The 288358-nt window shown below is 43.7% G+C and overlaps 3 protein-coding genes and 1 long non-coding RNA gene across 6 annotated transcripts; 2 read left to right on the plus strand and 2 right to left on the minus strand.

The window, feature by feature from the left end:
- The first annotated feature begins 8239 nt into the window (after positions 1–8239).
- HERPUD2 (HERPUD family member 2) lies at positions 8240–35385 on the plus strand. Of its 3 annotated transcripts, none has more exons than XM_040965154.1 (8): positions 8240–8754; positions 18521–18598; positions 21776–21889; positions 24765–24919; positions 30321–30440; positions 32455–32778; positions 33777–33867; positions 34514–35385. In XM_040965154.1, the coding sequence occupies exons 1-8, from the start codon at positions 8608–8610 to the stop codon at positions 34673–34675; spliced, it is 1191 nt and encodes a 396-aa protein (XP_040821088.1). In that variant the 5' UTR covers positions 8240–8607; the 3' UTR covers positions 34676–35385. The 3 variants fall into 3 exon arrangements, with proteins under 3 accessions (XP_040821088.1, XP_040821089.1, XP_040821086.1); XM_040965152.1 differs by having other exon boundaries at positions 8410–8754; positions 33750–33867; XM_040965155.1 differs by lacking the exon at positions 18521–18598 and having other exon boundaries at positions 8404–8754; positions 33750–33867.
- Positions 35386–37946: 2561 nt separating this feature from the next.
- On the plus strand, positions 37947–41726 carry LOC121145808. Its single transcript, XR_005882084.1, has 3 exons — positions 37947–37971; positions 40998–41079; positions 41229–41726. It is a non-coding gene; the product is annotated as an uncharacterized LOC121145808 (long non-coding RNA).
- A 49909-nt stretch (positions 41727–91635) lies between these two features.
- On the minus strand, positions 91636–155146 carry DPY19L2 (dpy-19 like 2). Its single transcript, XM_040964514.1, is given in 23 exon segments — positions 91636–93224; positions 102043–102168; positions 102849–102948; positions 105605–105779; positions 106630–106749; positions 107635–107659; positions 111355–111401; positions 111792–111863; positions 113769–113870; positions 115535–115615; positions 124181–124240; positions 127042–127128; positions 127650–127727; positions 131738–131843; positions 134415–134506; positions 136500–136557; positions 141994–142087; positions 143300–143420; positions 148395–148532; positions 149906–149993; positions 150964–150988; positions 154736–155074; positions 155077–155146. Coding segments are annotated over 23 exon segments (2355 nt in total). The 3' UTR covers positions 91636–93073.
- Positions 155147–167960: 12814 nt separating this feature from the next.
- On the minus strand, positions 167961–208259 carry TBX20 (T-box transcription factor 20). The gene is made up of 8 exons (XM_040964869.1): positions 208133–208259; positions 205041–205293; positions 204206–204370; positions 200345–200453; positions 196637–196795; positions 184851–184927; positions 169560–169672; positions 167961–168451 (listed from the first exon to the last, which is right to left on the minus strand). The coding sequence occupies exons 1-8, from the start codon at positions 208257–208259 to the stop codon at positions 168111–168113; spliced, it is 1344 nt and encodes a 447-aa protein (XP_040820803.1). The 3' UTR covers positions 167961–168110.
- Between the last annotated feature and the right edge of the window lie 80099 nt (positions 208260–288358).

Raw genomic sequence — 288358 nt, forward strand, 5'->3', positions numbered from 1 at the left:
TCTTTGGGAAGCGAGGATCGTATGGCAACAGAAGGGCAAGCAATCATGAAGCAGCTGCAGTACGGTACTTTGGTTTGGACTCGGATAACTGGAAGGAAAGGGCTGTCTATTATGAGCTGCTCTGCTTTGATAAGCCATGGTATGATAGCTGGCCTCCAATGTGAGACCAACAGTCCTTCCCTTATGGTTCCAGTGCCCATATTTACTCTCCTCCCACATTAACTCAGGGCTGATCTGTGTGACCTAAAGAGTATAACGCAGGTGGGTTATTTGCTTTCCAAGGTTAAGTCATAAAAGGCTTTGCACCTTCTGTCCTAACTTCTTGGGTCTTTCATCTGGGAGAACCTGGCTACCACGCTGCAAAGAGACTCAAAACAGTGCAGCAGGTGTTGTGGTCTTAGGCAGCTAGTTCAGGATCAAGAGCTTGGAAGTCATTCCTTCCCCACCTACATGGTCGTTTCTGCCCATCTGTAAGTCAGGTGATGCTCACCTGTCATCACCTGGAACCCGAGAGGGGCGGTATTGCGCTGTTGTGCTGTTGTGTAACCACTCCCCTTGCAAGTCCCCATAAAGAAAGGCCCATGATAGGGAGGGGCGTCCTCTCTTGATCACACGCTTCTGTCACTCTCCAACTCTTGGTTTCCCCAGTACCTGTTTGCTCTTTGGCTTTCTGTGGACTGACACTGAGGACACATAGTCCCTGAGCATGGCCCCTGTGTGTCTGTATTCCTCAGCCTCTGCTCACTGCTCAAAGATGCAAATGCTAAGACACTTTGTATTTCTAACTTGTGTACTATCAGGAGTTCCAGGAGTGGTGAGGCCTAGCAGTAATGAAATGTTGGCAGAGAAGCCAGGAAAAGGTGAATGTTTGCAGCTTTGTAAGTGTGCCAAGGTTGTTCGCTACATGTCTCTTACGATAATTTATATTGCTGGGGAAGCTGGAACATAGGTCTTCAGTTTAACGGATGGATTTCCTGATCATGGTTATTTGTTCCTCTCAGGGTTTCAATTCAGGCCGGGTTGCTACAGCAACTACATTGGCTAATTACTACCGGACACTGCCATCGCCAAGAGTGGTTAATAAAGACTCCTTGATACCCTAGGCTTGTCTGGTATGAGCCTCCTCACACCATGCAATAGAGGCGGACCCACCTCGGGAAGAAGTGCACCTTCCTGTCAGTAATCAGTTTCAGCTGGCTAGCCTTAGGACTTCGCCGCTTGGAAGGCAGGTCCTCCATCCTCCAGCCATCTTCTGATGGAAGCTTGGCTGCAAAGTCACAAGAGATTCCAACTAGCAGCACCTGCTTAGGTGTTCCCAGAGTTCTGATCCACAGTTGCAGATATGCCTGTGTCTATATGAAAAGTACTATAGGGAAACCACCACATATATGAACTAGTATGCTCCTTGATTTCATCATAGTTTATGAGGGACATATGGTGTCCAAAGGTGAGTTCCTATTCTGAGAGATGTGGAAACTGTTCCTAAGGATGGTAAGCTTGCCTTGAATTGATCAAGAGGTGAAAAGTAGGCCTATTGACAAATTGTGGGATTTGCTTCCAACAGCCATGGCTGCGTAAGAGTAGACTATGCTGTGTGTTAGGTTTGGAGGCATTCAGACTCGCTTTAGAGAAAGAGGCTTTTAGTTCAGGGTTTTAGTTAGAGAAAAGAGTTCATTGGATTGCTAGCTACTGGGAGATAGCCCAGGACCACTTCCACCATCAGGGTGGGGAGGGGTGGAGGATGGGGACATGCAGAGTGGGGGTGTGGCCACATGAGGAAAATGACTGCCTAGGGTACATGGCACTGGTGTTTATACATTTGAGACATGAAGGATAGGAGAAGATGTGGTAAGGCAGAGCATAGTGCATGTGTATGGTGTATAGTACAAGGCGCTCATGGCCAGCTGAAACATGGTCTGGTTGGTTCTTGTAGGATATTGGCAACATTCCTGATGAGATAAGGTCAAGACAATCCCTGCAGGGCATTTCCAGACTTTCCTGAATGGACATGTCCGGCCTCTGGACCTCCAGGCCTCTGGCAGGCTTCCACCATAACAGTCATCCTGGACTTTCACTTTGCCTCAGTCCTGCTCTGCCCAGCCGAATACTACAGGAGAAACCGTGGCACTCCTTTGCCTGTTGCCTTCCTTCAGATATGTGAATTGAGTGGTTCTAGCAGTACATGGAAGACTGACCTTCGTGTTTTTCCTGAAAAGCTTGCTCTCTTGAATGTGTTTGTTACTTATGATTATGTTTAAATAAGAAATATCAGTATAGTGCGAAGAGTGCATATTATATTAGAATCAGAACCACCCCCTTTTAAAAAAGATTTATTTGATTTATAAATAAAATAAAGGTACAATTACAGAAAAAAATTTCTATCTGCTGGTTCACTTCCCAAATGGCTGTAAAGGCCAGGGCTGGATCAGACTGAAGTCAGAAGCCAGGAGCTTCTTCTGGGTCTTCCAAGTGGGTGCAAATACCCAAGCACTTTGGCTAATCTCTGCTTCTTCCCAAGGTACATCAGCAGGGAGCAAGATCTAAGACTCAACTGGAGCTCATATGGATCCTGTCACTGCAGGCAACAGCTTTTCCTGCAATGCTATACCACAACTCTGTGTTTTTTAAAACAATATTTATGTATTATTTTTTGAGATAACATACCTTAGATTCACATTATAGTCAAAAGCTTAATGACCTTATTAAATCGAGTTCAACAAATAAAAAGTGATAATATCATTGTCCAGTAGAAAGACAGGACAGGGATGTGGAAAAATCAGATGTCTTTCAGAATCGCCAATGTTGGACGTGAATTTCAAGGCTGTATTTAGAAAGCAGCAAGATCTTTAGCTACAAAATTGGTAAAGACATGCAGAATGTGCAGGTGAACATGGCATGACCAAATCACATAGAGTCTTTGAGTTTAAAACTAATTACAGAACTCTGGAGCTGAATGGCTGTGTGACCTTGGACAAGACACTCCCTGCTCTGCCTGCAGTGTGCTCGCTGTCTCTCAGGCTGCGGAGAATTCACAGCTCAGCTCCCGCAGTAACCACTTGGTATGGAATGCATGTGTGATTTTTCTCCCGTTTTCTATAAGGTGATTTATAATCAAACATCTGGGACCAATTACAATATTTAAAATCTAACGTTGAAATGAGCTAATTTTTGTTGAGTTCCAGTGTAGGTTTTCTTTCTTTCTTCTTTTTTAAAAATACACTTGATTGGGACTTGATTGGATGCTTTGTGGCATAGCATCTTTTTTAAAAATGAGAAGGATAGTAAATGTAGGAATGGGAGGAATTGAAAGCCAGATGGTGAAGATCAGCTTTGAAATATGCAATTCAAGATTATCATTTGACTGACGTATTCCTCCTAAGAAAGCCAAAGCAAACAAACCAACAAACTTCAAACTGCTCTACCCAGCTTCCTGGAAGTTTCTTCAGATTTCTGTAAGAAAAGTTTAATCACAAGCACTTTGTTTTCTTCAAATTTATAAAAGAAACTGGAAACTCACAGAAAGAATATATATACATGTATATATACATACATGTTATGTATATACAGACACACATTGGTCTACATACATGTGTGTAGACATGTGTATGCATACATGATGTGTATATCACACACACATATATATTTGACTATAGAATGAATTTATTCAAAACAAATAGTAACATGCTCCTTTCTACTGAGTGACTTCACAGGTTGTGGACAACATAGAACTTGGAGAGGAAATCCTTCAACTTTGCTGTTTCCGCATGATAATGTGTCCGTTGCTTCCACATGTTAATTGTTTGCTTTAGTTCCATCTTCCCCTTAATGACCGGAAAATCAACCACCCTGGGGTCTGTAACATGTGCATTCTTCATAAACATTTCTCAGACTTTATTTTTTCTCTGCTTCACAGTGATGTCTAACTGGAATAAATGCACCGTGTTTGGTAGCTACCCTGTAACAGCAGACATGGTAGAGCTTCTGCACTCTCTGCTTGGCTTTGTTCAGATTGTGACTGAAAATGGGCTTCACAGAGGTGCTGCCTGCAGGTGCAACCTGCTGACGGCTGCTGGCTGCCATCTTGCCCCGCACCTCCTGCTCACACACACACACACACACACACACACACACACACACACACAATTTGTAGTTATCCTTCCTCCTACTTTAAAAAGATTAAAAGAATGAAACGTTATGGCTGGGTGCAATAGTGTATCAGGCTAATTCTCTGCCTACAAGTGCTGCTATGCCATATGGGTGCGGAGTCCAGTCCTGGCTGCTCCACTTAGATCCAGCTCCTTGCTATGGCCTGGGAAAGCAGCAGAGGCTGATCTGAGGCCTTGGCATCCTATACCCATGTGGGAGGATAGGAAGAAACTCCTAGCTCCCTGTTTCAGATCAGCTCAGCTCCAGCTGTTGAGGCCCTTTGGCAAGTCAACTAGCGGATGGAAGACCTCTCTTCTCTCTCTTTCCTCTCTTTGTAAAAAATTTGCTTTTCCAACAAATGAACAAACTCCTTTTGTCAAGTGTCTGAACCAAACAGCTAGCCAGCCCTGTAACTCCTGTCCCATACATTTGAGATTTAGATTTCCAGGAATCCTTTAGCATTGATGTGATCTTGTCAATTGACACTCCGAGATGTACATTATTAATGAAATGTAAATTACTAATTTTTAAAAAATAATAAATGCATTTTACTTTTGATGATGTTTATATAGTTGAGAGGGGTGCAAGCCCATGTGGACCACCAATTAGGGCAGGAAGGGTCTAGGAATATGGGAAAGTAGATGAGACAACTGCCTCCAATCTCCTTTTTTCTTCCTGTATCTGGTCTCAATGAACTGCTTATCATGTCCCCCATGAGCATCTGGGCTTGCCATCCACTTCACAGGCTTCAACAACTGAGGAGACCCAGTTCTGACACATGCACTCCACAGTTAGACCATAGATACTGTGATTTTTCAGTATAGTTGGAGTTCTGAGCCCAGTGATCCAGTTGGGGGTTCCCCAAAGAAGCCTGTATGAGCTGACCCCCAAATCTGACCTGTGTATGTGCCAGCCATTGTGGTGTCTGGCTCAGTCTATCACCTACATCAGCCTACACATACAGTGGTGGCTATAGTCACATGGTTAGTTCTGTCCCCAGCCCCATTTCATACACAAACCAATGGATGCTACGGCCCAGCCTAACCCTGACCACCACACACTTGTCCCTCCAGCACATCAGGGGGAACTGCAGGCTAGTCAGAGCGACCCCTGATAACCCCCACCAGTTCTGCCCCCAGACCCAGTTCCTGTGCATGGCAGTATTTGCAGCAGAGTGGTCCATTGCGTCCTGCGTTCCATCTGGTTCTTGTACACATCAATGGACGTTTGATCCTTGCTCAGCCCAGCCAACACCACTGTCCTGGCCACACTCATGCCAGCAGGTACCACCACCTGTCCAGCCATGTGCGCTCCAGCCTTGGTTCTCATGTTCAACAGAGGGAGCTGCAGCCTATCAGAAGGCCACATTTCACCTGATAGGCCCACTCCTAGCCCCAGATCTTGCATTTCCTAGGTGGTTCTATGGTCTAGCCTGACAGGACTTGCCCCCTTTCCCAGCACCTGGAATTTACTCCTGTCATTCTTATATCAGTGGATACAGTTGCTTAGCCTAGCCTGGTTCTCTCCCTAACTCAGCTCACATGTAAGTCAGTGAGCTTTGTGGCCTTGTCCAGCCTGGTTGGCCCCAATCCCAGCTCTCATGCTCACCAGCAGGAGCAGTGGCCCAGCAGAGTAGTCCCTGTAGCTCCCCTACTGGACTCATCCCCCCACCCCATCTCAAGTGTTGGTGGAAGCTATGGCCCAGACTAGCATGATTTGCTTCACCTCAGCATTCAACAGTGGGTGATACAGCCTGGTTCGATATGATCTGCCCCCAGTTCCATCACATGCTGGTGGATGTTGCAACCACCTTAGCCTAGCCCAACCCAGCCCCCATTCCTGGCCCTAATGTGAACTGGCTGGTATTGTAGTCCAATCTGGCCTGTTCTGTACCCTATCCTGGTTCTCATCTGCCAGTGGGTGCTATGAATTGGCCCAGCCAGGCCTGCCCCTAGACCTGACCCACACATATGCCAGTGGACACTATAATTTGTCTTGGTCTGGGCTGTTCTCAGCGTTGGCATTTGCAATCACCTACAGGGACTGCATCCTGACAGAGGAGTTCCCCATGCTCCTCTATCAGATCACCTGTGAGTGGCAGATCTCATGCACAATGCTGGGTCCTTGGCCCGGCCTGACTTGGCCCACCTCCTGTCCTGGAAGGTACCGCTGCCTTGCCTGACCAGCCCATACCCATTTCAGCTCTTACTATTGGGTGCTACAGCACAGCCTTGCCTGGTCCACCCCAAACCCAGCTCTCACATGGTTTAGTGGGTACAAACACCTAGCCCAGTCTGTCCTACACCCATTCTGGTTGTGCAAGCACCAGAGGGTACTGGAGCCTAGCCTTGTCTGGCACACCGCAGACCTCAGTCCACTCCCATGCTGATATATACTGCAGCCATGTCCATCCTAGTTTGCCTCCCCCATTCCGGCTCCTGTGGTCAACCAGTGGGAACCACAGCCCAACCAGGATATCCCCTTAGCTTCCCAAAGAGGTCTGCCCCCAGCCACAGGTCTTGCACATGCTGGTGGTTGCTCTGACCCAACGTGGTATAACCCATCACCCAATTAGGCCTTTGCCATATCAGATGCTAGTCTGGCCTGGCCTAACCCCAGTCCCAAATCCTGCTTGTGAGTGCTGCAGTCTAACCCGGCCGAGCCTACCCCATCCTGGATTTCATGTAAACCAGTAGATTGACAGCCTAGTCCATCCTGGTTCTTGCACATGCCCATACGTTATGGTTTGTCCTGGCCCTGCCTGGTCTGTCCCCCGAGAGCCATTCAGCACACATGCTGATAAGTGGCCCTGCCTGGCCTGTTCAACACCCAGCCCTGACTCACATGCTCACCAGCAGGACTGACAGCCCACCAGGGGAGTTCCCAGACCCAGAGCTCACGTGTGCCAGCAGGTGGCAAGGCCCTTATCCAGCACCGTCAGTCCCCTAGTGTTGGTCTTTGTGTGTGCTGGCGGATGTTGTGGCCTGGTCTGCCTCACATCCAATCCTGCGAGGTATACCTGTGGGTGCTACAGCCTGCACTAGCCCAGCCTGTTTGCCAACCCCAGTATCCAAGAGTGTTGGTTGAGTTCCATGGTCATGCCTAGGTCAGCCTGTCACCACCCCCAGCTCTCGAGGAAACCAGCTGGTATGGCAATTCCACAGGGATGAGCTCATGATCCTCTACACAGTCTGCTCCCAGATTCAGTTCTCTTGTGTCCCTGTGTCTAAGCTACACTGCTGAAAAATAATAACTGCGGTGTGTCTTCGTACATAACAGGTGTTCAGGGAAGCAGGTACCAATCAGGAAAGAGACAGACTCGACACACGCCGAGACGGTGCCCAGTCTTAGGTGCCCAGGCCATGTGCTCTTCAGCACGCAGCCCACAGAGAGCTCTTCTCCGCCCACGCTCCAGCACCGTGCTTGCAGTCCAGTCTACACTCCAGAACATCTGCGCTCAAGCTGGACTCAGCGTCAGAAACGCCGCTAATTCCAGCAGAGAAAGCTCCTCAAATCTTCAGGGCAGGATACGCGGACGACAGCTAAGCGAGTGCTCGGGCCTAAGCCACTTCCCGCAGGCCGCGCAGGCTTCTCCGGGCGCCGCCCACGAGCGAGGGCGGGTCGCGGCTGACGCAGTTCCGCCGGCGCCTTCCGCCTCGGAGAGGACCTAAGGCCCTCCTCACAACAACAAGCACAACCGGCGCCCCCGTCGCCGCGGCCGCGGTTCCGGGTCTCCCCGCCCTCCTGCCACCTGCCGCCGCCTCGGCAGCGCTCCGGGCCATCCCGACGCTGCCCCGGGCCGGAAGCGGTCAGGGCGGAGAGCCGGGGCCGGGACTCGGGGGTGGAGCAGCGGGAAGGGAGCAGCCGCCGGCGGAGGGAAGCCCGACTGGACAGTGCGGTCCGCGGCTGTGCCCGGGCCCCGCGGAGGGCGGCGGTGGCGGGCCCCGCGGCCTCGGCTCAGGTACCCCTCCACCGGCCCGCAGCCGGAAGCCGTGTCGTGTCTCCCGCGGCCGGCGCGGCGGTGCGGTGGCGTAGCGGCCTTGTTGCGTTTCAGCTGGAGGGGTCGCGGCGAGGGCGGGGCGCTGACCCCGGCCTGGTGCCCTCCGCCCTCCGGCACACACCCTTGTCATCGCTTTCTGTTTCTGCGCCCCGCCCCGCAGTCCGGAGCCAGGCGGAGCCCGGACGTGGCCGGGAGAGCTGCACTCACGGCCCGGCAGCCAGACCTCGCCGCCGCCGCCGCCGCCGCCGCCGCCACCACCACCACCACCACCACCACCACCACCACCACTACTACCACTGTCCATCCTTCTTACCGGCCATGGCCTTCGCATCGTCCGATGCACTTGCAACTGACTTGAACACGGAATATTAAGAACGCACTAACGTCCCCATCCCAGCCGCATCGGCGGGTCAGCACTTCGGGGCTCTCTCTCTGTCTCTGTCTCCGACTTTGGAGACACCATGGACCAAAGTGGGATGGAGATACCTGTGACCCTCATCATTAAAGCACCGAATCAGAAATACAGTGACCAGACTATTAGCTGCTTCTTGAACTGGACCGTGGAAAAACTAAAAATGCATCTGTCTAACGTGTACCCTAGCAAACCAGTAAGTGTCAAGCCGGGCGCAGCCGTTGTCCCTTCTCCCTGCTCAGCTCCTTGTGTGGAAATCCGATGGGTCTCTGGGGGGATCGGAGGTTGAGGTGGTGGGTGTCTCCCGAGTGTTGGAACCATCACTAGAGGCGGCTTGGTTAATCAGTAAAGAATGCAGAAATAGGCAGAGGAGATGAGGGGTAGCAGGCATGGAGAAGAGACAGCTTGGGGTGTAAAGTCCTCAGTCCCCCAGGAGAATATGAATACGAGGTGCTCTAAAAAAATAAAGAAGTGTTACAACTCTAATCACTTTTATTGCTTACTACATTTTTTTCTTTTTTAACTAACACTTGGGCCAGAAATGTGTTCATTGTTGAAGTATTTTCTTGGACCCCTGGCTTCCTCCCTCCTAGAAAAATTACACTTTGAAGACCACTATATTCGTTTCAAGGGGCAGAGTTTGAAGTGGCGAATCCACTTTTCTATCACCACCCGTTCTTTATGGCTTCCTGTGTGGCAGATAACCAGGACATTTCTATAACTTTGAAGGGAACCACTTCCCCCCACCGTGGTTTGGCCAATGGTTTTATTCCTCTCATAGGACCGTATGTAAATCATTGTGGTAGCGTTTTCCATTCTGAGTCACATCTGAATATTGCCAAGATAATACAATACAGACAGCAATGCAGCTCCATCTGTCCTTTCGTAGTTGAGAGGATGTGGTTGGCGATCAAGTTCTGGAAGGGTGTAGAAAAGAAGCGAAGTGGCCTGTAGAATATGTGAAACTCCAGTGTTGAAGGCCTTTGTTGTGTGGACTTGTTGGGTCAGTGAAGTTCAGTTATTCAGCGTTTTGTTTAAGGAAGAGGCTTGGGTTGTAGGCTGGCAAGTGTTTCTTGTAACGGACAAACTTAAACATGGGTCCAGTTGCCATGGAAGGCAGCTTTGCTGTCTAGACTTAACACTTGTTTTACCCATTTAACTAAGAGACTTTCGATGTTAAGGTAGAGGAATTAGCATAGATAGCTTCAGAGCTGGAGTACTGTTTAGTTAGACTTTAAAAATTCTAGAATAACTACAGTAATGATATGGTTGTTGCAAAAATGATTTAGAAAAACAACTACTTGGCATTAGTTGTGTTTGTCAGCACTTTGTGGTAGAACTATTTGAATATGGAGGAAGAGCCCTAAGGTATGTGAGTCTTGGAACAAGATGTGCTAGTTGGAGCACTTGTTTATTCAGGCCCTTTGTTGGAAAGTGAAGATTTACAAAGGGAATAACAGTTTGCTGAAAGTTTCTTGCTTTGTGAAGAATATCCTACTGTCTTATGGTTAGTTTTACACAGTTTTTGAAGTAGAGAGTAAGTTCCTCAGAATTTTAAGTCATACTTCTATAGTTTTTTTTTTTATCATAAAGGCCAAATACCATTTAAAAGCACATTCCTGGGCACAGATCTAAATGTGTGTTCAAGTGCATGCTTACGTGAGCTGTTAATGTTCTACTGTAGTCTGCAGTGTGGTGGATGAGTAGTTACCACTTTTTCAAAAGATTTCTTTTTCAAGAAGTGTTTGCGAGGGGAATGTCATCCTCACTGGCCTTATCTCGTCCCACCTCCCAGCTGACTTGGGTAGGGAGCTCTTCCTGTAGTGCTGACTGCTGCTGGAGGACTGGCAGTGGCCTGTGTGTGAGCCTGCTGCTTGAGGAATTGAGTTGCGAAACTCCTCCCCACCCTCCCAGCCTGCCTGGCTCTTGTGAGATACGCCGGAGACGCGAGACACTTTGGGGGCTGTGCCAAATAAGACGCTTAACCTGTTAGCGACCTAACTTTGTGGCAAACCTAACTTTTTTTTTTCCTCCTCTAGCAAGTTTTCTTCAGGTGATGTGTCAGATTCCTTTCTGGGTTGATGAACCTGGAGGGGTAGAGGCTGGGGTATGGATACGTGTTCATTGTCGTGGAGTTTCACTGAAAACACTCCGTGTAATGATTCAGTTTGATAAGTTTCCATGCTGACCTATTTGACCTATTTGTACAAGAGCATTGAAGTATTTTGGTTGTGGAGCAGGTCCCTTGTGTAACGGTCCACAAAATCACAGCTAGTCCTGAGCGTAGGAACTGGAGTCCTAGAAGTTACTTGGTAAGGTGGTTATTTAGGATTCAGAACATTTTGTAATTAAGCAATGTTGTAAAGGAAGTATAGTTTCTTATGAACACCCACAGTGATTATTTAACATTGTGCATTTCAAGGATAATTTGGTGTTTAACAAAACTGTTTTCTTTTTACATGTTATTTGAAAGGCAGAGTTAGAGAGAGAGAAAGAATGTATTTTTCATCTGCTGGTTCACTGTTAAAATGGCCACAGGGCTGGGGCTGGGCCATGGCCAGAATGAAACCAGGAGCCCCTCACTTGAGTGCCAGGACCTAAGTTCTTGGGCCATCCTCTGTTGCTTTCTCAGGAGATTTGCAGAGAGCTGGATCAAAAGTAAGTCAGCTGGGACTCGAACTGATACCTTGTGGGATGCTAGGACTGCAGGCGGTGGCTAAACAGCTCAGGCCCCAACAGCTCATTCCTTACGCTTCTCTCACACCTACCTGCCTGGTGGAGGTGGGTACATCAGAAACCTTCAGTACCTTATAGGAACATGAAGCTTCTCATGAGAAGCTAATAAATTCACGGCTATGGCTGACATTAGTGGGGCTGAATAAGGTTGGTCAGGAGTGGGTGGAGGGCCTTGGTTCCTTTGGGCAGTTGCTTCTACGAGAGTAAGTGCAGCTGTTAAAGAGGAGTGAATGAAGATTGAGGTTGTCGTTTTAGGGTCCCTACAAGGAGGGATCATGTGTCTGCATGCTGTTAATAGAATTCTGGCTAAACTCTGCAAGTTTAAAATCTTGAGACACTGTGAATTTTTTTTTATAGTTTATATTTTTTAAAAATAAGATTTGTTTATTTTGAAAGGTAGATTTACAGAGAGAAGGAGAGCCAGAGAGAGCTCTTCCCAAATAACTGCAGTGTCTGGACAAGGTCAGTCAGAAACCAGGGAGCCTGGAGCTTCCGCCAGGTCTCCTACCTAAGTTCAAGGGCTCAAGGACTTCAGCCATCTTCTGCTGCCCTCCCAGGTCAGAAGCAGGGAGCTGGATGGTAAGCGGAGCAGCCGAGACATGAATCAGAGTCCATATGGGATGCTGGCGCTATAGGCTGGAGGATTAGTTGCGACACCATCGTGTTGGTCCTAGTTGGGCCATCTTGGGCCATTTTCTACTGCTTTACCAGGATCATTACCAGGGAGCTGGATAGGAAGTGGAGTAGCTGGGACTTGATGCAGTACTCAGATGGGCTGCCAGCTTCCCAAGCAGTGACTCAACCTGCTGTGTACGCCACAGCTCTGGTCCCTTTCATGATTTGACTTAGTCACAGATGATCTGTATGTGGATATTTGAAATTCAATTCTTCCTTCCCCAGTACATTCACAAGTGTGCACCTTCCACAAAGTATGCTTTCTTGGGCTTCATGTATTTATTTAACTAGAATTTTCTTGAACTGATATTTGAATCTCCATGCTGAGCTTGAAGAGACCGATGAGAGTCCTTTGCTGTTGTGAAGTTCAAGTCTAGTGGCAGAATACAGGCATGAAAGTGAAATAACAGTCTTACTGATGTTGCAGAGGTGGGAGGGAGGTGTGCTGTAGAAGTGCGGAGATGGAATGGCCAGCTCCCAGGTGGGAGTTAAAGGTAATGTGAAGCTGTTTCAGGAAAAGGCTCACAGGACCACTTAAGCTTTGTTCAAGAGTTGCTAACAGTTTTAATCATATAAAAAAAGAGTCAGAATCCAATAGCTTTTTTTTTAAAACTTATTTCTTCAGTGTTAATCTTGTACTGATGACTGAATGCCTTATATTACTCAATAATAATAAGTAAAAAATAATAATTAAAAAAAACTGGAAGACATTTCCAGTTAGAAATTTAGATCATTGACATATTGATGAAAATAGTTACAAATCATTGTAAAACTCTAATGTGGGGTGGAGCTCTTTTGGAGTTAGTTAAATCTGAAATGATATTGATTGGTTGGGCACCAGTTCAAGTTGATATGATACTGTATACAGATAATTGTGACTCATCTTACATTCTTTTTTTTACTGTTCATTTTTATCTACTTGGAAGGCAGAGGGAGGGACACACAGAGACATTTTCTGGATTCACTGGTTTGCTCCTCAAATGTCTGCAACAGCCAGGCCTGAACCCAGCTGAAGCTTAGGGGATGGGAACTCTCCTGCATCTCCTATGAGGATAGCAGGGACCCAAGTGCTTGAGTCATTATCTGCTGCCTCCATTAGGGTCACATTAGCAGGAGGCTGGATCAAAAAGCAGAGTAGCCAGGGACTGTTGAGCTGACAGTCTGATAGGGCACGTGGTTGTCTGAAGCCACGGCTTAACACGCTGTACCACAACACACCTGTCCCGTGGATTTTACTTTTGTATTTTATCTGTTGTTGCTTTGTGACTGCGTTTTCATATCTTGGAAATAGACTTCACTGTGAAAAATTTTAAAATTTAGGTAATTGTTCCTAGGTGGTAAAAGATACCTGTCATGAAAGCTGGTTCTATTTGAATTTTGGGTATTGATACTAGTTGACTTGGTTATTGGAGATGTGAATGAGCTTATTGTTACTCAGAAGAATGGAGTAAAAGAGAAAACTTAAAAATAATCTCTAATTGGGTACCTTGTTATTTTCTTAGTAACTGAGAAAGACCTGACTTGCTCTGAATTTGGTTTTGAAAGCAAATCTTTCTGGGGCTTCCATACAAAGCTCCCAGTGTTCGGTCTGGGGGTGAGAATGTCTCTCGATTGTGTCCCTTACTTCTAGGTCGATTTTCCCTCTGTCTTTGCTGTTTGAATCATTGAACTAAAACATTCTGCTCCAATATTTAGGTTTTCTAGCTCTCTTCATCAGTTAGAGAAGTTGTGCCATGTTTTCCAGTCTTCACTTACTCTGAGATCTATTAGAATCAAAGGAACAAGGAAGGAGTTCTATAGATTCTGTTTTGAGACTGTAACGTTCTATAACCAAATTGCCTACAATCCAGAAGGAGGTCTTGTTTTTGTTATCTATAGAAATAGTTTATGATATATAGTTATGCCTCTCACATTTTATAATTTAGTATTATTTCCGTGATGTCATTTGTAAAACTGCCTGCCAACTGTATTGAAACTGTTGATGTAAAGTGGCTTTAGTTCATACGTAGAAGTAATTTGTTTTGTGAGACTATTGTCTTATAACATTTTAATGAGTAACTATGAAGAAGGCTTTATGTCACCTAGCACTAAAGTTTAAACATTTATGTATTTGCGAGGCAGAGAGAGACAGCTCCATTCACTGGTTCACTCCCCAGATACAGCAGCCTAGGCTAGGCCTGTCCAAAGTGGAATCTTTCTAGAACTTTTAATCTTAGGTTTTTCTTCATATAAAAATACTTATTTGATTGTCTTAATGTTTCTAATTACTAGATAGTTTAAATTTTTTTAGAAATCTATTTATTTTTATTGGAAAGTCAGATATGCAGAGAGGAGGAGCAACAGAGAGCAAGATCTTTGTCCAATGATTCACTTCCTAAGTGGCCACGACGGCTGGAGCTGTACTGATGTGAAGCCAGGGTCTCAGAACCTCTTCTGGGTCTCCCACATGGATGCAGAGTCCCAAGGCTTTGAACCATCCTCGACTGTTCTCCCAAGCAGGGAGCTGGATGGGAAGCAGGGCAGCCGGGATTAGTACCGGAGCCAACACGGGATCCTGGCATGTGCAAGATAAGGACTTTCTCCACGAGGCTACTGTGCTGGGATAGTTTAAATTTTTAAAATTATTTTAAAATGTAGTTGTTGAATTTGGTCATCTTGAAGTTGGATATTCCAGTATACTTATTATTGTTTTTTAAAATTTATTTTACTTGAAAGAGAGAGACAGCGATATCTTCCTTCCACTGATTCATTCCCCTAAAGGCCACCAAAAAAACTGGGCTGGTTCGAAGCTGGGAGCCAGGAGCTGGGTGCAGGGGGCCAGTCTGCTGCTTTCCCTGGCCATTAGCAGGGAGCTGCATCAGATGTGGAGCTGAGACATGAACTGGTGCCCGTGTGTGATGCCGTCGTCACTGGTGGAGGCATAGTCTGACATACTGGCCCTGGGGATAGTTTGTATGCCATATGTATGAGACCTGTTTAGTCTTTTTCATAAAAATTTTACCTTTTGATAATAACTAGATGAATTTCTCGAAACATGAAAGTATAGTTGACTTTGTAAATTCATTTACTAATTTTTTATGGATATTTAAAATGTATTTATGGGGTTTTTTTTTGGTAAAGATTTATTTATTTCACTGGAAAGGCAGATGTACAGAGAGGAGGAGAGACAGAGAGGAAGATCTTCCGTCCAATGGTTCACTCCCCAAGTGAGCGCAACGGCCGATGCTGCACCAATCTGAAGCCAGGAACTTCCTCCAGGTCTCCCACGTGGGTGCAGGGTCCCACGGCTTTGGGCTGTCCTCAACTGCTTTCCCAGGCCACAAGCAGGGAGCTGGATAGGAAGTGGGGCTGCCGGGATCAGAACCGGTGCCCATATGGGATCCCGACGTATCTAAGGTGAGGACCTTAACTGCTACACCATCGTGCCGGGCCCTATTTTATGTTTTTGATAACAGTTAGATCTTTTTTTTTTTAAAGATTTATTTTTGTTATTATTTTTTTTTATTGGAAAGGTGGATATACAGAGAGGGAAGACATAGAGGAAGATCTTCCGTCCAATGATTCACTCCCCAAGTGAGCGCAACGGGCTGATGCTATGCCGATCCGAAGCCAGGAGCCTCTTCCGGGTCTCCCACGTGGGTGCAGGGTCCCAAAGCCTTGGGCCGTCCTCTGCTGCTTTCCCGGGCCACAGGCAGGGAGCTGGAAGGGAAGCGGGGTTGCCGGGATTAGAACCGGCACCCATATGGGATCCCAGGTGTGCAAGGCGAGGACCTTAACCACTGCACCACCGCGCCGGGCCTGATAACAGTTAAATCTTAAAAGATCTAGCCACTTCAGATAATGGCATTATATAAACATTTTAGCAAGAAGTAAATCTTTCTCTAGATTAGTATTTATTTTCACATATGATACCAGCAGGAGCATTTTCATCACCTTGGTTTTAACCCTACCAACTGGTGAAGCAGTTGTTTGGAGTAGAGTGATTCTATCTCTGGGTTACTCACGGTACCACCAGCTTGTTCTTAATCTTGCTACATAGCTGACTCCTCTGCTGTACACGTAGTGAGCAGTCAGCAGGGGAAGCAGTGGAGGCAGTGAAAGGAGTGGACGTGATAGAAATCACTGCTTCTGGAGCAATGGCCGATTGTGGGTTGGGGGCAGGAAATGTGGAAGGTGAATCTGGGACATGTGTGCCTATTAACAGGAAGATGCTAGAGTAGAAAAATTTAAAATGACACAAGAGCCAACTTGAAGTGACTCTTACTGGTCAAGTATCCTGTGATTCAAGGCTAAAAAAAACCAAAATGATGACAGTTGAAAAACAACATTCTTTAAGCTCCTAATGATGGCTTGAAAAAACATGAAACTCATTTTTTGTTTCTGAAAGATGCTTGAACATTCACTGTGAAAATCGATAAGTGAAAGAATTGTGCATCTCTGCTGCCTTTCTGATAGACTGGGTTACCAACGAGTTGGTGAGGTCAAGTTCTTTTAGAGAAACCACAGCTGATGAATACAGGAAGAATCATATTAGAAAACAATTTTGCACTTCTGGTGAGATAATAAATTTGGATAGTTCAATGTAAGAAATCAGTAAGATTAGTGGAAACTTCATAAGAGTTGGATCTGCTGACAATTTCCCAACTTATCTGAACCCACTGATTTATTTTTTAAATTTGTTTTATTTATTTTTCTTGGAAAAGCAGATTTACAAAGAGTGCTGTCCTCCACTGTTTTTCCAGGCCACAGGCAGGAAGAGCAAGTAGAGCAGCTGGGACGTGAACCAGTCACCATATGGGATGCAGGTGCTTGGAGGTGAAGGATTAACCAGTTGAGCCAATGTGCCACTTCCCTGCTCCTCACTGATTAATCTTAAACATTACTTACAAGTGTATTAATCATTACTTCTTGGTCTTTTGGCTAAGATCAACTGTAGTGTGTCTGTTCTTTTCGGTGTCAGTCAGTGGCAAGCAGAGGTCTGCGGCCAGTCCAGCTCCAGCCAATTGTATGTTGAGATCCGCATGTTCTTAGGCTTTGAACTTGCTATTGTCACTTCAAGCACTCGGGAGAACTACAGTATTTACGTTTACCCACTTACTATAAAATTACCGAAGATAGAGAAGACGAGCCAGCTAGAGGAGAGGTGTGAAGGATGAGGTCTGGGAGGAGTGGAGTCTCGGGGCATGCCAGCCTTGAGGAACCTGCACGTGCTCCGCCAGCTGGAATCATGCAGAATGCAGTCTCTTTTTTGGGGGAGGGGAGTGGGTTATGGAAGGTTTGTTACCTAGTTGTGAGTACAAAATTGACATTGGTTTATCACCTCAATCTCAGGCCTGTTCCCTTCCCACTGAGTTCAGTCCTCTTACCAGTGGATTCCCCTGATGAATACTCCCATCTTGAGATTATCTAGGGTCTCCCAGCCACTAGTCATTTTATGAACATGTAAAAGCTACTGTCGCCCCTCCTGGAAATTCCAAGAACTTTAGGAGGAAATGGGTCAAAGACCAGATTTACAGGTGCGTTTTATGGCAGGATGCTCTACTCCATATTACATGTATTGATTGAAGTGTTGACTTTTGATCCATATTTTAAAAAGCCTCCTGAGTTGTATTTGGTTGTTTACATGTTGCAACTTGTATATGTATACTCCAAGTTTACTTCCAGGAGAAACTGGATTATGCCTAACAGTTTAATGTCTTAGAGAACTAAACCTTTTACCTAAATTTGCTAATAGTTGTGATTTCAGTTTGGCGTATTGAAATAGTTGTTGATTTAATGAATAATTTTCATATAGCTTAAGGAACATTTGCTTGATTTTCAGTTATTAAATAGGCTTTGTGAAAAGTATATACATAGGCTTCAGTTTTAAATAATGCTAGTGAGTGTGAACCCTTAGCAGACTTGTAATGACAAAGTCTGACAGAGATAGCCTGGATGCATTTTGTGTTCTGGATGCGTATAGAAATGGCACTTGATTCTGTGTGCATTCACATTGGTTTTTCTTTATTCTTTTGTTTTTGAAAAATGTGCAGATGTTCATAAGTATGGCAGGAGTAATAAATATTAGGATTATCTTCTGAAGCCGCAATTAAACGTAAATGGCTCTGGAATTAAATTAATAAACTGTTTTGTGTGTTGTTAGTAAAAAACAAAATACATCTATGTACATATTTTAAGTTAAGAATACTGACAAATATTTGCGAAATAACTGGTGACCTTGAAATCTTATCCCGCTCTTGACTGTTAATAGAAAGCCAACCACTCTTTCATTTGTATAGTTTTGCATTGCATTATGGCTAGAAGGATAAACTTTTTTTCCCCAGATTTTACTGTGGTAATATTTTGTTATAGTTACACTACATAATTCTGCCATTTGCTGAGCTCTTACATGTCTTAAGTGGATTTTGGAAAAATAAAAATTCTTAAATTGTGTTAGTTTTCTGTGTGTGCCTAAGAGGAATTTTGTATTACTCACATTTGGGCCTGTTACTCCCAACATGAAATTTGAATAATTAGAAAAGTTGAACTCTTTTCTTTGTCCCATTTCTTAGTTAACGAAGGATCAGAGATTGGTGTATTCGGGCAGACTGCTTCCCGATCATCTGCAGCTGAAAGACATTCTCAGAAAAGTAAGCTTTTCTACTGCTCTTTGATACCATCTATGATACAGATGTACTCAGAGTGTGAGACGAGATCCGATCTCAAGTTTGATCCAACAGGTTTTCGTTTTTAGGCACCTAAAGTCAGCCCCTTTTGGTAGCATAACATTAAAGATACAGAACAACATGGATTCTGATCAGTTTAGGTCACCATTTTGTATATACGCTGCTGATAGCAAAATCTGAAGCAGAATTACATATTTGTGATCAAGTATTTGTCGTTCTTTGTAGGGAAACACCGTTAGCCTATTAGTATAGGAATAGACTCTTCAGTAGTGCTGAAGGATTTTCGCTGATAACAGACTTTAAATTCCTTTACCCAGACTCTGTGATGCTTTAGCAGCAATTCCTTGGACTGGGAATTAATTTTAGGGCAGGATGTAGAATGCAGAAGGACCAGTCTAGTTGTTAGCACATTTTAATTGTTGTTGCTCAGGGCTAACATGTTTCAATATAGTTTTTTGTGTGTCTTTTAACTAATGTTCTTTGGTAAAACTTATAACTTCTAGAGTTTTTCAGCATTTGAAATGCTGCTCTTTCTGAGTTTGGCAGAATTAAATAACCCTTCTGTTTTGCCTTAGATCTTTGACTTAATTCTTAATGTTGTTCTGGGCATTCCTGATCTGACTTGAATGATCCATTCATGTGTGTTTATGTTCTCTTGCGTAAAACTAAAAGTTATCCTAATGTATTTCTTTTGCCAAGGTAGCTGACACTTTATATTTACCAGTGTGACTTCCAGCTGTCATTTCATTTATATTATGTTTCAAATAGCTAAGTGATTTATTACTCACTTCCAGTATGTTTTTTCCCCCTCTAAATTTATGGTAGATTTTTAAAGATTTATTTATTTTTATTGGAAAAGTAGGTTTATACAGGGAGTGAGACAGACATCTGCTCCCGTCCACTGCTTCACTCCCAAAGTGACTGCAATGGCCAGAGCTGAGTTAATCTGAAACCAGGAGCCAGAAGCTTCTTCTAGGTCTCCCACGTGGGTGCAGGGTCTAAGGCTTCAGGCCATCCTTGACTGTTTTCCTAGGCCATAAGCCAGGGGCTGGAAGGGAAGTAGAGCAGTTAGGACATGAACTGGCTCCCAGTTGGGATTCCAGTGCTTGCAAGGTGAAGATTAGCCATTGAACCATAGCGCCGTGCCCTAGATTTTATTTTTTAGAGCACTTTTTGGTCCTTAGCAAATTAGAGCAGGAAGATTAGGGATACTTCATATGTGAAGGAGAAAATTCATGAGAATGAAATTAAAAGTTAGGCTTATTTTACATAAAAATTTCTGAAATCCATCTATAGTTTTTCCATAATAAACATTTTTCATGAGGACTTCTCATACGTGTGGATTTCCAAACTTTATTTTGTAGCCAAACAATTTTTTTTTTTTTGATTTGGCAATGTTTCATTTACTCAGTCATGGCAAACCTGTAAGGGAGAAATATTACCTCCATTTGTACAGATTAGGAACCTGATGTTGTATTTTGCCTAATGCCCATATGCCAGAAAAATCTTTTAATTCAATTTTCCATGAACTTTTTGAAGTACGTTTGTGTGTTCCTTGCCTTGATGCATGTTCCGTTGTCAGCATAAGGCACCAGAGAGGTGTACTCTTACTGCTGCCGGAGGTTCTGCCGGATCGTTAGCTCACGTTATTGTCTCTCTTGGTGTTGTACATGTATGGATTTAGACAAATTTGTAATGACATCTCTTCACCGTTTTGGTATCCTTGAGTATAGCCCTAAAACCCCTCTGTATTCTGTTTATTGTTTTTTTTTTCTCTATTGCAGAATTTTCTGGTAACCTTTGGAATACAGATATCTTTATTGTTTTAACCTAGAATTGCACAAGTATTTATAAAAGACTTTTGTGGCTAGAAAGGGCTTTGGATCAGATGGCTTAAAATCTGCTTTAGTGGAAAACCGTTGTGTCCCTTATGTAGGAGTTTTGGGCAATATACTTACATATACTTACATTTTGAATAGATTTCTGAGTTTGTTATGTTCTTGAAGTTAATGTATCCCTTGAGTTTTTTTTTTCCAGTTAAATACTGCCATTAGTTGTACCTTGTTTAGTTATAAAATGTTTTACAGGAATATTCCCCAAAGATGAATTTATCCTGTGGGTTGTGGTTAATACAGATGTTGTAAATCAGATTTCTTAGGATGGGCGTCTTCTCCTTGGGTGTGTAGAAGCAACGGGGACAGTGTAATTCAGCTGTGCCTTCAGTGTTTGCCTCGCTCAGCAAATCTCATGGGATACTGCCTTATAAGCCGTTCGTTAGCATTCTATTAATTTTTTTTCTCTAAACTTCTAAAGTATTTGCTTCTTTCTGTTTTATAGGCTTCTGTTGTGCTCTAAAGAAGTAGCCTGGCCCCTTAAATGCCGTGGACCGCTAGGAGGGGCGTCTTCCCTTCCTTCGGCCCATCTCAGAACTCCAGACTCAGGGCAGCACTTGATAGCCTCTTGCTGCTAGTAGCTCTGTCTCTGTTTCTTCAGCATTGCATTTTTTCCCTTGTTATTTCTTCTTCTTTTTTTTTTTTAAATTCCCAACTTCATTCCTGTCTGTCCTTTATTTTCCCTTTCCTTTCTCTTACCAGCTTTTTGCCCAAGTATAAATATACTCATGACCTCACTAAGCTAAAATGCCAACCTTTATCATTATTTAGAATTTTTTCCTTCAGTCATAATTGTGGATTTGAAGAAACACATGGAATGTTTACAAAATATAGTTCTATGGTATATATTCACGTATAAATGTTATAGATAAAAAGTTTTTGACTTAAAAATTATAAAGATGACTATATGTAACCTTGACAAAATTAAGGCAAATGAGAGTATGGTGGAGTTATTTGCATCTCTTTTATAATTGTCAATTCTTAAGTAATGGAAATATTTTTACAACTCAAAGTTTGTGAGTAGAAGTGTCAGAGTGACCTTAGGTTCTGACATTGACCATTTTCCAAGCATGGAAAAAGCAATGAATTCAAAAGCACCTCAAATATTAGTATTGCAAAATTACTTTTAAATCATAACAGTTTGCTACTAATAAATTGAGTAGGTAGAGAGAACTTGAGTGTTTAACTACTGACTTTGAACTGTGAATTTTCCATACTTCCCTTTAAATGTCATCTTCTTTAATTTTAGCAAGATGAGTATCATATGGTTCATCTAGTGTGTACTTCTCGGACACCTCCCAGCTCTCCAAAATCCAGCAACAGCAGAGAAAGCCGCGAAGCGTTGGCATTCAGCAGCAGTTCTGTGAGTTGTTTGGGAGGAGTAAACATTCACATTTTCTGATTGTCATTTTTTGCTTCCAAAAGCTAAATGAAAAACATTACAACTGGAGCATGTGAGTTTGAAATTATGTTTTAAACAACCACAATTCATCATTTAACATTTTACTTCTACAGGTTCAATGCACTGTGTTATCCCTTTAAAGCTTTTTGCCATAACTTACAATTTGCTGTGTGTTAGGTCAGTAACCGATGGCCTTCGGTAATTTGGTGGCTGTCACACACACTGAATTTTCATGTGATTTTTTTTGAGGGGATTTAAAAAATGTAATGGAAAGATGAAATTAAAAATTTTATTGCTGTATTTTTTTTGAAATTCATAAAGGCTCTTTAAAAACTTGTGAAAAAAATGAACATTATGAAAGAACTATGTGTGGCTTTCAAAATTTTTTTGTACCAAAAAACCTTGTGTTTTGTTTCTATGAATGCTTTTAAGTACCTTCATATAATATTAACTCTGAGGCCACTGGTGTTTCAGAAATATCTGATATATTTAATATACCCTATTTTATTCAAAACAGACTAAATTGTTAACTTTTAAATTATTTAAATTTTCTTGAAGTAGATTACTTGGTAAGGAATCTTGTATTTTTTCTATTTTAATTGTATATATTTATGGTGTTAAATGTAACAGTTTGGTAGGTGTATTCAGTCTGTAAAGATCATAGATTTTATTTTTATTTTTAAAGATTTATTTTTGGGAGCCAGCATTGTGATATAGCTTGTAAAACTGCTGCCTGTGACACCAGTGACCCTTGTAAGTGCTGGTTTGTGTCCCAGCTGCTCTGCTTCTGATCCAGCTTCCTACTGATGTGCCTGGGAAAGCAGCAGAATCTAATGCAAATGCATGAGTCCCTCCCATCCAAATGGGAGATGTAAGTGAAACTCTTGATTTCAGCCTAGTCCAGTTCTTGCAGCTATCTGGTGGTGAACCAACAGATGGAAGATCTGTCTTCCTCCCTCTGTAACTACCTTTGAAAGAAATAAAATATTTTTTTCCTTAATTAAATAAAATGATTATTTATTTGAAAGGCAGAGTTACATAGAGAGGGAGAGGCAGAGAGAGTTCTTCTGCCTGCTGATTCACTTCCCAAATGAATGCAGCAGCTGAAGCTGGTCCAGGTTGATGCCAGGAGTTTAACTATGGCTCCCATGTAGGTGCAGGGCCCCAGTTATGTGGGCTGTTGTCTTCTGCTTTCCTAGGCACATTAGCTGAGGGAGCTGAATCATAAGTGGAGCAGCCAAAATTCAAACCAACATCCAGCCAGTGGGGTGCCAGCGTTGCAGGTGGTAGCTTAACTTGTACCACACAACATATATTCTTGCTGCAGGGGAAGGAATTACTTAATGTACTCATCTCCTTCAGACATGGACCCCATCTTATTTTTCTATCTAAAATTGTTTTGGTATTTAAAAATTAAAGTTGAATATTTTAATCTAGATATTGTTTACACATTTTAAAGACAATATCTTAATTTTATTATGGCACATAAATTTTGATTTCCCATTGACTATTTTTGATTTCCTTGGGATGAGAGATTGAGAAGTGTGGAAGCTAGCATTAAACTTCTTGGGCAGGCAGCGAATTTTCTTTCTTGTCAAGATTCCAGCCAACATGGCAGTGAAGGGATGAGTGGCAAGGATGATAACTATTTAAAAGATCTGCTAATAGACACTAGTTAATGATTCCTTTAGGAAGCTAGATCCTGTAGAGTGTGTATTAAAGTATGGCCCAATGCTAAGTATTTTCTAGCATCTGCCAGGAGATTTAGCCTACATTAAGCTGAAACATTTTGCAATTCATGGCCGCCAAGAATCAGTCTGTTTTGTATGACATTTGGTATCTGTTTTGTGTGATGTAACATCATAAAGGAAGATTTTTGTTGGTTTTGCAAAAGAATAGTGTGCGTAAGACTTTTCAGATGGCGGAACTTGGGAAGGTAGACATGCCAAAAGGCACTTTCTCAATAGGGAGATGGTATAGGTAAATTACAGCTGTTATGAACTTGGATATGATATGCTACCCATTCCTAGATTTTTTTAAGTGGGAGAGCTTTAAGTTGTACAGCATCTAATTGTGTGTTAAGTTTACATTAATAATTGACAAACTGTTTTCAGATAGCACCAAATCAGAGTGGTCTTTAGGGACTTACATCATTCAAGGATATTGAGTCTGAGTTACTAATACCATTTGAGCATGAGAATTTGAAAATTCTGATTGGTACCTTGATCATTTTGTTGGAAAAACGTTATTTGTTCGTGGCATCTATAAATTTAGTAGGGTTTTAGAGTGGAAAGGAATCCTGCAAATTCAGATTAATCTAATTTTCTGTAAGGAAGCAGAGGGGTTAAGTGAATCTTTAAAGGTATGTTCCATGTTAATGTCAGAGTTAACACCAGGTTCCATATCTGTTGATTCCTATTTTCTCCCATGATTTTAAACCAGTGTGTTACCAATAGCATGTTGTATAGTACCTAGCGCAAAATAGCGGCCCAATTGATTCAATTTTTAATGAATATTTAGAACTTTCTCAGGATAGGGATTGTGAAAGAAAGTTTATGCATCAGTTTAATTCTTAATATGTAATCTGCTGCTGCTGTACATTGTTAGTATATTCTTAGCTTTTCTTAAGCAATGGAATATTTAAATAGTTTTGACCTTCTAAATTCTTTCATCTTATCAGAGTTATGATGCTGGACACAAGACTCAGACCCATGAATTTCTCAAGTTTAGTTATTTTGTGGAGAGAGATCTCATGAATGTGTTTTTGGTGGTATGTAATTTTGTAATTGTGATGTATCAAATCTCCTTGAGAAAATAATTCCATTTTTGTCTGTAGAGTTCAGATCATTCAGGATCCACAACGCCATCATCCACCCAAGAACCCGTTTCTTTAGCTGCTGGTTCTTCCTCAGATGGGTTGAGGCAGCGAACTCTTCCACAAGCACAAACCGACGCAGGCCAGAGTCATCAGTTTCCATATGTAATCCAAGGGTAAGTGAGATTGTGGTCACTGAGGGTCATAATCAAGCCCTCTTTTATCAGTTGCTTTCGATTTTCCCTGTGGCCTCTTTGCAGTTATTAAAGTATATAATTGATTTTATGGTTTGAGAATTAGAAGGTTTAGTTGAGCAATGCTGTTGTAATTTGGTCACATATCAAATAATTTATGACAGTAGTTTCAGTTGTAATGTTCCTACTAGTTAGCTGGAGATGTTGCTGCGATGTTGGAGAGGTGTGAATGGGCCTGAGGTTCTGCATTTCTGGCAACCTTCTAAGGCTTGGACTTTGCTCTGAACAGTGAGGACCTGGGCAACTAACTGCTTTTAAGACTTAGTTTCACTATACATTTACTCTTACTAATCTTCCCAGCAATGGGTGACTGAAAGAGGATATTCTTGGAAAAGTTTTGGGCTGAGCAGTTTGTTTTGTAACAGCTCTGGTAACAACTGAGGCAGTTTGACCATGGTGTGCACGTTGCAGGTACTAACCATTGGGTTTTTCTCCAGAATCTGTGTGAGAGTTTCAAGCTTCCTGAGACTTCCTTGTGTTTAGCGGTTGCAGCAGGCCTTCCCAGCTAGACAGCTCAATAGGAGGCGCCTACAGCCCCAGCCCAGGACAGGGCAGGTTTGTTGCTCAGAGAGGAAGAGCTGGGAGAATTTGTGTTAGACTTGTTTGTATCTGGAAGCAGAATACTTTGCCAGGTTCCTATGTTTGTTATTTTTCAAGCATAGGGAACTTGAATATAGTTGGTAGTAGTCATTCTGTGTTGCATCTCATGCCTGGGTTCTGCAAGTATGTGGCTATGGTCTGGGTCAGTGGTGGTGGGGCTGGAACTGGGGAGAGGGCTCAGACACCAGGATGATACCGGAAGTAATGGAACCAAGGCGTGACCGGTGAATGCTGTGCTAAATAGGGATAATGCTCGTTACTTAGACTTTTTAAAATAGTTTAGTGCTTAGTAAGTGAATAGAAAAATAAAGCTGGGTACATAGCAAAATAGAAGAAAACATGTCTGAGTTCTTGAATAAAGTCTGTTTTCTTAAAAGAAGCATTTTGATGAGACTGATTATAGACTTTTGTAAAGTGCTTATGACACAATTTTTTGTTCACAGAAAGTTTTCAGAAAATGATTCCTATAAACTAGAACTTATTTGTAAAAAAAAAAAAAAAACCACACACACACAACAACAACAACAAACAACCCAGTGTTCTCATGGTTTATATAGAAAGTAGTAGTGTGAAATACTTTGTTTCTGAGAGTGATTTATTTCTTTCCTTCCTCTCTGACTGCTCAGTGATGGTAGGGCTAGGAAGAAGCTAGTAAAAGGGCCTACTGCCTTTCTCACAAGAGTGGGTTATTTCTTGAGAGAGCAGGTGACAGGGTGGCTCTGGGTTCCTTTGTCCCTCTTTTTGGGGTCTGCCTCCCCTACCCTCCGCTTTTTGCCCGTGTTTGGACACAGCATGAGCCCCCTGCCAGCTGCTGCTGTCTGCTCTTGGACTTCCAGCCTGCAGATGTGTGAGCTAAATAAACATTCCTTGATAAATTACCCAATCCTAGGTATTCTGTGACAGAGAAGTAAATGTTACTAGGCAAGATAGGTTTACTGCTGGATGCACACAAAGCTTGTCTGTGGTATTTTGAGAAGAGAAAGGCTTTACTTGTCTGGCTAACAAAGGAAATAGAAGATAGGGCTCAAATCTGCTTACCCAGTTTGGGGTCTAGGGAAACTTTTACAGATTGGATAGGAAAAGTTGGTATGTAGAAATGTAGATTCTGAGTGGAGGGGCTTGGCATCAGCCATTTATGACAAAGCATACTGAGATGGGTTCCATCTCCAGGTTTTCTTATGGAGTGGGCCACTGAAAGAGTCCAGTGTTTTTCAGGTTCTGCCCATACTGTAGTCTCTAGTTCTGTCGGGTACTTTTTTCCTTCTAGGCATGCCCTGGTTTTATGATTGTAGTTGCTAGCTCTGTTCCTTGTGAGCCTGCACAGATAAATTCTAGGCAGCTCAATTAAGAAAACAGGAGCTTAAAAGTATTATGAGACTCATTAAAGCATAAAGCAGGCAACTTTAAGGAAAGGAATGGGAACTTTAACAAGAGGAAATCCTGTAAAGGGGCAGTCCCATACGACAAATGGACTAAGAAGTTGATACAGAGAAAGGGGTTTTGACAGTACCTGACAATGTGGAAGTGACGTATTGGGCTGGATAGTGAGTAAATGCTGGGAAGAGCCTGGAATGACACAGATAGAATTGCTAAGGGTGATTCTGGTGAGCTCTCCAAAGAAGACTTGAACAAGAGTGGAAATTCCTGGAGATTACTTCAGTGATTGGAGTGTTGATAGAAACAGGGAAGGTGAAGGCCATTCTGGTGGGTTCCCAACAAAAATGAGGAACAGGACTTTGGGAGCTGTGGCTGAGAACATCTTGAAATAGAGCAGCATGGAATTTAGAGGGACTGTGTCCATGCCGCAGGGCTCCAGGGAAGGCCCAGGTTACGAGTGGCCAACTGGGAGATCTGCCAGAGTGAAGCTTTCAGGTTGCTGCATCTGCTCTTCATTGTAGACAGTGAGATCAGGGCACAGAAGAAGGGGCCCAAAGGCAGGGAAGTAGAGCATAAAAATTTGGAAATTTTCACATGAGTTGGCATGGAAAGAGTGAAAAAGTATGCAGGAGTGCTGCCAAGCCACTGTTTGCTAAAGAGATTAGCATGGATTGAAGGGAGCCTGGTGCTATTCATCAGAACAAAGACAAAGACAGGGTTCTGAAGGCATTCCAGAGCGTTTTGAGGCTGTTTCTCACATCACAGACTTAGGATATGAGGGCAGAACAGGCTTGTTGCTCTCCACATCCTGGCGCAGCACTCCTCAGCCACTTCAACCATGGCTAAAGCAATCCCAGATGTGGCCTGGGCCACCAATGGAAAGACACAGATGGGAAGTTCTGGTGATGGCCATGTGGTACTCATTCAAGGGCCAGCGTCACTGCAGAGGTCCACCAGGAGGGCAGTGCCTGGTGGAGCTGGGTTTGTGGGGAGGGTTGTTCCTCCCTTGAGACCTCAGATGAGACAGCCAGTAACAGTGTGCAACCCCGGACTGAGAGAACTACAAGTATCAGGATGCAACCCCAACTTCACGGAGCTGAAGCACTGATTTGGGTGTCTGGTAAAGCCGTAGATGTGGGTCTACCCCATGCTAGGGGACCCAGCCACTGCAGTGCATTCAGAAAGTGGCACATGGAGTGAAAGATTTCACTTCCAGGCTTCTTAACACTGAGTGTCTTCCCTGTTTGGTTCTGGACTTGCTTGCTGCTTTCTTTTGCCTGTGTCCCTTTTGGGGTCTGTCTTGGTCCCACCAGTACGTGTTGGAAGTAAACAACTTACTTTGATTCCACAGGCTCACCAATGAAACTTTGGACTTTGGAATTGATACCTGAAACAATTTAAGCTCTTGGGGACTGTTGATATAGAATGATTATATTTTGCATTGTAGGAAGCTTGGATTTTATGGGATTTTATGATCCCCAGTATGCTATCTTTAGAGACACTGGAACCTTTGAGTTACAATACCTCATCAGCATAGCTGGGACATCACTAGACAATAGAAATGTTTCAGGTCCCCCATGATCTTATTTTACCTGGGGCCTGTTGCATTGTTGTATTATTGCCACATAGCAAAGCATCACTATATGGTATATGACTATATGAAGACCTTGGTAAGGTGGTCACTGATCTTCCTGTTTCTGTAAATAACTGTGATTTAGTATAAAATTGTTTCTCATTTTTTTTTAAATAAGAATTAACTTTTAATTAATAGAGCAATTAATTCCCACTCTCCCACCCCATGCTGAATCAAAAAGCTTTTACTGTATTGCAATGTATTTCTCATTTTCTAAATAATGCTATTTATATATCAACTTGTCTGAGAAGCAGTAAATACTACTAAAAATTGTAGCGTGCCAACTTAAGCCTGATGTGTATTTTGGGAATTGTGTAGTCTGTTAGTTTTGAACTTATCGGAGGAAAAAAAAAAAAGGAGAGAGAGAAGGATATCAGCATGATCTAGGGGGGCTTATTTATGTAGGCAGTGTAACTGTTGTGCCGGATTGTGAAATCCCCAGATCATCATCAAGTCTGAAGTCAGTGCTAAGGCATAAAGGTGGTTTATTCAGGTTAGCCTAGGTATCCCCGAGGCTGCTAGGATCCCACAGGGAGGACAAAAAGAAGCACGAGCCAGGAGAGAGAGCCCAAGTCCCCTAGTTCTTATACATTTCAGACTCTTAATTATACAGTCATGATTTAGCAGGCTTCTATTGGTGGGTTTGAAACAAGCAACTTTCAAAAAGTACAACTCGATGAGCTATTGGGCTGTGAATCTTATCAAACATCAGGTACCTCCTTCCTGAGGAGTGGTCTGCCTACGTGACCTGCCAGGTGTCCTGCCGGGTGTCACGTAGACTATCAGGCCTGGAGTTCACACAGCCCCCAGCCAAGCCATGAAGACAGGATCATAAAAGGCAAAAAATGCCTCGGTTCTTCATAACTACCTTATGTTCTTGGATTCTGAGAGGGAAACTGTAGATTTCTTAAAGATTTCATTTGAAAGGCAGCGTCTGTACACACATGCACACTCACCTGTTTACTTCTCAAATGACCGTGACAGCGTAGTTGGATCAGGCCACAGTCAGGGATCCAGAACTGCACCCTAGTCTCCCATTAGAGTGACAGGGGCCCAAGGACTTTAGCCATTGTCTACTGCATCTCAGGCACATAGGCAGAGTCGGGTCAGAAATGGAGCATCTGGGACTCAATCCTATGCTCTGGTGTGGATTGCTGGCCTGGCAGCTGGCTTAGCCCGTTACAGCACAATGCCGGCCCCAACAGTATGTTGATAAGTGATTGTTAGTGACCTTTTCTTCGCTTGACCTTTAAATACATCAACAAGATCCTGCCTTCCTACTGTTTAGTTGAAATAACACACTTTCCAACATAAATATTAACATTCATTGTTAATGATAGATGTTGGTGATGCTGTATGACCAGGGATTTTTTTCTTTTTCTTTTTTAAAGACTTATTTATTTTTATTACAAAGTTTTTTGATTTTATTTGCTGAAATGAGAAGATAATGAATGTCCTGGTTTGCTACACGTTTTGTGCTCTTGCTTGATTTTATCATTAAATTGGGTTGAAGTGTAAGGCATATACTCGGGCCCTGGAATAAATCATGTAAGTCATATTGTCTCATTTAACAAATGCTGGGAATAAGTGCTTTTTTTTTTTCTAGGAAGATTTAAATGCATTGTTGTCAGAGGCTGATTTGTAGTTCAGAAGTGAAAATTTGGAGGAATGTTCTTAAGACATGGACTGTTAAAGGCCTTTTCTTTATTGCAGGAATGTGGACAACCAGTTTCCCGAGCAGGCTGTTGCTGGGTCCCCCGCGTACCCCGCCTTCAGCCCACTGCAGTTGCTGTGGTGGCAGCAGATGTATGCTCATCAGTATTACATGCAGTAGTAAGTGACCCCAGGGCCGGGCTGCAGCGACTCGCTCTGGCCTTGGGCTTGCTTTTCTTTTCTATCCTAAGTAAGTTGATTTGATTATTAATTATTAGGAGACAGAACTCACAGGTTCAGGTTCACCCTCTGGTTCGCCTCCACTGTGTGTGCTGTGGCTCCTTCTTCCCTCTGTTACATTGAACACATTTAGCTGTTTGCAGAAGCTGTCTTTGCTGTAACATTTTATACAGAAACGAGAAAAAAACAGCAATACTTCACTGCATGGCAACAAATCCACCTGAAGAGATTGAAAGTCAAAGAAGTAATTGTGTAGGGCTCTGTTGTGGGGCTTAAAATGCTTACTACACTCGCCTTATATATATATATATTTAAGATTGATTTATTTGAAAGGTAGAGTTACAGAGATGGAGGGAGGCAGGGAAAGAGATTTTTCCATCTACTGGTTTACTCTTCAGATGGCCATGTCAGCCAGGGCTGGGCTGAAGCCTCGAGCCAGAGGCTTCACCTCGGCCTCCCACATAGATGACGAAGGCCCAGCCACTTGGGCTGGCCTCTGTTTTCCAGAATCATCCTGAGGGAGCTAGCTGGATCGGAAGTGGGGAAGCGGGGACAGAACTGGCACCTCAGTGGGATGCTGGCATCACACGTGGCAGCTTTTCATGCTGTGCCCTTGTCACTGGGTAGGAATCTCAACTCCACTTCCAATTCCAGCTTCCTGCTAATGTGCCCCTGGGAGGTACCATGTGAAGGCTCGAGTCCCTGCCGCTCCTGTGACAAACCTGAACTGAGTCTCTGGCCCTGACTTTGGCCTGGCCTCAGCTCTGACAGGCATCCTGGGAGTGAAGCCAGCTGACGGAAGATCTGTCTCTGCCTCTCTGCCTTTCACATGAAATGAAATCAAAGAAATTTTAAAAAGAATACCTGAGGGCCCGGCGCGGTGGCGCAGTGGTTAAGGTCCTCGCCTTGCACGCCCGGGATCCCATATGGGCGCTGGTTCTATCCTGGCAGCCCCGCTTCCCTTCCAGCTCCCTGCCTGTGGCCCGGGAAAGCAGCAGAGGACGGCCCAAGGCTTTGGGACCCTGCGGCCGCGTGGGAGACTCAGAAGAGGCTCCTGGCTTCGGATCGGCATAGCATCAGCCCGTTGCGCTCACTTGGGGAGTGAATCATTGGACGGAAGATCTTCCTCTCTGTCTCTCCTCTCTGTATATCCGCCTTTCCAATGGAAAAAAAAAATACCTGAATGTTTAATAAAACATACCAACATAAATCATTTATCACTGACAGCATTTTTAGGTAAATTTTCAAAACACAGATCTGAGGGAGAGTTGGTGGACTTCAGATATTCATGAAAAGAGGGGGCCCGCTGTGTGTTGTAATGAATAAAACTGCTGCCTGTGGTGCTCGCATCCCATAAGCACCTGTTGGAGTCCCAACTGCTCCTCTTCTGATCTCGCATGCTGCTAATGTACCTGGGAGGGCAGTGGAGGAGGGCCCAAGGACTTGGGAGACATGTAGTAAGCTCCTGACTCGCTTCAGACTTCCCAGCTTCAGTCATTGTGGCCATTTGGGGAGTGATCCAGTGGGTGAAAGATCTCTCTCTCTCTCTCCTCCCCTTCTTTCCCTCTGTAAATCTGCCTTTCACACAAATAAGTAAATAAGCGTTAAAGAAAAAAAAATCATAAGAGAGGAGCTATTGGTGAAAAGGCCTGGCCTTGCTTTATTAGCTTGTGAGCTGTTTGCGGTGGACAGACAGGCGTGGTCATTTCTCTGACTTCTCTGGCCCCTTTCATGCTTCTTAGGCTCTCAGGCTAAGGAGCATCCTCTCCATGAGCTGTGCCTGCTGTCAGTCTTAACTCTGCTTTTTCGCTGAAATTTGGGGTTACTGAAAAATTGTGTGGGGGTGTGATGGTCCATATTATATTAGAATTGTGAAAAATGTGGCTCTCTCGGCATTTGCAAGCAATGTATAATGGCATTTTCTCTTTAATCTTTATTTTGGTGATTACTGCAGTCAGGCTGCGGTTTCAGCTCAGGCCACATCGGATGCTAACCCTGCCCAGCCTGCAGCTCCCCAGCCTCTGCACCTGGCCCACGTACCTGGAGAAGACCCCCCACCAGCTCCAAATCTCATGGCCCAGGACAATCGACCCGCCAACGAGAACGTTCAGATGAATGCACAGGGCGGTCCAGTGCTGAACGAAGAAGACTTCAACCGGGACTGGCTGGACTGGATGTACACGTTCTCGCGTGCCGCCATCCTCCTCAGCATCGTGTACTTCTACTCTTCCTTCAGTCGCTTTATCATGGTCATGGGGGCCATGCTCCTGGTCTATCTGTGAGTCATGTTTCATGTTTGTGATGGCTGTCTTTCCTTTTCCTTTTTATTCTAAAGATTTTGTTTTTATTTGAAAGAGTTGCGGAGATAAGGAGAGACAGGCAGGTCTTCCATCTGTTGGTTTATAAGCCCAGTGGCCATAGTGGCCGGAGCGGAGTCAGTCCAAAACCAGGTCTTCTTCTGGGTGTCCAGCATGGGTGCAGAGGCCCATGGATGTGAGCTAGCCTCTACTGCTTTCCCAGGCCATAAGCAGAGTGTTGGATCAGAAGTAGAGCAGCTGGGACGTGAACCAGCACTCATATGGAGGCTGGCCCCGCAGGCCTAGCATCCTACTCCGTGGTGCTGGTTATCTTTTGTTTTCTAAATATAGAATCTGACATCAGCAGTCTGTGGTCATTGCTGAATGAGGGAGTGAACCTTGGGCTTCAGATATTTCACAGGTTTTTGTTCCCAAAGTAGAGACAGGCTGTGCTGGGGGAGAGTGTTTTTATCAGATTTATTTAGAAATAGATTTAATAAAATAGATTGTAAAATGCTTCCTGCATTTTATAAGTATTGTGGATTGAATGAGACACAGTGAAATGTGTGGTGTTCTCACACATAAGGCCGTTCTTTCTTCAGGGTTATTAGGGTTAAATCCGGGGACTAGGTCCATTTTTCCCAAGCCACTAACTTCTCTCTTGTTCCTTTTTCTCCTCAGGGATTAAAAAGTGTCTAGTTGTATTTCATTTAGAAAAATGCCACTAAAGGGATTGTATGAATCCTGATAGGCCTGAATATCTAACACAGAGTCAGTGAAAGCTGTGATAAACTCTTAGGTTTGAATTGGTTCTTGTTTTGTCTGCGGTGAGAGGTTGGGTCATTTCCTTTGTTTTAGTTATGATGAAGACTTACCCTGTAGAACCCTGATGTTCTGTAGTATTGTAAATCACAGCAAGTGTGACTCCTTTTCTTTTCTCCTTATTGACTAGACACCAAGCTGGATGGTTTCCTTTTAGGCAGGAAGGAGGTCACCGGCAGGCTCCCAACAACAACGTCGACGTTAACAACGATGCCCAAAACGCACACAATCTGGAACTGGAGGAGATGGTATGTTAGCCCTGGTCAGAGATGTGTGTTAACGCCAAGGTTCGAGGGTGCACGTTAGTACCGAGGGGGTTGGAGATGGGATGTTAGTGTTGAGGCTTTGGTGCTTTTACGTTTTTGGGACGATCTTAATTTTAAAAAATCACAGATGTTCTGTATTGTGGAGTGGCTTATACAGAGAAGCCAGTGGATCTATTGTGGTTTCATGTGGAAGAACTTAGAATATAATACTGGATCAAAAATTTTAAAACCCGTGTATAGTTTTTGGAGGGTATATATTTTCCATGAACTTTTTGAAGGCCTGTTCTATACATGGATTTTAACGTTTGTGTGTGCCAGAATAAGCGTATTTTAATTCCATCTTCCATGAACATGGACTATATTTGTCTCAGGATTCAGTGAGGGAAATAGCCAAGAAAGAAAAGAACGTGCTGAGAATATGTTTTATTACAGTGGCAGTTTTCATGTCAAATTTTAACGTGGGGAAATTTGCCAATTTTGGACTTAACATTCCTCAAGACCGCGTTTGTACCACTTCCTTCTTACATGCCCACATGCCTTTGTTGTAGCGAGAGAATGGAACTCTTTCCTTCTCTGTGTGAATGCCAGCTGGAGTCACTGAGAAGTGGGTCTCTTGTTTGTCTGGCAGGAGCGTCTCATGGATGATGGGCTTGGAGATGAGAGTGGAGAGGACGCAGGAGAAGATGCTGGCGCGGCTCAGAGGCCTGGCTTGATGGCGTCTGCGTGGTCCTTCATCACCACCTTCTTCACTTCACTAATACCAGAGGGGCCTCCCCAGGTTGCCAATTAGACCTGGAAGACTGTGCCAGCTGCCAAGGAGGGTCTGCCATTAGGAGTGTGGGTTAAATAACAGTGCAATTTCAAAAAAAATTTTTAACTTTCTTTTGAATATCATGTACAAAGGTGTTTTTTTTTTCTCCTTTAAGCTTCTCATGCATATGAATATTTTAAGCACAAATGGACTACTAAATGTCTGATTTTTTTTAAAAGATCCTAACAGAACATAGTGTAACAATGTTGGTCTTCCAGGTTTATTCATTTAAATTATGTATCTGTACCAAGACAGATGGACCTATTTATGTGTCTCTCATTTCTTTAAAGAGCTGCTTAACATATAAATGTTTATAGCTAGTAACCCAGCCCTTCAGTGTGTCATTTGAATAAATATATCTATTTTCTGTGAATTACCCTGAAAGTTTTAAACAGAGCAACCTCATAGTTTTTAATAAAGAATATTATTTACCTAAAATGCTAGTAGAATCTTGCCCAGTCATAAAGCAATAAACTTCTCACTAGTCTTAATTTTTGAAATTTGAATAAATAACAGGCACTTTGTATATGAGGGCATATATCCCATCAATTGGAATGAAAAAGGCAGCTCTTCAGTGGAATTAACAGTGATGTAAAGTGTTTGATACAGGCAGTAGTACTTTTATAAAACAAGATATGCTGGAAATTGCTCCCTGTAATTTTTTAAATAAAAATCAATGATGAATTATAGTAAGTGGTCTTATGAGATGTCTGTGGGACTCTTCACTCGTGGTAGGTGTCTGGAAGGGTTGCCTGCCAGGATGTTCCCACTTCCATTCCAGTCGGATGTTCTCAAGTAGCCTGAAGCCTTACTGTCCTACCTAAAACACTTTGAACGCCCTTGAATGTCTCATAAGAACGAGAGCTTCTCACAGGGTACCCAACTAAAATCAAACAAATATGGGGGAGAGAATTCCATTGAACATGGAATGGATCATGACAACATCAGTGTGGTATTGGCAGAGAGGTGTACAATTAGATAATAGTGTAGATGATTAAGATAACTCACGAATTATCTCCTCGGTTACTATTTAACCTGATGAAGATGATGTGTTAAGGAATTGCTGATCCACCCCCCTTGAAATAAAATGCTAGGTTTCTGTTACAGAAGTCAGTCAAGCTGTCACATTTGACTGTGTACACACAAGATACGGAAAAAAATCACAGACGATGAAGATGGATGCTTATGGAATACTAGGGTTGAAAACACTTTTATGGCAAAATTTTTAGAAGATAGCAGTTTATTCAGTTACTTAAAAATTAGTGGAAAAAAAATTAAATGGTAGTTTTCTTTTTGGTACATCCCCCCACCCCAAAAAAGCTAAATCCATGCATCGTTTTCTTGTAAGTATGCATTTTTCATGAACTTTTTGAAGATCCCTCAGTGCATAGATTTCACAGTGTTTTTGCACCAGAAAGAAACTTATTGTCCAATTCTGTTTTTCACTAACATTTTCAAGTATATATCTATAATTGTAAAGCAAACAGAGAAAAGACAGAAAAGATAATAAAGTAAATCTTGAAGTGAATTCAGAAAAAGAAAAGAAAATGGGGCCAGTTAATTAAAAAAAAAAAAAAAGTAGTTCAACAGGAAGGAGCAGTAAGAACACACAGAAAGTATGTGGAGGTTACAGCTGTGGAGTGGGCACTTGTGGATGGCCGGGCAGTGTCCCGTGAGCCCACTGCCACCTGCAGCACATCTCAGGGGGCACTCGGTGTCGGGGAAGCCTTGGGCAGTGTCCCGTGAGCCCACTGCCACCTGCAGCACATCTCAGGGGGCACTCGGGACGGGGAAGCCTTGGGCAGTGTCCCGCGAGCCCACTGCCACCTGCAGCACATCTCAGGGGGCACTCGGTGTCGGGGAAGCCTTGGGCAGTGTCCCGCGAGCCCACTGCCACCTGCAGCACATCTCAGGGGGCACTCGGGACGGGGAAGCCTTGGGCAGTGTCCCGTGAGCCCACTGCCACCTGCAGCACATCTCAGGGGGCACTCGGGACGGGGAAGCCTTGGGCAGTGTCCCGTGAGCCCACTGCCACCTGCAGCACATCTCAGGGGGCACTCGGTGTCGGGGAAGGCTGGGCAGTGTCCCGTGAGCCCACTGCCACCTGCAGCACATCTCAGGGGGCACTCGGTGTCGGGGAAGGCTGGGCAGTGTCCTGTGAGCCCACTGCCACCTGCAGCACATCTCAGGGGGCACTCAGGACGGGGAAGCCTTGGGCAGTGTCCCGTGAGCCCACTGCCACCTGCAGCACATCTCAGGGGGCACTCGGTGTCGGGGAAGGCTGGGCAGTGTCCCGTGAGCCCACTGCCACCTGCAGCACATCTCAGGGGGCACTCGGGACGGGGAAGGCCGGGCAGTGTCCCGTGAGCCCACTGCCACCTGCAGCACATCTCAGGGGGCACTCGGTGTCGGGGAAGGCCGGGCAGTGTCCCGTGAGCCCACTGCCACCTGCAGCACATCTCACATGTTCAGAGTCAGCATGGACTCATTGTGTCTTGATCTTGGGATGACCAGACGTGCTGACAAGGCTTACAGAGTCCTGCCCTCTGGCGGGCCGGGCTCTCTGGCGGGCCTGGCTCTCTGGCGGGCCGGGCTCTCTGGCGGGCCTGGCTCTCACCACCTCTGTCGAGCGCTGGGCAGGTCTTGTAGCTCCAGCACGCACTCTCCGTTCAGTCCCAGGCCTTTGTCAGGTGGCTGTAGCTGTGGACGCACTTCATGCCTTTACTGACATCACATCTCAGCAGAATCGCAAGTTCCTTAGGAGAACTCTGGAAGTACAATGGACTATGTTTAATTGCAGTTTACGTTTATTTTCTTATTTCTTCCGAGATCAGACGAGATCGGGCGCGTTCAGGGTGGTATGGCCGTAGACTATTTTCTTATTTCTCACAGTGTGTAAGGACTCTGAGGGTGGGAGTTTTGCACGCTCATTATTCTAGCCTCAGACCCGGAAGATTATGTGCTATTTAGCACACCCCCCCTGCTTTTTTTTTTTTATTTGTTTTTTTAATTGCAAAGTCAGATATATACAGAGAGGAGGACAGACAGAAATGTCTTCTTCAATGATTTACTCCCTAGGTGACTGCATCGGCCGGTGCTGCACTGACTCAAAGCCAGGAGCCCAGATCTTCTTCTGGATCTCCCATGTGGGTGCAGGATCCCAAGGCCCTGGACCGTCCTCGACTGCTTTCCCAGGCCACAAGCAGGGAGCTGGATGGGAAGTGAGGCTGCCGGGATTAGAACTGGCGCCCATATGGAATTCTGGCACGTTTAAGGTGAGGACTTAATGATCCCTAGGCAGCTGGACCTGGAGTCCACTGGTGAAGATAGCCTTATCTGTTTGCATAGCTGCCCCCAAATACTGAACACAACCCAAGTCACAATTCAGTGCCAGCTTCACAGTCCCACTGTCCTGTGTGGGGGTGGGGAAGAGTGGGAAGCGGAGCAGGGCGGGGACAGGGGACACAGCAACATCTGATGCAGGAGGGAGAGGGTGGGAAGGAGGGCAGAGGGCTTGTGTGGGGGGGGTGGGTTTAGGAACTTCTGACCATTTGCTGCTCATTGGTGTCAACTTGAAAAGGTCACGAAGATTTTGGAAATGTCAAGTACTTAATTCTGGCAATGGGAAACATTTTGGAAGTCGTTGGAACAGAGGAAAGCCAGAAATGAAACTGGGGGCTTGGCTGGCTCTGCCAGAGCGTCCCCTGGAGATGCGCTGTCATAACCTGCTGAGAACACGCCCCAGGCTTTAGCCCAGGGTCCTCAGCCCGAGATGTATGTTCCCCAGAAGCTTCCACAGGTCTCCCTCCTTAGTGGAGAGCAGCCCCCTGTTTCAGAGCCCCCACAGCCTTCTTACCCAGCAGGATTCCTAGGAAGTGGAAAGCTTTCCCTCTGCGCAGTGAGGGACCTGGTCCAGCAAAAGCTCTTCCTCTTCCGGAGCAAACTGGCAGTGGGTCAGCCCCTGCAGCTGGGACTGAGCCCTGGAGGCAGCTGGGAAAGCTACTGTGAATGCAGAGGGAACAGAGCACAGGGTCAATAACCATAGGTGAGAACTGCCTTTGGGGACAAGCTCCCCCAGAAGGTGAGTGGTCCTTCAGGGGCGCTGGCGGAGGAGCTGAGAATTTCAGGAAGACTTACTGGAAACACAAGGTTCAAGTGGAAGAGGCCCTGCGAACACCCAGCCCTCCTGCCTGAACCTGGAGGGCTGCCCCAGGAGTCCAGGTGAGCTGGACCTGCAGCTGACTTCACAAGGACCAATCCCAGGCTCAAGTCTGGAGGACATTGGTTCAAGGCTAAATGATATCAGGAAGTGTCAGCAGAGAATGGGAAGCCGTGACACAGGAAGTTCTAGGACCGAACAGGAACATCACATATCCGGAAGTTGGTAAGATGGCTCCGAAAGACCCAAGAGAATGAACAGGAAGCTGAGAAGATCCTGGGGGAGGATGGGGCCATGCTGGTGGAGAAGGGGGAGATGCAGCATTTAAAGAGTTAACGGACTCCCTGACTTTAGCCATGCAGCATGAAGGAGGAGCAGCAGTTGCAACATTGGCTAATGAAGACTCCTGCATCCAAGGCTTGTGTCCAACATGATCTCTCACTCTGCAACAAAATATGCTTTCTTGGTAAAAAAAAAAAAAACAAAAAAACAAACAAAAAAAAACATTTGCTTTACAAGGAGTGACAGTAAACCTGAGAGTGGATTTGTCAGAAGGGAGAAAGTCTATGATGTTTTCAAAGAACTTAGTATCATAACCAACTTAAAACACTATGTTCAGTCAACACATTCTACAAAAGACATTCAGGAAAATGTTAGAAAGTACCCCCAGGAAGTGCTAAGGCTGTTGTGCAAGCTGAGCAAAGTAGACCACAGGTCACAGCATACACAAGCAGATAAGGATAAAAAAAATAGTGGGGGGCCTGGCGCAGTGGCCTCGCTGTTGAAGTCCTCGCCCTGAACACGCTGGGATCCCGTATGGGCACAGGTTCATATCCCAGCAGCCCCGCTTCCCATCCAGCCTCCTGCTTGTGGCCTGGGAAAGCAGTTGAGGACGGCCCAAAACCTTGGGACCTGCACCCATGTGGGAGACCCACAAGTTCCTGGCTCCTGGCTTTGGATTGACACAGCACTGGCTGTTGGGGAGTGAATCATTGGATGGACTATCTTCCTCTCTGTCTTTCTCCTCTCTATATGTATCTGACTTTGCAATAAATAAATAAATAAATACATCTTAAAAGGAAAAAGTGAGTAAGGCAAGTATTTATACACCTATGTGATATGGGTACAAAACAACACTGTTCACTTCATGGATTTTTCCCTCCAAGGCTTTGAGCTGTCCTCGGACACTTCCCAGGCACAAGCAGAGAGCTGGATGGGATGCAGGGGCGGCTGGGATTAGAACCAGCGCCCATATGGGATCCCAGTGCATGCAAGGTGAGGACTTTAACCACTAGGTTATCATACTGGGCCCTTTATGGATCTTTATAAGAACTTTATAAAGAAGTGAAATGCATTGCCCAGAAGGCAGGAAGACTGGAAGAAGGTAAGTGGAATTAGAGTATTCTGAGATCTTGGGAACTGGAAGTGGTAATGATATTCATTTATACTGGAAATGGATAAACCAATGCTGTGGTATTCCATGGCATCTTAAAAAAGAATGAAGGAATGTGAGTTGCCAAGAAAATTGGATTCTAATACAATAAATAAATAAGAGAGAAACAGAATGGAGCCCAGGAGAGATAGGGACACATAGAAAATGAACAGGAGGCCAGTTTAAGCCAGAATGCCTTAGTACCTACATCAGGCAATCCTGGACTAAACACTCCAACTCCAGGTCAACATTGTCAGCCTGGGAAAGGAACAAAATCTAATTGTGAGGTTCCAAAGCAAGACGCCTTGAACCCGAGGACCCAGAGGGGCCAAAGGTTAAAGGATAGAGCTACGCTACCCAGCAGAAGGCTGGCGTGGGGAGCAGACAAGGTGGGCTGGCAGGTAACGCAAAGCGTTGAAGCAAGAGGTGTTTCCTCATCAGAGCCTGGTGTTGGCAAGGAATACGCAGCTGGGGCCCTGCCTCACCTTAGCGATGGCCCGGGAAGCTACCTCAGAAGTGGCGCTGTTCAGAGGGGCTCCACTCTCACTACACCTCTGCCACCTGGGCATCAGGGTCACTAGGCGATGCCATCAATGACACCTCCCACGCGTCCAGCGCTTGCTGTTCTCAGTGCTTTCAGCATCCATTTAGTTCATCCTCACGATAACTCCGGCAGGTGGATTACCATCGTTACTATTTCTTCTTTACAGATGAGAAGACACCTGTTAGAGCTGGCGTCCAAAACAAAGTAGCCCAACACCAGAGTTCCTGCTCCAAAGCCACGAAATGACGGTAGGCTTTTGGGATACACGGGGAATGGCTCCCGTGCCCGCTCCCCTCGATTTTTGATGGCTCTCGATGGGCACAGGGACCCTCTGTAAGAGGGTGGAGAGGAAGCCGGGCTCATCTCGAGCTGCTACAGATACTTGTGCTCTTTTTAGGCCAGTTTTAAACAAGAAAATAAGGTTCCAGGACGCTCCGAGACTGAGCCACGCTGAGTACGAGTACACAGCTGTTTATATTCCTTCTGGTGAATAGCACTGGACTGTTGGAACGGAAAGCGTAGTGATCTAAATGATACTCAAAGGTGTCTTTAGGGCTGTGAATAGTGCGGGCTGCACTTCGTACATATGGACACTAGATGGCGCCACGACACCACATATCGGAAGTCACCCTCACCTCTTCCCGCCTCAGCCCTTGAATGCGTTGGAGGAGAGAATGCTACTTCAGCGCCAGAGCAGAGGAAACTTTGTGCTGGCGTTCAACTGTAGGTCCCTGAAGCTGAGCTTTGCGGCGACTGGAGACTGTGGCCTCTGAGTGGCTGGATCCAGGACGTGCGGGGCTGGCAGACTGAGTTTGCTCAGACAGTTGTAGATCCAGCAAGGTGAGACCAGGCATGACATGTCCACTTGGCAGTCTCTTGTAAATGTACTGGTGCATCCCAGCAGGTGGCAGTGGGTGCTCAGGAGTCAAAGCGAAAACCCAGTTTATCAGTCATTCTAATGGGGTGCCCCTGCCCAGCCGTTTTCCCAGTCTCCACTGGCACTTGCTGGATGGGCAAGGGCTTGCTGGTGGACATGGGCAGTCTAGCACAAGAGCTCTTAAGTCTTTTTCAACTGCCCTGACACGCTGCAGCTTACCCAAGTGATAACCTTAATAGCATATCTTGAGGGAAAGTGTTCAGCACAGCGGTTTTGCCTCTGCGTGTGATCCCAGCTTCCATAGGCATCTGGCGGAATGAGCCAACAAATGAAAAAAAATTTTTTTAAAAACATCTGCATTGGCAAGAGTATCAATGGATTTCCCTCATTCGCTTGGGACTGTTCACAGGGTCAAGGCCGTGAAAGACTAGCAGGCTGAGGAACTGTCCTAGTCCAGGGTGGGGCTCAGAGGCAGGTGGAGGAGCCAGTGCTGCCAGGGACAGGTGTTGGCACGCGGCTGGCAGCCTTGGTCAGCAGGTTGGCTGGAGCTTCCTGTTTGCAGCCTCGTGTGGCAGCCGTGTGGATGGGTTACATCAGAGGGAGCTGGGTGAAGGGTGTGGGAGACCTCTTAGCACTCTTTTTTACCAACTGTGTGGTCAAGTTATTTCTCAAGTTGAAGTTAAATAAGAAAACCAGTGAGAGCAAGGATGACCCCTTGTGCAGGGAGTCATGGGGCAACGGTGATGGGGAGTCAGGGGAAGGGAGGGGAGGGGGAAGGGGGAATTGGTGGCAGCCCAGACTGTGGGTCCTGCAGTGGCTAGGCCAGGGGGCATGGCTGTCTCGGGGCTTCTGTGACTATAGCTGGCTGGGTCAACTCATTAGTAGTAGTTTGACAAAATTTATGAGGGAGGGAGGGAAGAACGGAGACACACACACACACACACACACACACACACACACACACAGAGTTGGAGTTCCCATCTATTTGTGCTTTCTCCACATGCCTGTGACAGTCAGGGCTGGGCCAGGCTCTCCCATGTGGGGGCAGGGACACAACCCTCTGAACCGTGTGACCTGCTGCTTCCGGAGGGACGCCTTGACAGAACATTGGAATCAGGGGCAAGGACCCGGGATCAAGGCGAGGCACTCTGACATGAGCCATGGACCTCTCAGCCAACATCCCCCCTGCTGGGCCAGATGGCTGACCTGGCTCAGATTGTCCCTATCAGGCTAGGCCAGTTGAGGGTTTGGACAACCTGCACCCGAGGGCGAGTGGACATCGCTGCACCCATGGAAGTGCAATCCAGAACTGATGAACTATCAAAACTGAGCAGGACCCTTGGAGCACGCCTCCTGTTGGGGACCGGGGATGGGTGGGAGGTTGGGTGGGGCTTTTCCCTTTGTTACTCCCCTAACCCCAGATAGAGGGAAAAATGATTACATTAGCATGGAAACAATGGTATTACCCACTTTCACCCTGTAGCCCTTGACCCTTTGTACCCTAATCAACTATTAAAAAAAGAAAGAAAGAAAAAAAAAACCCAAAAAAACCTTTTTAAGAAATTAAGTAAGTTCAAATAAAATTAATTGAAGTGAAAAAAAAAAGAAAGAAATATGCACTCCGTAGCATTATCAAAAGTCAAGAAATGGAAAGAAGAGAGCGTGGTTTGTTAAGGTGGAGAGTTCTCTCAGTTGGAGTGCAGGCAGCTTTGTCAGTGATGATGTGGACTACAGTGTAACCACAAAAGCATGCAGGATAGACTAGGTGGAAAACAGGCTACAAAAGTGTGTCCACTGCATCAGTGTATCTGAGTCTGAAACTTTCCAAGTGAGCTTTGGCGCCTGCCCAGTGCATCCCATGTCTAACTGTTCTTTAGCTTATTACTTTAAAAAGCTAGAATAATTTTGTCACAATCCATGCGTGTCCTAGGCTTAGGAGCAAAAGTTTAAATGAGAGTTAGAAGTTGTACCTTAGCTCCTTTTCTCTAGATTGGGCTTTGGAATTCAAATACAGGCTTAATAACTCAGATCCAATTCAGCAAGAGTAAGGCTCTGTATGGTGCAGTGGCTGGCAGTGGCTGAACTTGAATGGACAGTGGGGTCCAGCTATTGGTCTTTCCGAAAAGAAGTTACAAAGTGTTCTGTTGTTACAGTGGCCCCTCCTTCCCAGGGCTTAGCAGCCATCAAGGCAGGGTGATGGATGAAGTTAGATTCTAAGACAATGGCAAGGCCCGGCGCCTCCTCTCTCCTCCTGCAAGGTGCCACTTTGAGCCCCCACTCTCCATTGCCCTCTCCTTAGTCACGCCATCACGCATCAAGACACAGAGAAACCCGCCCCTTCTCAAAGGTCTTTAATTGTCTCACAAGTCTTCCTCTCTGGAAAGTTGTCAGAGTTCTGGAATCTCAGATCACAGACACAGATAAGAAGGACACACACACAAAAGGAAAGCTACAAGAAAGACGTCAAAATGGCCATAATGAATTCACGGGTCTCAAGGAAACCTCTAATCTAATGAGGATGGATTTTGTTGAGAAGATTGTCCATGAACAATTAATTATTCATGGCAGAGACATCATTAAGATTTCATTTTGTTTAAAGGACTCTAAGTGACTTGGGAAATTGGGTTAAGCAAAGAGAAGAATTTCAAGAAAGAGACAAGGGAAAGCTTTTCATTCTATTGACTTTTTCTGATATTTTCAAGATAGATTTTATGACTTGGCACATAAATTTTAGCTAAAAACCTCCAGTGATTTGGCCAGGCAGGAGTTTCTACACAGTGGGTGGTGGAGCAGCGTGGTCAGATGGGAGTGACGTGTCAGAGATCTGTGAAAGGCCTGGGAATTTATTTCAGGATTCTATAATAATTCAATTTGGTTTTTGGTTACTTTAGGCGTGGGAGGTGTCTCCATGAAAATGACAGTGGGATTGTACAACCTGTGTCATTTTAAGGCCAGTGATCATATTTTCCCGTGGCTTTATGGGAGCTGAGTATCTGTTCACTTACAGTAATTTTTATAAAAGCCATAAAGACTTGAGAATACCACACACCCCATTTCCTGCTTATCTGAAAAGCAAACATCCAGAACTGGTGCAAGGTTGAGATTTCAAAATGGGGCTTACTTTTTAAATCTTAAAAAAAAAATTATTTTTATTTGGAAGGTAGATTTGCAGAGAGAAGGAGAGGCAGAAAGATCTTCTAATTGTGGGTTCACTCCCCAAATGGCTGCAATGCCAGGGCTGAGTCAGTTCGAAGCCAGGAGCTGAGAGTTTCTTCTGGGTCTCCTATGTTGGATCATGTGCTGCTGCTTCCCCAGGCCATACGCAGGACACTGGATCAGAAATGGAGCATCTGGAACGGGCACCCATATGGGATGTCGGTGACTGCAGGTTTAGGATTAGCCCGTTGGGTCACTGTGTTGGTCCCTCAAGATGGGATTTAAACAATGAGGAGATCTAGAAAAAAAGTTGATGTGGGGGGATCCTGCCCATCAGGCTACCTTTGATGGGCACTGAATTGAGAAATATTAGTTGATTTACGTTAGGGGTTTGGGTTCTGATTGCATCCCAAACACGCATGGCAATCTCAGGTGCTCAGCAAGGTTTGGTTGTTGGGACATTTTAAGGCTGAAATGGTGTATCTGGGCATGCCTGTGTAGGAAACACCACAGCCAGCAGGAAGCCGCGGAGACGCTGGTTGGCAACAAAGGCTCCCTGGCTTCTCTGGCTACTTTTGGATAAGAGCGTTGGAGATGGCCACCGGACGGCAGGGAAGAACCAGCTCCGGATATTACATCAGACTGACCTGGGGTGGGAACTTCAGCTCACATTCACCACATGCAAAGATCTACAAGCAACAAATGCAACAAGTAAGCAAATGACCAAACACAGAAAAGCAAGTAATTTTCAGCAGGGAAAAAAAAAATGGAAGGTGCATGTTATGATTTGTTTGTAAAAATCCATTTTAAGGCTTTTCAGAATAAAGTCATTCTTTTTAAACACACTTTCAGGGGCAGCCACAGCTAGTCGATAGTGACACTGAGTCTGAATGAGCCTGGCTTTTCCACGGGGTGACTCTAATTTTCAGCAGTAGGGAGGTTTCCCCCAGGGGTCTCTTCATTTTCCCACCAGAGCTAATGACACATTTATGCGTTTCTCTGCTCAGCCTCTCTGCCCTTCTGCGTTCCCCAGAGAGGGCGGTTACTCTCTTGGCTAGACACAGACCACGGCCAGAAAAATTCCATGACACACTTGACACATTGCAGCCCGCTGCTCCGGCCTTGAATCAAATACTTTGCTTTCAACACTGCTGCCTTCTGGCTGGGTGAGGAGGCAAAGTCTCACTCCTGTGGGTGGCTCCAGGGTGCCTGGCCCCAAGAGGTACACAAGCTCTGGGGATAAAACAGACGGGAGCGGGGCTGGGGTGGGGGGATGAAATACTTCTTTGGTGAGCTTAGCTGGTGGCCACAGCAGGAAAATCTGTTTTCATGGCAAGCAGCCAGACACCTTCTAGCATGTGGGAAGGGAGATGAGTGTTCGGGATTGAGTCTCAGAAGGCGTGTGGGCCCTGCCTTCTTTCAGGTGATGAGAGCATCAAGGCTTCGTGAGGCCCTCTAAGAAGTTTAGCATGCTGGCACCTGGGGGAGTTTACAATAAATTGCCGGGTTTCTGCCTCTCCTTCCTTCATTGGAAACAGTAGAATTTGCTAAGGTACTTTTCTTCTTCAGTGATGTTTGCCCCAACTCTTCCCTGTCCCCTCACTTCTTCTTACTTACTTGCAAGGCCAAGAGACAGAAAGAGAAGGAACTCCCTAGAGCTGTGTGTGAGATAAACTTCTGTTCTTTCTCCAGGTTTCCGACATGGGTACGGGGGTCCTGCTTTCCTAGGCCATGAGCAGGGACCTGGGTCAGAAGTGGAACAACCAGGACACAAACCTGCACCCCTATGGGATGCCAATGCTGCAGGCAGAACATGAGCCTGCTAAGCCGTGGCACCACCCCTATTTTACTTTTTATTATCTTTTTAATGTGTAAGGCAAACAGACACAAAGAAAGAGAGGTCCCATTCACTAATTCACTTCCCAAAGGGTTGCAGCAGCCTGGACGAGGCTAGGCCAAAGCCAAGAGGCAGGAGAGGAGAACTCAGGCTGGGTGTTCCACGTGAGCGAGAGGGACTTTGAGCCATCCGACTGCCTCTACATTAACAGGAACGTAGAATCGGGATCCAAGCCAGGATCCACCCGGCACCCCAATACATGTAGCAGGCATCTTAATTGTGAAGCCAAATACTTACCCTAGTAGGTCTCTTGATCCACTGTTCTCCACTTGAATCGGCTCCAGCTCTTTTATTCCAGCTAAGGCAGTGGTGTCTCCCCCCGCCCCCACCACCACCACCACTCTCGGCGCTCAGTCTGAGACCCTCGCAAGCATCCTTGAGTAGCTACTTTCCTTCTGAGCCCAAGTGCACTCCATCAGCAGAGCCCATTAGCTTTGCGTCTACACATACATCCTAAAGCTGACCACTTCTGAGCTGGCCAAAGCCACACCCGGTCCCCCCACCCTCCAGGGCCTCAACACAGATGCAGTTGGCTCAGGATAGATCTCCCACCCTCCAGACTGCATCTCCTGACCCCGCCCTTGTCCATTTGACTCATGACAGGGTGAGTTTTATAATCAAATTAGTATAAATGTAGATTCATCAGGTTTCTGAGATGTACATTCCCAAAAGGCAAATAAACATTTTCAGAGTAAAGTAACACATTGCCTAGTGTAGTGCTTGGCACAAAGTGGCACAAAGATGAATGTTTATTGCATATGTGAAAAATAATTTTCCATCTACCAATTGGCAGAAAAAAACTTTTGATATAAATTTACAATATTGGCAAAAGCTACAGAAGCAGCCCTCTGCCTGCCGCTGGAGAGATGACATTTTATCTGAAACATGCCTCAGGAGTCTGAGATGTTTGTACAAGTTCCAAGCAAGTACTTTGATATTGAAAAAATTTTAAAAGATTTATTTATTTTCATTGGAAAGACAGATATACAAAGAGATGAAGAGAAAGGTCTTCCATCCGCTGGTTCACTCCCGAAGTGAGTTGAGCTGATCTGAAGTCAGGAGCCAGGAGCCTCTGTCAGGTCTCTCATGTGGGTACAGCATCCCAAGGCTTTGGGCCATCCTTGACTGCTTTCCCAGGCCACAGGCATGGAGCTAGATGGGAAGCAGGGCTGCCGGGATATGAACCGGTGCCCATATAGGATACTGGCACGTGCAAGACGAGGACTTTAGCAGCTAGGCTACTGTGCTGGGCTCCATACTGAAATTGATTCAAGGACTTAACTGAGGGTGCTCACAACTTGTGGCTTTCATGTCTGTGCTACTGGTTGAGACTTCCCCAAATGGATGCCATCATGGTTTGTTTGACTGGGTCAGGGCAGAAAGAAGGATTCCTGCCATCTTGCTCAGAAAGGTTTGCCAGGCTTGTGCCCTGAGGGAGGTCAGGTTTCAGAACCGTGAACAAGTGCTCTGGTCTGGACAGAGTCCTGGGGAAGGCACACTTATGCTCCCACAGATCCTCAGGGTGGTGGGCACAAAGGATTGCCCTCGTGCTTTTCCTCATCCATGCGGCAGACTAGATAGTGTGGCCCAGCAGCAAGGCTCCTTGTCATCACTGGGTCACATGCAGGTGGCCCTATCAGGGGGAGTGCGAGTCAGTACTCTCCTTCTTTTTATCCAGATATTGTAATAACTTAGCTGTCATGATCAGGGGCTCAGATAGCAACTGGTGCCATGGATCAAAAATGTATCTGAGTTTACTGAAGAAATCAGAGGAGGGTGGCCAGGGCCTGTGTCCTCAGGCCATCTGAGCATCCAAGCTGGGGAAACGAAGCTCCATCATGGACCTGGGAGCCAGAGTGGTGCTGACATGGGGAGGCCAAGTCCACTGCCAAAGCCAGGTGTTATCTGAGATGCAACTGGAGTTTGGCATCCAAAAGCAGAGCCCGTTGACCGACAGGACCCCTTTGTGCCTGCTTGCCCATGGCCCTCCTAGCAGCAGGCAAGCCAGCCCGGCTGCAAACACTGGGTGTGGCCAACACCATTGTTCTCAGAGGAGAAACTAAACATCATTTCTGTTTTTTCCACAAATCAGAGTCTGAGGAGTCAGAAAGCAAAACTTTTACATTAGTAACTTTAATGTGGAAGTGACTTGCAAATCTCCCAGCTGGGCTCCCCTCGCCACCTGTCCCTGTATCTTTGCATCCATGTAATGCTGACAAATGCAAGATAAATGAACTGGAATGCCAGTATCATAATGCACAGCACTCACATTTTCCCAAACAGCTTTAGACTCCACTGATTTAAACCGGGTATCATCACACATTTTCTACACTGCAGGAATGGAATTACCTTGGTGGGGGAAACAGAATAATAGCCACGCGATGCATGGACACCTCCAGTCTCTCCCACTATGGTTCAGCACATAAGAGCTTTCGTGTTCAGCCCCCTGACTGCAGTGACTCCTGAATATAAGCCAGCATGAGTGAAAACAGCTACAGAGGCCTGGCACGATGGCTCAGCAGCTAGATCCTTGTCCATCCAGATGGGCAGCTGGTTCATGTTCCATCTATTCCATTTCCCATCCAACTTCCTGCTTGTGGCCTGGGAAAGCAGTCGAGGATGGTCCAAAGTCTTGGAACCCTGTACCATGTGGGAGACCCAAAAGAAACTCCTGGCACCTGGTTCCTGGCTTCAGATAGGCTCAGCTCTGGCGGTGGTGGCCATTTGAGGAGTAAATCAATGGGTGGAAGGTCTCTCTGTCTCCCCTCTGTAAGTATGTCCTTCAAATAAAAATAGATATTTATTTTAAAAATTAAGGCACAACAAATTATTTCACTTCGGTGTAGGATACCTTTTACGTAGGTTGAGATGCTGAATCAGCAATTCGTTTCACATGCCTAGAAATGGGCAGAGTTGGGGCTGGAGACAGAAACTTGGGAAATCAGGATAGAGACAGAATTCAAAGCAGCAAGAATGGATGGGATTGCCGAGGAAGCGAGCACGGAGAGAGAAGGGTGAGAGCTGAGACACGGATCGGTAATATTTAGTTCTGAGCGAGATGGACTGGCCAGCAGAGAGAAAACGAGAAACTGGTGTGATGGGCCGCCTAGGACTCTGATATTAAAGAAACCTGAAGAAAAATGTTGTAAGAAGCAAGGGCTATGTTGGGCGTTGATTAGGTATTGGTTGAGTAGGGGATATAGAATTGATGTTAGCTTTGGCTAGATCCTTGATAAGAGCTGGTTTGTTTTGTTTAATTTTGTTTGTTTTGTTTTGGTGCCAGAGGGATGGAATCATGAGTGTAGTGGTTAAAGGGAAAGTGGCCCGGGTTAGAAATCTCGGCTTTTGTTTTGAAGAGAATGGCTGCATGGACTCAAACCCGAACCTGCTCTTGGGAGCAGGGAGATTCCAAGCGGCATGAGTGGAGGCAGGCTGCTGCCTGTGGGGCAGTGGGCAGTGACAGCAGGAGGGACCAGCCGCAGAAGGGTCCCCGCTGCAAGGGGAAGGGCTAGCTTTGCTTTGTTCGGGAACTTTTCTTGGAGCAGTGGAAACCGAGAGTGGAGCACAAATGGAGGTGAGGCTGTGAATGTCCACCTTACACTCGCACACGATGACTGCTTTGTCCGCGACACCGCACGAACCTCGTGGCATGGAGGCCAATTTACTCCCCATGGTCATTTCTAAACCAACTTCTTCAAAACCCCCAGGTGGAAGAGTAGACAGAGCCTTTGCCCCATCTATAGTAACCATCCATTTCCCTCTTTCCTGTTCCTCTCACTTCCCCCTTCTACCTGAGTCATACTTTGTGCCACTCACTATCCCCCTACCTGGTCCGTCCAATAACCTGTTCTGGACCCTTGGTTTCTGCACCTCCAGCTGTTCCAACTCATCTTGCTACCTGCTCACAGGATTCACCAATGGCATATCACTTGACAAGCCAGCAGGTGTTAAGAGGAAGAGCGGATGGCGGCAAAGCTAACCAGCAGAAAGCAATCTGTGAAGCTTTCTGGCTTCTGACTCCAGATCAGATCCCAAGAACACCCAGCATTAGTGTCATCTGTTGGAGATCAAGCAGCAAGGGCTCCAGACATCTTAATTGGTTACAGCTTAATTGGCTGATTGGTTACAGGCTCGACTCTTGCAAGCTTTGAAAGCTCAGTGTGGGTTCCGACTGTTGGTGCTCAGCGCGGCGTCCCACTCAGCAGGCCCTCTCGGTCTGTGTCCAAGTCCTCCTCTCTCACCGTCTGTAATGCGGGTAAGGCGTGTCGTCCCAGACCAGCCCCGCTTCAGTTAGAGGTATTAAAGGACAGGAACGTCTGGGGTGTGGGTGGCCCTCAGGAGTGACTAGAGAAGCAGCTAACTGGGTGCTGATATCCTGGGGAAAGGCTTCGGGGGTGGGATGGGGAGGGGGCTGGACTTGCTTTCATATGGAAGTGTCATGGAGGCCACAGGGTGCCTGCTGGCCGGGCTGTGGGAATGGTGGTTGCCGGTTTTGCTTTGTGGTTACCGAGAGTCAGGTGCAGCAGCTGGCTTTTTCCTGGAGGACCTGGAAGGACTCCCTGGGGTAGGTGGCTGGTCTTCCTGGCAGCTCAACGCGTTACTCTTGTGGATGTTCTGTTTTCCCCAGCTTGTTTACTGCCATGTTTGTAACAGAACCTTAGGTACTAAGCGTTTTCCGAGGTTTGTGTGTCACTAACGATTGCATTTCTCAAATGCTTGTAAGACTTCGCGGTATCAGGGCATGGCAAGGTACTGTTGTTTCTGTATTTTTGGCGATGTATAGTGTTTCCAGGTCTTTGCAAACAGATGCTTCAGTGATATTTTTTTTTTGTTACATGAGTATGCATATAGCCTAGGCGCAATGATTGTTTAGAATAAATATCCAGACCAGGTTGACATGATTGAAATGTGTGACAGGGTTTCAGCCGTTTACTCCCATGATCCTTTGCTCTCAGTCTGTGGTGCAGGGATGACTTTGGGCTTCCTGGCGTTGTCCCAGGAGGCCTCCCTTCTTTCTCCTTCTCCCAATGCACTTCCTCCATCGCCTTCCACCTGCCAACACACCTTTTTAGCACCATCATTCACCTCGCCAACAGCTGTTGCTCTTTCCCTACCAGTTCCACCATGTAAGATGTCTCCTGAACTTGCCTTGAGCCGCCATGAGAATGACCTGGGAATTTGTTCTGGAAACTGGCTGAGATAATGAAGGATATTTGGAGTTACAAAAAAAAAAAAAAACCCCTAAGATTGAGTTGTAGCCCGTAACCACTTATGGGCTAAAACTGCTCTGAAATACATGCAGGTGCGGTTGGGGCTGGGAGATTGCCTGAAGCCCTGCTCCCTGCTTGAGCCTCGAGTTCTGCTGTGAAGTGACTTGGTTGGCTTGCAGTGTGATCAAAGGCCAACACCTGACAGTACATTATGCACGTGTCTGGTGCTTGCTACATGTTTTTTGTTCCTCATTTCTTTTTGTAGACACTAGCTTTGCATCACTTTTGGAACAAATGGCTCCGGGTTGGTATCTTTGCCTACCAGCCACCACTCCCCAGGATTAAGTGGCCTGTGTTGTTTGTTCAACAAAGGAGCAAGAGCCCTCTGCAGAGCCCCCAGGAAGTGGCTTGGGGAGTGCTTAGCAACACAGGGTACTTCTCTGAACTGTGTACTGTCAGGAAGTGAGATTAAATCTGTGTGTGGGTAGCTTTGTTTTTTCTACTTGGTAAGGGGGAAGAATAAAGTAGGACTGGAGATGTCCTTGACAAAAAGGCAGTGGTCACCCCTGCTGGTTGAGAGGAGGTATTGGATTCTGTTCACCCTCTCCCAGGTGCTGTGTGTGTATGTACATACATGTGTGGGGGAGCATGGTTTCAGAGGACGTGTGTGTGTGTGTAGGGCTCTCCTAACTTGGTGTACCATGGTCCAGGTGGCCTCATGTGATGGTGTCCTGTGACATGATCTTCAGTAAAGCAGCATCGGCACGCTGTTAGTGCTAGCTGATTTTTTTCCCCACCTCAGTTGTCTCTTGGGGCCGAGGGCGGATGAGGTTTTGGCCACAGGCCTGATGATGGTCGTCTGTTGTAGAGGCTGTGGTAGGTGTCAGCAAGTGAGATACACATAATTATAACAAGATGTGATGCCAGAAGCTAGGTGACTGAAGCCAGGCTGTGAAGCCATGTACTGAGGGTATGAGGGTCCCTTCCAGAGACCCTCGGCCAGGACCCTTGGCCCCTCCCTGTCCTGGGTCTGCAGTGGCCCCCTTGCTGGTGACGGTGAACTTGGTCCACTCACCCCGTCAGCTTCCTGGGTTTCTGTTGGGCCTTTGCAAGAGAGGTCACCTGCCGGAGAGCAGTGCCCTCAGGCCACAGGGCTCCTGAGTGCCATCATTTCTGTGGGAAACTATCAGCTTTTCCATGCATCCTCTCAGCTCTTATTAATAGCCCTCATGACTGTATTTCAGCATGAAGGCATGAAAATGAAGGACAAGTTTAAATGTTTACTATAAATGTACTCAACTTTTATTTCCAAACTTTTAGATTGACCAGGTTATGCTGATGTGATTTTAAAAATGAACAGGTTATATCAGCAATCTATTAAAAATATTTTTCTCTATAATTATTGTATCTAGTGTATCTGCCCACTTACATTTTACCAAAATAACATTGATTTTCCCTGGACTAGCTCTGAACTAGGCAGTTTTCTAACTTTATAAAATTTAAAAATGGAACAGACTGGACACAAACATTTCCTTCCTCGCCCTTCCCTCCCCTACCACCCTCCCCCCTTTTCAACTTTTGAGATGACATACTCTAGATTTATGCCATAATGACAGGCTTTATGTTTTATCAAATAAGTTTAACAAGTAAAAAGCAAAAAGACTTTAGATAGTGGGAATACTTACAAAAATTGTGTAGAAAAAAGACCACTTCATCCATATACAGCAAATCATAAAGTAACAATAGATCATTAAAACTACAGTAGTATAATAGTCTTTAAAAAGTTTTTTAAAAAAGGGCCCGGTACAATAATGCAGTGACTAAATCCTCCCCTTGCATGTAGCTGGATCCTATATGGATGCCAGTTTGTATCCTGGCTGCTCCACTTCTCATCCATCTCCCTGCTTGTGGCCTGGGAAAGCAGTCAAGGAGGGCTCAAAGCCTTAGGACCCTGCATCCATGTGGGAGACTTGGAGGAAGCTCCTGGCTTTAGATAGGCTCAACTCCAGCTGTTGTGGCCACTTGGAGAGTGAAACAGCAGATGGAAGACCTATCTCTCCTTCTCTCTATATATATGCCTTTTCAATAAAAATAATGTTTTAAAAAACTTAAAAGTATTAAATTTAAGATAGTGAGGTAAATGTGTGTTCTCATAAAAACCTTTGGAATGCCTTACTTTTTAAACACCTGGAGGAATAAGTGTAAATAGAAATTAAGTTGGTGTGTAATTTGGCTAATTATTTGGAATTGTCTGTTTTCAGATATTATCTCATGTGTTTAAGGAATGGAGGGTGTGGCGGGACATAACCAGGCAGCCTAGGTGTGAGCTGAGTGTGCCAGGGCAGCTCTCCCTCCAGGAGGAGCCTGCGTGCTCGTCAGGCCAGTTGATACCACATGAAGCAGATACTTGGGCTGGTATTCCAGCAGTGGGGCCTTCGTTATAGCTTAGCTGTTGTCTGCTCTTGCCCAAAGTCTGGGATTCATTTCCTGCAGCTCTCTTGAAGAGTCAAATGAATCCCCATTGGTCCTTGGGAGTCTGCTGGCCCCAGCCTCCTGCCTGCAGCTCTGGAGGCCAGTGCTTAAAACATTTACACACACACACACACACACACACACACACACGAAAGGCAGATTTACAGGGAAAAGGAGCAACAGAAAAGAAAGATCCTCCGTCTGCTGGTTTTCTCCCCACGTGTTCACAACAGCCTGAGCTGAGGCAATCTGAAGGCAGGTGCCTCTTCCAGGTCTCCCATGCAGGTGCAGGGACCTAAGGACCTGAGCCATCCTCCACTGCTTTTCCAGGCCATAAACAGAGAGCTAGATCAGAAGTGGAGCATCTGGGACACAACTTGGCATCTCTATGGGATATAGATGGTTGCAAGTGGACAACTAGCCTGTTAAGCTACCATACTGACACTGAGGCCAATATTCCTTAAAGAAGATTCTTTGTCTTTATCCTTAATTTTTGAAAAAGTGTCTCAGTCTGCCTTTCAAATATAAAGACAGATCTTCCTTTGATGTATTGCACAAGTGTCTGTAAATCAGGAACTTGAAACCCTCTCTAGGTCTCCTGTGTGGGTGGCAAAGAATCAACTTACGCCTTCCACTGCTTCCCAGCTGGAACACTAGCGAGGGCCTGGAGGTGGAACTTGAACCCAGACACTTGGATGCAGGTGGGAGGTGTCCCAAGGGGTGTCCTAACTGCTCTGCTGAATGTCAGTGGTTCTTGTGTTGCTTTCTGCCAGAGCTGAGACAGTCTGGGATTCTGTGTTTCTTACTTCTGCAACAGGTGTGGCTCTTTTAAGAATCTAGCCGAGTAGCATTTCTGAATTAAAAATGTGAAAGGTCCAAAGATGACTATATATGTCCGTGCCTCCCACAGAAGCCAGGAAGTCAAGGTCAGGCTTCAGGTTGGACAGGGTCATGGCAGCCACCCTGCTCACCCTTCAGGGGTGGCCTCTGAGGAGAGCAGTGCACAAAGCCAAGGCCTGGTGGGTGCTGAAACTTAGCCCTCGGCACTATGCTGTGGCCCTGGTGTCACAGACATGCCACCCTGCAAACACACCACTAGCTGGTCTGAACATTTGACTCAGACCCTAGGTTGGCACCGGGGCACCAGTGCAGAATGCTGGGCACCGCGAGGGGGGAGGACAGGTTCAGCCAAGAGTTTTTGAATCTTGGGTCTAGCCAACGCTGCCCCTTCCTTTTTCGATTTTTGTTTTCTCTTGCCCTATCTCCACTCCTCTACTATTTGATATTATATTAAAAATTCATAACAAGAACATGAGGAAAAAGCTAAAAAGTATCTATATAGTGCAGATCTGCTAGATTGAACAGTTTGCTAACATGTTTCTAATAGTTCTATTGATCTGTCTCTCTGGTACATTTCAAGGTAATAGATGTCTTGACATTTCAGCATGTATTTGAAAAGAATATGCACATTATGCTGCATTTCCATATGTCATGTGGTGCCCTGCTAACCTCACTTTTCAGATAAGGCAAGGAGTGTAAGCAGAGAATTTGTTTGCGATTGCACAGCTAGGACATCATGAGCTAAAACTTCTATCCTGTTCTTGCTAGCTCTGAAGCCTGCAAGTTTCACAACAATCTGTGGCAGAAAAGGCCTCAGGTCTGTGGCTGTGGTCTCTTTTCTAGCACTTCCTAGAAAAGTTCTTTGGCATAGGGAGGGCGTGTTGTAGGCTTGGAGGACTTAGAAGCAATAAGACACCTCTCAAATTTTGTGCTTAGATAGAATTGTAGCCCTAAGTAGAGCTGTGCCTGTGTTTTCCAAGTTTCTGCCTAAAGGCAGTGACACATGTGTACACACACACACACACACACACACACACACACACTGCATATGTTTGTTCATTTCCCACACTGCACACAACACTTAGGAATTGGCCCAGGGAAGCAGGGATCCTGGAAGTCAGTCCAGATTTCACATGTGGATAGCAGGATCCCAAGTCATCTGTTGCCTCCCAGAGTATGCCAGCGGAAGCTGGATCCAAACTGGCACTCCAGTAGAGAATGCCTACGTTACAACTGCCATGTTTTCCTGGGTGCACTGGCCTCGGGCAGCAGCGGCGAGAGCTGCAGGTGGCTCATCTTCACTCTTTGCCCTGACATTGGCTGACACTGGCTCACTTTGAGGTCATTTACCTCTCACAGAAACCTTTGCATTAATTGTATAGTATAGGCCAAAGTTGTGAACCAAATTGTGAATTCCATATATGATTCACTTAGAATATTCTTCTCAGCCATGTTGTCCTCACTACTGATCATTTCCCTTGAGAAAGCATGTTTTATCTATAGCCTCAGTAAAGGAGGGCCACTAAAATAATAATTTTCTGAGCATTTTAAAGCATAACTAAGTTAGCTCCAATTTGCCTAGATAGACATTTTAGTGGCTCATAGCAAAATGTCATAGACTGAATAACTGTAGGCTTTAACGTAACCTCACGCAATTCTATTACCTTGCAATTACTTTTTTGACCTTTTTAGGATCATTCTTGCCTTAAAAACACACACAGTCTGTGGTTCTGTTTCCTCCATGAGCTCTGTCAAGGAATCCAATAGATCAGAAAAAAATTTCTTGCTGCTTCTTTATTTTGTGTATAAACGCTGTCTAGTAAAGGCATAATGCATACCCCCAGGCATAATAAACATTTACCAAACAGGGTTTGTGAAAAAGCTTACTTTCATTCTGATGAATTTCATGATCTTGTTAATATCTCTTTTCCCTTAATTTAATAAACTAGTCCACAATCAATCCTGTTGCTGCCTGTGTGCCTCAGAAGGTAGGGGGGATGTTTGAGTTGGACAGATTTTACTCAGAAGGAAACTCCTTTTGAAGGCAAGTTTGTCATGTGTTAAGTCAATGATGGTATTGCAGACTCTACAAAAAATTCAGACCTAGGGCCTGGCGTGATGGCTCAGTGGCTAAATCTTTGCCTTAGTGTCTAAATTCTTGCCTTGCTAACACTGATCCCATGTGGGTGCCAGCTCATGTTCTGACTGCTCCACTTCCCATCAAGCTTCCAGGATGTGGCCTGGGAAGGCAGTGGGGGATGGCTCAAAGCCTTAGGAACCTGCACCCACATAGGAGACGTGAAAGAAGCTCCTAACTGCTACCTTTGTATAAGCTTAGCTCTGGGTTTTGTGGCTGCTTTGGGAGTGAACCAGTGGATGGAAGATCTTTCTCTCTCCTTTTCTCCATACATCTGCCTTTCCGATAAATATCTTTTTTTTTTTAAAGATTTATTTTTATTATTTTTTATTGGAAAGGCGGATATACAGAGAGGAGAGACAGAGAGGGAGATCTTCCGTCTGATGATTCACTGGTCCGAAGCCAGGAGCTTCTTCCGGGTCTCCCACACGGGTGCAGGGTCCCAAGGCTTTGGGCCGTCCTCAACTGCTTTCCCAGGCCACAGGCAGGGAGCTGGAAGGGAAGTGGGGCTGCCGGGATTAGAACTGGCGCCCATATGGGATCCCGGGCGTGCAAGGCGAGGACTTAACCACTGCGCCACCACGCCGGGCCCCGAATAAATATCTTGAAGCCTGGTATTGTGATGCACTTAGCTTTGTCTTTTTTTGTTTCGAATTGTTTGCGGTCTTTTGTGTTTCCACATGAGGTTTTTTTTTTTTTTTTTTTTTTTTTTTAAAGATTTGTTTTTAAATATTTATTGGAAAGTCAGATATACATGCAGGAGAGACACAGAGGAAGATCTTCCATTCTTTGAGTCACTCCCCAGGTAGCTGCAATGGCTGGAGGTGAGCTGATACAAAGCTAGGAGTAAGGAGTTTCTTCTGGGTTTCTCATGCGAGTGCAGGCTCCTAAGGCTTTGGGCCATCCCCCCACTGCCCTCTTGGACCCCAAGCAGGGAGCTGGATGGGAAGCGGGGCTGTCAGGATACAAAACAGCACCCGTGTGTGATCCTGGCTTGTGCAAGGCTAGGACTTTAACCATTAGGCTACCACGCTGGGCCCTCCATGTGAGTTTTAGCATCATTATTTTTTCTAGATGTGAGAAGAAAATCATAGGTATTTACATTGGGATTGCATTGAGTCTGCAAATTGTTTTCAGTAGTATGGGTATTTTGATATTCGCTTTATCAATCCGTGAACATACATTTTTTTCATGTTTTGGTGTCTATTTCTTAATGTTGCTTAATGTTAATTGTAGAGATGCTTTTTATTCTTGATTAAATTTATTCTAAGTTATTTAAAAAAATTCTTTTTGCAATTATTGTGAATGAGACACATCTTACAAGTTCTTTCTTAGCCATGGAGTTGTTTGTGTATATAAAGACCATTGATTTTTTTCTGTTTTTATTTCCTGCAGCCTTGACAAACGCTTATGAGTACCAATTGTCTGTTTAGAGGAGCTTTTTGTTCCCCTGTATAGAGAGTCATGCTCTCTGCGAACCAGGATAGCTTGACCTTCTCTTTGGCAGTTTACATACTTTGGATTTCTCTTTCTTGCCTAACGGCTCTAGCTAAAACTTCAGGACTATATTGAATAGTGGTGGTGAGAGTGGGCGTCTCTAGCTCGTCTGGATCTTGGTGGAAATGCCTTCAGCTTTTACCCATTCAGTATGAACTTCTGTGCTTGCAAATTTCCTTATTGAGAATTTCCAGCATGTTGAATTACCATGTTGAAATCCTACTCTTGAAGCCACATGGTCATCTCCGTGTGAACATATCTCTCCATGTGAAAGACTTCAAAGAAGAAGCATGGGTGAAGATGAACAGGGAAATAAGACTTAAAGTTCACCTTCAGGAGCAAGTGCAGGTAACATGGAAGAGTGATACATGACTAACAAAGTTCTGAGTCATTTTATAGAATACAGGGTGGTGGCTGGGGCAGAGCTTAATTGGATATTTAAAGGCAGGCAGAATTGCAGAGCTTAAATGCCATTCATTCTTAGGCACTGGTCTTAAAAATTTTGTAGTATATTGGAGTCTGATACATGAGAAGAATGGGTGTGTTGCACCTGTAGTCATGTTGGATATTGCTAACTGATGCCAGCTCTTGGACAGCAAAACCCCAAGTGGTGGACGTGGAAGGTGGTGGGGCTACAGTGCTGATGCTGACAGGGCTTAGTTCCTTGTCCCTATGCCTGCATCAATTCCATGGTACCAACTGTATCCTATTGTGTTGGGCAAGACTCTTCACAGCTGGTGCTGTGTCCTGTTGAAGTCACTGAGCATTTGGGAGTTAACTTCCTGTGATACTGTTACGGATTCTGTGGCAGGTTCCCAGTGTACACCACAGGGATGTGGGATGAGGTGCATAACACATACTATTACTAGGTTTTATTGTGCCTGGATCTCAGATTGTAAATTTCTCTTCTGTAAATAACTGGTGCACATTTTTTAAAAGGTTAGGATGTTATGGTTATGGCTTAATTATATTGTTTGATTTTCAAGGCTTCACCCACCAAGTCCCCTTTCTGCAGCAGACGTGTTCTTTCTGCCTATGCCAGGGTGTCTGTCCTGCCGCCTCTTCATCTAGGCTCCCCTTGCCTCCTGCACAGGTCTCCTGTCTCCCGTGGACCTCAGCTGGGGCCACACACAGTCTTCCAAATCCACTTGATGAATATTTTAAAAACACTGATACACAGGTTGCTACTCTTCAGCAGTGCGTGTCAAACCTTCTTAATGGAGAAACATACTTTATATCAGATTTGCTCTGTGCAAACACACACATCCTTAAAATCAAATTTCATGTAATAAAATATATCCTCAATATGTTAGAAGGATGCCACTATTTGTTTGCTTTATTTTGTACTGTGGCATTGACAAGCAAATGATAGGTTATGAATATAGGTTATAAACTACAAATTAAGTGCCCTGGTTGTAGGAGACAGACATTGAGAAAATAAAGCTCAGACTGTATTAGGTATAGATATTTAAGAAGTACCAATTAATACACCTGATCACTGAAGGAACTTAGAATGTGTTTGTGAGATAGGAGATACACACAGAAAGACAACTCTACAAGAATGAATGCTATGAAGTAGATACATGAAGGGAGATTCTGGGTGATAATATCTAGAAATGAAAGTGATGGTTAGCTGGTAAGTGAAGTAGTAGAGTTTAGTGGGTATATTTCTCCATTAGTTTTTTTTTTTTTTGGTAGGTGTAAAATATAAGACCATCCATAAAGTTCTATGTAATCAATAATGATACAATTTGCAGTAGTTTTCTTGTTTAAAAAAAAACCCTCATGACAAAAAACTTAATGCATTTTCAGTTATAGTATCCATTTAATCTTAGAGCAATTAAGTAATCAAACTGTATATTATCAACGAATGAGATACAAGAACATAATACAGAATTTCCATAGTTACCTTTCCATATGTGTTTCAGTACTGGAATATTTTAACATACTTTGCTAGCTGAGCATGAATTCATGTACAACTACCATGTGGCTCTCCCTCACAGAAGAAATCTCAGTTTATTTTTGTAGTTAAAACTTCATTCTTGGAACCGACCTTAATATTTTCTTAAAATGATTTCTAGACCCATTAAATTTACTAATGAAAAGCAAAACAAAGATGATTTGGGAAGTGGGAAATTCTCAGAACCAGAGCTCGTCTGCCATCAACAACATGATCTCAGATTTATAGAAAACATAGTGAGGTAGACAACTTAATTGATTAGAGCCTCCTGTGATAAAATGAAGCTAAATTCTTGTAATAAAAGTCTATGTTGGTTGAATGTGTTGGGTTTAGTATGAGGTTAATCCAAACACTGGTGTGCCACAAGATTTCAGTAGTTTTCCTGTTTTGGTCATACTTTTATGTTGGGCACTAAGGGTTTCTCATTTACCCTTGGAAGCTTGACCTTGGAATCTTGACCTTGAAAGCATGACCTTGGATGCATGACCTTGGAAACATTGCCTTGGAAGCAAAGAAGTTCCAGAAGCAGTGGCTGCATCTGGGAAGTTTCTCCTTATTGATGAGTATGTTCAGAAGCCTGAAGTGGCACAGAGCATCATCATCCAGTGAGAAGGAATAGCCTAATTCAGATCTCTACTGTCCTTGGAAAACCACAGCGTGGGACAAGTGCTATGGTGGAGTGAGTCAAGTGGAGTTCTATGGTGAGTTGGTGACAGGATAGCGGATGGATGTCTACCTTATAGTAAAAGCATGATGATACCAAGAGTACGATGTGAAGTCTTTGCACTTTCTCCAACAGACCCAAGCTATCTTTAAGATACAGAGCTGATTTTTTTCCTCAGATGTGTCTGCTGTCTCTAGGCAAAGTGGGAAATTCTTTTTTATCCTACTGCGCTCCCACACCCTATCTCCTCCCCTCATCCCTCCCTCCCTCACCTTGCTCTATTGATTTGTGTAACAATACTTTCAGGAAACTCTTTCTAAACTCTTCATTTCAACCCCAGACTGGACCTTGTACCTCTTGTGCTGGGCCACAACTCCTAGCAAGTAATGTTTGCGTGTGTGTGTGTGTGTGTGTGTGTGTGAGTGTGAGAAAGAATGAGACTAAAATAGGATGTTGAACATTAAGTAGCATGGACCCCTGTCACCCCGGGATACAGCAGCAGAGTGGTGTGCGTCTCGCTGTTGCTGCAGTGAGTCTGATGCCCTCCGGGCAGCACCTGGTCTATCGCAGACCACACCCTGACTCGCGGGCTGCCATGCTCTCCTCTGTCCTCTGCCCTTTGGCGGCAGCATGAGTGCAGACTGAACACAGTCAACGCGGCAAAATGAAGTCATGCCTGCACAGTCTGTGTTGACTTCTGCAACACATCGCAGTAAGGACTGCTCCTTACTATTCCTGTGAGAGATGGAAGAGTTGACACCATGTGTGGGGAAGAAGTGTAGATATTTGAACATCCCTCTGCTTTCTGTTCATGATGAGTACCGTGTCCTGGCAACAACATGAGGATTGTGGGTAGGTAAACTGAGTTTGGACTCTATACCTCCTGGGAACCAGGGGTGTGTGTGTGTGTGGGGGGGGTAGGCCAACGAGTCCCTCCCAGCTGCTCCTCCTGTGATAAGGATCATGGTTGTTTCATCTGGGCTTGTGTGAGTGGGACAGGGGCATTGGGGACCACACCCCTCTCTGGATCTGATCACAGTCGAGGTTCCCATGCTGGTGAGGCCCAGTGTAGACCCATATTTCTTCTTTCCAGATCCAGAGTCAGAGTTTATTTAGAAAAGAAAATCGCTTGCTTGACCTTCCAAAAATATTTACTCTTTCTAGACTTCAGCCAGGCTGACCAGGGAAAACTTGGCTAAGTGGGGGAATTAAGTGTGGGATCGTCATTCCTCCTTGGAGGAGCCCTGGAGCCACTCTGCTCTGATAAACTTCTGGGTCAAATCAAAACACAGCTGTTCCCGGCGCTCCCCATGACTTCTGGGAGGCCCTGACTATTTCTGGCATGAGTCCTGGAAAAGTAGGTCATATTCTGTCTCTAAAGGCTGGTGGGACCAGAGCCCCACTTTCTTCCCAGTCAGGCCATGCTTTGGGGGTGCTGTCAGCTGGTGCCAACAAGAGGGATCCTGCCTGTCTTGGTGCCCACTTCCAGGATGCAGTGAGAGGCAGTGGCATGGCTAGAAGTCAACTTCACTCATTCCCATCTGGCCTGATGATGATTGTGGTAGCATTCATGATGATCTTTTCCAGTTCGCATTGTCTTTCATTGTTCAGAATATATTGCTCTGTATTATTGTCTGTACCAAACCCTCCTAGTAGCCGGGGTAGAGAAGAAATGGTTCTGTGTCACAGGCAAGGAACAGTTGGAGCTGCAGCAGTGTTTTTCCTTGAGTAAGATTGTCCAGCAGGTGGGTCATCTGGTGCGCCTGGCACATCCTCTCCTGAGCCAGACAGGTAGGAGTGAGACTGGGTATCCATCAGGCCCTGGTAGAACCGTGTTCAGCTCGGCTCTGTTGCTTCTTGGTCGAGTGCACTGGCCTGGGCTGGTGGACTTTGCTTGACCCCAGGCTCCTGGGATGAGGGCTGGGCAGGAGTAATGGCACCTGCTCCTGAGGTTTGCTGTATTGAACTCATCCTTGGGAGTCTCTTATGTTCCCACACGTGGCAGACACTTGGGAAACTTTGTTCCCTAATTCTCTTGGTGATCAGCTGCCTCCCAAGGAGAGGTCTTGACTTTCAGCCTTACAAGCAAGAGATCAGGGATTTGCCTTCTTGCTTCCTTTGGTGTCAGTGTGAGCAAGCCCCTTGGGTTTGGGCTTTCCTGCCTGGCTTTTTCTGCTATCCTGAAGGGATTCTCATCCACCACGTGAGAGCAGGTGTGCACAGACCTTTGGGCAAAGCCTGCATCACACAGTTGCCACTCCTTCCTGACACCAGCCACATATGTCCCCTAAAATACCTGACATCCATAGGAGGGTGGTCCCCTGAGAATGAAAACACTGCTGACTGCCAGGCTGTCTGTCATCTTTGCTGAAAGATGCAACTGCATGGAAAGGCATAGATGACAAAGGAAGCCCTGGAGAGCTGGTCCCAGAGCCAGTGTGAGCCTGGCTGTGGTTCCTGTCAGATTTGCAGTGGAGGGAGTTGAGGAAGGACTGGACTTGACCTTGGACCTCCATGGCAGGCCTCCTGGCCAGCGGGCAGGGCCCTCCTGTCTGCTGGGGATGCAGACTTTGTCACAGACTGAGTGTTTGGGTTCTCCCCACATGCATTTGCTGAAGCCGAGTCCCCAGTACGATGTTATTGGCATGTAATGATTACTCCTCACAGCACGGTGTGGCATTACTGGTTCCCTAATCCCATGCTCATCCTGAGTTCCATAGGGTGACATCCACTGGGCCCAGGTGATGCTGTTCTCCCAGCGGATCTGTGGTGTTGGGCCTGAGAAACCTGGAGTTTGGGAAACTCCTGCTCGTAAAAGGCAATTGCCAGCAAGACTGCCTGAGGCTTCTCACATTCCTCCTAGTGTCCTGGAAGGAGGCACCACTGAGCTTCCAGCCCCAGACAAACTATGGGATGTTAACTCTTCATTTGGCTTGGCAGAGCCCTTGCCAGTGCCCTTGCTTCAAGGGAATGCAGGAACCCAGAGATCTGTGGCACATGGTGTGTCAACCGCAGAGAACTCCAGCCCTCACAGATAAGACTCCTGATGCTGTTGGAGGATCTGTTGTCAGTTTTGTGTGTGTGTTTGGGTATGATGTAGTAAGAATTACATACTTAACTGCTGTCCTAACTTCTGACACGGAGTTCCTAAAACCCATGTGATTCCCGGGCCAATAGAAGTATCTTTAGTTAGGATATTTGGTCTGAATTCCTGGTCTGTGGTGGCTGGGATCCCTAAGACAGCATCTGGGTAGGGCCTGGAAGACCAAGACAGGATTGAAAGGATGGGTTTCACAGCTCTACCCTCACTCTGAGGACAGGGGACTGCTTAATTGCCACTGGCCATAGACGTAACTTGCATAATGAAGTCCACATTAAAATCTACCCAGTGGAGTTCGGAATTTATCTGTTGGGACCCGACTCTGGAGACAAAAGCTCCTGTGCACTGTGATTCTGCTGGACCCCACTCTGAGTATTTCTTCACATGGCTGTTTCCTTTGTGAAAACAAGGTACATGAGAGTAAAGTATTAGCTTGGGTTTTTATGAATCATTATAGCAAAGCATGAAGTGTGAGAAGGTCGTAAAAGCTCCTGAATTATGGCTGGCTGGGCAGAAATTTTAGAGACAAGGGTTTGAGATTAGCATCTGAAATGTGTCAGTTTTGTGGGACTAGGCCCCTGACTCTTGGGGTCTAATGCTGACTCCAGGTAGAAGACAGTGTCGAAATGAAGCCTAAGGCACACAATTGGTGTTGTAAAATCAGTTAGTGTGTGAAGAAAATCACCACGTACTCAGAGTCAGAAGTGTTAACTGGGTCAACCCAGTTTCCATTTAGTGGATGCAACCCCGGTTCCTGTTGGATGTGGCATGGAATACATGAATATGCACCATTTAGCTTTTCCATAGTCCAGAAGAAAATACTTGGGCCAGTGTTGTATGTAGAGTTAAGCCACCATCTGGGTTGCCAACATCCCACATGGGTGCCAGTTTGTGAACTTACTGCTCAACCTCCACTCCAGCTCCCTGCTAATGTGCCTGGGAAGGTTATGGAAGATGACCCAAAAACGTGAGTCCCTGCACCCGTGTGGGAGACTGGAAGGTTGTTTGGCTCTGACCTGGCCCAGCCCAGATGACAGTGGCATTTGGGGAGAGGACTAAAGGTTGCACAATTTCATCTCTTGGTCTTTCTCTCTCGTCATGTGTCATTCCTACCCTATAACTCGGCCTTTTAAATAAATCTGTTTACACACCAGGTGCTGGCCACAGTGGGGTAAGTGTGGACTAAAGTGTAAATCACTTCTGTCACTCATTGAGGATAGAACTAGCTTTTTAAGATTTTTATATATTTTTTCTCACATGCTTAACACTCCAATAGGTAACAATATCAACAAAGTAGAAACTAACAAAGAATGGAGAAAAAGCAAACAAATTTGAAAAACCTATTTCTCAGGCCTATAAACAAAGGCCATGCACAGTAAGTCCCAGAGTGTCACTCTCATACATATAGTATACATTTTGTACACTGTGTTTTTTTTTTTTAAAAAGATTTATTTTTATTATTTTTTATTGGAAAGGTGGATATACAGAGAGGAGATACAGAGAGAAAGATCTTCCGTCCGATGATTCACTCCCCAAGTGAAGCCAGGAGCCTCTTCCGGGTCTCCCACGCGGGTGCAGGTTCCCAAAGCTTTGGGTCCTCGACTGCTTTCCTGGGCCACAGGCAGGGAGCTGGAAGGGAAGTGGGGCTGCTGGGATTAGAACCGGCGCCCATATGGGATCCCGGGCGTGCAAGGTGAGGACTTAACCACTGCGCCACCGTGCCGGGCCCTGTACACTGTGTTTTATCACAGATTAGGGAAAAATGATATTTGTCTTTCTGGAACTGGCTTATTTCATTAAGAATAGTGGTTTCCAACTGCATCCACATAGTTGCAGAAGACAAAATTATGTTATTTGTGGCCGAGTAGTATTCCATACTGTGTGTATACCACATTTTCTTTATCTAGTCATCAAATGATGGACATCTGGGTTGATGTCATTTCTTAACTATTATAAATTGAGCTGCTATATTCTCGAGGATATGAATAACTCCCTTGTTTGCTGATTTTTGTCTCATTTGGATCAGTTCCCAGGAGTGGGATGGCTGGGTCATGTTATGTCTGTTTTCAGATATCTGAGGAATCTCCATAATGTACAAGGATGTCATAGCAGAGGAATCAGCAGGTTGCTTTCTTATCCTGATGTGTGCCATGATCTCCTGAGGGGCAGGCTGCTCAATGGCTTGCATCCTTCAAGGACAAGAAGCTTTCCAAAGCATTTTTGCCTTGTCCAAACCCAGGGCCTGGAATGTGACTAATACTGGAGACTTCCATGGAGTGCCAAGTGATGTATTGCCACATGACTACCCCTTGTGTTTCCTTGCCTGTCCTCTGAGTTCTTCCCCTTGTCCCCTTGGGCTCCTTTATGTTGTTTTAATGTCTCCCCGCCCTGTTCTGTAATGACTTTGAGATGAAAGGACCAGCTGCTCTCAGAGGAAGCCTGAGTGAGTCACATTTTCTGACCAACAGAGTGATGGGACACACACCCATCATATGCTAGGTAGTTCACGTGTGTCAAAGTAGATTCAGTGAACACTTGAAATTCACAAATCATTTACTTCCAATTACTGGGAGACAGTACTCATTGTCCTGTTTACAGTGATGTTAAAAATGACCCTAGAATCAAGGTTACTTGATTCTAAGTGGAAGGGCTAGAATTTGAACTCAGGCCTGCTGTCTCTAGTACCTTTGTTTTTGTCTCTGACTTTGTGAGTCACCATGGGCTCTGTTACAGTCAGTGATGGTTACCTCATGCTATCCTCCCAATGGCACTGTGGAATGGTCCTTTCCTCTTGGGGTGACCAAAAGTGGCTCAAAGGTCCATGGCAGTAGATACGACTGACCTGGAATAGCCACTGATGGAGAGATTGAGAGACTTGATGGTGGATGGGGTGTTAGCGTCCATTTGTCCAGAGCACAGGAACTGTCTGGTGTGAGATGGTGCTTTTTGACAATCGAGTTGCTGGACCTGAAGATTGAATTGAGTGAGGCTTTCCATCAGAACTGAAGTTCAGGTACAGAGAAAGTGTGAGAGCTGATGGCAGGGCCAGAAGGCATAATGTGGAATATCATTACAGGTGATGTAACCAGGACAGGTTTAGAATGGAGGGAGTCCCTCCCTCAGTCAGTCTGCAGGAGAGATCCCTGGAGGGATTAGATGCTAAAAACACTTACCAGCAATGCAGGCAAAGAGATGCTTGCTATTGGCTTGGGCTCCAGTGATGTAGGCTGGGACTGTGGACAAGCCTTCTCGGGCGAAGGGGCATGAGTGGTCCTTAAGTAAAGCAGACTGCTTTCCCAAGGCCAAGTCTTCGGTCAAGGCCTACAAAGGATGCATGTATACACAGAGAGGCTAAGCAGTGAACTGGATTGGAGAGCTGATTTTCTCAAATGAAGAAGAGAGACGTGAAATGCCTAGGGTAGCCCCACAGACAGGAGCAGCTCTGACTTCCAGGAAAAAGACAGAAAAGTTGACATGATGGCTGGATACACCCTGCTGGATCAGCCTCAGGACACCTCTGCTTTGCAGGCACAAGGTGGGAAGAGCCTCTAGGACAAGAGGGGCCAGAAGATCCAGCCCCTGATGACCTTGAACTTGTTACCCTGACTCCAGCTGCCAGCCCAATGGCCAACAAGGCAGCCCTGACCTGAATATCCGTTGAATCCCTAGGAGGAGTGATGAGGGCAGAGCATGAGGGTGAGGACAGTAAGCAGCGAGAAGGGGACAACAGGTCTTGGAGCCAAAGAATAGGGCATAGAATCATGTACTTGCAATGCAACAGTGACCCCACATGGAAGCTGGGCTTGCTGCAAGAGGCTTGATATGAATTGGGCACACATTTGGTATGTGCATAGCCTTGTGTTTCTCTTACATGTTTTTTTTTTTTTCTTCTGTGTTTGGGGAATTTCCCACAGTTTGAATCTGGCTTTCCTCATGGAAGGAAAGTGCAGCTCCGTGTTCAGGCCCCTGGCCCCAGCCTTCTTCCCCCAGGACGTCTCCTTGGAGGCCTCATCAAGTGAAAGTCCAGTTCAGAGCAGCAACAGAAGGCAGGGCCTGAGTGAGCCCACTGTTTGAGTAGAGGTGGTGGCCAAGGCCTCGTTGGTTCACACACAGCATCTGCTCTGTTGTGGTTGGGGGTGTCGCTCCAGCTGGGTAGCTCTCAGGATGGACTCAACGCCCCTGGAGATTGTCTGAGCTGCTTGATAATATTTGGGAGATTCATTTTCCCATTTACATCAGAGTGAACTCAGCGCTTTGTAACTAAGAACCCGAGAAGCGAAGTGTCAAGGAAGCTGCTATAGTTTCGACATTTCTTGTTTTCTGCAGTGGCGGGGAAAGCGGGCATGGGGACATCGTGAGTACTAGTGTCAGAACTGGAATGAGAGGGGAAAGAGGAGCCATATCATGGCTCTCAACTTTGGTAGACTTGACATTTTGTACTGGGTTGTTTTTGCTGAGAGGGGCTGTCCTATGAGTGGAGGGAAATTTAGTGGCTTCCCTGGCCATTGCTTGCTAGATGCCAATAGCGCCCTAAGCCCGAATCAGGCAAGTCAAAATGCCTCCAACAGTGTCAGAAGTCCCATGGAGGGCAGGTGCTGGTAATCACACCCAGCAAGGTTCCCTGGTAAGAAGGAATGGTCAGTAATTCCACAAGCACAATGCCTTTGGACTTGCAGAGTATTTGTAACTTGTATGTGTTTCCATCAACCTTAAATATAATGGCGAGAGAGAGACCCACATAGATGGATACATGTGTAATTGTATGTAATTCATTTAATGGTGTGTATCTGAGCTTTCCAAAATTAAAAGAAGTTTAGGAGAGATGCCTAAGCTATGAGAGAAATTGTAGGTCAGATCTTATCAACTTGGGTTCTATTTGGGTGGTAAGTGGGATCAGAATTTAACTGAAGGGGACATTTAAAAAATTAATGAAAGAAATTGAGACAAACTTGTTATAGTTCAAAAAGCTGAAATCCATGCACACTTTTTGTAATAGGTATTTCCTCTAATTGATGCCTTCTCACAGAGTAGCTATATATACTCCATTATTTACAAAACAGTACATGCCATTTGGATGTGCATGTAGATGCTCGGTGTGCCTGGCTCACAAGCATATTTGGTCAGCAGTCTGCTTAGCTTGATTTTCATCAGAAATACTGTGATGTTTTTCCCAAATTTTCAGTGGGTAGAAGGGTCTGCAGTTCTCTTTTCTACACGAGCACTCAATGAACTCATGTTGCAACTGCAGGGAACTCGCTCACAACTGAAATGTGTAAGAGACAAATTTCCTGTCTAGATTTCTTGGTTGTATCCAGATAAAAGGTTACTTGGAAGGAGATTGATTGGTTTGATAGGCTGTCCCTTATCGCCTCACTTGCTTGAACTGGAGTTGGCTGTTGGCGAGCCAATTGCAGCAACTTTCCTTTGACAGGTCTGACCCTTTGAGCATCCTGCACCTGTTTCTTGCCATATTCAGGCTTGAACTGAACTGAGAATTTCCAACGACCAATCCAGCACCTTTGGGGTTTTTATACCATGGTGACAGAAATTGCTATTTTAATGACTATTAACATTTTTTCAAGAAACAGATCTTTCTTAAAATATTTTATTAATATTTAGTTGAGGGATGCATGCCCGTGTGGGTCTCTGATTAGGGTAGAGAGGGTCAAGGCATGGAGGAAGGTAGGTAGTTTGACAGCAAGGAACAGCCCCCATCTTCTACCTCTTATGTTGGGGATAGGTAGAAGATGGGGGCTGCTCCTTGCTGTCAAACTACAACATCACCTGTGGGTGGAGATGATCATTTGATGTCACCTTAGAGACCCCAAAGTGGGAAGAATGTTCTGAGGGGGCTGCTTGAGTCGTCACCATAATTTTGGGACATTGTGGGTATCATTGCATCAGAGTGGAGAAAACCACCTGTTGGCTGACAGGGCCTACTTCGATGTAGCTACAGGCCTAGACATTTGCTGTAAATCCTGACCAGGACAGTTGTTGAGCCTGTTCAGTGTTCCATCTTTTGAGGAAATACTCAATGTCCCGTGTTGGCTTAGATGAGCTGGCTGTCATGTCTCTTGTGTGCATCTGGGCATGTTTTCTATTGCACAGGCATCAGCAACTGAGGAGGCCTAGTCCTAATACATGAACCCCAAGGTTGGATCACATATATTATGATTTTTCCCTATGGCTGGGGTTTGAGTCCAGCAGTCTAGTGGGGAAGTCCCCCAAGAAATACTGCCTGGGGTGTCTTCAGACTTATGTGTGTCAGCTAGTGTAGGGTCAAATTTGGCTCATAGAAACATATCTTTCATCTACAATTTCACTTTTGGTTGCCTTCAGTAGTTGAGTTGGGTCTAGGCTAGAGTGGGAAACTAGAAATTCAGTCTTGGTTTTGCACGTGGGTGGGAGGGATCTGAATACTTGAGCTGTCAGCTGCTGCTTGCAAGGGTGCTCATTAGCAGGAAGCTGAAATTTTGAAGCAGAACTGAGATTCTCACCCAGACACTGTGACTGAGTTGTGGACATCCCAAGTGACCTCTTCACAGTTGCCCTAGATGCCCCCGGAACCTGTTTGCTGTCTGTTGGTTAAAGGCCACTCTCGGTACTCTGATGTATAAACTCGGGGGAAGAAGGAATCTGCCAGTCAGAAGGGACAGGGGCCTTGTCAGCAAGCAAACAGTGACCCTAAGCCGGGAGTGAACTTGGCACAATGGAGGAAGAGTGAGAGGCCAGGGTCCTGGGTGTCGTGGTGTTGGGCAGGAGTGGTGGATGGTGGGAGCAGTGGGATTCTGGCAGTGTTTCCTGCAACTCCTAGTGCATGGGTGTCATGCTGTGTGGGGATTAGAGATGGATGGTGTGGATGAAAGCAGAGCACCTGTTCTGAGACGAAGGGGATCCCCCACATCCTCACAGAGCCCACAGAGTTCCTGACGGTGACCTGAAAGGATCCTTGTTTGAACTCAAAGGGGGTGGCCTTCCGGGCAGCTAGTGGCACTGTCCCCCACGGACAGCCATGCGGTGCTCCAGGGGCTGTTCCCCGTCTTGCAGTGAAGCTCTTTCTCAGCCTCCCAAGGCTGCCTCTCAGCCCCGATAAGCATTGCGGCGAGAGTAATGCAGTTAGCTCACTTATGGCCATCTTCTTGGCTGGAATAAGCTGCCTAGCTTCCTGCTCTCAGAATGGGATCTACTTAGAGGAGATAATGACTCTATCCAAAATGAGACTGTAGCAAATTTACAACCTGACACTGGCTCACAAGGCTTTGAGAAACTCTGTCTCCAGGGAAATCAGCACCCTTCTTGCCTGAGATGTTCTTATTTGTAATAACTGAGCTGTGGAGTGAAGTCCTTGCAAGAAAAATCCCATGAGTTCACCAAAATATGGAATTAAGAGACTAGATTTTGATGCATGAAATTTTGAAATCTGTGTCTGCCAGTCTGCTTTTCATTACTTGAACTAAATCATTTGAGGAACTGTATGGGGGAAGAGCAGTTTCATGTCAACAGAGTTCTGTGGTTTACAGTGCAGGGTTGGGCAGTCCCACAGTCCCACAGCCCATGTCTGTGGTGGCTGGTCATGGTGGGTGCAGAGAACAGCCACCTGGTGAGCCAGGAATGGGAGAGCAAACAGCTTACAGAACTGGAACACAGCTACTCAACATCTCCTTGGAACCACTCTCTTTTTCCCCTCCTGTCCGCTAGTGCCATGATCCACGGACCTTCTGTCAGCCCCAGCTTTCTAATGTCATTAGGTCAACTCTTCATCCTCAGCCATGAACAGTTTAGAGTAAGATGTCAGCATTTAAACACTAGCCTGAGTTTAGGGAGACAGACATGTGCTGTTCAAGCATAACATGGCACATAAGTTTTTCATAATAACTGGTTTCTTGCTCTTAAGACCCCTTTTATTTGTAACTCAAAAACCTCGGGTCTGGCAGGCATTTGGCCTGTCAGTTAGGAATCCTGTTATGATGCCCACGTCCCCAATTAGAGTGTCTGGTTTGAGTCCTGGCTTTGATCCTGATTCACCTTCCTGCTAGTGTGGATCCCAGGAGGCAGTAGGGGACGGCTCAGGTCGTTGGGTCCTTGTCACCCACGTGGGATACCTGGATTGTGTTCTGAGCTCCCAGTTCCCGGATTTGGCCTGGTAAAGACCCACTCCCTGCAGGCATTTGAGGGGGGTAAACCTCTGTTTGTCTCCATCTTCCTGTTTCTCAAATAAATGAGTAAAAAATTTAAAAACCCGAGTCGAATTTCCTGCCCTGGCCCAACATAACTATGAATGGGAAAAAGCTCAAAAATGTCCAAGGAAAATATTCTATAGGCCCCAAGATCTCTTGAAATGGTACCTGATACCTCTAAAAGCATCCACTGGCAGCTGCTATTTCTGTCAAGATACTGTCTCCTAAGCTGATGGTCAGAAACCTGGAAGTGTGCAGGGTTACCGAGCAGTCCGGACTGGGTGCTGAGTGCAGCAGGTCCAATGTGAGGCCAAGGGCGTGTTCTCTGCCTTTCCTGCTGGCACTGTCTTTGCTGGCTGCACTTCTTGGTTTGATGGGTCAGGGCTGAGAAGAGAACTCGGCGAGCTGTAGCAGACTTGGCCAAGATGGACGTGGTAGTGAGGAGAGGGAACGCAGAAAGCAGAAGGGTCCCCAGGGTCTAATCTTGGGAGTCAAGGTCTAGGAGGCAGCTGAGAGTGAAACAGGAAGAGTGCAAGGAGCTGGCACTAGACCTGTGAACCCAGTGAGATGGAGCAGAAAAGGAAACTTCAGCTTGTGAGGCTGCCTGTGCCTTGCCTACTTTCTTTCCCTAGAATGCCTGGGGAACTTATGATGAGCTGGAGCTTAGAATGAACTTGATCTCTGGTCCATTTCACTCCTGTGGAAAACTGCAGAGTCGGGGTGTCTGTGAGGCACCAGCTGCTGCCCACAAGTCACTCCCAAGTGTGGCCAGCAGGAGGCAGCACATCGGGCTGCTCACAGGGTCTCTGGGCCAGGACCCCTGCCAGGCTCAGCTGAGTTGTACAGCATCAGGAATGTACAAGGAAACCCACCAGGGTTGTGGCGCTCACAAAGCCAGTTAGCCAGGGTTGTTCCTACGGGAGGCTGGACTCCCATTTGTCCTCAGTTCCAGAAAGGGTGAGAGCGAAACGAGAGCTCACTTTTGCAAGATGATGTTGCTCTCAATCACAGAAAACATATCCCATGACCTCGGCCAAATTCTATTCCTTAGGCACAAGTACCAAGTCCATCCCACATCCAGTATAGGGAGGATCACACATGGGGAGGTATCGGGGCTGGGGAGCACCTCCGGGGGGTGCCCACTATGCTGGTGCCACAGTGAGGTTTGTACTGGGTAGCTGCTGGACCACTTCTCATGGGGGCACAAGCCCCCAGAAAGAAGACTGGCTTCAGTGTCCTCAACCATGCTGAAGATGCTAGACTGATCTGCGGTTTTGGAGATGAGATGGAGTCCCTGCCACCATGACCTCATGCCCCAATTTTTGCAGTTGAAACAGAGAGGAGTTACCCTTTTTAGGGGCCACAATGGTCTCCCATGTGGAAGTGCACTCTGTATTTTGTGCTGGTGATGTCACTGGCAGGCATCTTCCTGAGCCCCGTTTTCCAGTTGGGGAGACTGAGGCCTAGCTTAATGTGTCTTGGTTAATCAGTGATACAGCTTGGATTTTACAGTGGGCCTGTTATTCTCAAGGCTGATGGTCCTACCATGTTGCCAAACAGCCAAAGTTTCTTACACAGGAAATTCTACTCTAGGAGTGGATAAAAGTTCCCCAATGAGTCTAGAATTTCACCTAAGTGCAATCTCATAACAGTTGGGGAAGGAGGGGCAGTGATTGTGGGGGAGAGGAGAGAGCTTCTGCTTGCTGGTTCATTCCTCAAGTGTCTACAGTATTTTGGGTTGGATTGGGACGAAGCCAGAGCCTGGGACTCCATCTCAATCCCCTGCTTGGGTGACAGGGACTCAACTTGAGCCATCATCTGCTGCCTCCCAGGTGCGTGAGCCAGTAGCTGGGTCAGAAGCCATGCAATAGGGACTTGAACCAGGCACTCTGATACAGAACACAGGAATGCCAAGTAACCACCTAACTGGTATGTAGGCAATCCCCCTGGCCCATCTACTGAGTCCGCAAAGGCCTGGCCCCGTCCTGCCCACAGGGTCTGGTCTTCAGGCCCACCCTGCTGGGATCCCAGGAAAGCCCTTCACTGAAGAACATTCATACTGTGTCCTCTCTACAGCTGACACATGGCATCTGTGTAATTTCAGTCTTCCTCTGTTCGGATGCCAAAGGTGGAAGACGGCCAGCAGGTGATGGATGCCCAGTGCTGACAGGGAGAGGGCAAACATGGCTAAGGCGAGGGGAGGGTCACAGTGCCTAGCACAACTGGCTCATTTGTCTTGGAAAGATTTTATCCACCATTATCACAGGATGTGGTTACTAAGGGCTGGGAGGGAACGGATTAGGGAGATGATGGGAAAAGAGCTTCCCTTTGATTTTTTTCTGAAACAGATTGCTTTATTCTTTTTCCCCAGTCACTAGATCAGGGTCATCTTTCAGACTTTTCTCTATGGAAAAGATGGTGAAATCCTCTGGTGGCTGTTGTCAGTGACTTTAGTTAATGGGAGCTGTTGCCCCCTCTATCTGCTGTACCCCCTGAGAGGGTTGGAGCCTCTCACCTCTCCTGAAGTTGCTATGGAACATGCAGGTGCTCAGCTGCTCCTCCCCAGGCAAAGCCTGGTAGCTCTGGGGAGTTCTGTCCACTTTTCAGGCACTGGAAAGCATTCCCTGGCATCTTTCAGCTGCTGCTGAGCAAATGTGTGGAGCTTTGACACCCACTGGACGTTCTGAGAGTGGGTGCCAAGGAAGCCACCTCCCACCTTGTGAGAAGGAATTTCTGTGCCCTTGACCTTGAGGCTGTGGTTCTTCCAGGGCCAGCCCAGCTAAGTAGCCTGAGACACCCTCCTCTCCATCTTTCCTGCCCCCTCTAAGACTCACTTGGGGGGCTGTCTCACAGCCAGCCAGCACCCACTCAACATAATGTGCCTTACCTGGCAATGTGCTTGGAGGGACATTGTTAGCATTAAATTTGCCATTTACATTTTCATGTTTGACATAATTGAGGAATGAATGCTCTTATGAAAATTAAACTTGTGGTTCTCCTGGGCTGCTGTAACCCTGTTAAAATGTAATGTGATTTTTGATGCTGCTTCTTGAGGTTTTTATTAAATAGAATATCAGGATGACTAATTTCCCGGGCCTAAATGCAGGCTGGGAAGCCGAGTTATTGATAGGGCTGTGCCCAAGTGCTTCTCCGTGCTCAGCCTCTAATGGCCCAATAATGCATTATACTCGAATCAGAAATGCTTTGGGTTGTAGTGCTTATTGCCATTAGTGAAAACACCTGCGTGCTCCATTCATCAAGGTTCCATCCAGCCAGGCCCATTTGCTTATTAGGCTGTCAGGAAACATCTTTATTTTGTCTGGGTTTGGCTACACGCGGCCGTGCAGGAGGGAGTCCAGCCAGGGGAGCTCTTGTGGTTTTCAGGGATTGGTTTCTCTCATTACAAGAGAAAAAAGCCAGCTCTAGTGAGTGGTTGGGGGGCATCTTTATAAAGAGCGCATCTGGGCCTCCTGGGATCGGTGGCAATGGCTGCAAAGACCAGGGAACAGACCACCTTCTCTCAGCAGCTCCTGCCAGTTACTGCCAACAGTAGCCAGCACCCATCTCTTAAGCATCCAGTCGCATGGGCATGGTGGCCTGCAGCCACACACACCACAGCAAGGGCAGAACATCAACTCGGCTGTCACCTGCTACAGAGAGAAGTCCCACCCCTCTCTTGGTGTCCAGACAAGACGGTGAGATGCTTCCCCAGCACAGACACTGAAGCAATGTCAGGATTCCTTCATTTTGAAGTAGCATTTAAAAAAAAAAACTGTTGCATAGAACAAACATCTTGTATCAGGCAGAAACCATGAATACACAGCTTTGTGTATTTTGTCATTAAAAAAATGCCTGTGTAAAAAATAATGTATGTGTAAGCTTGCGCAGAAGATAGAAAGTTCCACCAATACCCAGGATCTGTCCTTCCCTGAAGTCCACCTGGACCCTTCCAGAAATGTTCACCATCCAGGGCTAGCCTTGAGATTTCCCCAACATTGCTTTTGCCAGGCTTCCTTGCACCTGCTGCTGGCCCCTGCTCTCCAGGCTTAATTGCAATGCACCAATGAGGGAGCTAGGGACCAGGCACAAACAACGCCTGTGAGCCCGTCCCCAGTGGCAGGCTTCTCCCTGATGACACGAGCCTCCCCGGGCACCAGCTCCATGGCCTCCACTGAGGCCCTGTGTGATGCCAAGGTCCTCATATGCTGTGTGGTGAAGGCTGACTTTGTATCTGTAATCAAGTACTCAAGGGGGGTGGAGTCCACCATTGCACTCCCAAAAACGTTAAGTTGCTCAGTCAGACACTGCCTTCAAAAAGCTGGGGGAAATCTGATAACACTTTGAAGTTTCCTTAAATTTTACCTGAAAGGCAGAGAAATGCAAGAGACAGAGGCAAATGTGGAGAAATCTTGCATCTGCTGAGTCATTCCCCACCTGCCACCACCACTGGGGCTGGGCCAAGTCAAAGACAGAATCCAGTACTTGGTGCAGGTTTTCCATGGGGGTATCAGGGCCCCACGTGCTTGAGCACCCCAGTGAGTGCAGCAGCAGCAGCAACTGTCACTGGGAATGGAGCTGGGACTCAAACCTGGCGTTCTGATGTTAAATGTAGGCATCCCAAGCAAATAGCATCGTAACCATAGAGCTAAATGCCCTCCTTCCAGTCCCATCTTGTTATTGCTATCTTTGGGAGCTTCTTCTGAGCACTTCTTGGGGGATGAATAGCTTTTGTGGCTGTGGAATCCCAGAAGGCCGGAGGAATAAGCCAGGTTCTGGGGAAGGACATTGCATTCAGGAAGATGGGTGACATGGGTCATACAGGATGCGAGTGACCCCTGGAGGCAGCTGTATGTGGACCTGTGGGACCAAGGCCTTGCTCCTGGTGGGGAACGGAAGAGCTCAGTTCTTAGAGGTGAGCCACAGCCCTGTCTTCTGCAGGAGGACGCAGCAGTCAAGGACAGATGGCATGACTCGGTGGCTTCATGCCAGGGGCTCTGCTTCTGGCTCCTGCTCCCTGCCAGGGTCAGCCAGAAGCTGTGCGTTTTACAGCCAAGGGTCCATCTGCAGGTTTGCTCTGTGACTGTTGGGACAGAGGGATGGCATATTGCTAACATGGCCGCTGCTGAAACTTTTGTCACAAGTGCATAGGCATGGGCAGTTCCCTAACCTTCCAACTCTCAGTATTCTTGTCTTTAAAATGGGAGTGTTAACATTGAGTTCATCCTTTTGTGGGTGAATATTGCATGAAATCATGTGTGTGATGACTTGGTTTTACCTAGGGCTTCACAGTTTGCAATTTGTTACTTGACGAGGACTTTTGCTTCTGCTCCACTGTCGGGCAATGTACTCAAGGCTCGATTGCTATCGCCATGCTCTTACAGAAATCTCAGTGAAAACACACTGGGATGCTCAAGTGCGGCTTCCTCATTGAGGCTGCAGGGACTGGCTGGAAGCACATTCCTGTCTTACGTTTGGCAAGGATGATGATGATGACTAGAAAGAGGGTAAGGTGCAGGGCAGAGGCCACTTGCAGCAGCTCAGTGTGTGCAGGGGTGAAGCCTGCGACGCTGAGCTGGCAGCCACTGGGAAGCGCAGGGTTTCCTGCCCGCCAGCCCTGGGACCCAGTGGGCATCTCTTCCAGGGAGTCAGTGCCTCTCTGAGCTGTCACCACTTGTGAGAAGGAAGCAAGACCCTGGAGGACAGACCATGGCTTGTACTGGACTTGACATTGGTGCCTAATGGGCTGATGCTTCATGCAGAACGGCCCAGTAAGTTTGGGAAAGGAAAGTAGGAGGAAGATCTGCTGTGGTGGGGAGAGGAGAGGGAAAGAGGGGCAGGGCAAGGAGGATGTTGAAGGGCCCCTATTCTGCAGAACTGGAGCTCCACCCACAGCTGTGCCCCTGCTCAGCCTCTCTCCCCCTGCACAATCAGAAACATGCCTGCCTGTCTCTGCAGAGTGGGGAGGAGGACCAAAGCTGCTCCTTTCCCCAGCCTCAGCTCTGTCCACTGCACCTGGTTTGGCTGAAGCTCAGCTTCTCCGACATCCTGCCTGCCCTGTCCAGCCTGCTGTGGCCTCTCAGTGACTCAGAACCCCGGGGCTTGCCTAGAGCAGTGGTTAAGAACAGAGATGAACACCAACCTGTACCTTGTGAACAAATGTGCCCACACACGTGCGCGGTAGGAGACCCCATTGCTGCCGGCAGGCACCCACTCCCCGTTCGGTCAGGGCTGGTTGCAAAGAATCCAGGCAGGTGTCAGCTCTACCCTCGCAGCTGTGGGGTGGGGGTCTCTGGCAGCAGGCACAGGGGCTTGGGACCCGGCTCTGCCCTCTACTGGCTGAGACATTGACAAGACAGTTTGACTGCTTGCACCTTGACACTTTTCCCTTGTGAAATAAAGCCACACTTTCCGGCGGGATTCAAAGGTGGGGCCGCTTTGCCGCGCACAGAAACTTCCCTCAGAGCCAATGAATGCAAGGGTAGTGCGCAAGGATGCAAGGTGTTTGGGCAGAAAGTGGGCGTGGTGGGGAATCAAGCCAACAGTTGGGGTGGAGCCCAAGAATCTGCATTTCCAACCTCAGGTCTCCAAGCTGTGGCAGCGGCTGCTGCAGCTGATCAGGGGGCCACCCCAAGAGATATGTTGAGACAAGGCTGAGACACCAGGGAAGTGGGCTTTGGGAGGGGCAACATGCTCACAGAGACTCTTAAGTCCAGTACTGCTGATGAGGTCCTCACCTAGATGGTCCGGCACCAGCGATATCCCAGAAGGCCCACTGGGGGAAGGAGTAGTACTGGGCCCCTGCTCCTATCTGTAAGAGCTCCTGTTCTGGGATGCCAACCTGGGATGCTCTGTCAGGGGCATTGTTTGTTACCCTGAGCTCGTATGCTCGCTGCTACTCGCACCTGACGCTCTCTTTCTGCACAATAACAAGGATGTGTGACACACAGTCTCAACCTGCAGCCAGGAGGCCGGGGGATCAGAGGACCCGATGATGAGCCTGCCTTGTTCTGTGCTCCCTCTGCCTCTACACTGCCTTTTCATTTCTTCTTTCTGCCCCTCGTTGAGCAGAGTGTGGTGTAGGAGGAGAGCGGCTGTTGGGATCTGCAGGGGGGATGGTGTTCCCTTCCAATGCAGCACCCCCCTGCGCTGTGATCCCCAACACCCTGGAGTCCTGAGAAGTTGAGAGAAGTGCTGAGTGGGAGAGAGGAAGAGCAGGAAGTTTGCACCGTTGGGAGGCAGGAGCCAAGGTGTCAGCGTAGGAGCAGCAATAAGGGCTGGTTGGGAAATGGTCACCACGGAGATGGCCAGGAGGGATTGCCACCTGCTGAAGATTCTAAATCCAGGGATTTGTGCAAGCTGTCTGAGTCTTGGTCACCTGCTGGGGCCCCAACTGTTGGCATGTGTGTGTGTGCAGAATGCAATGGCTTGTGCACATATATAACAAGGATCTGGTCACTTTGAATTTCTTCTTTGGTAGTGCTTTGTGCTTCCTGTTGGAGTCACACAGTGGTGATGTCTTGGCACAGGAGCGCTCCTAGCGTCCATAACTGAAAGCACCTTCTCCAAGAGGGCCTGGAGGAGCAGCCCCCTTGGGTCCTTTAGTGGCCCCCATCTCTGATCTGCAGCTGCCGCTCTCCACTCCAAGCCCCTGCCAGAACTTATTGCCTGGGTGTTTTGAAAGCTGTCAAGGGAGGCACGCAAGTTCTTGATATGGGCAGTTACGCTCCAGATATCATGGTGCCCCTTCCCTAGGTACCCCTGCTGGGTGGAGACCAGTGAGTTTATTACAGTGGCATGCTCTGGCTGCAGCTGCCAGGAGCTACAGTCACGGGGTGCTGCCAGGACGAAGGCCTGGGCAGGCAGTCTGCTCAAGGGCATGGAGGAAGCAGCTGCGATGGAGGAAGTCTTGCACCTACTGATTTCTTTAGCCACCGTCCTTCCTAAACGCTTTCTCTATTGGGCCTCCCAGAGCTTGCCAATATCTCTGTCACATTGCAGTTGAAAGCTCCTGGTGGAGCTTTCTAGGACCCTCCCTCCTTTGCCTGTAGCCTCCACTGACCTGGTCTGTGGACTTGACTTTATAACACCAAAGGTGACCGCAGAAGCTTGCATGTGTCTGAAGTGTGGTGGGCAAGCCAATCGGTGTTTATGGCATTTTGTTGTTATGCACACAGCTGGCAGGCTTGGGGATGTCTGTGCAAACCGACTGTGAAGTACCGGAGAAGGACCTGCAGCAACAGACTTCTCCCCAGAGGCTCCCAGTGTCCCGGAGCAGGGTGTGGGCCGAGCTGCCGGCTTCCTGCAGCAGTAGGCTTTTGTTCCCAAAGCCGAGAGGGGGTCCTGGTGTGTGCAGCTCTCCTTGCTGTGTTCCCATGTTGTTCTGCAGATGCTCTGTCCAGGGGCTGCTGAAGTTTGTGGGATAGTTCTGTAGCTTTGTGATTAGGTTTCAGTCTTTTAGTTAGAAAATGTTAGGTGTTCATTTTGAGATGTAGGCATCTAGTAGAGCTGAAGCTGCTGTGTCAAGTACCTGCCCTGTTTGTGGTCTCCTATGGCCGCAAACTGCGTTAACTGTGGTCTTGCCAGGTGCTCCTCTCCGTCCTCCCCACCTCCCCAGCCCACCGTCTGGGTAGAGGCAGGGGCTGGAGGGGCAGCTGGGGCTTCCTCTTCCTTGGTTAGCTCTTGGCTGTAGAGACCCCAGCCGGTCACCCTCTGGGGAGCTGGTTTCTCTCAACAGGTTTGACCATGAGGATTAGAAAGCTCTTGTACAGATCTCTCCAGGTCAAACCTCTGTCACAAACTTCAGAATCTAGAGAACCATTGCTCTCTCTGATCTAAGCCTTATCCCCTCCTCTGGGCCAGTAGGCTGTGACTTCAGGTCACACGGACTCGCTGACATCAACTCGCTTGGCATTTGGGGATGAGCAGCAACTACCTGCCTGTTGACATTGGGCTTGTTTTCCCTGGTGAGAACTTGGTTAGTAGCCAAGCCAAGACCTCTGAGGCCTGGGCTTTGAGGTCTCTCTTTTATACCCGGAGAATAAGTGTACCCCAGTAAAGGTGAAGTGATTTTGAAGTGTAAAGCTACACACGTCACGAGAATGCTGTAGCAGCAAGTGCATTTGTGATACAAGGTCTTACACACACTTTTAGGCCAGGTGCATTTTCTTTCCAGAGCACTGGCTGCTTAATGTATAAGTTAGCCCTTATTAAAGAGCATCAAAGTGAAACACCTCTCCCTGCCAAGTTGGCATAAGCAAATCCTCAGAACAGAATCCAGGGGGACTCACAGTCCTGAAGGGGTACGCAGACAACTAAGCGATTGCTCCAGGTGGATCTGTAAGTCATTGGTTCCTGCACATTGGCCACAGTGACAAAAAGTGACTAAGTGGGTCCCGGCAGCCCTGCTTCCCATCCAGCTCCCTGCTTGTGGCCTGGAAAAGCAGTCAAGGACGGCCCAAAGCCTTGGGACCCTGCAACCCTGTGGGAGACACAGAAGAAGCTCCTGGCTTTGGATTGGCTCAGTTCTGGCTGTTGCTGCCACTTGGGGAGTGAATCAATGGATGGAAGATCTTCCTCTCTGTCTCTCCTCCTCTCTGTATATCTGATTTTGCAATGAAAATGAAATCTTAAAAGAAAAACTGAACACCTACCCCACCGTCCGTGACAGAACCCCAACATCTTAGTGGAAAAGTAAAACTTAAAAGATAGGTTTTGTTTCTATTATTTTCACGTGTTAGATCATTTTAATCCCATTTGTTCTGGCCTCTCTCTTGCACGGTCTTGCAGGTCTAGGGCTTCCTCTCCCCTCCTCCCCCTCCACTCCTCCCCATCTTCACAGTAACGTGGTCCTCCCGCTGCAGTCTTGACCCCGGCATTCAGCTCTTCCCGTGGGTCATGACGATGTTGCTATAAGCAGTGGTGGACAGTCCAGTATTTTGTTGTAGCGTGTTTAGAAGTTTTCTTGGGGGCCTACTTGCATTCAGGTGTGGAGGCGCAGTCTACTACGCTTGGTCTTAGTGTCTTAGTGCTTCAGTCTCCATTACATCCTTCATTTGTGAGATTACAAGTGTGTTCCTACCTTTGTATCTTTTTTATTTTGGGTGGAGGTAGTCTTCTGTCAGAGCAAACATATGACATTTGCCCTTTTGGGATTGGCTCATTTCACTGAGCAGCATGGTCTCCAGTTGGGACCACTTGGTTGCAAATGGTAGAATTTTGTTAATAGCCGAGTAGTATTTCACAGTAGATGTTACTTTATTCAGTCCTTCAGTGGGCACCTAGGTTGTTTCCATGTTTTTGCAATTATTGATCGTGCTGCAATGATTACAGGATGCAGGTCGCTTTCTCGTGTGTTGGTTCTTTTGGATGCATTCCCAGGAGTGGGATTGCTGGGTTGTATGGCAGGGGAATTTTCAGTTGTCCGAGTATTCTCCATACCAACTCCACAGTGGCTGCACCAGTCTTCCGTCGCACCAGCATGGAGTAGGGGACCTCTTCCCCCACGTCCTTGCCAGCAGGTGTTGTTGGTAGTTTTCTACCTGAAGGCCATTCTCACGAGGGTTAAATGGAACCTCAATGTGGTTTTTATTTGGATTTCCCTTTTTGCTAGTGAACCTGAACTTTTTAAAATTTATTTTTAAATTTTTATTACAAAGTCAGATATACAGAGAGGAGGAGAGACAGAGAGGAAGATCTTCTGTCTGATGATTCACTCCCCAAGTGACTGCAACAGCCAGGGCTGCGCTGATCTGAAGCCAGGAGCCCAGAACCTCTTCCAGGTCTCCCACATGGGTGCAGGGTCCCAAGGCTTTGGGCCATCCTCGACTGCTTTCCCAGGCCACAAGCAGGGAGCTGGATGGGAAGTGGAGCTGCCGAGATTAGAACTGGCGCCCATATAGTATCCTGGCGCGTTCAAGGTGAGGACTTCAGCCGCTAGGCCACCCCGCCGGGCCCGCATAATATACTCTTTTTTTTTTTTTCCACATAATATACTCTTAAGTTATCTTTGGAATTTGTTTTTATCTTTCCAGAAAAAATGTATATGCTTACAGGTTTTAAACATTTTTTCCATATTACTTCCTCTATAGTACATTTGCACTATTTTTTCATGAGAATAAAAATATTTATGTCACAAAATGTGGAAACCCTTACCATGGTCATAAAATGAGGAAAGAAGGTCATATTTTCACATATAAGTCTAGTCTAGTGAAGATAATATTGGTTAAACACAATGTATTGTATATACATAATACTTGCTATATGCAAAATATTATGTCTGCACATCTTTCATACTGTATATTCCAAATTTTTAAAATCAGTGCATGTTATTTTTGTAATAAACACAAAAGCCCATACTTTGCAATTTTGTGACACATGTTATAACATGATGCAGCCAGCAGATGGCAGTAGATAGCCATAAAAGAAACATTTTGCGTGCAAAAAGATTTTTGCTTGGTGCTTCTTCGCACATATTTTCAAAGGAATCTATCTATTTTACAACACAATAGATAATTTGCTTAAATGGGGGGGGGAGATAACAGAGGTATAGTGTAGATTAAGATTAGATTTGTTTTCCACAATACTAGAGAAATCTAATATATCCAACGTTTATTTCAAATCATTAGGGTTGCCTGGAGTAATTTTAAAATCGAGTTTCAGTGTTTCAGTTTTTATTTTAGCATAAGATGTGACTTCTTGAAGGTTGGGCTACTCAGCCTTACCATTCTCAAAGCACTTGTCTCCATTCCAGATGTTAGTTTGACTTGGGCCTGCACAGTGGGGGAGAGATGGCATTGCCCAGGGGGAGGGCTCCTGTGCTGGGGGCTCCGGTGCGTTCCGTTCCTGGGACACTACAGCTGCTCCATGCAAAGCCTGTCCAACACCTGATGGCTTGGGTTCCAGACACAGGATTCCTGCCACAGAGGGGCTGTTTTAAGGCAATAGAGAAGCCAAACAAGATGGCTTATCTTGAATTAGTTTAAAACAAATAATAGTGAATTGTCACTTTCTGTACATGAACTCTTTACTGGAAACCATGATTGCATCAGTAATCTTTGGAAATCTATATTGTTCCTGTAAGATCATATATTTTATCTATAATACTGGATTTTCCAACTCTTCCTTTGTGTGACTTACAAAAGATTTTTAAACATGAAGTTAAAAATAATACTCTTATGTAAGCATCATAAATGTCAACAATGAAATTTAAAATATATCAAAAAATACTCTGTGCTGGAAAAGGCACATCCACATTGCCTACCTTTAGAAATGCCATACCAGCTGTACGGTACGACCCAGCATCTGAGAACTGCTCCGAGCCGGCGGAGCTGAGGTGTCTGAGCACCAGCACCAAGAGCTTTTGCAGAGGAATCCGAGGCTTGAGAACTGTTGTGCTACCACAACGTGTTCAGCTCTGGGAGCTTCGTGGAACAGTGGTTTTAAGCCACCGTTTGGGATGCTCACATCTCACACGGGAGTGCAAGGAGTTGAGGTACACATCTGCTGCTGTTCTCTTTTTAATGTACGTTCTTTGGAAAGATAGCTTTATAGAGAGGAGAGACAAAGATCTGTCTGCCAGTTCACTCATGTCCCAAGTGGCCACAATGACTGGAGCTAAGCCAAAGCCAGAAACCAGAAGCAGAGGTTTCTTCTGGGTCTCCCATACAGGTGCAGGGTCCCAAGGCTTTGGGCTGTCCTCAACTGCTTTCCCAGGCCACAAGCAGGGAGCTGGATGGGAAGCGGGGCTGCTGGGACATGAAGTGGTACCCATATGAGATCCTGTACTTGCAGGGCGAGCGTTTAGCTCCTGAGCCATCATGCTGGGCCGCTGCTTCTGACCCAGCTTCCCGCTGCTGCACACCCTGACCTGCAGCAGGGATGGCTCAGTCACTTGGGTCTCTGCAGCCCTCATCACATCTGTCTGGTGGCATTTTCAGCAGGAAGTGACCTGCAGCTTCTGTTTTGAATGGGTTTTGCCTCTGCTCTCGGCGCGCCCCGTTACCTCCTGACAGCAGGCCTTCGTGTGCTTGCTGGCCACGTACAATCGCCCCAACACACACACATCCCTACAGCCTTTTTCTTTTCCTCAACATTCACTCACGACTCATTCCTGCTGATAGAGTACAGATGACTTTCACCTTTGCACATTTAAAGATTATTCATAAAGTGGACAAATTTCACTTACAGAACACGTGATGGCATTCCTCTGACACTCCCACCCTTCCCATGCTCCAGCCTACATTCCTCATCCAACCCTCTCCTTCCTTTTTTTGCTAAAAAATTACAATAGCATACTTTAATTTCATTTTGCAATCACATGTTTAACACTTTGTTAAATATATAACACCTGAAAATAGAGAATAACCAAGAATAATAGCAACAGAAACCCAAAACCTATTCCTTGCATGTCTAAGCAATTCTATACAAAGTAACCAAATCCCAGAATGTCACTCTCATAGCTACAGAACGCATCTGTTTTTCTATTCTGTGTGTTATCAACGATTAGGGAAAACATTTGATGGTTAATGTTAGGAACTGATTTCACTACGCATAATGGTTTCCAGTAGCATCCATTTAGTTGCGAAAGATAATACACCCTATTTTCTTTCTCTGTCATCCGTTGATGGGCATCTGGATTGATTCTACATCGACTGTAAGTGTGCAGGTACAGAAAACACTCATATGCTGATTTAATTTCAATTGGATGAATTCCTGGGAGTGGGATGGCTGGGTCATAGCAGGGCTCTATTTTCAGGTATCTCAAGAATAAACATACCGTCTTCCTTAATGGTTGCACTAGTGTATATTCCCATCAACAACGGATTAGAATAACTTCTCCCCCACATCCTTACCAGCATTTGTTTTCCAATTTCCGGCATTCTAACTGGAGTGAGGTGAGATCTCATTGTGGTTTTTCTTTGCATTTCCCTGACGGCTAGTGAACTTGAGCATTTTTTTTTTAAAGATTTATTTTTATTATTTTTTCATTGGAAAGGCGGATATACAGAGAGGAGAGACAGAGAGGAAGATCTTCCGTCCGTTGATTCACTCCCCAAGTGAGCGCAACGGCCGATACTGTGCCGGTCCGAAGCCAGGAGCCTCTTCCGGGTCTCCCACGCGGGTGCAGGGTCCCAAAGCTTTGGGCTGTCCTCGACTATTTTCCCGGGCCACAGGCAGGGAGCTGGATGGGAAGCGGGGCTGCCGGGATTAGAACCGGCGCCCATATGGGATCCCGGGCGTGCAAGGCGAGGACCTTAACCACTGTGCCACCGCGCTGGGCCCGAACTTGAGCATTTTTAAATGTCTATTAGCCTTTTGAATTTTATCCTTTGAGAAATGCCTGTTCGTGTCCATTGCCAATTTTTCAATTGGATTGTTTTGTTGTTGAATTTTTAAAGTTCTTTATAGATTCTGGATATTAAGTTTCTATGGGTTATGCAGTTTGAACATATTTCCTCCCGTTCTGTTGGCTGCTTCACTTTGTTGACAGTCTCCTGTGCGGTACAGAGAATTCTTGATGTAATCCTTTGTTTATTTTGCTTTGATTGCTTGTGTTTCTCGAGTCTACTCCAAGTCTTTGCCTGCACCTATGTCTTGTAGTTTTCCGTTAGTAATTTGATGTTATCAGTTTGTAGATTTAGATCCTTTATCCACTTGAGGTTGATTTCTGAGGGTTTTTTTTTTTTTATATTTCTGTACATGTAGACACGGTTTTCTCAGCCCTGTTTGTTGAAGAGACTGTCTTTTTCCCCCCCCCCCAGGATTGATTTTAGTTCACTTGTCAAAAATTAGTTGGCCATAGATACATGGGTTCATTTGTGGAATTTCTACTTCATTCCATTGATCTTCATGTCTGTTTTTGTGCCAATACCAGATGGTTTTGATTACAGCTGCCCTTAGTAGGTCTTGAAATCTGGCATGGTGATACCTCCAGCATTGTTCTTAACATAGCTTGAGTTATTCTGGGTCTCTTGTGTTTCCATTTAAATTTTAGCATCATTTTCTCCAGATCTGAAATGAGTGTAGCAGGTGTTCTGATCAGGATTGCCCTGAGTCTGCATTTTCAGTAGCTATGGACATTTTGATATTAATCCTACCAATCCACGGCATGGAAGGTTTTTCTGCTTTGGTGTATCTAATGTTTTGTGATTTTCATCATAGAGACCCTCCCATTGTCACGGATGCTGATGAGTGCTACAGCCACCACCTACCTTCACTGACTCTTAGGTGGTGTTATGCTCCGGTTGGTCTGGTCCTCCCTGAGGTTGGTGGAGGGAACAAGGCAAGCTCTTCCCCCATGGTGATTTGTGGATGCCCCGTCCTCTGCCCTGGCGCTGATCTGAACCTGAAGTCGGTGATCCGTGAGAATCTTTGTCCCACAATGTTGTCAGGACAGTGGGTTTTGCTTTTGGAGCATGAAAAGCCACCGCTGCCTCGGATTTCAAAATGGCACGGACTCCCCCTGGTCTCGGTTGCAGGTTTGGGGGATGGGGAACAAAGGGGGCCATGAAGATGGGGAACCCCTACCCAGCTCTAGCAGCATTCCCAGATCAAAGTCAGTGCTGTCCTCTAGAATCTGTACTGGAAAATGCAGCCAGCAAGTCTGGCTGTGTTAACCTACCCCCACACTGTTAGTAAGCTGCTGGGTTCACCCATCTGCACAGCAGCTCTTGTCTGTCCACCGTGTTTCCTGGCAGGATTCTCTCAAACTTTCCCCTGGAAATGCACTTCCCCCACCTCTTCCCCCTGACCAGCTTCCCTTGATCAAAATACACAAATTTGTTCCCTCATCACCTGTCTTGGAATTCCCCGAAACTCTTGTACATTCTCCCTTGGTATGGACACACTTCCTTTAATCTACCCAAGGTCCTTACGGGAGTCTTCAGGCTTTCTTTTTTAATCTCATGTTCAAATACTGCTTTCAGTAACTTTCAGGTCATTTTGTCTCAGGGTGTATTTCTTTAGGGTGCAGCTGTTGTTGCAGGCTCCATACTTAGTAGTATCAGTTAAATATTAAAGCAGATTCCAAGACAGAAATACCAACTGCACTTTCATTTCATGGAAGTTTGTGCTCCTCCCTGTAACTATCAATTCTTACCACACGTATATGTTTCTCAGATCTTAATTTGACTTAACCTGTTTCAAAGTTTTATTTTTGTAAGATTTTATATTTGAAAGGCAGAGGTCCATAGAGATGGAGCTGCAGAAACGTGTTCCATCCACTAGTTGACTGCTCAAATGGCCAAAATTGCCAGGGCTGGGCCAGGCTTAAGCTGGGAGACTGGAACTCCACCTGGGTGTCCATGTGGGTTATAGATGTCTAAGTCCATGGGCAATCTGTGTTAGCAGGGAGCTGGATGGGAAGTGGAGCCACCAGGACTTGAACTTGGGATATTGGCCTGGAGGGGGTGGTTTAACCCAGCATTGCTACAGTACCAATCTATCTCTAAAAGTTTAAGTTTGCCTTTCTGAGGTCAGTTCTAAATTGACTTTAGTTTCTGTTCATTAAGTTGTATGTCAGCATGTTCTTTTGAAAATTTCCTTATTTTTCTCATGATTAGATTTCTCAGATTTTTCACTTCATTGCCCTAGCTCTTGGGGAGACTTGGATTTATCAAAAAAATGTGAGCGCACAATGAGAGAACTCCCGATTAACAATGTGGTGAGCTTTTATGGACAATGAATTGTGCAAAGCTTTAGTAGGTCATGTGTGCCCCAAAACTGTTGAAGACTAGATTTTAAATTTGGCTCTCTACAGCCTATCAGAGTTAAATCAATAATAATAATCAATTTACAAATCAAAAACAATCAATTTACAAACTTGATCATGATTTTAATCATGAAATTAAAATCACTGGACTCTTTAAGCAGTTGAGACATCAATGACTGTTTTTTTTTTATATATATTAAATCTGACATGCTAAATATGGTACAAGGGAAGGAGTCAACTATTTCATTTGTTTACTTAATGAGACAGCGTTCCCATGCACCTGGCCAGATGTCTGCAATAGCTTGGGTTGGGCCTGGGCCAAACCAGTGATCTGGGGGCTAAATCCAGGGCTCCCACCTGGAGGGTAGGAGCCCAATTACTTGAGCCATGACGCCTGCCTCCTAGTGTCTGCATATGCCGGAAGCTGGAGACAGGAGCAAAGGGTACTTGGATGTGTGCTGCAGTCACTTTAACTGCTAGGCTAAATACTCAGAACAGCTGTTTTTAGACCGCCTGAAGCACAATCTCAAGCCTGCATAGTCGGATACACACTCACATGGAATGTTTCCTCAGTTTGAACACTGAATGACGAGATGGACTCACTGCTAATGAGCATCGGTAACACAATCTCAGTACTGGCGCGAGCACTCGTGAAGAGGCAATACACAAGAGGAACTGTGACCATCTGACATGTGAATAAGGACCAACCTCACAGATGATGGGATGAATGCAAGTTAAAATCACGCTGCATTTTGGGGCCTCTGCTTGCTATGGAAATCCTCTAAAGCTGGTTGAGGCAATTGGTGCACAGCTTCGCCTGGCACGTGGCAAGCCAATCACTGACACTCGGGTGGCATGGGGGATTGATTGTAGAGCAGTGGGAAAGAGACCTGGTGGCTGTTGGCTTCACCTTAGGCTTCCTGGGGGACTAGAGGCTGTGTGTGTAGGAGGGGGGCTTCACTGTAGCATGATCAGCCCCTGTGCAGGTCTTCGGTTGCACCCCAGTACTCACAGCTCCCTTTGCTTGGTGACATGTTCTCGTTCCCACTGTCTGGGGCCCATGGGTAAATTTGGTGTCTGAACAAGGCTTGAGGTTGGAAAAAACCCTCCAAGTCTAGTACCAGGAGGTTAGCTGGAAGAATAGCTGTAGGAGTAATAAGTAAGTTTCAAGAGCTGCAGCTGGCAGTCCTGCAGGGCTCACTGGACCTGGGCAGCAGTACCCTAGTGCAGTGAGTTTACCCTTAGGAAGGAGTAAATGCCCCAGAGGAGATGGAGGGACTGCCAACTTGCAGCATGGAGGCTAAAGGAGTATTGCTACTCAGAACATTTTTGCAGAGCTAACATGACACAAGCTGCACTGAAGGCGTTACAGTGCACACAGTTTTAAATCCTTATTTTGTTCGAAAACAGGGGTGCAGATTATCTGAGTGCTGGTTCACTCCACAGCCGGCTGCGCTGAGGCCAGAAATTCCATCTAGATCTCCGACGTGGGCGGACGGGGCCAAGCACTTAGTCCTTCTCCCCCTGGGAGAAACGTATATACAGGTAAGAAACAAATATAATTTGCATAAAAGTAAACTGTAGTCCAATATTTCCATTTGTTGACATCAAAAAAAAAGGACCATCTGGAAATCTGAGGAGCTAATCTTGTGCTCCAATTTGAAACTACTGCAATGATTATTTGGGGCAGGGGAGGGAGAGCATGATGATACTTGTTGATGTGTCAAGCACTTAAACATGTTACTTCCTCATTGTGAGCCTGGTGTAGAGGTGAGGCAACTGGAGTGACAGTATCTTGATCAAGCTCAGCATAGTGGTTGGCCTAGAGTACAGGCTCAATAGACGGCTTCGGTGTAGCTGAGTAACACGCTGGCAAACGGAAGAGCCAGGACCTGAACCCAAGTATAGCGGGTTACAGAACCCACGGGATTTCCGTCAATGTGTTGCTTTCTGCGTGAGACTCCTCACACAGAAGTGTTTCTCTGTGATGGAGAAGGATCACAGCCCATGTCAACATGGCACACACATCCAGAAACGCAGGGTTTCTGCTGTTTCAAAGCTAGTTGCTTAAAGAATCATGCTTGGAAAAGGATGAGAAAAACACAGAGGCTATCCAAGGTCTTTTTTAATCACCTAGCATACCACAGTACATGGGCAGGCAGAGCATGAATCCATGTGAAAACATTCTAGGCATATGTAACATTTTATTAAATACAGCTGATCCCCTTTTTGGTGAATTCTATGGAGAACTTCAAAATGTTATAAAAATATCATTCAAAATTGTAAATTTTGATGTTAGCTTTTGTATCTTTTCCTTTTTTTGTTCCACATTTATACCAAAATAAATTATTTGAAAGTGCCAAAATAAAATGGCATACTGGCATATTTAGCTGTTTAGCATCCTGTGGCAAAGTTTTTACAAGTCCAAAAGTTGAAAAATAATTTTGTTGCTTTCCTTATACAATCACTTACTTAAAGTAAGTGAATTATTCAATGGAAGTGAGTCCTCTTCCTATCTCAAGTATAGTGGGCCAAGAATATAAGGGAGTAATAAGAATTTTAAGGTGATTAAAGTAGATACACAGTAAAATGCAACAGAGATGGCATATTAAATATTTCCCCAGCAGAGAAGAGTAGCAAATTGTACCTTTGCATTTGGCAACACCTGCAAAATTACTGGCCCTTTTTCAAAGCATTATTGTTGGACAGGCTTCATTGGGGTGGAGCATGACCTTCCACATTAAAAAAAAATCAAAAACAAGGATTCAAGGAATGTATTAATATACAGTTGAAGAACTTGGGATGCGTTGCCATGGAGATGGAGATGCATCTGCTTCCTTCAAGACCTGGGATCTGAGAATCTCAGTGACTAGAGCTAAGTGGGTTTCCCTTCCAGCCGCCCCTGGGTGCCCAAGCAGACTGCACCCCTCGTGCGGGAGTACTCTTACTGCACTCAGCTGAGATGCGAAACATGACAAACTGTTTCACACTTGGATGTGAACTGACCAGTTGTGAAAGAGAGCCAGTCAGAAAACCCAAAGGCCCTGGAAAGGCACAGGCTGACAGTGTCCTCACCAAGGTGAAGAGGCTGTGACCAGCATCGGGATGTCATGGACACTTCACAGCCCAAGTTCTCCATTCTAAGAGATTTAAGAAGTTTGAATAGGAAACACCCTAGAAAAAAAATCTGAAGCAATTAGCCTAGCTGTATAAAAATGGCCTTACATATCTTTGATTTCTTAAGTTTCACTTTTCTTTCCCCCTTGTGAATAGTTTTCTTGAAAATGCTAAGGTGAAATTTGTTAAGTCAATATGAAATCAGTTACTCATCAGAAGGTTAGGGGTGACATTCAATGGAAAACAAAGGAATTTGCTTTTGGTAATGGGACCACCTTTATATATTTCTTCTTTCCAAGCACCCCTTATAAAAGGTGTGATTGTTACTAGTAAAAATAAGCCAAAAAGTGAGATCTCTCTCCCGCCCACCTACCCTCCTCCCTGCCCCAGGTGCTGCCGTGCACTGCAGTGTAGTGGGGGTAGCTGGGTCTCAGTTAACCTTCAGAACTCTGTACATGGTGTTCTGGAACACTGTGGTGAAGTAGGGCCTTGGGTCCTTGAGCAAGATGCTGCACAAAGGTGGGTTTGCTGCGTTGGAAGGGTCTTCCACGTCCCAGATTTCAAGCATGCTGCAGCCAGGCCTGAAAAAACACAGCAGATCCACACTTAACCCATATTCCTCTACGGAGGAAACACAGAAGTTATGGAGTCTTTCCCAGGTTTTCAAATACTGGCAAGTTAATGACTTTACAGCAACATTTCAAAAATATCAACTAGTCATTTAGGTGTAATGAATATAAAATAGGTCATCCTGGAGTGCCTTAGCCAAGTAACACGTTATGCCCTCATAACAAGTTTGTGTATTGGAATAGTTCCCAAGTGCAACCAACATGCAAACATAAAGCCTGTTTGCAATGGGACAAACTGATGACTTTCTCAGTTTTGAGCATGAATTGTCTTGGATTAGCATGCAAACGTTCAGTACATGGCAGCCCAAGGAGGTGGCTATGTGTGGACTCAGGACATTGGAGCTCACTGGAGAGTGACCCTGCGTGGAAATCTTGAAGGGGGTAAGGAACCAGGAAAAAATTATTTCTAATTTTTAAATACCTATACTGGAGTATAATTTATACACAATAAAATTCCCATTTTATGGGTCCAGTTTAGGGGCAGGGCAACTATATAGGTGTGTAAGCACCGTCACAGGCATCAGCATTTCCACCTGCTAATGCGCCCCCTTGGGCCCATCCTCTTCAGAACAGCCCCAGGCAAGAACTGACCACATTTCTGCACTATAATTTTGCCTTTTCTAGAATTTCACATAAATGCATTCTGTAGTTTTTGCATTTCTGGCCTCTCTACCTTGGTGTGTTTTGATAGGAACTGAAACACTTAAATGGAGATAGCACAACTGTTTATCCATTTGCAAGGCGACACACATTTGGGACACTCTGAAGTTTTGGTGATTCAATCCTTTGGTCAACAGTCATGAAGGAAGCTCTGGGTGGACAAACGATCCACTTCTCTTACGGAAGCAGCCGGGAGTGGCATTGCTTGGTTGTATGCCAAGTGTCACTTCACAAACAATTTCAGGACTGTTTGTCAAAATGCAGGCCCCATTTGCTGTCTCTGTCAGCAAAGCCTGAGAGTTTATTTTGCTCTGGATCCTCCCAGACAGCTGGAATTATCTGTCTGTAATTTTATTTCTTCTGTAGTTAGATGATTCGACATACCTTCTTTGGTAAAATGTTTAAATATTTTGCCAAATTTTATAGTGTTTCCTACTAAGGTACGATGGGCCTTCCTAAGTTCTAGATAGACGTCCTTATCAGTTTCAGCACATGAAGGCATAGTCAGTGATAATAAACTACACATTTTGAATGCACATTTTGGGTATATTTTAACGTCTCTACACTTCTGAAATCATAATTCACAAGAAAAAAATAATGAATATATTATCTTGCCCAGTGTCTAATCTTTTTCATGATCTCCCAGTCTGGTTCCAGCCCCACTGCTTCCCAGGCATCCCCATACCTGCTGTCATCAAAGCTATCTGTCTTTTGGAATTACTGTGTTCTGACTGGTGGCTTTTTCTCAGCATAAATACATTGAAACTTCTCCGTACTGCTCTCTTATCAACGCTTTTTATTATCTTTTACGATGTCTAGACACCCCCAAAGAGTGTTAGTTTACTCATTGCTAGGTATTTGGTATTTTCTTCTTTTGTGTTAGAAAAATAGGCTGTGCACAATTACTGGCATGCACATACGCCTGCTTTTATCACCTGATGTGTTGCCATAGACTACGCAGATGCTTAACTTTCTAAGAAACTAATCCTGCAAAGAATTGTACCATGTTGCACTCACACCACCAGTGTAGAAAGTTCTAGGTCCTCCACAGTGTCAGCCAACACTTGGCACGATCGATCTCTCCAATTTCATTGGGTATTTAATAGTACCTCATATAGCTTTAATTTACATTTCACGATCACTAGCAACATCAAACATGTTTTCATATGATGATCCACTCATACTTTTCTTTGGTGAAGCATTTCTTTAGGATTTAAAACATTTTTTTTTTTGGTTCATTTAGTCAATTTTCAGAATTCTTCAAAAACAGATAAAATCCTTTATTAGACGTGTGTCTGAAACATTTCCTCCTGTTTTTGTATTTTTTTTTTTAAAGATTTAAAACATGGTTTTTATTTGGAAGAATTAATACAGGAGGAAAGGACAGCTCCTCCATCCACTGGTTCATTTCCCAAATGGCTGTGATAGCTGTAGCTGAGCCAATCAGAAGCCAGGAGCTTCCTCCTGTTCTCCCACATAGGTGCAGATGTTCAAGGTCCTGAGCCATCCTCCACTTCTTTCCCAGGCTTTAAGTAGGGAGCTGGATCCGAAGTGGAGCACTTGAACAGGTGCCATCATGGGATGGCAGCATTACAGGCAGAGGCTTACCTACCATGCCATGATGCCAGTTCCCTGTGGTTTCTTAGAATCCTTCATAATCTGTTAGATAAGAGTAAAGATTATGATGCTAATGAAGTCCTATTCTCCAACATGCTCATTCTCTTACAGATCACACTTACGGTATTGGATCAAAGAAATGTTTGCTTAACATGAGGTCACAGTGGTTTTATTCCAGGGATTTCATATCCCTGGATTTAGTTATGCCTGTGACACGTGGTGAGTTAAGTTTTGTGATGTGTCAAGTGTAAGGTTCATATGTTTGCATATAAAACAATTTTTCAAATACTGTCAAAAAGGTTCATTTCTCCAATGAATGATCTGTATGGGTATGAACTTACTTCTGGACCCTGTTCAGTTTCACGCTGTCTTGATTGCTGCAGCTGGGTATTAAGTCCTGCAGCAGGGGCATGTCGGCCCTTGGCGTGTATTCTTTTTCAGATTTGTTTTAGGTCTTAGGTCGTGGTAACATATGAATTAAACTGTCTTTTCAATTTTCATCCCTAGAGCAATACTGATTATTACTGAACTAAATCTACAGATTAATTTGGGAAGATTTGACAAGGTAATATTATGGACTATTTTGATCAATAGAGTATTTTTTCATTTACTTTAGGTAGTATGTTATTTGTCCCAGTAATATGTTCTAATTTTCAATATTCAGGTCTGACACATACTTTGAATTTCACATTTTTGTAAAAGTTATGTTGCAATTATTGTGGCAGAATTAGAACTGATTTTCATGTTAATTTTTGTATCCTACAACCCTGCTAAATTCATTCAGTTTAGAAGTTCTTGTACCTTTCATCAGTTCCCCTACATGGATGATTGAGTTATCTGTATAAAGAACTTAGTTCCTTTCCAGTTTGAATGCTTTTTTCTAGCTTATGTACTTTGGCTACCTCAATCAATACAATGTTGGGTGGAAGCAGTAAGAATGGACCACCCCGTCCAGGTTCTCATCTAATGCTAACTTGAGCTGTAGTTTCCTTGTAATACTTTCTGCGAGGGTTAGCAAGGTGCTCCCCAGCCTGATTTGCTAACTAGTCAGTGCTGGACGCTGGACTGCATTGGGAGTCTAGTGAGGTGGCCGTGTGACGTTTTTTTCCTGTTTGACAGTGAGGCAAGTCATGACATTAACAAATATCTGCATTTCTGGGATAAACTCATCTGCAAGTATATGATACACTGCTCTTTAAAATAGATTGTTGGATTCATCTGTGGCCATTTTGTTTAGAACTTTTACATAAACATTTGCTTAAGTGTTTTAATATTTGTCTGCAGTTGGTTTTCAGGAAAAGGTTGGTATCAGTAAAGTAATGATTCTTATTACCTCATTTTCTGGAATAGATTGTAGAACTATTTTCAATGATGATAGGGCGCATTGCATTTATGAGAAGCTTTTTATTTTAAACTGAAAATTTCATTAACATTCAAGGTGTTTCCTGTTTCATATTTTGTGAGTTTTCAACTTTCCAAGGAAGTTGCCATTTCATCTGTTTGGACCCTGTTGGTGATGTCATATCTAACATTGCTTGTTAACTTTTTAGTTTATTAAGAGACTATAATGATGAAATATTTTATTTATGATATTAACGATGTCTTTGTTCAGAGTTAGAAATGTATCAACTTTTAATCTTACAATCAGCTTTTTGTTTTATTGACCAGGGGGAAATTCACATGGATTCCTTTACAGCAACTTTATCTTTTTTTTGCCATAATTATAGTACCTTGCATTTATTAAATATTCACGCTGCACCTTTTAGAATTTATTGTAAAGTATCAATAACTTCCACAGATTTGTGCATTTATTTTCTAAAAAAATGCAACTACCATGTAATATACTTTATGGGGTATAGCATAACACAACACATCTACACAGTTTAAACCAATCATATCAGGCAATTAATCTTTCTGATTCCTTGTTGGTGTGTCTGAAGCCTACCAGCTTCTCTCCAGCTCTTGCTACAGAATGAATTACCGGGAACTACAGTCACCCTACAGCTGTATCCAGCTTCAACTGCTTCAGTGGTAACCTCTCCCACCAGATCTCGTTCTCAGCTTCCAGTAAGCATTTAAAATTATATATATGTGTGTATATATATAAACTTCGTGTCAATACAAATTACATATAATTTATGTAAATGCTAATTTTTATTATTTTCAATGACATGGTTTTGTAGGCAGATTTTCTTCTCCCCCTCCCCTATATTATCACAGCAGTAGAGTCCTTTAGTAATAGTTATAAGTTTAACATTCTGCTACTGAAGTGTATCATGGCATTTTAGGTATAGGCAAAGTTGGAAAGTCTAGTGTTAAATTGTCATTTAACTGTTTAACTGCTTCATTGGAAGTCCTCCTTTTGGGAGTTGCGATGCATACTGCACGGCATCTTCACTCCTGCTGAGCACGTGAGAACACGTGGTGTTTATCTTTCTGGGTCTGTCTGTTCTCCCTTGTGATAACTACCATTTTTAATAATATTCATACATGGCATTCTCTTTCCTCTCAAACACTCTGATTCTGTACCCTGGCTAGTGTGAATAATGCGGCCTTGAATACAGGGGTGCAGGCATCTCTTTGATAGCCTGTTTGAGTCTGACCTTTATTATTATTCTCTTTTAGTTTCCTTTAAGATTTATTATTTATTCAAAAGGCAGGGAGCCAGGGAGGGAGAATAAGAATGAACAAATGAGAGTAAATCTTCTATCCAATGGTCCACTCTACAATGGCCACAACCCAGGGCTAGATTAGACTGAAGCCAGGAACTCCATCCTGGTTCCCCCCGTGAGTGGCAGGGACCCAAGAACCTGGGTGATTTTCCATTGCAGTCGTGCTAGGTACATTATTAGGGAACTAGACGAGAAACATACCAATTGGAACCTGATCCAGCACTCAAAATAGGATGCTGGCATCCCAAGCATGGCTTAACCCTCTGTGCCACAAGGCTGGTCCCCTTATTATTAGAGGAATTCCCAACCCTTCAAGTGCCACTTTATCTATATCCCACAAATATTAGAAAACTGTTCTTATTTTCCCTCAGGATAACACTTTAAAAATGTTATTTTAAAAAGCAGGTTTTACATAGAGGATGAGGTAAAGTGGGAGGGGGGCGATCTTCTGTCACGGCTTCACTCTGCAAACGGTCCAACCAGTCAAAGCTGAGCTGACCCAAAGCCAGGAGCTTCCTTTGGGTCTCCCTCATGGGTGCAGGGGCCCAAGGACTTGGATTCTACTTGGCTGCTTTCCCAGGCCATACACAGGGAGCTGGCTGCTGGACAGGAAGTAGAGCAACTAGGACTAGAATTGGTGCTCACGGGATGTTGACACTGCAAGGTGGAGGACTAACGCATTGAGCCACTGCACCAGACCCAGTATACCGTATTTTGAAACCCTCCTGCTATTTCTCTTACCAATATATTAGCTGATTGCACACTAATTTTTTTTTGTTGTATTTGGGAAGATTTCCACATGTTTTTTTCTAAAAAGATTTATTCATTTATTGGAAAGTCAGATATACAGAGAGGAAGATCTTCCATCCATTGATTCACTCCCCAAGTGACCACAATGGTCGATGCTATGCCGATCTGAAGCCAGGATCCAGGAACTTCTTCCAGGTCTCCCACACGGGTGCAGGGTCCCAAGACTTTGGGCCGTCCTCGACTGCTTTCCCAGGCCACAAGCAGGGAGCTGGATGGGAAGTGGAGCTGCCGGGATTAGAACCGGTGCCCAAGGTGAGGACTTTAGCTGCTAGGCTACGCCGCCGGGCCCTCACATGTTTCTGATACTGATTTCTAACAATTTCATTGAAGGCACAGAATATAGTTTGTATGCTCTGAAAAAATGCATCAACACTTGTTTTATGGCCCTGAATTATGTTTATTGATAAACAGTCAGGGTTTACTTGAAAAGACTACCTACTGATATTCTTGGGTGGTAGTCTCCAAGAGACAATTGGGTCATGGTAATGGACAGTGTCATTTAACCTACTGATTTGCTGAAAATTTTTATTTGTTCTGTAAACTGTTGAAAGGAATATTCTAATTTCTGACCCAATCATGGATTTCTGTTTCTCCTTCACATATCTGGTACATGAATGTTTAGGGAGGCTATGCCTTCTTGGAAAACGGACCGTTCAATATAAACTGACCTTCATTAGGCTTGGTAATCTTTGGATTCTGTTTAACTTTTGTCATACTGTAGTTATACCAGCTTTCTGTGGAGTATTGAAGCATGGTATGTCCTTTTGCTGATCATCTTAACCTATCAATTTCCTTGGATTAAGTAAATTTCTTGAGGGCAAGCACGTAATGGTCTTGCTTTATTATGTAGTCTCAATTCCTTATTTTTGTAGTTGTGGCATTTAATCCTGCATTAGTTTCCCATTGCTGCTGCAACAAATTACCACACACACAGAGGCTTCAAGCAGTATATACATGTTCTTGCCTAAAGGAGGGAGCCGCAGGGCTCTGGCCTTAGTGGAGGCTCTAAGGGAGAATGACTCCCTTGCCTTCTGTGGGTGTTGGGAGTTAGACCCCTTGGCTTGTGGCCTCAGATTGGTCTGATGTCTTGGTAGCTTCTACTTTAATGTTTTATAAAGGAGCTGCAGGATCCTTTAAGTTTATTCCAAGGTGTTTAAATCTGTTACTGTGAATGGGGCTGATCTTGGAAGTGCTTTCCCTGGGACTGTGCATTCAAAGGCTACTGATCGCTGTGTGTTGCTTTTATATTCTGCGAACTTTCCTTATGAGTTCCAATAGTACACACTCTGTGTTTGTCTATAGCTGTAATCTTGAGCTCAGCAACTCAAGGCCTTCAACTTGGTCTTTTTTTATGAATAACTTTTACCCTAAAAAGTTTCAAATGAAAAAACTATGCCTTTACAGCTTTGTTTTTACTAGAAGTTAATTTCGAAACACTAGTTTCCGATCCATGTATTTTTATGTGCAGCATTTTTATTTTCTTTCACTTGAAATATTTTCCAATTTCTTTCCTGATTTTATCCTTGGTCAGGAGCATGTCCATCTAGCTTCCAGTTATTTGGACATTTCCCACATGTGTTTGTTGGTGATCCAATTCTTACTCTGATTTCAAAGCATGCACATGAGAATGAAAAGTACATGGATCTTGTTTAGAGATAGAAATTTACATAACTCAGCTGAGTTGTGCTACTTGATCTGCAAGAATATTTGAACAGTTTGGCTTTTTTTTTTAACCTTTTACTCTCTAATGTTACATAATACATATGAAAATAGGATCTAATAAAGTATCACTTCTTGTCTTACTCCTCATCTGAACATCTACTGTAACTGGTATAAAAACATCCCTTCTATTGCAGCGTGTTTGTTTATCTCATGTAGCTTTTCCATCAAGCCAATACATGTATTTAAAGTATCTCATAGGCAGCTCACAGGCACATACTGCATTTTGCACTTGGTCTGCCAATCTCAGGTGCTTAAAGTTTTTCATTAAAAATGTTTCTCTTGGCACCAGTGCTATAAGATAATGAGTTAAGCCATAATCTGAAATGCTAACATCCTGTAAAGGGACTGCTTTGAGTCCCTGCTTCTCCACTTCCAATCTAGTTCCCTACAAATATGCCCTGGGAAGTGACAAAAGATGGTCCAAGTGCTTGAGCCCCAGATGAAGCTACTGGTTCCTGGTTCCAGCCTGTCCCAGCCCTGGCTGTTGGGAGCTATTTGGTGAGTGAACCAGTGGATGGAAGATCTGTTACTATCTCTCCATAATTCTTTCAAATAAGTATTTTAAATTTCTCCCTGTAGTTATCACAAATACAATATAATTCAGTATTGTAGCAAAATGGCAGTATCTCATTGTAAATTCAAATCTGTACTTTGAACATCTAATGAAATTTTGTTTTACCTATAAAACCTATTTAAATGAAAAATACTGGGATTTAAAAAATTACTGTAAGATTTCCCTAGATGAAATCTAGTGCAGGGCCGCAAGGCTTTGGGCCATCTTCGACTACTCTTCCAGGTCACAAGCAGGGAGCTGGAGGTAAGCACGACCAAGGCAAGGACTTTAGCCACTAGGCAACTGCGCCGGGCCCAGCAATATAAAGAGAATGACAGGTATATGCAGCTGCTATCAAGTTATATCAACATAACAAGCCCTTAAAAAAACTCTATTGAATTTACTTGAAAGGCAGAGCTGCAGAGAGATCTACTTGCTGGTTCACTCCTCACATGGCTGGAGCTGGACCAAGCCAGGAGCCTGGAATTTCATATGGATACAGAGGCCATCCAGGCACACTATCCAGGGAAGTGTAGTAGCTGGGACTTGAACTGGTGCCCAGATGGCGATACTGGCATCACAGGCAGTAGCTTTACCCATTACATCACAATGCTGGTCCACAGAGTAATGTCTTAATGGCATTTATTTTTTCAATTTTCTAAAGAATTGGAACTACTGTAGGAAGGTGACTTTTTTTTGCATTAAAAGTATCACATAGCACTGAGTTAATACTCACTTAGTTCTCACAACACACCAGGCTTCCTCTAAAACATAATAGTTTACATGTAACTCCAACAATTTATCTCTCACTTCTTTTGCAGATTTTCGGCTATATACAGAATAAACAATTTTTGTCCGGGCTCTTTAAAATCAAAACAAGAAATTATTAGTATTTAACATTTTAGAAATGTTAAAATAAATACTAACAATTCTTCTGATAAACAGATATCTTACCCCTTCTCACTGAATGGAATGCTGATGCATAGAACTAAAAAACGGCCTAAGTTATTCTGGGAACAGCAGGTTTCATATTCATAATTCACAAAATGTTACAACCAGTTAAATGTAGTACAAGCATAGGTTTAAATAATTTCTTCTATGTATATTATGAAAAATGTTCACTGAAGCTCAATGTGGCATCTAGCATATCAAAACTACCAAATCACCCCAATAGAATCCTGAGATATTTAGGACATGATTTCTGAAGTGGGAATAAACTGAAATCATAAACAGGTTATTGTTTAATGCATTAAATATTACTTAGGATTTCAAGTATATAGGATATGCCTGTTACTACAGATTAATATTTAAAAATTCTAGTAGACAAAATCCACTGAAAGGCAAAGATTAAGCTGTTCATTGTGTTAATTGTCAGTTTTATTTTTAAAAACCAGTCACTCAAATCTTAGACCACAATCGAAACTAGAGTTCCTGTAATGCCCTAGTGTCTCACAAGCATGCGATGCAGCCCATCTCGGGGCTCTCCCAGCGTCTCTGAGTGCACCAGCACCTCCCCCGCCCCTCACCAGGGAGCATGCCCACCTCAAGTCCGCGTCCTCATAATGGGGGTGATTCACGATGGGATGCAGGGTGGACAGCTTGATACTTGCCATTGTAGGCATGGCACCTGCAAACACAGCATCTGGAAAACAAGAGTACATACTTAATATCTGAAACCCAACCGTTACAAAAGGCTATAATATATGAACCCAAATTCAGAAAGAAAAGAATATTTTAAAGTAATTACCACTTGAACCATCCTTTCCATTCACTTAACATGCACTGTCTGAGACACTAAAGCTAATCTGTACTCAATGTGACCACATGCTATGAACTGCCCTCATTTTTAGACAAGGATTAAGTTATTTAATCTGTCAAGCTCCGTGAGGTGAGTTCTCTAGTCTTTGTTTTGTAGGTCAAGAAGCAGAGACGACTGCTGTGGTAAGGGATTTGGCCAAGACTAAGAGCTGGGATGGAAAGAAATCCTGAGGGAGGAACCCAGCGCTCAAGGTGAGAGCCACACCCCTTCACCCACATTTCTTTCCTTTGGAACTAAGGGAAAGATGACCAACAGGCTAAGCTGAGGCATTTCACCACTCGCTGAGGACTTCAGCGGGCCTGCTGCAGTGACGGCAAAGGCTCCCTTCTCTGACTGCACGGCCCAGCGGTCCATGGAGGCCGTGCTGCCAAGCTGGGTTTCATCTCCCATGTTATTTCATTATTCATTTTTCTTCACAAATTACATTACTGGACAGGACAGACCTTGAGCAATGATTCCACTCCTATTATGGAACTTACAGAAGCTTTTCACAAACATGAGAGAACTCGTGATAAACAGAAATTTCTTTTTTTTTTTTTAACAAACATGTCTGATTTTCATAGTTATCCTAGAAGGATATTTGGTTAAAAATAATTTTCTCTTCCAGAAACCCAACACTGAACCCTGAAATAAAGGAGAAATAAGGGAAAAGAAAGGTACAGGGGTCTTAAAGCTCCCGGGAAGCCGCTGTCCCTGGAGGGGTGCAGGAGGGAGAGGACAGAGCACCGCGTGCCCGCCGAGGAGGTGTGAGGACACTGGCCTGGCCACGCAGTGTGTGGGGAGGCAGTGTCGCTCCCGCCCTGGGAAGTCCCCGAGCATCTACCCAGATTGAAGCTTTTCATGTTTCCTTAGAGATGGCTGCTTAGGAAAATGGTGCTAATTAAAAAAAGATAGAAGAAGTGAACTCAGTTACAGGAAAATACAGAAAACGACACTAAAGAATTGGTGCAAGAAAATAACTTGTAATCTTTGACATTTGGGTTTAGATTTAGTATAAGTTACAAGAAATACTGTAGTATATTCTCTGGAAATTGATTTTACAATCTCCATCTGATTAAAGGTTTTTGTTTTTCTAAACTGTATTCTCTTGAGAGACAAGCAGAGCGGGAGTATGCTCCCCACCCGCTGGCTCACCTCCTCAACAGCCTGCAACAGCTGGCACTAGCTGGGCAGAACCTGGCAACTGAGTGCAACTTTCCCATGCAGGTGAAAGGACCCAACCACGCAAGTCCTCCCCGCAGCGTAGCAGCCAGAGGGAGGAGGTGAATCTGGGTAAATCATAGCCCTCCTGTCATCTGAACCATCAGGAAAATGCCAACCCCTGTTAGAGCTAGAGCTCTAAGAACATTCTGGAGTATTTACAATCAGGATTTACACCCAGGAATGACCACCTCACTGAACGCTGCTTAGGAGGGGTTTGCTAAACAGACACTGCAAAGGCCTATTTTTCACCAAAATAAACATGCATTCACCTGTTATAAAATCTCAACAGGAAGGATAGGCCTGTGCCACTAAGAAGGACCAGATAATGGCTTGAAAAGATCTTCTATTACAGCAACACAAAGTCTGCTCAAATTGAAGCAACTACAAGTTTTGCTAAAGCTCAGGTGAAGACTGACAGGAACATTTTTGGGATCCAATGCTGATTCCTTGGAGGTCACTGAAAACGAGGCGGCAGCAGCGGGCCACACCCACCACTGGTGAGGAAAAAAGCGGGTGCCGTGGACAGTTCAACGTGCACAGTTCTGACTCAATGCATGTGGAGGAAGCCTTTGTTTATTGGGCAACAAAGCTGTTGCACCCAGACTGTTTGCAAAGAGCAGAGCCCTGAGTGCACGCTGAGCCTACAAGTGGAAGCCAAGACCCTGCAGCACTTCCGAGATGGCCGAGGAGAGGAGAGGAGGCAGGGTTCCACGGGCACCAGTGTGAGGGCAAAGCACCACCATGGCAACAGCTACCAGGAGGTGAGAGTGGTACAAGGTGAAAGCAGACAGGTTAAGACCCCCCCCAAATCCTGGCAGCAGGGTTCTGGGGAAATCTCATTGAGGATCAAAGAACAATTAATAGCTGCTTGTGAGGTGACTGGGTATTCTGATATGGTCCAAGTTTCTGCAGAAAAACCCCTGGGAGAGCTGCACTGTGAGCGCTCTCCGCCCGGAGTGTACCCTGCACATTCCTCTAATTCGGCAGGGCGACTGTGCAAAGGTCTGATTGGCTCCTTCTGATTTCTCAGTCTCATTCAGTTTGTTACATAAAGTAATTGACATGATTCCATTGCTAGGATCCTCAGTTCTTGATGAAGGCACTAAATGACAGAACTGTCACAAAGTATCTTGAACTTCTGGAATTGACTGAGAAAGTTTATAAAGTCTTTTCATTCGGGTAAAGGCAAACATATAAAATGGGAACTGTACACAGCTACATAATGTGTGTTTGTGTGTGTAAAACCGCCTATACATGCAACTAAATAGCCACTTACCTGGTCTCGTATTGTATCTGATCCAGTGAATAAGTTCTTCCTGTGGCAAATTATTAAATTCTCCTATAATGCTCCACTGATTATGGAGGTTTGCACAACCTTGCAATGACATCACTGTTAGAATGCCAAAGATAACATTCTCAAAACGGATTCTGCAAAAAAGCCAGCCAAAGAGCTGAAATGAAAGAAACCACTTATTTATAATTCTTATATGAAATTAAGAGTGAATAAATCTGCACCTAGAGTCTAAAATTCTTACCTTAATCTTTAAACCAAAAGGATTACCTTTTGCTAACAGTATACAAATACATAGAATTATCACCTATTTATTTAAAAACAAGAATGCATTTGCTGAAATTGCGGGGTCTAGTTCAAAATGGAACTGTCCCTCACCTTGAAAGAATGAGGCAGTATTTGCTCCTTGCAGTACTGACTCATTACCAGGCTTCAAGATTCGGGATACCATTTTGATGCCTCTTATATTGAAGCACTTTAAGCTTTGGCTGTGTTTTATGAAAATCTGGAATTACTATGAAAAGCTCTTAGCACTGACACATACACAATGTCTGTTCAAGGGTATAAAGCAATACGCTCATAACAAAACTGTACTATGCTCTCAAACACTTTTACCCCAACATGCTAGGCAACTTAACTCCAATAATGGAGCTCTGGCACTGACAACTTTTCTTGGGGATTCTCTGGGCTCAACAGGAGTGCATTAGAACAACGACATCAGATGCACTCTGGTTTGGTGAGTCCTGTAGGGTGGCTGTGGCAGGTAAGCAAACTTCCACAAAACCAAACTCGGACTGTTTACAAATAAGACAACGACCACTTGTCATGGAGACATCGAGGTCTAGGAATAATTTTTAAATATAGTTGAAATTTTTCTTACTCTACAGATTCATAACCAATACTTTATCATTTCAGCTAGCACATTTATGTCTTGGTTACTCAGCAAACCTGAAGTGCCTATTCTGCACTCACTCCCGTTAGAATGCCCTTAGACAAAGTGACTGCCTTACCCGTCGCGAGCAGAGCAAGGATGCCATAACGCACATGTGTGGGGTCAGGAACAACTTCAGCCTCATAATTAAAACGGCAAGGCCACTAAATGCCAACAGCTGCAGTGCATGGAAAATCAGCTAAAAAACAATAAATATTGTAACTTTATTAAAGTAGTAAAATAAAGTATTCAGACATGCTAGCATTAGGGCACAGATCTAATGTCATGATAAATCAAGCACAGGGTTCTCAGATGCACGGTACTCAGCGCTGCCTGGCTCTGGGTGGGATGTCACTGCTCTTGTCCCTGCTGAGGCAGACATATGTGGGAGCTTAACAAGGCTGGGAGGGTGGGAAAGGTGCAAATAAGGGAAGCTGGGTCTGGCTCACTGACAAATTAATATGAAATGTTAGTATAGGGTAAGTGGAGTGTGGGATATATAGGAACTCTTGTACATTTAGAAAAATTGTGAAGTGGTAGTACTAAAACTCTGAAAATGTTCTAAGAATATTTTATAATTTAGAATTTGCTGATGATTTCCTATCTCCTTTCCCTTTCAATGCCCCTAAATAATTTGGTGACATTTAAATGTTGCTTTGTTAATGTCCCCCTTGTAAAATTGTAAGTACTTGAGGGCAGGAGAATGACTGACCTACATTGTACATCCTATGACACTGAGTTTGTAGCCAACTCCCCACCAAATCTACATAGTGGCAGAAGGTGTCCAGTCCTGGGCCATCCAGGGCCAGCAGCTGGCCAGCTCAGCAGGCTACAAGCAAACTTGTTCAATGAGTGAAAGCAATTTCATTATGTTCCATGGTCATCAGTCCACCTCCTGGCTTTCAGATCCTTCTGATTATTCACAAGTGAGAGCAAATGAAGGAGCAGGGAGGATTGGTGGGAGTTTACCGAAGCTGAGCCACCTGCAGCATTACGGCTGGCATTCCGCAGCGTGGCCCCACCTCTGGGCAGGACCATTAACTAGAGTTTAACAGTCAACCCCAGAGTCAAATAAAAGCTTTACCTCACCATGTTCAAGGAGCTGTTTTCTGAAATAAAACAGAAAATGACCTGTCCTGAAAATCTAGTACACAGTCGAAAGAAGTTTCATTTATTGTTTTAGAAAAATTTGATCTTAAGCTACTTAGGAGAGTAAATGAAGGGCTAAATATTACTAAAAATACAATTTACAGACATCCTACCTCTGGTATGTCAAAAACCCAGCCTTGGTAAGATGAAACAGGTTTACTGATCCTTAGAGACTGCGCCTCTGGCGAGCACAAAATGACAACAGTCCGGATATTTAATGAAAGACCTACTTATGGCACGTTCAGCCATGTTCACACTCCTGAATTGTTTCTATTTTTCACAGACAATGTGAACATCCCTGTATGCAAAGTAGTGAACATTTCTAAATGTTTTCTTAGAAGAAATGCTGGGTAAAATACTTTTAGTTCCAGGAAAGTTATAATTAAGTACTTACAGTACACATACTGTGGCCAAGGCACTGTGCAGAGAACACAGTGAAAAGGCAGCTTTTTAACTCAGAGTTTACATTAGAGCCATACAAGTTGAGAAACTGCCCATTTTGTCCTACTGAAAGGCTGGGGGTTCCATTGTTCCAACAGGCTCTACAAGACGTGGGGCCTTCTAACAGGGATATGGAGACTGGAAGGAGAAGCAAGGCCCTGCCCAAGGGGCAGCTGGGAGAAGAGCCTGGCACGTACCTGTGCTTCCTTCCCCCACAGCCGTGCAGGGAGAGGAGTCCCCACTTGTCCCCAGATCATAGCCAGTCACAGCAGGATCCCTTGGTGAGCAACTGAGCCAGGAAGAGACCTGACAACAGTGGCTGAGAACAATCCTCATTCCTGCTGACATAAGTGACCTAGTAGCTAATTTCAAATATGGATATATAAGGCATAAATAGCTGAATGAGGAAAAAAATCTGATCTCAGGCAGCAGAGCTGGGGCAAGCAATAAGCATCAAATGACAATGCCATTTCCTCTCTTCAGAGGATGCTGAGAATGGCTGCTTCATGTCATTAGAGCAAGCTGTAATGACCAGCTCTCAAACTCGGGCAAAACACATTTCCCAAAAAATCTAAACAAAAATGTTGAGAAAGAAGGAATGTACACAGTAAGCTGGTAACACTGAAGAGCCAGTCGCAGAATTACAAGAACACAGAGAAAGAAGGGCAAGAGTTCAACAGTTTTCCTGGAGCTCAGCAGTGACAGGTCTGCAAACACTATAAACCTTCTTCAACTGAAAGCATGGAAGGTATAACAAACTACACAGTCCATGTGGAAAAAACCGTGGTGAGATTCATGGGGGGAAAACCGCAAAACTTGACCAACTGAGATTTGGAACAGCAGCAGCAATAACACAGCTGCTGGTTCTGTCAGCAATTCTGAGCACTTTACACCTGCTGACGCTGGCTATGCATCCTCTCCAGGCCCCCGGGGAGGCCCGTGTGATCATGGCCACTCAATGCATCATAGACCTGTGGCACAGAGGGGTGAAGAAACTTCCCCACACTTAGCTACAGCAGAATTCTGGATGCAAAAAGCTATCCTTTTAAGGATACAGCCCCTTTTAATGAATCTGCAGCAAATCCAATGTACTATGATGGGTGCCCGGGGAAAAGAGGACTCTATACTGTTATCTCCATGTTTACCTATAAAAGTAGGAATATATGAAATGCAGCGAAATAGGAGAGGACAAAAACCATATTGTTCTGGCTCAGAAATACCTAGTTCAGTACAAGAGAATCTAAGAAAGAGCAAGGGCGTATTGGAATCTGGCATTTCAAAGGGCTGAAAATAGATGAGGTGATACAGGGCTGGGACAGGTAGCACCCTGGATCTCACCACAGTACAAAACTAATGCAAAAATTAGCAATCGGTACAACAGAAAATGATGAAAGAAAACATGTTAATGTTTACAAAGTAAAGAAAACTTTTTAAACAAGCAAAAACAGAAAATGGGCAGTTATGGTTAAGCAGAAAATTTCTAAAGTTAGAACCATAAATAAACTATAAATTGACATTCTGGAAGAAATTATAGGATACACACAATAGACCAAAGGTTACTGTCTATTAAAAAAATAAATGACCACAAATCAATTTTTAAAAGGTCAAGAGGAAATACAGTCAACAGACACATGGAAAGATACAAAACATCACTGATCAGATGGATAGGACAGGTTACTCTTTTTCCTATTCAGAAAATTTTAGAAGTTTGATAAAAAATTGGTGTTCATGGAGACACAGGGAAAACAGTGCTTTCATCATTGCAATTGACCAGCGTTTGTCATATCACAGAAGAGGGCTTCCAGCAGGCCCACTCCAAATATTTCATGCTACAGAAACACTAGAAAAATGAGTGAAAAGTTGCATACAAGGATGTTCACTACTGACAACTTAGGCTGTTAAAGTTAAGCATAATTTAAATACCCATTGATACAGCTAGGGCTAAATGCGTGGTACTCAGCTAGGACAGCAAACAGTAAGATGCTAAGACCAATAAAAAGAGTAGGGGAAATCTAGACTTGTATCCGACAGTTACATGAAAGAACCACCTTCAGAATGATGAGAGTCCAGTTTTCATTTTTAAACCATAATGATTGTTTCTATATCTGATTTCTAGAACGACACCTCCAAATCTGCTTGCCATAAGCACCTCTGGGGAGACTAAAGGGCAAGGAATCAGTCTCCTCTACTGGACATGCTTTTCCTAAATGTCCGGAACAAGCATGCAATACTTCAATGCTTTGAAGGACCCCTGTGCCCCACCTGGGCCAGCCACTTTTAGCAATGTGATTAGCAAGAAAGACTCCCTTTGGGCTAAGTATCTTCTACCTGTTGGTTCTCCAAGTCTGTCTGCTTCCACTAACATCCTCTCAAATATCTGAAGACAGTTGTTACGCACCCCCCGGTCTTCCTGCAGCTCACTGAAGAGTCCAAGTCCCTTCACTCATTCTCCATCGGAACAATTTTCCAGGTTCTCAATACACTCCTTCTAAAATGCTGGGACATATTTTCCTGGCCTCCATTCCAACACAACAAATCACGATTGCTCTGTTACCTTCCTTACTCCGGAAATGAGTTCAACAGCACACCTAGGAGCATCTTTAGATCTTCCGACAACCACACAAAACTGATGATGAGACATTCAAGCATGGAGTTCACTAAAGCTCTTTGTCAATCCAAGACTATTACAAGTAAAGGCCATGAAACAAAATCAAATGGTCATTCAAAACTGCAAATTGTAACTCTTCTGTTCCCTCAAATTTTTTTCTTTACAATTTACTTTCTGTGTTCAGCAATTTTATTTATGTATGGTTTATATGAGTCATGGCAGTGTTTTGCTACTTTAATAAACTCCACTGACTTTACTGGGACAACCAGAAAATGTGACAGCAGTCTTAGCAATAAACAGACAAAATTATTTCAGAATTCTCAGAAAAACAAGTCATCTTCTCTTCTCTAAAAGCTTAAAAAATAAAGTCTAGCCAAAACAAACCGAGCTTTCTTCTCTTTACTATCATGAATTCTAGTGATCTATTAAAATGAAACGAAATCAAACTCTAAACTAGTTCACAGATAGTAGTCTCCTTTTTTGAAGAAACACCTGAGTTTGGTTCATCTCTCCTTAAGCGTAATGAATGTGCATTTGAGAAAAAACAGTATTATAGTCACTTATTTGATTGAATAAAATCTGTCTTAAAAACAATGATGGAATTACCTTAGATAAGTGTTTGCAGATAAGACACAAGAAACATCACGAGTAGTCTGAAAAGAAGCAAATCAACAAATTCAGGAAATATGACACCATGCTCAGATTCATTAATATAAACACCCACATGAGAAATAAGTTTTTAAATGATAAAATGAGTCTTCAGGAACAGTTTGGTCCCAGTCCTACCCTAGGCAAAGAAGTAAGTTATAAATTCATCTATTAAAAAATCAGTGTTTGAGTAGCCAGATGTTTAAGGTCTATTTCAGTTCGCAGATTCTAAGCTTGAGTATGTGGATAACTACTTACTAGTGTCTCAAATTTGCTTTCTACAAGCGCAGGAGCTTATTTCCTGCACCTTCAGAGACGTTTTGTCTGTCTCTCTCAGGCAAATCAGGAGCACATTACAATCCTTACCTTGAACCCAAAAGAAAAAAAAAAATTACCTTCTTAAAAATAAAACCAGCAACCATCATGACAACTGGAAGCAGTAATGTCTTTGTGTATCTCAATGGAGTCTGAAATACAGAAAATTATGCTATAAATTATTTATTGAAATCTGCTTTAAACTAGTAAAAAATCTATCAAACTGCATACCATAATTTTTTTAAGGTAAAATGCACTAGCACATTATTTACCAACCTCTTAATTTTAATGTAAGAAACAATTATAAGAATGATATGCAGCTGTTAAAAGCTTTTAAAATTAAATCCAGGTTAAGCTATATCTATTGTATTTTTATTTAATACTAAGTTTCAAGATGGGTGTTCATGGATTCCTGAGCTGCTGTGTCACTGCCTTCCTTAGTGAAATTGGAGCTGCAAAGGTAGAAAGCTACCCAAAGTCATTACTCGAAGTGTAATTCTCATACTTGTTATTGAGACGGGGAGAGATTTACCAGGTAAGTAAATTACATATTTCTTGAAAGCAAGAACTAGGGTGTTTTACTCAATGCAGTTCTTACAACAAACTGCCCAATACATCCTAATGGCTGTTAATCATTTTTAAGTTAAGGAAAATCTGTTTGGATGAATTAAGTGAATAATGTAAAATTTCATTGTTGGATTTTTCCAATAATTCAGAATTTTAATTAGGCAGGCTAACCCATTAACAACATCTTCCTGTTCGATGAAGACAAAGCTAAGCCACCAACAGGAGGATGAACACTGGGCTGGGCTCAGAACCTGCCAGAACCCCTGTCTCACTTGGCTCCCATGGTACTTTCCCATTTTGTACAAGTCTTTCCCATTTTGTTTTCTTCCTCTGCAAGCAGAAGGCATGTGCATTTAAAAAAAAAAAAAAAAACTACTTTTTTTTTGTTAGAAAGGCAGATCTACGGAGAAATCAGAAGACCTAAGGAGAGACAGAAAGAGCGTCCATCTGCTGATTCATTCCCCAAATGGCTGCAATAGCCAGAGCTGAGTTCGTCCAAAGTCAGGAGCCAGGAATCTCCTCTGGTCTCCTATGCAGTACATGGTCCCAAGGCTTTGGGCCTTCCTCCACTGCTCTTCCAGGCCACAATCAGGTAACTGGATGGGAAGTGGAGCAGCTGGGACACAAACTGGTGCCATATGATAGATACATGGTGCTTGGAGGTGCAGAATTAGCCAATTGAGCCTTTGTGCCTGCACAGAGCTCGTCCTGCTCTTGTGTTCAGTGATTCCACAAAGACATAAATGTTTCAAATCTTAGCAACTTGACCTTTTTTTGTACAAGGGAATATTACATGGTGTTGGCCTTATGCAGTAAGTAAAGCCACTATCTGAATATCTGCATTCATCGTGAGCACCCATCTCAATCCTGGCTGCCTCACTTCCCATCCAGCTCCCTACAGTGGAAGATGGTCCAAGAGGCTGGGCATCTCCCAGGCGTGAGGGAGATCCGCATGGAGAACCAGGCTTCTGCCTGTGGACTGCTCAGCTCTGGCCGTCACAGCCACTGGAAAAGTGAACCCGTGGAGAGATGGAAGACTGACTGATGATGTTTCTTTCTCTCTCTTCCCCAATGCTCCCTTTCAAAGAAATCAATGAGTATTTTTAAAGATAACCAAACATTTGGATAACAATCAATTTCACATACTCATTAAAACTCAGAAGTAGTAAACCACCTTTATTGGAAATCCTATTGTTAAAATGTTATTTTATCATTTGGGTTATTAAATGTAATAAAACTAAATTTGGATTATATTTTCCTGAATGGCCTCATTTCTCTAAATGGCCTAGATTATTATTTGTAATAATAATTAATGTAGTCATATGTTCAACACACTTACTGAATTTCTCTCTTTAATAAAGGAGATGTTATTTACTAATTTACAGAAAATAGGTTAGAAAGGCCATATGGTTAGCAAAAACAAAATCACATTGCATGCTAATGAACTTCAGATTAAAACAGAGGAACTAAAAGAAAAAAAATAATCATACTGCTTTTTCCATGAAGTCAAATTCTGGAGCACAGGTATATATTAACGTATCGAAATCTGTATATCTTAAGATTCTGGCTGCTATGAGGTCACTCAGGCGAATCTGAGAGAAAACAAAGGTAGTTAAATTATAGAAGTGGCCACTGTTAGTACTGGTTTGATCTATAGAGAGCTGACATACACAAGCCACATAGATGCCTCTAAAAATCAGATGTATAGCATTCTGACACATCAAGGTAACTGAAAATGTAGAGAAATAAAAAGCAAGAAGATATCAGCAAAAATATCAGCAAAGATAAGATGATAAAGTAGTGAAAACACTTGCCCAGAAGAAACTATATGAAGTTAGTCAAGAAATTAAACCTAGATAACTTATTTTTTCCAAAAGTTTCTTTCCACAGTTTTCACCGTGGAAATATCTGCCATATTGTCAATTATAAATATTTTCTCTATTCTCATTTTCACAGTGTTTCATATACTGTCACAATGCTTCGTATTTGATGTTTTGCAAACTACTGAGAGCATTTTTTAAAAAATTCATGGGAAATGAAATTATAAGACAAGTGTAGTTTGGTGTGAAAAATACCTATGCATGCAATATTTAAAATATTAACAGAAAATACATACTATGAAAAAAAACATGCATGGGTTTCCATTTTTAGCACCAAGAAGTCTTTTAATTCTAATTTTCCACAAATTTTCTTTAAAAAGCCACTGAGTGTCAGTTACTCCTCATAAAAATTATCACACTGTTGTGATTATACTAAAATGAGATACTGAAAGTCTCTTTCTAGAAGGGACAAATATTTTTTCACTGCTTTTTCAGAAGGCCAGGAATAAGAAAATATTTGGCATGCAAAACCACAATCCAATTTATTTTACAGGGATTGAAATTAATGGTAAGTTTAATGATTACCATAGGTTTTTATTCCTTCACTGCTCTTACTTATCATTAATGAGTAACAATAATTTCACTGAGCCTCTAAAATGTCAAGTTTTGTGCCCAGCTGTCAGACAAGTTACTTGAGACTGCCGATGGGACGTGTGCACTTCTTTTTAGGTTCCCAGGAAACTAGGTGATAATATAAAGCAGGAGAAGAAACAAAAATCAAAAACCAAGAGAGATACGTAATTTACAAGGTATGAGTAGAGTTTATCATAGAAATATACACTCCCATAAAGAATTAAAAACTAAGAACAAAATAATAGGAACATGGCACACATACAAACAGCAACAAATGAACTGATAAGTTGCTGTGTACAGCTGTGATAAATGGCAAAGAAACCTTACATTAGAAATGTTAGCATGGGCACCCATGAGTGCTTAATGGGATGACGACAGCATCTCTCTTAAGAGGGAGAAAATAACAAATTGTATCTTAATTTTAGTTCACAATTAAAACTGTGTTGAATTCTGTTTTTCACAGCAGAAAATAGAGTGGCACGTGATAATAATATCAATGATAATGAAAGGTTATAATTTAAACAAATCATTACTTGCATTTTAATTGAGATATAAACAAATTCACTACTTTAACAAATTATTAGTACTTTTCCTGGAAGGCCAAGTCAGCATTAAGTGGCACATTTTTTTCTCAGCAGATTCTAAAGCTCAATGAGTTAGCAGGATTTTCTTTCCTACTCTACGTGAAACTAGCTTGAGGACTTTAAAAAAAACAAACATGCAACCTCTGTGAGGTAAAGAGATAAGATGGCTACAAAGTTTTTATCCAGCTACATGAAATTTCATAACCAGAAAGAACTTACATGGTCTGAAACGCCTAAGATTTTAGATGTCAGGAATTTCAAAATGATTGTTCCACTCAACCAGGCACAACCTTGAATAAGCTAGAAAATAAAACATAAGTCTAGTAATAGCACTTACCAACTGCCTAGCTAAAATAGTCCATTAACTCCAAACAATGTTAGACAATTGTGTTCAATGGTGAATAACTGAAATTGATGGCACCACAATACAACACATAAAATATTAGAGCTATATAGATCCTAAGTCTAAAAAACCTTTCTTTAGGCTTGTCTTTGCTATTTTTTTTAAGATTTATTTATTTTTATTGGAAAGGCAGATATACAGAGAGGAGGAGAGACAGAGGAGGATCTTCCATCTGATGGTTCACTCCCTAAGAGGCTGCAACGGCTGGAGCTGAGTCAATCTGAAGCCAGGATCCAGGAACTTCCTCCAGGTCTCCCACACGGGTGCAGGGTCCCAAAGCTTTGGGCCGTCCTTGACTGCTTTCCCAGGCCACAAGCAGGGAGCTGGATGGGAAGTGGAGCTGCCAGGATTAGAGCCGGCTCCCATATGGGATCCTGGTGCGTGCAAGGTGAGGACTTTAACTGCTATGCTGTCACGCTGGGCCCATCTTTGCTATTTTTTTATTGAAATGGGTTATGTGTATGTTTTCAAATATTATAGTCTTAATTGAAGATTAATCTTTCAAAACAATGCATTAAAAATTCCACTTTTGGAAATAATTAGATGAGCTTCAAGTAAAGAATTTTGAAATTTGAAAAGAGCTTTCCCTTTGAAAACAGAAATATGAATTAAAATTTACAAGCAGGCTTCTGTTCATTTTGGGGTTTTGTTTCTGTTTGGAAGGCTTTGATTAAAGACAGGAGAGTGCAATGGCTCAAATGGCTAATCCTCCATTTCCAAGTCCCAGAATCCCGTACAGATGTGTCTTGGCTATTCCACTTCTGATCTAGCTCCCTCCCTGCTAGTGGCCTGGAAAAGCAATGAAGGACGGCCCAAAGCCTTCAGACCCTACACCCATGTAGGAGACCCAGAGGAAGTTCCTGGCTCCTGGTTTCAGAATGGCTTCAGCTCTGGCCACTACAGTCATTTGGGCAGTGAACCAGTGGGCGGAAGATCTTTCTCTTTTCCTTCTATCTGTAAATCTGCCTTCTCTTTGTGGAGGTTTGGGGAAAGATGGGAGAGGGAGATGGTTAGCACTATGGCATAACTGGTTAAGTTGGCACCTGGGATACCTGCATCTCTTATGGGTGTTGGTTCAAGACATGACTGTCCTACTTGGAATCCAGCTCCCTGTAGCATGCCTGGGAAAGCCACGGAGGACAGCCCCCATGCTTGGGCCCCGCACCCCTGTGAGAGACCAGAGGGATTCCCAGGATCCTGGCTTTGGCCTGACATAACCCAGCTGCTGTGGCCATTTGGAGAATTAATCAGCAGATAAAAAAAACCTCCCTATCTCTGTCTCTATGTGGCTCTGCCTTTCGATTAAGAGAAATAAAAATATTTTGAAGACTAGAAATAAAAAAGGAGGGGGAGTATGGATTTCCTGATAGCATGAGAAAAGCATCCTAAACACAAACCTTTTCATATAACATTTAACAAGAAGAAAAATAAACCCACAAATATGGAAACCACAGGCTGATACCAGAAAACAGAAAAGGAAACAACAAATACAGCAGAATTATACTCCAAGCTGCTTCCCGGAGCCTTCACGGAGCCCGACAGGGGAGCTACGCAGTCATACCGTGCGGGGGAGGAGGAAGTCACCTAAGGGGCAGAGTTCACCTGACATAGGAAAATCCAGTAGACGAAGATGCCGAGAGAGGAAGGCATTGCTCTCAGAAGGACTTCACTTGTGAAAAGAAAAATTGGGTAAAAAGGGAGAGTAAATGGTAAAAGAAACAGGAAACAAGGAAGGAAAACTGAGCGTCCAGTAGAGCAAAGGAGGCAAAAGGATTCAAAATCATCCACCACTGCCCTCCTGTCTGCAAGTACACCGCTGTTTCCTCTGTTGGACTCATTTAGTCATCAGGCCAACTTGGCAAGCTTCGTGTTTCAGGCCTGTGACTTTCCAGCTCTGTAACGCCAAGACTGCCTACTTTTATTTTTAGGATTTATTTATTTGAAAGAAAGAGTGACAGAGAAACAGAAAAATCTTTAATCCATTTTAAATGGCCATAATAACCAGGTCTGGGCTAGGCTGAAGGACATCCTGGCCTCCCACATGGGTGGCAGAGGGAGGCCAGCACCTTCCAGCACCTTCCCAGGCTCATTACCATGAAGCTGGATTAAACACAGCAGCAGAGCCTCAACGTGGCACTGTGACACGGGTGCTGGTATTACACAGTAGCTTAATTTGCTGTGCCGTAATCCCAGTCCTGTATGTTTTTAAATTTCTGTTCCTTCAGTAAGATTTTCTAGTCTTTTCATTTGTTTCCAGAGTATTTAAAGTTTTTCTCTGAAGTGTTTTTAATGCTACTTTAAAATCCTTATTGATATCTTGTTCATCTCAGTACTGGCATCTACTAAGTATCTTTTTTCATTGACAGTATTTTCCTTCTTAAAAAAGATTTACTTATTTACTTGAAAGGCAAAATTAGAGAGAGAGGGAGAGACATACAGAAATCTTCCATCTGCTGGCTCACACCCAAATGACTGCAAGAGCCAGGGTTAGGTGGGATGGAATCCAGGAACCAAGAACTTCTTTGGGGTCTCCATGTGGGTTCAGAGACCCAAGGACTTAGGCCAGCCTCCACTGCCTTCCCAGGAATATTATCAAGGAACTGGATTTGAAGTGGATTAGTTGAGACTTGAACTGGTGACTGCAGGATGCTGACTGCAGGTGGTGGCTTTACCTGCTATGTTGCAGCAGTGGCCCCTGAATGCTATTATCTTCATTCTTGCTAGAATGAGTGGTTTCTATTGCATCTAGTAGAGCACAGGTATACTAGGAACTTTACACCCTATTTTTAGCATTTCATTTCAGAAATCTCTGTTTAGGTTTAATATGCAAGCCCTGACCCATTTTAAAATGTTAAAAGTGACAATTTAGGTTTCATAGCTCTTGAAATGCTCCTACAGTTATTTTACGTGGTGCTTCTTGGTGCTCCATCTCAGGCCCTATTCTATGGTGGAAGGGTCTGGAAGATGCATACTTTGGACACATGGGGGCACGGATCTCCTTGCTGGCCTGGCCACTATCAGGGCTTTTGTTTCATCCCTGCTCATGACACAGGAGACGGAAGCACAGCAGGTGACAGACCCAGAGCATAAACTGCATCCCCGCAGGCCCACTCTCTGAGTCTCTCCCCTGACCTCCACTTTCCGATGCTGGCAGAGTGCATCCTGTTCTGTCCCAGCAGATGAAAGTATCTAGGGAGGCAGACGCTGGGAGGCGCTGGGGGACAGCCTGCCTTCAGCTACAGAACGGAGTTCCAGCAGACTGCAGCCTGTTGTGCTTTACTGGGGGGAGCGGGAGGAAAGCTGAGGTCTCAAGCCAGTCACTAGCTGTGGAGGACTGTACATTTAATTATGAACTCATGATCTCATTCCTAGAGATATGCATATACAAGCAGTGGAAGGAACTGGAATCAAGGCCATGCTAATAGCAGCAAGAACACTTCTCAAGTCTTGATTTTTAAAAACATTCTTTCTCTCCCACAGCAATCAGAGTCCTTTGGGAAGATGATAAAAATTTGCAGTGCAAAAAGTGGCAGAAGAGAGCCTCTGGGGTACAATGAGGAAAGAGGACCAGCACGCACTGCAGCTGGCTGACGGGGTTACGGAGCTTCCATCTGCCGGCAGACCCCACAAACAGCTGCAGCTCTGCAGCTGCCAGCTGCCTGCTGGTGCCATCTCCTCAGACATGGTGGGAGGAAGTGTCTGTGGCAGCTTTTAACTGAAGCAGAATCCCACAGTCTCCACCCACTAACTCCAGTCCAGGAAGCCAGCTGGGACCTCATTGGCTACTTGGCTTAGGCAGGAGAAGCCACACTGCCTAACCATTCTTGTTCTCCTGTCTCCCAACAAACTTCCAAAGCCCTGGACTCAACTGGGCATGGAGCAATTGTCACTGAACTCTGTTCTGACTCAACAGACAGCAAGCAATCATGTTACCAGAAGTGATCAGAGCCAGTCAGCGTGATCTCCAGAGTACAGAGCAGATCCTGTGCATCTCACAACTGCAGGTATTCTAGGCATACAGCCGGATGCTGTACTCATTCTGTGAGACATGGGGTGGGGGGGGAGTCCCTCAGGTTCTTGGGGCCAGCATCAAAAGCCAAAACCCATAAAATTTCAAACCCGACCTGAGGAAGTTTCCTCTGCTTCTCCTGACTCATGGTAGGGAGTAACCCGGGCACGCACAGCAGCATCACTCCTGCATGCTATTTCAGAACTGAGAGCAGCTCCATTTCTGCTACTGAGGTCCAGGAATAGAGATGTTACCATCTTTGGAAAAGCTCACAGTCACTTCCAGTATCTGGAATGCTCTTCTACATTATTCTGTTTCAGGCAGGTGGCTATTAGCACCCCAACAAAAGGTTCGCACACTGGGAGGAAGGAGTAATGACCCCAAAGGATCCTGCAACACCAAGACTGTAATAGTTATTAACCACTTCATCAAATTCATCGGATCTAGCAAGGGGGCCTAGGAAAAAATACTGCCTGAATTCCACCTCTACAAACCAGTATCTATAGTGCAAATTCTGTAAACCTTACAGTCACCTTTGCAGGACTGAAGCAGGATTTAGTTCTTTATCCTGGGACTAGGGTTTGTGTATTATAACCTGCAGCATGAACTTCACTCTCCCAGGACTTGGGGAGAGTTCCAAGAACATCACACAATCCTTGGGCCACTGTTACAGGTGCCAGAGTCTCAGCAGCGCTCAGGCTGGGCAGCAGGACAAAGGAACAGTTTCACATCTTGCAGTGTTAATCACGAGGCCCTGGCTAAGACAATCCCCAGTGTAACTAACATCCAACTCTGTGGACTGAAGGTACTCACCCCGAAAACCATATTCCCCTCTAGTCCAAGTCCTGCTGCAGACCAGACTACTGCGTCACAGACAGAAACAGCTGTCAGTGACTAAAGCAAAAGAAATCACTCAGAGGTTATATATTTGGGCTCGCCTAGAACCAAAGCCAAAGCAATAAGCCAAGTGATAGGCTGCAAACCATCTACACCATAAAGTCTTCAAATAAACTTACTGCGTAAAGAAGGAACTATTACACCAAATCATAGATGTCAATGTAGGGATACCAGAAACACGAAGAATCAGTGTAAGCCTGACACTTGCAATGAACATTGTTGTTCTCTAGAAAGAGAACCCTATGTGAAGGCAATCAAGTATAAAACAGTGATTGAAACTCAATTGTGATAGAACAGAACACAGCTCAAAGAAACGAGGAAAACAATCGATGCCATGAATGAAACACTCACTAAGGAGACAGAAATCTTCACAAAGAACCAAAGAGAAATTTGGGGGTTGAAAACTTCAATCATTGAAGTAAAAAAAAAAAAATGTGACTGAGCGCTTTAACAAGTTAAGCAAACAATTTCTGATCTTGAGGATAGAATTCTGAAACAACCCAACACAAAGACATAAAGAGAAAAGAATAATAACAATGAAGAAAGCCCATGCAAAGTATGGGATGCTATTTATAAATCAAATACAGCATTATAAGGAATCCTGAAGGAGAAAACTAAAAACACATTATGAAAAATATTCTTTCATGAAAAAAAACCTTAGGCACAGAAGGAACATTTCTGAACACGATCAAAGCAATGCATGATAAATCCACAGCCAGCATATTACATATTACAAGGAAAAAGGTTTGAAGCATTTCCACTAAGATCCAGAACCAAAGATGCCCATTTAATCATTAATACTCAGTATAGCTTTTAAAGTTTTAGCTAGACCCAACAGACAAGAAAAGTCAAACTATCCCTGGTTGCAGATGACATGGTACTATATAAGGTGAATCCAATGACTCCACAAGGACTATTGAAGCTTTAAAAAGATTATTAAAGCTGCAGGGAATCCAACCAACACAGAAAAATCAACAGCCTCTGAATACCCCAGAAATATCATGGCTGAGAAAGAACCTGTAAGATCAGCACCATTTGCAACAGCTACAAACATTCTAAACATTTTGAAATAAATTTAACCAAATATGTGAAAAATCTCAACAGTGAAAATGGCAAGATACTGAAGAAATAAACAGAAAACACACAAAAAATTAAAGAACATTCCATGTTCAGATTGGAAAATATCATTAAGATATCCACACTATGCAAACCAATTTACAGATTCAATGGGATCCCATTGAAAATACCAAGAATATTCTTCTCAGATCTAGAAAGAAGTGCTAAAAATCATATGGAAACACAAGAGACCCAGAATAGCTAAAGCAATTTTTAAAAGCAACAACAATGCTGCAGGCATCAAAACACCAGAGTCTAAGATATACAGGGCAGTTATAATGAAAACATCCCCAGACTAGGAAAAAGACATGTAGGGCCTGGCACAATAGCTTAGTAGCTAAATCATTGCATGCAGTGGGATCCCATATGGGCGCCAGTTCTAATCCCAGCTGCTCTAATTCCCATCCAGCTCCAAACTTGGAGCCTGGGAAAGCAGTAGAGGACAGCCCAAAGCCTTGGGACCCTGCACCCTTGTGGGAGACCCAGAAGCAGCTCCTGGCTTCAGATCAGCTTAGTTCCAGTCATGTGGCCACTTGGGGAGCGAACCAGTGGACAGAAGATCTTTCTCTCTGTGTCTCCTTCTCTGTTGATCTGCCTTTCCAATAAAAATGAGTAAATCTATGAGAGGGACAGACGGAGAGAGAGGGAGAGAGAGAGGGAGAGAGAGAGGGAGGGAGAGAGAGAGGGAGAGAGACAGACAGACAAGTAGATCTATGAAACATGCAGAAACCTCAGAAATTAAACCACACACCTAAAAGCAACTAATATTTGACAAATGAGCCAAAATCAATCCCTGGAGAAATAACAGTGTCTTCTACAAATGGTGCTAGAAAAGCTGGACCTATGTCTGTACTAGCACAAAGCAAGGCTCCTACCTTACACCTCACACAAAAATCAACTGACAATCGATCAAGGATCTAAATGTATGACCTGATACCATCAAAGTACTAGAGGAAAACATGGAGGAAGCTGCAAGGTGTTGATATAGCCAAAGACTTCTGGGAACAGACCCCAGAACCAAGGCAATAAAAGCAAGAATCGAAGAATGGAATTATACCAAGCTAAGGAGTTTCTGCTCTGCAAAGGAAATACTGAAAGTGCAGGGCAAGGGACATGCTCAGGCATTTTTTGATTCTGAAGAATGAAATATAAACAGCAACAGATACATGAACAAAAATGCTTAGGGAAATACAAAGTAAAACAATGGGGTTTAACCTCCCCACAGTACAGTGACCACCACCCCCAAACCAGAAATTAATAAATGCTGGGAGGATATGCAGTACAATGCACCCTAACCCATGGCTGCGAGGAACGTAAACCAGCACAACCATTTTGCAGGATACCATGGAGATTCCTCAGAAATCTAAGGACACAGAACACACCCCAACAGCCATCCCACCCCTGGGAATTTGTCCAAATGAAGTCAGCATGACAGTTATTTGTACCCCCATGTTTATACAGCTCAACTCACAGCAGCCAAGATATGTAATCAACCCATATACCCATCAATAACTGACTGAATAAGGAAAACGTGGTATACGTACACTATGGATCCTGTTCAGATACAAAAAAAACTAAGTCCTGCCTTTCCAACAAGATGCAAGCAACTAGAGACTGTACACTTAGTGAAATCAACCAGTTCCCAAAAGACAAATATGTTTTCTGCTAGTATTGTATTAACATACAATACAAAAAAATGTATAAGGACATTTTGTGATTTGATTGTTTTAATCTTTGTTTCTACTCCTGTGGAACTAAGGTCTTTATACTTTTTAGTCCTTGAATGTTAATGTTAGTGGTGCATTAAGCCTGCAACTATATAGCGGACTGAAGTTATGTTTTTTCACAAATAAAGAGGGAAGGATGGAAAAAGGAGGTTGATGGAGTGGGGCAGCTGGGACACAAACCAGCACCTGTATGGAATGCCAGTGTGTGCAAGGCAAGGGCTTTAGCCACTAGGTTACTGTGCTGGGCCTGTTAAGGAAAATTTTAAAATGATATACTATTACAGATTTTATACTCTGTGATTACTTTAAAATACACTGTATATCAATAAAACTGGCATATCTTCATTTGATTTTGCTTCCCTATATTCCTGCTGAGCTATGGCCTTTTTTATTATTATTTTTTACTAATCTTAGTTGATTAGAGTACAAGCTATGGCCTTTTTATTTTTCCTTCCTTAGCTCTTTGTTTAGTCTAGCATTAAGCCTTTGATAATGCAAATTAAAAATGTTCTCAATTTTAAAAAAAATTTTCCATGATACAGTTTTGTAGGTACAGAAATTCCCCTTCTACTTTCCTTCCCTCTCTTCCCATTCTCCCCTTCAAAAAACAGTAAGTTTCTAAATTTAAAGTTTTTAAATATATTATCTGTATTCGGTTTATACTAACAAAAAACACAGCTTAAATAAAACATACTGAAACAGCTCAATCTTACCCAATAGTTGAGTTCAGATACTCCAAATTTTTGAATTTTACATCTATGTAGAATTATTGCCTAAAATGCACATCAGAAAAATAAAATTAACATTCATTCTTTGCAAATATATGAATTGCTCATTTAAAAATGACTTGGTCATCTTCTTTTTTTCTCTAACATTAGCCGATTTCCACCTCAACTACTGATTTTTCCAATTGTGAGCCTGGCAACTTCCCCCAGTTTGAGAGTTCGAGGCTTTGTGCACCAGCAAGTTGCTCCTTCCATCAAGATAATCCCTGAGTTATTCTGCTTTTTGCTGCAGAGTGGACTCCTCTAAACTGTGGGTGTGATGTGTGGGTGGCATGTGTATTCATACGAAGGCAGTCAGGAAGTGTATGGAAAATGTATCTTAAGAAGTATGTGTATGTGATTTAAACTTCTTTTGCAGCAAAATATCCTTAAATTTTAGTTTTATTTTTCCCATAACTTTCTGACGTGTTCCTCCTGCACTGAATGAGGAGAGCACCAATGGCTGTGGGTCTGCACAAGGCAGCAAGCTGGAGTTGAGACTCAAGAATAAAGTCAGGTTCCTCAAAATTATCTCCTTCATGGTGTTGTATCTTTCCAAAAATCATCTACTGAGGCTTTAACTCGCAGGGTAACTGGAAGGTAATTAGATGGCAAAGGAGGACTCTCACAAAGGGAGCGTTAGTGACCTTGACCTTGTGAGGGTCAGAGAGAAATGTTCTCTCCGCCTCCCACCTTGCGAACATACAATGAAAACCACTTCTGTCTGCAAACCAGGAAGGAACCTAACTGGCTGGCACCTTGACTTTGGGCTTCCCTATACCAAAACAGTGAAAAAAAAAAGTCTGATGCTTGAGACAGCCACTGCAACGTTTTGTCAAAGCATCCCACCAAATGCTAATACAGTGGAAATACTGATGTCAAAGGATGTGCAAAGATACTTCTTGAGGGTCAAGAGAGAATTGCGGAGCAAGGATTCTCAAGTTCAGTGACCCAGGTTCTTTAGCAAATGTGTTTTGTATGGAAATCTTAGATAAAAAGAAACTTAAGTCATGAAACTGACAAAATGCAAGGAAATGCTTACACTAGTCAAGGCAGTCAAAGTGTCTCTCAGCGTTAGAACTGTTGTTTGGCAGTCTAAGGATGTGTACTAAATAATAGTTTTGAATCAGTAATGGTCAGTACTAGTCAGTATCCAACCAGCACTTTAAATATTTGTTTTGTACGGTTTCCTGGACCTGTGCTTTATTTCAAAACAAGTTTTTTTTTTTTTTTAATAAAAAGGTGGATGAGCACACTATTAGGAATTCTCCACTTGTAATGCACACAATTTTCACAATATGCTGAAAAGAAACAGTGTATATTTTTTGGGAAAAGAAAGAGAGGAGGGGCAATTCCTATGAGACAAAAGGACTTGGGAAGCAAAAACATTAACACGGAGGCAATACCGAAGGATCCGATCGGCCCCTCACACATGGGGGAGTGTGTGCGTCGGCATTACTACAGCTGCTATCCTCACTGAGCTATGTGGGAGGAGGTAGGGAAGAAAATTTCTGCTTCTGACTTATAGGTATTAGAAGTGTGACTACAAAGTAATGATTTATGAAACCACTAACCCTAATACATATCCAGGTGCGTGTCACCTGATGAGTCAGACATGTGCACAGACTACACAGTTATTCCAATGATTTTGCCACCACTTAGAACATGTCAGAAACTCCTCCTAAACACTTTCCAAACTGCCTGCACAGATAACTCTTGTCCCCAAAGAAAATCAGTATTACTACTAAGTATCACAGTCTTATTTTAAGACTTATTTGTAAGAGTTATAAGGGGAGAGAGAGAGAATCACACTACTTCAAAAACCTACTTGTTTGAGAGACAGACAACAGTCAGAACTCCAACCACTGGTTCATTCCTCATTTACCCGCAATGGCTGAGGCTGAGCTGGGAGTCAGAAACGTAATTGAGCTTTGTCACGTACTGAACTCAATTCCTTGCACATTCTCAATTGCCTCCCAAGGTCTCCACTGGCAGGAAGGTGGAGTCAGGAGCTATAACTGGGAATTAAACTCAGGTTGCTCTGATATGAGTAACCACTAGGTTAATTGTTCCCAAGCCATATTTTAATCCATGTCTGTACTACCCCCACCCGATGGCCCACTTCACTCATAAGATGTTTGTTTCCAAAGATCAAATGTACTCTTGAAGGATGAGGAGCTAGGGGCCAATGTTGTGTGTTAGTAGATTAAGCCGCTACCTATATTGCCAGCATCCATGAGAGCCAACAGCTTGAGGGTCTGCTGCTCCACCTCAGATCCAGCTGCTCAACAGCATACCTGACAATGCAACAGAAAATGGCCCAAGTGCTTGGGTCCCTGCACCCCACGTGGGAAACCTGGATGTTCCAGGCTTTGACTTCAGCCTGGTCCAGCCCCAGCTTTTGTAGCCATTTGTAAAGTAAAATAGTGAATGGAAGATGTCTCTTTTTCTGTAATTCAGTCTTACAATAAGTAAATCTTTAAAATAAGTATTAAGGCTTACCACCACTGAAGATATTATAAAGAGTACTCCATAACCTGTGAAGGCAATTCTCAGGGCTCCCCAAAATGTTGAGATATTTTTAAAGCCAACCCTAATACCTTATGCTCATTTAAAAATATTTAGTTGTTCAATTACTCAAAAAGGAGGAGTTTGTACTGTATTGTTTTCCAAAGATGAGGCAGAAAACACTTTATATGGTGAGTGACACCCTAGAAAGGGCTCCGACTTCCTCTCCCATTCCTGCACTAGAGGCAAACCTGCTATTGGACAGGTTAAAAACAATTTTAATGAACTTAACTAACACTTACCCATGTCATTAACAAAGATGAAGAATAATAAGAAGATAAGTACATTGGATTTCCAAACATCAGAATGAAACAAAGAAGAACTGAAATCTGAAAAATGAAAAGCAAGCAAATATTTTACAGTAATGATAAAAAGTAACATTTTTTTCTATGTTTCAATAATGGAATACCTAGTTTCCATATTGGTTTCTGTAATCACATTTTTATTGTATTACTGGAGATTTCACTCAGGAAGTTTTTTTTAAATTATCTTTCTATGTTTTTAAGGAAGATGTTTTTAGGAACTAAGACAAAAGCAAAAAGGTAACAACAAAATTTCAGCAGTATCATATTCATATAAAGTTAAAAAGTCTGAGGTTGGGGGGAGAAATTGCAATTTCAAGAATAATGCAATAATGAGATACAGAACAATGGCATAGCACATCTTGCCTCCAGTTGAAAGCGTCATCTGTTTGCTTTGGTCTTTGTGCTGTTCATCTCCAGGTCTGTCTGTCATCATCAGTGCCATATATAGTAAGCACTGCTACAAAGCAAGTGCCCCATAAATCAGCAGTTTCATAAACTCTAGAAATGTATCTTAATATCTTACTTATAGATATTAGTAATGTTACCATGTTCATATAAATGATCTTCTGAAATTTGCTTGGTTCAATGTATCCCACAACATACATGGGAAATAATGAAGCTATCTGAAATGAAAACAGAAAAAAGTGAAAGTGAAAAAGTTGTAGAAAAGCAATACTTGCCCAGTTTTAGGAAAGGTGAATTTAAAAGGTATTCATAATAATCTGTATTCATAATAATAGTAAGGAAAATACTTTAAACCAACCGTTTCAGTGACAAATACAATAGTATTTTTTTCTAAAAGATTTATTTATTTTTATTGCAAAGTCAGACATACAGAGAGGAGGAGAGACAGAGAGGAAGATCTTCCATCCGATGATTCATTCCCCAAGTGACCGCAACAACCGGTGCTGTGCCAATCTGAAGCCAGGAGCCAGCCTCTTCCAGGTCTCCCATGTGGGTTCAGGGTCCCAAGGCTTTGGGCCACCCACCACTGCTTTCCCAGGCCACAAGCAGGGAGCTGGATGGGAAGCGGGGTCACTGTGATTAGAACCAGCACCCATATGGGATCCTGGTGCATTCAAGGTGAGAACTTAAGCCACTAGGCCACTGTGCCGGGTCCAAATAGACTAGTTTTAAGTGAAATATTTAAAAACACATATGATAGGGCCCGGCGCAGTGGCGCAAGTGGTTAAGGTCCTTGCCTTGCACGCCCGGGATCCCATATGGGCGCTGGTTCTATCCCGGCAGCCCCACTTCCCTTCCAGCTCCCTGCCTGCAGCCCGGGAAAGCAGTCGAGGGCGGCCCAAAGCCTTGGGACCCTGCACCTGTGTGGGAGACCCGGAAGAGGCTCCTGGCTTCGGATCGGCATAGCATCGGCCGTTGTGCTTACTTGGGGAGTGAATCATCGGACGGAAGCTCTTCGTCTCTGTATATCCGCCTTTCCAATAAAAAAATAATTAAAAAAATAAAAATCTAAAAAAAAAAAAAAGAAAATACAAGGTCTCATGTGCAAGCTTGGAGAAAGGGTTCAAGAAAGAAATGACACAGAAAAATTAGTGTTGCTATACAAAAAAGCAAGATGTTATAAAATAATGTTTAAAAATAAGTATGTTAGGGGCTGGCATGGTAGCCTAGCTGCTAAAGTCCTCGCCTTGCACACACTGGGATCCCATATGGGTGCCGGTTCTAATCCTGGCTACCCCCTTCCCATCCAGCTCCCTGTTTGTGGAGTGGGAAAGCAGTCAAGGACATCCCAAAGCCTTGAGATCCTGTAAACATGTGGGAGACCTGGAAGAGGCTCCTGGCTTCGGATTGGCTCAGCTCTGCCCACTGCAGGTGCTTGGAGAGTGAATCAACAGATGGAAGATCTTTCTCTCTCTCCTCTCTGTATATTTGACTTTCAAATAAAAATAAAATAAATCTTTAAAAATAAAAAGTTATGTATGTATATGAGTATATTCATAAACACACTATACAAATGTATATAAATATACACATGTAAATACATATATAGACACATACAATGGTACTTCAGCCATAATGAAAATGAGCTAAACTGTTTTAAGGTCCTTACTTTACCTGGAAAGAAGTAAAGAATAGTCATTTACAAAGGACTTCCTAAATCAAGGATAAAGGCTTTTGCTTCTAGGGTGCACAATGAAAGAATGAAAGTAAGAATGTGAAAGTAAAGCAGAGAGAAGGAATGATAGAAGCAGATAACCACTGACGGGAAAGAGGGTCCGAACATCACGGGGCAGAAAGAGCAAAGACAACGCAGCTGCCTTAGTAAAACGAGGGCTTCAAAACCACATTTATCAATGATTCATGGAGGGATTACACGAGCTAATGAAAAGATAGTCTTTAAAAATTCAAGGCAAAAAGTACTAACTAAACACTGCTGATAAAGCAATGCATAAGGATACCAAAATGCTGACTACTAAAGAATGGCAAAAGATTCAGCAAACACTGACAAAAGGTCATGAAGCAATTAAAGAAAAACTTTGAGAATATAAACAGGCATATTTCCTAGAAATTAAAGGTATACTTTACAATTGTGGATTTAATACTGCATTAAATGCTCAAGAATCTAAAGCACTAAAAACAGATATAAACAAATCAACTGTTTAAATGAGAGACTTAACACACTTAGCTTTTAGTAACTAAAATAAGCCAGCAAAAAATGTAGAAATCTAGAAGATTTAAATGACACAATAACAGCATTTAATTAACATACATAAAACTTTATCCCAACAAACATAAAATACCCAATGCTTTAAGATGCATTAATAAGAGAAAGTGCCTGGGGACAAGTCTAATGAAGGAGCGATTAAATCTGTTCTAAAAGGTTCTGATTGAGAGAAATTAAACTCGATCTAAAACTAGTACACATCACTTTCTTTGGCTGGAAGACACAGTATTTCAAAAATGCTGGTATTTTGTAATAAAATGACATGTTATTATATTGGAAAGGAAAACGTATTTAACTGCTAATACTTCTAGCTAAGTTTTGAGAGAAACAGGTTCAAGACAGATTTTAAGGGGCACTACTACAAAAAATACAGTTTTAGTCTTAGTCTTGAGTCTAGCTCATTTAATCAAATAGTGGTAGACACAAAGAGGTTCATAAGTTCATCTTGTGAGGAAAATGAAACACTGACACTAATTATGGGAAATAAATGAATTTTTATACAGGACCGCAACTGGGTAAGAGGACAGAATGAACACATCTGCTTTCAACGATGCTCTTTAAAACCTATTCTACGAAAACCAGAGAGAGAGCTCTGTGACATCAACAGGGAGCCAAATGAAACAGAGCACACTTTAAACGTAGAGCACCGACTCACGCCGTGGAGGCGACTGGCAGCCAGCAGCGCAGCTGCTTAGCAGAAATTCTCACTTCCAGGGCAGACCAGTTTTATGGTCAGAGTGTGTCAGTTGGGTGGAAACCAGCTGTAACAGAAAGTCAGCATCACGAACACTTAAACTACATGTTCACTCCCTGCTTCCCTTGAGCAATTTCTTGCTGTTAGATTTTTAGTTATTTTGGACACAGGGATGTAGTCTCAGTTTATTCAAGCAGTATTACGGCTAAGACTCAGAAAAATATTTCTCAATATTAAGTCTGCTTTCCAAGATAAATCAGCCAACATTTAGCTGGGTTAGAAACAGAAACCCCTTGGCAGCCAGCCAGATTCATACAACAGAAAAAAAAAAATTTTTTTTTACAGGTGCAGAGACAATCAACCACCAGAAAAATCTGTGAATAAAACTAATGGCATATATCTTTTACATTTTGATCATTAGTATCTGTTAAACAAATGATATGCTAGTAGGATGCAGTTGCATTATTTTCCAGCTCACTTAAACAGTTCTGGAAAACAGTATACATGAGATGCACACGTGTATACAGACGCGCAGTTTGTCCTTTGCGCATATTCATAACCAACGCTCAAATTAAGAACAAAATATTCCCCGTTTCTCCTTCTCTCTGTGTATCTGCCTTTCAAATAAATAAATCTTTAAAAAGAGAACAAGACATCACTCAGACCCCCAAGTCCCTCTTATCCCCCGTCTTCATTTTTCTTTTGTTTTTAACATGGGAAGAGAGAGTATATTGTCATTTATACAGTAAAGCAGCATTTATAGCTAGATATCAAATGACATCACCTCTACACAATTTTTTATACTCTGTTAACTTCCACAAATAAGAGAAAACATGGGATATTTGTCCTTCTGTGCCTGGCTTATTTAGCATAATGATCTCTAGCTATCCTATTCCTGGTAATATATCCAAAGGAAATGAAATAAACACATGAAAGTAGATACCTGAATTCCCATGTTTACAGCAGCTCACTACACAAAAGCAAAGATATGGGACTCAATCTAGATGTCTGCCCTGCTGACTAGAAACAGAAAATGTGGCATGCATTCATGATGGAATACCAGCCATAAACAGTGGAATCCTGACATTTGCAACAAAATAGATTTACTGGAGAATACATTTTTAAATCACTCATTTACACAAAATTTATGCCATTATTGCAAAAAATCTTCTAAGGTAATCATTCTTCAAAACGGTAGAAACAAACAAGTCCCACTGCACTCAGTATGGGCAATTTAAACATCATCTTACCTGTGTGAAAAGTATAAACTGAGCAAACTGCCAGGGAAGCATGAACGCGACGTTGGAAGCGCAGAGAGCAATATAAAGATTTTTATTGTTGCTTGAGTTCGTGGTCCTTACCGGAGAGAATTGAACCAGTAAGTTTTAGCATCAAAAAAGCCTATCACCAAAAACAGACTAACCGCAAAATGGTGAACAGCTAAAACAATCCTCTTAGCTTTCACATAACACTGCAAAATTACTTTAATTAAACTTAAAAATACTTCAACACTAAGAATGTCTAGCAGGGGCCAAACGCTGTAGTTCTGTGCTTTAGCTGCACCTGCGACACATGCATCCCACAACAGTTCTCACTTCAGTCTTGCCTGCTCCCCTTCCCATCTAGCTGCTGGCTCCTCCGCCTAGGAAAGCAGTGCAAGACACTCCCAGTACGCATGCCCGCTGCAGTTCACTGGAGCACTGGACGGATTCCAGGTGCCTGGCCCTGCCTGGCCCTGCCTGGCCCAGCCCTGGCCCTGCCTGGCCCTGCCTGACCTTGCCTGGCCCGGCCCTGGCCCTGCCTGGCCGTGCCTGACCTTGTCTGGCCCAGCCCTGGCCCAGCCCTGGCCCTGCCTGGCCCTGCCTGGCCCTGCCTGACCCAGCCCTGGCCCTGCCTGACCCAGCCCTGGCCCTGCCTGGCCCTGTCTGACCCAGCCCTGGCCCTGCCTGGCTCTGCCTGACCCAGCCCTGGCCCAGCCCTGGCCCAGCCCTGGCCCTGCCTGACCTTGCCTGGCCCAGCCCTGGCTGTTGTAGCCATTTGGGGAGTGGACCAGCAGATGGATGATTACCGTCACTCTTTCTTTCAAATAAATAACTGAATAAATCTTTTAAGAAATAATTCTAGCAAAAAAAATTACCCTAAAAACTAAAAAAATTACAAACATAAAAACAGTTCATAAAAACATAATTTGTCAATAGAATATTAACATTGAAGTTGTTTTCCTCAAAGTATGCATGACAACAAAATTTAATTCTCTAGCAAGCAATACTGAAAACAGGAAATGATGCTAACCCCTCATGAATATAATCTTAAGTGTAAAAACTATAGTTTTCTATATCACTGTTTCAATCTCACAAAACAGAGTTTAACAATGAAGGAATAAGTTAAAAAGGGGAAAATATAAAACAAATTAAGCATAAACAGTAACCCTGAAACAAAGTTAAGCTGTTTTATGTTAAAATTTTAATGTCCATTCAGCAATCCTGAGATAGGCTGATAACCAACAACTCGGAGACCGTTCTAATCAAGACATTGCACTCCATGAAATAGCCAGATTAATATCAATTCAAAACAACGAAAAAAATTAGTTGTTCTAAACAGTGAAGGCAAAGAAAGGGTACTCTCCTTTGCCACATCTGAGACAAGGTGATATATACAGCAAGGGCTTTCAGGTAGCGTATTTCCAATCCAAATTCTACCTGAAAACATGCTTCCAATAACAAGATCCTTCTCAAGATCTGTTGCTACCACAATCCACCATTCCTTACTTCACTCAATCAGCTAGCAAATGCATGTCTCATAGAAAATATTTGGGGTTAAAGAAATAGCCCAGGTGTGGAGGCCAACTTGACCCCTGGCTGCTCCATTTTTGATCTAGTGAATGTACCTGGGAAAGCAGAAGTTGATCCAGTTGTTGGGCCCCTGCACCCACATGGGCGCCCTGGATGAAGCACCTGGCTTCCACCTGCCCCAGCTCTTCTGGTCATTTGGGGAGTGAACCAGTGTATGGAAGATCTCTCTCCCTCCTTAACTATGCCTTTCAAATCAATAAAACAATAAATCTTCAAAAAACAAGCAAAACATGGCAGGGTCCCTATTTAGACTGGCACTTGAAACACACAGAATTATGCACGTATACACTTGTGTTTGTGTACATGGTTCATGACTTCACTTTAAGAAAAAAAAAGTACACAAATAATTTCTGTATAAAGTTGAATCTACCAAGGACTTAAAAAATGGATCAGGGCTTGGAGGAAGTAATAACCATTATTTCACCCAGTGAGACATCTATATGGAAGTCGATCTTATGATAAAGATTTCACAACAGTATACTGTGGGATTTTGGGTTGTTTTGTCTCTGAAGTTTCTGGAATGCTTAGAAAACTACCACCAAAATTATCACACACACACACACACACACACACACACACACACACACACCTAGCTCAGCAGAAACCTGATTGTACTGCTATAAACATCAGGCTTTCACAAAGAAGTGGATATGTATAATTTTATCTTTAATTATTAACACAGTAGTTCTCAAATTCTCATGCACTCAGGATATGTTTTTATGGAGAATAAATTAATGCTCTATCAAACGCACAGGCTGGAAATGATAGTACATAATCTTTTAATGGAAAAACTAAAAAATTTCCAATCTTTGCAAACTGTATGTACAATTTTAACATGTACATTTTGATCTGTTAAAACATAAGATAGCTATTTAGAACCTATAGTCCAGACTTTTAAAAAAAAAATCAAGCAATGTTTACACAGTAGTTTTAGATTATTTCTTAACTCTATAACTCCATTTTCAAAATAATTTTCAAAATAAAGCATTTGGTAACTGCAACATAGCAAGGCAAAACATTTTAGGAAACTTACATGAACTACAGAGATACTTGTTTTTTAATAAACCAAACTTACCTGAGAATCATAGTTAAAATCCACATCTGCAGTACCAGGAACGGATACGAGAAGCTTTCACGGAGAGGCGGGGTCCACATCACACGGGTGGCCTAAAATTAACAAAAACATCATGTGCCTTTACAATAAGCAGTGACGTCAAAACTAGTGAAAGGTCTAATACTTTTTTTTTGTTAAAGATTTTTTCTTTATTTTTATTGGAAAGTGAGATATACAGAGGAGGAGGTGGAAAGACCTGTCCACTGGTTCACTCCCCAAATGGCTGGAGCTGAGCCAACTGGAAGCCAGGAGCATCTTCCAAGTCTCCCACTTGGGTACTAGAGCCCAAGGCTTTAGGCTGTCCTCCATTGCTTTCCCAAGCCACAAGCAGAGAGCTGGATGGGAAGCCAGGCAGCTGGGATTAGAACTGGCACCCATCTGCGATCCTGGCGCATGCAAGGCAAGGACTTTAGCCACTAGGCTACTGTGCCAGGCCAGGTTCAATGATTTTAATTTTAGACTTAATAGGCTCTATTTTGGAATACATGGCATGTCATATCAGTTTTTAAAGTTTTCTTAATGCAAATGATCATTGGATAGATTGTGATTTACTACCAAGCATAGAAAAAAATGAAAAGTCTGAGGAAACTTCAGGTAGTTCTTACAAGAAATTGAATTAATTTAACTAGAGCTGGTATAATGGCTCCATCTGCTAAATGCCTGCAAGCACCTACACCTCATAAGGGTACTGGTTTTTGTCCTGACTACTCTGCTTCCCATCCAGCTCTCTGCTTGTGGCCTGGGAAAGCAATGGAGGACAGCTCAAAGCCTTCTTCCAAGTGGGAGACTTGGAAGAAGCTCCTGGCTTCCAACCAGCTCAGCTCCAGCCATTTGGCCATTTGGGGAGTGAACCAGAGGATGGAAGACCTTTCTGTGTTTGTTTATCCTTCTCTCTCTGTAACTCTGTCTTTCCAACAAAAACATTGAAAAAAGTTTATTTTAGTAAAAGATTCAAATCTATTCATACTTTTTACAACATGCATTTTCCATGAATTTTTGAAGCCCTTCAATCAGATCAAGCATGTTCAAAGAGGAAACTTCATCATCACATTAAAACATTGATGTTTAATGCATTGGTGTTCCTTAAAATATTTAAGGTATTCTATGCATAGTCTTAAAAATTAACCTATTAGCAGTGTCTTACATATTTTGCTTCCAAAAGCTAGCAGTCACATTCTATCATCATCTCACATTTCACTGTCATATCCTCAGATTCCAACACAGAAATCTAGCATACGCTACACCTTCAATATTGTGTTGGATGAATATCACAGATCTTAAATAACTTTTTATAAACTCTTTTTACATAAATGATGCTCCCTTGGGCTGAATCAGTAAGTTAAATTCTATTTTAATTTCAGTGTTTTGTGTTACTTGAAAAGGCAGCACAATCTAGGAGGCAATGCCTTCCCTGTAGGCATGCTGCAGGCCTGGGGTCTCCTCTTAGCTCATGCTGGGGAGGGGCTCTGTTTGCAGGATGAGCAAGTTCTAGAAATCTGATTTATACAACAGCGTTAATCATGCTGCCATCATACATCTAAAAATCTGTTAAGAAAGCTGATTTCACATTAAGTGCTCTTAACACCTTTTCTAAGGTCAATATGTATTTTAAAAGAAGCAAGGTATTAGAACCTTATAGGTACAGAATTAGAAACCCAGTTTCTTCACATATTGAGCATGGAACCTTGACGAGGTAACCTGAAGTCTCTAAACAAACTTCAATTTCCTAACCTGCATGACCAGGATAACAACCAACTCCAAAGAAAGGAGTACACAGGATCATGAACCTCAAGGGTGTGAACTCAGCCAGCACAAGGCTTCGTTCTTGGCTACAGAGTATCTAAATGTCAGTGTTTCACTAAAAACCACGCAAGATATTTCACATGCTTTAGAGTTGTTTAAATTTTTAACATATCAACTTCTAAGAGTTTTTAAGATATTGCAGTGCCATAAAATATGCATCAACATATTGTTCCAATGAGTGGATTCTTTTGTTATTTTGCAGCCTCTTATTATTCTCTAAAAATTATCTTCTAGATAACAAACCTCTCCATGGTTGAAAAAGTAGCACATTACTGTAATTAGACCTCCTAGCTGAGTCCCACTGTTAAAAAAAAAAGTATACAATCATAACTCAGGCAAAATATAGTTTTCTATAAAATTACCTCAGACTTTAAAACCAGATTTTCATATTTAAAACATAATAGTACTATACCATGTAGTAGCAAAAATGTTCAAAAATGTCAAAAACACCTATCCAGTTTTGTAATCTTAAATGTACAAGCATAAGCAAGAAAAAATTTTAAGAAAGAAAAAGAAGCATATATAACAACCTAGATTTCACAATCCACATTTATTTTCTAAATAAACCACTTAAGATACAGACCTGCGATATCATTTACCAAATGGGCTGCCACTTGGGAGCTTATTTTGCGTCCCTTAAATATTCTGATTGCAGCCAACTTTCTCCCGACACCTTCCCTCATACTCTCCCTGTACAGCCCACCATATTCACAGCACAGAGGACAGATTCCCCACCTGCCCCATCCACCACTGTACCCCACCTGCCCCATCCACCACTGAACCCCACCTGCCCCATCCACCACTGAACCCCACCTGCCCCATCCACCACTGAACCCCACCTGCCCCATCCACGACTGCATCCCCACCTGCCCCATCCACCACTGTACCCCACCTGCCCCATCCACCACTGTACCCCACCTGCCCCATCCACCACTGAACCCCACCTGCCCCATCCACCACTGTACCCCACCTGCACCATTCACCACTGCATCCCCTAGGTCACAGTTTGAAGATAATCAAGAAATGAATGAAAACTGAGTTCTTTTAAAAATACAAGCAGGGGAAAGCTAATGAGAAATAACTTACTATTGATAGATTTTCACTGAAGAAATTCAAAGGATGTATTTCAAAAAGAGGAAATTAGAAATTGAAAGGAGGATGTATGAGAAGCTTGGTTATACCTAAATACCCATTTGATTAGAATCTAATAAATGTATTTAAAATTCCAGAACGCTGTAACTAATTAGAGAGACTATCACTTCTCGGTTGCCCTTCCACAGAGGGGAGAAAAAAAAAAAACAATTCTCATCTTAAAAAGGCTTAGTCATTGCTGTGTAGCATACCATTTTAAAAAATGAGAAAGTAACACTACAGACTATTTTCAAAATAAGACATGTTAAGCCCATGAAAACAGTGTCAAAGCAATCGTTTTCCTTTAAAACACTATAACAAGCTACCATGTAATTTTGTATATATATCATATAGAAAAGCACATAGATGTTCTGGTTTGCAGAACCATCACAAAACACAACCACAAAGCTACCCAACAGAAAACGATTGCATCCTAGTCCCTACTTGCCATCACTCCTCCAAGAAAGCCACCATCCTGATTTCTGAGTTCCCAAATCTAACACAGGCACAAATTAGAATTTACTTTTAGAATTTCCTTCGTGGAAGCATGCAGTTTAGATTCTGTACTTGATTTCATACAAATTCTATTTTAAGATTACTTCACACTGATGTGTGTAGCTGTGGCCACTCATTCTCATTATTATACAGATGGTTCCTGATTCGTGATGCGTACAGATGGTTGAACTATAGCTTTAAGCCTTTACAGATATATAAAAGACACATTCCATGGAAGCCACACTCTGAATTCTGAGTTGAGTTCTTTTCTTGGACAGGAGGCACACAACACAGTTCTCTCATGATGCCAAGTTAACTGTGCTATCATGAGAGCAAGCACCTACATCATACAGTGTACACATGGTGACACTGGAGTATTATTTGTGCATCCCATAATGTCTACAAAGATGCTCATTGGGATCCATGAGATATTCACTACAAAAAGATTTTTTTGTTAGAGGATTTTGTGTCAATGAAATAACATTTGCATGGGTTTCTATCATGCTAAATTAACCCAGGCATACTCCTTTCTATTGAACACTTGTATTTTTTCCAATTTGGAATCATTACAAATAATGCTTTGAACTTATACATATTTCCTGTGTAAATGCACAAAACATATATGGGACCGTATGTGTTAAACCTGAATTGCCGAGTTAGAAGGTATCAAAATGTTTTCAACTTTACTAAATACACATCTTTTCCCAAGTAACCATACTTGTATGTCCACCTGCGGTTGAATGAAAAATCCTTTACCAATCTATCAGATGTGAAGATGGCACATCATTGTGGACTGAATCTGTTTTATTAGTAATAATGAAGGTGAGCTTTGCAAACTTTGTCCTCTGGAGTTAGAGATGCTGAGAAATGTGTGTTGATAAACACTTTGTCCTTTTCTTCCTACCAGGTTGTTCTTTTCAGTAGACTGAGGACTGTCTGCTTTTTGATTACCAGCACACCTACCACAATGCCCCTGGTCACAAAAGGCACTAGAAAAATACTGTTCAATATCATTACAATTATAAATCAAATTTCCAAATCCTACACTTATATGCTTTTCCTGTATCTGCAGTTACGTGCTTTTCAAATTATTTTCTAATTTTTTAATTTAAATTCTATTTTTTTTTAATTGGGAAGACAGATTTGCAAAGAGAAGAAGAGACAGAAAGATCTTCCATCCACTGGTTCACTCCCCGAATGGCCACAACAGCCACTGCTGAGCCGATCCAAAGCCAGGAGCCACCTCTTGCAGGTCCCTTCACACAGGTGCAGGGCCCCAAGGCCTTGGCCTCCTCCACCGCTTTCCCAGGCCACAAGCAGGCAGCTAGATCCAAAGTGGAGCAGCTGAGACATTGCACTGGCCCCAATTTTTTTATTCTATAATATCTTTTGAAGGATTGGAGAGTTCTCTTAGGTATGAATCAGATTTTTTTTCTTCATTTTTGAACTTATTGCATCTTAAGAAATTCTTTCTTAGTCCAAGTTTCTGATAATATTCTTTTATATCATAAGCCAAACATTTTATAATTTTGTCTCTAATATTTGACTTGTAATTCACTTTGGATATACAGCTACAGTTTTTCTTCGTTCCACAAACTCCCCAATTCTCCATGCTAATGGACAAGTCCCCCCACCGATCTGCAACATCCGCTCTATCACACAGTAAGTGGACATTTCTGCTTCTGGGCTTCACCCTGATCTAACGGTGGATTTGGTGATCCAGCAGTGAAATCATCTTGCTGAGGACAGCTTTACAAAACAACAGTAATTCAGAGAGCAAGGTCTCTTTTATCTTTTTCAAGAATGTCTTAAACTGTATCTGGTACTTTGCATTTCTGAGCAACCACAATATCAGTTTATAAAGTTCAACACAAAATACATTGGGTTTTGATAAACAGAGACAGAATCTAGAAATACATTTAGAGATAAACTGTCAGCTCCTAAAAACCAAGTCTTCCAACTCACAAGCATGGTGTATCTGTCCAATATTACAGATTTTCTAAAATACTTTTCAACCAAGTTTTACAATTTATCCACCAAAGTCGGATCTTTCGTCAGAATAATTTTTAGGACCTTCAAAATTTCAATGTCATTCCAAATAACATCAGTTCAGAATTTTATTTTTTTTGCTTGAGACTATGGGATAAGATATGTAACATTCAGGTATTAATTTTGGAGTCCTGAAAACAGTAACAGTATAAATTCATTTCAAGTATTTTATCCATAGACCATTTTTATTTTCTTTATGTACAATATAATCGTTGCAAACACCTATTTGTCAAATTTTCCTATCTTCTTAGTTATTTCCAGTTTTTCTCGATTTACTATATGCAACAGAATCTCAATCAGGTGCTGAATATGTTCCTAACTTTCACTGATTCTATGCTAATCTTCCTACACTGAAAACTTCCCAAATAAGAGATACAGATTTAACGAAAATTCAATAAATGTTTCTTGAAAGATGAGCTCTCTTTTAAACTTAAATGTTGTGTAGTTCAACAATAATGCTGAGGAGCTGGAGCTCTGGCTTAGCCAGCAAAGCCTCTGCCTGCAGTACTAGCATCCAATACAGATGCTGGTCCTAGACCTGGCAGATCCTCTTCTGACCCAGCTCCCTGTTTATGGTCTGGAAAAATAGCAGAGGACGGCCAAAGTCCTTGGGCCATGCACCTACATCGGAGGATCCAGTAGAAGCTCCTGGTTCCTAGCTTCGGATTGGCTCAGCACTGGCTACTGCGGCCATTTAGGGTATAAAACTGTGGACGGGAGATTGTGTTCTCCGTATCCCCTTCTCTCTTTGTAAACCTGCCTTTCAAATAAAAGCAAGAAAAGTCTATTTAAAAAAAAAACAAAAAAGTAAAAAGGGGCTGGCGCAGTAGCCTAGCGGCTACAGTCCTCACCTCGCATACGCTGGGATCCCATATGAGTGCCAGTTTGTGTCCTGGCAGCCCTGCTTCCCAACCAGATCCCTACTTACAGCCTGAGAAAGCAGTCAAAAATGGCCCAAGGCCTTGGGACCCTGCACCCACGTGGGAGACCTGGAAGAGTTTCCTGGCTTTAGATCCACTGAGTTCCAGCCATTGAGGCCGCTTCGGGAGTGAATCAATGGACAGAAGATCTTCCCCTCTGTCTCTCCTCTTCTCTGTATTATTTGCCTTTCCAAATAAATAAATATTTTTTAAAAAGTGAAGAGAGAGTAATGCTGAAATAAATAAGGTTAGATTCTGATAGGAAAGAAAACTTAAAAAAAAAAAAAGACCCAAAAACTAACAAAAATAGCTTAAACAACATGGATGTTTATCAGCCAAGAAAAAATTAAAATGAAGTTATTTTTAGCTTGGGTTTAGAACTGTAAAAAGATAGGTTACTCTACATGATTCTAGCCTCTGGTCAAATGCTGCAGATTTGGGTACCAGACTCAAGCAAAAATGGGAAAAAACAAAACAACAACTTTTTTTAATGCAGGAAAAAAAATAAAAGGGGTAACTAAATTTTTTTTTGCTTTAGTTTCTTCTGAAAAAAATCACATGCTTGCCTAAGCATAAGCAAGGCTGACTTCCTTCCATTTTTCACTGGCGAAGCTAGCTCCTGCAGCTACCCCAGGAAAGAATGAAGAGCGAGAGCCACACACATCCCTGCCATTATTCACCTCCACTTGCCCTCTCGGACAGGCACACCCGCTCAGCTACAGCTGTGCTCCTGGCACAGGAGACTGCGGATGGCAGGCAGAAGTGTCTCTCTCAAATCACACTCAGCTCCTTTTACAGCTTATTTTCGTACAGAACGTAAAAGCCGACTGCAGCTAATGCCAAGGAAGTCCTCCGATGTTTGCATCCTCTTACATGTGAGCTGGAGGCATTTTCACGAAAATCTTTGCTAAGAAAACTTAAGGTTTTTGTTTTTAAAATTTTTAAATCCCTGCAAGTTTTTTTTTTTTTAAGGGAGTGGGGAATTGCTTTCAACACATTATTTCAGGGACATCTCCTGAAAGAATGTCAGTTAAGTTTCTGAAAAAATCGAATGTACAAATTATCCTACTGATTAACATCATTTAACAAATATTAGCCAGTCTTCCTAAGCCCATTCACTATTTTTAATTCACTAGTCTTACCTCAGGTATGCACCATATAAGAAGAACAATCCCATCATTAGTCCATTTAAAATAAAAATTACAGCAACGTAGAAGCAAGCAGGGTCTCCCAGTCCTATGAAAAGACAGATGATTCAGCATTTAACGTACATGCGCTTAAATAATCCCCTGCTTTGTAATCAAGAGCTCATGAACTTGCTGGAAGCATTTCCTTTCCAGTTTGCCGCTAATAGTAACATTATTACCCTTAATGCAATTTAGTCACATATACACACCTTATACTTTAACAATTATTTTATACTTTTCCCTAATGAAGTATTAGTATAATAATATAATACTTTGTTGAGATTTCATATTAGCTTAGGTGATACTATTTGCAGAATTATTTAATGAAGTCCCAGAGAAAAGCCACACGATTGTTTTTATCTTCTGCAAGGTTCCATAATGATTAAGATATAATTGCTAACCTCAAGGAGTAGCTTCAGTTTACATTAAATAAGTTATTCCAGGTCATTATCATGTATGGCTAAGTGGTAATATATGCACATTCAACATACAAGACTATTTCTGTGTAGTACTTACTATGTATTTTGTAATCATCTCAAAATTTTAAAGAACAATTTATGAGTTTGCATAAATTGTTTTTTTTGCTCGAGGAAACAGAAGGTAGAAGTTCCAACTGACCCAAGCCAAGAGCTCAAGTCTGGCCCTCCTCTTTCCTCCTTTGTCTCTTACAGCTCCATCCAGTATGTCCCAACCACCTCGTTTTACGTACCCATCAGTTTTCTTCTTACTCGGGCAGCCACTTGGCATCGCCATGCTGAGGCCTCCCAGGAACCTCACATCACACATACACCATGGAATGGAGAAGTACAAACCTGCTCCTATCAGATGTGCTTCCCTCTCAGAACTCAATTAGCTAAATCCGAAGCCAAGCAACAGTACAGGACTTGTCACCCTGTTTTCTCTTGCACTAACCTAATGACCAAGTCCTGTCTACTTCACGTCCAAACTCCCTCCCTCAAATCTACACGTTTCTCAACTATCTGTGACTGCTTGCAGACAGCCAAGGGTCTCCTACTTAACCTCGCTTCCTTAGAGTCGTAAGCTGTCAACAGCCCTCTTAGGTGCCAACTCCAGGATCGGGAAGCCCTACAGCTCACTGGGAAACATCACCTCTCTCTAGTCTAGCTGGGTTTCCATCCTCCTTTTTTGATAACCAAGTCATTTTCTCACTATGTTTTCCACTCTAATTTTTACCAAAAGTAGTATTACTGCCCCTTCAAAGTCCTCTTATCAGTGCTATTTGTGATGATATAAAGATCACCTTCACAACTTTGAACTTCATTAAGAGGTTCTATCCTGGTGACATTCCAGCAGGTCTTAGCTTCTATCCCAAAAATATTCATTATTCCCATGAATATGCGATACCAGAAGGCTAAGATCACCTACAAAACATAGAAACAAAAAGATAATGGAACAAAATACGTTCTCCTCACCGTAACAAATTTTTCCAAAACATCTGATTGCTGTTGACATCATAAACTTAACAAATGTATTTACTAAATATACTAAATATGTAATTTTAAAATTACGTCTTGGAACAGGTATCTGGCTTAGCAGTTCAGATGTTGTTTGGGACACCCATATTCCACACTCAAGTGCCTAGATTCAAAACCAGCACTGCTCCTGGCCCAGTTTCCTGTTAACTGGGCACCCAGGGAGGCTGCATACAATGGTGCAACTAGGTGCCCGCATGGGATATCCGATTCAGTTCCTGGCTTCAGTATGCCCAGCTGCAGTGGGGTGTGAACAAGAGTATCCTCTGCCTTCAACTAAAAATCAACAGAAAATGCTTCAAATATAATTATATGATACAGTGATGCTTCAGAAAGTTCATAGGAAAGGCAATCTTATTCTGGTAAAAAAACAAAACATGAAGTCTAAGCATATGACGGTCTTGTAAAAGTTCATTAAAATATATAGTATTATTACATGCATGTATAGTTTTCATATAATGCTTTTTCAGCAAAATAAACTTTTTGGGTCTCCCACGTGGGTGCAGGAACCCAAGCACCTAAGCCACCATCTGCTGGCTTCCAAAGCATTAGCAGGAAGAAGGAGCGAAAGTGGGAGAGTAGACAGGACTGAAGCAGGCGTTCTGATGTGGGCTGAGGGTATTCCAAGCAGCATCAGCTCCTTCACTTACCATCTAATTCCATTCTCCCACAAACCTTTGACATTCCTACACTTCAACATAAATACTTCCTGTACTTAAGTACACCTAATACAATAAGCACATGTACAGTACACATGTATTACATGCATTACACATTGCATATAATTCTAATGTAAATAGTAACTGCAAAATCTAATATACAATTATTAAAATGTAACAGAAAAATGATCAATTTACAGGAACATTTCACAACACTTCACTTAAGTCCCCTAACTTTTGGTGGCAAATAAAGCTTTTTAAAATTATTTATTTGAAAGGCAGAGTTAGAGAATATTCAAGATCTTTAATCCACTGGCTCCCTCCTGAGTGGGCCGCAGCAGTCAGCATGGGGCCAAGCCAAAGCCACGAGCTTCACCTTAATCTTCCCACATTGGGGCAGGGGCCCACCCAGGCTATTAGCGAGGAGCTGGATCAGAGTGGAGCAGCTGGAACATGAGCCACTGCCCACGTGGACCGCCGTCACAGGTGGTGGCTCTACCGGCCATGCCATGACACTGGTACCTGAATTTACTTCTTCATAAAATAAAATATATTCTTCAAAAATCTGGAATAAAATGTGCAATAGCTCCTGTGTCCATTAAAGTTTGAAACAGAAGATTTAATTTTAACAGTCTTCCAAACCTATAACCCATTTCTTAAAGTTCAAAGCCAAGAAGATAAATAGAAAAAATTACTATAAAAATTGCTTATGCCTGACAGAATTTTTATTTATTTACTTTTTTTTTAAATACAAATAACTAATGTGATGGAGGGCTCGCTGGAAGCAGTAGCATAGCTGGCTAACGCTCTGCCTAAAACGCCAGCATCTCATATGAATGCCAATTTATCTCCCAGTTGCTCCACTTGTGATCCAGCTCCCTGCTTGTAGCCTGGGAAAGCTGTAGAGGATGGCACAGGGCCTTGGAACCCTGCACCCGTGTGGGAGACCCAGAAGAGGCTTCTGGCTCCTGGCTCCTGCCTGGCCCAGTCCCAGCCATGTGAGTGAACCAGTGACAGAGACTTCTGTCTTCCCTTCTGTCCCTGCAGCTCTACCTTCCCAACAACAAAATCTTAAAAAAAAAAAAAAATTATACAAAAATGTGAAATAATTGAGGAAAATTGCGAGAATTGGAAAAAAATACCTAAACAGAACCACTTTTAATATATTTTTTTAAAGATTTATTTTTATTATTTTTTCATTGGAAAGGCGGATATACAGAGAGGAGAGACAGAGAGGAAGATCTTCCGTCCGATGATTCACTCCCAAGTGAGCGCAACGGCCGATACTATGCCGATCCGAAGCCAGGAGCCGATGTTCATCATCCTCCCAGTGACCTCCCGAGGCCCATAAAACATGGAGAATTAGTCAGTATTATGTCATGAGTTTGTATTATAGATGGTAATGTATGTATTAATAAATATGTAATAATCTTTTCATGTAAATAAAAGTATAGACTTATTATAATTTCTTTATTCTATAAAATTGACTCTCTGCTAAGATCTGTAATGGCTCTTCTTGAGAGTTTTCCATGTAGGCAAAGATCCACCACATCAAACAGATACGTGCCATCAGGAACCAACTCAGGGCTGGGATGCAGCTTGACAGAGCAGGTAAAGCACAGCTCTGAAGCCGGCACTGAACTCGAGCCCTGACTCTGCACGCAGTGGTCACTGTGGACTCCAGCAGTCCTGAGCTTCTGCAGCCAGGCCACCTAGCTCCCGGGGAGCCTGCGTAGAGCTCCCTTTGAAGAGAGGTGAGTTAGCACGCTGTGGAAAGTACTCGCCACATACAAGAAACACCATTCCAAAATACTGTTCAACATTTACCTCTTTTAGTTAATCTCCTTGTATGAGTATACAATTCAACACTGAAGTACTATCTAGGATTCACAATAAATCTACATCTTCTCAATGTTGCTTCTATTCTTTGAGAGAATAGACTGAAAAAAAAAAAAACAAGAAAACTCATTGCCTGCACTATCAACTGAGCCACATTACTCTAACTGCTTTTTCATAATATCAAAGATGCTGAAAAAAATATGCTAAATGTCTCAAAGAAATAATACAGGTTCAAAGGTCTCCAAGACTATACTAGAAACAAATCGACAAAACCTCAGCACTTACTACACAACTGAAAGATCCAACATTACCACCCCTCCCCAAACAAAAGCCCCAAACCACTGGAAAAGAGGGGCAGTGTAAGGTGACTCCTCATAGTTAGAGTAAGTCAGCAGTAAGTGCAGTCACAGATACAGAAATGGGGGGTTTGCCTCTGGGTTTTACATTTCAGTTAGAGAGTCACCACGGGCACCAGGCTAACCAGAACAGCAGAGCCCCTCTGCGCTCTAAGGCAACACACGCAAAGTGATGCAGAAATCGCTTCCTCCTTGGCAGGTCTGTACTAGACAGCTGTTACTACTATAAATCACAGCCAAAAAGTGCAGACATTGGCAGCAAAACCAAATCTTGGGAACCTCCCAGCAGCTGGAAATCAAACACAGTCCTGAACAGCCAATGGGTCAAGCAAGTCTTATAAGGAAATGGAAAAAATAACTTGATGAATGAGAAGGAAAACACACTTCATTAAAACAAATGCCTGCTTTTAGAAGATGGTGGTGTTGTAACTTTCTATTTTTCTTCCTGTTGATTTTGCTTTGTGGCTTTTCATTTAAGTGGATGTACAGTAACTATATAATAGACACTATCCTATCCAGGTGTGAGGATACAGTGCAGTATGCATCTCTACTTCCAGATGAAACTGTTAGACATATCTTGACAAAAGGATACTGTAGTCTCTGCCACTATCCATGCCCACAATGTCAGGGTACATTTAAATAGCAGAATGATGGATGCATGACTGTTTATGCAGAAGTGTACTATTGAAATAATACAGGGGAAATTGGACAGGAGAGGGTTAGGGAGCAGGGGAAATCGTAGAGCTTACGGAACTGTATCACAAAATTTTTAAAAATGGAAAAAGTCGCAAAGAAAAATGGATATCTCAATTCCCTATCTGAAGCTAATGGTTCACTGATACAAAACCAAAAAAGAAACTATAGATTAATATTTCTTGTGACTATAAATTATGAAGAAACCTAACAAAATAATTAGCAATATATAAAAAGAATTTGACATGATAAATGGAGCTGTATTTTGAGGACACAGGTTACTTTAAAATTCAAATACTAATCAATGCAATCCATGAAAGACCACAGGATCACACCAACTGGTATAGGAAATGTATTTAAAAATTTAATAACCATGTGGGCTTGGTGCAGTATCTCAACTGTTAATCCTCCAAATCCAAGTTCCTGGATCCCATATGGGTGCCAGTTTGTGTCCAGCTACTCTGCTTCCAATCCAGGTCCCTGCTTGTGGGCTGGCAAGGCAGAGGACGGCAGCCCAAAGCCTTGCGACCCTGTACCCACGTGGGAGACCTGGAAGAAGCTCCTGGCTCCTGGCTTCGGATTGGCTCAGCTCCAGCCACTGCGGCCACTTGTGGAGTGAACCAGCACACAGATCTTTCTGTCTCTCCTCTCTGTAACTCTGCCTTTCCAATAAAAATAAATAAACTTATTTTTAAAATGTTTTAAAAACAAAAAGGCCCTTCTTTAACAGATGAAGACAAGCTAAAGACTGGGAATGTATATTTGCAAAGCACTAATTTGACAAAACCAGCATCTAGAAGATAACAAGAACAAACAATTCACACAGAATATGAACAAAAGACATGAAGACAGAGTTCATTATACACAGACTGCAAGCAAGTGTAACAGATGCTCAACATCAGTAATCATTAGGGAAATCAAACTCAAACCTCAGTGAGATGTTTGTATGTAGGTACCCATGCTTAGAGCGCAAAGTATGTTTAGGAAAATGTATAATGACATATTTCATTCAGTATGAGAACATTTATGTGTAATTAGAAAAACACCAACCTTCACATGGCTATGACTAAATGACTATTTACATCAAACTCATTAACAATGGTTACACGAAGGGGAAAGGAGACCCTGCTGGAAAGCGAAACCCTGTGAGCACATGTGCTGGAGTTCTATGGAAAGAACGTCTGACACTCTTAGCAAGTATAAGGACACATGCAATCAGAAAAGCTGAGAGACTCCCTTCCGCGACATAGCTAGGCTTCGTTAAAGTGACAAAAAGGATCACTGTGCAAGCAGCACTTGCCTCTCACTTCACTCACCTCGGGGTAAAGATGGAAGCGCTTCACCGTGTTGATTACAAGGGGGTATTCAGTGAGCCTGTCATTCATGATCATCCACAGCCCTTCCAAAAAGGAAGGGGCCTCAATAATGGTCTTGAAGTAGGAATAATAAAGACCCTTTTAAAAAAGGCACAAGTTATTGTCAATGTAAGTACAAATTTAAGCGTTTCTTTTTTACAACTCCTTTTAGAACATTTTTTCTAAAAGAAAAAAAATCAGTAATAAGACTTTCTAATTAGTCCTTGCTATTGCATTCTTTGACAATCAAAACAGGGTGTATTTTTGGGTTATTGCCATGGTATTCATTCAACTTTCCTGTAAGTTTAAACGTTTTCAAACTAGAGTCAAAGGGATGACCAAATGCTTTAAAGAGCTTTTTAAAATGGCCTTAACATATATTCAACCTATTTTAATTTTTACTTATCATTAGCAAGGAGGGCTTCCCATCTGCACACAACTTTGTAAGCAGAAAACTGCTTCTGTTTCCCATGCTCTTGGGGAACAGCATACAATGGGCCTGGGTCTCACGAGGGGCACTCCAGTCGTCTAGCCTACTGCAGTGCTCAACCCAGCGGCTCCACAGAGTGTAAGTGGAGGGCAAGCAGCTTCTGCGGCCCAGGAAGGCGGTGTCCAGCAAAGGGATAAACCGCCAGGCCCCGTCCAGTATATAAATGATCCACTTTATTAGCCTAGGTGGGGAACTAAAATTCAAAGAAACTTAAGAATCATGTCACTTTCCTCATCAATTTTCTGCCTTCCCTTAAAAATCTTAGAGCAAATAAGGAATCACACTGTTTATAACACTCTTCTAAAATAAAAAATTAATAATTTTCAACTCTACAGTCATTCCTGCCTTATTTTTTGATCAGGTAACATCAGTAGCTACTAAACTGAAAAGTTTAGCTGATTTGGAAAAGTCACTTTCCTCATGGTTCTGATTGGTAAAATGAGTTCACAAGAGGACTTTCTGCTTGGGATGACATTACAATTCAACGATGAAAGGATATCTAATATGTCAAAAGTCTATAAGGAAATATTAAATCCGCAAGCAAGTTTTTATTAATATCAGTTCTTTTTTGTCCCAAGCTTCATGCTGTGTACTCCAAATCACTACCTCACTTCATTGTCACAAAAATCCCATGAGGTTGGTATTATCTCTGTTAACAAATGAGGACTCGCTAGTCCTCAGTCATCCGTCACCAAACCTACCCACTGCCAGTGCTGCGCTCGGCATTTAAACACAGTTTAGAGCCCTCTGGGGGAAGTAATACCTTTGAAATATTCAAATACCACTCTTCAAAGTTTTAAAGAACAGCAGAGAAGAAAATCAGAAAGGAGAAGCAGGTGAAGTGTCCCGGAACAGGCAAACCAGAAATAGAAAGCGGAAACAGCGCCATCAAGCAAGTTTACTTTAGCTCCGAATAAATTTCTGCCTTATAGCCTTACTATTCTTAGACCACAAATAAACTCATTAGAAGAAAGAACCTAACCATTTCAGTGCGAAAAGTCATCTCTCGTTCCAAAGATGAGAGGTGAGAAAAATGACGGTCATTTTCAAAAAGTGTTACTAAATGTATCCTAGGAAAAAAAAAAGAAAGAAAATATTATAAGTATGGTTTCAAAAGCAGTACTAAAATAGCCAAGCTACTGATAAGTAAGGAAACCTTAAAAAGGAAAGACCTACTAAACATTGAGGTAATTTTAAAATCTGCTCAGTAGCCTTTGTAAGTTTTCACGATCCAGCATAGCACAAATTTGAAATCCCCGAGTTCACTGGTTCTTACCTTAACTGTACATCTAAATCTTGATCTCTCCACCATTCCCCTTCTTCCTACCCTTGGCCTTGACATCAGAACAAAGTCTGTTTGCTTTACAGCTTTCACAAGGGATTCTAAATCTATGTGGCAAACAACTCAGTGACAATTGACGAGCCTTCAGAACATAATTGTAAATAAGGTTACTTTAGACTTCGGCAGCTTTTCAACAGCTGCAGCATCTCAGAGGGAACGGATTCTCGCTCTTGACAGTCACAGGGGCGCTGTCCCAACGGGACACGGGGTGGATCACACTGCTCCCCAGGCTGAGAAGTCCCTCAACCAGAGTAGGGATCAAACACCCCAGAGGGAAAATACTAACATTTTACACGATTCCGACAGACAACTTGTTTAAAGGCAGGTGCCTGTGCCCACCCACTGCAAGGCTCATTGAAACCTCCTCTCTGAACTCATGCCATAACACCCAGTAATTACCATATATGGAGCATTTTAGATAAAATGAACAGACAAAATACCAGAAAAATCTAGATATATAAGGAAACATAGTGGTGAATTCTTTGGTATAGCAAAAAATAGTTTAACATGCAAATCACTCTTCTCCTCACACACCTGTTCAGCCAAAGCTGCCTCACGTATGAGAGCTATAAGAGTAATGGACACGCACAACCAGGGCATGCTGGGACTCCATACACACCGCCCCAAGTTTTACAACAGGAACCAGGGAGGGTAACTTTCAGTCCAAATGTCTATTTCAAAGTGAAAGAAAATCTTACCAGTGTAAAAGTCCCACAAAGGCAGCTGGAAAAAAATTAAAGAAAGTCATTAAAAGCTGCGTTACCACAAAATATCTTCAAGACACTTATTTCGAACTCGGCTGTACTCAAAGCAGGTGGCCAGCTGTTTGTCCATCGTCAGCCCGGCCAAGAGCAGCGGGGCAACCTGCGGGGCATCCTGCGAGCTGTGCCTGGCGCTCATGCAGGGGTCACTCGGGGATGTGCGAGGGAATGGCCACCGCAGGCACGACTGTGCTTTGTACTTTCCAGCATCCTCCTTCAATGTCTCCTTTTCTATTCCCTTACGCGATTGAAGTGAATCAGCAAGGTTCTTTCAGAAAAGACCACAGCCAACAGCAGCCACCCTAGACCGCCCTAGACAGCCGGCCCAGGACACACTCCACGAGGCTGTACTAGGCAGAGGACTGGGTACTGAGTGCTAAGTACTGGGCGTGCGAGGAACTGCAGGTTGCTCACTTCCACGGGTAACAGGGAGATGGGGAAGAACAACCTCTAACTCCACAAATTCCGCTGCCTTTCTTGACTTCATGCTCTCTAGATGGTCCTTTGTTTAATTTCCAAAGTTAACCCATTTTCATTTCTTACATATTTATACTATTTTCTTGGAGGAATTAATTTACCGGGCTATTCCAGAAGTCTTGTTGACTCTCTGGGGTTTTATAATGATATGCATCACTGCCCAGAATACACTTGGCAAGTTACCTTGGCATTAACTCCCTGAAAAATTAAAGGTATCTTACTTATCAAACTAAATCAAATAAATTCAATAAAAAAATCTAAAAATTTCAATCCTGTCTCTCTCGCCCTTTTCCCATATTACTAACCACCTTCCTATGGACCAGGTGGGTAAGTTTGGGCCTACTTTGTGTTTCTGTATTATCAGTTAGGCAAAAGTAGTTCATAACTTTATCTTTTTTTCTTTTCTTTCTACAAACTTATAAAGATGAAGATGCAACGGGCATGGCACATGGCCTCAGCATCCTGGCATCTTCCCTCCAGGGGCCTATCTCCACCCACCGCTCTAACATCCCACGTGAGCACTGGTTTAACTTCCGGCTGCTCCCTGCCAACGTGCATGGGAGGCAGCAGAGGACAGCCCAAGTTCTTGGACCCTGTAGCCACATGGAAGACCCGAAAGAAGCTCCTGGTTTCAGATTTGCTCAGCTTTGGCTGTAGCGGTCATTTGGGGAGTAGACCAGTGGCTGCAAGCTTTGTCTCTCCTCTTTCTCTGTCTTTCAAATAAAAATAATTTTTTAAAAAGTTACTCCCTGACTCTTTATAGAAAAATTATATATATTCATATACAAATTCTTCCTGTTTGATCTACTCTGAACCACACTGATTAAACTTTATACCTTCATTTTCAACGTGAAGCAAAGGCCCTTTGACAAAGCATTAGTAATGTTAGGACATGCAGAGGCTATCCCCCTGGCAGAAACAGATAGGACTTAAAGAAAGACTGACTACGCTATCAAGTATACCTCCTTTCCAACAATACCCCCAGACCCCCTGGAGGAAGTGGTGCAGCACCACAGGGCCAACACTCCGAGTGCATGAGGACCTACCTCAGCCCCTCCAAGCTGTGATGGACAGCAGGACCCCTGGACTCCCGCCTGTCCCCTCCTCACCTTGAAGGTGACCTAGCCTCACACCTTACTAAAACGAAGACCACTGGATACCAGCACTCCCAACTGCACATCAGCACTTCACGGTCCTAAGTTTTAAACCTCACCTTTTCTACTCTCCACCACCTCTAGAGAAAACTACCCCCTGCTCCCATAGTCAGCAGCTCCAATGTGTGTCTTTGTCTCTACTCCTCTCGAAACACCCACACGTGCTCTCCACCAATCCCTGCGGCTCCTGGAGCCTGCTCTTCCAAGCTCTCTCACCAATTCTTTCCTTGAGCTTTTCCTTTTTCGAGATTAAAACATTTGCTGTGGCCCAAACCCTCAGTGACAAGATTTCCAACAACCGCTAGTTTCCTAGGACTCTTTGAAGTGGACTATGATATTTAAATTATGACCATCAATGATTTTCTTCATTGTTATACTTTAATAGTTTTAATCCATTAGTTCCAATTTTTCGATTTTTGGTTCCCTCTCATTTTCCATCACAGCAATCCTTCTAGTTAATTCCCTCAGCCCATTTTCCTTTTCTTCTCATTAACTCAGTTGAAAACTTTTCCCCACATATCTTTATATTGTGCACTTTTCTCTCCTTACCTTGGGCTCCCTGGCAGTGTAACTCAAGTTTAAAGAGTTCCAGTTGTCACCTCTACTGAGGAATTTCCTAGTCTGTACTCCTCCTTCCTGAACTTTCTGCCTAACCCCTCGCCCACTGTCTCCACCTGTCCACCCTCTTTCTCTGCCACTCAGCTCACCTTGGTCCTCCCGACTCCTGCTTTTGCTACCCTTACTGAAGCCATCACTGCCTGCACCTTACAGACAAGTTCCCAATTAGTCCTTCTGCACCCTCCGCAATCCACCCCCCGTTCATCATGCACACTGCTGAATTAATCTCTTAGCAGCGCACTGTTGAGTCACTAGAGGACACGGATGCGCTCACCTAAACTGACAACTATCTCTCCTGGCACACAGAAACAGTGACACCCACATAGACACACTGGCTGTTTCTCTCCCAAAGGACCGCAACAGCAGAGGTGGGCCACAGCTAGACGCCAGCAGCTCAATTCAGGTCTCCCATGTGAGTGGCAGAAACGCTATTCCTCGGGACAACGCTGCCTGGCTCCCATTGCGCAACTTGACCACATTCAAAAATGTGCAGGAAGCAGTCGGTGCCTTCCTGCGGGACGAAGCTGGATGCCTTACACCTGGTCTTGGCCAACTCTTCACCTTAGCTCTTACTCCTTTTGGTTCCCTTCCTTCCAGGCTGACCTTGCTTTCAGGTTTTCTTACTCCCAGGTGATTCCAGCAGCCTAACAGCTGTTACTAAACAGTAACTTTTGGTCACAACCTGAATAGCACCTTCTGAGTATCAGGTTCTACTGACCCAGGCCTAGGCCGCCTGAAATAGTTTATTGAGACACCACCAACTTTGGTGTCCCCGGTAAGGCTACAGAAAATGAGGGGAGAAAAAATGGAAAAGGAAACAAAACTTAAGGAACAAAATTTCCAAATTTTAGGCACTGTTAACTCCACAGCGACATCTGAAATTAAGTGGGTACCAGAGGGCAATAGCACAGGAGTACGTCAAGAAATTCCTGGGGAAATGGCATTCAATGGTATCTTTTTGGTGCAAAATAGTTTTGACAGCCATCTATAATTTTAACACACTTTCTTGGAACTTTTGGAAACTCCTCTATGCATGCCTTTCAAAAAAAATTTTTTTTTACACCCAAACTAAATGCATCTCTTAGTTTCGCTGTCCAAGGACTTCCTGACCATCCTCCATACACTTTCTATTAATCTTTCGATGTTAATAGGTGTTCATTTCTATTTTAGATAGGTGTTACTCATTTCCATTGACGCCTATTTTGTTTTTATTTAAAGTACCGAGAATCATTATGTTTGGCCCCCAAAGATTTCGCCAATCACTATTACCAACTCATCATTGGCTGCCGTGGTTCTGAAACAAACAAACAAAAAAACACCACTCCATGACATGGCGGGGGGGGGGGGTCACCACTTGGTCCCCAAACCTTGCAAAGGAAGAACCCGGGGGGGCTGGGACTTGTAGTGATCCTCCAGGGCAGCGGCTCCCGCCGCCCGCTCCCCGTGCCCGCTCCGCTCACCTATGCTGAGGGTGGTCTTGTTCGAGAACCGACGCGTCTGTAATACCAGCACCTTTTCTCGGAGTAGCTCCAGGAAGCACTGCAGGAACTGGAAGCGGCCGAGGAGAAGGGACCTGGCGACCGCCTCCAGCTGCAGGCAGTTGGGCGGCTTCAGGTTTCGAGTCCTCCGCGGCGAGTACTCCCGGGAGCCCCCGGGCAGGTTCCCGCCGCCTACGGGCGGAGGCTGCGGAGGCTGAGGAGGCTGAGGAGGCGGCTCGGGCTCTTCCACCGCCTTCTTCGTCCCCTCCTCCATCTCGGGCTCCCCGGCTCCCGTGGCCCGGCGCCGCCGCTTGGACTGCACCGGCCGGGATTGAGACGGCTCTGCAGCCGCTTCCCTGAGCTTATTCCTCGTTTGCCTGACCATTTTCTCATAGTCCCTGTGCGGGGGGTGGGGAGCTGGGTCACTATCTGGCGCGGGCCCAGCGACGCCCCGGAGAGGGCCGGGGGGCCTGGCTCGCCCCGCAGCCTCAACGACTCGTCTCCGCCGCCGTTGCCGGCCGCCCGGTTGCCAAGGTCACGGCGAGAGGCAGCGCGGGAGGGGGCGTGCGCGCGTGCGCCTTACCTCCGGCACTCGCGCTCCACGTGCGTCCTCGCCTGCGCGGGCTCGGGGCGCTGCAGCACGTGCGCCACTCGGAGTGCACGGCCACGGCTGCGGCACCTGCGCCTTGGGGCGCGCATCGGTGCCGCACCTGCGCCTTGGGGCGCGCATCGGTGCCGCACCTGCGCCTTGGGGGTGCGCGTCGCTTCAGCTGTAGCGTGCAGTAGGGTGGGGGCGATTGCCCGCCCCAGCTACAACCTGTGGCCCTATCACGTTCTTGCAACATCCCCTACTCAAGGATGCTCGGAGCTTCCACAAGTCAGAGCCAATTAAATGTTAACCTCTCTCACTTGTTAAAGACTTTCGTAAAATTGCCCCAACGCCGCTCAGGTGCGGTCCACAACGTGCCATTCGTCAGCGCCCCTTTGCTCACAGTTCTCATATATACTGCGCTGTTTCGGCTCGTCACATACTTGTCATAAGTTTTCTTCAAGGATCACGTCGACATTCGCCACTCTACTTTGGTTCTTACACCATTTTATAATTTACTTAATATTTGCCAATTAGAAAATCAAGGATCGAGGAGGTGGGAATTTGTCCAAATTTTAACAGATAATAAATTCTATCCAATGCTGAGGGTAAAATAACATACCTTGGAGTGATTGATTCAAACATATTAATGCATGGACATGGAAATCCAAAATAAAATGCATTTTAATGAGTATTTTAATGTGGGAGCAATACATGGAATGCAGTCATTATGATTCCCATGCTGGTTTGTTTTATTCTGAAGTTTCTACTTGGCCTTTGTACAGCCTGTGTTGTGGAGGATAAAATGCACTCTTACCTTACTTAGGGTAAAAATCTGATGTTTTTTCTTTTTAACATAGCATTTAAAGACTAGTCTTACAAGATTGTTTATTGCACTATTATTTATAGCTGGAAGAATATGAAACATCTTTTTACGAAACATGAAATTGCAGATTCTTCGTGCAGTGATGCGTTACAGCTGCTAAAGTCATTTTGAGTGACTATTTAATGATATAGGAGCATGATCTTGATGTTAAAGGGAGAAAAGGAGGGAGGGATTTGTCTGCTGGTTCACCCTCCAGATGGCCACCACAGCCGAGGCTGAACCAGGTCATCATCCAGGTCCCCCAGGTGGGTGCAGCAGCCCAGGCACCCGCACCGCCTTCCACTGCTTCCCCAGGCCATAAGCAGGGAGCTGGGTTAGAAGTGCCAGGACTCCAACTGGCACTGGGGATGCTGGTACTGCTAGTGGCATATGGCTGGCATAGTGCCGGCCACTCTCATGGATTCTTTGGTATCAAGTAATGTGTAAGCTTGATTATTGAGCAGTAACTGAGACAGTTGTCTAAGTCATCAATCATACATTCTATTAAGGAGAGGAGATCGGTGTGTGAGAGGGATATTGTGACGCTGGTTTATTCATAGCTGAATAACATCATGAATATTATCTGTAATAACATCTCTGGCTCCAGTTACTTATTTTTGACCGTATCATGTTAAACTACCTTTCAGCTGCCTGTCGATTGAGAACACTTAAGTTAGTATTCCCTGACACTCTAGATATAAACAACATAGTCTCCCATTCTCTTTGAAGTGAAGATGCGCAATTACTCAACAAAATATTTTTCTTACATACAAACGTTTAATCCAGTCATATATATTTAAAATCTGACCATTTCCCTTTATCTTTTAAGCAAACTTCAGCTGGTTAATTTTTAAATTAAAAAAATGCAATTGAACTACATAACCAGCAGATGGCAATGATGATCTATATGCTAGAATCTGTTTTAGTTTTAAAATTTGTTTTTAAACAAAAAAAATTCACTGTTCCTGTAATAAAAATGCCTACTAAATATTATATGTAGGAAAATTCTAAATGCAGCACCACATTAAAATAAGTGCATATTTCTTATGCAGAATACTAAGATATTCATCCTGATCAACATTTAATTTTCCAAAAAATAGTAACGATGCTTTGATTCATACAATTTACTATCAGATTTAAACATCAATACGTAATACACACAGATTAAATATATACGTGCATGCCACATACTTATACATGTACATGGCTTCACATAAACCACATCCTCGAAGTCTGCTTCTTCTCGAACCTAGTTATTAGTCCCCTGTACAAATAGCAGCATATTGAGATTCCTTTTATTTACCACTAGGAGTCTCTCTCTTCAATATCAGAAAGTGAAGGCTTCTAATACTCTCAAGAATAGATTTTAGGACACTTAGGGGCGAGTTGTGTAAAACATGACACAGACAGCAATGATAGATGAGGAATCTCTTGGCTGTGTTTGACAGTCTTCTAGATCTACTTGAGACTGAATTGTGGTCATGACATCTTGGCTCAGAAAGTGTCAGTCTGCTCTGGGCAACCTCATTTCCTAAACTACGAAATCAACACTCAGCACTGGCCTTGTCAAGGTCTTGTAAACTGGATTCTAGCTGCTGACTGTGCCTGGAAGGACGGACGTGTTCGCTTACCCTGCAGCACTAAGTTCTCTCCCTCCTGGTGCTGCCCGTCGCTCCTCTGCCTCAGACCATACACTGTCACCCTGCAGTCTCACTCAGCCATCTGCCCCACGCTTTGTCCTCAAGTCTGTCCCCCACATTCCTCACTGCCAACCCAGATAAGCTGAGCTCCTCTCTCCCTCAGTCTCTTCCTTCTCTCTGCAACTCAGCCCCAGTTGGTCTCCACTGACCCACCACTTGCCATGCTGTCTCTTAGTGGGTTTTACTGCTGCCACGTCCTACTCATCTGTGTCCACCTCCAGCCCAAATGTCAGCCATGGTGTCAGGAAGGGGGAGGACAGCCCGAGATCAGTAATAAATGTCTCCACTAAGACGACCGCACAGCCCTGCAACCATGTAGATATCAAACTCAACTTTACTTATACTGAAAAGATAAATATGGAGCTCTAAAACACCTTCCTCACCTTTGCTACCAGTGAACTCTTTCTTACATACTTAACAGCACCAATTTTTAATCCACTAGAAGAATGCCTGCTGAGTTATGGGGTTCTTTTATCCACAAGGTTGTGTAAGTTCTGAAAAGGCAGGGTAGATGTTAGTTTTCAAGAAGGCTCAAAACTCAGAAATGTTTGTTTGAAGAGCTAGAACAGTGTCCTAGCTGCAAGTGCAAAGCGAGGATTTGAATCTGGGTCTATCCTTTGTCCTACAGGTGCCTGTGCACACGTATTCAGCCTCAATTTTCTCATCCATCGAGTGGGAATAATCACAGCTCCTACTTCATAGAGTTCCTGGAAAAATTAGGACCAAGCATATATAGCACACAGACACAGAAAGTGTGTTATAAAAGCAATGACCATTTTAAGGTTTTAAACATTTAAATTTTTTCAAAGGAGTTATTTTTAGCCTTCAGCTATGATTCTTGCTGGAGAGAAACGCAAAAACGGACTAAAAATACATGGAAACGAAGTGAGGACTTGTGACCCATTCGGTGTTAGAAAAAAAAACAGTGTGAGCTACTTTGCACAGATGGAGTAAGCGAGGCAGGGAAAGCCCTCTGGACAGCCCACCCTTTAACCCTTACAAGACCCACCCTGCTTGTAACCTTCAAGGCTGACAAACTGGGCCCTCCCTTGATAATGGAAACAAAATTTTGCTGGGTAGTTTGGGATGTTGTTTGTCATGTTTCAAATAATAATTTTAGTGAAATATAAATGCATACCATACATTGTATTATTTTGTCTTTAGATATATTTACTTAAAAGGCAGAGACAGAGATGCAAATAACAATGCATAATCCTTTGTGATGGCTTCCTTCTCATATGTTTCCAAATCTCATCCAGATTGCAACATTTCGAGTGCTTCAGACTCTTAGGGTGAATAGCACTTCATTGCACAGATATGCCATTTGTTTATCCCTCCACCCATGAATACTTCAATTTTCCCCACTTTTTTTTTGCCTCTTTTGAACAATGCTGCTATAAGCACTCATGAACAAGTTTTTCTGTGGATATACATTTTTATTGCTCCTAGGTATGCACCTAGGAGCAGAACTGCTAGATTGTAACGTGGCTCTATATTTATCCTTTTGATGTACGGCCAAGCTGTTTTCCAAAATGGTCATGTTATCTTATATTCTCACCACCAATGCACAAGAGTTCCAATGTGTCCACATCCTTGCCAACACTTATTGTCCTTGTCCATCATCATGCTTATAGTCACCCTGGTGGATTGTGAAAACATATCTTCTAGTTGTTCACTTGCTTGGTCTATTTCTAGAGTTCTTTGAGGATTGCAGAAAAATCAAGCATAAAGAGCAGAATTCTCACGTAACCCATCTCTCCCATCTGGTACATGGTTTCTTTTATCACTAACATCTAGTATGACTGGAGCGTATGTGTTTCAATGGCTGAACCAATACGGATGCAGTGTTATCAATCCATGGTTTATGCAAGGGTCACTCTGAACTGTCCAGTTCTCCCAATTGTGAGAAATAGGCAAGCTATGGATTCATCATTAGAGCATCATTATGGAATTATTTCACTGCTCTAAAAATTCTCTGGGTGACTTCTAGTCACTTTCCCTTCTCTCCTTTCGAACTCTGCAAACTGCTGATTTTTGTTTTCTCTAATCGCGCACTTTCCAGAATGTCATCTAGCTAGACTCATACAACAGCCAGCCTTTCCAGCCTGGCTTCTCACATAGCAACATGCATTCACACTTCCTCCATGTCTTTTCTTTGCCTGGTACTACATTTAACTTCATCACCGAATATAATTCCAGTGCAATGATGGAGGATGGATGTGCCACAGTGTTCATCCATTCAGTTAGTAAAACATAAGCGTTGCTTCCAAATTTTGGGTGGTTCTGAATTCAGCAATCATAAACATTCATGTGCAGGTTTTGTGTGGATGTGACATCTCAACTCATTTGTGTGAAGATCTAAGCACAACTGCATAGATCACTATGCTGCTAGCAAACTGTCTTTACAAATGGGCTACCAGGGATGGATGAGTGTTCCTACCGCACTGCATGCTGTTGGGGACTTCTATCTCACCCACTTAACAGGTGTGTGGTCATATACCCTGTTGCTAACCGCATGCGATGGTGAGCATGCTTCACTATCCTTATTTTTCATGTGAGGGTACTCCTTGGGGAGACAGCTCTTCAGATCAGTCTTCTGCCCGTATCACAAGGGATCTGTTCTATTGTTTTAAAAGATCTTTGTTAAATTTTGAATCTTTTATCTTAGACATGCATTTTGCAAATATTTTTCCCAGTCTGCAGCCAGTGTTTCTCACAAATATTTTTATTTTAATGTAGCCCATTATATTAACTTTTTGGTTAATGGATTATGCTCTTGGTGTTGCACCTAAAACAAAAGCAAACAAGTCTACCTAGATTTCCTCTTCTTCCATATTCTAGAATTTTTAAAATAGTTTTGCATTTTACATTCAGATCAATGCTTCATTTTTGAGTTAATTTTTGCTTAGGCTTTGCCTGTGGGTATTCAGTTCTCCCAGTACCATCTCCTGAAGACACTATTGCCTCTTTATTGAGTTGCCTTTTTTCCTTATCAAACTTATTAAGCTCATGTGGATCTATTTTCTTGGCAGCATTACACTGTCTTCTTTAAACTGTGGCTTTGTAGTAAGTTTGATTTTTATTTCATCTTGTAAAGAGAGAAATAAAGAAAGATCTCTGCACTGGTTTACACCCTAATGACTACAACAGCCAAGCTTGGATCAAAATGAATCCAGGAGCCAGAAACACCATCTGAGTCCTGCAAGTGGGTGGCAGTGTACTGGCCCATCACCTGCTGCTTGGCTGTGTGCACGTGAGAAGGATGCGAGAATCAGGAGCAGCGTCAGACCTTGAGCCAAGTACTCTGACATAGGATGGGGGGTTTCCAAGCAGTGGTTTAATTGCTCTGCCAAATGCTCTTGTCCTTTAGTGAGTTTTGAGGTTGGGTACTGTCAGTCCTCTGATTTTGTCCTTTTTAATACTGTGTTGGCTAGCCTGGGTTTTTTGTCTTTCCCTGCACACTTTAGCATCGAGTCTTTCTATACTCTATGGCCCGGCAGCCACTCCGCTTCCCATCCAGCTCCCTGCTTGTGGCCTGGGAAAACAGTCGAGGACGGCCCAAAGCCTTGGGACCCTGCACCCGCGTGGGAGACCCAGAAGAGCTCCTGGCTCCCAGCTTTGGATCAGCACAGCTCCTGCTGTTGTGGTCACTTGGGGAGTGAATCATTGGATGGAAAATCCTCCTCTGTCTTTTCTTCTCTGTATATCTGACTTTCCAATAAAGATAAATAAATCTAAAAAAAAAAAATGACAAAATGACGAAGGAACCAGCTTAAAGGGGCCCCCGATGACCAAATCAGGATCAATATGAATACCAAGATAATGAATAGTAATAAATTATAAACCAAGGAAAGAAATCTTTTTGTCATTAAATATCAAGACAGGCAGAGTCAATATAATCAGAATAAAAAATAAGAGACCAAAGAAAAGCATGAAGAAAAGCATGAAAAATACGTGACTTTGAAGAAGATCTGTGTAAAGGAAAACCTAGGCTGTAGAATATACTAGCAGATCATTTAGGAAAATTACAGATGGTGGACACTGAAATTCAGTAAGACACTACTGTTAAATTTCCTCAAGTTGGGATCAGCATGCTGCCTTAGCACATTAAGGCGCCACCTGCAATGCTGGCACCTCATGGGCATATGCCAGCTGTTCCACTTCTGATCCAGCTCCCTTGTAAGATAGCGAGAGAAACATTCCAAGTTCTTGGGAGTCCTGTGTCCATGTGAGAGACCCAGATGAAGCCTCCGGTGTGACCCAGCCGCAGGCATTGTTGCCATTTGGGGAGTGATCCAGCAGATGGAAGATCTCTCTCTGGCTATCTCTGTGTGTGTAACTCTGCCATTTTTAAAAATAATTTTTAAATTTTATTTTTTAATATTGTTTGCATAGTTTAGAGGGATGCTCGCCCATGTAAGGCCAGCAGATCTGTCTTTCAAACAAATAAATCTTTTTTTTAAAAATCCTCGGGGTTGTTCATTTTGGCATATTTTATGGAATCTGCATTTTTGAATGATTGAGGTTTGATTCAGCATGTTGGGTATAACAACGCTCAAGGATTCATAACAGTTTGTGTTACGTTGCACACCTGTGCCCGTGCATGCTCTGCACACGCTACTCAGTGAAGGCGAGCGATAAAGCAAGTGGGACGAGAAGTGTGGGCCGCTGGTGAGGCTGTGTCAAGAGCACACCCCAACGCTGCGGTAAGCTCGCTGCTACTCCTAATAATAAGTGGTGTTTTAGCACACACACAAAATAAGGGCAATAGGGTAGACTTGCAAAAGCAGAAATATGATATTTTAAAAGACCATCAGGACAGGAGGACTGAGACTTTGGCTGTGGCTAACCTTGTTTTGTGTTAGTCTGCTTCTTGCAATTTCAGCTCAGCGCGTGCCAGCTCCTGGCTACAAGAGGCAGCAGGAGTCACTAAGTGTTATGGAGTCATCAGGATCCTTTGGCTCAGGGAGGCACAAAATCCTCTGATACGGAAGAATCCTTCCTCAGGCAGCAACAGTGAGTGAAGGTAATTCATTGGGTTTAAGAACAAGGAAAATGGTGAGAACTTGAAAAAAATTCTTCTCTAAGGGTTTTCAAATCCTGTGTTGTGACCTAGTGGCTTTGTCAAGACCTGGAGGAGGCAGCTGTGTCCTGTTCTTTTTCTCTCTCTCTCACACACACACACACACACACACACACACACACACACACACACACTCTTACCTAATTCTCCTCTTTCGGTCAGGTGAAAATACGGTACCTAAAGTCACAAAGCACAGCATGTAACATGAAAGGTGAAAATGTGTGTATATATATATATATATATATATATATATATATATATCAAAACCACACCATTTTTAATGAAATGAATAATATCCACACATTGATACTTCTGTACAATTTAGGGTAGTATATAATTTTAAGCTGTTTACAAATAACATGTAATGCTTCAAATATTACATAAGGTTGATAATACATTTCTAGCAGAAATAAATATATTGCACTTAAAAAGAACTTCATTAGATGTTACTTCATAGTATCAGGCTTATAACTTTTCTTTCATAAAACATTTCCCATGCCCTTCCCCCCACCCCCAACGCACACACTTCAGTATAGTGACTGTTTTCACGCAACGCATGAGCAAAGGAACACAGCAAACAGCAGAACTGTGCAATAGCACGACCAGGCTACCGCCAACCTTATCCTGTAGGAAACAAATTCTTATAGGTTTCTAAAAAGCAAAGAAAAAAAAACTATACAGAATTTTATTGTACCAAAAGTAAAATACAACGCATTGTATTTTTTGTCCATATGTATGAGTACTTCACAAAATGCTGATGTTTATGATAAAGATATTTTGTTTAGAAACAGGAGGGGATTAAAACTGCTTGAGAAGGTTACAGAGAAAGAAAACTAGAAGATACCCAAGGATTATTTGCCTAGACAATGTTTATCGATGCAAATTTCCATATTCAAGCATGCTGAATATGACAGGGAACAGGAAGTAGTACAGGAAGCATTTTATGGTTTTCTACTGTTTTATGAATTTACAGTCTTCCCTTTCCTTGCCCTCCCCCCAAATCCTTATATTCTAAAATAATACAAAAACTTGTTATAAAACCATTCTTCCTCCCAGCCTTGCTATTTAAAGTAGCAAGCTGAAAATCTTATTTTTTTTTTGTTCCCAATTGTTGTCTAAATTTGGGTGGCAGGTGGCTGGCATGATGGCAGAGCAGGCTACGCCACAGCTTGTTTAGTAGGCTTCCCACACCAGAGTACAGGTTCAAGTTCTGGCTGCTCTGGTTTTCATCCAACACCCTGGGAAGGTAGTGGGAGATGGTCCACCCCGTGGAAGACCCAGATGCAACTCCTGGCTTCAGCCTGGCCCAGCTATTTGGGGAATGAACCGGTTGATGGAAGATTTTCCTTTGTCTCACTTTTCCTCTGTCATTTAGCTTTTCAAATAAATCTTTGAAAAAAAAATTTCAGGTGACAGTATATTTTTGTCTTTTATAATTATAAATTCCCTAAATGTTTAATGATGAAAACCGTTTTCTTTACATAGTTGATAGAAGGGTTGATAAAAATGTTGCTTTGCTTGCAATGTGTAACTAGAAACATTAATAGCTGAATTTTAAAAAACTGTTACTGAGACATGACTGAACTTGACCACATAGTTGGTGGGGTGTGACGTCATTCCATCTACTGTATTTGAAGCTGAGTGATTTTCTCAGTATCAGTCGCCTACATGCATATACAGGGGGATAGTCTGAAAAGGCAACACAAAGTACAAAATGGGCTATAAATCCTAAAATTGGGTGGTAGGGGACAAGTCTGCTTTCCTTGCAGACATCCCTGAGGTTTTCAGGGCTCTCTTTTCTTTGTCTTGTTTGGAGTGGTGTTTTCATAGCTGAAGAAGCCAACCAGCAGAAGTGTGTCTCAGTGTGAAGGGGGATAGCTCTTGAAATGTCCCACAAGTCAACGTAACTACTTCAGAATAACTTTACACAGAGGCAGATCATGAGCAACCAGGAGCTTCTCAACATCTCTACGCTGTGCACACCTGCTAGAAATCGTAGTGGCCAAGAAATCATTTTTACAAACTCCCCAAAAGAAGAGAGAGGAATGCAATTTCAATTTCTCGGTCTAGACCTTTGACCTGATCACCTGTAGCATGTAAGCCACAAGCTGGGTATGTTTACTTTATTCCCTGTTAATGGCAGTCATAGGAGGAAGATCTACTAAGTAATTTTAACAAACCAGATTATTGAATTTACTCAGAATTATTGCCAAGATGTTTGAAAAACAAGCTACAAATGCAAAACCTACCATGTTACAAATTACTTCTTTACAGTTTGATCCAGCAGGTCTGCTAGGACTTCATTACAGCAGCACTGCACATTAGCCATGGTTTTATTTGTCTGTTTTGCTAATGTAATGAGTATACTTGCATGGAAAATTATTAATTGATACCAGAGATAGATCATGATCTCTGATATTCAATTGGTTTTCCCATTAAATAGAAGTAATTGGAGTTACTTTTGGTAGAATATACTTTAGATTTTTACATATTAAATTCTCAGTGGGCTAATAAGAATGAACAGTCAGAACAGTTCAGAGGCCCAGGCTGCGTAACCATCTAGTCCTTGGTTTTCATGGCTTGTGATGCTGATTAGCTCAAGCTCCATTTCATGTATGGTTCTGTTCTCTGGTTTAAATAATACTAGATCTTTGAAAATAGGTATGACTTCTTAAGAGCATGCTTTGATCTCTTAGATCTTGCTTTTTCTCTAAGCACTGCATTTACATGTAGTCAAACACAGTCAGGAAATACTACCATAAGAACAAGAACATATTTAGCTCCAATATATAAACCTAAGAAATATCAGAATACTGTTAAAATAATTCTTTCATTCTCTGAGAAGAAAATATATACAGAGATTCACTTTATTATCTAGATATCAAAGCATTGAATAGCATTGTGTAAAACAGCATCTTTTGTTATTCTGAATTAAGTAGCAGTCCTCAATATTTTAAGGAGCACTGGCAACAGGCCAACTAGTCAATATGAAGTCCCTATCCTAGCTCTATGGATATTATTTTAAATATTAATCATTATTTTCCTCTTAATGAAATGCACATTTTCATTGGACTTGAAAGCAAACTACCTCTGGGTAGTATAGAATAGCATGCAGGATGTTAGGAAGTAGCCTACACTGTCTGCCACTGTGTTCAGATGCTGCATAACAGCACATGCTCCTTAGTAGGTAAACGTTAGGAAGCAGTACAGAATGTCATGAAATCCAGCAACACCACAAGACAGGCTGTGCCGTGAAGGCCTTGTTTCCTAGGCTGGACATGCCCAAGAAAGCCATTTGAGATGAAAAAGACTAACATTCAAACAACCAAATAACATCCCAGAGGAGTCTGATGTGATAAGTATATTGCATTTACCCTCAAATACACTTCCACTGTCAGTAGCAATATTTTCCAACCCTTTTAACAGATTCAATACTTTTGCAGTAAGAACAGAGTAGAATGAAAATCACACACCAAAATTGGATTAAATTAAAATAGAGTTTTGGGGAAATCTGCTAGGAAGACAGGTTACATCCCTGTAGCCAGAATGTATTATAACTAAAGTTCAAAGACTGCTCATCCATTACATTTATGTTACTGGGAAAATGAACTATTGCAAAGCCCTAAATGTGTTTGCCTGACTGTAAATGTATAGACAGGACATTGCTCCAAGATAATATGCAGGTTATACAAAATCAAAATGCAGGTAATTACTATTATATACATTAAAGAAATGTTGAAGAAGATAGCAAGAGTTGAAAATAAAGTGGATGAAGCCTTGAGATGGACTTACAAGAACTGCCAATGTGTTGGTTGGGGAGTCCATATGAAGTAAAATGCAGTTTTGTATTGTGGACTTAGAAAAGTGGCAAAGGAGTCTGTAAATACTGACACACAGAGAGAAAAAGCTGTATTCAGATACACAGGCACATCCACTTGTCTGGAGCCCATGCTGGCCATGTGAGCATCTCAGGTGGACATTCTCAAACCCATGTCTACCAGCATCAGTACCAACAAAGCAGACTTATGGAAAAGAACTTGATCTGGGATGTTTTGATGCCTGTAAGCTCTCCCAAAGCTGACACGAAAATGAAGAACTTGGCAACCAGAGTGCAACAAATGCTTGGAGAACAGAACCAACATCATCATCTTGCAGCTCGAGGTGGAAGTATGCAAGTATGCCTCACATGTCATCATACACAAGCTGCGGAGTGTTTGTCAGTTCAAGAAAAGGAAAGAAAAGGAAAAGGAAAAGAAACGAAAAGAAAAGAAAAAAGAAAAGAAGGCTCTAGTGTAATTACAATTCAGCCCCCAAAAGCAAAGGTTAGTTGTACAAGGTAATAGAGAGCTTCTTGTGTCAAGGTCATATATGGACAAGTATTCCTACATAAATTGCAAGTCATTTCAAGAAAAAACTGGGAATGAAGGAGACGAGACTTACCACTGAGCTTGTTGGGTACTGGCCCTTCAATATTGCAGAAAAAAAAAAGCTGCACTGAGTGAAGATATCACCACATAGTCATCTGCACAATAGGATGTGTTAGCGGTCTCTCAGCCCCTTCCCCAGCACACTACCACAGAGGAAACCAAACATGCTTAAGCTACAGCATTATAGATATTTCTCTAGTTGTTCCCAGTCTCTATCAGGAGAAACTGACATAAGTTTGTCATTGTAGTCAGTATGCTATATAGTGTATTGCCTCTTGAAGGTTGTTGTAAGCCATGGAAAGCAGAAAGATTTTATACATTGATTTTATACATTACTGCATTGACACAACATTGTCCACCACGAGGAACCACGCCCCTTAAGAGTCATCTGCCATAGATGATAAAAACTCCAGGATAAACTGATATCCTGTTCATTGCAGGACTTAGGCTGGCTAATAACTCTACATGATTCTCTCCCAAACCCAACAAACTGTCCGCTAACTACATCTGAACCCTGGTCCATGGTGCATGTCCTTAGCAGGAGGTGTCGAGTCCAGCTCTCCTCTTTAATAGGTCCCAGGTTTTCTGGAGAGTCCCTGCTCCAATATCCCACCTCTCACCAACCCAACCCCGCCCTAGAATTCCATACCCATGTGTACATCCTGGATTTGGAGTCTCCCACTTTTAGAAGAGTCATACAAAGGGTGTCATTACAGCAGAGGAATGACGCAGTCCCTGGATGGCAGCATAGGGCCCTTGCTGGAAGTAATGATGGTATCTTGGCATGTGGAAGGAAGGGAACGTGGGGCCACTCCCCTGCATGGAAGTGGCGATGGCCGAGGGGGTCAGAGGCATCCCCAGGCGACTATATGGTGGCAGAGAGCCCTGGATGGGGTGAGGAATGGGTGTTGCTATGGATGCTGTACTGGTGCCAAGTGCAGTCAGGGACTGTGGGTGCTGAAATCCAGGGAAACTGGAAGAAGAAGATACCCAGGAACTGAGAGACAAATTATCAGATGTTGTGAAGGCTGACCCTGTAAGGGAAAACACTGTTAGACTGAAAGTACCATTTCCAATATACACACTGAGAACTGGATTATCTGTAAGATCAATTTATTTTCAAAATTACCTTTATCTGCAATTTTAGGAGACAAACATGCAGGAGTTTTGCCATGGGGGAAGTCTACTTTTCAAGATAAGATTCCATTTAGACACATCACGGAAGAGAAAATATACTGAAGGCAAAGAGAGCTAACTCATACCATGGCTGGGATATTCCCAAACACTAAGCCCCCACCAGCATGTAATGACTTGATTCCCATAAAGGAAACTGCAAATCTCATACATCTGTCCTAACCTCCACAGCACGTCCATCAGGCAGGCCAAATGGATGTCTCAACAGAGCTCCCTGGCTTCCCAAGCCAAGAACCCACACAGTAACAGCTGCCTGCATCACAGCCTCTGGGAGCATACAGGAGAGTTGCCATTGAGCTCTCCAGGGCACTATTTTCTAGTCTCCCTTGGACTGGTTTCCAAGAGCTTTACTCTGCTTCCACTGATCATGGTGTTCCCTATTACAGATATAAAACAATGGCAGAGGGCTCTCCACGTAAACAACCCTTTCCCGAGACCTCCCTTCCCGGGTATAGGACCTGCACTCTTAAGCCTTGGAAACAGGGAACTTTGCTCCCTTCTCTCTCACACCACTGGAACCTCAGCATAACAGCCTTCACTGGGACAATCCTCCTTTCAAAACAGTTGCCATTCTGATCTTTGGTCCCAAAAGGATAGTCCTGACACAACCAGCACAGATTCATTCTCTCATGTTCAGATTCTACAGTTGAGGTTCAGGACAAATAAGGGGCTGTGCCCAGGTTTCATAACTCTGTGACAACAGCCAAAGACAAATACCTCCTGCCTCTGAAGCTCTCTGTCCTCGCTCCGGAAACCAAACCACAGGAGACCTCCAGGCTACAGAATCATGCATGAACCAGGGACAGAAGTGCAAGCTTCAGAGCAGCAGCCAGGCTGTCCATTCCCGAGATCTTTTCTGGACAACAGGGACCCTGTAGGACTAGGCACCCTATAAAGCAGCCCCTTGCCATCCCCACCGGGCTCTGTGGCTTCCAGAAGCTGGCTCACCTCGATTCGGGGTTGTCTGGCTCTCATCCCCCAGGACGTCCTCTTCTCCCCCGTAGGTGCGGATGGGTGAGCGGGCATAGGAATGCTTCTGGATCAGGCTCTCCACACTCTCCCTAGGGAGAAGAGGGACCCAGCGTGAGCTCACTACACCAACCTCAAGGATCACTCCTTAGTTGGGAAACTGTTCTCTCAGCCGCTGTGGGGAAAGGTGGCATTCAAACCCGCAGAGCTGTCCTTGGTACCCAAAGGGAAGAATTTCAAGACCCAGGGCCTCAGCTGCTCCAGGACCCTACATAAACTGATATTATGTTTGCATTTGATCGACATGCTTTCTCCCATATATTCTGAAATCATACTGAGATAATTTCATGATAATACAATGCTAATGCCGTGCAAAATGTTGTAATTCTCTATTATTTAGGGGGAAACAATAAGGAAATAAGTCCATACTTGTTAAGTAAAAACATACTTTATTCAAATATTTTCAATCCACAGTTGGTTGAATCTGCAGATGCAAAAGCCACAGGAAAGGGAGACTGATGCAACACCAAGGGGGAGGGAGTCTGCCAAAGAATGCCATCAGCAAGCCAAAATGCACAGGGTAAGGACGACCCCCAGGATTACTACCAAGCGAAGGCCAGTGACACAAACAAGGAGCTACAAAACTTGACCAGAGGCATAGGGCATTGAATGAATTCACAACCTGAGCTGCAATGGAGCATCTGACTTCATTAGCTAATCAATAAAACACAAATACTTCTATAAAGTGCACTGATTCAATATCTGATGAAAGGTTGGCAAAATGCTCAAGCTATCACTTCATAAAGACTCAATGTTAACAAACCTAGCAAATGCATAAAGAATATGACAATATTGATAATTTTCTTATTTTAGTGGATCTTTTAGTACTTGGAGTAAATATGTTCTACTTATCACCATCTATCTTCAAGGATAATACACCTTTCAAGTAGCAGACACTATAGGACAGTATTTCAAGAGATTTGTAGAAAATGTAATCATAGTATGCTATTTGCATAAATTTCTTCAAGTATATTTTTTCTCTAATCCTTCAATGTATCAGGGTCTCCAATTACTTATATAATAGAAGATACATTGAAACCTTACCATATTTCACTGATGCTATTGTCATTTTTAAAAATTTATCTTCATCCTGTTCCATCCTGGATGCTTTTCATCACTGTATCTTTGGTTTATTAAGTTCATCATCCACAGTGTCTAACGTGCCAAGAAGCCCGCCCTGTGCAATTTTCATTGCCAATTTTATAATTTCCATGTGTAGAACACTGACTTGGATCTTTCATGCTGCTATTCAAATTTTGAATAGATGGAGTACATTCATCTCAATGTCTGTTGATTACATCATCTATGTCAGGTCTATGTTTTAATTGATCAATTTATTTTTCTCATTACAGATCATATTTTTCTACGTCTTTGTGTTCCTTGCAATTTTCAAAGACCTTGGTAATGGTGAATTTTATCTTAACAGGTTGCTTTATTCCTAAAAACATCCTTAAGCTATATTTGGCATTTAATCATTTGGAGACAGTTTCTTCTGTTTGTTTTTCTTTTTAAGATTTTTTTTAATTGGAAAGTGAGATAAACAGAGAGGAGGAAAGACAGAGACAGGAAGATCTTCTGTCCAATGATTCACTCCCTAAGTGGCCACAACGACCGGAGCTGAGCCTATCTGAAGCCAGGAGCTAGGAGCCTCCTCTGGGTCTCCCATGCAGGTGCAGGGTCCCAAGGCTTTGGGCAGTTCTCGACTGCTCTCCCAGGCCACAAACAGGAAGCTGAATAGGAAGTGGGGCTGCTGGGATTAGAACTGGTGACCATCTGGGATCCTGGCATATACAAGGCAAGGACTTTAACCGCTAGGCTACTGTGTTGGGCCCCCATTTGGTTTTTAATTTCAGCTCTCAGCTGAACACCCCAGAGGGACTGTCTGTAGATCTGTAGAGTTCTTTGCAGGCAGCTCTCTCTTCTTTTGTAGTCTTTCTGTGACTTCTCACAGGGTTTGCTCAAATGCCCATGTCTGACTTCTCACCACAGGGAGTCCACCAGGATCTGCCTGCATTGCCTCTTGCTGTGCCTTGATCCAGACACTCTCGGGTGAGAATCTGGAGCCATCACAGGACCGACCCCATATGTTTCCTTTTTTTACTCATGTGTAATGCCATTAAAAAACATTTCCGCAGATTTTTTTTTCCTTATTTTTTCTTTGTTTCAGGAAAGAGGATCGATCTAGTCCTTGTTGCTTTATCCAATTTCCTAAAAATTCCAAAGTCCAGTTATACTCATGAGCCAATTAAATTGCAAACTCTGGGGTGTAACAGGTGCTTCAGTACTTGTTAAAGTCCCTGGGTGATTCCAGTAGGTAAATAAGTTGAGGCATGAAGGACATGCATATGGTGGGTACTTATCACCAAACACTCATCTGTATCTTTTAAATTATGGATATATGTATTGTTTAATTTAAATCAATTATCAATTATAAAATACCTTGAGAATACGATAATCTACCAATTAACAAAGGTAGAAGAGCTACTGGTCTAACATAGGTATTTTGGGAATCTGTTATAATGAGTTAATAAAATTATATGTGCTAGAGTGAGTATATGGTACAGTGAGTGACACTGTTGATGGGATGCTAAAGTCCCCTATCAGGGTGCTGAGAAGGAGTCCTGCCTTGGTTTCAAACTTCCTGCTGGAATATATTTTGAAGCATAGCATGTTCCAAGTTCTCGAATTCCTGCTACCCACATAGGGTACCTGGATGGAGCTCCTGGCTCCTGGCTTCAGCCCAGCTCAAGCAATTGCAAGTGCTTAAGAACTGTACCAATAGTTGGAAGATCGCTCGCTTGCTCTCATCTCCTCTCCTCTCCAATCTTCTCCTCCCTTTCCCTCTCTTCTCTTTTCCTCCCCTCTTCTCAGTCCTCCTCTCCCTGTCACTCTGCCTTTCAAAAAAAAAATAAATCTGTTTAAAAAAACTATAATTACCATGCTGACTTTTTATCACTGTGGTATATTCACAAGCACAATGAGATAGGTTGCAAGTATCCTGCACATTAATGTTACTCGTTAAATAAAGAGATGGGAAGACCATTTTCCACTTTAACATCGTAGCTGTTTGACTCTTAAAATTGGGAAGCATATATTATCTACCTGATACAACAATCCATTCATTAAAGAAATAATTCATGGAATCACTACTCAATGAAATAGCGAACAGGTCACTATTCTGGCAGTGTGGAGATCGCAGTAAACCAAACATATAAACCATCCTGCCTTGTAGGGGCAGCAGGATAAAGAAAAAAGGAAGATAGAAGAGAGACAAATAAAATCATGAACTGCATTAGGTACTAATAATAGTGCTATGAAAAAAGGTAGAAAATACTAGCAAGTGGTACTAAGCAGATTAAACGAGGGGATATGTTTCAATTGCCTAGAATAGTATCTAGGACACAGGAGATACTCAGAGATAAAATACTGAAGTCAATGGAGAAATGTGACTATAATGTTATTTTCAGTTATTAAATTATTGCACAAAATGCTATATTTTACCTATATCCCTTGCCTGAAAGGGCAATCTATTTAAAAGTATTTTGAGACTTTGAGTCCCTTGTCTTAGACTTATTGAAATAAACACACCTTATTAGTCACTAAGAGACACCACTGAATGTATTAAATAAAAGTTAAATGGAAAGTTAATCTGCCAACTGTCATATACTTTCATCCATTCGGTTAATATGGAACCCCAACCCCAACCACCTTAACGGTCGATGTTATTTAAGGACCCAATTCACTATCTTTCTACAGAGTGACTGTCTTTTTGGATAACCTGGGTCATTAAAAAACAAAGACAAGTAGGATGGAACCCATGATGAAATGAAGCAATAGCATACATTTCAGTGGTCCTTTAAGTCTGAACAATGTATCATATTACTGGTAGCTTAAAATGATTTTAAAAAGTGAATTAGGTGGTTGTTTTCACATGAGAAAGGAATTTGATTCATTATCCTAGAAAGTATTTTCACTTTGTAGAATTATAACAGAATTCCCATCAATGAGTCTAAATTATGAATGACATTAATCACTTCTCCTAAAATTTGCACAAACTGCTAAATTCAAATGAGTATTTTTGCCTCTTTAGAAGCAACCTTAAATGAGATCAAACATCTTCCACATATATGAGAAAAATAGTTTTCCAAATAACACAATGAATCCCTCTTTGCTTTTCTAAGAGAAGTGTATTACATTCATCTTGTCCTTGCTAGATCATCATATCATTACTTATGCTAGTCTCTAGGAGAGGGGAAAAAAGGGGGTGGTTTTATCGAAGTGATTTACTTGTGTCAGATCTGGAAGGGAACTGGAAGCAATGGCTTTGCTTATATAAAGGATGGCATAATTGAATTATTGCCTTTTACGTGATTGAACACAGTGGAGCACATCAGTCCATCTCTCTGAAGATATTATGAGAGTAAGTGGTCAGCCTGTGTTGTTTCTTTTCTATCTAATCCCTGTTTCCAGGAGAAAGAAAAGTGCAAAGATTTTGTTTAGCCTGGAAGCCTAAAATGCTGTACCCTGAAAAATGAAGGATGACTCACCTAATGGGTTAGGTGATTTAGCGTTATGAGCTAAGATGGTAGCTTGCAGTGCCCAGTTCTGTTAGACCCTAAGGCCACACACTAGAGGTTGAGTACACCTACATTGGTATTAGAGGTAAATCAAGCGGGGACAATGACTGAAGGTCAGCCCTTCTAGCATGGAACACTAAGTTTTTTTTTCCTAGGATCAAAGAATGATGCACGACCTTAAGTGATCTCTAAAGGATGCCTTCTGGAAACTTTGCAACCACCATTTCCAGGAATAGCATGCATGTCAGAGGCACAATCATAGCCACAAGACAGATAAAATACTAATGGTGGTGCTGGCCCTGCCAAAATACTTACGGATGTTTGAAGGCTTTTAGACTATTTGTTCAAATGCCACACAGGCAAATCCAGCACACTCTATCTGTACCGGAATCGGCTGTCTCTTCTCTGTCTTTAAAGTGAAAGCACAAACTTCTTAACGTTCACAAAAGCAAAACTCTCCTCTCTCAGGACATTCTTCTTTGCAGCATCTCTGTTCCTGATATGAGGGGGATCTTCAAAAAGTTCATGAAGATGCTGATTACAGAAAAGCTATGCATGGATTCCAAAGCTGTTTAACAGCAAAATTAAATGATCTCTTCATTCTATCTTCCATGAGGCTTTTGAAGTCTCCTTACCCACATCTCGTTCACGGCACTTAACTACATGGGTGACAACTGTGCATTTGCCTGTCTCTATCATTAGACTCTTGGCCTCTGACCAGGGTAAGGTGTTGGTTCTCAGACTTCATCCTGTAGCAAAATCACCAGAGGGCTCTTCTAAACATCGGGTACACAATCTCACCCTCGTTTTCCTTCTCCGTGGGCCCGGGATTGGATCTGAAAGTGCATGTCCGAAGTGTTCAGAGGCCGTGTTGCTGCTGCTGTGGGCCTGCAGGCTACCAGTGCAGAATAGGACCACTGCCCCCGTGTGGTGGGCAGGAGCAACTGTGCTTAGCAGGCATGCCAGCCATGCCCCTTGCCAGCTGTGCCTCTGCAGGCAAATCACTTCACTTTGCCATGCTTTCATTCCCTCATCTGTAATGTGAAGGTATTAATACAGTTGAGCTGTTAAGGTTATTGTTAAGATGACCCTAAGTCTTGTTAGTATCTGTACGGTCATGTGTCCCCTAAGCTGGTTGCTAACCATTGTGGAAGAAATTGATACTTCCAGTTCCTGTAACTGATCAGACTTCACCTGTCTTCCTAACCACATACATGTCAAAGGAAAAAGTAAACCGAAATGAGATGCTACTTACATTGAACTTTCTCTCCTAGAAACAGACCTGGCCAAAACTATATTCGAGGATAAAATGTCAATTCCATTCAAACAAAATCTAATTTATAGGAAACAAAGATATTTCAGCTCATCAGTTTGTTCACGTTTACATGATGTCCTACTGGATCTTTGTAAAGAACTCGCGTTGTTACAATATTTTTCTAAAGATTTATGCAGATACAAATTATATCAATATTTTAGCTTCTATTGAAATATTTAATAAATAAAAACCTTAAATAAAAGTTTGAGCTATATTATAAATCATTAATTTTGATAACTGAAATATGTGATACAATCTATTTTGGAAAAACAAAATAATCTTTCAGAAAATTTTTAGACTTTTATTTATTTCATTTAGTCCTAGATTCTTCTCTTGTATGTACTAACATACATTTCTGGTTTTATATGATCATTAGCAACTTAAACAACTAAGCTCCATCACTGAAACCAACAGAACCTTATCCTTACTTTCCTAGGTCTTAATGCTTGGGACAACTAAAAGATCTTGTGTAAATGACAAATTGTCCAGCCTAAACAACTACAGTGAACTGTCAGTCAAGGCACAAATACTGTTCACACACAGAAAGAGAAATCCAAGAAAGGAAACAGTAGGACAGTTCACCACCATGGGGACTTCTGCAAGAGTTGCTGCTTTGGGACTCAGCACTGGCTTGCCACATAGGGTTTTATGCAAAAAGGAAAAAGTCCTTGTTCAAAATGCATCACATTTTAAATACAGAAATATATCTGGATAAAGGCATTTTGTGGTGACTCCTTCTATAATTTAAAACTCAGTTCTGCTCAGTTCTCTCTTGTTGTATTGAGACCACTGCAGTGTATTAAATCATTAGATTGTATCAAAAGTCAACTTTCATCTGGTTCATAGCAAAACTGCTTGCATTTGTACATGCAGACTTTTATACTAAGAATCTCTTCACTGAAGACATAGAAGACAAATTGTGTCTTTCCAAAGAAGCTGTATCATTGGCTTCCTTATGTATAACTGAGTTCGAATTCCTTCCTTAAAGTGAGGGTATGATGGGATGGATTAGAAGTTTCATCACCACTCTACCAAAATATGAATCGATAAGTATCTGTGTGTGTGTGTGTGTGTGTGTGTATACACATACACACAAACAAAACACTTGAAAGTAGCTCTTTTCAAAAGTTCACCCCTCTCTGGACTCTTTGCCTTTTGGTCTTGGTTACCAATTCCTGGGTTCTCACCCAAAATCTTCTACTGCAAGTATGTTCTTGGTTGGTACAATGACAGATAAACTGAGTAACTCCTCATTTCATTTTAACCATGAACCAAACCTTTCCAAGAAAGCTAAGCAAATGTTGGTAAATACTTCCAATGAAAGAACCTTAACTGAATTTGAACTGTGGTAACACTGCTGGATATAATTCATTGCAGAATAAAGGCAAACCCATGGTCATAAGAAAGAACATAGTACAATGATGATAGCATTCTGAAAAGCCAAATCATGCACAATTCTGAACAAGAGCGAGGGTGGAGAATGGGCATAGAAACTGACCAAAGTAAGAGTATTCACCATCTCATTAACACACTAAGGAGATGCTCCTCCCTTTAAAGCAGAGGAAAGGCTAAAACAATTTCTAGTTACTTTTATCAATACTCATGCAGGGGACCAATATGAAAATGAAAAGGGGGAATATGAGATCTTAAAAGAAATATAAATGTAAACATTAGAGCAAAATTATAAACCTTGATGGTTATAAAATAAATAACTCAGAGTACCAATGAAATTGATCACATAGTAAAATATTGATTATGAAACACTTATATCTTCATTTAAATGTAACATAAAATAGTATGATGCAAGTGAGCCAAATAATACATATGAACAGTTTTCAAAAAGCTCGCAGAAAGTAGGTGCTCTGATAAAAGCCACCTCTGAATTTGAAAACATTTTCTACAAAAAAATTTATCTTCTAATAATTTTTTCACAAACTGAGGTTGCCTTGGATATTGTATATCTTACACATTCATGTGTTACAGACATATATAATAACATGAAAAAGTAAGGGAGAAGCATGTATGTTAAAATGTACTTAAGGGGGACTAATAATAAATAGGCTTTCTTGGTTATCTAAAAAAAAATCTGGGTGGAAAGATAAACATTTTTTAGTGTCACCTGTAAAAGCTGGAGGGAATAGGATGGAGAAGTATCTTAATAACTTTGAATAAGCCATGGGTTTATCTTGAAACCAGGCAAATCATCTATTTACCATGAAACTAAATAATAAATTTATAATTTTTTAAATAAAAATGCATATTATCTTAAATGAATATCATTGGATCTCTGATACACCTCACAGAGGAACAATTTCAAGTGATTTCAATTAACTCTTGTGAAAAAAAATTAAAAATAAAAGTTTATAAAAAATAAAAATTAAGTTTATAAAAAACGGATTCTAGTAAAATCTCCAGAATACACAAAAAAGGGCCACAAAATTTCTTAACTAATTTTAGGTACTATGGTATTAGAACTGTATTGATATTCATAATCTGACATGATCATGTCAGATGAGGAATATTTTCATTCTATCATTCCTGGTGGTTGTTGGTACCAGATTCCCACATAAGAGGAAGCAAACAGAGCTGTAAGGCCACTGACATTACATAAAAGCCATACAGTCCTGAATTTAAATGGAAATACGTCTATGAAGTCATGATGGATCACACACACACACACACACACTTGAACTGAGAACAGTGACTGTGTGCAGAGGGTACCGTGAAAGGCAGAAGCTCACATTTTACTAATTTAAGGCTTAAATGCTTTCATACCCTTCAAACATCATGTTACATGTTTAACATGAAGAGCTGGGAAATACTAGAGAAAGTGTTTTCAAACTCTTTAACAACAAGCGAGGTACTTTAGGAGTTATTTTTAACTCTGCTCTCCTGATTCCTTTAGTGCAGTGTCTAAAGCCACTGCAAATTTCTACTTCTCTTAAACAAAATGTTGCAACCTCTCTTGGTCAGTTTTGTGTTGCTATAGCAAAGGATCTGATTTTGGATACTTCAGAATGAAAAGCTCCTGCAACTCACAATATAAAAGCTGGAAGCCCAAAGTCAGGAGGCCATGCCTAATGAGAACCTCACTCTGTGAGATAATCAAATAGACAGCATCACAGGATTGAAATGTGGGTGACAGTGGTGAGTGTAGACAAGACAGGGAGCAAGAGAGCGAGCCAAGAAAGCCACATTCATTTACAACAACCCACTCTGGCGGTAACCAGTCTAACCCCACAAGAAAGCAAACCATCTCTCAAAGACAACAACTTACAATACAGCTATATCAGGAAGCAAGCCTTATGGTGAGTTTTGGTGGAAACACATTACATTCAAACCATAGCACAATCTGTTTCAATTAATCATAACAACTCAGCCACACAATTAGTAGACAAAAAAAAAACCCAGACATCTAAAATGCATACAGAATCTTACAAAGGACGCGTCTCCACACCTTTCTTCTAGATTGAACCACACGTGCTAAAATGACTCTAACAGCAAGTCTCCACTAAAGATGGGAAGAAAATGTGGTGACAGAAATCAGGTCTCACTGGCTCTGTGAACTAACATCACTAGGGACTTGTAACATGATTAAAGAATTAAGTTAATTCTGTATTTTAACCCAGGAAGAGGAATAATCATCTCGAGGAGGAAAGATTCCTGGGTAGGAATTTTCCTTGGTGTCAACATTCCCACAGTCTCTGCAAGCTCTAAGCCAAGGATCAGCATATTTTTCTGCAAAGGGCACCAGGCCAAATACATCAAGCTTTACAGGTCACATGGTCTCTTACTCAACTCTCACTTAACATGAAAAAAGCTATCGAGAACAAATAAAGTGTGTTCCAATAAAGCCATATTGATAAATAATAAATTTTACTTTCATATTATTTCTGCACATTAAGAAATATTAACTCTTTTCAACCATTTAGAAACATAAAAGCCATTCTAAGCTTGTGGGCATACAAACAGTAGCAGGTTGTAGTTTGCCAATCTCTGCTACGAGCTGTCCACCTGGTTATACTGGGCACTACATGGCTCCTAGGAAAATGTCACTGCTTCACAAACTTCCAACCAGTCGGGAGTCCCATGACAATCAAAAATTACTTTCTAGCACCACCCATCATTATGAAAGTCTCTGAAATGATCCATAAACTGTGACCCTCTTCAGCAGTTCTCCAAAAATGCCTTTTCTTCAATATCTTATGTAAATACAGCCTCTAGAAATTCCTAGAATATTAGAGTTGCAATTTGATTTCCCAATTCTCCTTCTTCATTGACACTAAAAGAATGCCTTGCATCCTGAGCAAAAAGGCCTGAATCTTACTGGACTTATGTCCATACTTTACGTGTTTGAAGATTTGGCTCAACACAAGGAGTTTTAAACAACTCTTCCCAAGACTCTCAGTATAAATTTTGAACCAATAGGATGACATACGCTTAAGTATTTCATTCCCTGTCCCACTGATGTAACCAAGAAAACAAGAAAAACTCAGCAAATGAGAGAGGGTGCTTAGAGCCATGAACAGGAAAGCAGTGAAGAAAGAGCCTATTTGTGTGTCATTCACCAGTGTACAGCGAGGAAACGGACAGCTGGGAATCAGATGGCCTGTACTAGAGTTTCACCCGAATTGCAACTTGGAGATACAGAAGGCAGATGTTCAAGTAGCTCTGAGCGGAAAGATCCTCACACTGCAGAAATCTAGAAAGAAGGCATTCCCAGTGTTTGCTGCTGGTGAGCAGTCTATCTGCTCATATGGTGTATTTGGAAAGGTGTGGGGCCATGTCCATAACAATGGCCAACTCTGGAGAGTGCATGAGATTGCTTTTGTAAATGATATAGCAATCTAACTAGAAAATAGAAGAGATGACAAAAATTATTTCAACAGTTTAAGTTCAGTAAGATGGAGGAATGCCAAGCACATATAGAAATCAATGACTTTTTACGGCCTTATCTGTGTGAATTTCTTTTCTGAAATCCTATTTATAAGAGCCAGTTCCCCCAAAGCCCTCCAGTACAATGTCTTCCAACAGAAATGAGTCACAAATGTAATTTTAACTTGTGTAGCTTCCACGTGAAAAAAAAAAACACAAAACTATGCCTTTAATCCAATAACCTAAAATATTACTTTAATAGCCAATCAACACTGTAAAACTGTTGAGAACTTTTCATTCTTTTGGTTTTTTTACTGAGTCTTAAAAAACCACTCCAGAGGGTTCTGTCTCCCTCCCCTTCCATCTCTAACACACACAGCACTTCTCAATATGCAAGAGAAACATTTTCATCAGCCATCTGTGGCCAGTCGTTATTGTGATAGGCAGTGAAGTGCCCACAAACTGACTAGACACATCTCTAAGAAATCATGCGGGACTTACAAACTTGAAAATACCAAAAATTCCACACAAGAGATTGCAGGAACATGCCTGTTCCTGAAAGGAATGAATCAGTGCAGGAGTGCAAGATCCTGTAAGATGCAAGTTTACTCTCTGCGATTATGGAGTAAATTCAACACAAGTCCCATCAAAATCCCAAAGACATTGTTGGAAGAACTACAAAATTATTTTAAGGATTAGAATAGGCACCAAATTTTTCTTTTCCTTTTTAAATTAGAGAATGACAACTACAAAGGATGATTAAGCATATCAAATAGTCCATATGCTACTGGTTTATGGAAATGACAATAATGTGATTCTGACAGCTTGGTAAAAAGCACTGTACAGGGCAGACTTGGCCTAGCAGTTGAGTTGGCAGACGAGGTGCCACTGTGCCATATCAGATTCTCTCAGTTTAGTGGCCCCCAGACTTCCAACTCCAGCTTCCTAGGAGCACAGGAGTTGAGAGGCAGCAGGACCATCTGAGTGGCCATGTTTGTGCCACTCATGTGGGAGACCTGCACAGCATTCACAACTCCCAGGTTTGATAACCAGGCCTGAGATTGCTGCAGGCAGCTGGGGAGTGAACTGGCAGATAGGAGCTCTCTGCCTCTCAAATTTCTTAAAAATAGTGAGAGACTATAAGAATTAATATAGATTTCTTCATATACGATAAAGGGACAGTTGTAAGTGCAGAAATGAACACATTACTAAATATATGATTAGGATCTTTTATAAAAAGTGTAAAATGGTTTATTTCACATTTTACACTAAAATATATACTGCTTGAATCAAAAATTTAGTTTAAAAAAACTGGAAAGCAGTGAAGCATTAAAATAGAATATCCATAGTTGAATATTCTTAATTGGGTAAATAAATAGGACTTAATTACCTTTTAGGCTTTTTCTTACTATTATTTTTCAATAAGCATGAGATCTTTTGTAGAAAAGAAAAAAGTAATAGAAGGCACTTAGTTTTGTGGAAAATGTAGAAAACTCAAATATGTTTCTTTTTTCAAAAACAATGGTACATATTTGTGTGCTATACTGTGAGGTACCTACCTTTAACACAGAAAAGTAAAACAAAATGTCAAGGGAGGGTTCGCTACTATGCAGAGCTGGCAGATAATTCCTTCCCTGATCTGCACAACTAGAAATTAGGTCATTTTAAGCCATCCCCTTGGGATTTGGTTGACGTATGAGCTGGTTATGGTAGGAACGTACCAAGCAACTCATGACAGGACTTTCAGCTTTTGTTAATGAGCTGGGTTTTCCTTTCCAGATGAGAAAGACACTGCCTGGGACAGCAGATCCAACCCTTTCGGCAGCATTTCTGTTTGGGTGTCCCATAGAGTAAGTTGTAAATCAGCAACAGGAAACTTGAAATCATTAAGGTCACGTATTTATAGCATCATATTCAATTAGGTTAGAAAAGTGCAATATCTGTCATCATGTCATAAAAAGATGTGTCTTTCTCTCAGATCTCTCATAAAGCAAAGCTCCCTGTATTGTTACTGATAGGGCTGTTTTCAATCAGTTACAAGGAGCAATTCAATTACCAGATGGTTTAGTGCAGTAACTGACTCCAGACTAATTTAATTTCTTCAGGTCTCTAAAGATCAATTGATCTGATTTGTCCCATCCCCAAAGGCTTTTTAGGAAAAAAAAAAAAAAAGAAATCAGACTTAAATACCTGGAAATGAAATCCAAAACCTCTATTGATTTCACACAATTTGGGTCATCTTGTAAACTTTCAGCTAGTCTTGTAAGAATGTTCTCTTAGCTCTCAGACCACTGAAGACCACAATGCTTCACATGCGTGTGAGTACTCCCACATCAGGACGCTTACCCAGTAAGTGGAAAATGTGGCCATGTATGCATTATCAAATCCACCAGTCCAAAGGGCAGGCAGACTGGGTTCTCCTATCACACAAGCACACGTGCAGCTGCAGGGCTATTTTTACTCCAGGAATGGGTCTGCTAAGTCTATTAAAAGTAGACTCATCTGAGGACATGCTGTTAGATAAAATGCTCACCGAATACGAGCAAGAAGTTACAACTGCTTTTACAATTTTAGATTTGCTAAGTGCTTTTGTAATTGTCATTTCGCTTGTTCCCCAGGACAAAGCTGTGATGCGAGCAAGGTTAGGTTCTCTGGCTTCCAGATGGGGAGGCCGACAGTCCAGTGAGATCCTCAGGGTCACTCAGTGAGAGACAAAGTGGGATTCTGACTCAAGACTTTCCTCTCCCTAAGTTACAATGGCTTCATGTGAGTTCTGGTGTCTTTCTTAACTTTATGATGGTGTTAAAGGTGACATGCATTCGGTAGCAATTGTACTTTGAATCCAGAATTTCTATCCTTAATCAGGCTAGTGACAAGAGGCACAGTTCTCTCTGATGACATCAGGCCGCGTTGCGGGGCATAGCTCCCAGTCACACCCTGGATCACGAGAGGAACAGCCGACACTTTACTGTGTGCTGCGGGGCAAAGCCAGGATGGGGAGGTGTAGGAATTACATTTTCAACATAATGGTATCCTCAACCAATGGTGGAGTTTTGGCAAGACTCCATAACAAGTGGAGGAATATCTACACACAATGCTTAACCCCTGACATACACTGTAAAAACACATCACTACTGGCCCACTGAGTTGCTGTCATCATTCTCATTTGATACCTAAGTAAAACAAGGAAAATAATTCACCTGTAATAATCCTAGCTGCACAAGCTACTCTTTATCACTCGGGAGAAACTGAAGAATCGTTTCTAAATGAAGCAGTCTTTGTAAATAGATTCTTGTTTCCCATGCCAGAGTCTCATTCACTGGTCATCTGATTGGAGAACTACCAGCCTACCTTCTCTCTACATTTTACACTTAATTGCATTACCCCCTTGTTAGGTTCTACAGCCAGATGATGGTTCTTTTCCACACAAATCCAGTAGTTTCTATACAACATTCAGCCAGTCCTGCTAGCTTCCTGCCTCTTCGCCAGGCTTTTCAATCTGTACTCACAAATTAAACCAGCATCCCGCAAAAGTGGATGAAGAACCACAGAAGATGTTTAAAATGTAATTAACCCTTGCCATTGCGGGAGAGTTGTCAAGATACGGTGGGCACAATTGTTGAGGTCAGGAGATGACTGGTGGCAGGTGGCAGAAATGTGTGGCACTTGCAAGGGAAACCATACGAAGATGTGGAATAAAGTAAACCAGGGGTTGATAAAGATGTCAGGTCACATAAAAAAAATAAGAGTGTTATTTAAGAAATGCAAATGATCAATCAGGTTGAAAAATATCTCAGAGAAACACAGTTCTTGACATTCATATTTGGCAAACTATGGATCTTAACAAGACGTTACCCATCACTTGCATGCTCTCAAATTGCATGGAAAATTGAAGAAAAACTGGGCAAGCTTCAGGCATGAGGCTGTTTTAGGCTTTTAGGGGGTCCTGGGATCTGATGTCTGGTCTATGAAATACAAGCCATCAACCCTCTAGGAAAAATTCTGTGACCTTGAATTTTGTTTGTCTCCCTGTTTCTCATGATTCCAAACCAGTCTTCTGCTCTTTATGCTGGCCACTGAAGGAGGTTACAGGCCACTGGTTTTTCTTTCTCTGCATACGGGCCACACATGGAGACATGAAGCTTAACCTCAAGAATCCTAAGGCTTGGCAAACGCCTACTTCTCATTCTCTATGTGGTGGCCTACATGTTCTGGCCAGAGAAACTGCTTCCCTCAGAGGCTAAGTCCGTGACAGTGCGCCTGATGCAGCTGTTGAGCAGCAGCTAGAGATCCACCAGCTCAGAACTGGAGGGAACGGAGGTAGAGAAAGGGAGATCTTACATGGTCATAAACTCCCTGGCAATGAAATGTGTGTGTTCTTACAAACTATCTTTAGCTCGTGGGGACAAAAAAAAAAAAACAGTCAATAGAAATTCTTCTTACCTCTCAATGTCAGTGAGCCTGGAGGAGTCCCGGAAGCCTTTGGCAAAAGGGTTGCTGTCTATTTTCAGCTTGGTTATCTGGAAAAGAAAGAATGAGTATAAAACAAATCATTTCCAATGTCAAGGAAGTCAAACTGGAGATTTAGACTTTGCTCTTGTTTACCGTGATGCCGCTCAGTGTTACAGCGAGGCTGGACAGGGCCAAGAACACAGGAGAGATGGCTCACAGTCAAGTGCAGAGGGAGGGAGGTGTTTGAGATGGTCAATGGAGAGACACAACTAGGGGTGGGGGCCTTGCACAGGAAGACGGGCATGAGCGAGGCTGTGAAGTGCGTAGATTAATGAAAGGATGGGGCTCAATTGGGGCAAGGGGAACTAATGGGAGAGGGGGGCCCATCACTGGTGGGGAAAGGTGAATAAGCTCAAAGAGTGTGTCTGTTTATGACTTGGCAGTATCTCATTACTATGGCACAGATACCTGCCACAATAAATTAAGAGTCATGAGCCAGTACTAGCCCTGTGTCCAATACTGTATTGATTCACACGCTGTAAAGCCGGCAGAGTATACATGCATTCCTATTCCCCTCTCCATCTGACTCCATTAGAGTCAGATTGGTCCACCTTTTGTTATCCTTCCATACAATACTATTTACAGAACTCTAGGCTTATTTAGAAACAAAATGTTTTCTGGTAAGAATCACAGTCTGGGACCTAGTGAGATAGCCTAGTGCCTAAATCTTCCCCTTGCAGGTGCCGGGATCACATATGAGTGCTGGTTCATATACTGGCTGTTCCACTTCCCATCCAGCTTCCTGTTTGTGACCTGGGAAAACAGTTGAGGATGCCCAAAGCCTTAGGACCCTGCACCCATGTGGGAGACCCAAAGGAAGCTTCTGGTTCCTGGCTTCAGATTGGCTCAGTTCTAGCTGTTCCAGCCGTTTGGGGATTGAACCAGCAGACGGAAGATCTTTTTCTCTGTCTCTCCTTCTTTCTGTAAATCTGACTTTCCAATAACTAAATCTTAAGCAAAAAAAAAAAAATCAGAGTCTGCAGTAGTGTCTAAACTGTGATATTCATAATGCTAATAGTACTAATATTCATGAAGAAAGAGGCAACAAATCATGTGCACAGTGCCACCAAAGGAAAGCACATTAGGTTACAAAGTGAAAAATGAAAAAAGTACTGAGGAGAGATGATGATCAGTGTGGAAAATCTTTGTGTTTTTGAGATGAAAGGAACAATAGTGCTTGTCTAGCCCAAACCCTCGCTGGTAAGTAACCGTGCTGAGGCATAAAGAATGTCAGAATACAGAAGCAGCTGGTCAGTATTTGCATTGGAGTTAAGGAACCCTTAAAGAGAGTCCTGGATCCTTACCATCAAAGCTAGGACCCACAGTAAGCTCCAGAGACTGATACAAAACATCCTTAATGGAAAAGAAGTTATAGGTTGAGTCATTTCATCATCTGTCAAGGCAAGGAGTCAATCACACAAAAACAGAATCCGAAGACTCTTTTGTCAAAAAGCAACCTTTCCTCTGATCAGAGTATGTCTACTCATTTTAAGCCATTACTATCTAAAAATTTTAGTTTTCTTTATAAAATAAAGGTCTTTTATTTTTTAAGTTTTCTGAATGTGGGTTACACCAATGCATCGTCTGCGGAGAAGCCCCTTGCCTTGCCCCCACTCCATTCAGGCCCTGGAGCCTGCTCCTCTGTGTTGACATCCTGACAGATGGTAGTCCATAGGCCCAGGAACATTCACTCTAGAACAGCTAAGGAAAAGTAGGCAATTTTTTAAAGTTAGTAACAGAAAAAATGGTAAACAGGAAAAGAAGTAAGATAAAACAGTCTGGATTCTAGCTTCCTGCTAATAATGCTCACGCTGGGAAACTGTGTGATGTCAAGGACTTGGGTGGCTGCCACCCAAGGGAGAGTTTCTGGCTCTTGACTTCAGCCCAGTTCAGCTCTGACTGTTGCTAGCTTTTGGTGAGTGATCTTGTGGATGGAGGAGTGCTCTATTTCAAATAAGTAATTACAATTTTTAAAAAAGAATAATAAAGTGTTTGTGTAAAGAACTGTACTAAAGGCCCTGAGGTTGCCTTCATAATGTGGTCATTACAAGCCTTTGCTCACACACTTCTACTGCCTCCTGAGCAATGCGGCCACTTGAGCCGCTTACACTAGCGCTTGTTCTTTTAACCAACTTTCAGGAAGAATAAAGTTTTTATTTGATCAAAATAAAGCCCAGGCAATCAACGTGTTCCATGATCATAAAGTCCAACAAGACTTCAAAGCCTTCAGATAGGAGCCATGCCTTTTTCTGCTGAACAACCACATTATAGTTCATGAAAATGATTTCACAGTAATTCATCCACAAATGTGGAGTAAGGATTGACTACCTTGCAAATGCACTGTGCTAAGTGTTGGTGCAAACCATGAGGAGGTTAGCACTACATCCACTGCAGGACTAGTAACGAACAAGATGAATCAAACCTAGGCGATAATGTCAGCTTAAACTGTGCGACAGGACAATAAAGGTGCAGTGTCCTTCAAATGCACACTTACAAGATCGAAAAGCAAATGGATTCACCAATGGTTAAAATTTTGTGGGGCCCAGCATGGTAGCCTAGTGGCTAAAGTTCTTGTCTTGCATCACCGGGATCCCATGTGGGCTCTGGTTCACTTCCTGACTGCTCTACTTCCCATCCAGCTCCCTGCTTGTGGGCTGGCAAGGCAGTCAAGAATGGCCCAAAGCCTTGGGAACCTGCACCTGCATGGGAGACCGGGAAGAAGCTCTTGGCTCCTGGCTTCAGATTGGCTCAGCTCTGGCCATTGCAGCTACTTGGGGAGTAAGCCAGCAGATGGAAGATCTTTCTCTCTGTCTCTCCTTCTCTTTGTAAATCTGACTTTCAAATAAAAATAAAGAAATCTTTTTTCTTTAAGATTTATTTTTATTATTTTTTCATTGGAAAGGCGGATATACAGAGAGGAGAGACAGAGAGAAAGATCCTCCGTCCGATGATTCACTCCCCAAGTGAGCGCAACGGGCCGATACTATGCCGATCCGAAGCCAGGAGCCTCTTCCGGGTCTCCCACACGGGTGCAGGTTCCCAAAGCTTTGGGCCGTCCTCGACTGCTTTCCCAGGCCACAAGCAGGGAGCTGGAAGGGAAGCGGGGCTGCCGGGATTAGAACCGGCGCCCATATGGGATCCCGGGCGTGCAAGGCGAGGACCTTTAACCACTTGCGCCACCGCGCCGGGCCCAAAAATAAATAAATCTTTTAAAGAATGTGGTGCAAGTATCAGATGATTACCTAACTCAGAAAAATCTAGCATTGAGCATTGGAAGAAGTCTTTTCATGGGCACTGCTCTTCGTGTAGGCCATGTCAAGGTTGGCTTGAAGCTTATACACTAAAAGGAAGATAGTATCTACCTGCTGTTATGGTTCAAGAAGGACTTTGAAAATAGCTTTGCCATGAAAAGGATTTTGAAAAATCATTTCTGCTGCTGCTCATATTTCCAAAAGGTGAAGGCTATTGCAATGTACATGACGGTTAAGGTTTTATTTTAAATCTCTCACAGTCCTAAAACCACAGAGAATGTATACACTCAAAATGTGAACTCTTCACTGTTGCCACTTCCTGTTGAGTTTGAATGAGGAGACAAATTCAACAAAAAAAAATTCAGATGTTTTGAATTTGCTTTCATTATTAGAATTATCCACATCCAGTATCTTTCTAATTCATCTTTCAGAATCCGTAAGGTTATCAATGATAATTATCTTCTTTACATTTTAATGCAATTTCAAACTACAGAAAAGTTTCAAGATTAGTCCATGATACTTTTACACACTGAGACTTCCCATTCAGTTACAGCAACAATTTTAGTGCACAAATTAGAAAAAGAGTTCAAAATAAGTAATAAGTGTCCATTCTATCTATGCTCCATTTAATTTAACTTCAGGGGAAATAACTGCTCTTGCAAATTAGAGGGGGGAAACTTAGTGGGACTATTATCACTGAGACTGTATAGGGATAACAATTGTGAGTACAAATGAAAATCGCACAACCAGGGCTTGCACCTGCTAATGAGCCCATTGTGTTCACCGTGATACGCACTGCTACACGCTGAGCCTGAGGGGGTACCTACAACAAGAACCCCAGAAATGTTAAGGCTGGCTTCAAGTGCAAATAGTCAGAAATACGACTTCATTATTTTATCAGGTACGGACTACTTGAAACTCCAAAGCACTTTGCTTTGTTTCCTAACTTTAAGAAAAAATAACTTTAAACAGTTTTAGTAGTTCTTAACAGATTCAACACATTTTGTAGATACAATTCTAAGACCATACTATGCCTTTCCTCCCTCCCTATCTTCCTTCCAATTTCCGTCCTTTATTCTTAGCTTCTAATGCATTTTAAATTTACATTTACACTAATAATTTTAAACAGCTTTAACACTCTAGGAAGTTGCACATCTTTAGTCACAGACTCATTCCACAAATATTTAAATTAAAATGTAAACATTTTTAATATTAAATTAAAATGAATGTTTACATATAAACATATTCAACACACAAGGTGTTGGTGAAATTCCGAGTATCTGAAAAAGCCACACAACTTCATAGGCGAGAGAGAGGAGCTGGATGGGCAGCAGTGCCTTCTCTCCCTGGGACACGAGTTCACTCACCCTGAACACAGGATGCCTGATGTGTGTGACACTACTCAACAACATCATCTTTGTCAACGTTATCACTGAAAAACATATCTACAATTCAAAAAGTATTTTGAAAAGCAGATTTGTCTCTTACTTCCTAAAGAATAAAATACTAAGGAGAACAGTGAACATTCCAGAAATCCTGCAGTGTGGTGTGCATCTACCTGGATCCAAATCACTAACAATCCGGGCAAGATGACAGCCTGCTTCTTCACGTTCGATCCGGATAACGTGGAGCATGGTGAATCTCCTAACCAGAACAGTCACTCACCTCTCTATTACCAGCACAGAAACACACGCATCATTAGAGAGCAGAGGTGACGCCACCAACTGCACCAACGCAAAGAGACCTTTCGCAGTGGTCATTATTCCCCGTGATGCTCCTGAACTCTGAGTCCTGCTGGGGTTCCCAGCCACAAGGTGAATTGGCCCCCAGAGACCATTTCTCCAATTATCAGGACAAGATCTGACCAAAGGCATTTAAAAATGAAACCTGACCTACACTTCAACTCTAACAGCAGGGCTTGCTGGCTCAAAAACAACGCATGACCTTTAAATCTTAAATTATAAAATAGTTTGTTGAAAGTGTAATGTATTTAGCTTTTATCTAATAATGTGAAGAAATGCAATCATTTCCTTGAAAAAACTAGAGAGAAATGGCAAAAAAAAAAAAATCCCATTTTCCTTACTTAGAAAAAAACCTGTCAACCACAATGAGAAGTTACTCACAAATTCTATTGGAAACTTTTATTTGCATGTTAATAAACATAAAAATAACTACCCAAGTTTAAGAGATATAAAAGTGACCCTAATATGAAGTTCTGAATAGTTATCTTCCTTCCATTTTTTTTTTCAATTTATTTTATGTAACTGAAAGTTAGAGTTGCAGAGAGAAGTCCAGGACTGGGCCAGGCTGAAGCCAGGAAATCCCACATGACCTTGGACCACCCTCTGCTGCCTTTCCAGGCACATCACCCGGGAGCTGGATCAGAAGCGGAGCAGCCAGGACTTGAATTAGTACCCATATGGGATGCCAGCACTCCAGGCGGTGACTTATCCCACTTTGCCACAGTGCCAGTTCTTCTTCTCTGTTTCCACACAAGAAAAAATTCTAATGTTTTTAATAACAGACTTAGGATACATTTACTTTATTTCTTATATATCTATTTTTATTATAAATTTACCAAAGTAAAATCCCCAGGAAGCCACTGAACTTATCTGGACAATAAGACGCTGAACTTTATGCTAGGCATGTGTTTGCAAGCAATGAATCTCAACTGAACTTGAACTATGGTTATGCAGCAAGGTGGAGGAATCCACCAAGGGGGGAGGGGTATGGGGAGGGGTGGGGGGAATCCCCAGCGCCTATAAAACTGTACTACATAATACAGTGTAAGCAACAATAAAAAAAAAAAAAAAACAAAGTAAAATCAATACGCAAATCAGGATAGTTGACACAGTGATAATTTTAGAAACTGACTGAGGACCAATAAAAAGGCTGCCCGAAATTGATTTATTCCCTCCAAATATGCTGGCTGAGCATGTACTACATGAATTCTGATTGGTCCAGTGAAGCATAAACCATATACAAAACTACCTACTATCATATCAAATTAAATCTTTGACCAAGAATGGGATTTCCAATGTGTATATAGCTTTGTGCTATAGACGATGGCTTTCAAAGTAGATTTATGGGAATATACCAAGACATAGCAGGTGTGTGGAGGGATTAATTTTGAATCTAGACACTTTCATTCTGGGTTGCTAAGCAATGAAAAGACACACAAAACAGTCATCTTCATACTTCACAATGTAATGAAACGCAGCTGAGCACATCAGTCAGAACTATACATTACCAAGACGAGCAGCTAGTGTTGGGACCTGCCCTTGTTGGCATCTTAAGCTATTTTGACTTAGCAATGCTTTCTAATTCAGTTTTCACTGCCAGTGGTTACTGCTCGGGTCTTGCCGTCCATCCTGACACCCTCTAAGATTCAGATCAGAACCTCACGATGGTTCTGTCTGCCACCAAATTGATGACCTCTGCTGAATGTTTTATCTACTCCGAACCTCAGTTACTTCATTTAGGAAATGGGACTTGTGTTTCAACTTCCTGGAGATTAGGATCAGAATTAAACAGTTTTTTTAAAAAAGTTGGAAGATTTTTTAAAACTTAAAAAATAAGGGCCTGGTACGATAGCCTAGTGGCTAAAGTCCTCACCTTGCACGTGCCAGGACCCCATTCAGGTGTCAGTTCATATCCTGGCAGCCCTGCTTCCCATCCAGCTCCATGCTCATGGCCTGGGAAAGTGGTAGAGGACAGCCCAAAGCCTTGGGACCCTGCATCCGTGTGCAGCTTCTGGTTCCTGGTTTCAGATCGGCTCAGCCATTGCGGCCACTTAGGGAGTGAACCAGCAAAAGAAAGATCTTCCTGTCTGTCTCTCCTTCTCTGTGTATATCTGAATTCCCGATAAGAATAAACAACTCTTTTAAGAAATTAAAAATAATAAATCAGGGAGTCAGCATTTCAGCACAGCACACTAAGCTGCCACTTGCAACACTGTCATCACCTCTCAGAGCACCAGCTGTGGTCTCTGTCGCTCCACGTCTGAGCTGTAAGGTGCCTGGAAAAGCAGCAACACATATTGCAAGTACTTGGTCCCCTGTCACCTAGATGGTGTAACATGTAGTTCCTGGCTCGGTGCTTCAGCTTGACCCAGTCTTGGCTAGTACGGCCATTTGGGGAGCAAACCAGCAAATGGAAGATACCTCTTCAACCCCTCTATCATTCTTTCAAATAAATCAAATAAGTCTTTACCATGTTTAATACTTGCTATAATAGAAAGTTTTCTAAACAAGAAGTTGAGTGGGGCCAGGATTGTGGGATAATAGGTAAAGCTTCTGTCTGCCATGCCAGTACCTATCTCGGTGCCAATTCGTGTCCCATGTGCTCCACTTCTGATCCAGCTCCCTGCTGAAGGCCTGGGAAAGCAGCAGAGGATGGCCCAAGTACCTGAGTCCCTGCCACCTATGTGGGAGATTGGGATGGGGCTCCTGGGCGTTTTGGGAATAAATCTACAGATGGAGGATCTGTGTATATCTGCTTCTCTCTAACTCCAACTTTCAAACAAATAAATACATCTTTTAAAATACCAATTATAAGTTAGGTGGCAGAAGTATTGAGAGAGATGCTACCACAAAGCACTAACTCCTGTTAGGTACAGCTGGTGTGAGTGGACACTGTGACCTGTGTCTGGGGTGAGTGCCAACACCCCACACCTGGCTGAGGTGCAGTGTGAACAGCACCCTGCACGCAGCAGGTGTGCTCTGGCTTCTTACTTGGGGGGTGGGAAGGAGCAGTAAGAAAGGAAAATAGGGCAGGCACAGGGTGCAGTAGTTGCGTTTCTACTCGGGATGTCTACATTCCATGTTGGAGAACTCCAGTGCTCACTGTTCCACTCCGGACCCAGCTTTTCTCAATGCGCATGCTTGGAGGCAGTGAAGGTTGGCTCAGTTCCTGAACGTGGGAGGCTTGGATGCAGTTCCTGGCTTCTGACTTAGTTCTGCCTTAATTCTGGCTGTTTGAAAGCATCTGAGAAGTGGACAAGTAGACGGGAGTCTTTCTCTTTCCTCCTCCCCCCTTGCAACTTTCTCCTTCCCTCCCTCCTAAATAAAATGTAAAGAAATTTAAGTAAATAGTACAAAACAAAGAAGGAGGAGGAGGAGAATGGACATGTTCCAGAAAAGTCTGTTAGAGTCAAAAGCTGAGAGGAAGTGAAGTCCTGCTTCCTTGGGAACATCAACCTCTACCGGTCAGAGTTGATGGACACCGATTCTTGAAACCAACCTGCTTGGAAAAACATCTATGATAGAGGTAGCAAGGACACCTTGCATGGCAGACTGAATTTTGTGCCTCAGTTTCCCCAATGCTATGATGCCAAATAAGAATAATCTTGTGACTACCTCATAATATCATTGTAACAACTCAGTAAGATATTACATTTAAAATGGTGCTTACTGCATATTAAGTAACCAAATGTTAACTAGTATTGTATAAATAATACCCTCCAATAATAAGCAACACCCACATCTCAGTGTGCTAATGAGAGATTCTGCCAAAATATTTGTTCAGGATGGTTCTATCAAATATTAAACCAGATCTAAGGTGTTATACTTAGAAGTGCCTTTTAATTTTTGTTCTTCTGTCTGTCATTTTCACTAAAGAAAAAGAAAATCATGGGATGGCCATTGTGGTGCAGTAAGCTATGCTGACTCCTAGGATCCCAGCATCGAGTATCAGAACAGCAGTCTAAGTCCCAGCTGCTCCACTTCGATCCAGTTCCCTGCTAATGCAACTGGGAAGGCAGAAGAAGACGGCACAAGCGCTTGGTCCTTGCCACCTATATGGGAGACCCTGTTAGAGTCCTTGTTAGAGTTCAGCTTGGATCAGCTCTGGCCATTATGGCCATCTGGGGGAATGAAGCAGTAGAAGGAAAATCTCTTCCCTGCTCCCTGCACTGCCTTTCAAATAAATAAAAATAGATCTTCTGAAAAAAGTGTCTATTAACAAAATAAAGCCTTGAAAAAGAAATCACATACTCTTGGGATAGGGAGTACTGATAAAAAAGCAATGGAGCTCCACCAGTTTTTATTTTATTCCCAAGCATCAATAAGCTTGCATACTAGTACATATATGTAAATGCCATAAAATCTATAGGTTCAACTAGTGTAAAAGGAGATGAGGGGCCAGCTCGGTGGTGCAGCAAGCCAGGCTGCCCCACAAGGCTGACATCCCACAGCAGCACAGGTTCAAGTTCCAGCACTCTTACTAATCCACTTCCCTGACAATGTGGCTAGGAAAGCAGTGGAAGACGACCCAGAACCGGGCCCGTGTTGTCCACATGTGAATAGAGAGTCCCGGGCTCCTGGCTTTGGCTTTGACTAGCCCTGGCACTGTAGCCATTTGAGGAGTGAACCAGCAAACACAAGATTCTGAAGCTGAAATACTTTGCTTTTACTGTAAGACAATCAGCATGACAACATTCCTGCATTCATTAATCTCACTAAAAAATAGGTGACTACAATGGTAAAAGCCCAGGGGTGACAAGTCCTTTTGACATTCCTGCGAGGGCCCAGCAGTAATCTCACGCCGGGCAGCCCTGACAGGTTCCCAAAGGCACATTTACACACACCAGCACACCCACCTGCTGCACAACAAGCCCCTACAATGGTCCACTCTGCTCCTCGCCCAGGCTACAGGTACAGGGATGGAAATGGGCAAACACAGCGGTGAAATGAAACCCACTCCAAACAGCCCTGCATATCCGCGCAGGTTGTCAGCACAGTCCCTGCTCTGGCCTCTCATTCACTTCTTTGCATTTCAGCTTCATCTGGTATCTCCCCAGGCTTTTCATCCCATGACAAACTCCGGGCCCTTTTTCAGGTAGCATCTGTCGATTAATCACTCAAAATTCAAAACGTAACAGCACCAAGACAAGAACAGAGCTCTCCACAACTAAGCAAGAAAAAGCAACATAGCAACGGCTGCGTCGAGCCAAATTCTCAAGTGAGTTGAGACTATGAGCTTGTTTTATTCGAGTATATCTGGAGGAATTCTTCTTCGGGTCATTCCTAAGCAGAGAAGGCTAACTTCCCCTCTCCTAGCCCCAGCCTTCTCACCTACAGAGGTAGTATTGCTGCAAGCTTTTCAAACTTAAGACTGACCACAAAAGTAGAGAATATATAAGAAGTGCCTAACAGTGCCAAGCCCATAGTAGGAGCTTGAGAAACATGTATGAAGTTGGACTAAATCTTATGGTTGAAGAAATATATGAGTTCTGTAACAGGATACACACCAAGAGAAAACGTAAAACTCAAAATTGTAAATTAGGTATCTTGGAGTTAATTAAATGCACATCTGCCTACATACAGCAGTTTTTTACACTAAAAACAATTTTAAAACCATTTTGTGACAATTATTCTAAATTCTAGCTGAATACATCTCACAAAATGCCCAAAGTACCAATAGTTTGGGCAGGTGGCTAGAAGATGTCTGCTTTATTTAGAGAGAAATTGGAGTTTTTACATTTTTAAATATTTAAATATTCTAAATATTACAAAGCAAAGAGACTAAGTAGGGTTACATAGACAGCCAGGAGGAAGAAAGGGAGGCAAGCAATTTTTCCAGAGAAGAAAAGTGGAGAGAGCAGAATGGGGCAGGCTTTAAATCCGGGTGACGTGGAGGACGTGGATCCCAAGAGGGATAGTAAGTGCACCATCACTCAGCATGCCCTTGGAGGTCCCTGGCTGACAACAGCTCTGTACAAAGGGAACTGCCAGGGGCCAGCCTGTGGCACAGTGGTTTGGGCCTCTGTTTGTAGTACACTGGTTCATGTCCCAGATGCTCCACTTCTGGTCCAGCTCTCTGCTTGAGGCCCAGGAAAGCAGTGGAGGATGGCTCGAGTCCTTGGGCGCCTGAACCCATGTGAAGACCAAAAGGAAGCTCCTGGCTCCTAACTTTAGATTGGCTCAGCTCTGGCCATTGTGGCCATTTTGGGAGTGAACCAGTGGGTAGAAGACTCTCTCGCTCTCTCTCTCTCTCTCTCTCTCTGCTCCTTTTTATAACTCTGCCTTTCAAATGAAAACAAGCAAGTGAACTTCCAGGGGCCGGCACTGTAGAGCAGCATGCTAAACTCCTGGCTGCAATATCAGCATCCCATATAGGGGCACTGGGTTCAAGTCCCAGGAGATCCACTGCTAAAGCACCTAGAAAGCAGCTCAAGATGGCCCAAGACATGGGCACCTGTCACCCATGTGAGAGTCCTGGATGGAGTGTCATGGTTTCAGCCAGCCCATGCATGTAGCTATTTGGGGAGTGACCCAACATATGGAAGATCTCTCTGTCTCTCCTTCTCTCTCTCTCTCTGGACATAAACAAATAAATAAATAGATAAACAAATAATAAATCTTTTTTAAAAAGTGAAATTCCATTTTGAGTCCTGGGATAGCTATTTTCTTCAAGAAGATGCAAGAACTTGAATTATTCAGGGACCACTGTGCACGGTACACTTACCAGCTGGTTCTGGTAGGCAGTGACCGCCGTGAAAACCGTTTCTGGAAAGATGAAGGTCCTGAATTCTTCAGACTTTAGGTTGAGCAATGAGGCCGTGTGGTCTTTCTTTTTAATGATGTGTACCCGGGGCTGGTACTTATGCATTGAATTCAAAATTATCTGCAAGAAAAAGCGGGGAGGTATTGAGCTTTACCTGTTGGCTGCCAAACAGGCCCAACTACAAGGTCAAGAAAGAACCACAAATTAAACTATCTCAAGTCTGATTTCAAGATGCGGAATGACCAAGGCAAGTTGTTTGCACAAGATCCTGTAGAGGCATCCTTGTGAATCACATTTTATCAAAAGCAGCACAAGCGACACACGTGTCAAGTGTCCTTGCCAGCAGGATGGGGGGACAGGGAGCTACCAGGAGAGCCAAAGCTCTGCTGATTTATTTTTTAAATGAAGTCTTTAAAATATTTTTTATTGGGTAAAGGTGATGAGGTGTAGTTGGGCCAGCTGCTGCCTGGGATAACACATCTTAGTGTGTGGGAAGTTTTTTGCCTCCACTTCTAAGCCAGCTTCCTGCTAAGACACTCTAATACATTTGGCGTGCCACAGATGATGGCACAAGGACCTGGGCCCTGCTTCTGATGAGGAAGACCCAGGTGGAGTTCTCACCTCCTGAAGTCAGCCTGGCCTATTCTGTTCTTTCCCTCTCCTTCCTTTTTATTCTGCCTTTCAAATAAACATAACAAATGCATGAAAATGTTTTGTTGTTTAGTCTGATTAGACCAAAAGATGCATGTCTAAATTTTCTAAAATAACCAAATTATTATTTAGGTGGCGGGATGGGGGTGGAAGAAGATAAAATTAACCCATTCAGAAAAACAGTGTGGTACTAGATGGGTGTGGGTTAGAAGCCCCTCTCTGCCCTTTTCTAGCTATACAGTCTTGAGCCAAATGATGTCATCCCCAACCTCTAATTTGCCTAAATGCAAGGTAGTACTACCCTCGTAGGACTAGAGAGGTCTAGAATAAGTAACCCTTGTGAAGTACAAATGAAACAGGCAGCCCTCAAGGAATATAACATTTATTATTATTTATGACCATTTCCTTGATTTCTAATATCCAGTTACAAAACTAAACTTGAATCTTTTGAGTTTGGGTGGGGATTGGAAATGGTGATTTTTCCATTCTGTAACTAATAAAATTGCCAAATACTCAGAGATCATAAACAGATCCTGTTCAAGAGAGCCAAGAGATTATATTTTCATATATCTTATAAATAAAATATAAGCATTTGCCAGAATTGAATATGAGCAACAAGATTCACATTAAGAGAGAAGGAGTTTCCCACATCTCCCCTGCTCCACGCAGACAGTCACCTAAGCCTGCAATATGGGTGCTGTCTTCCCTGGAACAAAGGAGTACAGCTCACTCTGCCAGGGCCCAGCCCTCGGGCAGCTTCCCCAGGTCAGGGCAGCAGGGCCAGCCCTCACTCCACCCCGGCAGCTGATACCCGGATCCCCCGTGATGTCTGCTAACACAGCCATGGCAGAGCAGCGTCTCTACTAACTCTCAAGCCGAGTTACATCCTAGTCACCAGGAGATGGCTGACCTATGAACCAACTAAAAGCTACAGGAAATGAACCGAGGCTGAATCTTGAAAGTCACTTTGTTATGACCCCAAACCACAACAGGAAATATGTAAGACTTTCAAATGAATTGAAAAGGACTTTTTCAAAATGGTAACACCCTCTCTTTGCAGACCTAGTTGATGCCATGTTAGTTCAAAATATTGATGTTCAATCATAAAACTGGAATAAAGTTCAAGTAACAAAAGTAAAGGTTTGTTTCCCAGTACTTAGAAAAACATTTACTACTCCTTATATGTTCTACTGTAGGAAGATTTTTCCAGTCATTACTCCACCCACCTGCACATACACACACCACAATTTTTTAAAAGACTGAATAATTTCTACCACCACCCTTCCTTCTACCCCCTGAAGTTCAAGTTTCTTTGGGAAAAGCTGCTAGAAGCACTCAAATTTCCAATACAGTGATACTATAGTCTCATACATTTACAGCCATCACCATAACTGATTTTAGAACACACTCATCATCACACACAGAACACAAGCCCAGCATGCTTTACCTACCACATGCCTACTTTCCCACTTCACCATCAGTCCTGCACAATTACTAACTCTTTCCTGTCTACCTGTGCTCTTTCTGGCTGGATACTTTTGCTTAATAATGTTCCCAAGGTTGATCAATGCTGTGGCATTCATCTTTGTTTCAGTTCTTTTTATGTTTGAATAAAATCATGATGTAAATACACCATCCCCCCTTAGGCTGCACAGGCCTGATAAAAAGGAGGGGGATAAGAAGGACAATTATTACCTAATAATATGTAACCCATAGGTTTTCTGGCAATGGAGGCCAGAAAGAGTTTATTGTTATTATCCAAAAAAAGTATTCAAGTCTGTCTAAAGTTTTCTAGTTGAAAATCTAAAGTGTATTTTTATGTGAATCTTTACTTAACGGTGTGGAATCAAAACCCAGACAGTGCTTTCAAAAGGAATTTTATCTGGGTGTTTGGCACTCCAGTGAGGATGCAGCCTGTGAGCCCTGTATCCTGTATCAGCGTGTCTGGTCCAGGTACCAGTTGCTCTGCTTCGGATCCACCTCCCTGCTCATGCACATCCGAGGCGGTGGCAGATGATGGTTCAAGTATTTTGGCGCTTGTCACTCACTTGGCAGCGAGCTGGACTGAGTTTGGGGCTCCTGGCTTTTGCATGCATTTGGGGGAGTGATACAACAGACAGAAGTCTTCATCTTTCTGCCTTTCAAATAAGACTGAAAACAAGAAATATTTCCAAAAAGGAATCTTACAGAATATGGAAGAGATTTGATCAAAGAGTATTTGCTCTACCGATTATTGGAAAGACCTCAGAGTTCTAACTTCTTTTTTTTTTTCATATTTAATAGAACTCATTGATACAAGCTCAGATTCATTTGCCTTGTTTTCAACTGCAGGGCTGGCTTTGCTATGCTTTGATATTCATGCCATTCTCCATAAAGAAATACTGTATCACATAGGAACACATTCTGTAGAACACACTTTGGGAAAACTTTTAAAGAAATCTCAGCTCACCCTTTTTATTCTGTGTTATCTGGCAAACTGGCAGCAGAAAGTTGCTGCTTAACTCCAGCATCTAATCCAGCAGCTTCCAAAAATGCAGATTCCCTTTGCTTACCTGGCCTGGGTACGAAGGCAGGCCCTGAGGTCTTAGGAAATCCATGATACAGAAAATCCCTACCTTGACTGCATGAAAACGCACACAGCACACCTGCGAACCATCTTTATTTTAAAAACCTGTACTTCTTTTGGAACCAACACCTTTTAACTGATAATTAAAGGCATATTTTAAAATTCAGCAAAAAGAAGTTAAAAAGACAGCAGTTCTGCAAAAATAGAAGCAAAGGCAATCAACAATCATCAGATGAAAATGTGTCAGCTCCACACACACACATGCGTGCTACATTTTAAAGCAATCATAGATCATGTAAATGACATCTTGACAAAAGTAGTCAAGGTCCCCCAAAGAACATTCTCTTAGAATGACCTCGAGGTGGGAAGGTGGAAAGCAGTAAGGGAACAGACAAAAGGACGAAGAGGGGGCAGTTTTAAAGGCCCAGCCCAGGCCAGGGGACCAGACTTACGTGGCCGTGCTGATCCAGCTCGTTGTTGGTGAGTTTTACCTTCTCAAAAGACACCATCTGTTTGAGAAGCTGCTCACCGGTGAAAGGAGAGTCTGGGTGCACATAGAGCCTAAGAAAAAGGCAAGAAAGTTCTACTGAGAGCTTGGAAAACCATGTGGCTATGGGACTCTAAAATGCTGCAACTCCAGAGAAACACCTCATGGAAAAGATCAATTTTATTTGCTCTGTGTATCTATTTATGAATAAAGCAATGTCAAAATAAGTCCTCCGTATCTAATAGATTTCTTCATGGAATAATAATACACCATTTGCCATCTGCTGAGTGAGCCGTGTTTTAAAAAAAAGTGGGACTTTTATTTCACCTATGTGATCAGCTAGGGTGTCAGCTTCAATTCATTACAAAAATCTTACAGCTGTAGGTATTCCTAACAGAAAGATGGTGATGCTAATGACAGAATGAGTTCCTGTTATAATCATCGAGAAAAGGCAACAAAATGAAGATTTAGAAAATACAAGAGATTTAAAGAGCTCATTTTGTTCACACTAAAAAGTGTCTTGGTTTGAGGCATATGCTATTTACAAACTCAAGACAGAGGAATTTCACTTCAGTGGAGAACTCACAGTCCACAGAGCAGAGTTGACTGTTGTTCCCCGCTACTCACAGTGGTTTAAGGGCTCACTGAGTGTGCGCTAAAACAAACTAGATGAAGTTCTAGCTGTTTGAATTGTAAACAGCTTAAGCAAAATAAACAAACAAAAACGTGTGAGGGCTGCTAAATGCAGAATAAGGTGCAGGTTGGCACCAAGCATCTCAGAGTATGAGTTTGAGTCCCAGCTGTTCCAGCTGTTCTACTTCGGATCCAACTTCCCTCTAATGTGACTGGAAATGCAGAAGGTAGCCCAAATGCTCAGGTTCGTCTGCCCACGTGGGAGACCAGGAGGAAGTTCCTGGCTCCTAGCTTCATCCTGGCATAATTCCAGCTACTGTGACCATTCGAAGAAATCGGCTTGGAAGACTGATACCGCCCCTCCCTTCTCTTTCTGAGAGTGCGTGTATGTGTGTGTCACTGGACCTAAATTTACTTATTTTGTTAAAAAGTGTTTGAGGGAAAAAAGACCTCCACCATTTATGAATCAGTTCCTGTTATCTGTTACCCACGACAATCACGTTATGAACAATTCTTTGTATATCCCAACCCTGGCATCTTCTTTACGTAAACCTTTCTGAAGTCTCAGAGCAATTACAGACCAATAGTGACGATGTGAAATTTTCATTTTATTAGGACAAATACCCTTGTCCATTTAACAAATTCTTTGTATCTAACTTTTATAAGAACCTTCTAACTAAAACAAAACCTGTTACCAAGCGAAAGAAAACAGATAAAAAAAATCTTTCCTTGAAATGCTCATGTAAAACAGAAGCGCTCTGTGTCCTGATTTGTTGCCCGGACGATCAAGAGCAAAGGACTCACATATCCACACCGAGTCTCACAGGGCACACAAGGGGCAAAACCCAGAACAGGCCAGCAGCACTGGAGTCTTCCCAGGGCACCGGGCAGCTCTTCGCACTGCAGGGGCTGTCTGCCCCATGCTGTCCTTGCTTTTAAGACAAGTGCTCATCACTGCCTTTTAACTACTCTTTGATAGCACAGTCACAAGAACTTTAAAAGTTTCATTTCTTCCAGGCTATAATTTTATGATTACAGCTATTTACTGAACAGTACCACCCCCTTTAAAAAGCCCAAAATTATCCAATTCAGAAGTTCATTAATGTTCCCTCTGTATCTCATTTACCATATTAAAACTAAATTTTTGATATTAATTTAAAAGAAAATTATATCCTGTACAAAAATATAGCATCAATTTATATAGAAAATGTAAGCATAACTTTTTTTCTGATTAGCAATGATCAACAACTTCAGTCTGAGATAAAAATGCCTCGGAGACCTCGAAACTCAAGGAATTTCTATCAACACAAAGTTCTCATCTCATGTTCTCCTTTCCTTTACACAGACAGAAAATTCAGCAAACTGTTTAATAATGAGAAAGAATGGTTACACAAAATAATCTAGAATATTCCTATCCCATAATGCAGTAAACATTTTTTATCTACTGTCAATACAAACAAGTTAAATGGGGGGTAAACGCACACAGGAAGCCACTCCCCTTTCACGTCCCCCAGCGACTTAAAATTCCAGCAATAGCTTACACATGCTTCAGTTAAGATAGTCTATGGCTGCGCACTTTCCTTCTCTAACCAGAACAGATTAGTAACATAAACAAGACATGTCATATTTCCAAAGTCCTGCCGGCCCGCACCAGTTCCCATACCTTCAGATAGGGGGAAAATGTTATGTTAAATAAGGCTGACTAACTTCTTAGAAGAAGGACTGGGGGAAGAAATTTGCTTTTAAAAATGGTTAGGAATCTGCTACAATCTCTCTCTCTCTCCCCTCTCTCTTTTGTTCTTTCCCTTTCAGATTTAAGATGATACAGAAAAATTTAAAAGGAAGTTCAAGAATCCTAGTAAGTTGGTTAATTACTAGCAAGAAGAACAGAATATCAATTGTATTCATTTTCATGCCTGTTGTTAGCTAATGAATCAGGACTCTTATTTTTAACAAGTAGCAATTTTTAAAAGGCATTTTGTCCCCCAGTACAATTTAATTGTATTCGCTCATCTTCCGAACTCTTCCCTTCATGAGAATGGAAAACTGACAAATTACTTTTAAAATCTTCCTGAGTGCATTCAGCATCCTGAAAGATCACTGTTAATTAAGCTAAATATTCCAGCTGAGGTGAGCGTCGCCTGCGTTGACCCTGTGCCTTCATGGACAACCGAGCAGAAAAGATCTACACATTTACAGAAATCCTCAGCAGCTCTGGCGTTTCATGAACGTCCAACTTCAGAAAATTGGACAGTTGCAAAATAGCTTAAAAGTTACAAAGCTCATCTTCCTCTCTGTCTCTCCTCCTCTATGTACATCTGCCTTTCCAATAAAAAAAAAAATCTTAAAAAGAAAAAAGAAGTCACAAAGCTCAGTTTAAAAGTCTGAAATGCAGTTAGGGAAGAGTCTTGGTCTTCTCAGCTGTTACCATTCACTAAAGCACAAACTCTTTCCACCTGCCCCAAGAGGCTCAAAGGTCTACACGGGATTTTTCAGAGAGGGGTAAGATTGGGGAGGGGGGGTTCAACGGGTGTGGGGGTTGGGGAAGTGCAGGGAGTATTCATGGAAAAGCACTGTTAACAACGGCTACCGCAAAATAGGCATGTGTGTTCTCTAAACTCGATGCTTCCTGTAAAAGAATATTAAGCTATTGAATTACATTCATCTATTGTCCCATGAAGGAAAACAAAAAGTTTGCCTTTCAGATTTAAAACCAGAGCCCTTCACCAGTTACAAAATGACGTGATTATAGCAAAATGAGGTTTATTATGTGGAGGTAATGGTTCACTATTAGTGAACATCTAATCAAAACATATTAATATGAATGGATTTTAGGGTAATTATTTTATCTGTAATTTATGCTGCATAGCTTTTAGAAGCTAGTCAGAAATGACATATGTATATACCTACATCTGCCCATCTACAGTATAGTTCTAGATTGCTAATAAATCGCCATACCGAAATTTAAGAAAAACTTGGAAGTAAATTCGAATGGAAGATAAAATTTATTTTTCTCGGTGTGCAGACAGCCTCTCTGGGAAACTCATCTGCACTTTGTGTGGCCAACGCGGACCCTGCAGGTTGGGGAGTGTCTGCAGCTTTAAAAACAAACCCTCCTGAAACACACACGCCAGGGACAACCTGCCCAAGGGTTAACGCGCTGCGCAGCAAAAACTCCAGAGGAGGCACGCACCTGGCCGGCAGAGGAGGGTCGGCTTTGCCGGCCACCAGCCAGGAGGAGCGGTGGTAGGCGTAGCGGTACCTCTTGTTGTCCACGGGGACGATGTCCATCAAGACTATGTACTTGGCCTCGGGATCCACGCCTGAGAAGGACACCCGGATGGTGGGAAACATCCTCCTGGGGAGAAAAAAGACCCTGTCTGGTCACTAGGCCCCAGGACACTTAACGGAGATGCGGGGGGGGGGGGGGCATCCGGCTCCCTCCCCATCTATCTTGTCCCAGGGTCCCCTTGGGTTTTTAGCCTAGCCACAGCGATATGACTTTTGCACAAACAACTTTCAGCGTCCCCTTTAGTGGCGATCTCAGGACTCTGTTAAAGCTTTCTAGTACTGTTTTTAACATCCAACCTATGATTAGGAAAAATTCCGTGTTTGAACGATCAGCACACTGGCTCCCAGTGGAGCAGCACACCACATTCCAGCAAGGAAAAAAAAAGTGGACGAGGTGGGTTTCAGAGACTCCGCCACAAGTTTCCTGAGCTGGAGCCTTCCAGGCAACTGCTACAGCAGGGGGCATCTTCTTAAACTGGATAAAAGCCCCCACCTCCCGCTGTGTACCCGCTTCTCCAAAGATCCAGACCCAGCAGGAGCGGTGCAGAGCAGGGTGGCCCCACCGGCCCATCACAAGGTTGCCTGCGACAGAGCTGGGTGTCAGTCTGCTGTTCTTCCCAAAGGCAAATTGTCACCGAGAAGCAGCCGGGTGAAGCTAGGCCGCCGATGGAGAGCTGCACGCGGCCAGCTCTTCCCCACCACACTCCCCGGGCGGCCGCCCACCCCTGCCCTGCTACCTGCCCGACTTGGTGATGATCATCTCGGTGCCCAGCTCGTGGAATTTATCCCAGAGTTCTTTGGTCTCCAGGCTACAGGCGATTTTGGCCATCTCCTCGCTGGGGATGATGGGCGTGGTGGGAATGAGCGGCTCCGTGCAAAGAGAAGAGGCGGCAGGGCTGGCGCCACCATTTCCACCAAACTCGGCGTGAGCATCCAGGCTGGTCAGCTCACCCAGCGGCTGGGCGCAGGAGGACTTCTCCACAAATTGTTCTGGGGGCAAGGAAAAGGAAGAATGACAGCCAGTCCAGTCCCGGCAAATAGACTGGGAAGGAGCACAGCATCACCCAAACAGGCATCTGGTTCGGTCTCAGCGATGGGAGGTCCACACACTGCAGTGGGGCTGGACCCAATGCTGTGTAAAGGAACTGGAGTGGTAGGCCTGGTGCCTGCCCAATGAACCAAACTATCAAGGTCTAGAACTATGGTCTGACCACCAACACTGAGACTCCGCAAGGGAATACGCTCATGAGAATGGACCAAGTAGTGAGCACGGTGAAAATGCATTCTTGTCTGGATCTTTTTCCCATATCCAGCTGGAGCTCTGCCTGTTGGACAATCAGGGAGGACCCATCCTTGGAGGCAGAAGGAGTGATGAGAGATGGAGGGCAACTTCCCACTGAGAGGAACTGTGTCTTCCCTTTTCTTACAAAAAAAAAAAAAAAAAAAAAAAAAAGGAGCTAGGACTGCTGGGGTTGCAGAAACAGGGAGTGTGGCTTTAAGAACTCTCAGTTCTCAAAGTTTTCTCGGGAGAGTCAGCTGAGAACCCATTTCCAATCTCTCTCCAGCAGATACTGCCCCGCATCTGAAAACTCCTGGGCCCTTTTGAGGAGCAGGCTTAAAACCGTTACTGTTGCATGGTGCATGTAAATGTCTTTCTTGTTAAAAGGTCCTGGTATCAAGAACAACAATCCTGGACTCAGGCAGGTCGGGTATTAAAGTAAGAAAAATGCTTCGGTATCCACCATTGCCTGTGAACCAAACATTCTCCCCCAGTGCTGATAAGGGCCTGGGACTCCACCAGTCACTTTGATGGAATACAGGGGACTTTTGTAATTATCCCAATTATCTTCCACCCCTTAAAAAAGAAACTACTTGAATCAGCAATGTGAAGCTGATCTCTAAACAACTCGGTCCCAAGTGCCCTCAAGGAGCCCAAACAAGATCGAAACGTACATGTGTGTACAGCTGTGATGGTTGCCGTGCGTGTAACATCAGACTCCAAAGCACGGAATTGTCATTCTCATGGTCCCCCGCACCACCACCGCCAATTCAAAGAAAGGGAATCAGGCCAGCATAAAACCTTTCTTGTTCTACTACTTCCAGAAGCACACTCACATGATATCTATATAGGAAATTAGGGAGGACGACCAGCATTCCTCTGATTTTCTTTCCAGCAACGGGAAAGAAGCAAACTCCCTGTGCCCTGGAAGGATGAGCAGGAATGGAGGAGGAAGAAAATCAAAGGCAAAGGCTTTAGTGACCTCAGACAGACCCCCGAGGGTTGCTTTCATCAGCACGCGTGTCCATTCTCTTCTCACAGAACCATCGTGTATCTCTTCCACTCATTCAAGGAAATGAGTCCTTGGCTCATCACCCTTCCTTGACGGTGTCCTGCTGAACTGGCCAGCGTGATGGGCAAGCATGCCCGCCGGCTCTTTCCGAATCTTTCCCAAAAGCCAAACTGAACATGGAGACTGCAAGCTGAGGGTGCCTTTAGTTAGAATTGAGCAATAAGGCAGTTTTTCTTCAGAAAAGAGAGAGAGAGAGAGAGACCCAAGTTGACACTGCGATGGGAGCCAGTGTTTCCCAGTTCACTACCTTCACTTACAGTAGGAATCGAAGCCCGAAATCTTCCTGTCCTCCTTGGTACTAAACCGAGATGGGGCTGTGGGCAAGGACTTTAGAAATCCCTTCAGTAACAGTGGATTATTCTGGCAAGTGCCACCAGCCCAACTGTGAAATTGGTGACTCCTGCTTTTCTGGAAAGATCAGAATTTGGTCAGTGGTTTCCCTTTCTTTGGCAGGTTCTGAGTTAGATGGGGAGATCAGAACAGGGGACGGACGAAGGCAGGGAAACGGAAAACCTCGGGGGTGAGACTCCATTTTTATTTTCTTTTCCCTGGTTCTAATTTGCTACAAGAACTGGGGTTCCCTTTTCTCCACTCTGATCCTCTACTACTTTACAAAACCCCTTCCCCTTTTATGTTACTACTGTGGTTCATGCATGTTAAATTAATATGCCAGGAAAAGACGTGGAAAAGGCAAAAATCGGGGAGACTAACGGAAACGACCTGATGTGTTTTACAATTCTAGGAGTCCATCACAAGAACCCCGGTTTCCTCCCGAAATTCCCGGGTGCGTGCAGGGCAGCGTCTTTCCCACACAGCACACTGGCGCTAGGGAGGACAAATCTCTGACCGCTCCCCCCACCCCCGCGCCCCCCTTAGGGTCTTCTATAAATGGTAAAGTTTGTGAAATAAACAGTGTGGCTCAAATTTGAGGAATTTGGAAAATGGTTCCTGGTTAATGTTTTCATCATCCTCAGCTGCAAATGACGGTAGTTACCCGAGGCTGTTTCGCTGGCAACCCTGAAGCTTCTGTGCACGCGGGGCAAGTGAGAGTGGGCTGAGGAGCTGCTGCCTGAAGCTGTTCCACTCCGAGGAAAAACAGCTGACTGCTTTCTCGCAAAGCCACTAAGAGTCTGCTCGACTTCAGGTGCACAAGCAGGTGTAAAAGCACCATAAGCCTTGCCGAGTCTTAAAGTGTTATGTATCCCTAAGTGGGCTTTTTTTTTTTTCTTCATCCCAACAAACTTCCACAGTCACACACACACACACACACGATGGGGGTATTCCATGGTACCTCACTGACCTTCAAACCCGCAGAGAATAGTACATACAGCTGGCGACGCACGGCCACCGCCCGAGGGTCAGAAGCGCCACCAAGGAGCAGCGACAGGCGGCCACTCGCAGCCAAAGGCCAGCCGGACAGGAGGGGCACAGCTTGCCCGCGCCCTGCCCACGGCGGACAGCCAGGAAGCCAGACTCACCCAGGGGTTTGATGGTGTTCTCCGCCGCCTCCTTCTCCTTGGAGCCGCCGCTAGACATGAGCGCGGCGATGGAGAAGGCGTTGGCCCGGGAGGAGAGCTGGGGCTTGGGCGATGCCGTGAACTCCATGGCTTGCAGTGCGCGGGGTCCCGGCCAGGGACCGGGGCTGCCGAACGGCCGTGCAGCTTCCTCAAGGCAGACAAAGCCCCGAGCCACAAGGGCAAAGTTTCAGAGAAGGTGGTCACACCAGAGCCGCGGACTGCAGTAGGAAGGTGCCTTGCAGCCTCTCCAGGGCTCCACGCCGGCCTCTCCTCTCCCCACGGCGCAACGCCCGCCCCCAACCAGTCGGAGAAGGGGGCGCAAGGGCCGGGGAAAGGAGCCGGAGTGAAAGCCCAGGGCGCTAAGTAGAAGACAAGCAGCAGCTGCGCCCAGCCCAGGGGCCAGGGTCCGAGGCACCCCCCCGCCCCTCCGCGCCCTTCTCTCTCTCCCGGGCTGGGGACAGCCCGAGCGGCCCCGGCGGCAGGGAGGTGGGCAGCAGCCGCGAGGGTTCGGGCGTCTAGGAGCCGGAGCGCTGGTCGTGCGGAGCGCGGCCAGGCGCCACGGACACTGCGCCCAGGGGCTCGCGACCCGGCGCCTTAATCGGCTGCTGGCGGCGCAGCCCGAGGCCCACAGCCAGTCAGCGCAGCCCCACGTCACCGCCACCCGACTCGGCCGGCCGCCGGGGGCGGGGCCGCGGGCAGGGCGGGGAGGGCGCACACAGGGTGCGGCGCCCCGGCGGCCAAGGGCAGCCCCTCACCGCGCGCGTGGAGGGGAGAGGGCACCTAGATCCTGGCTAGGGAGCCGGGAGCCAGGAGTGGCCGCCTTGGGGAAAGACGTTAAGAAACCTCCAGGGATCTGCACTTGATCGGTTCGGGTGCAAACTCAGAACTCCCAAGTAGCCAAAGAAAGTTGGAAAGCGCGAATAATTGCTCCGGGGCACACCTGCCGCGTCCAAAGTAGGTGCAGGTGCTGGGGCTGGCACGGAGCGAGTTGGAAAAAAAACGGCGCAGCCCCTAAATAGACAGACTTTGGCAGGGATGGGGGAGCTGCTCTCCAGGCCGTTTCGGAGAGGGACTCGGACTGAAAACCGATGGAAAGGCGAGGGTCGGGACGCGGCGGCCTGCGGGGACCAAGCGACGCACGGCAGGCGAGGGCGAGCCTGGCGGCGTCCGGGCTCGCCGGACACGCAGTCTTCTGTCTTCGCGACACGGACTTCCCACGGCTCTGTTGGCGGGTGGAGGGAATACTGCAGGGTGGCGTCCGGTCCGCCTCCTCAGCCTGAATAACTCAAATTCTCCGAATTCGCGGGGTAATCCGCTTCACTGGGAGCCGTGTAAACTCAGGCTGACATACACACTCGTGCGGTACATGTAAATATTTGCTCTGCGCTCCAGCCAGTCCGTCTGGCGATTAGGGGCCTCTTGGTGGGTCTCTTTAAAAAAAAAAAGTTCCTATGCCCTATCGAACGGCCACCCTCTGGTTCTTGGAATCAAGTTATGGTGGGGGGGGGGGAAGGGGGACGCAAACAGTGAAACTGGCAGTTGACAAAAACACAATGGTGACACGTGGGAAGAGCGATGGTGCATCGTCGCCGCGGCTTAACTAGGCGCTGGATAGAGGTAACCAAGATCGCCCGCGTAGACCGCTAACCCAGCGCTAGCGTCGGTGTGTGCTTGGGCAGTTCTTCAAAGCACAATATGGTGCTGGAAGGAATTAGCGCAGGAGTTGGACACATCTCTATTCGCTTTTGAGAGGGAAAGAATAAATAAAAAATAAACAGGTCCCTGCATGACACAGAGGCCACCAACCTGCCAGACTGCCTGCCCCAGACCGGAATGCAGAACTCACCCTGGGGACCCTGCCCTGGCTGGCCCTGCCAGCATCAGGGCGTTTAGAGATGATACACTGTAGAGTTGACCCGGCTGTGAACAGAAGCCATTCTGATGAGACGGCGGCCCGGAAGAAACAGCAGCTAAGTCACTTTCCCAAGCTTGAGCCCTTTGCTGTTTTTTGACAATCCAGACCCAGAGCAGACCCTCTTCTCACCCCATTCCCTCCTTCTCAATGTCATAGTGACCTTTGCTCATTCCTACTAGCAGTCCTGGAGGCTTCCCTACAGAAGTGTGGGGCTTGTTGGGCTGGGAGATGGGGACGTGGAGACAGGGTGGTCCTTGAGAGCCATGCTGCGCGAGTGGCTTTATACAACAGGGCCTTGTGGAGCTTCTTGGCAAGGGTTTTCCAAACAGGTGTGCAAATATACCTTAACTAAACAACAACAACAACAACAACAACAACAAAACCAAAAGCACTCTGGTGTCTCTAGGCATAGGAAAAGCCCTGTCTTTCCTTAATGATCTTTACAACTCAAACTGTGATTCAAGAAATGTTACAAGAGGGATGCTCGCAGAAAAATGGAGACAGCAAGGAAAACCTAACGAAGCCATTTCTACCTTATCTCCAGGTGTCTATGTAGCCTTAGCCCAGTTCTTAGTCTGTGGGCAGAAAACCCTGACAGTTCATCAAGTTAAAGGTAAAATATGAGGCAGGGAAAGCTAAGCAAGCAGCGAAGACAGGCGGTACCCAGAGGGACTGTAAAGGTCCTTTGAACCCAAACTGAGCTGTTTGGGCATCTGCAAGTGATGCATCTTGGTGGTGTTGAAAATGCTGCAGTAAAACAATCTGCAACATTATTACCGGGGCACGCTCTCCCTCCCCCTTAGATTTACTGCCTCTGCTAATCAATATGGTGCTATAAAAACCTGGGAGCCAGGGTTTGGCAGAGAGGAGCAGTCCCAGAGTGAGCTGGAGCCAGGAGCCTGGGCGGCTGGTTTTGAGCCTTCCTCCCTCCCCCCAACCCCCGCTGGGAGTGAGTGCCAACAAGGTATAAAATACCACCCTGGGTGGGGCAGGGAGGTTAGAACCAGCACTCGAACACCCCCCTATTCATGTCCAGCCACAGACAATAGGAATTTGGTGCACTAAACTTGGAGAAGGCTTTGAACTTCTGGCTTTTACATGGTTTAGCCCAGAGAACTTGGTGGTAGAGTACTATACCGCTCAAAATCTTAATTTCCAGTAAAGAGGGCCAATAGTATATTCTTCTGTGGATTCATGCAGCAAGCTGGGTAAAAACACCTACACTTTAAGTAACACCAGTTGCCACAAAAGTAAGTACAAGGGAAGGCTGCATTTTAATTCGTAAGTGATTTTTGGGCTGCAATTTCTCGCGCGGGGGGGGGCGGGTGTCTCACGCCTGAGTAGCATGTTTTTGGAGCGGTCCCCGGCAGCAGGGCCACGTGATGGCATCCCACGGCAATTTACCTGCTGTTCCACTCCGGAGTTCAAAGCGGTGACATTTGTTTTTCGTCTGAATTTGTTATGTAGAGTTTGCTAATTACACTTGACTAGTTAGAAGCCTTGCTTATACTACTGGAGTTGCTAACTGTTGTTGTTTTTGTCCACCCCTTAAAGTGCTCAGCAAGCAATCGGAATTTTCGCTTAACGAATACTAACACAGACGTTTCGTTGGGAGCCGCGGGGACCGAGCTGCGATCGGTCTCGGTCTCACCGACCGTTTGCCGGAGTCGAGGCCGAGAGCTGCTCTGGGATCGCGGGCCGCGGGCGTGGGCAGCGCGGAAAACAGAAGACCTACTTCTCTGGACGCGGGTAGCTGCTGTCAGCAGGTCCTCGGCGGCTTTTCCGCTCCCTCCCTCTCGCCTTGAAAAGCAAATCTTGTTTCTCTGCAGGACCCCGGTCCCTAAACCCCGCGGGGAGCACGCCCTCCAGCAGTGCGATCTAGTGCCTTGGAGCAAGCGCGCGGCGAGAGGGCGAGCCTTTCCTCCGCCCAGCCCAGCGGTCTGTACTTGCATGCCAAGGGGAATGAAGTTTTCTGGAACTCCAGTGGTCCTGAAAAAGTGCCTCCTCCCAGCCCAGCCCGTAAACTGACCCCGGAGGCACAATCCGATTGTTCCTCTGCAGACAGATCCCAGAGCGGTGCCGCTGGAGTCGGTTACCAGACCCTACGCTCGCGCCCCGCAAGGACACTGAGGGAAAGTGTCCAGGCCTGGGACAAAGGCAAGAGCGCAACTCTCTAGGGCTGGGGTCGTTAGCAGGCCCAGGGAGACGTCCTCCGGGCTGGACAACCAGCGGCTCAGCTCGGCTAGCGGCGGCTCCCAAGTAGTGGCCTCGCTCAGCCTCACGCGTAAGGCCCTGGAGTCCGCGCGGGAACGCCCGCATCCTCACCGCCTCCTGCTTCCCTGGCGCTAGGCTCCTAGGCCAATTCGATGGCCGCGGCCTCCTCCTTTCCCATGTGCCCACGCCGGGAGTGACAGCATGATTCCAAAAACTGCAGAGAAAACCCCTGCTCAGTGGGAAAAGTTACTTTTTCCCTCCTGCTAACCACCCCTCCCTTTAATCCGTTTCTCTTAATCGCTCTTCTCTTAGCACCCTCTGGATATGACCCCCGCGCTCCTGGACTCGACCTTCTGGCTGCTGTGTATTTAAAGTTAGACGTTTTGTACAGTGAGTTTTTTTATATGCACTTTTTCGCCTTGAAAGCTAGCAGTTTAAACTGCCTCCTAGCCGAGCTTTTTGATGCGCCCTCGGAATTGTGAGCTGTCATCCTGGTCCCGGGGCAGCAGGGCAAGTTAAGCATTACTTCTTCGGGATCACGCTGAGTGTGGGTGGATTCTGTGGCTTCGAAAGCCACTGCCCTTTCTCGTTGGACAATTCAACGAGAACCTCCGAGCAGCGGGAGGACGCGGCCCCCTGCTTCGGGATGGTCACCCGCACCCCAACCCCCGCCCCCAACCAGAGCCACACAGGAAGCCCCAAGGTCCGGTGGAAAAACAACCGCGGATGCCTGGCAAGCACCACCCAGAGTCTCCCACCTTGACGCATCTGCCTTCAGACACATCGACCTGTGCTCTCAGCAGCCACAGTTGGCTCTGCCTGGTGAGAGGGCAACATCCACTTCAGGCCCAAGTGCTTCCCTGACACCAACTAGGAGCCAGCCCTGAAACATTTCTGTTTGGGGAGGATATATCAGGTCTGATCAAGAGCCACTGCTTCAACCCTTTATTCCAGGAGTTTGAGAAACAACCTTGGGACAGGTTTTGGTGTCCTGGTGGTGATGACACTCTTTGGCCCTTTATATAATAATAATTTAAAAAAAAAACTTTGAAAAAAATGTAAGGAAATAGAGAATCTTGACAATTCTAGGGTGGGGTTGGAGGGACACCCTTTGGGTGACCACATCCAATATACAAATGCGTGCTTCAAGTCCTGACCCCAGTAACCTGCTTATCAGCACCAGGGGAGGCAGCGCTGTTGCCTCCAGTAACTGGGTCCCTGCTACCCATGTAAGAGGCTGGGACTGCGTTCCTGCCTCCTGACTTCAGCCCAGTCTGTGCTGGAGCTGTTATTAGAGGAGTGAACCAGCAGACAGGAGAAAAGGTGTTTGCATGCACAATCTTGTTCTCCCTCACCGCCTTTGAAATAAACCTATATTTACAAACAGTCTTCTGGAGGGCCTGTGTGTTGCTGTGATGCAGCTGCTGGGAGCAGCCTAGTGGGAGGGGCTCACTCCCTAAAGATACGCAGACTAGCAGCCCCTCCACTATGAGACGCTTTGGCTAGCTGGCTGTAGACCCAAAGCCCGTTTCCCTGCTGGATTCCCAACCACTTAATCCAATGTTGAGGATGCTCGGCACATTTTTAAGCCCTGGATGTTTGCTGTTTAATGCATAATGGAGCGCACCTAGTGCATGCTTAGTGTGTACCAGCACAGCCCTCAAAGGGTATGTGAAATAGGGTGTTGACATTTTAAAGTTGCAGAAAAAGAAGCCTGGGAAGCTAATTAGCCTACTCGCTCAAGGCACCCGTTTCAATTCCTGTCTTAAACTCAAACGGTTTCCTATTCTGGAGGAAGAAGCTGTTCGCAGAAGGGACTAGGTTTTCCTGATCCGTTTCTAAGTCGCAAGCACAGAGTCCGAAATCCCTGGCACGGCTTTGCAGTGTGCTTACACAGAGTGTGGGTTCGGTTTGGCAGAACGTGGGCTGCTGTGCCTTGCACGACCCGTTCGCTCCTTTCTGCTCTGAAAGCAGGAGGGGGAGGTGGCCAAAAGGGAGAGGGGGTGCTTGGGCTGGCGCACGCGATTGAGCGCCCAGGCTGCTTGCCCGTTCCTTCTTTCTCAGAGAGTACTGAGTATCTGCAGGTTCCTAGGGGGCTGAGCCGCCCACCTTGTGGCCGGCGCGCAGGTCCAGACACCGCTTCCCACACCTCCGCAAACCCGCGAGAAACAGGCTGTTAGGGGTTGGGAGTTATGTTGTCTTTGGCTGGCCATGAGAGCCTGAGCTATCAGGACTACCCTGGACTTTGGTTTGTCTCTTTGTGACGGGGCAGGAGATGCCCATGATCTGGTATCGCTGTGCCAGGGCAGCCTTGGGGCACGGTGAACCACAGCCCCAGTTGCAGCTTTGGAGAGGCGCCTACACACTGAGCCCCGGGGTCTGCAGCAGCCGCTATCTCCCCGCTGGTCTGGGATCCCTTCGTCCTCTCTCTTCCCAGAACCCGCTCCGTCCTTAGCAGGCGTCACGGGTCCCAAACCTCCACTCGGACGAGGCCACGCAGGCCCAGAGCCAAGGGGACCAAGTTGCCCAGATCCCACTGTGGAGGCGCACACTTGACTCTTCAAAAGCGCTCCCAGGCCGACGCGGTCCGGGTCCCAGGGAGACACGAAGCGGGAGAGGCAGACGCAAGCCCAGTCTTCCGCTCGCGGGGATCCGAGCCGCCACCTCTCACTCTCTCCCCGAGGTCCGGAGGGGTTGCCCGGGGCCCCGGCCGCTGCAGTCCCTGCGGCTGGGACGCAGACGCCGAGTTAGAGCTCCAGGCACGGCCGCTCCTGGCTCCGTAGGCGCAGTTGAGTGACGGTGGCGCTGGCGGCGGCGGGGCCTTCCTTTGGCTGCCGGGCCATTTAATCAGGACCATTATCAGACTGGGCTCGCAGGATGGCGCCGGCGCAGCTTTACCCCCCATTAGCGCAGGGCGGCGTGGGGGTTGGGTCCCCAGACCGCAGCCGGTCCCCGGCGGCAGCTGCTAGGCTTCCGGGGCTCCAGGAGAGGCTGGCTCTGAGGCGGGGTGGGAGGGTGGGGGCAGTCCGAATCCAGTGTTTCCATGCTGACCTTTAGGGCCATTTCATTTCCCAGCTCACCATCCGACGCTTACTCGCTCCGAGCCGCTGGGCGGGGAAAATCACCGACTTCTCTGAACCTCAGTGTCTTCACCTGAAAAATGGATCTACATAGTTACTGAAATCAAGGTTGTGAGAACGAAATAAAATCAGGCATCTCCAGTGGTCTGTGGTGTGCCTGGCGTGCATAAATGGCGCCACTACTTGTATGCGCAGATCTTTTATTATTATTATTGCTCCTCTTACTGGAGAAGGAAGGGGTAAGAGAGGGACTAAGACTGAGCATTTCAAAGCAGTTCATGTGTTCTGGACTGCTGTTCCCCAGGATGAGGATAATCCGTCCCGATTCACCCTGGGAACTTGTCATCTGCGTGATGCTGAGCTAGTCAGCTCATCCCTCTGGGCACTGTCTACGGACAGGGTTCCAGCAGCTGCATCGTCATTGGACCCGGCTGCAGGTTCAGTGAGATGATGCAGGTAGGATGCTGAGAGTAGAGCAGGCACTCCTTAGACACGGGCTGCACGTTGTTCCTGCCAACTTGCAACCTACCCACTGGAGATTTTGTTTAAAAGTCTCCGTGGAAGCAGGCAACTTTCTCCTGACCCTAAAGGGTATTTATGTATTTAACCACACTGAGGGTTCCGGCTTAGGGGAAAGGGGCTGTGAATCACTCAATAGCGTCTTCCTGCCTCCAGGATTTCCTCTATGCATTTCCAGCAGCGTGGCTCTATTGACGTTCCATTTAAAGATAAAAGCCCCATCAAACTCAGCCACCATTACTTTCAGATGGCTGTTCAAAAAATTAGCACTCACTGGCAACTCCAGTAGTGTCAGTATTGCTTCTAATCAGTAAAGTGTAATTAGCAAAACAGGGCTAATTATTAAAGTGACCTTCTAAGTAGCGAATGTTTGTGAATGGCACTTAAGTGGGATGTGCTGGGCACCCAGCCCAACCCTAGGGACAGCTGGGGGATTCCTTGATTCTGCTGTGGGCTCAGGCCAGAGATGTCTCCTGCTTTCCAGCTTCCCCCAAAGCTTAGCCTGGTGTTTGAGTTAACTCCGTCCCTCTGGCATGGAAAGCAAACAATTCATAGCAATGGCTCTTGTGGGCTGAGAGTGTGTGTGTGCGCCAGAAAACAGCCTGAGCATCTCACGTATGCTACCCCATTCTGCCTTCTTCCTTACAGATGAGAAAACTAAGACTCAGATTACAAATCACACAGGTAGACTTAAACCAAATGTCCCTTTCTGCTAAGATGCTTGTACCCCACCCTCAAGCGTGATTCCCTCCTGTTCTTCTGGACCTCTGAAACTGATGGCAAGTCACTGAGTCAAGAGGAAAACAAAAATCTTCAGAAAGTTCCTCTGCTTCTATGAGACAACCGGAGCTGGTGGCTTCAGCCAGGGCTAGAGGCTACAGCCAGGGTCTGGGGTCACTCACCAGGCGGCCACACTTCCTGTCCTGGACTTGTCCTTGAGACATGTCCTGGACATTCTCTTTAGGAAAATATTATATAAGTAATATTTGGCAAGACCTAGTGCATATTTCAAGCCTGCGGCTGGTGTTTTTATGTATATCATTTAAAATCAAACACGTTTCACAAATTGTATTTTATATTTAAAAAATAAAATCCCCTCACCTACAGTGTGTGTGATAATCCCATGAACTAAATTATTTGAAAGAGTTAAAAACGTATTTAAAGGGCATAGCTTGGTAGCCTAGTGGCTAAAGTCCTCACCTTGCATGTGCCTGGGATATCATATGGCCTCCGATTTGTGTGCGCCCGGTTTGTGTCCCAGCTGCTCCACTTCCCACCCTGCTCCGTGCTCGTGACCTGGGAAAGCAGTCGAGGTTGGCCCAAAGCCTTGGCACCCTGCACCCACATGGGAGACCCAGAAGAAACTCTTGGCTCCTGGCTTCAGATCAGCTCAGCTCTGGCCATTGTGGCCACTTTGGGACTGAATCAGAGGATGGAAATTCTTCCTCTCTGTCTCTCCTTTTCTCTCTGTATATCTGCCTTTACAGTAAAATAAATATTTTAAAATAACTATGATTTACTTTTAAAATTCTGGAAAAAATTCTTTAGGCAGTGTTTTCTCTCTGTATCCAAAGAATCACTGCAGGGCTCAGGGCTTCACCCAGAGCTGCAGGGCTCATGGCCCCAGGGGAGAGGTTGGTGAGGAGGAAAGTAGGAAGAGAAAAAATGAGCTTCTACCTCTTCTGAATCAAAAAGTCCCTCATTCAGATCTGCAACTTTTGTAGTTTCCCACCACATCCTTGACCCTAGACAGTGGCTTCTGGCTCTGAGAAGTCTGTTATTTCTCTCAAGGGTGGATAATGGGAAAGTATGACAAACTGTGCAACTCGAGCAAAGGAAAGCCAGCAGCAGCCCCTGGCCACCTTTTGCCCCCATTATAGAGGGCATTGCCAGAGGTGACTGTACTCAGCCCCAATTACTGCAGAGTAGACACACAGAGACATCTCCAAATGTTGCCAAAGCCCAGGAGAGCCACTCCGAGCCATTCCCTTTAGCATCTTATGGATGAGGAAATTGAAAATGGAAGCCTGGGTCAGGAAGTGACATGCCTGGAGTTAAGCTGCTAGTCCAATCTTTGAACCCTGACTTCAAATGCATGCTTGACCCCATTTGAGCAGTGTGAGTTTTCCTTGGCAGTAGGCAGCCCTCTCCTTATCCATGGCTGGTTCCATACTTTGCACAGCTCTGCTCCTCCTGGGGTGTGGCTCCGGCCAGGGCTTTTAAGTGATGACCGTGAGGATAACACAACTCTGATAATTGAAATGGGATTCTTGTATCACAAATTCATTTGATTTGAGCAGCCCAAAGACTTTTAGAGTTTTGTGCCTGCTTGCCTTCAAAGTTTCAGCTTTGGGAAGAGTGCCTGGATTGTAAGGATGATAAGGCTAAATAATAGATCCCTTCTTTTGCAGGTGAAATGGGGCAACACTGACGTATGACCAGACAAAATGGGTTTGAAGTAATAGACATGTATCAGCGTGGAATCTAGCTTGTGATTAACAGGACTTATTTTCATTCTGCTGTGAACGTTAAGTGGGATTTGTTGGCTCATGCAGACAAACAGTTCGTGTGCTACGCCAGGTGCAGTGAGAGCCACTGCTTGCAGGAAGTCCTCTCTGGCTTCCTGCTGGTGTTCCAGACCTGCTTGGGAGTCCCAAGGTGTCGCTAACAAGTCTCAGGCCACAAGTTCCTTGTTTGCACACACTAGGAAAGAATCTGTTTCCTCCCTGCCAGCAGCACCTGCAGAGAAGCAAGTCTAGAAAACATCCTTTCCAGCCCACCAGCCCTTATTGGAGATCAAACTGATGTCAATCCCTGGAACTGGGGCCAGAGAAAGTCTTATAAAGCTATAGAACCGAGACTAGGAAAGGGGTGAGTTTGTTAGGGAGAAAAGAGGTGACTGACTACTTACAAAAGAAGAGACAATGGCCAGAGAAGTCCTTCACTGGTGGTTCACCAGCATCAGCAAGGGAGTTGAGAAAGGCAGGCAGAAAGCAATGAATGTCCTTACCTGTCAATGTAGTCCACGTGCAGCTAAAAAAAAGAAAAAGAAAAAGAAAAAGACTACAGTTACAGATAGCACACTCATTCTTTCATTCTTTCACAAGTCTCTCCCTGCAGTGGACTTCTGCGGCAGCTGGGATAGGTTTCTAATGAGCAGGTCTGTCCTGTGTGGATTATTTTCGTATGGAAGAGCGCGTATGGTACAATGCCAGTGAGAGAAGGGCTTGGAGCTTTGGGAGGCTGAGCATGAAAAAAAAAAAAAAAAAAGATGGGCAGGCAGGTAGCAGGAACAGAAATTGCCTGCTGAAAAACCGTCTGAGACAGCACCTCACATCTGGCTCCATCTCCGGAGCAGCTGCGTCCTGGGGAAGCCATAACTTCAGCTTGGGAAACCTTGGTCTACGGGAAATTTTTCTTTTTTTCTTTTGAGGGCATCCGCTCTGTGTTGTGCAAATGAAACTTTGTAAAACACAGGTTGCCTCTGTTGTTACCTGTGTGTGTACATTCTAACAGCTGAAGATGGCTTTCACATTTCCAAATGGCTGGGCAAAGACAATTTTGAGAAAAGAACAGTACAAATGGGAGCATTGTGGCACAGTGGGTACCACAGATGCTGTTTGCCCTGTGCAGTAGCCCACATGAGTACTGCTTGGAGTCTCAGCTGCTCCCCTTCCCATTAGCTCCCTACATAATGCACCCTGGAAAGCAGTGGAAGATGACCCAAGTGCGTGGGCCCCTGCCAACCCTCTGGGAGCCCCAGATGGAGTTCCAGGTTTCTGGCTTCAGTCTGGTCAAGCCATGGCCTTTGAGGTCACTTGGGAGGTGAATCACTGGATGGAGGATCTTTCTCTGTTTTCACTTGGGAGGTGAATCACTGGATGGAGGATCTTTCTCTGTTTCTCCCTCTTTCTCTATGTTAACCTTCAAACAATTAAATGAAATCTTAAAAAAATACCTCTACACTATGACATGTAAGAATTATATGAAATTCAATGTCCCCAAATATTGTAGGATTTGCAAATGTTTTCCCTACAAGACCAGCTGATAAATATTTAGGTTTTGCATGTCCTTTGGTCCCTGTCACGATATCCAGCTCTGTGTTTATTCTATAGCATAAACACATTCATAAATTATAAACAAGTGAATGTGGTTGTGTTCCGATAAAGGTTTCATTTGTGGGATATGGTATCACATTCTTCCCAATAAATATATAATTATTAAATTAATGAAAATAAATAGCTGGAAATTGGAGTCAAAGCAACTGTCAGGGTAAGAAAATTAATGTAGATAAAGAAATTGAAATTTTACAGAATTTACAAATACCTCAAAGTATTATTCTTCTTTTGATTTTTAAAAAAGATTTATTGATTTTTATTGAAAAGGCAGATTTACAGAGAGAGGAAAGACAGAAAGATCTTCCATTTGCTGGATCACTCCCAAAGTGGCCACAATGGCCAGAGCTAAGTTGACCTGAAGCCAGAAGCCAGGAGCTTCTTCTGGGTCTCCCACACGGGTGCAGGGTCCTGAGGCTTTGGCCCATCCTCAACTCCTTTCCCAGGCCACCAGCAGGGAGCTGGAAGGGAAGTGGAACAGCTGGGATACGAGCTAGCATCCATAAGGGATCCCAGGCATGTAAGATAAGCTACCATGCGGGGCCCCTTCTTTTGATTTTTAAAATTTATTTTTACTTTAAATTATTTTAATTGGAAAGCTAGGTTTATAGAGAGGAGGAGGAGGAAAAGAAGCAGCAGCAGGAGATCTTTCATTTGCTAGTTTATTCCCTAAAAAGCAACAATGGCTAGCAACAATGGCTAGAGCCAATCCAAAGCCAGGAACCTCTCCAGGGTCTCCCACCTGAATACAGGGGCCCAAAGACTCTAGCCATCCTCTGTAGTTTTCCCAGACCATAAGCAGAGAGCTGGATCTGAAAGGTCCAAATTCCATATTAGATTCTCCATTCTCCTTTCTTAGCAATCATTTAAAAAAGGTCCAGGAAGATAGAATTAAAAGATAGTGTGAGTCCTGGTGTTCAGCCAAGCAGTAATGTTTGTGATGCCTACAGCTCATACTGAAGTGCATGGTTATAGTCCTGCTCTGTTTCTGATTCAGCTCACTGCCAGTGCATACCCTGGGAGGCAGTGTGAGCTGGTTCAAGCAGTTGGGTTCCGGTTATCCACACGGGAGATCCCCATGAGCTGCCCAGCTACTGGCTTTGGCATGACCCTTCCCTTTTGTTGTACTATTTGGAGAGTTACCCGTAGGACAGATTTCTCTTTGTCCCTGTTCCCCTCCTGTGGCTTTCAACTAAAATAAACATATAAAAAAAAATTTAAAGATAATGCAAGTTTTCCATGAACTTTTTGAAGGCTTCGTATCTAAAAATTTCATAGACTTGAAAGGTTACTTCTTCAGAAGTTTACTAAAACTGGGAGAGGATGATTGGGAAGTTCAAGATGAATGGCCATCAAGGGAAGAAAAGACTGGAAGGATAAGAGAAAGTATAGAAAATATAAAGAAACAGTGTAAGGACCTAGTAGGCTTTAGGTGACTAATTTTTTGTTGAGCAAATATCCACCAGAATCCCATCAACACCAAGACCAAATGTCTGCCTAATATGCAGTCCTCAATGACTTTGACTTCGTCTCTGTTAAAGGTTCTTACACTGCACCCCAGGAGGGCTAATTTGAGATACAGACTCACAGGCCCACCCTTCCAGAAAGCATTGCTGAGGGTAGAAAGGAGGTCCCAAGGCTTTGAATAGGATACCAGAAGGAGGCTGAAAATCTTCCACTATGGTCCAGAGATCAAAGATCATCTCAGAACTCATGGAAATGCACAATCTCCAGGCCGGTCCAGACATACAGAGTGAAAGAAAACCCTCCGTTTAAAGGCTGTGTAAATGTCCAATGTATCCTGAAGACCAATGCTTTTATTAATCTTTCTCCTGATTGCTTCTTTTTTTTTCTTTTTTAAAGATTTATTTACTTATATATTTATTTGAAAGGAGAGACACAGAGAGATAGAATATCTTTCTCCCCAAATGGCTCCAATGGCGAGGGCAGAGTCAGGCTGAAGCCAGGAGCTTCATCTAGGTCTGCCACATGTGCGGCAGGGGCCCAATACCTACTCCATCTTCCACTGCATTTCCAGTCCATGGAACTGGATTGGAAGTGGAACAGCCGAGGCACAAACTGGTACCTGCATGGGATGCTGGTGTCCTTTATAGGCAGTGGCACTGCTAAGGTACTTGTCAGGTCCCTGGCTCTGCTGGCTTCTAATTGGATCTTGATAAGCATTTTTTTTTTTTGTTTTCACTCAATTAGCAGAATTTCTTAGGGAAAATTAAGTAGAAAAAAATTCTAGTCATTATTTCTGTTCTGAAAAAGAATTATCTTGAATGTCTGCGCTTAAGTCTACGTAATAGAGAAAAAGCATTTTTCTCCCACAAAGCAAAACCGAACACACACACACACACACACACACACACACACACACACACACACACTCTCACACCCTCTCATCAGTGTGGGGAGTGCCAAGCAGAGAGCGCCTTCTGTTCTTGACTTGATGCTTTCCATAATGCAGAATGATTAGCCAGCCGGCTTAAAAGGCTGCAGAGTAAAAGGAACCTGAAAATGAAAATCCCTTTAGACCTCTTAGAATGAATTACGTGGATTTACTAAGTACACAGACCGAACTGCTTAAAAGGGAGATAACCACTTTAACTATTGACGAGGAAAACAGAATCCATGAGGCCCTTTCTGAGTCTTATTTTATACTAGTGATTTTACACCAGTAAAAATAGCTACTTGGGGTCCTTCATGGGCTGTGGTTTTAAAGCAAGAACCTAAGGACTTGCAATCTGTTTACATTTTAGAGATAAAGTAGCACAGTGTAGAAACAGACTGCCAGACCTAGAGTCAGCAGTGGGAATTTTCCTGGCTCATGTGGAGCAACCCCGGTGCCCGAGATCCTGTTTTTTTTTTTTTTTTAAATCTGACAGAGGTGAGACAAATGCCTGTCTTGCCTGCCTCATTGGGTTGTTTCAAAATTAGTTGTGGCAAAGATCATGGAGCCTCTGTGAGACACAAATCATAGAAACGATATGTAATTCTCCTTTGAAAATTGTAATTTTTAAAAATCAGCTTATTTAATTGGAACAGCAGAGTGACAGAGAGGAAGAGAGAGAAAGATGGGGAAAAAGAGGGAGAGAGGAAGGGAGTGAGAGCGAGGGTAGAGAAATGGAGACAGGGAGAGAGAGCCTTCCCTCTGTTGGTTTCTTCCCCACAACAGCCAGGGCTGGGTCACACTGACGCCAGGAGCCAAGAATTCCATCCAGATCTCCCATGCAGGTGACAGGAGCCCAAGCATTTGTGCCATCACCTGCTGCCTCCTAGGCTCATTCGTAGGAAGCTAGATTGCAAATATGGAGTAGCCAGGACTCAAATAAATATGGGACTCTAATACGGGATGCAGGTATTCCGTTATCTTGTACCACAATGCCTGCTCTCGAGAATAATAATTAATTTAGGAAAAGCTTATTTCTCTATATTCATCTTACTTGAAGTGCAGAGAGATAAAGACGGGAGGCCTTCCAATTTCTGGCTAATGCAGGTCTCCCACAAAGGGGCACAGGGTCTCCAGTAGCTGAGCTATCCCCTACGGTCTCCCAGAGCACACATAAATGAAGAGCTAGACTCGGAGTGGAGCCGGGGTGCACACCCAGACACTCTGCTAGGGTATGCGGGCTTCTCAAGCAGAGTCTTACTCAGGGCATCACACACCCACTCTGTGAATTATAAATTCTTTTTTTTTTTTTTAAAGATTTATTTTTATTATTTTTTCATTGGAAAGGCGGATATACAGAGAGGAGAGACAGAGAGGAAGATCTTCCGTCCGATGATTCACTCCCCAAGTGAGCGCAACGGGCCGATACTATGCCGATCCGAAGCCAGGAGCCTCTTCCGGGTCTCCCACACGGGTGCAGGTTCCCAAAGCTTTGGGCCGTCCTCGACTGCTTTCCCAGGCCACAAGCAGGGAGCTGGAAGGGAAGCGGGGCTGCCGGGACTAGAACCGGCGCCCATATGGGATCCCGGGGGTGCAAGGCGAGGACCTTTAACCACTTGCGCCACCGCGCCGGGCCCGAATTATAAATTCTAAAAGCAGGTATTCTGCAACAGCAGAGGAGTCCTTAGGCTCCATCAATGCTGATTACCTAGTTTTATTATTAAACGTTATACATATACAGTTGTCACATCATACACCATAAATAAGTACAGTTAAGTGCTCGTTAAACACAAAATTTTAAAATACATCTCGGAAAGTTGAAGTAGACTCATTGGTATCTGGGTTAACAGCAAATCATGTTTCTGATTTCTTCCTTTCCCTCCTGGCCTTAGTTATTTGATATAAAAAACTATGACATCAGGAAGGTCTAGAGGCTGATGTTTCTTGGTGCATGACTACAGATGCTGTGGTAGCCAGGCTCCATAATGGCCCCCAAGGAACTCAGTTCCTGGTGTGACATCCTTCAGCACCTTCTCCACTATACCAGCATTGACCCGTGTGATCGAAACAATGTAGACAATGCTACTTCCTCCTTCTGCAGTCTTCTGCAGGCTCTCTCTGCTTCATCTCCCCTTCTGGGGAAGCTTTATGCATAGACTCATGCTTCAGAAATTAAAATTTCCTGCTAATAGCTGAGCTTAGGAGCAGACCCTCCAGCACAAGTCAAGTGTCTGGTTGATTTCAACCTTGACCATTACCTCAACTACAATCTTATGAGAGAGCCTGACCTAGAACTGCCCAGACAAGGCACTCCCAGATTGTTGACCCTTGGCAGAGTGTGAATAACAAACATTTACTGTTTAGGCTGCTAAATATTACAGTACCTGATTATGCAACAACAGGTAATATATACAGGTTGTAACAATTAGAGAAAATGGCAGGGATGCAGTGATGAACTCTTTAACTAGGGAGAGCTGGATCGAGAAAGCCTTTTGGAGACACAGTCTTGTATCTCCTTAATTCTGACAAAGATGTGCGAGGCTAAGATGTCAGTATTAAGTCATCCAATCTAACGATGTGTTTTGATGCTGCTGTACCTTCCATGCAGCACAGCACACATGAGAAGAGCCTGCACTTCATTCAGATTTCTTTAGTTTTTACTTGGCATGTTTTTTCTCATCCAGGATCCCATCTAGCATATCAATTTACAGTTATCATTTCTTCCACTTGGCTGCAACAATTCCATATTTTAAAGGACCACTTATTATTATTATTTTTCTGAAAGGCAGAGTTAGAAAGAGAGAATCTTTCATTTGCTGGCTCATTCCCCGAATGACTGCAACAGTTGGAGCTGAGGTGATCCAAGGTCAGGAGCATCTTCTATGTCTCCCATGTGAGTGCAGAGGCTCAAGCGCTTGGGTCACCCTCTGCTGCTCTTCCAGGTACATTAGTTGGAAATTGGATCAGAAGTGGAGCGACTGAGATACCAAATGCCATTGAGATCATCACTTCAGGCAGCATCTTTGCATGCTACACAACAGCACCAGTTTCATTGTTATTTTTAGAGGTTTTTTTCACTAGGTTTAGAATCCTATGTTAACAGGGCTCTTGTTTCAATTCAGCATTCCAAAAATATTGTAATATGTAATGTTACAAATTAGAAATTGGAATGTCAATAACAATGTTTTTCTGGTATCTCTAATTTTTCAATGAAAGGTCAGATCAATGTCTTGTTTTTATTGTAATAGACATCCAACTAGAATACACTAGAACATATGTGTGTGAAATAGTAAGGAATATAGTGATTATAGAAGTATGTAATTAACTGAGCTATATAAATATGATTTATGCACTCTACTACATATATCTCAACAAAACTTTATCATCAAAGACAAATCTTGATAATAGAATAAATCTATTAATTTGGATTGAGAACTTTTCTTATAATCAATAATAGATTTTAAATAAGTTGAAGAACAAGAGCTTTAACTATATTTTATAGGAACTAATGTGTGTGTGACTTGCATACCTATCTAAGACAGACTGGTTGTTATGCTTTGTTTTATATCATAGTAATGGTAAATAAATAATATAACATTTAATCTATTCTATGTAAATTAGCTGTAGTGATTCTTAATACCTCAAGAAAGGTATTTGGCAAAGCTAACTTCTGTTAAGTGCTAATATAATTTACTTATATGAGTCAACTTTATGGATCACCAGGGCAATAAATGCTCCAGATAAATTACCCTCATAATCAATACACTCTCATACTATCATGTAAAGATACGATAATTAACAGTGATGACCAAACACATTCACAAAAACATGAAATCAGACACAACAAAGTTTGAACCCTGGCTTTCTACTTCTTAGCTGCAGAAACTGTGATTGAATTACTTTTTCTGAATTTCAGTCTTAAACAATGAGTGTAAAACAGCTCAGAGCTGTATCATGAATAGAATTATATGATAAATAGTATTTGACATGCAACAGATAGTCAATGGCAATAATTAATTATCATCATCATCCTAATATCACTCATAAAATAATTATGGATATACTATTCGTTGATTACACATAAAATGTTTTTCCAGGATCTGAAATCTTTCACTGGAGTTCACTGTCCTTGTATGGTGACTCTCTAGCAGTACGGCCGACTGACTCAGCTTTAGGTGGATTTCTGACATGGCTGCTTTTGCTTTTATTTAACATTCCCCAGAATAGTGCTTTCTCAGGACAGCACAATGCCACTTTGTGATGCTGAGAGAAGACCAGTGCTGAGAAAGCTCTCCTGGATCTACTTGGCTCTTGAGTTCATGATGACAGATTGGCCACGGGACACCAATCAGAATGAAATGACTCTGTCCCATCTCTCTGTCAGATAAGTTGCAGTGGCTTATTAATAAATGAGGCTAATGATAGCATGCTTAGAGCATGAGGCTTGTTACTCATGTCTTCAAGATGATTCGGAGATGTGCAGTGCCAGCACTGGAGGCCCTGTATGAATACCAATGAATTCTATGAGGTCAAACCCCATCTCAGAATGCGGCATCCCATGGCCCAGCATAGGATATATACTCAGTAAGTGTTGGTTGAGGGAATCATACATAATGTCAGAATGTGCTGGGCACCTAGAGATGCAAAGAAAGGTAGGAACTTGGCTGCTGCCCTTGGGGCTGTATGATTGACACCTAGACTCATGAAAGTAGAACGTGATTCAATTGTAATGGTCTGAGGAGGAAGCCAGGGAGGTACTAAGTGGCCTCAGGTTGGAAATGCTGTCTGAACAGGATTTCCATGGGGGAAGAGAAATGAGGAGAGACTCCAGTGAGGAAGACAGTCCTAGCACTAGAAACTGAGTAGGCACGTTGAGCACAACCCAGAGAGCAGAATCTTCATGGTGGCGCGTGTTTGTTCTGCAGGAATGGAGAGCAATGAGCTTTGCAGGTTTGAAGACGACCCAGCGGAGGTGAAAGGAGGGATAGACCAAGCAGGGGCATGTGTGGGGAACTGGACCTGGGACATCACCATCGTCAGAGTGCTCACGGGACCTCTTTGCTGCAACGACGGTAAAGCTTACATGCTTTCTAACCATGACTTTTGTGTGCTGCTCCTTTCACATTCTTAAAATGATTGTTAACAACCCTTGTGTGAAACATTCCCTCTAGTGCAAGTCAAATGACAATACTAGAGTACCTGTCACACAGCCATCCTATTCTCCCCTTCACCAAAAGGTGTGAATTTTCAATTGGGGTCTTCAGCTGCTGGCTAATTGCACATGGGCATCTAACATGGGAGATGTGTTTTACAGTACGTTACTCCCCACAGAAGCAGAACCAAAGAAGCCAAAGCTGAAAACCACACAGGCCATCTGAAGACAGTAAAGCATGCCAACAGTAGCCAATGCTTCAAACAAGAGTTGTTGAACTTGGAAGTTAGGGAAGTGATCGGTGACCTCTGTGAGAACAGTTTGTGAGAACACTGGGAGCTAAAGGCTAACTGCACCAGGCAGTGGGAGACTGCTTGGCTGGAGAGCAAATGGGAGCAGCCACAGGTGTGAGCCCCCCTTTGGAGAAGCTACATCTCTCACAGAGGTTGTTCTCCTGGTGTCAGGTGAGGTGTCAGGATTGAAACCTCGAATCATGTGCATACCTCCGTCCTGCATGGTAAGGCTGTTCCAGAGGCTTCTTTCACTAAGGCTGCTGTATGACTGAGTAACTCAACCTACTCAGATAGGTCTGGGGCAACCCACCTTTTACTCAATATGGGGGGGGGGATGCCATGGAAAAGCTGCAGAGCATGTGACTTCTGGTCCTTTGTTGCATACATTAGGTCTCATACACCTGCAACTAACTGTTTCCCTGTCTTCCTTCTTGGCTCAGGTACAGTGAGTGCCTCCAAGCATTCGGGACTGGGTTGTGTAGGGTGTGGAAATAAGGGTGTGCTCACAGGAGGGTACCATGGTCTAGAGGCATGGGAAAGCTTTGTGGAAATGTTTCCTACAGAGAGGGGTCATGAAGTTTGTTACTAGTTTGTCTCCAGGTCATTAAGCCACAGAGCCAACTCTAATAGATGAAGTAGGAATGTCTTTATCAGATGACATTATTCACCTGAAAGAGTGAAGGGAGGCCAAAGGCAGCAATGCTGATGTCCACCTCTAACTTCCCCCAACCCCACCTGCTTTCTCCGGGACACCCCAAATACATCTTCACTTCCCAATTTCATGAGGAAAGGAAAGCGTGCCTTGTGGCTGCCGTAAAGAGAATAAACTGACACCTGATGGGCACAGATTCCAAAAGGGAAAATAAGTAACAAAACTTGCAGAAATAGTCATGAGTACGTAATGTGCTTGGATCAGGAGCTGCCTGCAGAGAGAAGAGAGAAGGGCTAGCCCAGTAAAGCTGAGCCTTGAACTGAGTAAGGTTCCTATGCATGGTGGCAAGCCGGGCCAGCCCACTGGGAGCATGAAGGCAGAGCCAGGTAGCAGAGCCATGTGTGCTGGCCTTCCACTAGGTCCCCACTCCTTCAGAGTCCCAGAGTTGTTTCTGTAGTGCCAGGAGCTGCCTCCTCTTCTCTCATCTTTTCTGCGGACAGGACTGGTGACCTTTAGTGGCATGCCACTGTTTTTAAGGGGCAAACGTAAGGAAGGACAGAAGCAGCCCAAATAAGCCAGTCCTCAGGATTAGCAGCCATGTCCAGCCTTCATCTTAAATCCTTCATCTTGCTCAGTTTCCCATTAACACGAGACAAGGTATTAAAAAGGTCAAGGTGTGGGACGAGGGGCAGGGTGTTCAATTTTCATCATGGGAGTATTCGGCAGCAGAGTTAAAAGCCTTGCTCCACAGATTCACTCGCAACTCAGATAACTGAAAAAGAAACCTCAGGGTGAATTTTGGGGGACCTTTTGAGGTTCAGAGAGCAACACTCAAGGTATTCCCGTGCAGCTCCCAGTTCCTAGTCCCCTTTCAATAGCATATCAGGGAGCACAGCTTCCCTTATAAGACCTGACAAGCGTAGGTTGTTGAGGAAGTGGAGGGGAAGCGCTCTTTTCATATGACTAATTAGACGGACTTCATGCTGGGTTGCTCTTTTTTGATGCTGGTCCTGGTCCTTAATTGTTCTTTGCTCCTCAGGAAAGAAAGGTTGAGTTCAGATGCTAATGTGCCCTGTTTTCTCTCAGTATTCCTGACCTGAAAGTGATGTGTGGTGACAGGGAACTGAGGAGAAAGAGACCTGGTGTACTTGGAGTAAACCTTTTCAAGTTCCCCACAAGAAAAACCAACTAGGAGCGTAAAGGCTGTGTTGGTCTCTGAGCTTGCTGGGCATTCTGGCTGGGAAATTGCCAGCTCTCTAAGGGGGAGCCCAACTCAGCCCAAGTGAAGAGATCAGAGAATATGGTTGGCTGAGGCGACTTGGACAGTCCTCCCAAAGACCAGAGCAATGATTAGCAACAGGCATGGTCAGTGTGTTTGGGCATAATGCTGGGAAATGGGGTGTGAGAGACTGACTGCAGGATGGTTGAAGCTCTTGACTCCTCCTGTAGCCATGCCCTTGGCCATGTGGCTTTGCAGGGCCTGCTTTAGTGCCCTTGCTGAGCTCTGTCCAGGGCTGGGAACTGACTGGTCTCACTGTGAACTTGGGGTATGCATCCAGAAGGGGGCAGTTGGGGCTATGGGTCCCCACAAGAAGAGGTCTGAACAGGACATGGTGGTTTCTATGTGGGATCATCAGGACAACAGATAAGTACAGCAAGTAGGGGAGCAATTGAATCATTTGTCCCTATGGATCAAGTACCTCAAACGATTCTGCTGATTAATCAGTTTGAACAATTTATTTCTGCTGTCAGACTAAGAAAAAGAAATCCTTAGTAGCTTAATTTTGAGCAATTATCATTTTTACCTCCCCCAACGGACAGGCATTTATTCCAAGATGCTCTATAGCCTGTCACTCCACTAGCCATTGACTTGTTGAAGCAGCATGATTTGTCACTGGCGGCTCCTGAGTTCTCCTCAGGTCACTAAACCTTGCAGTGGATGTGTGACTTCAGGGCAAAGATGCACTTCATGGAAATGCCCCCTCTCTAATCACTAACTGTCACATGCTCCCTTTGAAGGAGTTTTTTTTTCCTCTCATCAAAATCCAACATTCCTCTGAAAATGTAGTATTATTTCTTTATTTTTAGGGTTTGTAGAAGTCCTAGAGAAAATGGACTGCTTTTACTGGGATTTTGCTCCACAGTAAGGTCAGTCCCTATAGTTTTGATTGCAAAGTATGCATGCATTACTCCGAACTGCTTCCACTACAGCATGATGGTCCAGGTCATTATCTGGAATTGGTGAGTCCTGTAGAAGCTGCCAAATCATGCAACAGCATGGCCACGTTTCAAGGATGGAAACTCTAGTATCTGTATCATAGATACCACCCATCCAACACCTGTTAGAGAGATCGAGGTGACAGATTGGACTTACAGTTGGCTGACTTTGACACTATGGACTTAGAAGAAATGATTTCAAGTCTTTACCGTTTATATCAGGGCAATTACCTGTTAGTGAATATGGTGCTTCAACCTTGAGTTTTTACATTTCAGTGCAAATATCCAGGGACAAATTCTTTAATTAAGGACATCTCAGAGACAAATTGCTTGACCAATCATGGGTGGGCTGTATGCTTCTAGGGACTTTGTTGTGGCCTGAATTTGACTGTCTTCACTGTAACCATGATTCTTATTTAAATCTAGAGTAAGATCTTTTCCTTGATTGCTCTAGAATGTTCTATTCTGATTATATCACCTAAATCTAGAATGTCCTCATGAAAATGCAGTAGATCCAACACTCCAGTCTTCTAAAAAGAAAAAGAAATCTGACAGTAAATACCACTGATTTAGGCAAAAGTCCCTCAGGAAGAAAAGTTTTGGATAGTCTTCTACCTCTGAAAATGGTGGCAGTAAGCCCAGCCTAGAACATTGAATTAAATACTTATAATTAAGTTAAAATTATTATTTGTGAAACAAAAAAAGGAAATGTGCAAACTGTTCATCATTTTCCCTAAGGAGGTGCCCGATGTCATCTCAGGAGGAAACAGAGTCCTTGGCTCTCAGGCTTTCAAGCACCTTGATCTGAAATAGGCTTCAAACTCTAGAAGTTTATGGAATATTGTTGTTGCTGGCCAATCTTTTATGTGGCTTCATGGCCTGGATTCACTTTGCTTCATTATTGTTTTTCTAAAGCAATTTACTTACCAAGCACTTGCAATCACTATTATTAATTAGTTTTTTATAGATATTGAGGAAGAAGTTACAACCTCAGATTTAATTAACATTTATGGAGTTCTGTTTATGTGCTAGGCACGTTGCCAAGGACATATTTTATTGAATTCTCACCAAAATCATGGGCAGTATTTATCTCTGTTTGTCTAAGGGTCATGCTACTGTGGTGGGACACAGATCAATTGGAGTTAGGGCCTCTGACTTTACTATGAATGCATTTCACTTGCATGGGGGTCTAGTGACTTCTAGGAGCTGTATTCTTTGACAGTAATCTTTCTACGACTGCTCTTCTCAAATTACCCACAGAGAAGGGCCAGCATAGTGCTGTAGCGTATAAATCCTCTGCCTTTTTGCACTGGCTTCCCATATAAGCATCAGCTTTTGTCCCAGCTGTTCCATTTCCGATCCAGCTCCCTGCTTATAGTCTGGGAAAACCATGGAGCATGGCTCCGGTTCTTGGGTCCTTGTACCCATATAGGAGACCCGGAAGAAGTTCTTGACTTCACTCTGGCTAAGATCTAGCTGTTGAGCCCATTTGGAGAGTGAACCAGCAGGTGAAAGATCTCTCTCTGTTTCTCCACCTCTCTGTAAATCTGCCTTTCTAATAAAAATAAACCTTTAAAAAAAACTGTCCATAGAGAAGCAGAAGAGACAGAAATCATATTTGTGTATCCTCAGTGAGATTTTTACTGTGTATGAGACACAATGACACCTGCTATAGGCAAAATTGTGTCCTCTCAAATTCAGATAATAATGCCCTAGCCCTTGTTTCTCAGAATGCGACTAAATTTGAGGATCAAGTCTTAGAAAAGGGAAATGATATGAAATGAGGTCATGTGGTTGGGTCACACTGAGGTACATCAATTTTGGTGGGGATAAAACAAGAGCCAGGACCTTCAGTATCATCTTCTTGATTTCAATTGTACATCATCCTTTAGGTACTAGTATTCATTCCCTCAGTTCCCAAGGAAGGTTTTTTTCTTACTGAAAACCTTCCAGAAGAGTGGACAGGTAACTTTATTTTTACATTTTACTCAAAAGGCAGAGTTATAGAGAGAAAGAAAGATAGAGGGAGATCTTGTACCAACAGACTCATTCCCCAAATAGCTACAACAGCGAGAACTGAGCCGATCCAAAGCCAGGAGCCAAAAGCTTCTTCCTGGTCTTCCAAAGACTTGGGTTATTCCTCTGCTGCTTCTCCCAGGCCACAAACAGGGAGCTAGATAAGAGGTGGAGCAGCTGGGACATGAACCAGCATACATATGGGATGCTGGTGCTGCAGGTGGAGGCTTAGCCTAGTAAGTCATGGCATTGGCCCCACAAATAACTTTTGCAGAGCTTAAGTGACAACTTATGCTGCAGTCATATCCTATGCTTCTGCAGCTCTTTAATTCTTTCAGATGTGGGTAGTTGGCCAGTAGGCTGATGTGAGATGAAGTGTGATTTTTTTTGATTGCTTAGAAGACACAAAGAAGCTTAGCAATACCCCTCTGGAAACTTCTCAGGAGTCAAGGGAAATGACTCAGTCTACATGGGGGAAATAGTCTCATCTGCTTTTACTGATTCCATTTATACTTATCAGGAGCCTGGAAAGTGACGAAGAAGACCATAGGAGGGGGGTGTTCCACTTGGCTCTCTGGCTGTTGAATGTAAGTTAAGTTCGTTTTAAGCTCTGGATGGTCTGTTTAGTTAATGCGCAGGTGAGACCACCAATAGTCCCACTTTCATATCCACCAGGTGATGGAGGGAGTAAGTACCCCACTCCAGTCACCTTGGCAGGCTCAAACACCAGATGAGTAAATTTTCTTTCTTAGTTACAAATACTGAGTTTTTCAGTGGTATTTTCTGAGATTTCCTTTTGTTCATGTGATTTGCTTATGATACACCTTTTTTTGCAATTTATTTATTTATTGAAAAGGCAGAATTATGGAAGCAGAGGCACATACAGAGGAGTAGAGAGAGTAAGAGAGAGAGATGAAAAGAGAGAGGGAGATCTTCCATCTGTGATCCATTCTCCCAAATGCCCTGGGATTCAGCCAGGCCAAAGCCAGACTCCAGGAGCTCCATCAGGGTCTCTCACACGGGTGGCAGGGGCCCGAGTACTTGGTCATCATCTTCAGCTTTGCAGGTTCATTAGCAAGAAGCTGGATTGGAAGCTGATGTGGACATAATCCTAGACATTCTCATATGGGGCAAGGACATCCCAAGCAGTGGATTCATTTTCCATACTAAAAGATATGCCTTTCCGAGACATTTTTCTGATTTAGAAATATTTCAGACTGAGCTGAAAGATAATTATTCTCTTAATCTTCTTGTGAATATTATTTTACACTACTTTGTTTGGAAACTAGAAATTCTAAACGGAGTAAAATGTTTGAAAAAAAACTTTAAAAATTTGATTTTATTTATTTGAGAGGTAGTTCACCCCCCAGACTCCCACAGGAGCCAGGAGCTCAGTCTGCAGCTCTCCTATGGGTGGCAGGAACCCAAGTGCTTGAGCCATCACCTCTGCCTCCCAGGCTGTGCACTGCAGGCACCTGGATCAGGAGCAGAGCTTGAACTCAGACGCAGGCAGCTTACTGTGGGACACAGAGTTCCTAACTGCCATGCCAAATGCCCCTCTGTCACTCAAGTTTAGCAGATGGACTCACTGTTCAGTTTCCAGATGGGTGAGTAGTAATTGGCATCTTCCAGAGACTGAAGCCTAATTTTCAGAGGAGATTAGGAGTATATTTGACCTAAACTAACATCTATTTCAAGAGGTTAAACTGATAAAATGAACCCAAATACAGGGAAAAAATATGGAAGGGAAGAAATATGCCAGGGAAGAAATACTAAAGATGACAGTAGGCACTGACAAATAGAAAACATACAATAAAGAGGATAAAAACATCCAAAGATTATTTTAGAAAGACTAATATAGGGCTCGGCACTGTGGCCTAGCGGCTAAAGTCCTCGCCTTGAACACACCAACATCCCATATGGGAGCCGATTCTGATCCCAGCAGTTCCACTTCCCATCCAGCTCCTTGCTTGTGGCCTGGGAAAGCAGTTGAGGATGGCCCAAAGCCTTAGGATTCTGCCCTACCAGGAACCTGGAGGGAGTTCCTGGCTCCTGGTTTTAGATCAGCACAGCAAGTGGTCACTTGGGGAGTGAATAATTGGAGGGAAGATCTTCCTCTCTGTCTCTCCTCCTCTCTGTGTATCTGGCTTTTCAATAAAAATAAATACATCTTTAAAAAAACAAGAAAGTCTAATATAATTGACCAAGAAATCAATTGATAAAGCTAATCAAGAACAAGACAGGTGTCTCTGGTTTTCTAATATATTCATTTAAGACCGTAATTATTCCTTCTAGAATGCATTTGGTTATTACCTGTAAGTTTTAGAAATAAGTAGCTTGTTGCTGTTGTTAGCATTAATTTCTGACAATTCCTACTTATATTATGATTTCCTCTTTGACCTGTAGATGATTGAGGAACATATATTTCTAATTTTCATACATACTGCTATTTTCTAACATTCTGCAGGATTTCAGTCACTTGAAATTTAATGACACTTTCTATGTGACCTAATCTAAGTTATTTTAATTAAAGAAATTATAATTACAGGACTAGGCGCAATAGCGTAGCGGCTGAAGTTCTCGCCTTGAACACGCCCTAGGATCCCGTATGGGCGCTGGTTCTAATCCCAGCTGCCCTGCTTCCCATCCAGCTCCCTGCAGTTGAGGATGGCACAAGGATTTGGGACCCTGCACATGCATGGGAGTCCCTGAGGAAGCTCCTGGCTCCTGGGTTCGGATTGGCTCGGCTCCAGCTGTTGCAGCCGCTTGGGGAGTGAACCATAGACGAAGATCTTCCTCTCTGTCTCTTCTCTCTCTGTAAATCTGACTTTCCAATAAGAATAAAATAAATCTTTAAAAAATTACAATTACACTTGGAGCATATGAATTTGGCAGAATTCTGCATACACAGTGAGTTAAAGTATAGTCATATTCTTAATGTCTTCGAAGTTCTTCTTGATGTTTGTGTATTAATAAGGATTCATAAAATTTCAACAGCATGGTTATAGATATTAGTTTCTGAGAGAAATTAATTAATTAATATTTAGTTATTTTCTGTGCTTCGGCAAAATTTCGTTTGTCCTTGCCCTTATATATTTGCCCCAAAGTTCATCTGCTAATATTTCTCTGAACATACCAACATTCAGTTATTATATTTGTAGAATATATTAAATACTGTACATAGCATAAGTATAGTTTATCATTAATCTTTCTAATTTTGAGTGGCAGAGAGACACAGAGAGAAATAGAGAGCTCCAATCTGCTGGTTAACCCTGCCAATGCCTAACATGGCTGAACCAGGGCAAGGTGAGGGTAACTGGGAGCTGGGAACCCAGGACAGGTCTTTCATAGGGACAGCAGGAACCCACCACTCAAGCTGTCACCTCTGCCTTCTAGGGCTCTGCATTAGCGGAAGCCAGTCAGGAACTGGAACCAGGTGCTGAACCAGGCACCCCAACATAGGCACCCTGACAGCTAGATTAAATGCCCATCCATTCGTATGCTTGCTCTATTCTTGCTCCCTATGTTTTGGATTAGTATCTTCTAAGTTATATGCCATTTTCCTCCATAAACTTAGTGGGGAGCTGGATGAGAAGCGGGACTGCCAAGATTAGAGCCTGTGGCTATATGGGATTCCAGGGCATGCAAGATGAGGACTTTAGCAGCTAGGCTACAGTGCCTGGCCATAAGTGGAATATTTCTTTCATTTATGCACTGTTATAGTGGTACAACTAGGTTTTTCAAATGTTTTTAGACCTAGACTGGTAGTATGGCCTGGGGTAGGGGGCTGTAAGCATCTTTGAACTAATGACCAAGAAACCCTTTTCATGTCTCTGGAGGGTACCTGGATGCATCAGGATGCTCTGAGACAGCTCATTTGCCTTCTAAGACACAGAAAATGTGAGGTGAGACACAAGGGTGAGCCATCCAGATCAGCCTCTATCAACGCTGGCTCCTTACAAGCTTCCAAAGTCAGGGCAGATTGCCTGCACATCCCCAGTGCCCCGGGGGTTGTTCCGTTCCTTCTGAGCTCTCCAGAGATTGGCAGCAGACTGGCCATGTGCAGATTCTCATCCTTTTGTGCATGAGCTGGGCGGTGATGTAAGGGAGGGCTATTTCTACTTTTGGCATTTATCTAAGGAGAATTTCCTTTGGAAGGATGATAATCTTTTTCCCCTCTCTGCCCAAATGGGAAAATCTGGTGACACGATTCCAGTTCATTTTGTGGCCTGTTGATGTTCAGAGCTGATAAAGCTTACACTGCTGTCCTGACCGCATTATTTATGCCCAGGTGCACCTGTTTTTTTTCCATGTGGATCCTTAGCACTGTGAATAAGCTGGGTTTTTGTTTATCTTCAATATCCCTCATACCCTGCTATGCATTGGGCATTCCATCAAACGATGTTGACATGAAAACTGAGTACAGTCTGCACAATGGCTATCTAACTGGTGAGTAAGGAAGAACTAGAGAAACTCAGTGATAGAAGGAAAAAAAATTCTTTCAGACTTTTATAAAGGTATTTTCTTAGGGAGTTTAGTACTAAGAGATAAGACATGCTTCATTATTACTTGTAACTTCTAGTCGAAAACAATGTCTTCTTTTTTTGTCCCTAGCATGTCAGCAAATCTGCACTTTTCAATAGTCTCTCTAGCAGCTCCTGGTGGGTTTGTTCCTTCCAAGAGGAGGTAGGGGTGAGAATTACTAACATGGTGACTACCTGGCTTGTGTGTGTGTGTTAAGTTCTAACCTCTCTAAATGTCTGGTTGGTGGCTGTCAGGCTCTAACTCTTCCAAATGAGGGTCAGATTTCAGCAAAAGAATGAGTTTCCAAGGACCTTGGGGCTTAGACCTTCCTGCAAGGTAGGAGATGAATGTCTTCTAAGATATAATGTACATTAACATTTATTTCTTCCTCAGTAACAGTGCAAACTATCCAACAACTGGCTGGTATTGCTTTGACCATGAGAGAACCACACCATCCCCGACCAGTGATGCAATTATAAAGTGAGAAATGCATCCCTTTAACAAAATAGTCACGGCATCCCTGTCAAGGACCAGGAAGGGGACAAGTTTGTGGGGTACTGTAGGGACAAAACCAGCTTTTCATAACTACTGGTTCCTGAGGTTATCACAAGATCATTAGCGATCATTTGGGATGTTCTCTGCGTTTTAAGTGTACAAAATGACTCATTCTGATGTATGAGTTCATGGAATGTAGGTAGACGTTGAGGACACAGTCCTGGTAAAATATAGGCTGATGTCACATCCTCATGGTAGAAACAAAAATAAATCTGGAATGTCCTTATACAAGAGCACTTAGAAATGTATGGAAATGTAGACAAAATTAGTTTATTTTGGTGCAAAAAAAATTAAAACCCATGCAGTTTTTCGGAAGACATTAAGCATCAACTTTTTGAAGGCATCTCATATGTTCCAAGGCAAGCCAGAGAGGCAAGACAAAAACTACCATAGACTGACTCAAAGACTCTTGCTAGGGACAAGATCAGGGACTAATGGAGCTCCAGGTGCTGTTTTAGAGGTAGTCTCCTCTTCTACCACTACAATAATGGAGTTCACTCCTGGATTGTAGAAGAAAGACAGTTATTCTTGTACACTAAGCTATCAGGAGAACTTTACAAAGAAGTTACAGGGTGTGATACTGATGCTGGCAAGAGCAGTGCCCGTGGCTGCATCACGGGAGGGTTTTAGGTGCAACAATCAAGGCATTATTTGGGGTGCCTGTATCCCATGTCAAAGTGCTTGGATTTGACACCCAGCTCCACTTCCAATTCTGGCTTCCTGATGATGTGCACCCTGGATGGCAGCAGGAGATGGGTCAAATGGTTGGATTCTTGCTACTACTTTTGGAGTCCTGGATTGAGTTCTGGGCACCTGGCATCACCAGTCACAGTTGGTGTGGATATTTGAGGGAAAGAATTAGCACATGGAAGATTAGTCAGAGTCACATACACACACACACACACACTCTCTCTTTTTCCTGCTTTTCACATAAACAAGTTTCAAAAACTAAAATAAAAAAATAAGTACACAATGTTTTTTTTTCCAGTTTTTTTTTTTCCAACTAGAAACATGTGGCAGGGTGGAGAGTTGACTACTAGTGTCAGTGATGGGAACCATGTTGGCATCTTTGGTGGAACAACCTTAGGAGGAGTGCCCTTAATAATGTGAGACATTTAACAGGTGTAGCCACCAGGGCCATAGCACCCCTCAGTCACTGTGTAACAAATACACCTCTACACATGTCTAAATGCCCTCTAGGGGATGACAGGGTCCTCCGTGCAGGGCCACTGACAGGTGATCAAGCATTCTGGATCTAGACTGGGCGTTGCTACTGAGGCTCTCTACAAATCACTTCTACCTTTACAGGTCTTAGTTTCTGCGTTTGGAAAAGGGTTGGAAGCTCTGTAAGATCTCCTTCAACTCTTATAGTCATGGATTCTACCATATTTAAGTCAAGGAAACCTGGGTGGAATCCCTGGACTCCGAAAGAGACACAGAATGTACTCTAGAAAAACCACAGGAAAAAGCTAGCACAAACTAAAGCACAGAAACTAAACATCGGTAGTGAATACCTCCAAAGCTGATGGAAATCATTCCTTCTCTTTTCCCCAGAAAAGGCTGCTTCATTTCTATTTGTGTTGAGTTGGGATACAAAAGAGATCAAATGAAATGTACTAGTAAGTGTCATGACTTTAAGTGAGTTTGATGAGAAGTAGTTCATAATGTCACTGCTGGTCTCTTGTTTACTTTTATTTTAGCTTCTCCCCTCTTCCACCTTAGCCATCCCTCCAAGGGCCAGGCTTTTATCACTGGGATCATTTGATAAAAGTACTGCTTTGCTGTGTGAGATTGCAAAAAGGATCTGTGTACCCAGGAACATTCTCACCATCTTCCAAGTATCCAATTTTGGTCTCACTTGCCTGGTAGAAACGTTTCCCCTGGGGCTGTTCTTACTCACTTGAGTGCTTTATGTCTACATTAATACACTTATTTCAACCAGACCTTTAATCAATATTGCATGGAATGTCTTGAGGAGATCCATTTAATTTCTCTTAGTTTCTGCAGGTGTAGGAATGAGAGGAAGCACTGGCCCGAGAAGACGGGTGGCATTTACACACAAATGAAGATGTTCCTATCGATCACAGGCTTGTTTGGGGTAATAATACTTGTGATGAATCATTTATAGGAAGGGGACAAGGCACTTTATGTTTTACAGAATAGGACTTTTAGATTCTTAAATACATAGCAGCTTCCCATTGTTGAAAGAGTCATGGGTAACCATGGGATTAACCCCCTGGCAAGGAATATTATTACTAAAAACATTAAAATATTTGTTTATTTTAAAGATTCTATTTATTTTTATCGGAGAGGCAGGTATACAGAAAGGAGAGACAGAGTGAAAGATCTTATGTCTAATGATTCACTCCCCAAGTGGCCGCAACAGTTGGAGCTGAGCCAATCCGAAGCCAGGAGCCAGGAGCTTCTTTCAGGTCTTCCACATGGGTGCAGGGTCCCAAGGCTTTGGGCCGTCCTCGACTGCTTTCCCAGGCAGGGAGCTGGATGGGAAGCGAGGCTGCTGGAATTAGAACCAGCACCCATATGGGATCCTGGCACATTCAAGGTGAGGGCTCTAGCCACTACGGTATTGCGCCAGGCCCCTAACATTAAAATATTTGAATACCAAGGTAAACTGGGAGCAAATGATCGCCATACGAGTAAATTGAAATGTCCTGAAGAGATCTTAGAATTCTATCTTACATGGACCAATAAGATTCAGTGAGTAAGCAACTTGGAGTAGCCTTTGGAATGGTGATTTCTTTATTATAGAATGGTGGTAATTAGCCTGATATTTAGAATCAGGAGGAATTTAACTCAAATTTGCACTCTGACATGGACCAAATGGACATTTTATCTGATATCTGTCAAACATTTCTTCCTGAGCTATGAAATGTTCGATTAACAATTAATGTGTGTTAAGGAGTTGTGGTGTTGTAGAAACTTATGTGTCTTATTAATATAGTCTGTTGCTTATAATCTTCAATATAACCTTCATTCAGAAGCTCTCCTGACTAATACAGCTATACAGTAAGATGATAAAGTGGGATGTAGAGGCCAGTATGGTGGTGTAACATGATAGGCCTTTGTCTGCAGTGCTGGTATCCAGTATAGGTGCTTGTTTTGGGTTCTTTACATTAAGTGAGGTTACACTCACATTTTTACTCTTAAAATTGCTTTTCCTGATTTATCTTCTTTGTCTCTTTCATATAAATTTTAGAACAAGTATGTCGTACTGCCTTACTAGAATTTTGAGAAGATTTGTAATAAACCTCTGGATCAGTTTTAGGAGAAACAGAATCTAGGTTATAGTTGGGCAAAATTATCTAGCACAAAGCCTATTTTATAATTAAGTGCTGAATATCTCGTGTAATTTATTGAGTACAGAAGTACATAGTAGAATACTATGTTAGTGGTTTCCACTCAGGATCACACAGCTGACTGAAAGATGAGGCTTACTGCCACCACCCAGCACCAGAAGGACCAGTGCCATGCATCACAAAGGCAGATCTTTCCAGGTCCAAGTGCCAGGCAAGTGGAAACCAACTCTATAGCTAAAGATTCATCAAAGTTTTTTCCAACTAGAAAACCTTAAACCGTTTACTCCGCCCCGATCCGCCTTCCCCTAGGACAAAGGCAGTGGCCAAAACCTTCTACTTTTCTTGTCTTCTAATTTCTGAGCATCCTGGCATTACCCCCACCTCCCCCCGCCCTACCACACTCCCCCCAAAGCTCTTGCCTGACTGGCCACATCTCCTGGCTCCTGAATTTTGCCTCTGTTTTCTCTCATGGTCACACTTGACTGATGATTTCATACAAGAATTTTAAAAAGCCAATGTCCTTTATTTCGTCATCAAGTTTGATGTTAATTGTAAGACTTCTGTAGGTACTCTTTTTCAAGCTAAAATGTTTTTTTTCTATTTCTGGTTTGCTAACAGTTTCTTAGCATCAACAGATGTTGAATTCTGCCCAGTGCTTTTCTTCCTGTATCTATTGAGATGACCATGTAATTGTTCTTATTTATTCTGCTAACATGGAGAATTACAATAGATTTTCCACTGTTGAGTCACCCTGACATTTTTGGGAATGACTCTACGTGGTTATATTATACTATTCTTTTCATGTATTGGTAGATTTGGTTTACTTAAATCTTGTTGAGAATTTCTGCAACTATGTTCATGGAAGGCATTAGTCTATAATTTTCTCCTATTTATTTTCTAGAAAACATTTAAAAAAAAGAATTAAAATAAACCTTTTAGAAACACTTCTTTTTTGGACTTCTTACAATGACAATGGAAACCTAATGAATAGTTAATAAAATCTAAAGCTGCACATATAATTCAAGAAAATTTTATATAAATGTACTTTCCCTGGCATTATATTCAAAAAATTTTCCCCACAGAAGAAATTTGCAGGAATTATATATCCCACACTCATTTAGATTTTATAATATAGTTAACTTTATTTGCTTTATCCCCTATCTTTCCAATGCTTTTTCCATTTGTGAATTGTTCTTTCCTTTTTGATATATTTCCAAAGACATTATAGCTATTAGTGTACTTCAGAAAGTATTTTTTAAATGACAGCACATTTTCTCCAATTTCCTTTTCCCTCATTTTCTTTCTATTTGTCATCACATTCTCATTTCAGTAAGAGATGAGCCTCCCCTTGGACACCAGACCTTGGCTTGCTTGCATGGCTAACTGGGTGGGGTTTAGACACCTATAATGTCATCTGCTCAGTAAAGCCATACTTGCCATGGCAGGCTGACAGCCTTTTCCCCTGCCGTCTCTGAACCCCTGGGCGGGTCTTGGTCCAGGTGTTCAGAGCGGTGTTGTAACTCCTCTCTATAGGAAATTCTCTCTTTTGACTAGAGAATCCCATGGGTGCTTTTCTGTGTTTGCATGAGTAGTTATAGGGGACAGTGGATTAAAAATGGGTCTTATTTCTGTATTTTTTTTAATTAAAAATTTTTTTATTGCTGTTTACATTGTATTATGTGATACAGTTTTATAGGCACTGGGGATTCCCCTTAATTAAAAATTTTACAGATTCATTTGTTTTTATTGGAAAGAGAGAAGGAGAGACAGAGAAAGATCTTTCATCCACTGGTTCACTCCCTGTGTAGTTGCAACGACTGGAGCTGAGCCAATCTGAAGCCAGAAACTAGCAACAACTTCTGGGTCTCTCGCGCAGGTGCAGGGTCCTAAGGCTTTGGGTTATCCCCTATTGCTTTTCCAGGCCACAAACAGGGAACTGGAAGGGAAGTGGAGCAGCTGGGACATGAACTGGAACCCACATGAAATCCCAGTGTGCACAAGGTGAGGACTTTAGCCACTAGGCTACCATGTTGGGCCCCTTGGTTCTTATTTCATCATCCAAGAGCTAAAGTAATTTCTGCAATGTTACATGAATAAATCAAAGGATGAACTCATAAGGCCATGATTGCTTGACTTGAATAGACAAATTATCTTCACGGTTGAAGATGAATCAAGGGCAGAGTCAAAGAGCCAAGCCACCAAGCAAGGCCTACAGGGGACACTTCACTTGCTTTATATTGCTGTTTATACAAGAAAGCATTTCAGTACCTTCCCTGGTGGGCAAGACCTGGGGAAGGTCATGGAGCCTTGAATTTTCTTTTTTTTAATGTATTTTTTTCTTTATTTTTGACAATCTTTACATAGTTAATTAGGGCAAAAAGTTTCAAGGGCTACAGGAAAGTGGGTAAGACTATTGTTTCCACATTATTTTTTTCCCATGTATCTGGGGAAAAGGGGGAGATAAAGGGAGAAGCCCCACCCAGTCTCCCATTCATCCCAGGACCCTGATGTGGGGCATGCTCCTAGGGTCTTGCTCAAGTGGTTTTTATAGTTCAACGGTTATGAATTGCTGCCACTCTCACCTTTCCAAGCACTATGAAGTCGCTGAAGAATCCATTGATTGACCTAGTCCAACTTAGAGTCTCTGTTTGCCCAGTTTTTCACTGCCAACATATGGCTGAGGTAGTTGACGGACTTGTTCTGTCCTCTATCTTTTCATGGTTAGGGTTCTGAGTCCGGCAGTTGGATGGGAGAGATCCCTAAAGAAACTTTGTCTGAGGGGTTCCCAGATCAGCTTCTTGTGAGTACTTGCAAGTACAGGGCCTGGCACAGTCCATCACCCCAATCAGCTGGTGGTTGTAATTGCTGGGTTGGTTCTGTTTCCAGCCCTGACTTCCACTGGAACCAATGGGTGTTGCAGTCCAGCCTGATTCTGTCCAGCATACACTCGGCCCTCACATAAACCAGTGGGAGCTGCAGCCTAGTTGCAGCGACCCACAATAACCCCCACCAGGCACGCCCCCTGCCCTGGTTTCCATGCTTGCCAGTATGTGCAGCAGACTAGTCCAGTCTGTCCCACATCCCATTCAGCTCTCATACATGTCAATGGGCATCAAAGCCTAGTTCAACCCAACAAGCACGACTATCCAGCCCATGCACATGCTGTTGGGTGCCTTTTTGTCTAGCCACCCCAGCCTCTGTCCTGGTTTTCGTGTCCTCCAGTGGGAGTGGTAACCCAAGAGGAAGGAGCCCACTATTTCCCTTCTTGGCTACTCCCTCTCCTGGATTATGCACTCTCCAGGTGGTTGGTTCTGCAGTGTAACTTGACAGATTTAGCTCCCAGTGCCAGCTTCTGCCAGCTGATGCTGTGGCTAAGCCCAACCAACCCTCACCCACTTTAATATTTGTTTACACCAGTAGGACCAATCAGCCCAGCTTGGCTTTTGCCTAATCTAGTCCACATGAGGTGCACAGGTGTTGTAGCCCTGCCTAGTCTGGTCTGCCCCCATCCCAGCTCATGCTATCCAGTGGGAGTAGCTGTCCAGCAGGGGAGCACCCCCCCATTCCCTCTGTTGGCTCTGTCCCCTCCCTCTCTGGTTCTCACGTGTGCTGGTAGGGTGCTGCGGTCACATCCAGTACAGTTCACCTCATCTTGGCATTCCGTGATGTGCACTGGTTTTGGTTGTGACCAAACCTGGCTCAACCCATACTCTGTTCTGGTGCTCCGATTTGCCAGAGGGTGATTTGAACTCATTCAGCCTCATCTGCCCCCTGACCCATGCTAAATGTTTGCCAGTGGGAAACTTTCCATGGCCTGTTGTAGGCTGTTTTCTATCATGTTTCTTGCGCTTACCTGTGGGGTCTGTGTCCTGCTAGAGGAGTTGCTCAGGCTCCTCCATCAGAACCTCTCCCAATGCCAGATTTTGCGCATACCAGTGGGTCCATGAGCCAGCCCTTCTCAGTTCACCTCCTGTCCTAGCAGGAACAGTGGCTTTTCTTGACTGGCCTTCAACCCAATCTGGTTCTTACTGTTGTATGTTTCAACCCAGCCACTGCTTGTCCATACCCACATACAGCTCACATATGGCTCAGTAGGGATTGAGACCTAGCCTAGTCCGTCCCACATCTACCCAGGTCCTCTAGAGCACCAGATGGTGTTGGAGTCTAGCCCGGCTTGGTGCGTCCAGTCCCAGCCCACACGTGTGCCAAGGGAGACTACAGCCATATCCAGATCGTAACGCAGCCCCCATGCTCCTAGGTGGGAATCTCAACCCAGCTACGGTGTCCCCTTAGCTCCCCAACTGGGCCTGTTCCCAGCCCTAGATCACTCACATGCCAGTAGTTGCTCTGACTCAGCTTGACACAGTTTTTCACCTGTCCCGGCCCCTGCCCTAGATGCTGTGGCTTAGCATCCCTGGCTCATGCAGGTACACGAGCCTAGCTCGCATAACCTGTGCCCATCCTGATTTTGCTTGTGGAGCCCTGAATTTTCTATATGGTAAAGCCATTGGTCCTGATCTGAAAGAAGGACATAGCTCCATTCCCCTCTTTCTCCTCATTCTTGCTTCCTTTTGGTAACCCCAGGAGTTTATATGACCCAATATAATGACTATTACTGGATAGTTGCTGAGGGAGAAGAAGCGATTCATCCTGTTGTCAACTTCCAGTCAAGTTCTTCCTGAGCCCAGGACACCTGCAGACAGTGCTCTAGGAGGCTGTCCCAGCCTGTGTCCCAAAGGCAGGTCCCAACCACCACTGGATGGCTGATTTCTCTAGGACACAGCCTTAGGTCAGTCCGTGCTTGAAGGAGCAGATAACAAGCAGTTTAGAGGGGCCTTTTATCAGCTGCTTGTGTTCACAGAGACCAGATGATCTTCAAGGAGCCGCTTAGAGATTTAAAGCACTGATGTGACAAGGATGCTTTGATTCCAAGGTTCCAGCTGTCTTGCTGCAACCGGTGTTTACATAAACTTGAAAAAACCTGCCACTACTGCTCATCACCCTCGTTTTTCAGCCTTAATGGTAATTACATTCCAAGGACTGAGAGAGATTTAGCCTATCCTTCAAGTCTGGGGTTAGCCACTCCCTTTGACATGGCGTAAGAACATTGGAGAGCAGCGTGGGAGCACAGTGAGAAAGCTTGCAGGGGCCATGAGGCTGGCTCACTGGGAGAAGTCTGCAATCAGTTTCTGGAAAGCTTTCATGTATTTATTTTATTTAATATTTAGTTCTAATTACTATTGGGTATGCAAACTTTTAGCTTAAAAGACTTTGAAGTTTATCTTTTCTTCATTGTAACAAAATATGTAAAAACTTTGGATGTGAGCGAAATCTAAGAAGTGGAAGTCCTGGCTTTCTCACTGCACTCTGTACTGCCTGTGGTCCCTCTTCCCAAGCTCCCAGCCTCCTCCTTATCCTCTCTCTGTACTTCCCTCTTAAACTCACATATGATCGCTCTCTCTCTCCTTCTCTCTCTGTGGTCTTATTTCCAATGGTGAAGACGGAGCTCTGGATAGAAGAGACCTGACCCTTCCATTCAGAATCCAGATGGTGAAGGTCTGGTTCAGTGGGATGCCTGCTTCTCATGTCAGAGTGCTTGAGTGACAGTGCTGGCTCTGATTCTAGCTTCATGTAGCGTACACCCCAGGAGGAGGCAGGTGATAGTGCAGGTCCTTAGGTACCTGCCCCCACATGGGGGATCTAGATTGAGTCTCAGTCTCCTGGTTTTTTTGTTCTCTTGCCCTGTTGTGCACAGATCTCTTTTCATTGGGCAGTCTCTCTACCTTTCAAGTGAAATTAATTAAAAAAAAAAACAGCAAGAAGAACCATGAAAAACTGATACATCTCCCCACCACAGCATCTGCCACAAAAAAGGACATATACATTCCCGTTAGCCAGTTTTATGTGCCTCTCCTCTGTCCTATTTTGAGGTGGTTTAGATGTCTCTGCTGCCATTTTTTTCTTCTACCTTATCCCTTTGTCTACTTTCCTATAAGACCAAAGGAAAAACAAAAGGTTTTGGATAGGAACAGAATTGTGCCTGAAGATGAAACTGACCTTTATCTCTTTTGTTTCCTTTCCACAGTCAAGCTGGATGGACTCAGTGGGTGCTGGTAGGTCAAATCATGATTTTTTAAAGCAGCCTGGCTTTATGTAGGGCAGCTCTTGCAGCTCTGTTTGGCAGTCTGTGTGCCACTGAACTCTGTGGCATGGTGGCTTGGACTCATCACTGGACTCACGTCAAGTGCCATGGGCACAGCCACCCAGAGGAAAGGAACTTGGGTCCTGTCCCTGGAATCCAGAGCAGCCCTTCTTTTCATCACTCTCAAAGATCTAGCCTCTGGCCAGTTTTTCCTCCATTCTTCCAGGAAAGCCAGCTTTCAACAACGCAGAGCTTCATTTGGTCTCATCTTGCTTTTGTGTCCAAGAGTTGGCGCAGAACAGAGTGTGTGGCTTTTCTGAAGTCCAACCCTGTCTGTCTGGGAATATGAACATTGTGGGGCTTGCTGTCTGGATCTTAGTATTTTTTAACTTCCCTCCTTTAAGTGAAAATGTAGGGGCAGGTGTGACTTTTGTGGGGGCCTGAACACTTATCTAATTTGGGGGAGACTCATTGTGAGAAAAAAAAAATAAAAGTGGAATTTGGTAGTTAACCTTGTAACATCTCCAAAATGCCCAAGAACATGTCAAAACCATATGGGGATGGGATGGGAGTGATAATGCAGATGTTACAGTGGAAAGAAACAGAGGTTGTATAGTTTGTATATTACTGGCGATCTCCCAATGTGCAGGAAGGGCTGTGCAAGCAAGGGGCCCTGAAGCTCATGAGCTTCTCTTATTTGCTCCTGTAGGAACGTTCTTTTCTTAACAAAATGAAACACATCCTTCTCCTAAGTCCCAATGTTTTACTTTTCTAAAATATTTTACATGACAGTATGAGCCAAAGGTTGAGAATATTCATGCTTAATCCCAGTCATTCTACTTCTAGAATCTGGTCTAAGTAAAATGTCTCTATTGTTGAGGAGCTATCTACATAAAGATGCTTATTGCAGCATTATTTATAATGATCAAAAATTAAACATTGATTAATAACACTAGAATGAATAAGTAGAATTCATATATTAACCTTAAGGAATACCACACCACTCACATCAATGACTTTTGAAATTATAAAATGCTTGTAATAACCTTGAGAAAGGACAATGTGTTGATATTTATCTGCAAACAAACATCCAGCTTGACTGGGGAAAAGCCATCATGAAAAATAATCAGGATTATTTCAACAACATTTCAGGTGTGTAGCTCCCCACCTCCTCACTCTTAAAAAAAGATGCCCTGTGTTTTGACTGGGCATAGTTCCTGCACATCTGAGCCCAGTGAGAGGGCAGGACTACTTGTCCCTGTTCTGGAGGTCCCCTGACCCTGAATGGAGAGATGTAAAGGGCCTGCTGCCTTTAACTCCCTGTCGCTTCTCTCTGCTCTACTCCAAGCCACCAATGCTTCTGCTTGTCCTTCTGTCTTCTGGAAATGTGTTAAAATCTGTCATCTCTTCGAGGAGTGACTTCCTCATCTAGAAGCTGAGTTACTTAATGTGTGACACAGGAATCCCTTAACAATGGGCACTCAGACACAGAGGAATGAGCTCTGGTGGTTTTCACCATCATGGGCTGTTGTTCACAATGCCTAGCACACATACTGCTTACAATAACCTAGCTAACACACATCTTATGAAGCAATAGATGTGCTCAAGGGCTTCCACCACCAAGGCTACAACACATGACAAAAAGAGAGAAAGTGATCCTGGTGTGATGGCTCAATTGGCTGATCCTCCCCTAGCAAATGCTCAGATCACACAGGGAGCTGATTTGTGTCCTGGCTACTCCACTTCCCATCCAGCTCCCTGCTTGCAGCCTGGAAAAGCAGTTGAGGATGACCCAAAGCCTGGGGACCCTGTACCCATATGGGGGACCCAGGAGAGGTTCCCGGCTCCTGGCTTTGGATTGGCTCAGCTTCAGATGTTGCGCTCACTTGGGGAGTGAATCATCGGACCGAGGATCTTCCTCTCTGTCTCTCCTCTCTGTGTATCCGCCTTTCCAATAAAAAAACAATGAAGGTAAATCTTTAATAAATAAATAAATAAATAAAGAGACAGATTAATTAAAAAAGAAAAAATAAGAAGGTACAGAGAAAGATCTTCATCTGCTGTTTCACTCTCTAAATGGCAACAATGGCTGGAGCTGAGCAAATCTGGAGTCAGGAGTTTCTCCCAGTTCTCCCTCATGGATGCAGGGGCCTAAAGTCTTGCACCATTCTCTACTGCTTTCCCAGGGCATGTGCAGGCAGTTGGATAAGAAGCAGAGCAGCTGGCACAAGAACTCGTGTCCTTATGAGATGGCAATGCTTGCAAGCAGAGAATTAGCCTGTGGAGGCCTGTACTGGTCCCTCTAATTTCCCTATTTTTTAGGTCAAGTTTTGGAAAATGGGCAGAATTTTTACAGAAACAGAGGATTGTAGAGGATAGAACAAACAGAGTCATAATAGGGTGATAGATGTGACCAGGTTAGGTTTGAAAAATAATGGATATACTGGCCTTGCAGGAACCTGGCTGGATTTGGTTCTGGAAGTGCAGCTTTCAGTTATACATGGCAGAATTGGGCTAAGAAATTTTGAGCAGATTTAGAAAGCTATGAAATTGATATTTAGAAATGTTCTTTTGGCAGGACATGAAAAATGCTTTGGAGGCTGGACAGACTGAAGGCAGGAAGCCAGTGAGGAAACAGCTGTGACTATCCATTGCAAAACAGGGGAGGATGGCAGGAAGAATGGAGAAGTAGGAAGAATTGTAGGCCAGTTGGTAATGAGCCTCCACAGGACTGTCTGACTAAATATAGATTTAGTCAGCAAGATTGAATTTTCAGAACTGGGTGACCGCGGAGAACTGCCAGCCCTGATGACACCAGAAGGTTCCCAGGCAAACCCCTGTGTGTACTGATCCATTTTCTCCAAGATTAAGTTACCCATAGCAGCATAGTTGCTTTCCAGTCCAGATGTTTATAGGTTGTGGTAGCACTGGTACATGGTGATGATGATGATGGAGAACAGTGACAGTGGTGGTGGTGGTAACCAGAGGACAACTAGTAATGATGATGTGATAATATACAGGTGCTAATGGTGATGACAGAGATGGCAAAGGCAGTGATGATGGCAGAGGTGGTGATCATGGTTCTCAGGGTGATGGTTTAAAAAGAGGTAATTTTGGAGATAAGGGAGGTAGAAGTTTTAGGAGTGGTATTCATGGTGGTAGTGGATGGAACAGTGGCAGGTGCTGTGGTGGAATGGGCATGGTAGCGGTAGTTGGGAGAGTGGTTGGAATGATGAAAGCAGTGACAATGATGATGATGGTGGCGGTGTTGATGAAGGCAGTGGCGGTCACGGTATGATGGTTGTAGTGATGGGAGGAGCTAGAGTGGCAGTACTTGTGGTTGGATGTGGTGTTGGTGGCCACATCTCAGCTGTGCAATTGTGATTCCAAGTCTTGATGTTACTCTTCTTTACCCAATAAGAGAGTAGATGCGGGACGCCACAGAACTGTCACCCTTCTCTACTTGCTAGCTAGTTGGCTCTATGAGAAACTGATATCTGATTCAGGGATGACAGTCTTTAAACTGGATTGGGCGAACATCTTCAAACTCCAGCTCTGAGCCAAGAGACTGGGAAATCATGACGTTCGGAGGCAGTTGCCTGAGCCTAAAAGCCTCGTGGAGACAGAGCCTGGATGGAAACTGAAATGCTGCTGCTACTGCTCGAAGGTCAGGGGTAGGCCGACAAGGCCAGTGTAATAAGAGAGGCAGAAGCAGCGGGAGAGGAGGGCGGTGGGCACATGCCCTCCCAGAGGACAAAGACCCACCCAAGCCTGCCCTGATCTGGAATGCCCTTGAGTTTGCCAATTACATCTTTGCCATAAACTTTCATCTGAAAAACAGATTTCTTTTTTTCCCTGAAAAAATGCTAGGGACTAATATATTGAAAAGGCCAATTCCCTGATTCTAACTACAGCATTTGGAGGTTTATCTCCTTTCCTGGGCAGCACATGGGGGGCACCTGAGCTACCCTCATCAGAGCCGCCACCCCTAACTCAGGTTTCCCTGAAGGCCCTTTGGTTCACACTCTCTCCTTTTTTTTTTAAGATTTATTTTTTATTGGAAAGTTAGATTTACAGAGAAAAAGAGAGATAGACAGAAAGATCCTCCATCCACTGCTTTACTTTACAAGTGGCCACAATAGCCATAGCTGAGCCGATCCAAAGCCAGAAGCTTCTTTCAGGTCTCCCACGTGGGTGCAGGGTCCCAAGGCTTTGGTCAGTCCTCAACTGCCCTTCCCAGGCCATGAGCAGGGAGCTGGAAGGGAAGTGAGCAGCCAGGACATAAACCAGTGCTCATCTGGGATCCTGGCATATGCAAGACACAGACTTTAGCCTCTAGGCTATGGTGCTGGGCCCTGGCTTTCTCTTAACTCACATTTCATAGCGCCTACTTCATAAGAGGGATGCAGACTCTCTTTTTTTTGGTGGGGGGGGGTAATAACTAAAAGATCATGAAGGTAGATAGGATTCTTGCTTCAGTTTTTTCCGAAAACGGGATCAGTTCTGACACAGCATCCTGTTTTCACGAGTTTGAAAACTTTGCATGCATTTTAAACTAGATTGTGATCGACAAACCCATGAAAGTACCAGTGAACAGTTAAATCCTAATTGGCCAAGCCCCCACTAATCTCCCAGCTGTCAAAGGCAGAGATAGAAACAAAAGCCTCAACTAAAGCTGAGTCAGTCCCCAAGGAGGGAGAGGTCAAAGGAGAGTGTTCAGTCAACTGTGAGATGATGGGGAGGAAGTCCCATGTAATCATCATGAACCAGCCCCCAGCGTCCCCTTCGCTCATTCAACAGGACATTACATTGACAGGAAAACTCTCCCTCTGTCACTTTACTTTCCCTGATCTTCCCATCCTTCAAATGTTTCCCACTATTCTGGGCATAGCATTTCCCCCTGACATTCTGCCCCTCCCTACGACTTCATGAAGTTTTGTCACCTCCTCCGCCTCCGTGGAGCTGCCTGGTGGCCTAGTTCAGGTATTAGTAGTTGAGGCTGAATTGAATGCCAGTCTTCCCTTTCACTGTCCAACAATGAGTTAGCTACCTCTTCAGACTCAGTAACATTCGACCTTCGCTCCATAATCGACAGGACTGTGAGAGTGGTTGACGAAACAAATTCACTTACACAGTCTCCTCTGATCTCTCCCATAGCCTGAAGAGGCAGCTGCGGGGGATGAAAACTATGAGGGTCTTTCAAAATTTTAGTAGGGAAAAAAAAATGTTAGGAGGAACATAAAATGATTTTAGTGCAAAAACATTTCAAAACCTATGTATACAAAGGGACTGTTAGAAGTCCATGGAAAGTGTATGCCATGAAAAAGTTACACATGGATTTAAAATTTTTCTTATATCAAAATAAAGTTATATTTTAATTACAATCCCGCAAATTCTTGCATATATCCAGACCAAGAAAGACTTCAGGGTCATATCCAAGAGTACAAAGGTGTCAAGCAGCGTCAGGACTGGAACCTCGGGCTTTGAATCCCCGGCCCGTACTTTTCTTGTCATGCCATTTGGTGCCAGCCCCCATGGAGCGTGTCCTCCATCTGATGACGGAGACAAACATGATGAACTCCATGTGAAACCAGTCAGTCAATTTACTAGACTGATCTTTATTCTAAAATTATAATTTGGGGGCTAAAATGAATTTAATTTTTATCAACTAATAGTAATACAAATTATTATTGCTTTCCTTCCTCTCTTTTAATCCTTATTTGGTAAAATCAAAAGTTGTCAAATTGATGTAAATTCCACTGTTTTATTTAAAGTGTTAGTACTCTGTAAAATCATGAGGGTTGGGAAAGGTTGGATTTGTGCATTTTAATAAAGCTTTCCCTGACTATATGTTTTGAATAAATTCCACCTCTTTGCTCTTCATTGGACAACTACATTTTAAAAAATTCTTCTATTTTGATAATCTTTGCATAGCTGATTAGGGCACAAAGAGTCAAGGGCTACAGGAAAGTGGGTTAGGCCATTGTCTACACATTTATATATATATATATATTTTTTAAAGATTTATTTTATTTTTATTGGAAAGGTGGATATACAAATGGAGTTTTCAAAGTTCTTTATATATTCTGGACAAAAATCCTTTGGCTGAAGTATGATTTTTCTGCTAACAGTGTTTCATCCAGAATAAAATTTTAAAATTTTAACTTTTTTTAAAACAACACATCATATCTTTCATATTTACATATTTATTGGGTTAGAGTATATTAAAATGTGATATGTGTAGGCAACATGGAATGATCCCATGAGGGTAATTAATGTTTCCCTTCATCAACCATTGATGCTTTTTATGTTTTTTTGGATGCTTTGAGCTCTTCTTTTCCTGAAATATGTCACAATTATTGCAGAGTACAGTTGTCCAGCTGTGCTAAAGAACAGTAGAGCTAAGACCATTTTCCAGAAATAAATTCACCAGGTTTATGTGTATCTGTTTCTGTTTGAGCTCTTTAATATTATTCTTACATACAAATTCAGTGTAAATCTTTGAGTTAGGCTGTCTATATCTACAAAAATCTTGATGAGATTCTGATTGTCATTGAGCTAAACCTATAGACCAATTAGGAAATAAAGAATCTAACTGCTAAATATTCCAAGTCCTGAGCACAAACAGTGTCTCCACTAACTGGTGTGTTCCATGTAGAGCTTTCAAGGTTATTTTTATACCTTGTTACAATTATTTTTCTATTTCAAAGCAGCTATTTAAATAATATGTAACTTTTTCCCATTAGTTATCATTGATTGCTAATATTCAGAAATACAATTGATTTGTGTATGTTGACCTCATGTGCTATGATCTGGTTAAACTTATTTATTAGTTCTGGGAACTTCTTTGTGTTCCTTTCTTTCAAATGCTTGTCCTTTAGTGGTTGATGGATGGTCATGCCGTTTTCATCCTTTAATAAGTTAATATGGCAGGTTATATTGATTGACTTTTGAATATTAAACCTGCCTTGTCTTTATAAAATAAAAACTGCTTCATGGAACTCAATTGACAATATTTTGTTAAGGATTTTTTTCAAGATTTATTTATTTTTATTGAAAGGCAGAGTGACAGAGAGAGACCCTCACAAAGAGTACATGTGTACAAGCACACACATACACACACAGAAAGAGAGAGGGCAGAGGATGAATGGTAGGGGGAGGGGAAGAAAAGAGAGAAAGAGAGAATAGACAGACAGATAGACATTATCTTCCACTTTCTAATTCACTTCTCAAATGCCCACAATAGCCAGGGCTGGGCCAAGCCAACTCCAGGAAGCCAGAATTCTATCCAGAGCTCCAACATGGGTTTTAGGGACCTGGGCACTTGGACCATCACTCATGGCTTTACCAGGCACATTAGCAGGAAACTGGATTGGAAGCAGGAACTGGCACCCTCCCAAGTGGCAGCTACTCAGTGTGCCACAATATTGGCCCCTCTGTTGAGAGTTTTTAAGTCTAGAATCAGAAGGATGTATGTATGTCTTGATTTTTCTTGTATCATCATCCCTTCGAGTTTGGGTTTCATGTCAATGCTGCCCTTCCATGAAGTGACTTAGGAAGAGTTTTCTGCTCTGCTTTTTCCTTTCTCAAAGCTGTTCAATTTTTTTATTTTTGAGAAATAAATTGGGAAGGGGTTATAGAGGGAGTTAGGGAGAGAGAGAGCAGAGAGACACAGAGAGATACCACTCTCATCTGCTGATGCATTCCCCAAATGTCAGCAGAGGCTGGGATTGGGTCGGGCCGAAGTTCAGTCCTGGGAAGTCTGAATTCAGGTCTGCCCTGATTCCTTGAGTCATCAGCATTGCCTCCCAAGCTCTGCAATGATGCAAACCTAGAGTGGGGAGCTAGAGTCAGGAACAGACGTTGGGTCCCTGGGTGTGGTCTACAGGCGTTCTAACTAGCATCTCAGTCACCAGGCTAAATATTTGCTCCTCTTTCTCATCTGTCTTCTGGAGGAGATGGTACAAGAGTTGTTATAACTAGGTTTTAAAATCTATAGATGTCTATCTATCTTATTTGATAGAGCCCCTATCCAGTAGCTCACTTCCCAAGTGCCTGAAATGGCTGGGACTGGACCAGGCTGAAGCTGGCAGCCAGCAGTTGAAAGCTTGCAATGCAGTCCGGCTTTTTCATGTGAGGGACAGGGACTCTTCCACCTGAGCTATCACTTGGTGTCTCCCAGAGGATTCATTAGTGGGAAGCTGGGACTGGGAGCAGAGTCTGATATGGGATATGAGCATTCCAATTCATATCTTAATCTCTAAGCCAAACATTTACTTGTGTTAAAATGTCTTTAAATTGGGCCCAGTGCAATAGCCTGCTGGCTAAATCCCTGCCTTGCATGAGCCGGGATCCTATACGGGCACAGGTTCATGTCCATGTGGAAAACCTGGAAAGTTTCTGGCTCTGGCTTTGGATCAGCTCAGCTCTGGCTGTTGAGGCTGCTTGAGTGAACCAGTGGGTAGATCTTTCTTTCTGTTCCTCCTTTTCTCTGTATATCTGCCTTTCCAATAAAAATAAATAAATCTTTTTTAAAAAGTCTTTAAATGCTAAAATTTGTCAGTCAAATCATGCAGTCCTGGTACTTTCTTTCAGGGGTGGGTTTCAACTATGTATTCAATCCCTTTGAAAGATACAGGACTATTCAGGTTATTTAGTTTTTAGATATCAGTTTTAGTAGTTTGTGGCTTTCAAGGAATTGGGCCATGACCAATGGCCATTTCACTTATGTTGCTCAATTTTTATTCACAGATGTTTCCATACTCTTTAAGGTTGCTGTCGTCTGTATTGTTATTCCTCCTCTCAGATTTGATGCTATTAATTATTGTCGCTTGTGTGTTACTTTGTCAGTTTGTAAGTTCAGCAATATATTAATGCTTCAAACACTAGCTTTTAAGGTTTTTTTTTTTTTTTTTTTTTTTTTTTTGAGAGTGGGTGATACTGGATGGGAGATGAAACAGCTGGGATTCAAACTGACACTCTGACAACAACCGTTAGCATTGCAGGTGGCAGCTTCCCGGCTGTGTCACCGTGCAGATCTCAGCCTTTGGTCTTTCGCATTTTCTCTGCTTTCTCCGCTGTCTTCCTCTTTTCAGTTACATTGAATTCTGCTCTAAGTCTTTATTGTTTCCTTAAATTTCTTTGGGCATCTCTGTTTTAACTATTAACAGTATCACATTTCAATGCTTAATCTCATTTTAACTCTTAATGTTTATAATATTCAGCCAATTATTCTCAAAAGCAACTTAAATCATATAATTTTTTGAACCCTTACTTATCTTGAAAATTCTCTCTGTTGGTCATACATGAAAGTAGCTTAAGTGGGTATGTAATTCTTAGGCTATAACACTTTTCCTCTTAAAAACTCCATAGATGCAGCTCTGCTGTATCTACAGTGTGGCTTATCAAGGTGTCTGGAACTATTCTACTTCTTATTTTATCAAAGAAGTCTAAGTTTCCTCCTTGCTAATTGAATTTTTTCTTAGATTTCACATTTCAGAGTTTTTGCAAGATGTTTATAAGTATGCCAATGTTCAATAATCTTTGCTTGGAATGTTGAGAGGCCATTTAATCTGGTCTCTCTCTCTCTCTTTTGGTTCAGAAAAGTTGTATTAATAGATAAATTTGACCCATACTCTATAAAACCTTTCTGATTGTGTATCATTCTGGCCTGTCCCTTATAAATATCACTGCCCAGCTGATGATTTACTGTTCTTTATTCTGCATCACTACTGACTTTCCATTTGATTTTTTTTTCTGTAATTTGTAATGCTGTCTTGTTACTTTTAGACATCATTTGATTTTACTTCAGATTTTTTGTCCCTGTTTACTGAGGTTATTTAGTTTTCTACCCTTTTTGATTATGGTAAGAAGTTTTCCAAAATTTTATTCTTAGTCTTGTAATAGATATTTCCTAAGCTTATGTTTTTCTAATGATTCTTTGTTACAATATTCTATTTTTTTAATTTATATTTTTCCTTAGTTATTATCTGGAATATGGACATTTGTTTAATGAATGAACAGAGCTCAGGTGTGGGGATTACCTTAGTAACCATTTTACTCTACTTATGTAATGATCAGATCTAAACTGCAGGCTAATTGACGTGCACAGTTTCAATCTAATTCCCAGGCTTTTAACTAACATATGTCTTTCCTGTTAAGATCTCTTATATTGATGCCTACCTGTCTGCTACTCTGTTCTAATGGAATGCATGAACAAGCTTGATGCCCATGACTGTCAACTTCCCTTCTGTGTCTTCCCACATACAGTACTAGCTTCTAGGGATGGTTACTGACTCCATGTACAATGTGCTAGTGAAAGTTGACTGCCCATGCTTCCTGCCCAACTTGTACCTGGCATTTAGTATTTGTAGACTGATGTCATCCATATCAGAGAGATTTGTGGGCAGACAGGACCAGACATCCAGCTGTGTTTAATCACTGAAGGTGGGCACCACCACCAATTCTGAAGTCCAGTTCTTTGGCTGATCTACAGTGGGCTCTCCAAGTCAGTGATGTGATGTACAGCATCATCCTACATTTCACCTATATTTTACACCCATTTCATTGATGGAAAAGTTAAAAGACACCAAATACAGAATCTCTAGCAAGCTATTTTGAGCCAGAAGTCCAGTTTTGGCTAATTTAAAAGTATTAGGATTTATAAAATCCAGCCCAAAACCAAGGCATTCATCTTGAATGAAGACATATTGTTGCTTTTTCTTCTCATATACACCTCCTTACAGGGACCCCAGACGGCTGATAAAGGACTTTTGAAATAATTTCCAAGTACTTATTAAAGGAAAATAATTGTAACTGTTGCCAAAAATAGCATCTTAAGTATATATGATCTCCAAAATCATTTTATGTCAACCTATACTTTCATTTTATTCGAATGCTTATATTATATTTCTTCCTACACTGCCCCAGACTAATCAACTTCTCTCCATCATGAATTCTCAGTGCAATTAACAAACCCACACATTTCCTATCACATTGTCTGTCATGGTGGCTTGTTGAGTTACATAGGCAGCACAAGCTGTCTCCAGTCTGTGCTTCTTCCCATAGGAATTATTTTTACAATCCTTACATGTATCAGAATTTCCTTTCCAAATTAAAACCAATAAGAAATTTGTAGAAAGACTGCTATAAAATGAAGGAGAAACTCATAGACCTCTGGTTTCTTATCTAAAATATTCCTGGATCATGCATCAACTACAAGCTATGGCACACACCTTCCCTCATCATTAAGAAATGAAACTAGGCAAATTGCACTGGCTGTAGGATCAAAGGCAGGGAAATGTTGCTTTGAAAAGAACAAACAGAAAAGCAAGATGACATAGGCTCTCTCCACCTAGTTACTCATTTCTCATTCCAAACATTTTGGGTAGCCAAACAGCGGATTTTCTTTGCCCACTACTGGCACTATGCTTTACAGCCGTTAGCATGGTCCAAACTACTGCATTTGCTGGTTGGGATCTTACTGTTTTTCTTTGTTTGAACAATGGCCGTAATCATGTTTTCTCAGGTCTCCAAGAAGTTACACTAATAAGAAGTAGCAGACAGTTCTGTCTCATGCCTTCTGAAAGCAGATTTCTCATGTGGCAAGACAAAAAGGGGAAGAAAAAAAAACGCGTGAGCACAAATTGAGGGCCTGTGTCTGAGACCCTGTGAGGTCATGTCTGTGCAGCAGATCTGAGTCCTGCTCGGGTTTTTCTAATGGAGGCAGCAGTGACTTGGTGCTGACATAAAGGGGCCCTGGTGGGGGCTGTCAGCTTTTCCTTAGGTGACAAGACTAGGTCAGAAAAACAAAACCGGATTCAATCAGCACCTGGTCCACCCTTCCCTGGGTTTGCCCAGGGGAGAGATGACGTTTAGGCTTGCCAAAATCACCTCTCTAGTCTTCTACTGCTCCCTTTGCAACTAGGTGTTGAAGTGAAAATTAAGTCTGCTTAGTTCTTGTATTATCACTGGGCAAAGCACAAAACTGGCCAAATGTGTTTTGTAAAAGTTTATTTCTAAGCTAAGCCTCCATGTAATTATACCTTCAATTGATTCATGGCAAGAGACACCAGCAAGCATACATCTGCATGTGTGTGTTTGGGGGAAAATTTAATTTCACAATTGGCAGAAGAATAAGAACTCATCAAGGAAAACCTTTTTTTTTTTTTTTCTTGTGAAATACTTTCACAGATCATTTTGGTGGAGAAAAGTCCATAAACTGTGGCCTGCAGCAAAGAGGAATAGACAAGTTCTGGGTTAGGTATACAGGGAAATTCCCAGGAGAGTCGAAGGTCAGGAGGAGGGACAAGAGAAGTGGGGTAAAGAGTGGTGATAGACACCCAGGAAGATGGCTGGAAACAGAAAGCTGAAGAAGAGACAAGCTTCTGAGAGTCGCCCATCGGTGCGATGGAAGAACTTTTAATAGACAAATTGTTCAGTATGGGGGAAACTTCAACAAGTCTGTAAATATAAAATTAAAAGATAAGTCGATGTTGGTGTAAAAATTTGAAATTCACATACACAATGGGTACTTAAAAAGTTCATGGAAATGGATGTTGTGAAAAAAATTATGCATGGGTTTCAACATTTTCACCAAAAATAATGTATCTTTACACTCTAATTTCCCATGAACTTCTGAAGTACATTCATAGCTAGTTTTAGATTTGGTGTTCTGTGATCTCATTACTTCTTATTTTTCCTTGGTTATATCCTGTACAGCTAGCCCTGCATTGGTGAGGGAAGCATTGGGTCACAGCCTGAAAGCCTATCCCACTTTCATCATGATGTATGGCTTTGTGTAAAGACATCCCTTCATATCTACTGTTGATCCATCAACATGGAACTCATAGCCAACAGCACTGACTCCTGCCTGCACACAGTTTATTTAAAAGCCCATGGTTTCTTCTCATAGCATGCCTCAGACTGCTCGTGGCTAGAAACACCAGGAGGGTCTTTAGCATTGTGCTGGGGTCCCTTTTAAGTAGCAAAACCATCAACCAAAAGCACACAAATGGGAAAGACATGACACAAACGAATCTTTACAGAAAGCTACTTGTTTACTCCCAGTGTGAGAGCTGCAAGGAGAAGTCAAAGCATAGTTTGACCTCAGCTGGGAATGTGCATGTTAAGTGACTTGCTTTTTTTTTTCCCCACAAATAACTACAAAATCACTATGAGTAATGAATTTGGTGTTGCAAATCAATTTTGTGAGTGGTGAATTTACAAATGCAGAATCTGTGAAAAATAAGGACTGACTACAGATTGATGTCATCTTTTCTCACTCCCCAAATGTTCAATGAGGTTTCATCCGCAGCCCACCATAAGGACCATTTAAAGCAATCAGAGAGCAAAGGTGTGATGTTCTGATTTGGGTTAAGGCAGGTCAGGGTCCCTGGTGTATATGTAATACACAGTTGATTCTCATGTGTGCTAAAAATATTTATTTGCTCTCAGAAATTCAAGTCTAATGACTTCGAAATCCATCTATCCTGTTATAATATCCCTTAACGCTCTGAATTCCAAGACTATGTTTGTGCTATATCAGTAGTTACAGTACAAGAAGAGTTTTAGTGCAATAATTAGATGCAGAAAGAGCAAAGGAAATGGAAGCTCAGGCAGGCACCAGCAGTCACCAAGTGAAGCACAGCTCCTGGGGAGGTTACTGGCAGCTGGGTCAGCTGCTAGCCACTCAGCCATAGATGCTCATGATAACACTGCACCTGCCTGCCACCGTGCCTCACCATGACGACCTTAGAAAGTTAAGGCTGTGGTGTCACTTCCAAATATTGTCTGTATCCATGTTCTGGTGACTTCTAGCTCAAAACAGTAAAGAGGATTCTGGAAAATGGACCCAACGTAAACACCTGTGGAAGGTCTAGACGACTACAGTCAGGAAATCCAGAGGGACCTATTGAGACTCTATCTGAATGAACTACAGAATTCAGCAAGTACAGGGAAACAAGCTTTTCTACCAAATTACATGGTGTATTGAGAAAAATCCCATTCAGCAACTCCAAACACAAAGCAATGAGGAACAATGTGAATGCACCTATATGCAAAAACCTCAAAGCTTTACTGTGGAACATGAAAGAGAGTTTGTACACATTTCATTAGATACAAACACTGACTTTGTTCTTGTTTAAACTTCCAGTAGTATTGGTTTCTGAGACTTTATCAAAATTATTTTAAAATTCTTTGGGAATAAATGCAAGGGAGAATAAGATTATTTAAAAAGGAAGAATGAGAGAGTTTGCCTTCCTTGCTGTTAAGACAAATTCCAAAGCTACAGTAAGTAACTTTATGTAATGATGCCTGTGGAGACTTACAGACCAATTATTGGGATGGAAAAAAATGCGAAGAACCATCTATTTAAAATTATTTTTTACAAAAGTGCCATTTCAGGAGGTTAGCTTTGTGGTGCAATGGCCTAAGCTGCCACCTGCAATACCAGCATCTCGTAGGCGAGCCAGTTTGAGTCCTGGGTGCTTCACTTCCAATCTAGCCTCCTGATACCACACTTAGGAAAGTGGAAGATTTGTAAGTGATTTGGTCCCTTACCACACATGTGGGAGCTCTGGGTGAAGTTCCAGGCTCCTGGCTGCAGCCTCGCCTTGGTAAATCAGCGGCTGCAACATTTCTTTCATTTGTGTGCTCTCTCTCCCTGCCTTTCAGATTAATAAACAATCTTTTAAAAATACCATTGCAGATCACCGGATAATGAGCAGAGCATTTACTAATTATATTCAGGCAAATGGTTAGATTCATTTTGTAAAAATGAAGCTGGTGTTAAAAAAATTTAACCAAAATAATTTTCAGTTTTTTTTTTTTTAGGGGATGTAAAATGCCAGAAAAACAAATGAGTTAATGCAACTATATTTAAGAGTTGTGGAGAACCTTTTAAAATTGATTAACTAGTTGACTTTAAAAGTCCAAGACTCAGTGAGAGAGAAATGGAGGAACAGACAGACAGGTCATCCATCTGTTGGTTCATTCTCCAAAGGCCAACAACAATGGGCTAGATCAGGTTGAAGCCAGGAGCCTGGAATTCAATCTGGGTCTCCCATACAGGTTACAGGGACCCAGAGTTTTGAGTTTTTATTGCCGCTCCCAGGGTGCTCATTAACAGGGAGCTGGATCAGAAGCAGAGGAGCCAGGACCTGACCTGGCCACTTGAACATAGGATGTTGGTGTTTGGCACAAGTGGTATTTTAATAACTGTGCTAAACTCCCACCTTCAGAAATCCTTTCAAAGTGGGATTTCACAGGCAGAATTCATGAAGGAAGAATCAATCGGATAATTGCATAAAAATTGAAAACTACAGAGTGAAAAACAGAAAGAAATCACACAAAATTACAAACTGAAAAAAAATCCGCAATGTTTGTGACAAAGCGTTCATGATTTTATTGTACATTATTATTTTCAAATGAAAACATAAAAAGACAATTGAAAGATGGGAGCCAATGCTATGGACTCCAATGTGTATCCCCCAGATGGATACCATGAAAGCCTCATTCCCAATGTGACATCATTAAGAGGTGAGGCCTTTATGTAGTAATTAGGTCCTGAGCATGGCACCCTCCTGAGGGCACTGGTGATCTTTTAAGTAGGGACATAAAAAACTGCCCCTCCCTTGCTCTCTGCTTTCTACCTTGTGAGAACACAGTGAGAGCACCCCAACCCCAGAATCCACGTCACCACAGACCACCTAGCCTCTAGAACAATGAGAAGTGAGTGTTCAAGCCGCCCAGCCAACTCTACATTCATGAAACAGCCCAGACAGAATCAGACAGCTAACGAAACTCCTCACCAGCAAAGGACAACTAAACGCAAACAACAATAACACAACGAAATAAATCCGAGGCCATTCACTGAAGAGGTAAACAGAGAAAGCAGTAATTTGTTACCCATTCGATGGGCAAAGATGAAGGGAAAGATCACCCCACAGTTGGTGGCCATGTTGGGGAACTGAGTCTACACACAGTACGGATGGGTGTGTAAGTGTTCGAAGTCTGAAGGGCAATCCTGAAGGGAACCCACCAAAAGCCAGCGGTGTGTGCCAAGCATCTTGAAAATGTGCATTTCCTTTGAACCAGAAATTGTTCCCCTAGTATTTTTTTCTGAAGAAACTATAACTGTACATCTTTAACAATCTTAGGTACCCAACCAAATGGGGCTGATTAAGTAAATTCATACAATGGAATACCATAAAGCCTTTAAAACATTCTTTCCTACATGCAACATGTCTGCAATACACTTTTGTGATTAAATAAAAATCAGGCTATAAAATGTCTCATTCATTCATGAACACCTATTACTTTAATAAATCTTTATGAAATTTGAGGTTATGCCCCATACTAGACAGTGGTAATATAAATAGTACTGTGACTGTGTCTATCTTGTTTTTTTATAGTATACATAAAAATGTATATTACAGTAATGTGTAAGTATAGTTAAGAAATGTATGGAAAAGTGGAATTAAATATTTGAGCTTATGTAGTTGCAAAAAATATGGAGTACAATTTTTTTCATGATGCATAATATGTGGAAAATGCCATTTTGAAGAAACTAAGTAGGGATTAAAAATGTTTTTCTACCACAATAAATTATATTTTAAGTTCCATCTTTTCTTTTTTCTGAGAGGCAGAGGGACAAGAGACAGGCAGAGCCCTCCCCTGTGCTGGTTCACTTTGGCTGCAACAGTGGGGCCTGGCTTGGGGCTGAAGCCAGAAGCCAGAAGCTGAATCTGGATGTTAGCAGTGGGTGGCAGGGACTCAGGGGACTTGAGTGACCATGACCATCTCCCAGGGTGTGCACTGGCAGGACGCTGGAAATGGGAGCAGGGCTAGGAAACAAGCACAAATACACCAATCCAAGAAGCAAGAGTCTTACCCAAACACCCACCCATCTACGCCCTTTGGAAGGCACTATCCTACATATACATGGCAACAGCACTGGAAGGATATCCAACAAAGTATTTTTTCTAAAAGGTTTATTTATTTGTATTGGAAAGTCAGATATACAGAGAGGAGGAGAGACAGTGAGGAAGGTCTTCTGTCCAATCATTCACTCCCCAAGTGAGCGCAACGACGGTGCTGCACCGATCCGAAGCCAGGATCCAGGAACCTCCTCCAGGTCTCCCATGTGGGTGCAGGGTCCCAAGGCTTTGGGCCATCCTCGACTGCTTTCCCAGGCCACAGGCAGGGAGCTGGATGGGAAGTGGAGCTGCTGGGATTAGAACCAGCGCCCATATGGTATCCTGGCGCGTTCAAGGCGAGGACTTTAGCCACTAGGCCACTACACTGGGCCCCTGACAAAGTGTTAATGGACATCTCTGGACAGGCGTGATTTTCATTTCTTCTACTTTGGTTTTTGGTTTTCATAATCAAGTCATTCAGTGTTGTCCTATTTTCAACTCCTCCTTTTCCATGCTTTCATTTTTCTCCTCTTTCCTCAGAGTGACATTCTGATAGAGAATCCAAAGAGGAAGTCAATTTCAAAGAGGCCCAAGACTGATCTAAGGTTGAAGAACGTCACAGGTTAAAACTGCATGCTCCTCTGGCATTTAGTTTACCCAGAAAGGAAGCAGAACAGCACACTCAAAGGCCCCTCAGGAGTTTTGTGGGGGGCGGGAAATAGAACCAAAAGATGTTAATATTCCTGCAAAAATTTTTGAAATATGAGAGGTCTTCGAAAAAGCTTTAAAAAAATATGGAAAATTCAAGATGGCAGAATAGGGTAAGGACACGTTTAAACAGATGGAGAAATATTAGCCGGTGTGAAGCAGAGAGGGCACATTCCAGGAAACAGGAGAGGAGTACCTGGAGACTAAGAGACACAGAAAAGCAGAGGATACAACGGTGTGGTGTGGGAGTGACTGATACCCCAGTGGCATTCAGTGAATGGTGATCTGAATTCCACCAGCGGCCAAAACTACACCAGCAACCAGGTGGGAAGGGACGTCTACCAGGAGCTGAGGCAGTGAACCCAGACAAACCCAGAAGTGCCCATCCTGCTGGTCTGTTTGATTTGAACAGGAGCAGACACAGAGCAGCAGATCCCAGATGGGCAGTGCGGGAACAGGGCGGATTTCACAACCCAGTAATATATTTTAAAATGCATGATATGGAAGCTTACATGGATTCCAAAATGTCTTCACACAAAAGTAAACTTTGTCTTGATTCCATTTTGGCATAGGCCATTTGGTGTCTCTTGAATTGAGGTCGAGAGAGGTTCACCACACCCTCATCTGTCCACTCTTGTCCAGCTCCCAGGGACCGATTCCTTGCCTCCCAGGCCTTGCTGTGTTTCATGCTGCTTGCCCAGCATGAAGGCTCCTCCATCTGGCTTCTGCCTACCCACACCTGCATTATCCTCAGACGCTTTCATCTGCAGCCCCAGAAGACTCCTTGTGCTCCAGCAGCCGGTCCCATCCTTTCCTCTCCCTGTGGCTTTGCAAGGACACTCGTACTCTTGCCACTGCATGATCTAAGACTGTACTTTTGCAGAACAGAATGATACTCTATTTCTACAACATTCTATTGTGTTTTTATATATCTCTTGCACATGAGAACCACAAATATGTTTTTTTACATTTTCCTGAGGAAACTGATTTACTTATGTCACATACATACAGCTAGAGGGTAGAGTCAAGATAATTAATCTGGTTTCTTCTTTTTAGTGCTGTGCCTCCCATTGAACCAAAAGGTTCAAGTTAGAGGAGACCTTAAGACCTTGCAGTAAGAGAGGGCATCACTTTAATGATCGCTGTCATTGCAGAGAATTCTGGTGACAGGAGCTTTTCTGGGGTCTGCACAGATTGGAGCTTGGTTTGTGATGAATTCACCCGGGAGCCCACAGTGTCAGCGTAGGGATGGTCCAGCCCTTCAGCAGTATGTAGCCCTGCCTGTGGGCAGATCTGCAGGTAATTGGTCCTTCCTAGGTGGGGGCAGGGCTGTGGGTTGCTCAGCCTCCTTCACGGAGGTCGCTGGTCCCTGGGTATTTTCCGGCAAATGTCTCTGGCATCTGAGAGGCGAGCAAGCCCGCGCAGAGCCTGCTTGTTCACAGACCTTATCAGTTGTTGATGAGACCCTGTCTAGGCTCACAGACAGCCAGTTTCCTCCAGCCCCCTAGCCCGAGCCCACTGTGGAGCCAGGAGAAGGTGATAAGCCTTCGAGAAGATTTTTTAGGAGCCTTGCCTATCTTTCACACCAAGTCGCCAGGGTACATTTTCCATGGTCGCCATTTACAGATAGGGTGGCTGCTCTTGGATAAGGGCTGCGGGGCTGGAGCTGCTGGGGGGCGGGGGTGTCATTAAAAGGGGCAAATGGTTTTTCCCAATCAGCTCCCCTGCCGAATCCCGAAGGACTCTATGGACTCCATCACTGACAACTTTTGTTTTAGTTGAGACTTCTTTTTCTTTTCTTTTTTGCAAATTATAAAAATCCTTGCGCAGCCCCGCGAAGCCAAGCCGAAGCAATCAGCCTAGCGCATGGCCCCCATGGTGGTAAAAGCACGGTGTCGCCTGCCTACCAGGAAGGCTGTCTGCAGTGTGGCCTGGCAGGAAGGCTGCTGCGATAGGAGCGGCGGGACTACCACACTGGAGCCCAGGCATGGCCCAGAGTTGCAGGTCGGCCAGGCCACCGGAAATAGCCTCCCAGATGGGGTCTCCCGTGTCTGAGTCAGAGCAGAGGAAAGCTCACGGGGGTTGGGGGTAGGTGTGAGGCTGGCCACAACACACACTCTCATTCCCAGGACATCCCCTCCCACCTAAATCTAGCTTTTCCTTTCATCACAGTGTAGGGCCTCGACATGAAGGATGGGCAGGGGGAGTTGCTGCTGCTTTGCAGTTTTGTTGGAATAACTAAATGAAGGCTTCTTGTTGTGCTTAAAAAATATCCACTACTGGTTTCTTTTAGTTTGAGAAAAGCAAGTTTCTGCTTTTACAAGGAGGGCTGAAGTACAATCCATTTAAAAATGGCTTTGAGTTATTAAGTGGTTATCTATTGTCAGGGAGATTGTATACGTTGTCTCTCTTAATTGCTCTTATCTCTGTTTTCCAACACAAAAACCAAGGACGATGTGCCCAGTGTCACCCGACAGAGGTCTGGAGCTGGGGTTTCAGTTAGTCCCCAGTTCCTTCCTCCACTCAAGCTGCTTTCAGTATTAGTTTTGTTTTGGTCACTCATCCCTCCCACCCATGCCACTCCAAAGGAGACACAGAATGTAGCTTCTAGAGCAAATCTATGTGTTATGAGTGTGTTGGTTGATGGGTACGGGACGGCAATGGCAGAGTTGTGAGTCTGGCTGTTCTGTTGTGTGCATTGGATAGGGTGCCACCCAGAGACTGCCCCTGTTGTTGACTATGAGGTGACAACAACCAGGCCACCCTCCGTGCTTTGAAACACCCTGGCATGCTCTCGCAATGCTGACTCACATCACAGTCTCACTAATGCGTCTCAATACCACAGTGTGAAGGCAGTATGGATTTAGCTCATTTATTTTGTAGAGATGATTCATATAGTGCCTACGGTACAGTGAAAGGCACAAACAAAACGGACAGCAAGTGACAGCCATACTCGTTGTCCTTATCATCACCATCTTCATTATCATTTTCAGCAAGTGGCAATGGTGTGAGGATGGACCGAACCCTGTACTATCAAGAGAAATACACAGAGTAAAATGCAAAATCCTAATCTAGGGCTTCATTTAAGGCTCACAGTCAGTCTTAGAGAAAAAGTGCTGGTGAACCTGGGTCCATGTTCTAAATACACTCGCAGGCACAAGTCCCATTCCTCTGTGACTCAAGCTTGGACATTTTCCCCTCTGGTTTTTATTTCACCCTAAGAAACCTAAACCTGGAACTGGAATGGGGGACCAGTCATAAGAGGAAGTGCCTTTTGGTTCTTCCTTGGAGAAAAAAAAAAAAAGAACCAGTGATTTACAGGGTAGGTTCCTGAGGCCAATGTTTTTCTTCCTGCCCAGTTTCCTTTATTTTGGAACTTGATAATGCAAGACTACCACCAGCACAGCCACCAGCTATTCACCCTGGATTCTGAGTTTGGGCTGGCTCTGAAGGAGGAAAGGAAGTATTTATGGCCACATCCCCAGGTGTTGGTACCATCAACCATTGGCTGTTGCCAGCTTTCCTCCAGGAGACAATGTGGGACCAGCTGGAACCACCAGACTGATGCTTGGAGACCCCAGGTGGCCTCTCAATTTCAAGGGCAGACTCTGCTACTAGCAACATGTCAAGAATCATTTTTGAAACATCACTGATTTTCCCTTTTGGTATAGCACCAGCAGAATAGGGACTTGGGTGTTCAGACAGTACCAGGTCCATGGCAATCTGGGGCCATTTAGAAAAACTAAAAGGCTGAGACAGCATGGATGGTAAATATATTCATGGCTATTTGCAGATGAGGCAATAGAAGGGGGAATGTTACATGAGCAATCTAAATCCAGGAAGGTCCTGTATCCTGGGAGCCACACATGCTGGGTTTGTCTGCTTATGCATGGATTTTGGCATGATGGATTGGGAGGCGGGGAGTTAGCATTTGTCATTATTTTTTTAAAGATTTATTTTTATTGGAAAGGCAAATTTTCAGAGAGAAAGAGAGACAGCAAGATCTTCTATCCTGTGGTTCTCCAGATTATCACAATAGCCAAGGGTAGGCTGGTCTGAAGACAAGAGTATGGAAATCTACCTGGTCTTCCACATGGATGGCAGGGACCATCTTCAACTGTTTTTCCATGTTCATTAACAGGGAGCTGGTTTGGAAGTAAGCAACCAGGACTCAAACTAATGTTCATATGGGATGCTGGAGTTATAGGGGGTGATATAACCCACTATACCACAACGAAGCTCCTAAAAAATGTTTTTAAAACAATTTTCAAATTATGGTTGGCCCTCCATCATCTGCAGGTTCTGTATCTGAGGATTCATCCCACCACAAATGGAAGATACTGGACGAAAAGATTATCGCATATGTTCTGAACATGTGCAAGCTTTTCATCTGAGCACAATTCTCTACATATTACAGTATAACAATTCACATAGGATTTTTCATTGTGTTAGGTGTCGCAGTGATCTAGAGGTGACTTGAAGTCAACAGGACAATGCTGACTTGACAATGTTGACAATGTTCTTGTAGGTTCTATGCAAACAGTATGTCATTTTATATAAGGGACTTAATTATCTGATGATATTACAAAGGGCTTACATCCAGTCTCCAAGACACTAAGGAATGATTATATGTGATAACAGGACCAATATATGATCCACCCAACTCCCAAGGAATATTTTAGTCAGAGTTTTTCTAAGTGTCTACCTGGGACAATCAACCACCAGAGGCCACTGCAAGAGGACTCACTTTATTGAGTCACAAACACCACAGAACGCCTGCTTTGCCCTTCGTGCATCTGCAGACCTGCATCTTGACCTTTAGGCACCGTTCATAATCCTTAGAACTCATTCCAATCAGTCACTCTCATATGAATGCAAATGTAGTTTATTGTTCTCCTATTCTGAGAATGAATTAACTTGTCAGTGTTAATGGCTCAACTGTACCAACCAATCTGTTGGTTTTCCCAGAACTGTTGGGATTTCTTTTCTGTTGCTTTTAATTTTTTTTTTTAATTAAACCTCTGAAAGGCAGAGAGAAGGAGAGAGAGAGAAATGGATCTTACTAATTGACCCCCAAAACAGCTAGGGTTAGGCCAGGCTGAGCTGAAGCCAGGAGCCCAGAACTCAATCCAGACGTCCCACCTGAATGTCAAGGACTCAGCTACATAGGCCACCTGCTGCCGCCCAGAACGTGCAACAGCAGGATGCTGGAGTAGGAAGTGGAGGCAGGACTCAAACACAGGCACTCTGATAGGGGATACCAATATCTCAAGTGACGACTTAACCTTCACACCAGATGTCCACCGCTTGCTGTCGGGACTGCATCATTCTGGAAAAGCTGGAGACTTCTTGCATTGGAAGAATAAGAAAATGATTTCTCTGTTCCTTTTCTTTTTTTTTTTTTTTTTAATTTGTTGGGTCGCATTTGGTGAGCATCAAAGATGACCTTACTTTTGTTCATCGATCAGTTTTAAGCCACTTAGAGTTTTCCTTCCTCTTGTTGAAGTGACTTCTGAATTTAAAGTCAATACTTCTTTTTAAAAAATATCCTAAGGAAACTAAGTATCCATCACTGGAAATGTGGATAAAGAATTATACAACCAGCAGAATATTAGTCAGTGTTTAAAAAGATGGGAGTTTTGACCCATGCTTTCACATAGATGAAGTACAATTATGCTAAATTAAATAAGCCAGATGCACAATGGCAAATATTGTATGATTCCACTTTTATGAGGTCCTTACAGTCACCAAGTTATAGACAGGAAGTTGAGTGGTCACTGCAGGAGCCAGAGGTGGGCAGCTGGTATCAGTGTTTTCTGGCTAGGGTTGTCTTTTTGGGAAGATGACAAAGGACTGGAGACTGATGGTGGTGAGGATTTCACCACTCTGTGAATACATTCAATGCCACTGAACTCCAAAAGGGGTCTGTAGGATATATTTGATGTTACATAGACTGCCACAATTTAAAGGAAAACTGGTCCCGTAGCTGTGTGTCACTGCCTTGGTTCACTGCGTTTTGCATGAGATGTAGCTTGGCAGTAGGGGTGGGTTTGAGGCTCTCAGGTCCTGTTCATACTTAGAGGATGTGCTGCCTGCACAGGTGCCAGAGTTCAGCCCCTGCAGGCAGGATGCTGATGGCCAGGACCCTTAACACAGACTTGCCCAGATTTTGATTCTTGGCAATGCGATAATGGGTCTAATTAGTACAGGGAGCTGTGTTCAAATGGCCTGGTAGGGTGCTTGAATGCATGAGTGAGCGAGAGAGACAGAGACAGAGAGAGAGAGAAAGGCTGAAAGAGTGGTGGTGCATCCACTGGATGGTGCTGGAGCCCACCTAGTCAGCCAGAAGGAGGTCGAGGCTGCAAGCCAGAGGAAGCTCCATATAAAGAGGGCAAGAGGAGACTGCTTTGCAGACAGAAGAGACAGTTGTACAGATGTATTTTAGACCAACTTCTAATGCCAACAATGTACTCATCTCATTGCCAGAGAGTAGCGTTCCTGGGATAAGTTTAATTTGTCTGGTGTCCCTGTCCTCCTGCAGTCAGGACCCAGGGGATAGCAAGGTGGGATGGAGTAAGCACTATTGAGCTCTGCTCAGCTGCCCTTCCAAGGGCTGGCACGCCCATGCCCCAGTTGCTGGAATTCTCAGTCAGCATTACCTGGGGTAGTGTGCCCTGGGCTGCCAGGGACCACTTCTCACAGTCACTTCCTGAGCAAGGACTAGGTCATGACCAAGAACTACAGGGTGCAGACATTCCAAGACTGAAATTGAATTCCCGTAATATAAAAGCAGGACCTGGCCTCTTATGTACCTACCTTAATCCACAGTGTCCTGGCTTGTCCTTCATCAAAAGGAATTCCCTGACTTGAGGGGGTGATGCAGATAGCCTTATAAGATTCTAATCACTGGGTTTAAGCAGTTATTTGCTTCTCCAATAGATAAGAATCTTGAAGGCCAGTATTGTCCTGGGGTGGTTTGTGTAGGGCAATTTCAGGTTCAGGTAGAATGTACCTTCTACTTTCACATAACCCTCTGACCAACTGGAGACCAATCTATGGCCATAAAAAAAATTACCTGAACAATACACCATTGCTGACCAATCAAAGGATGTTGATGTACATCCTACCATTCAGGATGTTTGACATGTACCTATCATGTACTTCTTAACTCTCATTCCAATCTGTAAGAACCTTCACCTATGACTCTTCAGGGAGCCTGAGAATTAAGCAGTAGCTGCTTGCTCATTGTTTTATGCTTTGCAATAAACAACCACTTTCTTCCACTAACTCAGTGTCAATGATTAGCTTTCTATGCATCAAGCGAGTTGGCCCAGTTTGGGAATTTTACAGCAATACCTACAACTACATTGAGGTGTTGTTGGTCAACAAGGCCTGCTTCTTTGCCTCACTCTGCAACACTCAGAAGGGCCATTCTTTCTCCAACATTTCCCTTAGGATCAGGTAAGATTTCAGTTGCAAAAAAAATAGGGGTCAGTGGTTACCTCTTCTCTCACCTTCTTTATTTTGTCACAGCTGTATCATGAAGAGCAGATATCAGCAAACTTTTGCTAGTAATTCCTTTTTGGCATTTGTTTCTAGGAACTGGAATCAGACATGGACCTAGTATGTGGACTTTAAAATGGGGTATGGGGACCTGGCGTGATAGCCTAGTGGCTAAAGTCCTTGCCTCCCACATGCCAGGATCCATATGGGCGCCGGTTCTAATCCCAGAGACCCTGCTTCACATCCAGCTCCCTGTTTGTGGCCTGGGAAAGCAGTTAAGGACAGCCCAAAGCCTTGGGACCCTGCACCCCATGTGGGAGACCCAGAAGAAGCTCCTGGCTCCTGGCTTCAGATAGGCTCAGCTCCAGCCATTGTGGCTGCTTGGGGAGTGAATCAACAGATGGAAGATCTTTGTCTCTGATTCTCCTCCTCACTGTATATCTGACTGTCCAATAAAAATAAGTCTTCAAAAAAAAAAAGACAAAAAATGGGGTGTGGGAGCTGCATGAATCGTTCAAAGGCTAACAGTGAGAATGCAACTCAATTGATGGGAGAACGTGAATAGTCCTTAGCTTGCTTTGAAGTATGATTGTTACAATCGGTATGGCTGATGAACATGGCTGGAACATCAGTAGGACAAAAGCACTTGACTTTGCACTTAGTGGAGTGAGGCTAGTCATAACCTTAGGACTATGGCATTGGGTGGTTAATGTTACATTCATGAACTCACAGATGAAAGACAATAACCAGTTTAAGATGCTTAATCAATTCAAAGCAGGATGTGAAAACTGGAGGTCTTATGAAGTGGCATTTAGTGAACTCTAATGTGCAGCTGGAGCGTAGGCAGTGGGAAAGTTCAGGAATAGAACTTAATCATACAAAGAAAGGAGCTTCGGAGAAGGTTGATGACTCAGTCCAACAGGTATCTCTCACAGAAGCCAGCATTCTGGATCAGACAAAAGGGAGTTCTGAATATAGAGTCTGGGATACTTGAGCAGATGCTGCCAAGAGGGTGGACCTCCTAAATAACCCAGATGGCTGTAAGCAGCCCCCTCTCACTTGTTAAAATACACTCTCCTCCCTTTTGGTTGAAGGTCACGTAGAAATTGTAAATGAAATATTACAAGGCAATATTTGTTCACATTCAGGATTTCACCCCTTTTCTATACTAGTCCCTTTCCTGGCAATAAGACTGATGACAAAGGTCAAAGTCCAACACTGCCTAACTGAACATCTGCTGGGCTTGCTTAGGTCTGACAGGGGCTATTTGCAAAGTAATCACTACATCAAGAAGCTGCAGGACCTGGCTTAGAAGTAACAGCAGAGTCCCAAAGTATCTGCACAGGTCTGGGTTTGATGCATGTAGGATCAATGCAGGAGGGCCATAAAGGATGCTAAAGGATAGTCTATTGATGTGAGAACTTCCCGGTGATGGAGGATTTAGCATCCTCAGCAGGATCCTGGGATAGGGACTTGTGTACAACTAGCATGGCTATTGGATGCTTGAGAAAAAGTGATGGTCCCCACTAAGTGAAAGCACAAGGACAAAACTGCCATGGCAGATGGAAGGAAGAATCAAAACTGTACTGATGGCCAGGCACTAGAATTGCTGCACAGTGGTCATCTTCACAGGGATCTGTTGTCAGGAGCTACTAGTAATGAACCGGCCTCCTGGTAGCAATGGATAACAGGATTCCAAAATAATAGAGGACATTCTTGTGAGGCTTACAGCATAATTATTATAAAAAGTGGCAAGGGCAGAGTAGCAGCTTGACCAAAGTGGGTGAACTTACACAGAAAATGGAGACGATAGGCCGAATACAGGGCTGCAAGGGCTACAATAAGTGGGAGACCAAGTAAAGCATCGTGTGATATGTTCAATCAAAAGAAAACTAGGCTGGAAGTTCAGGATCCTGTGGGAAGCAACCCAGAAAAATCCCAGGATAACTGGTTGTTCTCAGACCTGGAACCCATAGGCTGAACTACAAATTGGGTCTCCAGGTCATAGCTTGTAGACTTTACTAGTAAAGTAATAATTTTACTTCCCAAATACATTATAATACTTTTCCTAGTCACTCAGTTATAATTGTTGCACTTGTTTTCCACAGCCAGTTATTCAGATAGCCAGATATTTAAACAGGAAGATACTTAGATCTTATAGGAACTGTTGGACATCTAGCAGTGGTGGGAAACATTTTTTTTTTTCTGCCAAAACTCACTGAGGATATATTTATATCATCATTCACAGGCCATACAAAATCATCAACTTAAGAGTTAGCCTGCTACAGGTTTATTGAATTTTGAGTCCCACTTGTGGTTGCCTTGGCAGGGCCAGACCAAATGATTTTACTGGTTTTATACAGCCTGCAAGTCAGATGCTCCCTACCTCTGACAAGGTCTTGACCTAAGGAATTGAAATTGATGTCCAAGGACCCAAAAGCAACCAAGTCTTAGCAGTTAGGGTTGGGGTAACTGGAGGTATCAGATGATCATTGGAGTTCTGAACCAAGTCCAATTAACTATGGAACAACCTGGTCTAATTTCTCTTGTCCCCGAGTGTGGAACTGGAATTGTCATCCTTGACATCTGACACTGTCCTCTGCTCCTAAATGCTATCATCCAGACTCAACTTTTCAGCTTGGAGAACTGCTGGTCCATGGAGAAAAAAGCAAGGTGTCAGCCCACTGGCTCTTCCTGGGCGTGGATGCTTAGAAAGGAGATCCCTGACCCATGCAACAGGATTCACCTGCCCCCAAACGAGATTGCACACTCATCAAACCAACAGTCTAGTCTTTCTGCTCAAAGACAACCCACATCTAGCTTGGACCTCTCCCCTCTGTTTAAAGAAATATTAGAATCTGGAAAATTGTATTATGCTAGGACCAAAGCTGAAATCACACAGGAAATAGATAGCGGGCCCTGCCCAGCCAGTTGACAACCAAATAAACATGTTTTATCAAACATGCTAGTAGAAAGCAAGGACACTGTAATTAGGATATAGACATGCTTGTTATTACCACTATGGATAAACAATAATACTAACTGCAATCTGTTGAACAACTTCTATTTACCCAGAATGGTCACGTTCGCGCTCTCATTGAACCCTAAGCATAACCCTGTGAGTTGAATGCCATGCCCATTTTACAAAATAGGAAACCGAGGCTCAGAAAACAGCGGGAAATGGCCCAATGTCACAGCACTTAGGAGAGATAGAGTTGAAATTCTGCCCTAGTCGGCTTAACTGCAACTCCAGTGTTGGATCTATAGCACCAAATTGCAGCCTGACCGAGGAGATTCGTAGCTTAAGCACCTTGGAGAATCGCTTGGCTGCCAGCAGCCAGGCTTAAGAAAATATGCCCTCCCTTTCATGTTTTTGAAGACAGAATCAGTCATAAAGGGCAGTGCTTTAAGACCTTCTGCTTTGAAGTGATAAAAGCTAGATTGAGGCAAGGCTCCCGGGCCCCTGATCTGGGCTCACCCCTGCCCTTGGAGGAGACAATGTGATTTCTTCTGCCATCTCTTTCACTTACAGCACTTGCTGTGCTTCTTGGGTCTCTGATGATTTTTTTTTTTTTTCCTTAAGAAAAGAAGATAGCTTGGGTTAATTTCTAGTTCTCCACAATTTATCTGTACTGAGCTGGAAGAGTGTTGAGTGGGAAAGGGTTTCATTGTCCATGAGGGCCTCACAGCTCTTCAACACCCACCACTTCTGCCTCATGTCAAAGGGAAGCAAATAGGTTTATTAAATAGCTGTCAGCCCGAATGAGCGAGCACCGAAAACACACAGAGGGGAGATTGGATTAGAGGTAGAGGACATGCCACACTAAACAAGGGCACAGATTTATGGCCTTGGCCATGCGGCCTTAGAAATGATGCCCGAGGTGGATACGAGAAGGGGGAGGCCGGGCCGAGGAAGCAGAATGGGATGCTCAGAGTGAAGGGCAGAGGTGGATGTGACCTCTGGAGAAGGCCAGGTTTCTGCTTCCCAGCACTCGGGGCTCCTGCAGGTTCACAAACAACAGCACGTGTTTACTTAATCCATAGCTCTCTTCACTGCTACAGCACAAACTGGATCAAAGCAGGGCTGGGTGGGTTTCTTCACTGCTGTTTCTCAGTAAGGGCCTGGAACCCTAATGAGACGTGTGTGAAAGACGACTTGAAAGCTCCACTGAAATCACAGCTCATGGACTCTTACCAACTTCATGAGTGTTGATGATACTTTACTCACCAATGGGAATTTCCAAACTAAGTTTCCCATGCACACTTTTGGAGATCACTCTCTACCCACTTCATCGCAGACGGCATGGGTCAGGCATGTGTGAAGGGAAGTTACCATTCCTTTATAAAAGCTGAGTGATTCTAAGCTAAGTAGGGGACTAGATCCAAATGAGCAAGAGTGGGTCACCTGTGGTGCTCTCCCGGTGCCCAGAGCAGCTGGTGCTAACTGATGAAGGAGCTGTTTCCCACAGAGCTCAGAACATGCTGCTCTGCTGCAAGCTTTAGGCAGCCCCTAGCCATTGCTGGGACATGTAACAGGCTGCATCTGACATCCCTGGTCTAGACAGCTGCTGCCAGGGGAAGCAGGTGAGTGCAGGCTGATGCGGCTAATCCACGCATTCTCTGGAAAGCTAAGAGGATCATGGTAGTGATGAGCATAACTCACATGTGCAGGTGGCTTGCCATTCTAGCTAGTGTTGGAGACTGTACAGAGTGCTATTTCTCTGAACTTCATTCCATCCTCACCTCAGCTCTTCGGAGCTGGTTGTTATTATTCCTGCAGCATCTCCTACTGACATTTTACAGATGAGAGAACTAGGATGTGAAGAAAAGAAATGTCACATCTAAGTTGCCCCAATGGGCCCAGCTCTCCTGTTTAATCAAGAACTGGATATTCTTTCTATTGCTTCCAAATGCGTTTTGCTTTGAGATGAGATTTGCCGGCTGAGTTCCATTGTCGAGAGAATCTCCCCAAGATGCGTGTCAACTGACAGCACCTTGAAGTCTTGATTTCTTGAAGTACGGTCTGCAGGTTAGCAGCGTTAGCAGCCAGCACTAGTGTGCGTGTCTGTACCTGCCAGACCTCCTAAAATATAATCTACACACGCCATTGCTTCAGGTGCACACTCAACTGAAAAGTGCGACCAGGAGCCAGAATGAAGTGATATTAAATTAAATTGTGGCAATGCTATCCTTTCCTTCCATCCATGATCACAAAGCCTCATAGAATGAGATTGGGGCCTGCCTTGGGCTCTTAGACATCTGCCATCTCACTTAACCTCTACAACACTATGGTGCTACAACAGTGCTTTCTATCTCCTAGATGGAAGACTCGAGGCACTTGCCAAGGGTCACACAGCCAAACACCTGGAGATCACATTTGGTGACTTGGTACTCTAGGCTTTTGAGATTTTGCACTATTTTGCACAGAAACACAGGGGAAAGCCCAGGCCCCTGGAAGCCAGTGTGTACTGTCAGCCTGGAGTGCTAAGGACTGAACAAGCGAGACTGGGAGACATCCGGAGCTGTCATTGCAGATTGTCAATGTCCTGGTGACTGACGTGCTCCTGGGCTGGGCTTCTGGTGCCTCTGTCTCTGCTCCTGTGGGGGCTGCTCTGGGGTCTGACCAGGCAATTGGCCTGCTCTACTGCTTCGTCCTGCCTCTGCCTCTTCCCACTCCCACCAGTCCCCTGGACTTACAGAGGTGCTGCCTCAGCCAGGCAGTCAGCCACTCCTTACCTGAATGTGACCAAGTAAAATAGATTAATGAACAAAGCAGTGAATAGAGAGCACCAGGGGCCGGGGGTGGAGGGCCACCAGCTGAGTGTCTTTTTTGTGAGCAGCAACTGCTGTTGGAAAAACTGATTGCAGGGAAGGCCAGACCCAGGGTGGCCTAGTTTGGTGAGCACTAACTCAATTACTTCATTTTCAAGGAGAACATTTGCTTTCAACAAATAAAAACAGACTAAGCCAAAAGATTTAAATGCCCTCTTTCAATGAACTTCAATGCCAGAGCTGATCTGTCAATGCCAGAGCTGATCTGCTTGGGGAGGGGCGAGGGGGAGGGTGGTGGCTGGGAGAAGTGGATTCAGGGTGGGCTTCAGTGATCACAGTAATCGCTGCTGTTGATGCTCCCCTGGGAGCACACAAACCCCTTGAGCCAAAGACCACAACTATCCCCATTCTCCAGATGACAAAATGAGGCCTAGAAGTATATTTCAGTGACCTAGACGCCAGGTGTTAATTAAACATCAGTGGACAAACTCCGGACTCAGGCTGCTTGGGTTTGAATCCTGCCCTGCCATGGTTTTCCCACTGGGAAAGTGAGGTGTTATTAAATCTCTCAGGCCACGCTTCTGTCATTTTCTTAATAACTCTGCAGGCTGGAATCAATTCTCATGCATTCAAGTTCTGCTATTTCCTTAGAACACTGTTCTGAAAGCTTATATATTCATTTTCTAAAGGCTTATTTTATTTGGAAGGCAGAGTTACAGAAAGAGGAAAGCAGATAGATAGAGATATCTTCCATCTGCTGGTTCAGTCCTTAATGGCCACAATGGCCAGGCTGGGCCAGGCTGAATCCAGGAGCCCAGAACTCTATTCATGTCTCCCACAGGGTATGGCAAGGGGCCAAGTATTTGGACCATCTTCTGCTTTTTTTCCTAGGACATCAGCAGGGAGCTGGATTAGAAGTGCAGCAACCAGGACTCCCACTGGCACCTACATGGGATTCCAGTGTTATAGAGAGAAGCTTAATGTGCTGTACCATGCAACACTGAGGTCAGTGTTTTCATTTTTAATTTGTATTTTAAATTCATTTATGAAAGGGAGAGAGGGGGAGAGAGGAGGAGAGAAGCTGGGTGAGGAGAAAGCGGGGTGGAGGTAAAGAGTGGGAGTCTGCTAAATGGGTGGCAGGAGCACAGTGACATGAACCATCACCTTTGCTTCCCAGGGTGTGCAAGAACAGGAAGTTGGATTCAGGAGCCAGAGCATGGAATTAAACCCAGGTGCTTGAATACGGGACATGAGCATCTTAACAGATATCTTTAGAAAGATGCATATCATAAAGTAAAAATGGAAAACCAGTTTCTGTTGTTTTTAAACAAGATAAATATTATGAAGAAAACATATTATTACCCAAGTTAGAGGCACAAAAGAGAGGTTCCCAATGTTAGAAAATATGAGGGGAATCAATTAGCCTCAGGGTGCCATTTTTCCCCTGGATATAGTCAGATGTTTGAAAGAGCACAGAACAGGAAATGCCTCACTTGTGACTACTTCAGGAAGCATTCCATTGTTGATTTCTCAGTTTTTTCTCCTACATCATGAGACTAAAATGGCATGGCAGAGGCTGGACCTTGGAAATCTCAAGAGTCACATGTTAATGATGAGGGTGCTGAGGTTGGGCCCACCCTCAGGTGGTCTGTGAGCTGAGCTCACCAAGGAAGAAGGCTAGGGCACTGTCTTTATCCTGTGCAGAAGCCTCCAGCAGAGAGCCCATGCTTATGCAGGCAGCTGTCTGTTACCATACAGCCAGCTCACCCCTCTCAGGTACACAGCAGCACTGTTCTCCACCCTGCACTCTGTGGCACAGTTCATGGCCACTGGACTTGCCTTTGTCAATGAAACAAGAGGAAATAGTGTGTGCTACTTGCCAGCAGAAGCAGTACCTAATGCTCTATGGTCTACTTCAGCCTGTGACAGTGAGTCCTGAGCCCCCAGGGAAGGGGGTTACTTGAGCCCACCTGCAAGAACCCATCTTCCTTACTAGGAAAAATGGAGCACTGGACAGCAAGCTCTGAATCACATGGAGAATGTGGCAGACCTCTGGGGTCTGTGGAGGACATCTGGTCCCATAGCAGAAGAACAGAACAAACTAGACAAATGCCCCAGCCAAATGATGAAAGCAAAGATCTGGGCAAATGGAGGCTCTAAGGTTGACTATGCCAGCCAATGGACATTGGATGGGTCTCTTCATCCTTGGATCAGCAAGATCAACATGAAAATCAGAAACAGCATAAAGGTCTATTTGTATATTTGTAAAGTAAGCATTATTTCATTGAATATAGGTGTATCCTAAAACAAAAATTCTGTTGTTGAAAAAGGAATAAAGAAAGCTGAGGTTACAGGAGCAGCACATGGGGACACAGGTTGTTACAATACTTTGGAGAACAAGTTGGTAACATGATAAGATATGTCTGAAGATGTTAAGATTTGTCCTATGGAGACAGAGTTCAGCCTAATGGGTAAGACATCAGTTAGGGTGCCCATGTCTCACGTTAGGTGCCTGGGTTCACTTCCCTGCTGCTGTTCCTGGTTCCGGTTTCCTGCCAATGTAGACCTTGGGAAGTAGCAGGAGGGTGGCTTGGGTCATTGGGTTCCTGTCATTCACATGGGAGAATGGATTAAATTCCCTGTTCCTGCCCCCAACTCCTTGGCTGTGGTCAGTATTTCAGAAATGGGAATAAATCAACTTACATGTCTTTAATCTCAGCCATAAATTTGAATGTTGAAATTTTAACTCCTGGAACCTCAGAAGGCGAACTTAATTTGGAAATGGGGTCATTGCCAACCAAGGCAATCAGGTTAAAGTGAGGCACATCAGGGTTGATCCTGATTCAATACAACGGTAGAGGGCCCGGTGGCATGGCCATCGGCTGAAGACCTCGCCTTGAACGCCCTGGGATCCCATATGGGCGCTGGTTCTAATCCCGGCAGCTCCACTTCTCATCCAGCTCCCTGCTTGTGGCCTGGGAAAGCAGTCAAGGACCGCCCAAAGCTTTGGGACCCTGCATCTGTGTGGGAGACTCGAAAGAGTTTTTCCTGGTTCCCAGCTTTGGATCGGTGCAGCACCGACCGTTGAGCTCACTTGGGGAGTGAACCATCAGATGGAAGATCTTCCTCTCTCTCCCTCTTCCTCTCTGTATATCTGACTTTCTAATAAATAAATAATCTTTTAAAAAAAATCAATACAATGGTAGAAATTTGGTGGTGGAGACAGACATATGTAGAAGAAAGAGGATGTGACAAATCAAAGGGGGAAGACAGCCACCCTCCCACAAGCCAGGGGCCAAGGCCGGGGAGAGTGTCTTCCATCACAGCTCACAGAAGGAGCTGACCTTGCCAACACCTTGACTTTGCTCATGCAGGCTCCAGAACTGTGAAACCATGCATTTCTGCACTTTTAGCCACTAGGATTGTTGTGGCAGCCATAGCCTGCCAACACACCCCATGTTTTGGCGCTTCATCTAACTGATGCTATGAGCATGTCCCAGAGAAATTCGGCAGGAGTGCATCAGAAGTTCTGTATGTGCAATGACACATAAAATGTAAATAAACATTTAATAATGAAACAGTGCACGTTCATCAACATTTACCAACAAGAAGAACAAATTTACTCCAATAAATTCAAAGGAAAGCTAGAGCAGAAAAATGGTAAGAACTGGCAGGTAGCATCTCAAGTAAGAACTGAAAAAAAAATGAAAATTTAAAAATATTCACAAAAATATTCTTAAATTAAAATTTAAAGCAAAATTAGGGACACTATGGTTCAGTGGGCTAAGCCATGGCTTGCAATGCTGGCCAACCCCCTCTTTGTTCACTGGTTTGAATCCTGGCTGCTCTGCTTTCTACCCGACTCTGTGCTAATGATCCTAGGAAAGCAACAGAAGATAGCCTAATTGCTTTGGCTTCTGCAAACCACATGGGGGCTCAGATGTAGTTCTTGGCTCTGGGTCTTGGCATGGCTCAGCCTGGGTCATGACCACTTGGGGAGAGAATTAGTGTACACAAGATCTCTCCTGCTGGTGCTGACTCCCTTGCTCTCTTGAAGTGGAGATGATATATATATATAGATCCCTCTCTGTAATTCTATTCTTAAATAAATAAATATTTATTAAAATGAAATTAAAATACAAGTGGCAAACTAAGAAGAAACATCTGGGCCCAGTGGCTGAATCCTTGCCTTGCACACGCTGGAATCCCATATGAGTGCTGATTCATGTCCTGGCTACTCCACTTCCCTTCCAGCTGCCTACTTGTGGCCTGGGAAAGCAGTAGAGGATGGCCCAAAGCCTAGGACCCAAGACTGCTGGCTCTTAGCTTCGGATCAGCTTGGCTGTGGCCACTGTGGGCCACATGGGAGTGAACCAGCAGATGGAGATCTTCCTCTACAGTCTCTCCTTTCTGTAAATCCGCCCTTCCAAGAAAAACAAAGAAATCTTAGGAAAAAAAAAAAAAAGAACATCTGTAAGTTGTGATAGGAAAGGAGATTTTCAAAAGAGTTCTTATAAACCACTAAGAAAGGAATCAAACACAATATGTCTCAAGAAGAAATGCAACTAGTTAATGAATATGGGAAATTATTCATTATCACTAGGAAAGAAGTGTACATTGAGATTATGAGAAATCAGAAAGATGTTTTTAAAAAAATTAACTTCATGATATTGAAATATTAATCAGTGCTGGTGCACATGTAGAAGTATAAATCTGTCAGTATTTAAAACCCTGAAAATGCACAAATCTTTCAGTGTTGCGATACGACTATGACTAAAATGATCAGAAAATGTAGGTGTGGGTTTTGCCTGGCAGTTAAAATACCAGTTAGGATGTTCACATGCACCCACCAGACTACTTGATTTACTGCTTAATTCTGGTTACCGAGTCTAACTAGCTTCCTGCCAGTGCTAACCCAGGAAGGCAATGAATGGTGATGGCTGGGTCCCTGACACCCACCTGAGACCTGGATTGAATCCCTGGCTCCTGGCTTTAGCACAGACCAGTTTTAGTTCTAAAGGCATTTGGGGAATAGATCAGCAGGTGCAAACTGTCTCATTCTGGCTCTCAAATAAACGTAAAATATAAATAATAATCAGAAAATCACTAAAAAATGCACATGAAACATGTTCATGATCACTGCTCAGCTTTTAATGATAAAAAAGGAACTAATGTAGATTTTTATCTAAGACTTAGATTTTTATCTAAGTAGGTACTGGTGCATTGCAAAATGGAAAACTATCCAGCATTGATATTTATTAACATTAATATGTTTGTTTCTGTTTTAGAAGAACTTACAAGGCGTCAGTTTACATACCGATGGTGGTGACTGTGTGCTCAGTGGGAAGGGGGGATCGGAGGATGAGGAATTTCAGATGTCAGTCAAGACAGCCTTGTTCACCACTGTGAAGAGGGTACCCATCACCCTAACCATAACCCTTGAAATGGGTGGGCCAGTCAGTTGCAAAGGGTGACCATTCTCCTGGTTTGTCCTAGCAGACACATGCTCTACATGGAGGAAGGGTTAGATTTAACCAACTTAATTTGGGCGAAAATGCTAATCTTTAGTTGTTTTTTTTTTTCCCTTTCTTACAATATGTTTGTAATATTCTGCAACAGAAAATGTATCAAAGACATCATAACAGAAAAATTCCAAATCAAGGTAGCAACCAGCAAGTTCAAAGGCTTTAATAATAAACTTTATAAGAAACACACAAGATGTCTATGAAGAAAGCCAGAGCACCTACTTGGAAGGATAAGAGGAGATGGTTAAAATGGAATCTCATGCTGAACCCCAAGACACAAAATAGATGCTAATATTTGTTGCACAGATAACAGACTTCATCTATCAAGCTCTGACTTCTGTTAGACATCCAGCAAAGTGCTCCATACACACTTTCTCATTCAGTTGCCCAAAAGCCCAGCAAAGCAGGATTATCACGACTCCGCTTTACATATGGACACATGATGGAAGTTGAGCTCTCTGCTCAGGATCAGAGGTTGTGGAGTTGGAGTTGGGTTTTGACCAGAGACTAGAATCTCTGCTTCCCTGCACATCTTGTACTGTTTCAGTAGGGCAGTGTCACAGAGCCTTGCCTCTGGACATATATTGCTTCCTAGGAATGAAACATTCATCTGATAACCAGAAAACCATACAGCCAGAAGGGGACTTGGCGGACTCAATGCTTCTTTAACATTCTCTTTGGCGTCCGTTTAATTTGATTAAGTTCTAGTCTGAGTCTTTGGTGCTTAGCAGAATAGGACTGGAAGGGAGAAGCAAGGTAAGAGGATCAAAAAGGAAACATGACATAGGCAAAGAGGGTGGATGTCCAATACTCAAACCTAAAAAAATAAAAAGAAAGAAAGAAACATCTGCTTCTGAATCTAGCCTGAAGTCTGATTTAGTTTCATTAGAAAACTGATTTCCTCCCCTAAACAAGGAGTAAAAGTCAAAATCCAAGACGGAGACTTTAATCTCAGCTCTACCATGGAGACAGATATTTCAAATGTCCGTGGAAAATGTGCATTTTGAAAACGGTTAAAAACACTTTTTCACAAAAATAAACTTACATTTTGCTTCTATTTTCATAATTTTTTTGTAGTACCTTTGTATGAAATTGGGAAGGTTATTAAACTCTCTGGAGCTTGATTTCATTATACAAAGGCGGAGGGGCGAGGCGGGGAGAAAGGTCATCAAAGTTAATAAGGTGAAACCTGAATAGCAGATGTCACACAATTCAAGACATGGTAAACACACAAAGTAAATTCATTGGTCCTGTGGCTGTGGTCACCTTCATTCCTCAAGCTAAGGCCACCCTCACATGCTCAAACACCTGAGCCTTCCAGTGAGCCGAGGGCTGGGGGCAGGGTGCAGTTCTGTCTCCTGGGCTCACACTTAGACCAGGACCCTGGGAAATGCCCACTGCATCAAGCCCTTGGACAAATCTCACAATGTAGAGTTGTTTGTGGAAGGCTGAATGAGAGACTGATGACTCAAGATAAGATAGGCAATCACTCTGACTCGCCACTGCAGACTTCTGGTCTACTTGTAAAATGAGTCTTGTCATTTATTTGACGGTCCCCAGGGTTTCACAGAGGGGGAGGAATGAATAAAGGCAAGTGCCCAGCAGAGTGCTCCTGATAGCCTCAAGTGTGGAGTTGGCTGTTTCAGGGGCCCCTGGCCTTGGATGAGCCCTTCAACATCCTGACTGCCTGCTGCCTCTCACCAATCAACACAGCCAATGTTTGCTGAGGGCCCATGGGAGGGGAGGGGCAGGGCAGTTTGCCTCTTTAGTGGACAGCAATGCATTTCCCTGAGTTCTATTGGGGCTGCCATGACGGTGCAGTGGGTGAAGCCACTGTTTATTATTCTTGCATCCCATATCAAAACCTCTGTTTGAGTCCTGGCTACCTTGCTTTTAAGCTCGTTTCCTACTAACGCACCTGGCAAAGACAGGCCAGAGTACTTAGCCCCTAATACCCACCTGGGAGACCTGGATAGGTTCCCTGGCTCTTGGCTTTGGCACGGACTGGCCCTGGCTGGTATGGCAGAACCATTTGGGGAGTGAAGCAGAAAATCAAAATCTCTCTGGGTCACTCTGCCTTTCAAACAAAGAAACAAAACAAGAAATCCCAAATGAGTTCTATTCCATTCTAAAAATTAAACTTAGAGTAGAAGTGTCTCTCCTATGGCCTTCTAGCCACTAGCTGCCCTTCTGTCTCCTGTGTGCAGGAACACAGCAACGATCTGGGTTCAGAGTTGGGCTCAGCCACCTACTCACAGGGTCACTCTGACCTCATCTTGCTCCTGATTTCACAGGTCTGTGATGGATCAATAAGATGGTGCATGTAAAACATCTGGGACTGCGTGCACCTCATTAAATTAATCCCAAGGAGAAGATCTGGTAAGGTAGCAGACCCTGGTGTCTTTTATCTGCTTTGCATGGAGTGTTCTCATGCATTCCACACCTCTTGAACCCAGATACTTTGCAGTCACAAGCATACAGCGGGGAGGTCTACCCAGTCACAACATGTGGTCAGCTTGCCATGCTAGTGTGTGCCATGGCCTCTGGCCAGCCTTTTTCCTACCTGGAAGCTTACTGACCAGTGAGTTGCCCTTCTGCTCACTTGTGCTTCAAGTGTGGTTGTTCCCTTGATACCCTCAGTACCAGGAACAGGAGCCAGCCCAGAGCTGGCATCTGAAAGAACAGCTGTGGAATGAATGATTGAAAGAATGAATGGAAGACAGAAACACCAAAAGGTGAAGAGTTGGAACTGTTCAGTCATGGCTGCTGCCTGTTCTTTAAGATCTAGAGCCACAGAACCTTTGCTTCTTTCAGTGATGGTCCCGATTCTTTACCCTGTCTCCTCCACATACTCCTTGCCCTTCACACCTCCCCTTACTCCCATGCCCATCTCCCACTGACCCTTTAGAGAATGGATGATTGTGTGTGTGTGGTGTCTTATCTCTGGGGAGAAGGGAAAGGGAATGGAGTCTCCTGGTCATGGATAACCTGGCATGGGGAATGCAGGGTCTTCTGGGGTGCAGCAGTGGAAGGTTCTCTTGATGTGAGAGGAACAGACTGACAGCAGGAGAAGCACACCTGCCCCTGGTGTGAACTGGATAGACTAAGAATAGAGCCTCCTATCAAAGAGCACGTGGGAAGTTAAAGTGAAAGCAAGAAAAGAGAAAGGAGGAGGGCATGAGTGCCTCTATCATTTAAGCAAGTGACTTTTCTAAAGGACATTTTTAAAGGTTTATTGATTTTTTTTTATTACATTTTATTTTATGACACAGTTTTGTAGGCTCTGGGATTCCCCCAACCCCTTCCCGTACCTTCCCCCCATGGTGGGTTCCTCCACCTTATTGCAGTATTACAGTTCAAATCCAGTCATAATTCTTCTACTGCAAGCATGTACTTTGCATAGTTTCCAACATCTTATTGTCCAGATAAATTCAACAGTTTCTTGGGGAGATCATCTCTGGTCTGAAGGCAGAGCTGGCAGAATATCGTCCCGACCCATTAAAAGCCACAACATAACATCAACAATGGTTTACAACCTTTTGGAGTTAATTGACATGGTACTGAGTGACCAATATAATTAAAAAATGCAAGTTCTTAACCACATCCTGTGATTACTTCACTGACATTTCAATTTTAGTATATACACAACTGGATGCTATACACCTTAAAATGGCTATAGGGTACTATTCAGCTGTCTCGTGTCTATTTTCATTTTTGTATTTAGTGGTTTGTAGTGTTGAAGCATAATTTTTACTGAACTTGGTGGATTTTGGGACAGCCCATGAAGCCAGGGCCTTTCAGACTGCAAGGTGCACAGAAGGTATCAGGGCTCCTGTTAGAACACGGGCTCTGTATTGGTAGGGCTGGGAAAGGGGCTGAAGTGAAAATTCCTAATAAGTTCTCAGGTGCTGCTGCTGCTGCTGGCCCAGTAGCCACACTTCTTGTGGCCAGGCTTTAATGCAAAACCACCTAAAAGGCTTCCTGTAACAGTGCACCCATAAGAGATGTGAGCAGTTCACCCTGGCAAAACAAACAAAAACGGGACTCTGTGCACCCCAGTGCTCTAAGCAGGTCACATTTCCTCTCCTCTCATCTTCCCACCTTCCCCTGGGCTCTCCCACACACAGGCCAGCTAGGCTGAAGGGGCCTCAGGATCCAATCCCCAGCTGCAGCTCTGGAACTGCGTCACTCCAGCAGCTGGCCTCGGGTGGCTGTACAAACATTGTCCCGGCTTCCTGCCGAGGAGCTCTCAAGCCATGCTACATAACGCCATGGCTAGGGTGTGAAGCTGCGTGTTCCTGTCTCTTCTCACGCTAAGACACTGGCTACCTGAGGAAACCGTGTGCAGCTCATTTATTTACTGCCAAGGCTTCAGTGAGGTAGACATTCAGTAAATGTATGTTCAATTAATTTATAAGAAGTTTGACTTTTTTGGTGTGGTGGGGGGCCGTGTTGACAAATCAAATCAGATGTTCTGAGGGCAGCCACATTTCTTTTGCATGACAGCACAAGTTTTGAGAACTTGAGTGATTTTACTTAAGGTAACTGGCAGGGAGAATAAAGAATGAACACCGTAATCCATGGAGCAAACTGTAGTTTGCTCACAGGTGAGCAGGTGTGGACTACCCTCTATGGGAAAGCACACAGAAGAGCTCAT

Source organism: Ochotona curzoniae, unplaced genomic scaffold (assembly GCF_017591425.1).
Source record: "Ochotona curzoniae isolate NIBS_2020 unplaced genomic scaffold, NIBS_Ocur_1.0 scaffold_3835, whole genome shotgun sequence".
NCBI classification, from domain to species: Eukaryota; Metazoa; Chordata; class Mammalia; order Lagomorpha; family Ochotonidae; genus Ochotona; species Ochotona curzoniae.

Coding starts and splice junctions, on each gene's coding strand:
- HERPUD2 (XM_040965152.1), top strand. CDS start 8,608: ATGGACCAAAGTGGGATGGAGATACCTGTGACCCTCATCATTAAAGCA. Junction 21,890..24,764: donor TGGCATTCAGCAGCAGTTCT/GTGAGTTGTTTG, acceptor TTTTGTCTGTAG/AGTTCAGATCATTCAGGATC. Junction 32,779..33,749: donor GCCATGCTCCTGGTCTATCT/GTGAGTCATGTT, acceptor CTTATTGACTAG/ACACCAAGCTGGATGGTTTC.
- TBX20 (XM_040964869.1), bottom strand. CDS start 208,259: ATGGAGTTCACGGCATCGCCCAAGCCCCAGCTCTCCTCCCGGGCCAAC. Junction 205,294..208,132: donor GAACACCATCAAACCCCTGG/GTGAGTCTGGCT, acceptor CCTTGCCCCCAG/AACAATTTGTGGAGAAGTCC. Junction 204,371..205,040: donor ATCATCACCAAGTCGGGCAG/GTAGCAGGGCAG, acceptor TTTTCTCCCCAG/GAGGATGTTTCCCACCATCC.